Source organism: Megalobrama amblycephala, linkage group LG2 (assembly GCF_018812025.1).
Source record: "Megalobrama amblycephala isolate DHTTF-2021 linkage group LG2, ASM1881202v1, whole genome shotgun sequence".
Lineage (NCBI taxonomy): Eukaryota > Metazoa > Chordata > Actinopteri > Cypriniformes > Xenocyprididae > Megalobrama > Megalobrama amblycephala.
In genome coordinates, this window is record NC_063045.1 from 3,457,195 (window position 1) to 3,745,552 (window position 288,358).

General features: G+C 38.3%; 1 protein-coding gene and 1 long non-coding RNA gene across 50 annotated transcripts; one reads left to right on the plus strand and one right to left on the minus strand.

Moving 5' to 3' along the window:
* Nucleotides 1-2,433: 2,433 nt before the first annotated feature.
* Nucleotides 2,434-226,821, minus strand: ptprsa (protein tyrosine phosphatase receptor type Sa). 49 transcript variants are annotated; one of them, XM_048182139.1, is made up of 39 exons: nt 226,579-226,821; nt 173,915-173,994; nt 131,844-132,012; nt 113,221-113,366; nt 112,034-112,175; nt 90,923-91,111; nt 86,999-87,007; nt 82,172-82,189; nt 74,710-74,820; nt 72,722-72,733; nt 65,332-65,601; nt 64,643-65,224; nt 64,067-64,203; nt 63,827-63,971; nt 57,890-58,216; nt 53,688-53,881; nt 51,990-52,016; nt 48,803-48,920; nt 43,546-44,139; nt 42,533-42,627; nt 42,162-42,415; nt 41,666-41,753; nt 41,011-41,238; nt 40,753-40,913; nt 39,226-39,240; nt 38,013-38,128; nt 34,722-34,769; nt 30,738-30,835; nt 28,509-28,632; nt 26,140-26,342; nt 23,677-23,796; nt 21,710-21,864; nt 21,261-21,546; nt 19,387-19,565; nt 19,157-19,283; nt 18,949-19,074; nt 16,348-16,502; nt 6,345-6,480; nt 2,434-6,229 (listed from the first exon to the last, which is right to left on the minus strand). In XM_048182139.1, exons 3-39 carry the CDS (start codon nt 131,926-131,928, stop codon nt 6,161-6,163), a joined length of 5,889 nt encoding a protein of 1,962 aa, XP_048038096.1. In that variant the 5' UTR covers nt 131,929-132,012; nt 173,915-173,994; nt 226,579-226,821; the 3' UTR covers nt 2,434-6,160. The 49 variants fall into 49 exon arrangements, with proteins under 49 accessions (XP_048038096.1, XP_048038097.1, XP_048038100.1 ...); XM_048182140.1 differs by lacking the exons at nt 173,915-173,994; nt 226,579-226,821 and adding an exon at nt 172,787-172,804; XM_048182143.1 differs by lacking the exons at nt 173,915-173,994; nt 226,579-226,821 and adding an exon at nt 165,416-165,828 and having other exon boundaries at nt 38,013-38,125; nt 39,226-39,237.
* An 18,099-nt stretch (nt 226,822-244,920) lies between these two features.
* On the plus strand, nt 244,921-256,465 carry LOC125263204. The gene is made up of 3 exons (XR_007183710.1): nt 244,921-245,490; nt 247,098-247,152; nt 256,141-256,465. It is a non-coding gene; the product is annotated as an uncharacterized LOC125263204 (long non-coding RNA).
* Nucleotides 256,466-288,358: the final 31,893 nt, after the last annotated feature.

The following is a 288,358-nucleotide window of genomic DNA, read 5'->3' on the forward strand; positions in this document are numbered from 1 at the left end:
TTTCAGTAACATTTATTCATTCTAATTCAGTTTTTATTGAATTTTACTCAAATTCTCTGTTTAGTCTGTTTTTTGGGAAGGTCACAACTTTGGTGTTCAACATATTGTTTACAGAAATGCGAACAATTAAAGATATTGAAATGTCAACTTCATTTGTTTGGTTTTATGTTGTTTAAGGTAGCTTTAAGAAAAGAAATGTAAATATTTGTAAACGGATATTTGATTATTAAATTAGGTAATCTTTTAAAAGAGGTTATCTTTAAAATTTCACATGCGTTTGATTCAGATTCAGTCAGATGGTCAGTTTACACCCATCTACTGACTCGGCTCAACTTACCCCTAACCTGGGGCAAATTGAGCCACAGGAACACTTCTTTATAAAAAGCCATATTTTTAGAGCACTTTGTCATAGAACTATTCTGATCATTTAAAATGATAGGAAACATCCTGAAATTACTTTAAATGCTTTCATTGTACTTCTGACTCATTTTCCTTTATCATGAGGACCACATAATACTTTTTCACATACCGTTAACACTTCTATCTAATAACGATGTAGAGAGGAGTATTAAACATCATAAACTACTGAAGATGGAGAATAGGAGCACTTTGTGCTCAGACCCTGGCTAACCCATTCTCAATGCTGTCAAAATAAAAAGTCCTGTGCAACAACCAGAGCGGCAGGATGTAGGCTAAGGGCCAGATTTACTAACAGCTTGCGCCAGCGCAAACCCTCTTTTGGCGTTAAACTACTGTCAGGATTTGCTATAGACACACAGTGCCAAATTAGTGCTAAAAAAAGCTGAGTTGATTTTGCTGCTGACCTTATTGCATATACATTTGTAGGAGTTTCCCTTTCAGACGCAAAACTTATGGGAGAGTATATAACGCAATTTACTAATGTTTGCACTAGTCAATTTACTGGTATTTGCGCCATTATTTAACACCCAAAAAAAACATGTCTTAACCCATTTTGTGACAAGACGTTATCCAAACATATATTTTGACATGTTGGCATATATATATATATATATATATATATATATATATATATATATATATATATATATATAAGTGTGTGTGTGTGTACGTGTTTGTCAGATTACATGTAACAAGTTGCGCCTGTGTCGACCCGCACCAGATGAGCATCAGCTCTGCTTATTTGCATCCCAATGCTAATTTGCGCTGCTCTTGGTAGATTGTGTCGGTCATTATGTAAATGATTTGAATGCGTCTGTGTTCTTTAATTTGCAGTAGCAGTAGGTCACATGCAAAACTTGCCACTCCCATCGGCACATTTGTGGAATTGCTTTCTCGTTTAGTAAATATGGCGCTAAGTGACAGTTTATGTCACTTCTGAGTTCCTACTGGCGGTGCGAATGCAGGGGAAAATGTAGTTCTCAGGGGACCGCCCTGGTGGCTAGTTCCTATAATGACCCAGTGGGAAAGCCCCTATAGAAAAACAGTGGAACAAAAAATGCAAGGTCTAGAGACACAAAAAGTTAACTTGATTGCCGCGTTTTTAGAGCACTGTGTCATGCGCAAGACGCTGCAAAAGACATGAGAGCAATCGCCAAACATGTCCGTCTAGCACATATATATATATATATATATATGTGTGTGTGTGTAAAAGTAGTGCAGTGGAAAAGATAAACACATTTTGTGGGACTTTTAATTGTTATTAACAATATTAACAAATCAGATTCTACATGCATTACTAAAGTCTTTTTGAATTCATATGAAATATAATCCATGTTTTGCTCTCTCGACTGAAGCATCACAGACTGAAGGGAAAGAAAATAGCATCAGGTGAAAGGTTCAAGCCTTCTGGCAAGCCCAGTGGCATTTGTTGAGGATTTGCACTGTGATATTAACATAAACCGACACAAATCTATGATGAAGCAAAAGATCATTCATTCTGGACTTTGCAAATAAAGATGTTCTAGAACATCATGAGAATTTAGTTGTTCAGATTACCAACTCAACTGACTAATTATGCATATAATTGGATGTAAAAACAATTAAACAAGTGTTTTATCTGTGTTTGCTAGTGGTTTATACACAAATGTGGAAACTCGTAGCCAATCCACATGTCAATTACATCCCCGGGTCGTCATGGTGAAATTGCGAGCGGCGGGTGGCAAAATGCATCGAGATGGGATGTTAGATCATGTAGCATGTTGAGCTTATGGTTGTGTTTACAATTCAGGTATCAGGCCAGATTGCGAAATAATTGATTGTTCAGTTGAGATTCCATGTGCGATGACAGCTGATTGGTCCTCGTATATGCAATTTCATTTCGCCATCTGCCTTGTCAAACTGAGCTTATGAAATTTTAATGATCCTGTGGAAATATAATGCAAACATGTTGCTAGATGTGAGTGACTTAATATTAACTGAATATTTTCAGATGAAATATGAGGCACACCATCATTTTCAGACAACAGTTCTTTAATACAAAGTCAACATATCTACATACACAGTGGTTTCAAACCAGTTATTGTGTCCATCAGAAGTAACAGTTTGAAAGCGATAGCACTTGGCCTTCGTACAAAGAAAAACTATTTTCACGTTCGAGTTTGGCTTTTTTTTTTTCTTCTTTTTTGTTGGCCATGTTATTAATACGTTCACTTTTGAATATTGGTTCTTCATTATTTGTACGCTAATCGATTCATAAGTTTGGCTCCTGTTGTCAAAGGTCCAACGTCCTTGCATCAGGACAAACAGAACTTCCGAGCACCTCTGCCGACGTAGATTTAGGAGATCAGTCCGACAAGTCCAATCGCACGAGTGTCCTTTGCGTTTTCCCTCCCAAGGAAAAGTCTGTTAGAAACGCACAAAACTCCCAACAGTTTAAAAGGCAGCGCTGAAATTTCCAGATTCCAAGTTCTCTCGTACTTCGTCCCTTTATGGAAAATCCTCAGAGTAAAAAAACAAACAAATGAACGAAACATGGCATGCATCTGTAAACTTCTAGAGCTTTGCAATGAACTAATGATTTAAATAAAAGATGGAGCACAGAGGCAGTGGTGAGAGAAGGGCTTGTCTTTATACTAGCGATAATGACGTGAAGCTAATCACCAAACACGCAACCAATTCAAGGCAATTCGCTCTCGCTGTTCATATGGCATTTTATAGGCACTGGGCACACTAGCCCTTCATCATCCGAATCTAACAAAAGAATCACTCCGAATGAGAAAAACACAAAATGATTACTGCATTTAGGCTTGGGATGGGTAAAACGTGATTCATTTTGGGGGAATCTCATGAAACATTTCAATGAAAAATTATATTTTGCTTGGAGAAAGCCAAGTCTTTTTTTGAGACCAGTAAGACCCACTAAGTCTTATTGGAAAAGGAGAACCATTGTGATTTCTCTCACCACTGGACTGCAGTGTGTGGAGGCTAAGATAAGAATAAAATGTGAAGAGTTAGGAAAAATAAATGAACAAATGGATCAGGAAAAAAAGAGGAATGAAGGGAAGAGAGATAAACAGGGCTGTTAGCGTGAGACAAAGCTTCTTTCAAAACTGTGGAAGGTTTCCATTAGCATAAACTTTTTTTTTTGTTGTTGTTTATCTCAGTATTGTTCAAAGACATAAATCTTGTGGGTCAAATTATACAAATACATATAATATATATTTGTTTATTTACAGGCATTATATTCAGGATCATAGTTGATATCTAACAAACGATCAAACATTCGGTGGTTTGAAAAGTAAAAAAAAAAAGCTTTCACAAAGATGGGTTGTAACAAAATTAGAGTTTTTTTTGTTTGTTTTTTTAGTAAAATTTGGAAAGTATAGATTGTATATTTTTTTTTTTGTTCAATTCAATATTTAGTAAACCAGTTCTACATCTTTTATAAAAGTAATACTTCAGTTAATACTCGTACTATTGATGAATAACAGTAGGATTGAAATCGTAATCCATCCTTCATTATTGGGCAACAGGAAGTCAAAGTTCTTCCCCGCAATGAATTATGGGAAATCTCTGCATTTCTGAAAATGCATTTCCCAAACTCTTTAAAGGAATCAAACAAAAAACAAAGCAATAAAAAGTCATTCATGATTTCATACACGCAATAATTTCACAATTTCATGGTGGTATAAAAACGAGTGCCCACTTCAAAAAAGAAAAAAAGGCTATTCATATGAAGATTTGGATACATCTTTATATTCTGCATTTAAATATATTGTGAGTGTGTATGTATACATTCATGTCCCATTCGTTTATGTATACATGCACACAAACACATCTCACGTAGCATTTCTACAGTGAAAAAATAGAATGTCTTTTAACATAATATGAGCAAAATGAGCATTATTTTTCTTGCTAATTAAAAAAAATGAGTAAAGTATCTTTGTTAAAAAAAAAAAAAAACACTAAACCAAGAAATAAATCAAAAGTTTGTTAAGTAAGAAGATAATAGTCAAAATAATACAACAGTAATATATTTTTTTCCCTATGATGTTACAAGAATAAGGCTTTTTGGAAATAAGATTACACACGGCTCCTTTCATTCTCTCACCAATCAGAACACTCCAGGTTCAAGCATTCTCCAGATCAGCCAATCAGCTCTGACCGTGGAGAGGAGACCCCTCCCCCTCACACACATATGCATGAGTGTGTAGAACAGTCCCACCTACAACAACAGATTCACAAGATAGTTGTACCGCAATTTTTATGATGCAAATGCATGCCCGTTTCTTGCTCTTTGTTAGCCGAAATCCATTGAAGAAACACGTTCCCAAAAAGAACCAGCAAATAAATGCAAGAAATCCCAAAGAAACCAGGAATGGCTCGTTTTGATGATGATGATGATGATGATAAAATAAATTTGGACATGCGGTTTCATCCTGGGTGACCGTTGGGCCATAAGGAAATGGATCGAGAGGTGGGACCAACACTCGTCATCACACTCTCGCACACTTCCATCCGTTAGACTCTTCAAATGTACACGTACAGCATAATGGAGCGAAAGCAGCATGTTTGGTATCAAGAGCAAAAACAAAACCAAATAACACAGTTGTAAGATAAAAAGTCATTTGAAACGATGGCAAAGAATGTTGGTCACTGGGGACGTCAAAGTACCGAAAGCAAGACGTAGCCGCGCACCCCCTGTCCGGCTCGCCAAATACATGGTGTACGTTAATGGAGAGACTAGTCACGGTAGTAGTCGGCAAAGAAACTCCAGACTTCGGTGGTGGCTCCTCTGGTCCTAATCTCCATCTGACCCAATAGTTCAAGCTCCCACTGGCTCTTAAGATGATGGAGATGGAGCTACATTGGTAAAAACATTTGCTAGCATGTCCTTGAAAGCACTCAAGCAACCGATGCGTTTACGGGATGCGATTAGGATTCAACCATTTCTTTGAATGCCTCAAGACGTGTTTGGCGACTCTTCTCAGCTCCAGTGGTTTCGAGAGGAGGGTTACTTTCTCAAGTGGATGAACGGTTTGCTTCGAAATTGCTTCTAAAGTGGCTCCCAATTTTGTCCGAATGGTAACATGTCACAAGGAGAGACTTGAACCCAAGACGTGAGCAGCAAAAGAAGTCTTTTCCAACTTGTTTGTACCATTCCTCCAACTTCTCTATTTAGTACACTCTTGAAGACGTCAATGATGTCTGCTGCTAGACTGACAGATGTCCGTTTCATTGGAAACACTGCCATTTTAGTAAACAAGGAAGGATTTCAGATGCCAACCAACCAACCAATTAGGTGCTCATCACTTATCGGTGTAGTTTATTTGTTGTATCGCACCAACTTTTCCTTCATTTTCTGTCTTTTTGTAGTATGTTCACAGAGTTAGTTTGGAAAGAAACGATGTTTGTCCTCCACATCAGAACACTTGAGGTAATGTTAGTGGTCCGACACCTACATCATTCCCACCCTCCAGCCTGAGCCAATATGTTTGGTTCCTCCATCATGAGTTTGGGATGTAGAAGTGTTTGGGATCCATTTGCGCTTCTCCAGTGTTGCTGTCCAATTGGGGTTACTCACGACATGTTTTGATTGGTTCCAAAAGACGATTCTTCAAAAAAACCGTATGAATTTTGTATAGTTGTCATCGTTTCATGTTTTCAAGCAAGTTTTTATGGCTCAGGAGGCTGTTGGGGGGAGGGGGATTGTGGGACAGGGGGGAACAAAAATGGCTTTTTACGTTGCATAGTGATCAAAACTTCCAAGGTACTCCAGAGCCGCCTGATAGCAAAACTGGTACTCGTCCTGTAGAGTGAAACACAAAGACATCAGCATAAACGTTCGCTATTACTTCAAATCGCCAACCGATTAGCTAATAAACAAGACAATCTGCAGTAAAACAGAAGCTCTAGACTCTCACCTCTGTTTGCACCATTGCTGGCCGTTGCGTTCTCAGCATTTTGACCGTTTGGAAGATGTCCACAACACCCTCGTAGCGCATCCGCTCCAGCACGATGCTTAGCGTGATAAAGACACCAGTCCGTCCCACACCGGCACTGCGTTGAGGAAAACACGTATAGTTTGTTAACATAACTGCTAATATCTTTCTTTGTGAAAAAGTATGTTGTCACCTGAGGAATCTTTCCTGCAAAAATCATTTTAACAGTCAGTGGAAACATCTAAATGTACTTAAACAAGATGCATTTACTTACAAACATAATTGTGTAATATATTTAGATTGGTCCTTATCCTACTAGCAAATTGATTTCTCTTATTTTAAGTGCAAATATACTGTATGTTTGGAATGGAATACAAGCATACTGGTATATTGCATTAATTTGCACATACAACTTAAAAAAAAAAAAAAAATTAATATGTGAAATAGTATGCAGTATTGTCACATGACCTCACTAAATTGCATCCAGTTGACATCTAAGAAATAAGCATTTTTTTTTGCACTTTTAATCCATTTGTAAACATAATTAAATAAATAAAATGAATAATAAAATTAAATGCACAAATAATACAAATACACAATAAATAATAAAAGATACAAAAATAAATGATATAAAAATTTAATTATACATATAATATTAATATAAAATATTATATATATTATGTTTATATATTTATATATTAAAATATATTTAAATACTTAAATATTTACAAAATACTTTTAAAAGTCATCAAAATATATTTTTTTCACTTTTCAATCCATATTAAAATATATATATAAATAAAAATATAACAAAATAAACAAAATTAAATGTGAAAAAAAAAGAAAAAATCTATATATAAAATAGAAGTAAATGAAATACATCAGATTTTGAAATAAATGAAAATAGTTGTTTTGGTCTGACCAAATAAATTGGAGATTAAAAAAAAAAATCATGACATTGAGTCCATTCATTTGCACTGCATTGTGGGATACAGACTCACACACTCTGCACATTATAAATACTGCGTACTACATTATTTCACAAATTCACCCAATAGCCATCTACATAAATAGCAGAACCATAGAATAAATTACAGACGTTTCATTTGAACAAACACACACGCAAACGCACACATGCTAAGCCGGTCTCGCTATGACAGCGCTTGAAATAGGAGGAGTCTTAAGTCTGATTTTTCAAGGCTGCCTTCATAAGCTGCTTTGGCATCGAGCGATTTCACCAAGCCAACAATAATTGATATGACAACGGGCTTATTTTTCCCTTTGCCTCCACTTGGCAAGATTGAAAGTGACAAAATGGCTTGGAAAAGAGGGGAGGGAGGCTGAAAGCGAAGAATGGACAGTTGCAGGTCGACTACGGCACACGACCAATCACAGCGCAACGTTAGGATGACGTAAGAGTTCTAATGAAAAGCCAGTTTGGACTCTCACGACAGTGACTGTCAGGAAAACAAAACGCATTTGACGGTTCTGTCCGTCCATGTTGCCAAGATCCTACAAAAAGGGGGCAGAAGAATGGAAAAGAAAGAAAGAAGTGGCTCTCTTGGCATCGCATGGCTCTCAGACTTCACCGAAGCGCTGGTTAAATAGATAGACTTTCAAATCTGACAGGCGTGAAGGCGCACTGAATGAGAGGATTTACACTTCCATTCAGTGTACGTAATCATGCAATTAATGACAAAACCATGTGGCTCTATTAGATATGAAATCTGGGGGAGAGATGGATGGAGAGGAGAGAAATATGAGAGAAAGGGAGAATAAGGAGAGAAGATTAAAGAAATAGTTCATACGAAGCTGAAAACTGTCACCCTCGTGTTATCTTTGCCTGGGAAACACAAAAGGTGAAAATTTGAAGAAGAAAAAAAACATTTAATAATCAGTTTTCCAGTGGAAACATCCTTCAATCCACTTGACAAACAAAATTGTGTAAGTTATTAATTTTTGAATTAAGTGTTCATGTATTTTTCTTAAACCATAAGCAATTTTAAGTACAAGTGAAACCACACTGTAAAAAATAATTTTTTAAAGTTGTAAATAAAATATCTGAGTATGTTTTAAGAAAATACATTTCAGTCTTTCAACTTCAATATTTCATGTTTAATTCAAGTTACTTGCAGAAATTTACTAGCAAGAAAGAAAAACTTCATCAAACCAATCAAAATACATTCTTGAAGTCCTAATATTTTATGGAATCTTTCTTCTCAAGTAAATATAACTCATTTTAAGGATGTTTAGATATTTTTACTGGAAAAACCACACATTTTTGTTTTGTAAAGTAATGCTGTCAAAATCCAAAAAGAACCCAAAACCCCATGAAAACATCCCTTTGATGGAGATGCGGCACCACATGAAACACAAGCTGAAGAGAGAGAGAGAGACACAGTGAGAAAGATGGATGGAAGATAAAAGGACAGTAAAGACAAGAAGTGGCCAGACTCCAGCAGCTCTATAAACACAGACGTGTGTAAATGACGTGAGCGGGAGCTGAAGCAGGTGAGAGCGATTACTGTGTCTGGAACGAGTGAGTGAAACAGCAGTGCTGATGAACGGCAGGATCCACTGATGAGTGAGAGTGAGAGTTAAACCGGCAAACAGAGAGCGTCTGTATAATGTCAGAGTCTGAACACACACACACACGGACCAAAAAAAATAGAAAACAGCACAGATCAGCAGCAGGAGTCACAATTTATTTCTCAAAAGAGTGAGGAGCTGACTGACAAGACGATAGCGGACGATTTTTGGATTTTTGCAGTATTTTGGATTTAAACCCAGTGCTAATAGGGAACCTGCAAAGGATTAGTTGTGTTTTTCTAGTTGTTGTGTTTCTCATTAAGAATAATAATGAACCAACCACTGAAGCAATTGCCGCCCCTGAATTGGCGCTAATTTGAAAGCAAAAGTAAAATGCGCACAGGTATTCATAATGGTGTGTGTCTACTAGGCATGTGACGGTATCAAATTTTCATGTTGCGATTAATTGCTGAAGCTTTTATCACGATATTATCACGATATTAAAATAAGTTGCAAAAAAAATGTTGTCATAGTTTAACAGGTTAAAGAACTCTGAATGTTTAAATACAATAATACACTACAAAAAAATATATAAAGTGAAATTTTCAAACAGATTAAAATGCAAAAGAATTAGGCTATGAAGAACAGGTAACACTTTACAATAAGGTCTCTATTTAATGCATTAACTAAGATTGAGCAATAGCTACATATGTTACAGAAAGTTTTATTTTTTGTTAATGTTAGTTTAGAAACACAACTGATCATTGTTAGTTTTATCTCAGGTCCATTAAATAAGTTCTTTTGATTTTAGTAATGCTATTAAACAGTAACTAACAAATTAACATTAACTAAGAATAATTAATGCTTTATAAGTATTTTTCATTGTCAGTTTGGTAATAATGAATTAACATGTTAACTAATGAAGCCGTATGACTTTAAGTTTTACTGAACAATAACAAATAATCAGAACATTTCTAATCATTAGGGCATGTTGTAGTCCAGATTAAAATATAAACATGTTTAGGTTTGAAAATAAATATCCTTTTAAGTCTTTTTTAATTATTCAGTTTTTGGTGCTGTGATGAACAACACTGAGATTACCAAAAAAAAAATGTCTGTTTGAAGCATTTTAAAAACTTCACCAGCGTGGTTACTTTGTTTGCACGGTTTCCGTGGTAACCGCTGCACGCTGCTGTTCCATCAGCGCCCTCTGCTGTCAGAGAGTGAACGTGCGCTTTCATTCAGCGCGTCTGTGCTTCTCGTGTACGATGGGCTTGTTTACATCTGAGCGCGTGTCCTTTTGACGCAGAATACAGCGGTGTTGTACATTTTATACGAGTGATGGGTAAAGTATTCTTAATTGCATTATAAAAAATTAATATTTGGTAATAAATTATTATTTACGGTATTCTGAAGTGCCCACGATTACAATATCGTGCATATTCATTATCGCGATTTATCGCATTACCGAATATCGGCAAAAGTCTAGTGTCTACTGGTCCGGAGTGTTTTCAGTTTAGGGGTGTCGCAATGTACCGGTATAGGCGATAATCGTGATATTTGAAGCGTGAAATATCGATATCGTGTTAATTTAGGGTGTGACAATATACTGGTATTGGCGATAATCGTGACATTCGAAGCGTGAAATATTGATATCGTGTTAATTTAGGGTGTGACAATTAGTGATCGACCGATGTATCTGTTTACCGATATTTTTCCCGATATTTAAGCATTTTTCCATAATCGGGTATCGGTTTTGTAATATCAGATTCGCCGATTTACGGCGCCATCTTGTGGCCGTTTTGAGATTTCCGCCATTGCAGCACGGGCGTCTGAGGAGATCAGTCAACAACAACTCAGTGCACAGGTAAAGTATATGTTCTACTTGGTTTGCTTTAATTAATCAACTTTATTTAACATAACAGACATGCACAAATGAGATCTGAGACATAAATTCCTGATATAGTTAATTTATGCAGCTTGTTTCTAAACAATTGAGACGAACTCATTGAGTCACGTAGTGTAATTCGTCATGTCCTGCCCCAATAAAGACGTAACTTTACATGAATTAAATAAAACAGACATGAATGAGTGCATGTTGAAAATAAAAGCGCTGAATTTAATTCTCTATCTGTTGTATTTGCTCACCATTAGTCTAGAAGAAAAAGTTTGTTCATATTGCTTAGCAACTAACGGATGATCAGGAGGCTTAAGCACGGCCACTGAATGAAACTTTTGACAAGATTATCTTGTTTAAACACCCTAGATTATATTATCATTTACTACATAACAATTATTTCGCTAATACACATATAAATATAGCCTACCGCTTTGTGGAAATTAATTATTTATTATCTCCATGCGCGATCGCGGTTGATTAAGTTATAGTCAAACAGCACTTTGTCAGTTGGCATTTCATGATTTAACGTTAGATTAAATTTAGATCATAAAATGCCAACTGCCAAGTGCTGTTTAACTTTATATAGTCTCGGAAAAAAAAAAGTTCGTTCATATTGCTCAGCACCTGAATGGGTTGATGATCAGGAAGCCTCAAGCACGGCCATTGCATGAAATTTTTGACAAGATTATCTCGTTTAAACACCCTAGATTATATAATCACAAAGACACTTAGTAACAGTGCACTTTAATTTTTTGGACTCAGACCCCTCTATTTATTTGTGTATAAATATAAAGGTTTTTTTTGTATGCAAGGAGGGAGTGATTGTTATAAATAAAATGGTTTGTTCAGCTCATTTGTGTTGTAATAATTGTCAAAAACAGAAGTATAACAGTAAATAAATATCGGTTCTGCATATCGGTTATCAGGTACATAAACATGCAAATAATCGGTATCGGTATCGGTTATAAAAAAATCAATATCGGTCGATCACTAGTGACAATATACCGGTATAGGCGATAATCGTGATATTTGAAGCGTGAAATATCGATATTGTGAAAGCGTGAAATATCGATAGCATGTTAATTTAGGGTGTGACAATATACCGGTATTGGCGATAATCGTGACATTCGAAGCGTGAAATATCGATATTGTGTTAATTTAGGGTGTGACAATGTACCGGTATTGGCGATAATCGTGACATTCGAAGCGTGAAATATCGATATCGTGTTAATTTAGGGTGTGACAATGTACCGGTATTGCCGATAATCGTGATATTTGAAGCGTGAAATATCGATATTGTGAAAGCGTGAAATATAGATATCGTGTTAATTTAGGGTGTGACAATATACCGGTATTGGCGATAATCGTGACATTCGAAGCGTGAAATATCGATAGCATGTTAATTTAGGGTGTGACAATATACCGGTATTGGCGATAATCGTGACATTTGAAGCGTGAAATATCGATATCGTGAAAGCGTGAAATATAGATATCGTGTTAATTTAGGGTGTGACAATATACCGGTATTGGCGATAATCGTGATATTTGAAGCGTGATATATTGATATTGTGAAAGCGTGAAATATTGATATCGTGTTAATTTAGGGTGTGACAATATACCGGTATTGGCGATAATCGTGATATTTGAAGCGTGAAATATCGATATCGTGAAAGCGTGAAATATAGATATCGTGTTAATTTAGGGTGTGACAATATACCGGTATTGGCGATAATCGTGATATTTGAAGCGTGATATATTGATATTGTGAAAGCGTGAAATATTGATATTGTGTTAATTTAGGGTGTGACAATGTACCGGTATTGGCGATAATCGTGATATTTGAAGCGTGATATATTGATATTGTGAAAGCGTGAAATATCGATATCGTGTTAATTTAGGGTGTGACAATGTACCGGTATTGGCGATAATCGTGATATTTGAAGCGTGATATATCGATATTGTGAAAGCGTGAAATATCGATATCGTGTTAATTTAGGGTGTGACAATATACCGGTATTGACGATAATAGTGATATTTGAAGCGTGATATATCGATATCGTGAAAGCGTGAAATATTGATATCGTGTTAATTTAGGGTGTGACAATATACCGGTATTGGCGATAATCGTGATATTTGAAGCGTGATATATCGATATTGTGAAAGCGTGAAATATCGATATCGTGTTAATTTAGGGTGTGACAATATACCGGTATTGGCGATAATCGTGATATTTGAAGCGTGATATATCGATATTGTGAAAGCGTGAAATATCGATATCGTGTTAATTTAGGGTGTGACAATATACCGGTATTGACGATAATCGTGATATTTGAAGCGTGATATATCGATATTGTGAAAGCGTGAAATATCGATATCGTGAAAGCGTGAAATATCGATATCGTGTTAATTTAGGGTGTGACAATATACGGGTATTGGTGATAATCGTGATATTTGAAGCGTGAAATATCGATATCGTGTTAATTTAGGGTGTGACAATGTACCGGTATTGGCGATAATCGTGATATTTGAAGTGTGAAATATCGATAGCATGTTAATTTAGGGTGTGACAATGTACCGGTATTGGCGATAATCGTGATATTTGAAGTGTGAAATATCGATAGCATGTTAATTTAGGGTGTGACAATATACGGGTATTGGCGATAATCGTGACATTTGAAGCGTGAAATATCGATATCGTGTTAATTTAGGGTGTGACAATGTACCGGTATTGGCGATAATCGTGATATTTGAAGTGTGAAATATCGATAGCATGTTAATTTAGGGTGTGACAATGTACCGGTATTGGCGATAATCGTGATATTTGAAGTGTGAAATATCGATAGCATGTTAATTTAGGGTGTGACAATATACGGGTATTGGCGATAATCGTGACATTTGAAGCGTGAAATATCGATGTCGTGTTAATTTAGGGTGTGACAATGTACCGGTATTGGCGATAATCGTGATATTTGAAGTATGAAATATCGATAGCATGTTAATTTTGGGTGTGACAATATACGGGTATTGGCGATAATCGTGACATTTGAAGCGTGAAATATCGATATTGTGTTAATTTAGGGTGTGACAATGTACCGGTATTGGCGATAATCGGGATATTTGAAGCGTGAAATATCGATATCGTGTTAATTTAGGGTGTGACAATACACCGGTATTGGTGATAATCGTGACATTTGAAGCGTGAAATATCGATATTATGTTAATTTAGGGTGTGACGATATACCGGTATTGACAATAACCACAATATTTAAAATGAATAGGACTCTTATGATATCATGACATGTAAATACTCCAGCGCCAGTACCTGGTTGAGCTCTCAGGTGGCAGTTTTGCACCTTAACGCTGACACCTGTCAAACAAGAAGAAGACGCAGTGCGCGCAGCTATAGAAGAAGAAGAACTATATCGTCCGAGCGAGAGAGTGAGAGGCTCTGTCCACACCCGAGAAAAGTAAGCTCGACAGAATGGGAGTTTTTCGGCTCCTTAGACAGCCCAATCCACAAGATTTGCCTAGCAACAGTTGGTGCGAAGGGTGGCAACACCACCAACCTTTTTACCCACCTCCGTGTCCATCACCCTGCAGATTAACGTTACGCCATTTTACAGAGAGTAAGTTGCAATTATTTTAGTAGTCATGGAATGGGAAATGTTATATTAACCTGTTACTTCCACAGGAATGAATTGAAAACGCTCGCTCTGCTCTGCACTGTTATGAATGCCCGTGCAGCCTTGCACATTTTACTTTCGCTTTCAAATTAGTGCCAATACAGGGTGCATTTCTCTTTGAATTAGCATTTTAAATGTCGATTAACTGGTAGGAAAATTTCTTCACTGTCACAACCCTAATATATAGATAGATAGAAATAAATAATCAACCTTGTACTTTCTCATAAATGAAGTCAAATTTGAAGTTTTCTCTCTCTATACTGCAGTCTTCACTGAACACAAGTGCTGTATAATGCAGTTTAACATGCAGCAGAGCATCAGTCGTATCTACAGGAGCAGGAATCAGACTCGTACGGAGGCTCACGGGGACACACCGTGATTTATGTGCGGCTGGACGATGTCTTCTTTAGAAGAGTAACGATTTGCTTGTTAAACGCTGGCCATGGCGAAGGACACTTTAGTTGCTAGTCATTTCTGTAATGAGGAACAGCGGCTCATAGCGCCGTAATGGAGTCACATGCATCATTTCTGATGACGGCCAGGGATTTTTCTTTTTTAATCTTTATGTGCTATTATTGTACCTATGATAAAAGCAGCCGTCCCACGTGAGCATGTGTGCTAGTTTGTGTTTATTTTGAAGAGAAGTTCAGACAAAACAAGCTTCTAGTGAATGATGTCGGCTGTTCTGACCAACCTGCATTCAGGATTAGAAATATATGGTTTAAAATGTGGAAAAAAAAGAGAAAATTGAGAAAATGAGAATGCACTTTTTTTTTTAGTATTTTGTCATATTAACGGTACTTTTAGAGCTTACTGTATTAAGAGCAGCGTGAATATTCTGCTCAAATGTCTTGTTTGTAACATCACATTTCTCATATCTGTGTGTTTTTTTTTTTTACATAATACAATTAACATCGAGCACAGAATGAGACAGATACACAAGTCCACGTTTATTTATATAGCATATTTCCACACACTGATAGTGTCAGATTCACTTTAAATAAATTTGTTTAGGTTTGGCGTTTATAATAAATGTTTATAATGAATTCCACTATAACTTATGTATGTTTTATGCTTGTATTTTTCATTCCTATTCTGTTCTGAATACCATTAAATTTGTTGTTCAGTGAGGGAAAGTAAAATACATATTTATAGTGATTAAAAGTTTTGTAAAACATTTATTTATGAATAATTTTATTAGACAGATGCAACTTATTTTTTCAGAAAATACATTTTTTTATTTTATTTTAATTTCAGTTAAAGTTTTAGTAATTTTGTTTTGTGGTTTTGTCCTTTTTTATACTTTTTAAAAAATATCTGTGTAGTTTTTTAAATTGTTTTTTATTTCAGATTTACTTTTAGTTATTTTAGTATATGAAATTAATCTAAATAGAAATGATAACTGTTGCTTTGGCAAGATTTATATATTTGTATTTTATTTCAGTTTATATTATTTTGAGTAAAGTATTTTTTATGGTTATATATATATATATATATATATATATATATATATATATATATACCATATATATAATGATAAATATATAGTTCTAAAAATTGTTCTAAATATAAAAGAACAGCAGAGTTCACAGCACAACTATAACGATAACGACAGAGAAACAAGATTGTTGGAATCCCATTCAGAATGATTTTTTCCAGCTGATGAACAGTAAAAACATTGACAGCCAATCAGAATCCATCTGCTCGAGCATTCAAAGCGACAGACGACAAAACATGCTTATAATAAACAGAACGATATAGGGCTTTGGTGTTGATGCTAATATAGACGTAATATCTTATCATTCTTGGTGTGAAAGGGTCTTCAAAGCCTTGATTTTATAGGATGTTAAACCATGTTTGCATGTGTTCTCACCTGCAGTGGACAGAAATGGGCCCGTCCTGGCCAAACTGCTCCTTAGTTTTATGCACCTGGCCAATAAAGTCAATGAATCCCTCTCCTGATTTGGGTACGCCCTGCTCCGGCCAATCAGTGAACTGGAACTGCCGTACGGTCCTGGACTGGCCGTCCTGTGAGCGAGAGAGCAAACAAACAGTTACATTAACGTCAAGTCGAGTCCCATCCGTTTCTTTTACTCCGACAATCCCAAATCAGTCAATCGCTGGCTTCATCCAGACGGACGCTGACAGGCACAACAGATACGGGAGAAACTACGGCAAACATCTACTCTCCGATCTGAGCCAACTCCACACCCTTCTGCCTTTTGTCGTCCTTTCTTTGGCTGGAATAACTCTGGGTTAAGGGAAATCGATGGTGCGTCTGCCGTGACGAGTGTCGTCTCGTGGAGACGCTGCTAAATGGAGTGATCCGGGCGGGTGATCGATGGTGCGACTCGAGGTTTGGAGAAACCCTGCAGCTCCGGCACTGACGAATGAGAGGAGAGCAAAGACACCCGGCGACGGATGAGGCCTGTTTCGCAGAGCGAGAGAAAGCAAGCAATCGAAGGGAAGCTCAGGCAGAACGAGGCACAATTAAATCGTGCAGAAGGGGCTGGAAATATTCACTCATCCCTGCAGAGAGAGTCTATAAGCGAGGCTGACGGATCAAACCGGCCGAGTCCAAACTTAATCACAGCCTAACTTCAGGCTTTTTGGATCACACATGCATTACGGAGCAGACAAAAGCTTGTCCGTTTCCTCTACATTTCTATTTCCTAGGCTGGGCGCTTTTTTTTTTTTTTGATTTTCATGAATCAGTTCAAACTACAGGTTTCAATTAATACAGTCAATTCTTCCTTGCGTTCATTAAAACATCCGCCAGTTATCAAATGAATAAAGCAATAAAACATGCATCGATTATTATTAACTCGATACAAAATAATGGTTCTTCTATGCTTTCTTCCAGAACAAATACATAAACATTAACAAATATACGGAATAATGTCCACATTATCTCCTCATGTTCCCCTTCTGATCAACTGAAACAAGCAGTTTGTTTTTGCTGCAAAACATGAAGGGTGAAAGAAAACGAGGCAGAAAAGAGCCCGAACCGAATTGAGCGTGCACAACCCACAGGCCGAGCCATGTGTGTCCAATCGTGTGATTAAATACGTGACTTGTTCGCTGCCAAAGTGAGCGCCGCATCCTCCCATCATGCCTCAGTCCAGGCCCCGCCTCCACCAGTCCGCTCTGATTAAAGTTCTCATTGATTTGACGGGCCTCGCTCTGCAGTCTGATTACTGGAGAGTCTGTCTGGATGATTCAATCACAATTAAAGTGCTTGGCTGGAGTGAGCGACGCTCGGGATGCTCATTTCGTCTCGGGCCTGTCCGCTCGCGTTTGCACGTACGGCGACAGTCAGAGCGTTTGGCTTTAACGGTTTGCTGGAAAGGCACTCGACTGATGAGGGCTCGAGCGCTTCTGCTAACGGTCGCTCAGCTGATAGGATATTCAACCATTTCTAGAGGAAGACCTACTGCTGAGACTCATGGGAAGCACAATTATAAGATGGCTAACCACATTTTGGCTATCTACAGAAGAAAATTTCCTTAAAAAAACATCTGTATAATCGGCATTAATGCGTTTCCAAAAGCAAGGGAAAATTAGGAGGGTCACTTACAAAAATACCATGGTATCATCATGTTTTTACCACATGATTTATATTATAATATGATACCATATTTTAGTATTATATAAAAAATCAATATTAATTCTTATATAATACAAATATCAGTAAAATTATAATAAAAATTGAAATATATAAAATTGCACAATTATATATACAAAAGCCTTTTTATATTTAATAAAAGTGTAATTAATATTATTACAAAATGTATATTAAAACATGCACCAGTTCCAAAATCAATAAATGTAACAGTTATTTTTAACTATACATAAAATACCACAGATTTACCATGTTTTTACCACATGATTTAATCATGTTTTTTTTACACATATATCCCAAACAATTTGCAATACCTACCAAATAAATTCCATAGTATATATGAATATGATAATCATTCAGTAGCATGGTATGAATATGAAATTACCATGATATTACCATGTTTTGCCCAAATGATTCCAAGGAAACACTATGATATTCTTTGATGTGCATTGGATGGTACCATGGTATGTGAATATAGTCATATTTAGTACCACCATATCAATGTACCATGTTATTTAGATGATTTCATACATGGTACTATGGTAATACTGTGTTTTTTGGACATGCACCATGTTAATACGATGATATTATTGGAATTACGTGTAAATGTTTCCTTTACAAAAATACTGAGTATTACCATCTGATCCCATCACTCTCATCACTATGGTATTCTGACATATACCATGGTACTGAAATTCATATACTGTGGCTTTTATCTGGTAAATGTCCAAAATACCATGCTAGCACCATTTGTAGTATGGATACCATAACATTCACTAAAAAAAAAAAAAAAAATTACTTTTCCAAAAAAATTCAGCACAAGACATTTTTGTGGTATTTTTCAAGACTCACCCGGGCATCCGTCACTTTAAACTCTCTGAGGATGTACTGTGGCATGTTGTACTCTGCCATGGGATCCACCACAAAGTACTGATATCTAGCCGAACGCTCCGCCGGCCAGTACTGGTGACACTTTTCCTGCAAAAACAAATCAAAGCGCAATTAAATTACATCATCCGGAAGCCGAAAGCTGTTGGTCTTGAAGAAGAGCAGCACTCACTCGTCCCATCTCTCTCAGTTTGGTCAGCATCACCACAATGGTGGAGTTGTTCTCCCACAACATCCTCCAGAAGTCCTCGGTGGTCTCCGCTAATGGGCCCTGTGTGGCTATATACGCCTTCTGTTGTCTACAGGAACGGGAAAGTCAATTAAATGCAACAGAAATGTGCTCAAATTGGCAAAACGAATGACTTCAGGTTGCTTCGTGGCTGAAGGTCGCTGTCGGCGTACCTGTATCCATCGATAAAGCTGGCGTTGATATAGTCGGACCCTTCCAGCCCTCTGATTGGCTGAAGGCACACTCGAGTGGTCTCGTACGGCATGATGTTGACCAGGCGGTTTTTAAATTTGTTGCATGGCAGATTGGCACTTATGAATCTGGACGTGTGGGCTTTGGAGTTTGCTAAACGCTGTGGGAAGAGAAAGACACACATGATAGCTAAATTGAGCTAACTTCCAACGAGGTTACGGATATTTAGGCTTGAAGGACACAACTAGCTGCATGGGAGTCTCAGACAGTCGTTTAACTTTTTATTTTTGGTGTAATGGCTCTATTTTTTCCTCTCCACCTGTTCTCTGTTCTTCACAGACTGTTTATAAACAGGCGAGACTGGATGACCCAGTTTACGTGGGGTTGCAGGAACCTGCCAGCGCTCATTGCTGTTATAATTATCAAAAACCCCATTTATCTTCCATTGGGTGGTACGTAACCCTGCTCCGAAAAACTGGAAAGTCACACAAAACTTTGCCGACAATCGCCGAAATGGGTCACTGTCACTTTTAGGATGGCGCTTTGTATTGATACTGTGACAGAACACTACCGTTTTGTATGCACACATGCACCTCGTACTCTCATGTCATGATCCAAATTAGAGCTTGTAACCATCAATTAACATCAACCAAGCCACAGTACCCGCGATTCTTCTCCGTTTCTAGGTCAGATGTCTGGAAGGATTGTCTCCTTTTAACTGGACGAGCCTGGCACATCTAGAAACTGTGCCTCGCTCTCTCTCCTATGTTCTGCCAGGTAATGCCTTTGCCCCGTTATAAATCCATTCAGTTCCTGCTCCAGGCCTAGTCTTTCTCTTTTTCTTTCAGTAGCGGCCACTGGCTGTTTGTCTTTCCTTTGAGTCTTTGAGTAGCTTTCAAAGAGGGACCTGGAAGGGCATGAGGCATTCCGGTGGGAAGCGGCAGCCATGAACCGAGCTTTTGAAATAATAAGCACACACACACACTTTAGCTGGCTGGTTTAGTGGGCCGGGTTGATTTTATGGCTAGTAAGGCATACCACTACCCAATTATCTCGCTACACTGATGCTACTTCATGTTTTTGTTCATTTATGTGAGGAACTGATTCTAACCAATTTGAGAACCAATTCAGACCTTTTCCTAGGTAGTTTGGAAACCCTTTTAAAAGAACCGACTCATTCATTAACAAACTGGACATTGTTAGTTGTGATTTACCTTTCAGAAAACAGAGGGCTTTGTTACTGAAACGTTACGTGATTTTCGAAAATAGCAATGGTACAACCTTGTTACTGAGACCCGTTGCTCAACTAATTGCTTCGCTACCTCACTAATGCTAGTGCCCAACAGTGCTCCCTGAGCTGGTGAGAATTACTTTGTTCCAGGCTAAAGAAATAGACTCAGAATGAGGGACAAAGCCTGGAAAGAGAAAAAAAAAAAAAAAAAAAAACTGGGAAGAAGTAAAAGCTTTTCAAGGTCTCAGAGGCCAGAAACCTGCAGGACTGTTCAAGTCGCCAAATGGAATCCACAATCCCTGTCTGCTCATTAGTGAACGCATCGCTTCTCCTCAACATCCGTCTTAGTCGGGTGTTAATTACCCTTCCCAGAATCCCTCTCTGGCTGCTATCAACTCGGCGACATCTTTTTGTCACAACTAGAGCTAGATTTTCACATCTGCATCAATGGTAACAAAACATGCTCCCGAGAGAGGCGGATTGTTATTAACTTTCCTTTGTGGCACATTCGATTATCTTGCACCCTCCAGATCAACACCTTCCAGAGCATCTCGTCTGATGAGATGTAATTAGAGGTGAGAGCTACAGAAGAGAGTGTTCCTAATTGCAATGCCTTCTGGTTACCTTAAACTCCAGTTCCATGCCACTGACGTGCTCTCCGGTCTCCACCTGTGCCAGCTTCTGGATGTAGGAGAAGAGGCTTCGTGCCGCCACCTCCGTGTTCCCACAGGCGACGGCCTCCAGAAGGGCGTCGTGGATGAAGCTGTACTGGTCTTCCGTCTGCACCATGTAGTTCCTCTGGGAGCGCATGAGGGTCACATGACCATAGATGTCTACAGTCTTCTCATGCTTGATGCGTTCTAGCATAGCGTCGATCACGATGAAGCAGCCCGTGCGGCCCACACCAGCACTGAAAACAAAAGTCAGGGATGAGGGAAAGTTGCAGGCAAGTTTGGTTTTCTTTGCTAAGGACCACAGGGGAAATCAACTGCAACTGTTTGAACAACTAGACTTGTTCTAGACCAAAAGTTTGCGGCTTCAGGAGCCTTGAGAAGTAGGAACAGGGTTCAGACCTGCAGTGGGCAATGATGGGACCGGCATCCGGTGGATTGCAGGTTTTCACCCTCCTGAGGAAGGCCAGGAATGGAGTGGGATACTCGGGAACGCCGTGGTCCGGCCAGGCGGTGAACTGGAACTGTCGAACCTCTCGCTTTTCACTAGAACCATTCTGAAACAAGAGCAATTGCCTTTATGTTAAGTTGCATGAATTCACAGGAACGAATCCTATTGCGATACCTAGTTCTAGCAATGCATGATTTAATTGCGTTAGCATAGTCAAGCACCTTTCAGCTATGACAAGCCATGCTTACGTCAACATGAGACAATGATACACATGTGTTCTGGCATCACCAAAATGTCTTCAACATTGTATTTCAATGCAAACAAGCGAGCCAGGAACATATCTGCCGCAGAGGAGATTTCAGTAAGAAGAGGGACAGACATCAGTGTCCTGCTAGTTCTAACTGCAAGCATTTATTTCTCATCCTGGACGTCTTTAAAGGGAGGTTTTGCATTTCAATGTCGCTGCTGTTCCAACAGAGGCTCCCTTTGAATAAATGAATAAATAAACTATGTAATTAAGAGCAAACTGGCCCAGTTTTGCCGGATACTTTTTTTCTCTGGCTGTCTTCTGCAGGCTGTGTTTCTCTGCAGTGGATGGGCTTGTGCAGGATTGTTTTTAAGAATTCATGACTCTGGGTTGACTGTGTGTGCGACTGCAGGATATGCGCACACATAAATACACCTCGGTGTTCTAGCGAGTGTGTGTGTGTGTGTGTAAGGGTTGTAAGCAAACTCTGACTATTCAGCCTTGCAATGCAATACAACTAACTGTGGTGCAAAAAAACACACGTCGTCTGTATTCGAAGATGTCCCTTTAGTAAAGACACTGTGATACGACTAAATAAGCCATTATGTCTAATCTAAACTGTCCAAGAAGACAATTTAATTGCTTATTCATAGCTTAGGAGATCTCTTGAGATCTCTTCTGAAACTAGTGGAATACTGGGGTTTTCATTTCTGGGACAAATCTGAGAAGATCCAATTACTGTCCGTGCTGTCTAGGAGAATCAATTGAGATATAGAAGAGATCTCATTTCTCTTTCCTGTGGGTTTAAAACGAAAGCTTAATCCCGTAACCATGAGCACACTCTTCATGCTCTGTACGACAGTCTTTCTTTAATCAATGCTTCGGCTCGTGTCTTATGGGCGCCCTTCAACTACAGTAAAAGCTCAATCCATTTTAATTCACGTTACCGTCTGACCGTGCAACTCACTGACCTCTCTCTATTTCTCTTCCTCACTCCCAACCACTTCATGTTTACTTGACCGCTGCGCTGTCTGGGATGCCAATTTTGCATGGAGCCATTTTGCTCTGGCCACTTAGCTAAGTGCCTCTCTTTGGCAGGCGTAACATTAAAAGATGATGGATGTGGAACGAGGAGATTATAAAAACATGTGCGTGTGTTGGTGTATGCAGTTGAGATGAGAACCCGGGGAGGGTTTCGGGAAAAAATGTCTCGTTCACCTCAACCGTTTGCAATCAACCCGGTTGCGTACATCTGTCGGGGCCGAAAGCAAAACTGTGTGATGCGTCTGCTTTAAGGTCCAGAGGGAAATAAAAGGTCCATGCACAAGCTAAAACTCTTTAAAACAGCCAAAGTAAGAGTTCCTAGAGGAGGGAGCGCACTTCTCTCAGAAATGCCTTGTGTAGACCAGGGGTGTCCAATCCTGCTCCTGGAGGGCCAAGGTCCTGTAGGGTTTAGCTCAAAGACACCTACCTGGAAGTTTCTAAGAATCCTGAAGAACTTGATTAGCTTTAATTAGCGTTGGAGCTAAACTCTGTAGGACACTGGCCCTCAAGGAGTAGGATTAGGCACCCCTGCCGTAGACAGCGCTTGGATCGAATCTAAGGCTGTTTTCTTTGATATGAGAGCATGCTAGGTGGCACTATTACATGGGTAGACACAAAAGGTCTTACCTTGTGTAGAGAGAAGGTGCGCACGCAGAAGGTGGCGAGTTCGATGGTGTCCAAGAGCGTCACTTGAATCATACCGTAGGTCTCCGTCCCTCTACTCGGCCAGTATTGGTCGCACTTTATCTGCGGAGGGTGAGGGAATGTTAGCATACCTGATGTCTTTCAAGTTGGTTTAACTGCCTTTATTGGAGGTCACTGACTCAGATTTACCCAGACATTTCTATGCAAATACCTCCCAAATTTCAGTGTGCTGAGGAATTACGTTGCTATTGAACTTAACCTCACTGAGATCCTGCTCCTTTTTTATTTTTTTGGTCAAATAATCATACGGGAGCCAACTAAAGCCTTTTGCAATGACACCAAATTACTTTTGATTCTTGAAATGAGAAGACCCATAATAGTCACCGTACAGATTCACGGGGGTTCACACCTGCAATCACAAACCCTTCTTGTCTGCCCATGTCAGATCAGTTACCCTGGAATAATGTTTTCCTTCCCGCCTCTGACACCTGGCACATTGACAGACCCCTGGCCTAAAGATTCACTCAATATGGAGCATGGCAAGCAGTCGGGCCGCCCCCGTGCCCTGATACGATGTGACAGCCCGCTGCTTCAAAAATGTGCAGGTTTAATGCGTTCTTTGCGCTTATGCTGCAGATTGAACGGCTCACTCTGATCGCATCTGACAGAGCTCTAATACGCCATGTGGCGCCCGCTAAGATGGTGAGAGAGAGCAAGGGGGTGTCCTGAGATACTGACTGAGTTTGCTGAGCCTGACAGTCTAGGGTGTGACAGAATCGTCTTCAATGAACTTCTGGACGTCACGGCTGAGGAAGTCTTCAAGATGAGGGCTCCTTAACTTCCTCTCTCTCTCTCTCTCTCTCTCTCTCTCTCTCTCTCTCTCTCCATTTTTTGTGGTAAATGAGCTGAACTGCCTGCTGATAGAGCCGAGAGATGATTCCCAGGTTGTTATCGGAGAGCCCCTTTTTTTATTTCCCTTCATTTTTCTTTATCCTTTTTTGCTCATTCATTCAACCGGCAATGGCATTTCAACTGGAATAATGTCAATTTGTTCAGTATGAAGCTCAGTCTTTTTAACAAGGGTTTAAGGCCTATTATATTTTTAGGGACTATTAGCTCTCTTCCACAACCTAGTGAGTTGCCTAGCTAGATGGTATTTTAAGGCATCACCAGCACGCTCCGTATGCAAAGGTTGTTTCAAAATGTGAGATTTGGCAAAACTGTAATGCTGTGTGTTAGTGTTGTCAAGAAACTGGAATTTCCAACTTCGATATGATACCCTGAAAATTATCGTTATTCGATACCATGGGGAAAACTGCCATACATAATTTATTATCTGAATATTTTGATAATTTGAGTAATTTTGTTGTAATAGCTTTTACACACAGTTTGAATCGTTTATTTGAATCGTTGAACTATATTTACAAAAAAAGACAAACAGTCAGTAATAAAATATGAACAAATAAATTGCAAACAATAGCACAAATAAATACAACAGAATAAAGAGACATAAATACTACAGACATTAAATTAGCAAATGTAAAATAATATTGCATTGCATTTCATTGTAAAAATTAAATATAGATGCTTACAATTAAAGTTACAAAAGTTATTCAGTCAGAAGCAGCGAGTGACAGACAGCAGCAGGAATATTAGGCTGCTGTCACTTTAAGAATTTATGCACAGATCCAATATACTTTTACACAACATGCGTTTTCTCTCAGCTATTTACAAGACGGGAATTTTGACATAATTTTGAATGTATTTGACTGTTTAAGCTCAATAAGCCACAAAAAATAACTCATTTTGGTACTTGCACACTGTTTGAGGAAGTTTTATGAAAGCACCACTTATATAGATTAGCAGTGCGCACGCTTTTGGTGTGAACATGAAACTTGCGGGAATGACTAAAATTATGTGCAATACAAGCACCATTCAACCGAAGCGAATGAGACGAGTGAGTGAGTGAGAGGAGGAGGGTGTGTGTGAATTCGCCGTCGGCAGAAAAGGAGTATTGGAACCATTTCAGATAATTCAGTATCAATACATATCAAAATCAACATATATCCTTAGTGGAGAATTTAGTAAACTATTTACTGTAAAGTATAAATAAACATTTACCTAATTAAAAATTGACTATTTAACCCAATACTTATTAAAAGCACACATTTTTATGAGTAGACTATGTAATGTTGAACTCTGTTGCATGCTTTTGCTTGAGTAGCATTTTATTTTGCGCTGTCTATGTATACTGTTCCAAATCAGTCCATTATAAGGCTCCATTTTGGTGAGTTTGCTGCCTAGTAAGGAGCAATACAGCTAGCTACAGAGCTAATAAGAGCTACATTTTTTTGACTTTTGATGTCAGGATAATGATATTTACTACTATTCTGAAACAATCCTGTATTAAACCACAAATACGGTCTGTTTTTTGACTAGCCTCACCCGTGACTTCTCCTCCAGTCTGGTCATCATGACCACGGTGGCGGCTCGTTGCTCCCACACCATCCTCCAGAAGTCTCCAAAGGTCTCTGGCAGTGGCCCCTGCGTGGCTATGTATGCATTCTGCTTCCTGTAGCCGTCGATGTAGTTAGCGTTGATGTAGTCGCTGCCTGTGATACCTTGAAACGAAGCATGAAGGTTGGTAACTGTGAAAGTTAGAGTCAGAATGACAGAGACGTTCACTTTAAAAGGGACATATCATAAAAAGCAGGATTTTGAAATCAACTATTTTTATAACACAAACTTTATGAGAAAAATATCAGAACATAACAGATTTATATACTGACATGTATGTAGTAAAGCGGTCCTGATTTCACATGAAAAAATGAGTGTTAAATTTATAATAGCGCAGGCAGCTGGAAATGTTGTCTTGTAAAACTACCTTTTAGCCATTTTGGCACAAGAAAACTTGACTAACATTACATGTTGACTTCAAAAGTGTGGTTTAATACCCCTGTTTCTAGGCAGTTCCAAAATGGCTGACAATGTTGCTGTGTGAGTCTCTTAACTGGTGAAAAACTTGCTACTCCGCTAACGTGATATACAGTCACAGTCTGGTTAGAGGCTATTGCAGAGCTTGTGACAGATATCCATCATAGAAAATAATCCCCAAGAAAGAAAAGCCATTGAGCCCCTTCGCTGATTTTTTTCACTTCCTTCCAGCTTTTTCGGCCCTGTCTAGCTCTCTGAGGGCCGGCCAACAGCATCTGATTTAGGGCCAGATACTATACGATGGAATTAGGCTGGACTAGGACTAAATCAGCGAGCAGAACCCACGCCGGACCCTGTCTCGCTCTCTTTCTGCCATCGCTCTGGGCGGCCAGCAGTAAATCTCCCATAAAGCAGCCAAACATTCTCCCTTCTAAGCTCAGGATCCGTGAGGCAGCGGGAATAGAAGTAAAGCCCTTGTGTGCCACTGATAGAGGTAACAACCTTAGGTCCTGAGACCACATAAACGTGGCCTTGGCCCTCGAAATTTGGGTCTCAGGGTCTAGTACTGGGTGTACCTTAAAGGTCTAGTCTTGGTCTGGGTACTAACATGCAATTCTCATAATCATCATAATAATATAGGTGATTTAACAAGCAAATGTAAATATATTTTTGTGATTTGATGTGTGTAGCACAAACGGTGCAGGATAAATTATGCAACAAATTCAATACTTAATGTTAGGGGTTTGTTCAAATCCCTCAGTAGATGCAAATGCCATTAATTTACACTCGGGGTCCGCACTCGCTTCAGACCTCTGGCAAAATAACCTATGAGAGGCATATTTAATTGTACAGTTTATCCAACACAAAAGCTTCAATCACAAACACAGGCCCGCGGTGCTAAATTGTTGTTTTCGTGCTTTAACAACGAACAATGAAACACTTGGCCGTGCTCATTTTCTAGCCCCCGCTACGTCGGTGAAAAAGACAAAATTAGCAATCAGGGGAAAAAAAGAATGCCATTAAAAGCCTCTTCCCCGTCTCACAAAGCGATCGCGGGAGTGTTTCGCTTTAGTCATAGCTAAGTGAACAGAGCACGGCTGCCTGCACGAATTGTTCCACCGCTGTGTCTAATGGCGAAATCACTGCACTGTAAAATGGAAATTTCGAACTTGATTAATTTATGCATTTATGGGCGCTGTCTTTGTGATGATTCTGTTACGCTGCGTTATTGCTCATCTAAATTGGGTCGTGGAGAAGTGTGGCGAAAATCAAGGTGATACGACGACGAGGGAGGGAACCTGGGGGAAAAATAACTGTAAACAGCAAAAGAGAGCGTTGAGCGTTGACAGTCGCCTCTGGATGGAAAAAATATGGGCGTTTTACCAACATAACAGCAGAATCTCTCCTGATTTTCCACTGACATTTTATGTTTCATCCAAAAAGCCTGACAGCTTCCATACCTCAACTGAAGGCACTCTGGGATATGGCTGTGCACTATACCATTTGCCTGCTAGTTTAATTTTGACTGCTTGTGAATTATCTGACTCTAGTTTCTTGAGTGTGCGTGACCAGACAATAAAATTGTGTGGGAAGGGGAGAAAGTAAATTGATTTATACGGATAAACACTATAAAAACGCATAATAAAGACATAAAATACTCCCAAATGCACATGCTAGATCAGGTTCTTCTGAAAGATTTTAGGATCTTGCAGCAAAATAAATTTCTCTAAACAGCTTCTTTTTTTTTTTTTTTAAGCCAGACGGATCTGTGGGGGCGACAACAAAGTTCAGTCATTCTGGAACCTTTACGTGCAACGTATTTAGACGGATTTCTTTGAAAAAATTCAGTGTGTGTGTGTGTATGTGCAGTTCTGCCCGACCTTCGATGGGCGCCAGGATTACGCGGGAGTGGTCGTAGGCGATGACGTTGGCGTATCGGTTCTTGGGTTTGTTGACCTCCAGGTTGGAATGCTCCCAGGTGAACTGCTGACCCGGATCGATGGACTGTGGAGAGAAAGTACGGAATGAAACCACCCTCAGGGCTTTTCCCAATCCCTCAGCATCACTGGCATGAATACTAATGTGAGAAGAGAGTGAGTTTGCATCCGCTAGAACATCAGAAGAAGGTGGAGAAACAGAGGAGAGTTCAACATTCAGAAAGCGGGGTTGAGTGAGGCCACGGAGGACTAAAACTAACGGAAACTGGCGGGTGGGAAAGAAATGAGAATCCTTCACAAAGCAGCTCAGATAAACATTCACAACAAGATAAAAGTCCTGCTCCTGCCGCAATCAGAGCACACATTAAAGTGTAATTAAAAGCTGTCTGCTATCGTTTTAAAATATTCACGAGCATTCGGCCAGGTAGCTTTGTCGGGACGGTTATGTGGACAGTGAATAATAGCAAAGGAAACGCTGATAAAAGAGTCTGTTTCTTCCTGTGAGGGGGTGAATTATCTGGCGCCAGCAAGATAAATGCCACCACATTCCCAATATGAGAATTTCTGAATAAATATTCTATTCCCCTGTCGGGGTAATTTAGTATTCCATTATGATTCCGAGCCTGTTCTCGGGCAATGGCTCCGTCCCAGCTCTTCTAGCTTGAGGGATTTTTTCATTTAGGCGACCGTCTTTGCATGCTGAAACTGGGACTAAATAACCCACAATGAGGGGTTTGATGTAACTGTTTACCCTGCGATGATTACAGGCACAAATAACAGAGCACGGATCCTCCACAGGTTGTCCGTGCTCTCAAACATGTCTCTCTTATCATCTACCCTGAAAACCGCCTGTGGGTTTTAACGCACAGTCTGGATTGGTTTGGTTCTGCTCCAAGCCAAATGCCAGACTGTGCTGTAACATAACGGATCACAAATGAACGGAAGCTTGATGCCATAATCCAGAGTTTGGTAATCCACGGCATGCTTTTGCATAACACTCAGCCCACATCCTCATATCTGACCAAACCCTTTGCACCACACCTTTTTTTTTTTTTGCTCCACATCAGCAATCCATCTCTAACATTTTTTACCTTCTCTAGCCTAGTTTTCTACAACACTCTTTGATTTAAGAGCTACTATTAGCATACTAGTGTACACTGAAGATCAAAAACTCCATTCCTTTCATTTTCTCTTCTAGAGCAGCAGTTTCCAAACTTTAACTTCAGCTGCCCTCAATTATGTTCTTGAAATGTGAGTTGAAAGGGATTTTCAACCTCTCAACAAATGAATACATAAATGCAGTTCCATTGTAAACCTCTAGGTGTTCCCTTTGAGAAAACCTGTTCCAGAAGAAATGACTGTCTAATGCTGCCTTCGCATGCTCTCGGAATTGTTGTAAATACGAGTTTCCTAGGTAAAAATTGCACATGAACGCCCTCCCATTTCAAAACTTGAACGCGATGAGCTCGTAATCACAACTTTAGAAGTGGGAATTATCACATTTCGGATAGCACGTGAAGGCAGCATTATTCACGAAGCCAGAGCAGATCAAATTTCCTGAAAGATCCTCAAAGATCCTAATTTCTGGTTGAAGGTGACTTTGCTGTATTACGCCATTGTTTACTCAGGTAGCAAGGTCAGAAACTAAATATTCAACTATCTACTACTCAGGCTGCTTAAGAATGACTTTCCTTCATTTGGTTAGCATATGCAGCTAATGCTAATCTATATGCTAAGCCAATGTCCCAAAAATGATAGCGGGTTGGCTCAACTCAAGCGTGCCCGTGTTCCTGCTGAGATATCAGGCCTGGCTCACGCTGGGAGCCATTTAAGACGGCATTAAGCCCCGGGGGTGGTGATGGCAGCGCTGCTGTAGCACGCTGTGATTTAAGATGGACGACGACATTTGCTCTATGCAAATTAAGGCTGATTCAGCAATAGTGAGGGCTAATCAACATCCGCTACATGTACGAGCCCAGCACTCCAAACAGAGACATCCGTGCCACCGCAAAACCCCATGGCACGTGAGTAAGTGCCACGTGAACAGTAAAAAAAAATAAAAATAAAATCGGCATTGGTTTGTCAGGAAAATTGACAGCTGCACCGTTCTGAACAGCCAACAATCTTTTTATTAACACAAAATAGTATTTTTTTTTGCAAAATATGCCATACCTCGTACTCCTGGGAGAGCTTCAGGTTGTCGTTGGCCTTCAGTAGTTCCGTGTGCTCAGCTAGCTCTGAGATGGGTATGGGAGGGTGGTTCATCATACCTGTGCACCAATCAGGAGAATAAGACACAGAAAGACAAGGTCACTAAGACCACCACAGCCAAGAAAGGCAGTTAGAAGCAAAATCCCAAAAGTTGGTGGCGAAAGTGGGATAAGGGGTGGAGGGAAGACACCCAAGCAGGTAAGACAATGAGGTGGGACTGGAGTGAGGAACAGTGGGTGATGTTAGGGACACAGTGTGACCAGGCCAGAGCTCTACATCATCAATCCGTCCAATCAGGATCATCCTAATACAGAAAGAAAAACACTGCCTTTATACTGACAATATGAAGGAAAAGTACCTAAGGATGATTGCTAAGGTGCTACAAAAACCCCAGACCAATTACAACGCTGATAGGGGGTCAAATGGTTCCTAATAGCTTTGCAATATTGCCAAAGCAATGAAATGTCTCGTTTCTCACTCCACTGTAGCTAAAACTGATGAGCATGAGGACACTCCATACACTTAGGCAAACCATACGTTTGTACTCAGCGGGCTAAGACAAATGAAATAATGCGCTTGGTTGCCTGCACGAAACCAAACAAATCTCCTCTCCAACCGAGTCTCAGGAACAATAAATTGAAACAACCCCTAAGATCTGCCCTTGAGAAATATGTTCATGTCTGCAGAGCCGAAACATAATAGATTTAATCAAATGCAAAATCTGAAAACTTCTATTTCACAGAGGCAAGACACAAGGACAAAACCACAAGATTGAAGCTAGTCACCGTATGTATATTGTTTACAGCGATGGTGACGGGAATGGTATCTGTGTTCCCTATGTAGGGCTAACCCTTTGTTATTCTAAACCAGGGTTGTCCAATCCTGCTCCTGGAGGACCACCTACCCATAGGGTTTTTAGCTTGATCCCTTTTGAGCCAATAAAGTTCTTAAGGGTCACCATCCAGGCCGGAAAGTGGCCCTCCAGGAGCAGGATTGGACACCCCTGCCCTAACCATAACTCTAACCCTGTCAAGTAGGCAGTTCTGGCAGTCTGATACAAGCTTTGGTCTTGTATTTCACCAAAAGGACTCATTTTCATGCCATTTATGGTCTTGCGAGAAAGAAATTCCAAAAACGAAATTCGGACTTACTGTTCTTACTTTGTTGTCTTGCTGCTGTGGGGGGAAAATCTGGAATGCTTCCACACTAAACACAAAAAATACGAGCAAGCGAATGGTAGAAAATACAATATTGCCTTTCCCTGGAGGAAACATCTTGCCTAATATTTCTAACAGCTTTCCTTTTGGCAGAAGCTTGCAATAATTTCCTTATGTAATCCTTCGTTTGAGTGATGATGGGAAATAAAGTTCTTGAGGTGCAGGGCTGATGATGGGGGTAATCAGGGTAAGGTAAGGGCTTTATTTGAGAGTTCTGGCCTGGGTTAAGATGACCCGATGGTACCGGTGCAAAGTGAAGTGCCGTGTTCTCTGCTTCAGTTCAGTCAAAGCTAAGCAAGCGTGTCACAGAAGCAGCCGCCCATGCTAACTCTGCAACAGCTTCCAAGACCTTTCCTCAAACAAGCACTAGTTAGCACATGTTTGCTCAGACATAACAAAATAAAAAACCCTAGGGCTTGTTGTGGAGTTAATCTAGTTAATAATTAGTAATGGAACAAAGCAGAAAACAGACATATCATCAACAAGCTGTTGCTGAGATGGACGCTAACTTATTTACAGAGGTCACTGGACTTTCATTCATCGTCTGCTTCAGAGGTCAAAAGTTGGCTAAATGTTGACATCTTCCTTCAGGAGAGTACTGTGATTTAATTAAGCATGGATAATCTGCATAATCACATTAGCCATGCTCAATTTGACCTCCAGTTGACACTTTTTTCTTCTCGAAATGTTGTATGCTGCAAATGACTTCGCTTGTGTTTGATTGAGATTGAACTTGCTAATTGGACGTTATGACACACAAAAAAACCCGATGCAAATGACCCATAATGCCACTCGACAAGATGCCTCGTAAAAAGATCTGGCTGTTATTTTTCAGTATTTCCCTCAGAACAAAGCTAACCAAACTATGTTAATAACAGCTGTCCACTTAAAAATCACTTTTCCACTGCCAGTATGTGAGAATTTGCTGAATTTCCGGACACTAACACTTTTGTTAGTCTACAAATGTTATTTTCATCAGCCTGGCCAAGCTCTTAGAGATTGCCTGGATTCTGCTTTAACCTCTTAAGGTGAACCAAGGTAATGTATGCCAAAGCACTCTCGAAAAAGATGCGAAGGGCAACTTTGGCAAACAACCTGAGATCAGACCTGCATGCTAAATGACAACAGCCTCCGTAATGCAATGTGAAAGGCCATCTAGACCCAATCGAAGCCCAACAAACTCTTTCCAATGTCAACCTATTCCTCAACTTTGCTCCGTGTCAACAACAATTACTCGTCTTTCATCTTTCCATTTCATAAACAAGCCGTTATTTGTTTGTTCTCAGGAATTTTCTCTCTGCAAAAACAATTACATTTAATCCGATTGGGGTGCAAAAAATTCTTTAACCTCTGCAGATGACACAAAGTTTTCATTGTTATCAAAATGTTGTATGCATTTGCTGTACTAGGGCTGTCAATCAATTAAAACTGCACATCAACATTTACTAAGAAAACCCCCCAAATGAAGATAATTAAACTCATTACTTTTAGTGAATACAGTAGTCATTACAAACAAGGCATTATGTACATGACTTTCATCTAGGCCAAAGATACTAAAAAGTCTTTTTAAGCAAGGCATATAACTCTTTCAAGGGCAAATTCCTGTTGCTGTTCATTTTCTATCTGCTCTCTCTGCCAGGATTTTTGCGTCTTCACCGTGGAGTCTTTTTATCCCATGCAATCAAGCTCAAGATCACTGAGCGAAAGAGAAGCAAACTGTCTAATTACATATTTTCAGTCTCTTATTTGCGCTTGACAGGTGATGCAAATAACAAATCCTTTTGATATCCTCTGCCGCTGTTCGCGAAACGATTTTATGCGATTGTTCATTTACATATAAAAGGAAAAACACTTGGTATATTTCCCTATAAAAACGACAAAAAAAAGGGAGCAGCGTTTCTCTTTCCTCTGCCTCGCTGGGGGGCGGGAGGGATGTATCAAATGTCGGACTATTGTTTGCGGAGGGTTTAATTAATTCGACTTGTTATCTCTGCCTGCAGAATGACCCCATTGGTGAAGAGCGGAATGGGGGGCCGAACGGACAGCTGCGCTGGAGGGGTGGGAAAAGAATGCTGAAATGTGTGGAGACCTGTGTAAAAACTGTACAGCTGTACATCATCAGCTGTGACTGCAGTGCTTTTACTGTGGATTAATAGAGTGCAGCCAACAGCCTGGAAGAACAAAGCAATCGACAAGCAGAAATACTGAACAAATTAAAAAGGAAAAATCAAAAGCCGTGTTACGAATGAAAGTTAAAAGCAGTCATAATTAAGATGAAACAGTTAACTGCATTTGCATTTTAACTTACTACAGATGCATAATGCAAAACAAAGGTCTAGGATATATACAAGACAAATATATATGTTATGAACTTTTTGTGCTTCACGTTGGCTAACATTGTGTCTTTTAAGCAACAAAAATCAAATAAAAAAGGGTATTATAATGCTCTTATTTACTTTATTTTATCCTAAATCATGCACCTCATATAGGAAAAGCAATTGCTAATGAGATACAGTCTTAGGTTTCATTTGAGGTACGACTCCTTTTAACTTTCCCAGGGTTACAGGAGTGAACATTAGCGCAGATCCGGCAGTTTGTGAAGGGAGGGGAAAAAAAAGTCATATGCAAATGTAGTCGGAGAACACAACCCATTATTTCGGATGTGGGGCAGACGCATTAAAAAAAGATAAGAAAACACCAAAGCTCAGCGCGAGATGTGAGCACTAACTTTCATAGTCAAAACCGGCTTCACTGACAGGACTGCTTAGACCCGAATCTGTGAAAAACAGCAAACACCAAAAATAAAATAAAAGCATCCCTTTTAAATGCACTGATAATTAGTTGAGAACAAAATCTTGAAATAAATGGGAAAATGCAAGGAAATTAATGAGCAGAACATAGAACTTCTCCTTTATACATTTGCTCCCTCTAATTAATTTTTTTAAACTATATTGTGCATTTTTAAACAGGCAGGAGAACGGACCACCCCTGCTTTGAATGAAGGCGGTAATCCTCGTGAGGGTCCTCGGTGTTGGATCCGACGCCAAGCAGTCTGTCAGACAGTGAAAGTAGGACACTCACTCATATATCAGCCATCCTTCATCCAACTTCAGAGCCACTGATGTTTGTTAGACATACAGAATGACGCTATGAACCGCTGGAGATTCTGTTTATACAGCCATGCAATTTGAAAAGTCTGACATTAAGATACAAACATTTCACTGTAGCATCTACCTGACTCCATGGCGGTTTTTCAAAGAGTAAATTCTCAAAATATCAGATGGCAGTGCCGATCGAGCGGTAAAACGACATACGGTCACTGTTTAGTGCTCGACGTCTGTCCAGCTGTCTGGAGAGTGAGCGGAAGAGGAATGTCTTTAACTTCTGTTGTCGAGGTCTGAACCATCTGTGATGACTTTAGGCACACGACACCTATGCAGACGGGCCAGATTAACACGTTAGCAAGTGGATCACATTTGAATTAGCATTATAAGTATGGTTTAGAGAACAAAAGTGAAATGCACTTTTTATGCTGCATGTTAGCTAACATGACTCTTGTCAATAAAAAACAGAAATATAGGAAAAATAATATTATTTAAAATAAGATTATCTTTTATTTGTGACCATGTTTGCATCAATCAAAATAAAAAAGGCAAACCTGTAAAAATGTATAAATTCATATTGGTTATCATTCGTAACATAAGAATATTTATCGGTTCTCTCCATCTGCCAAAATATCTATATCGGTGCATTGGTAATAGCAGAAAGTATTTAATACTTTATTGAGTGGGTGAATTATCATTGTAATTCAAGATTAATATTATAATTAGCATTATAAATATGAATGCATAAAACATATGCAAGAAAAAAAAAAGGTTTTTAAGTTTATTTAATTCAATTATTTATGTACTGTATGTATGTTTTATTGGTGGTCATGTTTGCATTAGCCAAAATAAACATTTAAAAAGGCAAAACTGTATAGATTTATAAATTTGACAGTCATATCGGTTGTCATTCGTAACATAAGAATATTTATCAGTTCTCTCCATCTGCCAAAATATCTATATCGGTGCATTGGTAATAGCAGAAAGTATTTAATACTTTATTGAGTGGGTGAATTATCATTGTAATTCAAGATTAATATTATAATTAGCATTATAAATATGAATGCATAAAACATATGCAAGAAAAAAAATAGGATTATTATATTTTTAAGTTTATTTAATTCAATTATTTATGTACTGTATGTATGTTTTATTGGTGGTCATGTTTGCATTAGCCAAAATAAACATTTAAAAAGGCAAAACTGTATAGATTTATAAATTTGACAGTCATATCGGTTATCACTCGTAACATAAGAATATTTATCGGTTATTTATTTCTGTGCATTGGTATTAGCAGAAATTATTTAATACTTTATTGAGTGGATGAATTATCATTATAATTCAGGATAAATATTATGATTAACATTATAAATAGAATGCATAGTATACTGGTGATCATAAAAAAAAAAACTTAAACGGTTATTGTTTTAAAATGTCTACATCAGTGCATCGCCTTGATTTTAAAATCAATGATGAAAAAAACAGTGATGTGTGTCAAGATTTTTTTGAGAGAATTACAAATCTTCTATTTACAGACAATTTATCACAGGCTTGAAAAAAAAGTGAGCGGTGTATGTTTGCTTATCGTGTTGCATTAAACAGTTTGCTAATAAAAATGTTTGTGTTCTAAAGCACTTAATTCGCATGCAGACAGACTAAAGAGCAGGCAGAAGAACTGAGCGCAATCTGACCCTAAATGTATTACGAAACAAACAGAATGTCAGTGTCTTGTCTCATTAGGATAAGCGCAGTGGTTGAGCCCCGCGTTGGGCGCCATATGTGCCAGTCATCCAAGTGAACTGAAGTGTGCTCCTTTGAACAATGGCCCCTATTAGCTAATGGAAATGTCGCAAATGTTTCCCCGTCCCAGTTAATTGGGCTAAAATGTCCGCTTAAATAAAAATTCACCAAGCAAAGAGATAATGACATCCAGCGCTTAAAAAGAACAACGTCGCGTCACAAATTGAACGCTCCTCAATTAATAAAGTCCAACGAGGACGACTTCAATGAGGAGAACCTCTGATAGTGTTGAAGCAGACGGAAAAGGCGAGAAATAAGATGAAAGCATGCCAGGCTCATTTCAGATGTGTTATTAGGTGGCTACCGGACAAGATGCCCCACAATGGACAGGTGATTATGGGAAATGAGGTGGCGATAGTGGCTTTCTTGCTTTCTCCACCTCCATTTCTCATCCGGCTCTCGTTTTATCCCCGCTGTAGGAGGAGAGCTCTCGGCAGAGGCCGCGTTATGACCTCCTCGGGCGGCCGCGGCGAGATTACCGCCTTTGAAACAAGAGCTGTTTGATGGGGAGACGCCGAGAGCGGACAGGAGAGAGACGCCTTCGACAAATTTACTTCAAGGAGCCACGGAGAAATGTCAGACTAGGTTTAGCATCCAAAGCCAGCGAAAATGAGAATGCTCTTTGAACTGGAGGATTTGGAGGAGACAAAAGATCGTCTGCTTTTGAATGAGTTGCGGCGAGACAAGGATGGCGACGGCAAATACATCTCTGAAATGACCTGGAGGTTGGATTTCGTTCAGAGTTGGAGGAATGTTGTAAGCAACCCCTGAACCAAATATAAAATAAAAATGACTGACAGGCTGTACACAATTATTAACTAATAATCCGCATCAGTAGAGATGCAAATTAGAAATAGCAGCAGGTGCACCTGAAATTGACAGTTAAATTAAAGTTAATTGACAATATATGTCACTCCTGCGCACTTCAAAGTGAATGCGTGTTTGAAAGGAGAATATTAAAATATTGTCAAAAAGGCTGTATTTTCTTCATGCAAAATATAATTCTTTAGATTTGAAGGGTGAAATATGACCTAAAAAAAAATATGACAGGTTTCATGAGATGAAGCAGTAGTTCTTGTTTAAAGTAATCAGATTGTCCGTTCATGTGCATATACCTGGGGTTTGGAAGTTGATTCGTCTCATCTCTACGGGATCTGTGGGGTGGTGAGGGGTGATTTCGGCGTTGTTCAGCATGCACTTTGTCCGTGGCTCCGACTCTTTCCGTTTGCTGCTTTAAAAAAGGAAAGAAATACATGGAGACTAAATGAAAACTGGCAATTGAGTCATAAAACAAGTAAACCAAATCACAAAATGAACACCCAGTGTTTTCTGACTGATTCGGTTCATAATTCAGATCAACGACTTTTGAATGATTCTTCAATCAGTTTGACTAATTCAATAAACATCTATGTCTATCTATCTACACTGATCAGGCATTACATTATGACCACCTTCCTAATATTGTGTTGGTCCCCCTTTTGCTGTCAAATCAGCCCTGACCCGTCGAGGAATGGACTCCTCTAGACCCCTGAAGGTGTGCTGTGGTATCTGACACCAAGATGTTAGCAGCAGTGGCGGTGGACAGGGGTCAGCATGGGCACCCTGACTGGTCTGCAGCTATGCAGCTCCATACGAAACAAACTGTGATGCACTGTGTATTCTGACACCTTTCTATCAGAACCAGCATTAACTTCTTGAGCAATTTGAGCTACAGTAGCTCGTCTGTTGGATCGGACCACACGGGCCAGCCATCAAAGAGACTCGGCCGCCCATGACCCTGTCTCCGGTTCACCACGGTTCCTTCCTTGGAGCACTTTTGATAGATACTGACCACTGCAGACCGGGAACTCCCCACAAGAGCTGCAGTTTTGGAGATGCTCTGATCCAGTCATCTAGCCATCACAATTTGGCCCTTGTCAAACTTGCTCAAATCCTTACGCTTGCCCATTTTTCCTGCTGCTAACATCAACTTTGAGGACAAAATGTTCACTTGCTGCCTAATATATCCACCCACTAACAGGAGCCGTGATGAAGAGATGATCAGTGTTATTCACTTCACCTGTCAGTGCTCATAATGATATGCCTGATTAGTGTATATATGTATATACTGCAGAAAACACTGTGTTTATAGTTTATATAGAGGAAACTAGATGCTAACACAAACAAAGCTATGTCCACATACAACACAGCCGAGAGGCACATTGGTTGAACCCGCTATTTCATTGCACTGCTTTTTTCTGTCATCTAATTAAAACTTGCTTTTATGCTGAGGCAGGTTGTTTTCTTTTGCCCCCTTGAAAACAGCAATAAAATACTGCTAAGCCTTACCTGTCAGGCTTGCTGCTTCCGAAGAAAGCATTGAAGTGAAATAAATATATAAAAGGGAGAAAACACAACAAGAGAACAAGGGAGAGGAGAGAGGGGAAAAAAATCAATAGAGTGCATTTAAATTCACAGGGCAGGCTAGCGGTGCCAGATTAGGCTCATCTGCATTTGGACAGACCTGTAAAAGATGTGTGTTTGCGCCCACCGGGGGGCTATACGATCTCCAGACACCAGAGGTCAAACTCAAGGTCCTGCTGAGGGAGGAAATACTAGCCAGGAGTCGTCTGCTTTTAACCTCATTCGTGAGGTGCTAATGAGGAATAGCTTCCCTTTTGAGCACGTTTGCATGCTAAAAGTCAAAGCGGTCTGCTTTGGCCATCCTCTGAAGCTATTAGCTATTAGCCATCACCTCATTAAATTTTGATAAGATCGAATTGATTGCTCTCCTCAGCTCTGCTTTGAACTTCTCCAAACTATGCTAACGGCTGAGGGCAACATTTCTAATAAAGGATTAAATCGTTCTTTTAGCATTTCTTCACCTCATAATGAATTTACAGTGTGTTTGTATGAAGATAGTTCCACCTACTTTTTTTATAAAGAACTGAAATGAAAATCTGTGACTGAAACCAAAATTTATAATAAATTATATTATAATTAGAGATGCACCGATGTATTGGCCAATAATCGGTATTGGCCGATAAAAGCAATTATTTTCACTATCGGCCATCTGTCGATTGTTTAAAAACAGCAGATGATCAGGGCCGATTATATCCTGTCAAGCAAATGGGAGCAGGAAAACAGTAGAAAAAAGTCTTATGTTCAGACTGCAACTCATACTGTGTCTGAAGAAAATCTCTCATGTTGTATTTAGGGCAAGTTAATGCAACAATAAAGCATTAACAGTAAAAAATAGCGACGTTAAAGCAGGCTTTATATGATGCTATGAATCACCCATAGTTCAAGCCACGGTTGCCAGGTCCGCGGTTTTCCCCAAATTTGTTGCGAGTATCCCATCCAATAATCGCAAAGAGCTTTGTGCGTTGTTTCTTCTGATAAGAAACAAAGTCTAAGCTTTCAAATTTTGTCCATTTTATCACGAAATTCAAACAAACAAACAGCGTTTTGACCCTCTTAAATGTGGCGTGACAGATCACTATAACGGCTCAGTTCAAGCGGAAGTCTAAAGTACAAGTATTTTCTTCTTGCATACAAACAATTATTATACCTTAAAAAAAGGTAGTTGAATATAATAGCTCTGTTGTTAATTTTAATCTCTAATATTAATGTAACAATTGAGAGGTTTCCCTGTATAGTTTGCAGCATTATTTGGGTGAGATTTTTTTCCTTAAGAAAATCAAACTATTGGTATCAGCAGATCTCATTCTTAATAAGAAATTTAGTATTGGTGCATCTCTACTTGTAATAATATATAAATTATATTTATAAATGTATTAGGTTAAATATCCCATATTTGCTGGTACTGTAAATGGTAAGGAAAAACAAAAATTTTAATGTCAAAAGTCCACTCACTTCTTATAGAGGAGAATCGCAATAACAATACAGATTATGAAGACCACAGCGAGAACGGGTCCCACCACCCAGATGAGTCCGTCCCCTCCTGTCTCGACAGGCTGAGGGTCCACGTCAGGAGCTGTGACTGGGTCTGTGTAGGGGCTGGACGCAAACGATCTCTGCACAAGTGAAAATGGTTAACAGTTGGTTGTCATAACATATCAAAACACCAATTTGTGATGGATTAAAAAGGCTTTTTCTTTATATTTTGCTCACCCCTCCAGTGGTGTTAAGCTCGGCTAGGATGAAGAACACATATTCCTGCCCAGGGTCCAGAGCCCTGTTTTCAAAGCCGCTGTGCACTCTCTGGTCACCCAGGGTGAAGGACGGCGGCATGGATGAGGGCTTGAAGCTGGCAGCGATGTAGGGCCGCTTCCCGTCCACCTGCTTGAGCTGACGGGTGGTTCTAGCGTGACGCTGACCGAGTCTTCTGTCGCCCAACAGCTGTGGGAGAAAAGACTGCTTGAGAAAAACTGAAACCAGCATTTAAAACACAACATATCTACCATATCAAAAACCAAATCAACATTTGTACTCTCAAGCAGTACTAATAAGCAGTGCTTGTGCACTGACGATAAACAAAATGGCATATCTACTTTAAAAAAACAAACAAAAAACAATTAATTTGGAAATCACATTGAATAAAATAATATATAAACAGAATCCAGGCACCCTTGGGCCATCCACAGCTCAAGGTCAAGTGGCCAAGCGTGGCAGTTTGCCAGCGGGTAGGGATGAGAGCTGTGTAATTGTCCCCTCTCCCTGACAAACCCCTGGGGAACATGCTCATGTGAGAACACTTTCCATGGCTCTGGCTCCACTGTGTCTGCGACACAAGGACAAAGACTTGAAGAAAAAAGGGTATGTTCACCTCTTCTAAGTCCAGCTCATCTGGGTTCTTGATGTGTCTGATCGGTCCTCTCCCCTTCTTCAGAGGAACCACCACAACATAGATTACCCTGCAAGAGGTCAAGATGGTGCATAAAACAAAGAATTCCCCCCACATAAAAAAACGATAGTATTATAAAAATATTATCTACTTTTCCATATCTTTCAGAGCATAAAAATGGGAATATCTAGCTAAACGATTTCAAACGAAACCTGAAAAATACTTTACGCAAACATGTGAATGCAAACGCTTCAAACGCATTTCTTTAATCAAGTATATACTGCATTCTCAGTGTGGCCACAAGGGGCACTATAGCGAACAATAGCTCAAACTGTCTCCTACTGTAGTTTTCTCTATCAGCTCAATTACTGTCATGGCTCCATCATCAACACTGTGAAAGGACTCCACGCTAATCTTTGCATTCGTATACTTGCGTAGAGTGCGTTTCTAGCCTAGGACAGTGTATGGTTTTCCTCACTTGATCAAGTCTTTATTTTCCATCGGTGGGAAGACAATGGTCAGCGTACTGTCCGGCTCTCTTTTCAGGTCCAGCTCAGGCTTTCGGACCAGAATAGGTGGTGCCGTTCGGGCAATAAGCTTGTGTTTGGGTCCACCGTCGCTGCTGTCCTGGCAGGTGATTCTGAACTCATAGGTGACGTTGGGTCGTAAGTTGGTGATGAGAGTTTTGGTCATCCTAGCATCAATGTCAACCTTCTGCCGGTTGTACTCGATCTGTGGAAGAATGTGCGTGGATAAATTGTTCACAAAACACGTAAATTGAATCAGATTCCAGCAGGTACTCATTTGAACCGGATGGACAAAACTGATCACGCAACAGGAATTGCTTACCATGCAGCGGAACGGGAAACGGCTATCTGAAAACTTCCAGGTCATCAGTACCGTGGTCTTGGTGACCAGCTTCACAGTGAAGTTCTTAGGAACATCTGTCCAGAGGTAAATGGAGGGAACAAATTGAGAAAAACACTTTAGAAATGGAAAAAGTACCGGAAAACTGAAGGGAAAGAAGGCTGATAGAATGTTCGGCATTTGCGACCATTTTTCTTTTTTCCCCCTAAGGGAAAGGGGCTTTGGTCCCTCGGAGTGAGCGGAGTGTGGCGTTAGCTGTGAAGGGGAGGGAGGGAGGCGCTCAATTGGGACAAACAGCACACTAGACTGGACTGGTGAACACAGAACCACAGGATCGCACAGTACTCTGCCTGCCCTGGCCCGGCAGTGCCGCCCCAACAAGAACATTTGGCAAGCAGTTCCCATAATCCCCCCTGAATGCTTCCCGAATAGCTGAACCCACATTATGTTTGAGTAACCCTCTGCTGCATACTCTCAAATTTGGATAGGCACTGCCGTGGCAGAAAGCCCGACAGGAACGAGGACAAACCCCAAACACAACTGTCATGCCCACACTTGTTAGCAGTGCATCATGGGACGCCATGCTTCAAACCATCCCAGTGTGGGAGCGGGGGGAGGGGAAAGGTGAGTACAGAAAAAGAGGAAAACGAAAAATAAATAAGAAAAACCCAAACAAAGTAAACAAATGTGCCTAGTTCCACTTCAGATTTGTGATCTCCTTGACGAGGTTCTCGCCTACCCTTGATACTAGGGAAATTTTGTGGTTAGATGAGTGAATGTGCTGGGCGTGTCTGACCAACCGGCACTTACCTCGCAAAAATTGACGCTCCTCCCCTTTCAAAACTGACTGACTTTAGCTTACTGACTTATTTTACCTTGTTGTGGGGGAGGGTGTTAGTGAGGTATGTGGCTCCCAGAGAACTTTATATAATCGGGTGTAGGTGCTTGCATTGTAGAGGTTTGTCCCTTGAGGCGGGGAAATGAGCAACCCCTACCTGCTTGATAGGCCACTGTTCGATACTGGATCGGTGGGCTGTAGGGCCCTGGACCTACACTGGTGTGCGCTCGGATTTTCACATCATACACTGCGTTGGGTCTCAGGCTGTTGAGGGTGTAGCTGTTCTCGCTTGCCGGCAGACGCAGTTCCTTGGGTCCGCCAGCCGTTCCCGCCTCCTGGTAGGCCAGTGTGTATTCCGTTATAGCACCGTTGCGCTCCGCTAGCACCGGAGGCAGCCAGGAGAACTGGAGTGAGCAGCAGGTGATGTTGGACCCTTCGGTTATTTGAGGATACCCTCGAGGAACCTCTTCCGGGACTCTCAGTTCCCGTGTAGCCTCTTCGCCAAATCCCGATCTGGACTTGGCGGACACTTTGAACACGTACGTGGCCCCACGGTGGATATTGCTAATGGAATATTCGAGCTCCTGAGGGCTGAACTCCAGTGTGGCCAGGGGGCTTACATCTTTTCGGCCAAACTGCAGCCGATAGCCCTGCACCTCGAGACCCGGAGCAATGAAATCTGGGGGTTGCCAGCGTACTAATGCAGTAGTCTCTGAGTTTTGGTTGACGGAGAGAAAAGGGGGCCCCGGCACTGCAGAGAGAGAGAAAGAGAGAAAGAAAGAGAGGGACGTTAGATTAAGTTCAAATGAACCGTATCACACTTAAGTTTGCTATATCAAAACCAAATGTCTTTTCATCCTGTTACTCCCTACTAAATAAAAGGCACCTGAAACAAATTTAAAAGGATTACAAACCCATTTCCTTTAAAGTACAGTTACATAAGCATGTATTTATTGTGCAAAGTGCCATAAAGGCGTTAACAACACATACGGTATATATACTCTATAAGTAACTGCAAATGTTTCTAAATCATAGTCGTACGTCCGAACAGCTTGTTTTGAGAATATTTTAAGTTAACAGAAGTGACTAGATGGTTGTTGAACAGATCACTGGCTAAAAGATGGTGGGTTAACTGCCATATGATAGAGAAGGAGAGCGCACAGGAGGATGAATTACTCCAGGAAAAAAAAGAGAGCTGATGAAGGTGACGGGGAAACATGGCAATCTGCCGCAGCGAGAGGACAACGAGGGTCAGAGTCGGCGTGATTGTAGCCCGCTTCCCCTCGCCAACAGCACTCCAGTCCACTCCACTGGACGACACACAATCCTCTCCACAGGACCACAGGCACGTTTCCCATTAGGCCTTGCATTAACGGCCACTGTTGACCCACAGCCACTGATTAAGATAGGATTGCGTTTCACGCTCACACCCTCCCCTTCCTACTTCCCTCTCGCTCTCTGTCCTTCTCATTTCCAGCAGAGGAGAAGCACCAGAGCTGCCGCGAAAAAGAACAAAATAAAATAACCTTCAGCTAACATGCAATTAACCTGCCGACAGGACTTACAGTGAGTTATATTAGGCGTATAAAGCACGACTGCCAGCTGACATGACTTAGCCCTGAGAAAACTGCAGCGCTGCATTCTGGGTCGAACTGATATCAAAATATACAAAAGACAAGGGCAAAACTGACCAAATATGTCTGAATATAACCGTCCGACTTAATGTCCTCAGCACAGGATGACAAAAGGTCAAAATAATTAAAAGTTTTTGATTAATTATTTCTTGTGTACTGTAGAAAAATTAAAAGGAACACACCACAAGAGACCATATTTTACAGCGATTTTACCATGGTGAAGGTATGTAGGCACATTAGCATGATGCAAAGCATTTCATGGCTTATAAAGCTAATCACATCACATGTTAATTATTGCAATAAACAATATCACCTTTATTACGTTTCTTAAAACGTTAATTAATCAAATCAGATTTTTAGAAAATTAATAACTAATGATAATCACAATAAATAAAATTGGCTTACAGTTGCCATGCAACGTAGCACCTAATATAGATTTCAAACACAGCTGATTCAATCTAATTTTAGAGCTGGAACACAATAATGCCTGTTTGTAATCCCATAATCCAAAAAATGCAGTCTACAGAAAGTTCAACTCCATGCCACAGTATCCTGGCATCAGACACTATTAGACAAGAAGCTCCAGAGACCAACGAGGAGCTTCACTCTCCACAATCAGGACTGGAGCAAGTGGCCCTAAGTGGACCAATTAATTGAAGAGAATAACCACAGTGCCGGGAGGATTGTGAGTCATCCAGACTCTCTGGTCCCTGAGCCGTGGCGGCCGTCCAAGCGGGCACTCGTGAAGAACACCTCCAGCCTCTGCATTAGCATGCAATCTGCTCATCTCCCACAAGGATGAAGGGAGACAGGAGGAAATTAAAAACAGGAAGGCTTGTACTAGATCGGAATCTGGCCTAGGGACGTCTAAACTTAAAGACGTTGCAGTTTGTGTTTAATGCACATGGAATTGCGAATGATAAGGCGTATTAGCGGCGAAGGGTTTGACAGCGCACACATCAATCAGTCTGTCGGCTCCGAAACGAGAACAGAATCAATCATTTCCATGTCGTTCCTCTTGGACAACAGACAACATCAATTAGATCGATACAAGGACATCTGCTTTGAGATCAAGGCATGGTTAACCGATAACGCAGCTCTTTGAATGCAACATTAATAATGTTCATCAATATGGCTGACACATACTTCAACGTGATACAACAATGACAAATTTTTATTATTTCTTTTTTTGCATTTGTACCAGTGTTATTTTAGTATCATTAATATACTATTATACACTGACATTATGACCACCTTCCTAATATTGTGTTGGTCCCCCTTTTGCTGTCAAAACAGCCCTGACCCGTCGAGGCATGGACTCCTCTAGACCCCTGAAGGTGTGCTGTGGTATCTGCACCAAGATGTTAGCAGCAGATCCTTTAAGTCCTGTAAGTTGCGAGGTGGAGCCTCCATGGATCGATGGACCCCACAAGAGCTGCAGTTTTGGAGATGCTCTGACCCAGTCAGTTTTAGTCATTTTTACTTCAGTTTTAGTTATTTTAATACTTTACATTGAACTAAACAAAATTGAGAAATGTTGCCTACAAGCAACTAGCTGAAATAAAATAAGTTGTAATGACGTTTTTATGGTTTTAGTTAACAATAATAGCTGATCTGAACCACTGAAAATACTAATATGCGCTCTAGTGCACATTATTCCGCCACTTGAAACTTGAATGATGGCTCGGCGTGACTGTAGAGCCTGACTGACGGGCTTCGCGGTGCAGAGTCGCTGTTCTGAAGTGTATCTCCGACATGCAGAATGGCAGCTCGGGGACGGACGGCGCTCTCAGATGACAGGCGGCCTTGCGGAAGGTTTCGGGTTTGAAAGAGGCGGGTCGGCCCTTATCAATACAATAAGGCAGGGGCTTAAATTGTCTGACAGCATTATGTAGCAGAAATGAGGCATGAAAGTGCCCCGGAGTGGCTCCTCTGAGCCCCATTGGTCAAGCTTCCCCTCTGTTCTGGCACATGAAAGAGCGCAATGCCACTTCTTTAAGTAGGGCTGAGTCTGCCCTTGTTTATTTATTTATTTCTTTTGTCTGCTGTAAGCGTTTCGCCACACTTTCGGAGGCGGGAAGCACAGGGACATCCTTCCTTTGAGCCGGCGACTGCGCCACATCACTGCGTGAGGGAGAGGGTGAGAGATAGGTGATGAGAATGACATGCATATGTGGCGGGACTGTCACACTTGACACCTGCAATCGGCACACCTGTCTCGTCAGCGGCTGGAGTTTGAGCGCTAACTGCAGCCGAAAAATGAGCCAGGCTACGACACTACTATTTGATTACCATTATAATATACTGCTTAAAAGGTACTTATCACGAGAATATCATGGCATTACCATGATTGCAGAGTCCAAAATTCACTAGCATGGTATTCACTTTTCTATAGCGTACTGGTAATACCATGGTGCATTTAAGAAAGGAAAACCTCCAAGATTCTAACACTAGGGATGTATACAACATTTTTTAAAATCAACATGTTGGTTGGTTGTCAGGTGGAAGCCCTGTACGATCAGGCAGGATTAGCGCAAACTCTTCATAGCGCTATTTAAAGGGATAGTTAACCCAAAAATGAAAATTTGATGTTTATCTGCTTACCCCCAGCGCATCCAAGATGTAGGTGACTTTGTTTCTTCAGTAGAACACAAATGATGATTTTTAACTCCAACCGTTGCCGTCTGTCAGCCGTATAATGCGAGTCAATGGGAACACAATCTATAAGAGTAAAAAAAACATGCACAGACAAATCCAAATTAAACCCTGTGGCTCGTGACGACACATTGATGTCCTAAGACACGAAACGATCAGTTTGTGTGAGAAACCGAACAGTATTTATATCATTTTTTACCTCTAATACACCACTATGTCCAAATGCGTTCAGCACTCGGTTAGTGAGGTCACAAACCAATCGTTTCGTGTCTTACGACATCAATGTGTCGTCACGAGCCGCAGGGTTTAATTTGGACTTGTCTATGCGTGTTTTTTTTTACTCTTATAGATGGAGTTCCCATTGACATGCATTAAACGACTGACAGACGGCAACGGTTGGAGTTAAAAATCATCATTTGTGTTCTATTGAAGAAACAAAGTCACCTACATCTTGGATGCACCCTGGGGGTAAGCAGATAAACATCACATTTTCATTTTTGGGTGAACCATCCCTTTAACAGTCCATCTTAAAACAAAACGCTCATGGCGTTAGACACAAAAAAGAAAAAACAGCGAGAAGCAACACAACAGCCAAAACACGTTGGTCTGCATGAGTTCAGAGATAAAGTACTTATAAGGATATCAAGGCACAAGCACTGCATGGCAATGGCAATTAACTTCCCTGTATCATCCTAAAAATGCAACGCTCATGACACAAGCAAAAACTGCATCTGCATGTGTACATAAACCAACAATTAGAAAACACTTTAAGTCCAACAGAAATTAGCTGTAAGAATTTAACGATGCTGCTTTAGCATGCTGTTAATGCAGGCTAATCTACTTCTGACCCATCATTATCTTAGACTTTAGCACTCTACATCAGTTCAAGTTTTCTAAAAACTAAACTTTCTCTTGCAGTAGCACGCCACTTGTGGCTAACCACTAATACACAATCTCAGCTACATTCCCTTATAGTTTTTATGTACTCCAGACACACTATATAGGCCATGTTTGTTTTTTCTTATTCGATTGAAGTCCCTTAAGGTTCATTTTGCTCCTGTAGCCAATAACACCTGGCCCGCGGTGCAATGGAGCTCGGCTAATGATAACGTTATTATTACCGACCTGCTCCCTTCGTCACCACCAGCTTGGGCTTGCTGCGGGCGCCGTCTCCTTTGGTGGTGTAGGCTGCCACGGTGATGGAGTATGTGGTGTCAGGTTGCAGGCCCCCGATGACCATCTCCTGTGTTTAATGGACATGAAGAGGGAAGTTAGCACTATGTTAGGGAACGGATTTTTTTAAAGACTTTACAACATGTCACCTGCACAGGCACGGCGTCAGTTTCCCCTCTTCTCAATGTCACAACCTGCAATCTGTACTGTGCGGGTTTTTTTTTTTTTAAAAGCGTATTAACCTACTTCTCACTTGCCACATTAATACAGAAAGTGAGATCACATTTCATTTGGGAAACTTTATTACGTGTACAGTCAAACCAAAAAGTATTCAGACAGCTTGAATATTTCATTAATTAATACAGTTTATTCACTAGTTTAAAAAAATGGTAATAAAATATGACAAGATCTCAGAGTTAAACTGTGTCAAAAAAAATAAATCTTAATTATGTCAGATAACACTTAAGCAAAACATGGTCAGGTCAAAGTGTCTGAATAATATTTGGTTCAAATTTTATAGTCCACTGTATGAAGAATTTTTGGGTATAATATGTCACAGTTTACTTTATTTTGCTATCCTCACTTACATAAATGAACTATATTGTCCTGCACACACTAGTAAAAATATATCAAAAACTTTTGGTTTGACTGTATGTATTTTAATAGTAACAAATAATTTTATTTATACACACACACACACTCGCGCACAGTTTTTTGTGTGTATGTGTTTGTATTAAATATTTTATTAAATATTTTGCATAAAACTTTTAATATAAATATTATATTTTATTAAATATTTTTAGTATTTTTTTTTCTTAAAGGTACAATATGTAATAATTTTGGCTGCTAGAGGTCGCTAGAGGTCTATTCAAAACAAAGGCGTAGCTTGATGACGGCAAGTTTTAGAGTGGAATCTTGGGACATGTGATTTCCACCTCAACGGACGGTGCACAAGAATTGGGATAGGACTCGGGAAGAAATCATGTTCATGGATGCGATTATTAACGTTACTGTAGTGTGAAGCAGAGCAGGAGCGAGTGTTGTGGAGCTGAACGAGGAGCTGGAGCGATTGATCAACACACGCCTCACGAGCAGCGGGACTTTTATTATGACACAGTCGCCGGTGCCGCTTTTCCGGTCATGAGTATGAGGTAACGCAGCTCTGTTTATCATATTAGATACATTTGAGAGTGTTGAAAATGATGTTATAACGTTACTCTGTGCGTTCGCTCGGCGGCTGCTGTGAGACACTGTTACACACTGCAGTGAGATAGATCGATTTTACAATATCATATTAAATGCTGGATGATTGTGTTGATAAATGACATGCAATTAATTTTAAAACATATTGTATGATGGAGAAAATTATGTATTACAGTTAATACAAATAATTATGTCTATTAAAACGTGTAATATATTAAAGCATCTTTGGTGTTTCCATGGTTTCTACAAAATAAACCAGAAACCGAGGGTAACGCGGGTATGACGCAATTGACAGGCGACTCCTCACACGTCCCGGAGCCTTGGTTAAAATTGCAATTTTCTCACGATTTACAAATAGTTGGAAACATTTGGGATATTGTAAGTACTCAAGTGAACAAAATATATAACACTGGCCTAGTGTTTTTTGGATATTTTACTGCAAAAATATTACATATTGGTTCATTTAGCTCCTGTACCATTATTAATGTATTTATTGCACATTTTAATTATGAGATATAATGAGAATAAACAATTGTCCCTAAATAGAACACACACCAATAAATTATTTTTATTTATTGTTTATTATTTATTAATTATATATAGATAAATTATATATATATATATATATATATATATATATATATATATATATATATACTGATTTAATATTAAATGTAATATTATATATAAATTTAATTTATTTACAAATACAAATAATAGTAACAGTTTATATAATTCATACACGCACACATGTGTATATATATATATATATATATATATATATATATATATATATATATATATAATAATTTACATACACCCATATAATTTATTTATATGTAATTTAAAAAAAAATTGTTTTACATTTACAGTAGTGTATGTTTTCTATATTTATGTGTTAAATATTTCAAAACATTTTAAATATTATAAATATGAACAAATATTATATTTTATTGAATATTGTAAAGTATTTTTTATGTTCTTTAAGGTTCACTTTTCTCTTCTGTATCATAATTAATGTAATTTTACACAATTGAATGATATATCTATAAAATGGTGTAATTATTGTATATCATCTGCTATCTGTCACACACACACACACACACACACACACACACACACACACACACACACACATATCTCTCTATATACAATTATATTATCATATTATTAATATTTCAATATTTTGATAAATAATATATAAATATATATTATAAAGATATATACTGCAGTGTGGATGATTATTGTTGGTATTTAGCATCTCATCCAGTATGACCAGGTTACTGATTCTGATTCCCGCTCATCTATAACACATGTCTGTGCATTAATTCAACAGAGTCTGAGCAAACAGAGCGTCAGAGTAATGAATTTCTCGAGGTTGGCTGGTAAGCTGTGCACACACACACACACACACACACACACACGCCCTTCTGACGGGCCCCTATTTTCTAATATTTCACGTGAAAGCGAGTGAGCTTTGATCAGCGCGCATGACGGAGAGGAAATTAATGCCAAGCGCTTGTGGAGAATAAAGCACCTGCGAGTCCCGCAGCTCAGAGAGAACTGAGCTTCACATCCAACCTCTTCATGCAGTCTTTGGGTTACACAAATGATCCATTTATAAAAATAAATAAAACACCATTTCTTTGTGAAGACACATCATCACAGCACAAAACACACTCGTCCATGCCAGGCATAAAAGAGCACTGATGTTACATCATTTCCCTGTGCACCATTAATATGTTTCACACACAATGGACGTGAGGTTGCATTAGTTGTTTTCTCTCTGTGACAAAAATCAGCTCATTATAAAAATCTCACAGTGCAAGAAAACTCTTTAACTGAAAGTGTCAATCATTTTCTTATCATGATTAGTTGTGGGTTTAGGGTCTGATGTAACTTCACAGCTTCTCACATCACAGACAGCCATACTCACGTATTCAGCTGTGTCGTCCATTTCCCACTAACATCCCCCACCCGGGAGGAGAAAGAGGGAGGGCGGTTTAAAAGAGAGGGAAAAGACAGACAGAAAGAAAGAAAGAGAGGAAAGTGTAAGACGAAACAAGGTAAAAGTGCCAAGGAAATGGACGAACGGCAGAGTGTTTTAAAGTAGGTCAGTGTGGATTAGGGTGAAAAAAATCATGAAGATTGAAGACGAGGCAGGAAATTGAGTGGCCGCCGCTATCTGAACATGTCATTCCTGCAGTTTTTTTTTTTCTTGCCATTTTATTTGGTAAGAGTATAAAAATGTCTGTTTTCGAGTTTGATATCCGATCATAACTTCTAAGAAATATGCAAAGAGATGTCATATGCAATGTAAAATTATTTTGATGCATAAAAAAATATTGGGATAATTCACCTCAAAATTTTTACAGCAAAAAACTATTTTTAGTTACATTTTTCACATGAATATTTAAAACGAATGAATAAGACACAACTATTTATTAACTTATTTACACTGAAAAACTTGCAATAGTTATATATTAACACAGAGAATTTTTAAGTTATTGAAAAAAAAATTCAGTTATATTTTTCACATGAATATTTAAAACAAATTAATTATACATGACTTTATGGACTTAATTTCACTGAAAAACTAAATTTGTGACTAAAACAAACAAAAAAAAAAAAAACGGAAAAAATAAAACTTTTACCTCACAATACTAATATTTATACACTGAGAATATTTTTTTAAGTTATTGAACAGATATTTAAATTAATGGTTTGTTCAAAAAGTATTAGAAAGTTGTATATATTTAAAAATGATTTAAGATGAGATGACAAAATATTTGCTAAATTATTTTTATTTACTAATATATAAAATATACTATAATACTAATGACACTTTCTATTCGTAAAAAATCCAATTAAGTGGTCCACTGCAGATAAAAAGAAACAAACAAGTAAAAGATCACAATCTGTCACCGTTTGTACAGAATAAACATAGAATCATTGTATCATGACCCATATATCAGTAGAATATCCACTTAACTGACGACTGTAAACGAGTCCGTCATAAACATAAGAGGCGTAAATTCAAAAGCTTTAGTCACGGTTTGTTCAAAGCTGTAATATTTGCAGCTGTGAGGAGAATAAGGCGCCTCGTATCTGTAATTTCACTGCTGTTTTCATGACAGAAGCTTGTATTATAATTTTAGGTTGCAGCCAGAGGCGCTTGGTTGCTTTTTCTTCCATCTTTCTTTTTTTTTTTCTTTTTTTTTTTTTTTTGCCTCTTGTGCTTTTAAATCAAGTCTGAATTGTGACCGCAATGCTCAAGTGCCTCGTGTTTTTGTGGAGCTCTCGGGGCATTTAATACGGCAGACATAATCAGCTTTTGTTGACTTTATCTATGACACTAGAGCCTTAGAGGTTAAACTTATTAGAGGTTTGACTAAACCGTGCAATTCTAATGGCTGATAAGATGTTTTGGACTGCTTTTGGAAAGCATTCTAGAGGCTATAAAAGAACTTCACAGATGAAATTATTTATAAAAGGATTTTCATACGTTTGTTGCAGTGGCCATGTGTGCATTTAACTGGCAAGCTTTTGCCGCAACAGGACCATAAAAATAGCTAATTGGCTACCAGTTAACTAGCCATTTGTTCCCGAAACATTAATAATCGCGCTAACATACCTGTGCGTCGGCTAGCATGACGTCCTTGATGAGGGGCAGGCCGCGGGATTCACCGTTCTCGACGCGGACGTAGTGCACCTGGTACCCGCGGATCTGCCCGTGCTGTTTCCCTGGCAACAGGGAGCGCCACATCACCTTGATGGCGGTGGAGTTGAGCACCTCGACCTCCACACGTCGAGGGGGGGCCCCGGGCACTGCGGTGGGAAAAGATGACACGCCATGAGGGATTGAATGGATCACATTCACGATTGTTAAAACTAGATTTTTACATACAGTACGGTACAAAACTCACCGATGTAATGCTAGTGTCGCTATGCTATACCAAATTTTTGTTCTTATCACTAACTCTTAGTTTGAGCAATAGTAGTAGTGATATTTGCCTTAGTATTTTCATCATAATAGTGACAACCCAAAACCCAATCACCACTCACTCATCTAGACATTTTTCACTTTTTACTAATTTTAGGAGCCAGTTTTGAAAATATTTCTTCCCTGATGAGATTCTGAACCACTTGGATTTGAAGGAAACACGTTTTTCTACCAATCCACCAATTTTCTTCATGATAGGGAAACAAAAAGTCAATCAAAATTGTTTTACAATCAAAACACATTTATTAGTATCTTAAGTCTTTAACGAACACATTTAAGACACAATCACCACTCACTAGCTTAGACATTTTTCCCTTTTTTACCAACTTTAGGAGCCAGTTTTGAAAATATTTCTTCCCTGATGAGACTCTGAACCACTTGGATTTGAAAGAAACATGTTTTTCTACAAATCCACCAATTTTCTTCATGATTGGGAAACAAAAAAAAAACAAAAAAATCAATCAAAATTTGTTTTTGCAATCAAAACACATTAATGAACAATTATGACACAATTACCACTCAATGGTTTAGACATTTTTCACTTTTTACCAACTTTAGGGGCCCATTTTGTCAACTGCCTAGGGCCGCGGTCTTTGAGGCGAGGCCTCCATAACCGTAACATTCCCTAATCGATAGTCCACCAATCAAGATGGGCAGCAAAATACTAGGCTCTTTGTGCATTGGATATAGATGAATTGTCACTCACCCGTAATGAAACCAATTATTTTCACCGTATCAAAGTGAGTATCACCTTCAGGACATACAGTATGAAAAAACTGGGATCAATGACTTTAAGTCATTGAATTATGATGGAGCCGAAATAAACACCTTCGAAGGCTGCTAAGCAAAAGGCTAAACAGGCATGCAAAGAAGTGCAGCTCATAATGAAGGTGTTTGAGTTTTCATTATATATTTTGGAGTGATTGTAATGTATTCTGTCAATCAGCGTCAATTCGGGATAGATCATTTGCTGGATTATTATGAGTGTAAAAGAGCGTCCGTCATCATGTCCAGATTTTAGACACTTTGAATTCACACATACAGTGAATGATATCACGTCTGGAGCCGACTAGCAAAATAGTAAAGTAAAAGGAAAGAAGTCTGTATTCAAAGTCAAAGAGCAAACACACTATAGCATTTGAATGTTTCAAAAACTTCCTCTCTGTATCTTCTAAATTCTGCTGATGCGCACATGATTGCTCTAATTTCAGTCTTCGTAAATACTGTTGTTATATTTATTGAAAAATAAGCATATTTTTATAAAGAGATTAAGTAGGCTTATATCTTCTTAGTAGTTTGTCTCTTTCACTAGCAGTTGATTTGTGTAAATTGTGCATATTTGAGGTATTGAACTGTGATATATAATATGACAAAATAGTCTACAGTGCTTCAATAGGAGGGGGAAATCCTGTCCAAAGGAAAAAAACAAACAAACAAACAACAAACAAAAAACAAAAACGATTAAGGCACTGATGTTAATTTTCTGAAGTTTTGTCTGCGAAGTGTTCATCTGTAATTATTTTTTGGCTATGTAATGTTTTTTATTTTACTGCATAGAGTAGGCAAAACTGTTGGTGGGTGTGTTACTGTAAATTATTTTTCGAAGAAATTATTTATTTATTAATTATTTATATAAAACAAATGATGGCCATGATAGCATCCTCATCAAACAAATAAGAGATTATCTTAGTTAAAGTTTGATTAATATGGAAAAATAATATAAAAAAAATATATAAAAGTGTGCATAAAGCAGATGTTTAATAAAAAGGTTAGGAATCATATTTGTTTTAAATGCTTTTTATTAGGAGGGGTGTGGCTCAGGGGGCCTCCAACATAAATTTTGCCTAGGGCCTTCCAATGTCTAGAACTGGCCCTGTAGGGACATAAAAGAGACAAAAAAGTCAATCAAAATGTGTGTTTTACCATCAAAACACTTTTATTTGTATCTTTAGTCTTTAATTACCACAATTAAGACCCAATTACCACTCATTCGTCTACACATTTTTCACTTTCTACCTACTTTAGAGGCTAGTTTTGAAAATATTTCAATCCTGATGGGACTTCGAACCACTTGGACTTGAAGGGAACATGTTTTTCTACCAATCTACCAATTTGAACAAAGCTAGAAATCATGGTTCCTGAGATGTTATACCCTAAACATGGCTTCCCAGATGTTTTTTGACTATAAAAAAATATGAAAATGTTTGAATCTGCATGAAATATTTTAAAGTCTCAAATAGCACAAATCTGAGCAAGGGCAATAACATACATCTTTAATTATGTCTGAGTCGAAACAGGCAGACACATTTGCCAAAAGCTGATCTTATAATGGTACCAATCCCTAATTGAGCACCTTAAGACTGTACAACGCACCCACCTCATAACGACTGAAAAGAAACTAAGCCCTAGTGTCTCAGCTAGTATGTACATTCAATTATGTGAAACCAGGTTACTGATTAAGCGCCCATCTTCAGGGACATTTAATCAAATGTAATATCACACCCCCGTATACCCGAGCAACCATTTCATCCCCTTCCATTTCACTATCATTCTTATCTGAGCTCTGATCAATTCGCTGTCTGCAGACCTGCGAGCTAAATGAAAATCCTTTTATATGAGGCCTTGATGTTTAATACCTCCGCTCGTTCAGTACTGCTGTAAGGAGGAGACCGATTTCCTGGACGGTCAATAAAAGACGCCATAAGGGGATGTACTGTATTTTGGGGCCTGGCTGTACCGTATAAGACACTTTAACAGTACAAGTCTCTGAGGATGTGACTGTCGTAATGTATCGCTACTCAAATAACTCTATGTTGTTGGGTTGGTCAAATAAGATTTCCCATCGGAGGTCTTCCCTACCTCTTGACCCGCCTACAGCGGTTGACCAGCCCGTCAAAACCATCCATCGTAGGGTGGCCCACAGCTCCAGTGAAAGGCTGTGCTCCGTATTGATTACTAGCTTGTATCCTGAACTAGCGCTGTCAGTCACAGAGAAAGACTGCCGTCACCAGGGAACGTCCGACACAATTTCTTACTCTGGCTGGATTTATTTCATTGCTCATAAGCTGTCCGAGTGCTTTTACAAAGAGATGTGACAGATGAAAATGATGCTAAGTCAATGTTTCCTCCTTCACATAATGCTAGTCAATAGATCTGCTCCCAAAAAGAGTGAGCTGTCTACACAGACATATAATCAACATTTCCCACACCTAATCCACCATCTTGGATTTATTTTCTCAATAAGCTTGGCCAAAGACCATATAAGGTCACTGGGAAAAGACAGTGGCTATAGAAAAGTAAGTGTTACAATAACATACAGAGCTGAAGGAGGGGATACATTTTTCATGTTGTAAGATTGTATTGTTTTGCATTGAAGCGTAATCTTGACATGGTATCATGCCTTAAAATGCTGTCTAGGTTGGACATTGAAACAGTGTTTAAATAATTTTAAGAGGCCATTTTACTTTCATAGCATTGAACTATCTAAAAAAACTGCAAAAACTTGTATATTTTCCAGGTAAAATATCTTAAAACAAGATAAATGTACCTGAGAAGCAACACTGCATAAGTTATCAATACTTGTTTTCAGAAAATGTGCCTTTAATATGAACGTATTTTTGTCATCATGTATAAACAAAATATGCGAGAGCTATAAGAAAATACACATTTCTATTCAAGACACAATCAATGAAAACAAGTCTTAGTATCTTAAAGTGTTGCTTCTCAAGTAAATTTCTGCTGATTAAAACTTTGAATTATTAAATGTATTTATTTATTTTCATTTTTAAATCAATACATTTTGTAGCGAATAATGTTAGTCAAGGTTTCAGTACCGTCCTCGTCCGTGCGGCAGAGCAGCGGCTCGCTCTGGGGGCCCGGACCCACGCTGGTGGAGGCCGCCACGGTGACTCGGTACATGGTCCATTTCTCCAGCCGCTGCAGCTCGATCCGCTCGGAGCTGGACTGCACCGCCGGCTCCTCCACCGGCTCCTCCGCGGGATCCGTGCTGACCTCGGCCCCGCCGCCCACCACCGCGTAGCGCACTATGTACCCGGCCAGCACCCCGTTCTGGCTCTCGGCCGGCGGAGGGCGCCAACTTACCAGCAGGGTGGTGGAGCTGGAGCTGGAGCACTTAATGTCTTGAGGGGGGGCGGAGGGCTCTGCTCAGGTTTGGGAAGGGGGGAGAGGAGGGGTGGAAAACAAAAAACGAAAAGATGGGAAAGAGAAAAAGAAAATGATAAAAGGGAAAAACCAACTGAAAAAAACAAGCAGAGACATACTGAAACAGAAGAAAAAACGAGGAAAACAAAGGGCAAATGCAAACAGAAGAGCTTGGTTTTGAAGGGGTCGGGGTGTTTTGCATGCATGCATAAATATGAAGCATGAAGGTTTAACATTGGCTTGATTTTTGTGTTAAAGATCTAGAAGTAACACCACGGATGTCGGGCATAAGATACAGATAAAAAAGGGGGTAATTTCAAAGGGGTCAGAAAAATAATCTTGTTTTCCATTTGAATTATTTTTTTTCTGACCCCCTTGACATATTATTTTTTTTCCAGACAACAAGACTTAATATCTTTTGCTTCTCAAGTTAATGCATCTTTGTTTAAGGAAGTTTCAATATTTGTACTGGAAAAGAAGACAAAAATACTAGTGTATAACCGCCTGTATGCAAGCCAAAGATTTAGCCCATCTTTCACAGTAAATACCCTGGGCTCTCAGGATATATTTCCACCATGAGGGAAAAATAGATCATGTTATTTGCATTTGAATGAAGGCCGTTCATTGCGGTATTTCGAGGCGTTTTTGTTGAGCACTTCCCCTGCGCATATCAGAAATTACAACATCTCTGCTGTTCTAAATCAATATAAAAGTCTCGTTTGAAATGCAGAGTCCACGCTTACTAAATGCTTGCGCATATGGATACCGTTTAAAGGCCCGTAACATTTATCTCCGTTGTAAATTGAACATTAAAAGTTACTCTGTCACACTGATCCCTGAAGCTATAAGTAACACAAATGAATGAGGGGGAAACGGACAGACGGGGATAAAACATATTTGTGACTGAAATTCAAATGGATGAGCACCATCGTTGGAAAGCAAAACAAAATCATTCAAAACAGATTACAGGAAAATGAGCAAAACTCTCGGCAAAATAATGGCTGGAAAGAAAATGTTAGGACCTGAAATGTCAACTCAGAAGAATCATGGAAAGCCACCAAGCTTCAAACAGAAAGGAAAACCATTTAAAACGGCAGAAACCAAAACAAAACAACAAACACAAAGCATTTTCCTGTACATTATACGTACCTGACATCTTCAAACACTAATTTTTAAAGACTTTCTTACCACAAGCACCCGATTCGAGGGAGACTATATTTCCCTAGAGTCGGTTGGGTTTGGCCCTCTCCCTCTACTGCTGAGCTCACTGAATACAGCTCAATTCAGACTATTTACGTTCAATTGTTTAGTCCATTTGATGAGTCATGTGGCCTATAAAGTCGGAATGTTTTTGGGGCTGGAGGGAGAGAGCGTTCCCTGTGCTTTCATCAGGCTGCACTATTCACTGTTTACACTAGCCTGAGGGTCCACAAGATTGAGATCAGGGTGCTAGCACCTCACTAACATCCAACTATCCATACCCGTGTAATATAATCCCCCTCAACCGAAGCATTTATTTTCTGAATAAAACCATTCCCTGGTGTGCTTTTGTTTGAGAAACGGTTAACCGATTTGTCCCATCACCAGCCAGCTTTTATCATAGGTGTCACCTGTCCCAGAGTTCAGTGAGCGATGTTATTCAGAGCCCTGTTTATTCACCAAATGGGCTTAATGGATTAAAGTTTTACTGGATTTTCATCTTCCGTTTGAAGATATATTTTGAAGATGTACTTCCTCTCTTGAGGAGTATTTGCATTCAGTTCTCATAAATCGACCTGGTTTGAGTGTGGAAAGAAAGTTTGGTATCAGAGAGTTGCAGAACTACCTAAAGATTGAGACTCATGACTCTGAAACTGTATTACACATCAAACACAAAAAGAGCCATGGATTTCAGTGTTACAAAAATGAAATCACTCTTCAAATCCAAGGGTTGTGCCTTAGAACCAAAATAAAAGGTGTTAACTGTAATAATGACTTAACAATCCAGATCCATGCCAAGTGGTGGTGCTGCTACAAAAAAAAAAAAAAAAGAGCCAACTGAGAGATTTGGAATTAATTTATGAGCCAGACACTGCCAACTGACTGAGTGTAATAACTGATTGAAACGACTGGACTTGGCTGAAATGGGACCTCCAAGATGTTCTTGCACCATACCCAACGTGAAGATTGGTGCGGTAACCCTTGCCCCCAGTTTGTGGACCCTCTATGACCATGTTTGAAACCTGAGCATCACTCAATAGCCATTGACTCTTAAGTGCATTTCCCAGAATGCCACTGCCACCCACTTGGTCAAGGCAGGAGTGTCTATCTCCACTAACCCTCAAGAGTTTGGACACATCCCCCAGGGTATTTCAACAAGTGTTGGGGGATATGGAGGGTAAGGTGAGTACTCTCTGCCGGACCAACGCAGGGGCTTTGGTTCTTTGGTTCGTAACTGTGGGCTGACCCACGAACATTGACCTGACTGAGCGTCAACTGAACAGCACTGTACCAAAAAGGAAACAAACACAATACACTTTCCTTTCACGCCTTCATGAGGAAGACCAGTCTGCCAATTGGTGTAGTGCAAAATAGATCTACGAAGAGGAAATTCTGGTGTCGAACGCTTGTGTAATCTGGCCAATTGGTGTATAAATGTCTTGGGAACTCTCGGTGAAGACGATGACACTCTTTCTATATTGCAAAAGGGATCTAAACCAATTCTGCTGGTGTATAAGACAGTTCTGCACCTCAAGGTCACTATGTATCTACTTATATGGACTGTCAAGTTGGTTATGTGGCCAACTTCTGAAAGGTGTGATGGCAGACTGGGCTTCCTCCGAACGCAGTCACTTACCTCACGGGAATCCACACTGTAATGTTTATGTGTTAAGTTGAGGGGCATTTGTGCTAAATTGCTTCTAACTGTCCTAGCTTGTCGCCTCCCTGACCTTGATATGGGTAAATCTACACTACTTTAGTTTCTGCTCAAGGGAAGACATCAGCAGATGTAGTGAACCACGTCTCCCATCTGTGCGAGACCTGCGGGACAAAGTCCCGTAACTCAAGCAAGAAGCCTATGGTCGTCCCACAGGGATACTTACTCTCACCTTTAGTTTAATGGATTTGCTTTGGCAATGCTAAGTGCTGTTGCTGCATGTCGAGCTTGTCACGGAAAATGAAACCCCGACAGAAGGAGCAAAAAAACCAAATGCTGAGAGCTGTTTCTTCAAGTGTAAACCAAACTGAAATTAAATAAAGTGAACTTAAACCTGTGTACTGAACAGAAATGAATTTAAACCAGGTGACGTCAAGCTGGAGCAGGTGAGCTTTAGTTTCATTTCTGGAGACAAAGTGAAACATACGAAGAGCTAGAAAACAAAAGGGAGGTAAAAAAGTGCACTGCATTGTTCCAGAATACAATATATGAAGACACAAACAGCAGAACGGACATAAAGAGATGGAACAGAAGGGGACACACACAGCGTACAACGTGCATTAACAGAGCGCCCCCCAGGGGTAGGGGGAGGTAATACATGCATTCAGTGCCCGCTCTCTCGCGCTCAGGTGTTACGTTGTGTGTCAATGCAGCAGGTTCACTGCATCCCAGCACCCACTCAACCAACCCCATCCCACCCATTCTGCATAGGTAGAAACAGAAGATGAGTTAAAATGGTCCACGTCTGCTGCCATGGCTTTTCTGGCATCTTCCGCCCACTGTAAGTCTAAAGATTTAAACCTACAACTGGAATCTTTAAACCAAAGGAGCATTTAAAGTCAACATGAAAACAAAATGCATTACAATTCTGTGCACAATTCTAAAGAACTAAAATATCTTGGAAAACTCTTATTTTTCAATTCCAATTCCTTCCAATCGTCCAATCAATTCCTGATCAATTTCTGCACTCAGAAACATATCAGTTATTACAGTATATGAGTTCTGAATGCCATCACATGTGGACTTTTATTAGTTTATTTTTTTTTACCTTTATACTAAAATATATGCGTGAAAAAATATAACATAATTTTTTTCTTTGTTTAGCTGGCTTGGAAGGCTTCTGCCAGCTAAACCTTCCACCCCATCATTGTTTTTCTGTGCTCAATTGAAACTAAAGTTAACAAAAAGTAATCATTTAGAGAAACACAAGTGAGCGTAGTATAGAAATTTGAGACCACAATTAAACTATAGGATTTTTTGGTTTAACTTTTCACACAAACTGTTATGCTTTCAAATGAAAACCTCTGCATTAAATTGGAAAAGTCTGCAAAATAGATGCACTTTCACTCATGCTCTCAGACTTTTGGACCACTATGTATGTACCGTAATACTGTATGCAAGTAACTGCAATATTTTAGCAGAGGGCACATGCCAGCTGCAAGGTTCCCGGCAAGCACCGATGATTTCATGCACCGAATCATGATGCGACTCAGCAAGGGTGTATTTTTAGGCCGGAGGCTTGAATAATTCAGACGGTCTCCCAGCGTAAATGCTGACTACCTGCAGGCGCCAGCGGCCACTGACTGTGTTGCTTTCAGTAATACACAGTGAGGGACTAGATGTGGTGGAAAGCCATGGCAGACCCCAGAGTCAATAATATTTTGTGTGCTTCAGTCGCATGGGAGGAAAAAAGTGCATTTGCTGTTGACACATGAAAAAGAAATACGAACACAGAAGAAAGGAGGGAGCGCGCAGGGGAGCCAAACGGCACGCTTGCCGCAGATCAATCAGCCCACATTGATTTGTTTGTTTCACATGTAGGAAATCTCTGAAGTACATAACTGTGACATAGAGAGACCCAGATGAAAGAATCATCAAACAAAGAAGAAAAAGAAGTGTGCGACACCATCCTGCCAAGGGGCGAGGAATCCATTAAACTAAACAACACGGGTCATTTAAAAGTTTAGGTTTAACCTTTAGATGCTTTACACAAAATAAATTATGTTTAAAACATCAAAGTCAGAGGGTCTCATTCATGCAACGCAAGCAGAACAAATTGCGCGAATCATCCATACAACCATTCTCTCATTAACTGATGCGTTGAACTGAATGCAACGATTTACATAAGGTTTTTACGAACAATTTACACAAATTTGTTCTGCTCTTACTTATCTTCTCTTAAAAACAATTTGTCAACATGCACAGAAATTTTTTTTTTTTTAAATCATCAAGTTTTGGCAAGTCATTTGGAAATATTCTCAAGAAAACAACATCACCTTTGCCGCCTGCATGTAACAAGTCTCCTTTGGCTCAAAGGTGATGCTGTATTGCTCAAATTCAGATGCATAAACAAACACAACACAAAGGAATGAGAGCCGATGCCAGAAACCCGAACCTGTCAAAAATCAGGGACCAGACTAACATCCAGTCTTTAGCACATATCTGCTGCAGATACAAGCACACCATTATCATTTACTCTTGACATTTCTGGAGTCGATAAACAATATCCCTGGATTGGGAAACGGGTGTGAAGGTTACAGAGGCCCTTTCAAACAGTGTGCTGTTGTATCCCGACCCCATCGAAAGCTCAAAATAGTCATTATGTCTTGGCATTTCTCAAACAAAATACAATATTAGACCCCCCCCCCCAACCCTTCATTCGCATCCTTAGGAAAGGAAATGGACTACATACTGGCTTGGGATGTCCTTTGGGATATTTCATTGGTGAAGGCTCCAATACCCTTGATGGAGACGGCAGCCAGAGAGAAGTAGTACTCTGTATTAGCACGTAGGCCCTCCACCACATAGGAAGCGGTTGGACCGAATGATTTCTTTACCTGTTTGGTGGGAAATAATAACAGTTACATCACAATTGGATGTGCAACAGCAGTCCTGACAATATATTTGAGAAGGTTTGCTGTTGAGAAGGCACCTGAGGTCCTTGAGTGCCCTCTTTGTAATGCAGTTCATAACTGATGATTCCCTCTTTCTCGAAGGCTGGTTCCCATGTTAGCTCAACGCTTGTGTCTGACACCTCACCGACCTGGAAGTTTGTCGGCTGTCCAGGGACTACAAATGGAGCCAGTGTTGACAGTTTAATAGACATGAAATGAAACAAACAGAAATGTACAAGTGTATATTTAGTGAAAGTGTTAGAGAAAGCATTTACCCTCGTGGCAACTACCAGGTGAAAATGTACTTCCATTTTTGTCTCACCCAATACAAACATACCCAATTCACTAAACTTACCATGCTACAGTTTTGACTCCCCAACAATAAAAATTTCCAAATGCTAAACATCTTCAGCAAACTCAAGACAAAATGACAACAGAGTGCTATACTCATCTTGCTTCATTTTTAGCCCACCATTGTTCAATTGTTAAACTTACTTTGCTACACCCTCAGCTCACCCAGTACAAACAATGGACATTTCCAATAGCAAACCTACCTTGCCACATCTTTTGCTCACCCAATACTGAAAATGGACACTAAAAATTGACAAACAAACCTCCTTGAAGCACTTTGACGTGAATGGGATCTGAGAAGGGTCCGTCTCCTACGGATGTGAAGGCCAGCACTCTGATGGTGTAGGTCTCGGAGGGCACCAGACTCTGAATGGTGGTGATCACGCTGTCCTGTACGTTGTGGATCTGCCACATGCTCATGGGCTGAGATGGGTCCATGGTGTAGTACACCCGATAACCCTTGATCTGTCCATTGGGCTCCTCGGGTTCATCCCAGCGTACCATCATGGTGTTCTGGGAAATTATACGGGCTTGGATGTTTCGCGGTGGGCTGGCGGGAGCTTGCTCCCCAGTCCTAGCCTCGACTGGTTCGCTGGGCGGGCCCTGGCCAATGGTGTTGTAGGCTGACACGCGGATCTCGTAATCGGTGTTCGGAGAAAGTCCTCCAATGCTGTAGCGAGTGGTGGTGATGGAGTCCACGGTCTCGAACTTGCTCTCGGGAGACTTGGCACGATACTGGATGATGTAATGGGAGACGGGCTCAGGGTTGCCACTGTCCCAGGTGATGGTGATACTGGTGGCGGTAGTTTCAGTTACGACGGGAGTACCCGGAGGTTTCGGCAAAGCTGTAGTGGGGGATAATGTAGTCAATACTGGAACTAGAAAGCAATTCAAATATGGCTTAGTTTTAATTTCGTTTGACCAGAGAACCCTCGATTCAATTGATTCTTACACTTGACAATGATCTGGGCCACAGCCTCGATGATGCCCAGGCTGCTCATGGCCACGCAGGTGTAGTTGGCCGACTCGCGGACGCCATTTAACTCCAGAACGTTCCTGCCCACTGGCATTTCATCCTCAGGCGTCAGGTCCTCAGAGTTAAGCATCCACTTGACGTAGGGCATAGGCGAGCCCACGGCTACGCAAGTGATGTTGACGCTACCGCCCGGCATGATCTCGTGGCTGGTGGGCATGATGGAGAAACGTGGGGGCACGCGACGAACTGCAAAGGGCGGAGGAATGGTGACAAGAAAAAGAGAAAGAGAAAGGTAACAAGACACGTCGATGAAAACAAGCCTTTCTTTAGAACGCACATGTTGTCGTCTAAAGAGAGGACAACAAATTATAAAATAAAACAAGACTAAACAAACTTCACTTGGGTTTATACAAATTAAAATAATGATAAAGTAACTAAATTAACAGAACTGCTTCACCAACAATATAGATTGACATTAAAGCAACAAATTCATAGCAACAAGGTTCCATTGACCAATATTTGACCCATCACAGCACGATTAAATGCACAAAAATCTATTATGAGTTTCTCATCTTTAAAAATAGACATCTATGTGACCTGCAACTAGAGTAAAGGAAAAGAAAAACATGCATTACTGTTAAAAAGTGGAAAAGCTCTACAGTGTGAACAGAAAATGCTCTTTGTAGTAGGGTATTGAGAGTGTGAAGTATGAAACTTCACTGGCGATTTTTCAAATCTACCTGTGCCAAAGTAACCCTACATATGTACATACATGTTGGTACGTACATACACTGGTAATGGTAAGCCCCTCCAAGAGGGACTAAAGATGAGAAACCTTAATCAGATTTTTGTGGTTGAGAGTAGATCAACTGGACAAAGCCTTTTTAAGATCTGACACGCTTCCATTGATAGATGCAGCTGTCATTTTCACAGACATCATGCAGAAATAGGTAGAGGTCAACCAAAGAGTAAATGGGAACAATAAAACCAGAGAGAAGTATTTGAGATAAAATGCATAGAGGAATATAACTGAAGGGTCGCTAGCATGCCCAGACAAAAGACAACTGGAGAGGAAAAAAAGAGAAATATAAGAGAGTAGAACGCGCAAAAGAGGAAGAAAGGGAAGGGTTGGGAAAAGGAACGAGGGGGGAACCCACTTCAATGCAGAGAAAGGCTTTTTATCGTCTCCAGCCATTATGACGTAATGTGACAGGATTGTATTGTCACATTGCAGTCCTGGCTAGACATAACACAAAGTTTTATGGCGGAAATTCTGGATTCAGTCAATAAGTAGCTGTCAATTCAACTCAACTAACTACCACACACATCAATAAAACAAAGAAAAAGAAAGAAAACGTTGACCAAATAAGGGCACATGACTGGTACAGATGCTAGTCTACAAGGATGACAGCGATGCACCTCAACTACTGAGATGCCAAACCTACACACGAGAGAAAAGATGAAGGATCTGTAGGGGGGATGGTTTGGATATGAGTTATGGCATAGATGAAGTTGGCCAGGTTGTGGAACAGGCTTTTTTTTTCAAAGCCTGTCTGGCATGTTCATTCTTGGTAACCTTGCTTTTTGATATAACTCATTGAAAGTCAAGGTCTGCTGGAAACTTAAATGACTCTAAAATACACAGACTCTGTTCCAGTACCTGAGTTCTAAACAACTCTATGTGCTACACAAATACTGTAGAGAAAGATCTGACTGTTGTCAATTGAGTTTGACATGCTGCTAAGCTAATTACGAGACATTCTAACAAGCATTTAAATACAGCACCCTTTAATTTAAATACATCTTGAATTAAATTATTCCATAAGCAACTGATTCTTGGATTGACCTTTTACCACCCAAAACTAGATAAAGCTGCTTATGAAATGTTGGGTACATGTTCTTGATGTCTAAGTAGTTATCTTGCAAGGTTTTGGAACAGAGCATTAGACTTAGAGTGACAGTAGCATAATGTTGTCCATGTTAAAAAATGTGCTAAACTTCAGAGTTTGGTTTCTCCAAGAATCGTCAAGGCATCTGCCTTATTGATGTCGGTGGACGCGAATGACAATGAAACAGGTAGTAGGATGTGCTAGGTGTGTCCTAAGATGGCGGGTGGTGAGGGGGTCATGCCTCATTTACATTTGGCAAGAGGAGAAAGGAAAGACAGAGGGACAGCAATGGGTACTAGGGCTAGCTCAGAAAAAATAACTAATACAAAAAAAGAAAATTCACAACCCCACACAGAAACAAGGACAGAAACAACAGGTAGAGACAGGGCACAAGGCAGAACAAGACCTAGGCTGCAAGACAGCAGACGGGGGGCGGACAGACTGGAAGGACAAAATGGTGGACGTACATGTGGGGCTAGAGACAGAAGGGAAATAACACGGGGAGTGAGAGGTGGGGATTGGGGCAAAGAGGAGACTGTAACCCTGGGCCAGCTGGAGCAAAAGTATGTGGGTTTGACTTCTCACACAATGGGGCTTGAAATGCACGATTAAACGTTCACCATAGCCTTGGAAACCAGCAGTCGAAGAGCATTAAGTCTTGAATTTGTAATTAAACACCATCGAAAGCACAGTTTAAATCTAGTTTATATGTTGGCACCAAAATTTTGAATTTTTTAAAACTTTAGAAATTAACATATAATTTAAAAATTTAAATGTGAACGTACTTTTTAATAATAGTAGTCATGGCTACAGGTTCAACTGTTACATTCTAAATTCTATATCTATACCATACAGTGATCATTAAACATGGATATGTTCACAGTTTCAGAGAGCCAGTGTGACGGATGACCTCGGTTGGTGTCCGAGCCATTTCATAATCACTATATAAAGCCAGTTCAAGTTAAATTTTTGTCATTAGTTTATAATGTATCTATTTAACAATGTATTTTAATACATTTATAATCAAATTTCCCCATTTTATATATTATATATATATAGGTTAAAAAGTAATTTATTTAAAGGAAAGTTCCAGGATCAAGTTAAGCTGTATCCACGACATTTGGAGGCATAATGACGGTTATCATAAAAATTTATAATACATTTTTTAATACTTTTTTTATACATTATACCACAAATATAAGAGAGCATCATTTGCATTTAACCCAGATCATTCCTTTCATTAAGGAAAAATACTTTTTGATTTGTTGAGAAAACAAAAACAACAACAACAACAGCAACAGAAAATTAAACACTGACATACTGAAATGACCCCTCCCCCCATATAAATGCATATTGAACAAATGTTCAACAAAGGTGAAAGGGCAGCCCACGTATCACGAGGTGCATGCATGACTGCAGGAATGACATCAACAGAACGGCAAACTATCCACCAGGCCTACTGCTATAGTCAACACGTTTATGGCATGCAACCTTCCCCAAGTGCAATATTTCTAGGGAATCATGGAAATCGGTGAATTCGTCACAGTGCACACATATAATCACAGTGCAGGAGTGTCTTTAAAGGCTCTGTAGAGAACAATGAGCAAACACAGTGAACAGTGACAAGACGAGTGTGATTCTTCTACTGCGGATTAATGATGGACAGGCCCAGGCGTAATCTGCTGATGCTTATGCATTTGCCACGCCAGAATGATGGTGAAATGTGATAAAAGGAACTTAAAAAGGCAATATATTAAATAAAAAAACATGCTTTATGGATTCTGCTGGCACATATTGTGTGTGATGCAACATTTGGCCGTTCTTAAAACCAAGTCTGTAAGAGGCTAAAAAGTGAAGTTCACTTCCTAGGGCCACATTCGATTGACCGTAAGCTAATCGAGCGAATGAGGGCTGCAACCTTTCACCTTGTGAATTAATCCTAATCCAAAACTTGTACTGTACAATACGTACTTGAATTTTCCCAATTATAAGAAGTCTGACTCAATCCGGTCATTTTTTAAACAGAACGACCTTTTGAAAAGATGCAGAGGAGCTTGGCAACTTCAAAGTCACCGGCAACAAAGCATCCCACACTTTAGGCTGGAATAAACTGTGGCAAAGTGGGGAAATCATAAGCGGGTCTAATGTTTTCAGATGCATGTCGACATTTACGACTGGCGCTATCTCCGCATCAGCCTTTGCTTTGAAATGCCATTGCACAAAGCTTTATCTAAGTCCTGACACATGGTCCTATAGCTCAAATCCTGGCGTTTGATGTGCGATGGTGCTCTCCACTGCGATATTCGGAGGAATATAGAAACAGTCCAATTGGACGGACACGGTCCTCATTCACTAAGACCAGGAGCCCAGCAGGCCGAGAGCGATCTCTTTGAGGTCCAGAGTCCAAATCCCATTTCAAGCCCAATGTGGAGAGAAAGACAACTCTAACAACGGACAGAGGAAGACAAAATAAAAAGGCCAAAGAGTGCCTCACTCCTTGTAATTCCTGACTAGGACATTTCGAAGGTGGCCATTTTGGTGAGACAGCCTGTCCAGCCCCAAAATGAAGGTAGGAAGGGAAGCCAAAATAATGTGCAGCCTTTAATGTCACCTTGAAGCTGAGATTACACCCTGTTTGATGTCCAAAACCCACAATAATCCATTTCGCTTGAAGGTAGCGAGGCCATTTGCATGCAGACGGCAGGGGATCCCCCATATTAACACACACACCTCCGCCGCTGCAATGCAAAGCAGCCTCTGTAGGGGTTCAGACCAGTTCTAGTAATGGAAATTTGAGCATTTGTAAAACTCTACAACCCCTGATCAGCTGGTTACGGCATAGCGTTCAGTAAAAGTCAGGGACTAAACACTTGTTTGTTCAAAGTAGCCTTTGTTTCGACAAGTAGATAGGGTGTGATCTAGCTTGCATTTCTATTTTTACACCGAAAAAACATGCAAGGACATGCAAACACAACCCAAAGTGCTAGCAGTGGGCTTCACATGCATCTACATGCGCATACACCGAACATAATCATAACATTTAGCATGGCGTACGGTACAGCTCAAGTCTTCCAGCATCTGGAGTGGATCTGTGCGGTCTCGGTTTCCTCGTCTTGGGGACTAATTACTATTAATATGCTCTTGGAAACATTCTGGGATCTTGAATCCTTAACATTTTGGCATTATGTGGAGCTGAATGGCGGAACGGTTGAGGGCTTCATTGTCAGGCGGCAACAATGAAAGATTAGCGGCTACATTGAAATAAGAACAATCATAATTTCTGTTATTAATTCGGCGCGGAATAGAAGGGAACTAGATAAGTCGAGGCTCAGAGGGGGATTTCGCCCTACGAAGCAATTGACTCTCACGCCTGATGTAGATGGCTAACACTGGCTAAGACTGTTGAGTCAAAAAATATTGAATGAAAGTCGAAAAGAGCGGCTATAACTTTGAATATAAAACTGCATTTAAGAGACAGTTAAACAAAATTTGGTCAATTGTTTCAAAAGAAGTGATTATTTAGGCATTTCTGCTCTGTTTTTGATCACGGCTAGTGGCTAGCAGCTGCTAACGACAACATTTCTCATTTAGCATCATTACTGTTGCTGAGCGCTGATACGCTCATACTGTTAGACTTTCTATAGGCTCGGCAGCAGTAACAAGCTATCAGGGTAAGAGTGGCACAGATTTCACAGTGGGAACAGCCGGATATGAAAAATAAAGCTCCGTCAATAAATGCCAGACCCTGAGAGACAGAGTAGCGGCAAAGCGCACTTCATTATTTATAACCCCAAATCATGTGGTGTCGCCCCCCTCCCAACAACACTGTGTCTGTAAAAGCTGAATAATTCAGAGAGCCATTTAGTCTCAGACATCACGAGATAGTCGACAACACCTTAGCATTAGCCAAGTGAAGCAGAGGGTCTTGTTCTGTGTCATTATCCCTGACAAACGGCCATCTGAAACGTCACTACACTGGGGGGAGGGATGAGATATCAGTCGAGAGTTAGCCATCCGCACGATTGCACAAACTTGCCTGGCTAAATGCGAGCTTTCCGCCTGATTTCTGGTTCTACGGCTCCAAAAAAACCCAATTAACGAATCGCAACCGCCACAGAATGATGAAAAGGGAAGTTTAGCGCATCCACTGACATGATATTTAATGCTAAATGTTGGTGGTAATCCAATGACTGCAAAGTATTTGTCTTGTTTTCTAGTAAACATTTAAGATAAAATTGATCAATATTAAGAGAAAAGATATTACTTGAGATGTAAAATTATATATATGTTAATATGTTAATATGTTCAGCTATAACTAACTGAATTAGTTTTGTTTTTTTGTCTTACTCTATTGGAAAATCTTGTTTCTCCTAAAAATATTATGCAAGCAAAAGGCTGATGGGACTTCGATATGGATATGGAACAGGCGTGCAATTATTGTGCTCAGCTGCATTAGTGAAGGATTAACATAGAGAGACTCACAAACAAAGCACCCGCTTTTTGTTCTGGTCCGATTTGGTTTTAATACAGCACATTGCGGCAATGTAAGAAGCAATTCAGACGTACGCTGGCAACGAAGGCTCGAGCGAATGATAAATCCTGATTTGATTGAGCCTGCGGACTGCGAAAGGGCAAGAGGCAGTCAGTCATCACGAGGATATATCGCTAGCTAGTTGCTGCTGTGAAATAAAGTCTGTTTTCTGGGGGGCTGCGTGAAGTGCGGAGATCATTATATCTGCCAATGATCCATGTGGCACACAAAACTAATTAGCAGAGTGAGTCTGCAACCAAAACGAAGCTTTTGTGTGCAGGGACGGCTTTGTGATTCAGAAGATGGCAGGAAAACTGTCTGCAGGAACACGAGACAACAATGCACAGAAACACAAACCACATCTAACAAACCATAAACTACGACAAAAAAGGAGTTGAAAACAGAGCGAAACTAAGGGTGCACATTACACAAACACCACAACACAAGGAAGCGACTGAATGAGTCGCCAACAAAGGCTCAATCCAGGAGAATTGGACGAAACAAAGAGAATAATAAAACACATAGGAATGCAACAAAGCACGACAGCCGAAGGAATTGCGTCTTGAGGCATGCAAGCGCAGTTACATTCTCCCATCATGCATGGTACTCTTTACTTTCAAATGCGAGATTTCCATGACAGCATGTGCACATGAGCATATTCTGTGGGCAAAAGCAATACTGAAGGATGCAAACGAGAAAAGGCCCCACAATGCAAACTTAAAAACGTAAAAAGGAAAACGAACCCGAATTAGCGGGTTGGTTACTAGTAGTTTTATGCAATTAAATCAAATCTCCCAGAATTTAAACCTTATTTAGCAGCTTAATTTTAAACTTCGAATTGCCACTGAGCCTTCTAATAGATCAGTCAAGTTTAAGGTTTTAATACATGTTGACTTTTCGATTTAATGTGGGTTAAAAAAAGTGAAAAAAGAAAAAACACACCAACCTTCTCGAAGCTCTGAGGGATGTAAAGGGGTTGATGCAGAACACAATGACATGAGGAGAAGAGAAAAATAGGGGAAACACAGAGAGAGTAAAAAAGGCCACCTCAAGGCTTTTAGCTGCTACATTTCTCTGACTGATGTCGCCTGATTATTTATTGCGTGACGCGACAATGTCTGCCGCGTTTACCTGCTTTGACCCACACAGTTTGATTCACCCCAGTGGTTGCTCGGAAAAGCGTTCGGCCACTGGAGTCAATTCAAGCATGTTATAACAATGCACAATTACAAGGTCTTTAGCCACCTGAAGAGCTGCCGCTGCGGCTTTAATTACAGAAACAAAACAAAGAGACAAAAACAGAAATCAATGAAACAACCCAAAGTACAGACCAAATCAAAGCCACCGTACAAATGAAAACCACATAATTAGCATTAAAGTTAGCAGCTACAATCAAGACAACCGACTCTAAAAGCGTTACGCTATTATCAGACATGAATATGCATGCGAATGCAGTCTCGTTGTGGTTTTAGTCGTATAAATGGGCGGGTTGTTTCCTCCACTGTAGCTGCTAATTTCAAGTGCCGTTAATTCTAGAACAGAAAACATTTGATTGTACTCAATAATTAAGCTTTGAAAAAAAAAGACAAAAGGAGACGGGATACGGTCTTAATGCAGTATGCGCATAATCAGTGAGAAATTAGCATACCTATGTTGAATTAATTACTGCTGTGGTAATTTGAGTGGATTTCAGAAATCTCCAGTCACCCAATTACTGAAATGTCACTAGAAATCAGATCAAATGTTGCTGAACATCTAACACTGTTTAAGGTCTTATAAAATTGTCCGAATAAAATTCCTTCCAGGTCTTCAGAAGAGAGTAAAACAGCAATAATCCACAGGCAGGCCATACTTTTACATTGACTTTACCATGGATAAGAGGTGTTATAAGGTATAATGTTCTTACCATGGTAAAAATCGCTGTAAAAGTAAGGCCTCTTGTGGCTTATTGCTGTCATAAAATGGTGGCAACTTATACCAAGTCAATAATTTATCATTAATGCTCATCCAAACCTTTATTCTTTCTTCTATGGAACATAAAAGATGATACTTTGAAGCTTTTTTGTCTATTCAACAAAATTAAATGTCCAATGTAGAAAAACCATCATGCGTATTCTGCAGAAGAAAGAATTTCAAACAGGTCTGAAATGACATGACAGAATTTTCATTAAAACTATCCCTGTCGTTTTGAGATGGAGCGTCTGCATCTTCTCTAGTGGGAGAACAATAATAACTATAATAATGAAAAGAAAACTCTCTGACCCATTTCATAATGTAACGGCCAGTGAATAATTTATCCGGAACAAAGTTATTTGGTACACAGCGGGTAAAAACCCATCCCGTACGCTGTCGGTTTTAATATGCATTAAATAAATAATACATGCACAAAATGCATCTGCCTCGATTTATTAAAATCATCAACCTGGAGATTCAACTCTTCTTAAGGTTAGTCATCTGCCTTGAAACAGTCTCAGACGTTCCATTATAATAATACCGTTAATTATTTTGATTTAGCAATTACTTGTACATTTTGAACAAATGTATACACATCTATGTATGTGATTAGCAACATGCATATTTGGAGATCAACACACTTTCGTTGCAACAATTTACCTTTTTTACCTTTTCGTAGGGAATCAGTTTAGCATTTTGATTGGTTTACTGCATGGGCCAATCAAAATCAAGACTTACCATCATCCTCTTCAGACTGAAAACTTTATCAACATACCTGTACGACCCAAGTTTCCGCCCATCAAAGAGAAGACTGAATACTACCCATTAAGTTTTCGAAATTGTGCATATTTTGTTACTGCAATGTGTTTTAGCTTAAAGATTAGATAAGATTTATATACAACTGGTCATGTGACCAGTCGTGCATAAGATGATCTAATTGGTTGTTTTTTCGATGGGCTCCAGGGCCAGGTTGCTCCCTACCTCGCACATACAGGTTGGCAGGGGAAGAGTATCGGACGCCTTCGATGTTAGACGCCACGCACTCGTACTTCCCCTGGTCGGTTTCCTCAGTGTTTTCTATCTGCAGGGCACCTGGGAGAGCAAAAAAATCACCCCAAAGAAAGGGATGAAAGACAGAGAAAGGGAAAAGATGGCAAACTATTAGAGGTTTGAAAGTAACAAGACTGTCAGAAACGATTTTATTTTGTATGTTTGGTGCAGCATCGTATCCTTATAAATTGCTCAAAGGCCTTTGCTGTTTGAAAGCCAACTTCGCCTTTTAACGCTAACACACTGTTGAATCTGAGCAGTTCCACACTCAAGGCAAGAAAGATTAGACTGATCTAAATATGTCCGAATGCATCCCGTCAAACGCAACAGAAAAGAACTAGCAGCAATGTTATGGTGTTTGCAGGAGTGCTGGATCGCATCAATCAGTGTACCGGGAACTATCACGGTGTGGAGTCGAAGGAGATAAACCGCTGCTCGGTCCCAACGGGAGGGAAGTCGGTGAGGGTCAAGACTGAGCTGTGAGCCGAACATCCATTAGTTCATGTCGAGATGTGCTGCACAGGGCTGAAGCTTAACACAACACTTAAATCCCACGGCATGAATTATTTCAGCTGGTCTCCCAGGAGCTGTGGTAAGACTCATGTCAGTGCATTCTGTGGGACTGAGAATGGCCATTGGCTATACATGATAAACACTTGATATTCCTCAAAATTATGCCCCAGGGTTGGGTTGTAAGCCGAGGTCATTGCCATGTATGCCAAAACACAGTTCGAGATATTGCAGAACACAAACTGGTGTAAATGAAGAGGGCCTGATGAGGGCCTATATTAGCCTCCACTTTCTCATCTGAAGAAACTTCACCATGAGTTTCCCTGGAATAACCCAAGGACATAATAAAAGTCTTACTCAAATGGTAAGGACTATGGTTAGGGGTTATGGAGTTTCAAATAGGGGTTGGGTTTGCCGAGTAGCTTCTGGAATTTAGACACTCCTGCTGTACTTTAAAAGTTTGTCAACGGAGGAGTATGCTTTTTTAGCCATTGAAATGCTGTAGTTAGCAGCAGGGGCTCATTTTCTGAAGCCAAATCACTAAACCAAATCCCCCATCTCAAACTTCATAAGAAGTATGTTGACTGCCTGGGAAATTTTTATTTTATTTTATGCATGCAACATTATAATGTGATCAGTTGATTTGAGGGCTCTTATCACATTGGGGGTTGGATTTACTGACTAGCTTCTGGAAGTTAACCACTCCTGTTATACTTTTAAAGTTTGTCAAAGGAGAAGTATGCCTATTTAGCCATCAAAATGCTGTAGTTACCAGAAGGGGCTCATTTTCTGAAGCCAAATCACCAATCCCCCAGTTCAAACTCCAAAAGTAGTATTTTGACTGCCTGGGAATTTTTTTTTATCTTAAGCAAGCAACATTATAACATACTAAATGTATCAATTGATTTGAGGGCTCTTATAACATAGGGGGTTGGATTTGCTGAGAAGCTTCAGGAAGTTAACGACTCCTGGAGAATTATGCTTTTTTTAACCACCAAAATACTGTAGTTACCAGATTTTCTGAAGCTAAATCACCAAACCCAACCCCCTAGTTCAAACTGCCTAGGAAAAAACATCTTTTTGCAAGCAACATTATCATTATATTATACTATATGTGATCAATTGTTTTGAGAACACTTTCAACACACTTTCCTGTGGTTTCCCGTCTGCTTCTGAAGAGATTCAGGCATTAAACAGAGCTCTCATGAAGCAAAGGTGGCAGAATTCAGGTCTGAATGTGCCACCTGAGCAAAAGCGATTGAGATTACTGAGAAAGCTAACAGATAGCTTTCTTTGGGAACCAACAACCTTTCCATTACCACCAGTGCTTTACCCACTAGGCCGACCCACCCCGACTCTTCTTTATCTGTCTTTGAGTATTCCACCATTGCATTTCAACAGGTACCATCAACACCGTCCTCACTCCTGGGGAGACATTCATTCTGGTCGAACGAAGACGTCAACCTTCAGATACTGCCACATGCGGTGATGGGACATCAACAGCAGGGACTCACGCTGAGGTTTAAGCGCACAGTCTGCATCCTGTGGAACATTCTGTGTGCCAATGAGATTCTGGCTTCTGGGTCGATGACTCACACCTGCTCGCGGCGGATCAACAGCATGATGGGATCAGGGAGTTTAGAGGCGTGGCAGGGAGAGACAAAAATGGAAGGTGGTTTCTAAAGTGTGTGCGCTCAAACACGGATCGTTTGATGTGCACATTGGCGCAGCGGGCGGCCGGGCGACAGCAGGTGGGCTTGGAGAGCGTTCTAAAGTCTCCTCAGGTGTGCAGCTGAAGGGGAACCGCTCGCGCGCAACCTGTGCTATGTGACGCCGTCGGAAAATCTGGTGGAAATCTCCAAGCCTTCGTCCTTCTCCCGTCAATTCTGGAGCCTCCGACTGCAGAAAACAGGCACGAATTTTAATGTTACTGGAGCAGGGTGTGATAAATAAACCATTGCGCAGTGGTGTGCCAAGCTCTCAGGGAGCTCTGAATTCTCCCCATCTTTCTTCATCATCGCTGGGGTTGTAACTCCTGTGATGCCCTTTTCTATGAACAGTTAGCTGATGATTGAGTAATGTCATTGAGGAAATCTTAGCAAGAACATAGCATATCGAAAAATTCATTAAATACAAATTAATTCCCAGCGGCTCCAAAGCAAGCAAATTTTCTCAGGGATCCTTCCTGCCTGAACAGGACTATTTTGGGTACTCCTGCTTGCTATTCAGCCGGCTGACGATTCCCCACTGACTTCATTACATATTTGCAGCTGTGTTTTTTTTCCCCTTGCCTGTTTCCGCTTGAGTTCGGATAAGCTCACTGAGAATATATGATCTGGGGAGGGAATGACAGTGTTCCTACTTTAGCAGTCTTTCTCAAGTCTATCAATCTCTTTGTCCTTACTGCTCGTTGTTATGGACAGGCAAAGTTAGCATAAATCTAATTAAGGTTTCTGCATTCTCATATACTGTCCTCATTTTTCTCCAAACAGTCCTTAGCTAACTAAGCAAGAGGGATATTGAACAACAACAACATTCCCTGACTATGTTTAACATGTCGGAAACCGAACAAAATGTCTTTGATCTCCCTCACTCTTCCCTTAAATCTCCCTTTCACTCAGCCCAAGAATGTTTTCAGTTATTATCTTTTATGTATAATTACATTTTGAATTTCATTATCCATCCTGCCCGTGGCGTCTTTGAGGCTGCCGGCGTAACCTTCCGTTAGCGGCACAGCTAACAACAAAACAAGCTGTTATCTTTTTTTAACCAATAGTGTCGAGCTCAAAGAGTCGTAACGCCGCACAATACCATTTTTGTTAAAAGGCAAGTGGAAGTCATTTTCTGAATATCCATGCCACGAAGCAACCATCTAGCTGACATGAACCCTCTAGCTATGAACTATTATCTGAAGCTGAACAATACCAAATATATTAACGGATTCTAATGCTTCTGCAAACTGTGAGAGTACTATGAATTACCCAAAAAGAAAAAGACAGAACTTTCACTGCAGAAGACCAGGGTGAAAATCAGCAGAAGTTCGTAGGAGAAAGCATAATCAATCAAATTAGCACTTAATAAACAAGCACACAGGGATGTGTAGATGTTTCTGAGGAAATCTCTCAGGCACAGATAATGTGTGGGTCTGCTGATGACCATGACTTCTGCTGATCATGCTATGCCGGCAAATCCAACTAGTCACACACTGTGGAAAGCTCTTTTTGGGAATTCTCCACTGCTTCGGTGTCGATACGAACTGTGTCCTTTAAACTGGCCATTAAGTGTTTTTGTCACGATCAGCCGGAGTTGGTGTGAGCCCGTGACTGATGGACACGCGGTAGCTGTTGACCTGCAACCGGTTGGGGCTTTAGCGTTGGCCTTGGGAGACACAGTCTTGTCATCTCCCGTCATCCATCCGATCCCGGATCATGGGGGAAAACAGGCTGGGCTGTCTGTTAAGTGGAGGCCGTGTCAGGAGGCAGCTCTGCTGGGGCGTGGAGCGTGGCAGCCAGGTGTGGAGTCGAGGGGAACGGTGAACCGTGACCAGCGCTACCATGCAGCTGTCTATTAGAGCCTTTGTGCACGTGACGGCTCTCGGCACGCTTGATTAAGCTCAGCAACAGCTCTCAACCGAAGGAACCGGAGCATCTTCAACACACACACACGATTTCCAGCACCTACAGTCCCATTTGTGTAATTCAATTAGTGGGCGATGCTGGGGTATGATTGATTTGTTTGTGGGATCGACCGCATTCTTGTTTTTTTTTTTCCTGCATGAGCAGAACTGATTAGGAGAGAGATGTGAAGAGTTGGGCTATGTTCAGAAAAGCATACTAGCTGGATATTATATGCATACTTCTTTGGTATGCTTAGAATAATGGGATGACCTGCTAGGTTTGCTTAAATGTGCAGTATACATCACATTTATGCATTTGGCTGATGCTTTTATCCAAAGTGACTCACATTGCACTCTTGCTATACATTTGATCAGTTCATGTGTTCCCTGCTAGTGAAATGCTCTACAATTTGAGCAACAGGAATGCTACAATTTGTGCATCCCAAAATGCAATGCAATTTAGTTGACCTTCCATTTTCAGTGTGACTAATGTAAGTTAGTAATAATTATAATTTAGCACTTATCTCTTTACTATTTTTTTTTGATAGGACCACCAAAAATTAAGACAATCTTATAATAAATTTAATTAAAAATGTCCAAATACTGTGTTTATTTCAGAGATGATAAAAACACTGCAAAAAAAAAAATAATAATAATAAAAAAAAATACTATTCTTAATGGGTATTTTGTCTGATTTTTCAGTTAAAATACCTCAAAAACAAGATAAACTTAATTCAGAAGCAATAGTTTAATACACTTTAATATATATACTTAATTTATGAAAACTTTTCTTAATACCAGTGTTGCTTCAAATACATTTATTTTGTTTTATGAATTTTTTTTTCCACTGAAAATCAAGTGCCAATGTAAACATACTACTGTATTTCACTTTATTGTCTAGAGTTTTAACAAAAGTTTGCAGCATACAATATATAATGTGTAAGTAGTAAGTTAGTATTCCAATCTGAACAGCCAATATATTTTTATGAATACCTCTTGTCAATCAAACTTCTAATCACATGCAAAAAATGGGAGGAAAAAAATGTGCAAAAATGAGACTTGTGCTTTAAAAAGATGGCTCGCAATGACTGTGCCTGTACGCATGCGGACACACACTAAGGTCATTAAACGTGGAGCGTCATCATGGGGCCGATACGTAATGCAATTGTTGTCAACTTCCATCTGTTGGCTTGTAGCGCTCTCATAAAGACGGCAATGACTCGTGCACACATCCAGCTCGGACTGTCATTTAGCAGTGCACAGGTCAGCTACACCCACTAACTAACACAGACCGAACTGGCATGACATAAGATAATGCTTATGCAAACACAAATGTAACCAAGCCGCTAACAAATGCAGTAATTTAGCTTTGCTTAGGTGAGTAAAACGGACGCAGAGCTGTGCTGCTCCGGCACATTTAGCCCAGACTGGGCCTGAATTTGTAGAAGCTGCCCTGGGCAAAAGCTCTGTCCTGGATCACTAATCTCATTATGTAAATGCTGCTTTATAAGTCACGTTCAGTTTAGCGAGCAGCAAAATGATTAATGAGCAGTGTTTTTGCATTATAAATATGCATGTTGATGTGTGTAATCGAAGAAAGAGCTTTAATGCTGTATACTTCACTAGCTGTGGCCAATATAATGTAATAATAAAAGTACCTAGCCTATCTATAAATAAATATGCTCTACATATATGTTATTTGTATATTATATAAATGTAGCATATAATATTAAATTATACAACAGTATTTTCTGGTTCTCAAATCTGATTGGCTAAGAGCAGGCTAAGATAACAGCACTCCTACATTTCCACCATTGGCTTGAAGCGACTGTCATGCAAATCCACTGTAGCTTTTACAAATACTACACTTGTTGTACCACGAACTGTAGTTTTAAAAACTAGAGGCAAGAATGTAGTTTAGACCTGAAATATGTGACTCATATTTAATCATAGTGCCTATTTTACAATTTGTTTAGACGTTTTCGGAGATGGGAGCTCCAGGCCGTCAGCATCCATTCAATGCTCGAGTACCCGCCGAGAACAGCTTCATCTCGGCCAGTGCTTCGTTTGATCTCACCACTTATAGTGGTTAAACATGAGATATAATTCATTTTGAGTACATAAAACAGGCAATCTTTGGTCTTATTAATCTACTACTTGTTCCTGAGCAAATCACATTAGACTATGTTAAATTTAATATAAGATTTACTAAGACATACATAAATCCCGCAGCAGATCTAGGCAGGTGGAGCTGGGGAGGTGGAGGGGCTCAGAGGTACTCTGACTAGCTTACAGCAAACACTGAACCAGACTATTTAAATGCTGAGCAAGCAATCTCATTGGATGCAGGATCAGCATCAGCTTGAGTTACGTGGTAATGATGTAATGGAACTGTCAGTCTGCGCCCTCTAGAGTTTCATGATGGAACTAGATATAAATATATATGCAGTTTCACTAGCGATCCAATTATGATATTGCAACACATATCAAATCATGGCGCATATCGCAATGGAAGTTGATGAAACCCAGCACTAAACTAAATCAACAAACTTAGACAAATTTAAAAAAATGTAGACAAGCATGATCAATTTAGGCACCTGGAAACATACAAAATTGAACATTTGAACAAGAAAAATGCACAAAATTCATTATGATTACCATTTGAATCGTAGCTTCGTTCACTCAGGAAACTAATGTAAAATCAAAACAAAGATGCTCACCTACCTGTTCGCTGTGAAAAAGAAGGCACTTCATTAACATTAGAAACTGCACACAGTTTTCATATATAATGAAAGGAATATTGATCTAGATCTGGAGCGACCCCTCTGAAAATCAGCCCTGATATCATCTCCAAACTCTGAGGAAACGAGACATTTTATCTGGAAAAGTGTAGGTAAATCTGTGTAACATTAGCATTGGTGATTCGGCTTGCGGCTGGAGATGAGATCAGGACTGAAAGGAAAGCTGCGACACCGTTTACCCAGCGTCCTCATTAGCGTGATAAGTGTGGCCTAAAAGCACCTGCCAAACAGCGCAAATGTCACAGACGTAGGTAAACACCAACCCCCGACACCTGTCTGACTCCCAACACTGACATTAAACACACATGAGACAGGACACAGACACAAACACACACACAAAGACACACAATGAAAGCCGGAGAAAGAAAAGGACAGCCGCTCTCCGTTTCGGACAGCAAGAGGTCGTCTGGAGTCATTAGTTAGTGGTTAAGTTAAGGTTAGTTGTGTTTTTATATCAGTGTCTTACCTCGGATGGGAGTACCCTCTGGAAAAAGACACAAACGAAACAGACATCAGTTTAGTTCACGGTTAATGTACGTTCAGGTTATGACTGGTTAGTTTAGTTTGAGATCAGCATCACAGCTTTAGTAAAGGTTAAAGACCTGCCAGTGCTGGACGTGGAGCTTTACATTCGTCTTTCTTTCCCTTCTCTACTTAATAGATGTATACGAACAATCGTATATATGTCTGTAAAGGTTAATGGCGCTTTTTGACCAGTTCATTTTCTTTTCCAAAGATTTGTAAAAAAAAAAATTCTCAACAATTATAAAAATTTGAGCTTTATTATATATATAGAAACCACACATTAAAAGTGAAATATCTGAGCATAATTAGAAAAAAAAAAAAAATAAATAATAATAACTATATTTGCGTCATAAATATATTAAAAAGAAATTAATTATAAAAACAAATGAAATATGTTTATTTGTATTTATTTTATTTTTTATGTAATTTATTATTTCATTTACTTCAATTAATATTACTATGGCTTTTCCTCCATAAATTATTGATTAAATAATTTAAATAAATAAATCAATAATATAAATAAAATATGAGATTAATTTAAATATAATAAAAATATTTTTATTTCATTAATCTTACTACTGTTCATTATTATTTTATTATTATTATTATTATTATTGAGTTTCATAAATAAAAAAATCAATGTCTAATTAAAATAATAATTAGTTAATTTAATTCATTATTAAATATTTTTTGTTTTTTGTTTTATTTTGCTAGGGACCACTGAAAAAGTAAAAGAATACAATAATAATAATAATAACAACTATATTTTTGTTAAAAATTACATACTAAAAATCAATAAATAATATAAATTATATTAAAAATGTATATACAATAATTTAAATGTAATTAAAATAAAATATTAATTTAAATACATCATTAAATATAATGTTTTATTTTTATTAATTTTATTTTTTAAATTTCATTTTGCTAGGGTGCACCGCAAAAACAAATCAAAACACAGACAAATAAAAATATGTAACAAAAATGTAACAAAAATGTAACAAGACATGTAAAATGAGGCCTTAAGATCGAGCAGAAGCTGTAAGTAGTATCCAGTAATGCTTAGCATTAGCTTACCAACATCTACATGACGTCATATCTAATATTCACAAGCAAAGCTGCCTTTGCCCCTTGTCTTCCTATCTTTAACACCTCGCAATCGCCTGTTTTAGGTTTATTTCTCCACTATCATCAGCTCGTTGAAATCCTGTCCCTTTCTGACCCCAGCGCTTTAGAAACACAGCGAGCTCTTTTGTCCAGCAGCAGTATGAAGGTCATCTGTGTGCCGTGAAGGATATTTTGCCTGCTTCTCGATCAGCCTGATATTAACTTGCTCCGGCAGAGCAAAAACACACCATTTTACTCAATATTCCTGTTTAAAAATACCAACATCAGGCCTGGAAATGACGCTGTGCCTTGACAAAGAAAATATAATAAAATGAGTGTAAATAAAAGAGGTTTCATTTAGTATTTATATTTACGAGCCTCCTAACAGCAATATACAATATAAAATGTACAACTCTGCGAGTAGCGTGCTAAATAATTAAACCTACAGCCGAACGCATGTGCGCTTTGAGGCTCTTTTTGAAAAGCAGGCAAAATATTTATAATTTAAAACTTGTTTATGTATATTTAAGGAGTTGAGGAGGAATCAGAAGGGCACGGGGATCAGGGATTGTCAGTGTTTAGTTAGTATCAGGGACGTTGAGGCAGCAGAATTAGCTTGTTTTTGATCCCGCTAGAGTCAAAGTTACGGTTAAGGTTTGGAAAGAACTGGTTAGGTGAGGTTAGGTTAAAGGTTAGAGGTTTTCAAACACACAAATGCCACAAAAATCACACAAACTGATTGACTGGTCAAAACGCTAAAACGTGCTGTCGTTTGCTAAAAGAAGCTACCAGACCTACTCTGGCAAGAAAAATAAGTGGGATTTTTTAGGGGGGCGGCAGACAATCTGGCCGTGGTCTCAATCCATCTGCACAGCTGAAACTGAGTTTGGCTCGCCGCCATGCGTTTAGGCAGAGTGACCTTAAAAATATCTCCACCAAGGCGCAGATGTCACCTCTATCTACCGACAAACTCACCGCCAACATCGTATTTAATGGCCGGTGACTCACAGTTAGAGAGGCTGCTCATTGGGTGGAGCTTGACATCCAGCTCCGCCTCTCTGTATGTAATGGGTGGAGCTTGAAGGTCCAGCCACAGCCTAACCCTAAACCTAATTAGGTTAAGCTCCACCCATTAGGTCCACAGAGGTGGAGCTGGACTAGGTCAAGCGTACGAAAAGAGCTTGACATTTCTTCTGTTTAAAGACCTAGAACTGTTACACTGACCTAAAGAACCAACAATGCAACATCATTGTCTTTAATCTCCAAAGAACCATATAGCAACGCTATAGAGGTTCATTTGGGTCCATCACGTCACAGTGAGAGTCCTGCTCTTAACCACTGTAGCAGAGCTTCAGAGCCATCAATTAGACAAGCACCTCGGGGCCTGTTCCAATCAGACGGCCAGCCAGCGTGCACAGGAAGTGCGAACCGCAGCAGGAAGCTGTCCATTTATCTCTCCCTCGTTCCTCCCAAGGTATCGCCTATGGTGATTTCAGGAGTTGCAGCTGTACCTACACCAGGACGAGATCCATATATCACACAACGGCCACAACTGTGACAGCTGCTGCCAACTAAAGAAAGGACACGGGTTATTCAAAAGCACGCCAGATCTTGTTTTCCTCTCAAGAAAAATGGCTCCGGCCCCGGTTTGGAAACTAAAGAGATCAGTTTCACTTCGGAATAGAGATAAAAACAGGAAAGCAGGAGTCTTGGCTGGCGTCGACGGTTACAGGCCTTTTTCTCATCAGCATAAATCCCTCCAGGTTGGAGGATTGGGCAGCAGGACTGCTCTAAAGTAAACATCCCTACATAAGATGCCTTCACTCGCTCTCAGGGCTCTGCTGAAAGAGCTTCAAAAACACAGCCGCACATGTGATGAACAATCAAGTCAACATGAAATCAAAATCAACCACTTTTACTTGCTTACTCCACATCTCCCTGCAAAACCCCCCACTTAAACTAGGATAAGCTGGTCTCCCAGAATGAAAAGTACCCAAACCCCCTCTTAAACCCAGCTGACAGACCAGTTGGACCAAGCTGGGAGACCAGCTAAGATTTGCAACAGCTTAGGCAGGGCCTAAAACTAACTTTTTGCCACACCTGCCAATGGCCAGTGACTTGAGAAAATTTACCGGCCATAAATTCATTTTACCAGCCATGAAAGATAGATTAATCCTTATTAAAGTTACAAAAGTTATTCAGTCAAGAACAATGAGTGATTATTCTTTATCTTTTGATTACCATTAAAAACACAGACAGCAGCAATATAAGGCTCCTGTCACTTTAAGAGTGAACGCACGGATCCAATATACTGTTACACGTGCATTTTATTTCTCAACTGTTTACGTTCAGTTAAGAAAAACTGACTTTGTTTACAAGGATTCTTGCCAAGACGAGCATTTTGACATAATTTTGTTTGAAAATGTCTGTTCAAGCACAAGAAGACGTGAAAGAGAGCTTGATTCAGTATTCTTGCGCTGTCTGAGACACAGATTGAGGGCGTGCGCTTTGGGTGTTTGCGCACAGGAAGCTTCCCACACGGTAATGAATAACAAATTAAGTTCCATTTCGAGTCTTCTTGAGTTTGAATATTTAATTTGGCAATGCTTAAACTTTCGTGACAATGCAGCACTTCCCTGCCCCGAGCGTCGTTCATTTTCACGTTCTCACAATTGTTAGAATCTACAACAATGTTACCGGCATTTTTACTCACATTTGACGCTTGGCGAGTGGTAACTTTAGGCCCTGATCTTAGGCTATATTAAGAAGGGTTTTCTTTTCTTCAGCTGAGGTCATTAAGTTTGTAAGGCTATGGGATAATGTTAATTAATAGCCAAATATATTCTTTTCTTTTTCTGGTCTCATATGTATATGCAAAAATCAAGCCACCTTTTTCACAATCCAATCAATTCCCAATCAATTTTCCTAATTTATATCAAAGAAACACCTCGACTTGCAGAAGTAAAATGCGTTTTGAATGCCATTTCATGTTGACTTTACCATTCAAGCACATGGACTATGAAGGACATGCAAATGTAGTCCATCCCTTGTGTACGGGACCTCAGGTGATGTTTGCTTTAGAGGTCCTGGTTGGGCCGGAAGGCTCCAAGGCCCCAGCAGTTTTCAGACATCTAGACTGGTTCTGCTCAGATGATAAATATGTTATTGTGATGGAGTCGAGCGAGCCCTCGGTGGCACACGGACTGAGGGTGTGTCCAGCGGTCAACAACAGAACCGCAACTGCTTGGCCGGAGCTTCTGAAATTCTAATCTGTTATTCTTCTGTTTTATAACCATGTGAATATTTGTGGCCGGCGAGAGTTGAAGCAAAAGCCAGAGGAGGAATTCTCTCGAGAGCTCGAGAGCTGGATGTGAATGAAGAACACTAGACGGTTGCACTAGTAAATCCATACACGCAATCTCACACACACACACACACACAAAGACTTTCTGCAGTGTGTCATCCCCAAAAGCTGGGTCGAGTCTTGAGAGAAACAGGGAAATGCTTCATGTTAGTGGGCGAGGAGAAGAAAAAGAAATAAGGAGGGTACAGACAGACGTTAAAGGGAAAGCAGAGGGTAGGACATGCATTTTAAAACGAAGTTAAAATGCCATCTGCTTCAGGGACACTAGGAAGCTTGCGCACTCACTGAGACACTTACCAAAGGCTTCTGGAAATGATAATAAACAGAAAAAAAAGGAGAAAGGAAGAATAAAACAGCACATTTTAGGGTCGGACTCACAGCAGCTTCACACATCCTGAAATCAATAGAGTTTAGTGGGGAAGATCCCTTTGTAGGATGACACGTCAGATGGTTAGATGCACGTTAAACAGATTTTAGACACGTTTAATGACCACATTTAATTTATGGGGGAATCTCACAAAACCTGTCATTTTCAGGTTTACAAAAACTAATATGTTAGGGTTAGAGTTAAGGTTAGGGTTATGTTTTATATATGTGTGTGAAAACACAGTCAGACTAATTGCTCTTGTTAAAATAATTACTGCCTTAAGAAATTCTTTAAACATCTTTAAAGATTTAGAAAAACTTGGCATATTTAATTACCAATTAGACGTACCAAATAAATACCACTAAATGTATTTAGATAACTCACTAACACACAAATTGAATTAGGACCATGATTATAGCTAATTTGTACATGCTGTATGCTGTGCATACTGAATTCAGTTTGTCTAATTAGTAGTACTCCAACGGTATTCATACAACTCATGCTGCTGTCATTTATTTTATCAAACACTTGTCGAATTGAGAATTTTGATGGCAATTGGAATAAATTATCGCTTAAACACATTTTTATTCACAAGAGGTATTCTGTAGTGCCTACCTGATTTCAAGGGCTCAAATTTGCTAAAAAGAGGATGAGAACTATCTGCAAGAATACTTCTCACCTTCTTACTTGCCCTTTCAACATAAAGTTGTCCTAAGGGCTTCTGTGGTCTGCCAACAATTTTGCTAGCCATTGACACAATTCTGGTAAGCTTATTCTTAGATCTACAGTTTAAATGTACATACCAGGCAGGGATATGATAAGACAGTACACTCTCCACAACAGATTTGTAAACAAGTTCTAAAATATGCTGACTAACTCCAAGGCCACCGAGTTTTCTAGTTGTGAACATCTTTTAAAGATATACTCAGAGTTTTCGACAAAGCTCACCTGTGAGTCCAGGATTGAGCCGAGATATGTAAAATTCTCCACAATTTCTACTTGTTGACCCACAAGTGAAACTGGCTGGATTGTCATGTCTCTTTTTGTACACATGATTAATTATTTTGTCTTCACAACATGAATTACTAATTGGTTAAAATGACACCAAGTTTCAAGGGCCTTAGTGTGAGAGAAATAGGCAACATCATGCAGAGAGTCAATTTTATCTAATAGGCCAACTAAGGCCATATCATCTGCATATTTTAATAATCTAAAATGTTTCTCCTGCATCGAACACTCATTAGTAAATAAAGAAAAAAGCACAGGGGAAAGAACACTGCCTTGTGGGCAACCTGTGCTTAAAGTGAGCACCTCTGACACAGACCCTCTGTGGACGGCCGGAAAGAAAGTTTCTAATTCATAAAACTTAATCAAGATCAACAAGCCTTTTTAAGAGAATGTGTGTCTTCATTGAATTAAAAGCTGATGTGAAATCCACAAATAAAATCCTGACATGTGCTTTGGGATTCGTAAGATGTTTTGTAACTGTGTTTAGCAGGGTCTGTGTTTAGCAAAACTTAAGTGGATCTAACCTCGAGGCCATAGTTGAAGTTAGATGGTTAGCTAAGACTTGCTCCATAGTTTTACATAGTATGGAAGGCAGAAAATCATTTAATATACTCGCACCAGGTCTTATTATTGAATATTTCCATAATTTCGGCACTGTACAAGTGTCTAAAAGAAACTGAAACAGCCTTGTAAAAACTCCTTTTAATTGAGGAGCACAGTCTTTAAGAAGCCATCTGGGCCAGTGGTTTTGTTTGGCTTCAATTTACTAAGACTTGCAATAACACCAGCCTCATTAATAACTATTGATGTTTCTACAGGGAGATTATTGCATATCACATCACATTCTGTCCTACCGTCCACAGTTTCAAATCTGCCATAAAAGTTATTCAAATCATTAATAATTTTTTTGTTTTTACTTACAAAACTATCATCCTTTTTATTAGACCTACCCATTAATATCCCTCCCATGCCTGTCTTATATTGCCAGTAAAAAATTGACCTTCTATCTTATTTTCAAGATCAAATTTTGCTTTAAGAATTTCCCCCCTCAACTGTCTTCATTTCTCACACAGTAAATCTATATTACCAGAACAAAAGGCAAACCTCCTTTCATTAAGACAGCTTTTTAGCTGTTTCGATACCCAGGGCTTGTTATTTGGGAAAATGTTCACAGTTTTAGTTTCAGACACAATATCTTCACAAAAATTAATATATGACGTAATAGTGTCTGTGAGTTCATCAGCATCCTGACATGACTGAAAGAAAATGTCCCAATTAGTTACCTCAAAGCAGTCCCTTAGTTACATCTTTACATCTATCAGACCACACCTGTATTTGCTAAACAACAGGCTTTGCCCTCTTCACTACAGTCTTATATTTGGGCAATAGATGAATTACATTATGGTCAAATTTTCCAATGGGGGGGAGGGGGGGGGGGTCTGCATACCACTTTATAAGCATTTAATATATTTCCATAACAGCGATCAGTAGTCTGGTTTAGACGAGTGGGACAGTCCACATACTGCTGAAGAGTAGGCAGATATTCCGATAAGTCACATGCATTAAAATCCCCAAGGATAAAAACAGGTTGATCCGCAGAGTGAGCGAGAGCATCATTATAGCTCTTCGCTATTCTCTCCCCTGCTGCCACAACATTAGGATCGGGAACATAAGTAAATATGACCGTGATCTGGCCGAACTCCCGCCGGAGGTAAAATGGTCTAAATTTGATAGGGTAATAACGGGTAAGGGGAACCTGTTCCGGAGTTTCCAGAGTCGATGTTTCACGCCACCTCTTGAACCCCGTATGTTAATTATTGAGGGCTAGTCAATGTTATGCATGTGGATGTTGAAATAGAGACAGAGACATCACAAACAAGAGAGCAGAGAGTAAGGCACAACAACATGTATGACCCACTCACACAGTGACGTAAAGACAAACAAAACATAGGGAGGACAGGCCGCACAGCCATGCTAACTTTTTAGCAGGATAACTGCTTTGGCTGTATGCTAACATAAACATTCTCAGATTTGTCTGTTAGCAGGGAAGAGAAATTAGCTTGAAAATGAGCTACAAGTCCTAACCTTGAGGCTAGTGACTTCACTAATGGAAGCTAAAAGGGTTGACTATTATAGTCCTCAACCGGAGAAGTCAAAGGCCTTTGTGTTCCTGTGCCACAGCCAACAGTGTTACGGAGGCCTGTGATACCCCACAATGAGTCGGGGCTGTCCATTAACACGGCACAAAACAAAGCACTTAAGTCTAGCATAAGTGAGAGCAGATGTCGCCACTAACCACCAAACCATTTTGTTTGAATCTGAAAGTTTATTTTGAAAATGCCATGACTGATACTGAAAAGGGGAACTCTGGGTAAGAGAGTTCAGGTCAAGGGTTGGTAGCCAAATATCTACTGCCCATACCAATTTGCGTCAACAGCTCTGAATCAAATGCAACCCAATAGATTTTTCTTTTCTCTGTTGCTGACAAATCACTGACCCACAACGGTGGCCTTGGGGCGACTGGAGCGCTAGACTTAATGAGATATATAATTAGACTCTGTTTTACTGGGTCTTTCAATAAAGTTTCATTAGCCTAAACCAGACATTAATCATAGGCTTGCCACAAAATCTGGACTAAGCTCCTCTGACACTGTTCATTAAAAGTCATTATCTTTCCATTTCAGCTTCCCTAGCAACTTTAGTATGTTGCGCTAGCACTCTGGGTGGTTGTTTTGGTAGAGCGTAGGGTGCCTACAATCAGAAAAAAGACTGATGCAGAATCCTAAAACAAAAGCATTGGGATGAACAGATGAATATTAGCAGAGCAGTACCATCGTTTGTCTTACCTGATCTGAGCTGTTTTATTCGGCCGTTACTTGTGCTGGGGTCGATGGGAAGGAAGTCTTTGAACCAGGTGATTTCCGGGTCGGGGTTACCACTGGCGGCGCAAAGCATGGTAGCCGTGCGAGTACGTTCCACCACCTTCAGCTGTGGGCCCATGTCAATGTTGGGGAACCCCGCAGGAAGAAGGTCCTCTGTAGGGGAGAACATGGAGAAGTTAGATGTCAGTTACCAACTCAAAATTTCTGGAAGAATCAACTCAACCTGGAATGGGGTCTGTAGGGTAAAACATAGAGATGTCAATAACCTACTTGGAAGACCCAACTTGGCTTGCAAACAGCAAGTAACCAAGTCAGGTTTGGCTAGGACCTGTTCTTCTACAGCAGGGGTGTCCAATCCTGCTACCAGAGGGCCACTGTCCTGTAGAGTTTAGCTCCAGCCCCAATTAAACACACCTTAAAGGATTAGTTCACTTTAGTTTCCAAGATTCACCCTCAAGCCATCCTAGGTATATATATATATTTTTTCTTTCTGATGAACACAATCAGAGTTGAATCGCAGTTGAATATGGAACCTCCTTCTGTAGGCGATCTGGTGGAAACTAGTTATTTTACTTTATAACGTGTTAAATATTATTTATTTATTTTACACAAATGCATTGCTTCACTTCAGAAGGCCTTTATTAACCCCCCCAACTCTACAGGACAGAGTTTGGACACCCCTGTTCTACAGGGACCCTCAAGGGAACTTGCTGAGGGGCAATCAAACATTAGCATAGAAAAGAGCACACAGAGCTGTTGCTTGTAAAATCATACATACCGTTTGGGCCCTACAGATCTGAGTCTACACCACTAGCAACAGAGCTGTTTAATCGGGGCAATCACTGGTGACATTTCAACCCAGGTTCCTCCCTCCATAGTTGTTTACGGCAGAAGTCAATTTGAAGAGACAGGTGACATACAAACACACAATAGAGTTTGACAATTCACTCCTCTTGCTCTTCAACAGAATCCAGCATGGCTGATGACTGCTGTTGTTGGCGAACACAAGCCTTCACGCTCTTTATGGCATCTGCTGTAAAGACAATGACTGATAAGGGGAAGGGAAAACCTTTCACTTTGACCTGGCGTGACTCACATCCTGGCAGAGAACTGTGGACACTGTAGACTGTGCCAGTGGGCACAGGTTAGGCTCTAGGTGTGAAGGTTGCATCCTTTGAACCCTTTGAGAATCACAAAGGTGTGCCAAGGCTCATGACATTACAAGGAACCTAAGTACTGTACCTAGTACCGGAAACTGAGGTTTTTACACCAAAGAAAGGGGATTTGAGCCAATGTTTTGTGCAGTGACCTTTTATTTCCATGTTCTATTATTCAGTGTTGGCTGGGGAAGCATTATGGCTGCCTATTGATTGTTAACCAGTGGAGACAGGATGTTTAAAAGTTCCTGATTGGGGGGAAAGAGGTACTACACAGGTAATTGTCCTTTCAAAAGCAGCTATTCTGTAGTACTTTGGAGAGTGACATTCTGTGCTTACTGTACATGTGATCCATGGCTGGATTATCCATGCTGTGACACCAGAATAGGATTTCTCATCAAACCACACAAATTAAGCCTTAAACACAAGATGAGTAATTTGATTTGAGCTTAATTAAAGCCGGCAAGTGCTGGGGAGTCTTGAGTGGTGGTGGGCGAGTGAGAACAGCAAACAGAGTCACTGACAGAAATGTCAAAGCAATGCAAATTCTATTATAGAGTCAGTGAAAGAGGTCGAGACATGAGCAGCAATAATACCAGTGTCACTGCGCTGCCTATACGGCGGTAATGACTGCGGGCATACGAATGCAAAGAGTGTCTATATTGTCACCGGGATGCACCAACTGACCTGGAATCATCCGCTAAGAGAGGCTCACCGCAAGCACTCCAATGTAGAGACGTCCTCTTCGGGAAACAGTAATGGAGAACAGCTAGGAATAGAATTTGCCTTGCAGATGTACTCTTCCAACACTCAAATTGGTTCAGGGTCAGTTGCTCCGGTAAAATACGAAGGAAATCAGGCAGTAGGCATGCATATCCGCGCCAAGAGCCCTTAGTCCTGTCTGCCTGGCTTGTATTCATGCTAAAAAAGCCCTGGAGTTATACTCCAGCATTCCCCACCAATCCGATCTCACAATTAGGTAGCTATTGTCTCTACAACAGCTTTTTGATATCGTCACAACCAGTTGATTTACAATTAAGTTCTGGGCATGTGCACTAGCCTTGTGTCATCCCATAACCCTAAACAACAGTTTTAATTGGAAGGCTTTCAAATACTTGTCCATTAGACAAAACACAGCTTTCCCCACTCTCCGTCACCATTCATTTCTAGATGCTAGCCGAGATTGTGCACTTTGCAGAGGGCTAATTCTACATCATAATTCCTTAAAATACACACCGGAATTCAATTATAGGCCTACATTCATTCTAGGTTTGTATCAGGGCGGCTCTGAAGGCCGCCCCTGGCCTGACTAAGAGGCTGTTAAGCCGCTATGTTAATGATGCTGTTATGATGATCAGCGTAGCGGGCTGAGTGCACCGGCCACTTTAGCCAACAGCTGCGTATTTACCGATTCAGCAGGGCACTGAAGTCGTCCTGAAACCCTGCCCCTCACTCCCAAACCTCCAATCCGTTAGCTTTGACATGGGCTTTTACGCTTGCTGTTATTATCTGTAATTGCATTTAATTGTAGCTTGTGATTTAATGGCATTATGTAATTGACAGGTGCAAAGCCTCTTAACCTGAGTGGTCAGTTTATTGCAAGTGGATTTGCAGACGTGCATCCATGGTAATAAGCAAATGAGTTTTGATTGATTCATGATGATCTCTGAAGCTCATTATCCATGCAGCTGTAATATTTCACATCACATATTAAAAGTAAAATGGCTATTGCAGCTTGTACATCAATTATTCAATCTATACACAAATGCCACCTTCTGCTGATTTATCCTTTTGACTCCTTCTCCGCCAGAGTTTTTTGGAAAAAGTTCCCAGCCACCACCACATTTTATTCTAGCTTCATGCATTTTTTTTTTTTAATCAACAGATGAATGTCAGTAAGTTTCATGAAAAAAAAAGCTACATTTTGAACAAAGTGCATAAGCCATACTTTTATTGCTTGTTTCTTCTTTTTTGCCTGTGTTTTGATCCGAATATTCTGTACTCTTTTGTCAATGGCGGGGAAGCGCCGTCCGTTACGGAAAATTCCGACAATGGCGGGGAAAGAGTTAAAATACAACCATAGTGACGAATAAAAGACCATTTACTATGCATAAGATGAAATATAACAGCAAATGCTATAAATAATACTAAATATCATGTATGATACCCAGTTTTTGCCGCTGGATGTTTATAAGCAAATGAGTTCTGGTTGATTTACGATGATCTCTGAAGCTCATTATCTGTGCAGGTGTAATATTTCACATCACAGATTAAAAGTAAAATGGCTATTGCAGCTTGTGCATCAAAATAAATAGGTAATATATACACAACTGCTGCCTTCCGCCGGCACCGTGGCATTCTTGTTAACAGCTTTATCAACCAGAGACACATTTTATAATTACACAAAGCATTCTTTGATAAGCGTGCATTTTTAAAAACTGCTCTCCTGCAAACACTTTCCTGCTGATAAAAGTCTCAGGGGTGGCATCACATTCCGCAGACGTATCCTCCTCTGCATTGGCTATTTTATTATTTTCACTTACCAAAATGATTTAATTTCATCAGTTCCTTAATCAGGTTAACTGATTAGCTCTCGCCACAGCCAGAGATGGCTTTGGAAGCACATTAATATTACAGAGAACTCTGGGAGGAGAGGGCGGAAGAGCAAAAGAGAGAAAACTGGGATATAAACCATACGATGGGAGGTGGAAGATGTGTTTTTCGAATGCAGAACTAAGGCGACATTTAACTAATCTGTAGCCCCAGCTGTTCGGATTTGCAAGGTGGTCAATTTAATTTCCTGTGCTCAAAAAACAGCCCAATTAGCATAACAGGAAGTGCATGAAGGATAGGACGAGAGTCTGTGTGCTTACTTGTTTAAGTCGCTGTGGGTTCGGCTGCCCTGTCACATCAAACACTGCACAGTATTTATGCGCTGCTGCACAGGACACAGGGACACGAGTGCAGGGAAACCAATAATGGACTGGGAGCGGAGAGAGCGAGGGCTGCGGGGCCGAGGCGGAACCACATAATGCTCCATTAAGGAGCGTGAATCCCATTTCAGTCTCTCCAGATACACTATCACAGCCCGACCTCTGCACACAACATCATGCCTATTGGTATTTGCCAAATAGTATGCCTATAGGATCAAGGACACCATCTCTGACGATCCAAATTTCAAGAGGTTTCTTAAATCGCCCAATAATGTTAATACTTCCTAAATAATTTCCACTCTTCCGGGTTCTTTGGACTCTCAGAAACAGAGCCATCTTACATTAGCATTTCAAACTAAGCCTAACCCATGGGGTCAACTGCTGGAAATTTGGACTTTGGATTTCCATATAATAATAATAATAATAAAAGAAAACCTAAATATACGCCTAAAATATTATAAAATAGTAATTATAAGCCCAAATGTCATGCATAAAAGCAAATATAAGCTTAAATATCAGATAAAATACAAAATATAAGCCCAAATATAATGTATAAGGAAAAAATCATTAATAGTAAATGTTAAAAACTATATATATGTATGATACTAATTATAAGCCTAAATATCATATAAAATACTAATTATAAGCTTCTATTTCATGTAAAATAGTAATAGTAACTATATAAAAGACCAAATATAATGTACAAGAATAAAATATAATGAATAATACTAAATTATAATGATTAAAAACTATAGGTATCACTTTATAATTGACATTTACTAATATTAAAACATTATTCGATTATTTAATGCTAATCAGAACACTAGTAAACTGCTAGGCCGTGGTTTTTCAGTTTTAAGGACTACAAACTATCACTCACTGCAGTGTGCAAACGATCAGAAACAATGTGTGTTTAGTTGTGGATTACAGAGGCGCTGCAGACGTGTACAGATGCCCCGTTACCCGCAGGCGTCCCCCGTCGGGCTTTGATAAAGCTACAATCGCGCAGGCTCGGTCGGGTGCTGCACAATTAGGTGGCGGCGTGCGGCGACGGTTGCGTTCGAAACGTCTGGCTGATGACCGAGCCCAGCTGTATCTGCCACGCTGACTTATCAGTACCAGAGGAGGTGGAGCGGGAAACGCCTGCTCGGAGTCTGGGGGTCGCGAGGGAGGCGTCGGATTGAACCGGAAGGCAGCGAGGAGAGATAGCTGTCATTGCCACTCACACCGCAAGACTCCTGCGCTGTGACAGAGACGGATGCGCTCGGCGACAGTGACAACCTGCCCGCTAAGTGGCTCCCCGTCGGAGACCTCACAGCTGTATTTACAGAGCCAAATCCTCGGGACGAGAGATTCGAGAACAGTAGCAGTCTGGTACAGATGGCGCTCGATCGAGACCACAACGCCAATGAAGGCATGACCTTTTAGAACACCAACTATAAGGCAAATTATCACATTTGATGCTAAAAATAAGGTGGAATATCATGCATAATACTAAATATAAACTCAAATATAATGTATTTTACTAAAATAAGGCCAAATATTATGTATAATCGTAAATATAAGTCTATATATCATACAAAAAAATACTAAACATAAGCCTAAATACTAAATATAAGCTCAAATTTCATATAAAATACTAAATATAAGCTTAAATATAATACAAAACACTAAATATGAGCCCCGAAATCATGTATAATACAAAATATATGCCTAAATTTAATAGAAAATACTAAATATAAGTCTAAATATCATAGAAAATGCTAATTATATGCTTATATTTCACGCTAAATACTAAATATAAGCCTAAATATCAAATAAATATATATAAAATAATAAATATAAGCCTAAATATCAAATAAATATATATATAAAATAATAAATATAAGCCTAAATATCATAAAATATTTAATATATGCCTAAATATCATATAAAATACTAAATATAAGCCTAATAAATATGAAATATTAAATAAAAGCCAAAATATCATAGAAAATACTAATTATAAGCTAAAATTTCATGCATAATACTAAATAAGACTAAATGTCACATAAAATACTAAATATAAACCCACATTTATTGTTTATTTCTAAAAAACATAGCTTAAATAATAGATAAAATCTTAAATAAGCACAATTATAAAATATACAAAGTCATTTAACCTTTTATAACACCAAATATAAAATAAAATTATCATGTATAATACTAAAAATAAGGTGGAATATCATGCATAATACTAAATATAAACTCAAATATAATGTATTTTACTAAAATAAGGCCAAATATTATGTATAATCATAAATATAAGTCTATATATCATACAAAAAATACTAAACATAAGCCTAAATACTAAATATAAGCTCAAATTTCATATAAAATACTAAATATAAGCTTAAATATAATACAAAACACTAAATATGAGCCCCAAAATAATGTATAATACTAAATATATGCCTAAATGTAATAGAAAATACTAAATATAAGTCTAAATATCATAGAAAATACTAATTATAAGCTAAAATATCATGCATAATACTAAATAAGACTAAATATCACATAAAATACTAAATATAAACCTACATTTATTGTTTATTTCTAAAAAATTAGATTAAATAATAGATAAAATCTTAAATAAGCACAATTATAAAATATACAAAGCCATTTAACCTTTTATAACACCAAATATAAAGTAAAATTATCATGTATAATACTAAAACTAAGGTGGAATAGTATGCATAATACTAAATATAAGCCCAAAAATCATATAAATGACTAATTACAAGCTCAAATTTCATGCATAATACTAAATATAAGTTAAAATATTAGAAAAAAATCTAAGCCCAAATATCATTTTACCTTTTACCAAATATAAGGCACAATACTCATGAATATCATGTATAATACTAAAAATAAGCCAAAATATATAAAATGCTAATTATTATCCCAAATTTCATGCATAATACTAAATATAATCATAAATATTGGTTAAAATCATAAACATAAGCCCAAATATCAAGTACCAAGTCATTTTACCTTTTCCCAAATATTAGGCAAATTATCATGTATAATGCTAAAAATAGGTAAGGAGTGTAATCGCTCCGGTCCAATATCCTGACTGAAAGACGAGGGGAAACTGCCTTCCTGCGTTTCTTTATTTGCTTGGTTCCGGACGGGCCGAACTACAGGAGACCAGCAGACCCTTACAAACGCTCAACGCCAATGAGGCCGTTTCCATTCCTGGACTCATTTCCTGCTCTCGCTCGCTCCAGTCGGCCTCGTTAGTAATGCGAGGTGCGTGCGTAACAGGACGTCTCGGCAATCCTTCAATACATTCATGTGGTTTTCTTCCAAATAAAGCCCTGATAAATGAAGGTAACACACTGACAATGCTGTATTATGTGGACGAGAGGGAAATACTGTTAAATAGAGACTGTTACCAAGGCCATTTGGGCAAATATACTTTAAATAAATAGTAAATTAATTAATTTACTTATTAATTTAAAAGTACATTTATAGATCATGGTGACAGTCTCTATATTTTAATATATAATAAATAAAATTACATTCTAAATAATTTTTTGTACATCAAGCATATTTGCAAAAAATATGCACTTAAACTGATTAAATATTTTCAAATTCTAAATGTACATTAAGGATGTTTACAAAAAATGTGCTTGTTTTGAAAATAAAACAACAAAATTAAGTAAAATTAAATTAATTTAGAATTTTACTAATTCTACTAAAGTACATGTACAGCTAAAAACCTACTGGATGAATTTGCTCTTTATTAAAGAAAGAAAGAAAGAAAGAAAGAAAGAAAGAAGCTGTGCATGAGCATTTCATTCTGTGCGCTTTTAGCTGAGCATCTAATTACAGCAGAGCTGCGTCCACAGACTAAATGGCCCAACAGGGCGCTTTCTTGGGGAGGATAAATGGAAAAATGCCTTAATGGAGCCATTTTTATTATTGCACTTAATTGCAAACGCAGCTTGGGAGGGCGCCGGCGTTCGTGGAAGTGAAACTCGAGCGCAAAGCACCGAGTCTATGAACTGGAAAAGAGCATGTCACACATTCGAGGGGAATAACAAGCATTTGAAGAAGTGACTCATCTGTCTGTCTGGATCCTTGCAGTTCCTTCGCGTCCTAGAGCGACGAGTAAACCTGGTGCCACGGCTTTGCCCACGCAAACGGTTACCGGCTACGATTCGGCCTAAAGTTTGAAATGAAGACGTGTACGCTTGAGGAAACAGATGCTCATTTTGCATGGTCTAGTGCCAAAGCCGTCTAAGACAGTGAACGGCAGAGGTCTGAGGAGACACAACATCACGAGATGCTCTTTAAATATTTACAGCTGCTGCGGAGGAGGACAGTTCGGCCCGGGCGACCGAGATCTGTAACAGAGTCAAACATCATCCGGAGAACGTTCACATGATGGTCTACAGGATCACCAACACGTGTCCAGTCTTAAAGAGACTTTCTGATGGATGGCTAAAATCACAAGAGGGAGGAAAACAAAGCGTTTCTCTGAATTATGTGTTTATTTCTCACAACTCTGAATTTTTTTCTTGCATTTGTGAGAAATAAACTTGGAATTGCATGACAAACTCATAATGGTTAGAAAAAAATCATAATTGCAAGATATAAACTCAAAAACCTGAGAAATAAAGTCAGAATAGAGAGAAATAAAGTCAGAATTGCGAAATATAAACTCAGAAATGCAAGAAAAACTCTGAATTGTGAGGAAAAAAACAGAATTGCGAGAAATAAAATAGAAATTGTGAAAAATAAAGTCAGAATGATGAGAAATAAAGTCAGAATTATGAGAGAAACTCAGAATTGTGAGAAATAAAGTTTTAATAGCAAGAAATAAACTCAGAATGGAGAGGAAAAACTCTTAATTGTGAGAAATAAACTCGGAAATGTGAGAGATAAAGTTTGAATTGCAAGAAATAAACTCAGAAATGCAAGAGAAACTTGGAATTGCAAGAAAAAAGTTGGAATTGCAAGAAATAAACTAAGAAATATGAGAAATATACTTGGAATTACGAGAAAAACTTGGAATTGCAAGAAAAAAAACTAAGAATTGTGGGAAATAAACTTGGAACTGCAAGAGAAACTCGGAATTGTGAGAAAAAAGTTGGAATGGCCAGGAAAAACTCGTAATTGTGAGAAATAAACTCGGAAGTGTGAGAGATAAAGTTTGAATTAACTTGGAACTGCAAGAAATAAACTCGGAAGTGCAAGAGAAACTCGGAATTGTGAGAAAAAAGTTGGAATTGCAAGAAATAACTTTGGAATTGTGAGAAACAAACTCAGAATTAAAAGGAAAAACTCGGAATTGCGAGAAATAAAACTAGGAGTTGTGAAACAAAGTCAGAATGATGAGAAATAAACTCGGAATTGTGAGAAATAAAGTTGGAATAGCGAGAAATAAACTCAGAATTTTAAGAAAAACTCAGAATTATGAGAAATAAAGTTTTAAAGCCACACATTTGCATTGATTGTATTACAGTATTTTAAGACTAATGCTACCAAAAATAAATACAATACATTTTATTTAAAAAACCTAATTCATATTTAATTATCAAATAGTGAGAGCCTTTTTGATGATCTTTGCAAAGGCAAGTTTGAGAATTATTCTTTGCTAAAAAATAATAATTGACTTAAAAAAAAAAATATGCATGGTTTTCTACATGTACGTCTTTTTTATAAATAGTACATTCAGCTAAATTCATCCTGAATGAAACTGCTATTTATTTAAAATAATAATAATAATAAAATATATGAGAAATAAATCCTGCTGCACGACAACAAAGAAACGACGACTTCAGTGTCCAACAGAGGAGAAGAACATGATCTGGGAAAGCAGAACTTGAGAGCAACAAATGTACGAGAATTTGACTATTTACGGCTCTGTAAAAGCTAAAACCTGAAGGTCCGTCTCATCATGTCCCGCGGGACAAAGTGGCCCTCCTTGAGAAGGGATCAGCAGTGAGAGCAGGAGCACCAAACCCCTCCAGAGACGAGCGTCCCGTCCGCTCCCCGTGCCCAATCAGGCTTGATTACGGCTCTACGGGTTCACAGGATCAAAGCATCCGAGTGCCATAAACTCGTCTCCGCCAATCTCCTCAGAGCGCCTCACTCCGAGGCCGAGCGTGCGCTGTGTGCGAATTCACATCTCCGTCTCCGTTCCGAAAGCCCAGGATGAAGAGCGGGAGCGGGAGATCTGAACGGTCAAACTCAAAATCACAGACAGAAACCCACAGCTGGATTCAGTCATGAATGTGGTGAATTCATTCGCTTGACCTCAGAGTTAAAATACTTCTGAAAAGTTTTTATAGTCAGCTAATGCTAATCCAGCGTCTTAAATTCATTTTCCCCCTAAAATTTAAAGGCACAAAGTGTGATTAATGATGAACTAGTGAGGTTTTAACATCAATATCAATAAAGGTTATTTTAAAAATCATGCTACTTTTTACTCTTATATAATCAACAATAACGTCTTACATAAATAATAAATAAATAATACATAAGTAATACAAGTAATACATAAATAATAAATAATTTGCTCTTTAATTAAAAAAAAATATATTTAAACTCTAAACCATTTTCTACATGTTTTTCTTAATTATTTTAATGAAAAAGCATTTATTTAAAAAAAAAAAAAAACACCCTTAAACTGTCTGAAATTTAAAACCACAAAATTACATCAAATAAATTCTAAAAAATTTAATAAATTCTAAATGTAATAAATTCTAAAAAGTGAATTAAAGTCATTTTAAGGCAAATGCGGATTCAAATAAATACAATCAATTTTGTGACAAAACTAATTTCTATTTAATGATTAAATAGTGAGATTTAAATACCAAAATCAATATCTATAAATGTTATGACAGGCAATATTCAACAATGTCTTAAAATATTTAATTTTTTTTCAACAGTAATTTGAATTCAAATCAGTATGAAATAAAATGCAGTCTATAGATATCTTTACACTTTAATTAAAAAAGACCATCCAATTACATTTTTATCAATGCTTAATTAATAAATAAATAATAAAAATGCTCTTTAATTTAATTCTGCATGTTAATTAAGCATTTTTTTTTTTAAAGAAAAAGCTTAAAAATTAAAAAAATAGCCTTAAAAATTTAGCCTTAATTTATTTTAATCTTTAAAAGTGAATTAAAGACATTCTTCGGCTAATGGCAATTAAAATTATAACAACCAATTTATTCATATTGATCAAATAGCAAGGTTTAATCACTAAAATCAATATCTGTAAATGTTAATTTAAAAAAATGTTTGTAACGTTCTGAAAGTTGAAGTGTGAGATCGTTATCATCACGTAAACAAACGTAATTGCGCAACGTCAGATTGACGGGACCGCTGAGGGCTCAAACAACACAAGCTTATGAACCCCATTTCAACAGCTGTCAATCATCTCTTGGTAACAAACAGGAAGTGTATGTCAGCGAGACGCTTACGACATCACAGGCTATATAATCAGACGTCAGATACTAAACGACTGTCTCCTGCTTTCAAACGCGCCGGACGATAATGGACTGCGCAGGCGACAGAGTCCGTGCATTTTGGCAGATCTTAACGCGGCTAAACGAATGCATTATGCATCGGGGAGCAGCTGAGAGCGCGCGGACGGGAATTGCTTTTGTTTATGAGAGGCGGACGCCCATAATGCACTGGGCAAATACAGCTGTATTCCACTCTAATCGAATCCCTGTCATCCGCTCCTTCTCCTTCTCTCTGATCTTCATTACTTCTATCACGCGCTGCTCCTTTTCCTCTCATTAGTGTAGCGTGTTTCACTTCCACGACTGAGAGATAAAGACAGAGACACTACTGAAGTCCACCCGCTTTAGTCACTGCAACACAATATTGCTATTCATTTCCACATGCTTTATCTTCTGGACATTTATTTATTTATTTTTTTGGGGTGGATGTACAAATGTCCCTTAAATTTAGTCAATATTTCTTCACATATTCATAAATTTACCCTGACTAAAATGGCATATCTTTTTAGACAACAAAAATAACATTTAAATAGTAAATAACACGTCAAATTGTCAAAAAGTAATTTTTTCAATGTCACGTTAATTTACTTTACCCTGACTATAATGCCATATCTTTTTAGATGACAACTGAAATATATATTAAAAAATATTGTAATTTAGATAAATTACAGATAAAAAAAAAATATTACAATTATACTTAATTATACTTAATTAGGCTATGTTAATATTTCACAACATCATATTCATTCATTTTAGTCCACTTTGTAATTATATGTTATAACTAACAATTTAAAAAAAAAAAAAAAAAAAAAAAAAAAATATATATATATATATATATATATATAGTTAATGAGGTTCGATTGATTAATATTAGTTTGGAAATTATCAATGATCAAAACACTTTAAAATGAACCTAGATTAATAGCTGATGTAAATTTGTACATATACTAATACAATAACATTTCAAGTCACATAAATTAGTATTATTTAATGAATTAACAATGAACAATAGTATAATTAATATGAAAGTAGATTAATAAATGGCATAAAAATACTGTTACTTCATGATACCTAACACATTAAATAATGTTAATAAATTGAACATTATTGTAAAGCGTTACCAAAGAAATAGAATAATGAATACACTATCAATACATTACTTTAATAATGATAAATAAATAATATAGCTGCAAGCAGCAATTACGGGGCCAAGCACAAAAGCGGCACAACAAGCCAGCCAACATGGCCGTGAGCATCAGACCAACTGCAAAAGTGAGCAATTAAAGACCCATTAGGATCATTTTAGGCAAAAGAGCTGAAAAATCACATATACAGTCAATAATCAATATTTACTGGTTTATCACTTTCCACCAATAGGTGGCGCTGTGACCAAATTCATGCGGTATGGTCAGAGTGAGTTGACAATGACAACCGACAAAGTTTGGTGTCAATATGTCAAAGCATTGCAGAGATACAGCTTCAAGAGTGGGTTTTGCATCATGCCTCCAATTCGTTGCTCCGGTATATGAAAACGATTTGACGCATCGACTTGAAATCCATAACTTTTTGTTGGCATGGTCTGAAGATGATACGGTTCTATTTTGGCAAAAATCGGAGCAACGGTCTAGGAGGAGTTAAAAAAAGTAGGTTTTTAAAGAAAAATAATATGGCGGACAGGAAGTTCAGCCGACTATGGCAAATTTGATATTTGTGTTCTCGGCATGACCCAAGGAATCAACTGAGACCAGTTTCATTACAATTGGTTAATATAGTCAAAAGTTATTAGCATGTTTGTAAATTTTGTTATAACTTTTGACCACAAGGTGGCGCTGGTCCGAAACCTCTCAGGCTCCTTCAGGGCATTGTCATGATGACTCATACCGAGCTTCGTATCGATATGCTAATGCGTTCATAAAATACAGCGTTTTAGCACAAAATTCAAAATGGCCAATATGGGAAAATTGGATATCATTCGACTCAACATGATGCCCAGAATCTAACGAGACCAAATTTTTGGTCAAACCCATCAGAAGTTATAAACAAAAATAGCCATTTTTCATATCTCCACTCCAGTAGGTGGCGCTGTGCCGAAACACTGCATGATGCCTCAGGTCATGCTTGTGATGACAGGTACCAAGTTTGGTCTGAATACGATAAAGCAGTGCAGAGATACAACTTCAAGAGTGTGTTTTGCATCATGCCTCAAATTCATTGCTCCGGTATACGAGAAAGCTTTGACGCAACGATTTGAAATCCATAACTTTTGTCAGAATCTTCTGATGATGATACGGTTCGATTTTGGTGAAAATCGGAGCAACGGTCTAGAAGGAGTTCGAAAAAGTAGGTTTTTAAAGAAAAACAATATGGCGGACAGGAAGTTCAGCCGACTATGGCAAATTTGATATCTCGGCACGACCCAAGGAATCTACTGAGACCAGTTTCATTACAATGAGTTAAAATAGTAAAAAGTTATTAGCATTTTTGTAAATTTTGTTATAACTTTTGACCACAAGGTGGCGCTGGTCCGAAACTTCTCAAGCTCCTTCAGGGCATTGTGCTGATGATCCATACCAAGTTTCGTAAAGATACGCTAATGCGTTCCTAAAATACAGCATTTTAGCAAAAAATTCAAAATGGCCGACGGCCAAAATGTCCGATATGGGAAAATTGGTTATCATTCGACTCGGCATGATGCCCCGAATCCATCGAGACCAAATTTATGATTTTTGGCCACCAGTAGGTGGCGCTGCGCCGAAACACTGCATGATGCCTCAGGTCATGCTTGTGATGATGTACAAAGTTTGGTCTGAATACGATAAAGCGTTGCGGAGATACAGCCTTATGTCTATTTTTGCAAGCACTACGTACAATTCGTTCACGTGTTTTACGAAAACGGTTTGAGGAATCAACTTGAATTCCATAACTTTTTGTCGGAATGGTCTGAAGATGATCTGGTTCAATTTTCATGAAAATCAGAGTAACGGCCTAGGAGGAGTTCGAAAAAGTACGTTTTTTAGAAAATTCAAAATGGCGGAAAATTTTTCATCATACAGTGCAATCGATTCGGCTTGACCCAAGGAATCAGAGGAAAAGTTTCTATTTTGTTTCTAGCCCTTACGGTTCAAAAGTAATTAGCATAAACATAAGTGCAAATTTGGACAGCTGGTGGCGCTAGAAGGATTGAGTTAGAGACTCCAAATTTGCTATGGACAAAGGTGAGACTGTCCTCTAACTGTGTGCCAAATTTCACAACTTTCCCGCAAGTGGTTCTATGGCCTGCCATAGACTTCAAGAGCGGAAGAAGAAGAAGAAGAAGAAGAAGAAGAAGAAGAAGAAGAAGAAGAAGAAGAAGAAGAAGAAGAAGAAGAAGAAATCTAACGATTACAATAGGTGCCTAAGCACCTTCGGTGCTTGGCCCCTAAATATTATAAAAATTAATATAAGTTCAATTTTTAAACAAAAAATGGTTAGAAACTGCACTGAAAATTACTTTCAATTTTCGCTAGCTAGTAAATTTCACAAATATTTACAAAAAAACATTACATTTTTTACATTTATTTTTAAGAAAGACAGAAATAAATGAAAATTATTTTTTTTGTATTATGAACTCCAATAATCTTTGTTTTATTGACAATTTTGAAAAAAAGAACGAAAAAAAATATCACAGTGCGTTTAGGATATTACGGAGCCCCGCGCATGACATGCAAGAAAAAAAATTAAGTCGTGCGCACAATTTACTAACGACACAAAACTCCAATACACGTTTTACCCAAATACTGGTTAAAATAGTGCACTTGTGACCATACCGCATGTGGTTGAGTCAATACTTAGTAAAAATGGAAAATAGATCTGCTTGAAAACACAGATAACCACTGAAACCACACTGAGCGATCTGAACGAACAGCTAGCCATCAGCCGCGTGTCTGTAACTCTACTCCATGTGCCCTGCTAACACAGGCCAGCGCTAATTACAGCCTCTTATTGACCCAACGGGGATCAGACATAGACAGAGAGATTATTCGCAGAGAAGAATCAATAGAAGAGCAGAAAGAGACTGGCTGGATTTGCTGGACCTTAAAGATGTGGCTCCCTAAAAATGGTGCTGCTTTTTTTTTTTAAGCACGTTAAACAATGTAATGGTAATGTAGCTTTAGCATTGTTCTTACGCCGTGCATCTAAGTCGTAGCCACATGCTGTGGAAGTAGCGGTCCGTGTCTAAGGCCTCCGGCGCACTGATGTTTTATAATGCACTTTTTGCTACTGGACGCAGGCGTTTCCACCGGAGAACAGCGGGAATGGTAATCAGCAATGCCTTTTTACTTCAAATCACTCATGGCGGGGCTGTAAGAACACACTGAGTCTAATACCCACAATCCTCCAGGGGCCGGGCATCCAATGCTGTGGTTTATCAGGTATGTGGAGAGACGTTTAACCCTGATCCACAAAATGGAGCTGGAGAAACCCAGCAATGCATTTCATAACCGGCCCACAGATATGTTTATGGGTCTTAAAAAATATGATTCAATATCAGAATAAATAGAGTATATATAAAAGAAGTGTAACGATGAGATATGAGCATCTCTGATCAGAGAAAAACACTTCAATCCAGACACAGAGAGACAAACGTGACATTGAGATTCCTCAAACTGTGCTTGAGTGCGACAAACGAGACAGGGACGAATTTGGAAATGGCTGCGCGAAAGCTGAGATTAAAAAATGGCTAATAAAAGGGGTTCTGCGGCGAGTGTCGGGTTTAGAACAGTCCAATTAAAACCGCGCAAGGAGCGACAGAACAAACGCGGCTCGTCCTGCAGGGTAGCAGCCAATTAAAAGCGTCTGATCAAACGGGCATGGGCTGCAGTGAGATCATCCTCTCTGGCGCTCTGCAGTGCTAACGAGTTCCTGCGCCCAGAGTTTGAAGGAGGAAGGGTCACAGCACGAACTCTGGAAGCGAAGGATGAGATTGGAGATGAGAAGAGGTGAAGAAAGCAAGACAAACTGCCAAAAAATAAGAACACAGTCTACTTACAACCTTCTAATAAGGTGCTGATTTAAGACATTCTTCATAGGCAGCAAGTCAAATAGTGCTCCTCACATTAGTATAAGTTTTCCATTAGCATATTGCTAAGCTAACAGCACTACACTTAAATAATCGTGGAAACATAGGGATGAACTGAAATTATCAAAAAGCTATTTTGATTTTTTTTTTTTTTACATGCAGACAAATTTGTAGTGCGACTGCTATCCAAAAATCACAAAAAGCGTTGTTACTTTTAACATGAAGCAAAGTCTCAAATTTAAAATCCTGCCGATTTTATTACAAAATTCCAACAATAAATATCCTTGTGGTGCCGTTTAATATGGCGTGACGGATCTGTGACAGCACGGATCAAGCAGCCTGTGAACCGATCATCTCTTTCTCTTTACTACTAGTTACAGCATGAAATAAACATGGATGAACATCAGAAGGTATATTGAAAGATTACAAATTAGCACTCAATCAGTGTTTCAACCCGAGGAAAGACGACAATTAAACAGCTTATAGGCTATACAATGTCAATTAACATCACATTTACCTCAAGAAAGCTATTCAATGCCCATAAATGCATTAGTTAGATAGAAAAAATAACTCTAGAGAAGAGCGTCTTGTTAAATATATGCACTGCATTCATTATATTTTAACTTAACTGTTAGTGATGTCTTCATAATTTAATGTATGTTTGAATAAATCTGTCATGAAAACAAGTTATTATAGGTAATTGTTGTTTAAAAGTTTATATTTTACCAACAAACTGGAGTGGAAACTGATAAAAAACTGATATAAAAACTTTATGTGCAATTTAAATGTTTTTACCTATTTGAGTGTTGATTATTACATAAGATTGAATAATTAATTGATTATTGGCCAAGAGCATCCAGATTTTTCAGTTTGGTGCATCCCTAAAATATACATAGCACACACAATTATTAGGTAGAATAGTTACTGGCCTTGTTCGCCATCTTGGATGGACTTTTTTTCCCCACTGAGCCTGGCGCAATGCATTCTGAGATTGCCTTATACACAAAATATACCCTGCGCTGCTGCTAACACTAGCCTAACTTCTGCAAAAGCCTTCACATCACAGCAAGATGCTGTCTAAAAAAGTATTGGGTTTTGGACAAGAGCTGATGTTTTGGAAAGGTGGTCTGACACCTTTGGATTTGGGTTGCACGATGCCAAACGCGTAGCTGTGCGGTCCAGCGTTACCATTTTGATCTTTTGTTGGCCAGCACCCTGAAGCCAGCATTCTCACAGCGTGACCAGGGGCAAGTTAAGGCCAGACACACCTGAATGTGTAAAGAAGTGTGCGAGCGTCTGACACCTTGAGGGTGTGAGCAGATGGCAAAACCTGGGCTGCTGTTGGTGTTGGACTGTATGAAGTGCTAGCTATGGGTCGGTGGTGAACAAGACTGCCAAGAAGGGCTCAAAGCCAGGGTCAGAATGAAGAGAAAAACAGCGAGGCTACAAGAGAAGAAAGCAGAGGAGGGGAAGAAAGGGTTCAACACCCGTAGTGACACAGAGGAGAAGCAGCGAAGGTTGCAGGTGTCTTTGCCTTGGTTTTCTCCGAGACTCCTCCAAGGACTCTCAGAGGACTCTGCGACGCGGTGGAAAAGCAGATGGCACATCTTAAGCATTCTGCTCACCGCTCTTGTGGGCAGCCAGAAGGCAGCTAAAAACAAACCTAAGCCCCTGGAAAGAGCACCGGCAGATTTACAGCAAAGCCTTTCTGTGTTGTCTCTGCCGCAGGCGGACGGACACACCCTGAAGACGGCAAGGTGACTGAGTACTTAATGAAGTCACCAGCTTCAGAAGTTGGTCAGGGACAAAATGAAAGAAGTGCCCGCTCGAGACCACAAATTGTGAGCATGATGGTGGACAGTTTAATTGATTCTGATGATGTCCACGCAGGCGCTCAGGAGCCGAGGCACTCTCCTTTGGGAGCGCATGGACACATGTGTCGGCCTTTGTACGAGTGCATGTGGGGCTTGCTCTTGTGATAAGGCTCGATGTAAATGCGGGCCCACAGCAGATGGGGATGAGAGAGCGAAGGGGGGAGCAGCCGTTTTTTTCCCCCTAGTGCTACCGCCTGTGTTCCTTCCTGAGCCACATGGGTCTTGCCAAAGCCAGGATTTTCATGTAAAACTGGGCTGCCTACAAAAACCCTCGGCTTGGGTTTGGGCCCAAGAAGAAGCCTGCAGGCTGCCTGCTCCAGCGCTCGGCAATGACAAGGCCTCAGCACACGGGGAACAAACGCATAACTCAATGGTGAAGACGACAGAGGTTCTGCAACCGACCAGGACGGATTTAGAGTTTCTGCAACTGTAATATTGGGACACATTCAAGTTAACCAGACAATGCTGGTCAAGGTTTGTGCAGTGTTTCTCAACTCCAGTCCTCAGGACTCACCTCTCAGAATGTTCCCTATTCATCATACTAAGAAGCTGATGAGTTGAATCAGATGTTTTAATTAGTGAGATATCTAAAACATTCTTGTAGGTGGGTCCCCAGGGGGATACGTATTACAAACTTAAGGCAGGTGAATCCAATCCTGTTTCCGGAGGGTCGCCTCCAGGCCTAATTAAACACACCTGAACCAACTTAGGGCCCTATAATTTCTGCGATCACGGAATCGCGGAATCCATTCATAAAAACGGAATTTACTATATAACGCGGAATGTCACGGAATTTGTCAAATTTTTGATGAATGAATTAAAAGCAGGTCAGTACACTTAAATTAAATCACGATATAGACTAGTGTCTGTGAATATTAAACCGCAAAAAGACTATTTAAACATGAATCCTGCATGCCTGTGTGACTCTGAAATGAATGACGCGAAAGCACAGTTTCATTTACCTCACACCGCCTCACACACAATCGCGCAGGCGCACGCACGCACGCTGAAGCACATGCGACGCTCGCGGTGTTTTCGGCCTCTGTCGCCTCAGTATATGAACGCACAAATTCATCTCCAGAGCTGCTCTGAAAGTCACTTCATCAGCATTTGAGAAAACTACCGTCATAAACACAGAGAAACTCAAAGCTCTAGGCAAACCGTCAAAATAAAAGTTCAATTTAACTTGACAAACATATTACTGTTCTACAGTAGAATTTAGATAAATTAATTTAACGATAAATTATTAAAATATATTTTTAAACAATAATCTCAGTGTTTCTTCCATGTTTTAATTTCAACAGTAAAGCTCTGTTGTGCAGCACATTGTTTGACAAAAAAGTTTAATTTCATGATTAAAAGATAAATTAAATGGTATGCGTTCATTTGATTGCCAGAAGAATTTAAATACACAACAGAACTTCTGAAAAAAAAAAAAATCATAAAAATATATTTTTTAATTAATAAATATTGTTGTTTTTAAGAATTCAATTAATTAGGACATGCTTTTTGATTATTAAAATGGAATTAAACCATTAAAATGGAATCCAAAAAATGGAATTTGGTAATTTGAGTGGAAAGAATAAAATGTTTATCACAGGGCCCTAAATTTTTTTTTTTTTTTTTTTTACTTTTATTAAATTGTTGGTAAATTGGACAAGATTCATTATTTCAATTAATTAGACATGCTTTTTGATTACTAAAATTTAATTTAACCATTAAAATGGAGTCAAAAAATAAATAAAACGGAAAAAAACGGAATCCAGAAAAATTAAAACGGAAAAAACGGAATTTGGGAAAAAATAAAAATAGTTGGCCCTACCAACTAATCAAGTTCCTCAGTATCACTACACTCTCAGAAAAAAAGGGGGGAAAAAAGTTGTCACTGGTGTGGTGCCCATTCAAAAGGTATTAATATGTACAATTTAGGTACTAATATGTACCCTTTGTGAGTAAATAAGGTACAATGTTGTCTCTTTTAAAAGTGTACTGCCCTGGTGATAGCTTTTGTACCTTTTTTTCCTGAAAGTGTAGACAAAGTCCCTTTCAAGGAAAGTCTGTTCAGTCAGCAGCCATATTTGCAGTGCTTCCAGGCAGCTATTTCAGGCATCCAAGACCAAGTCCTATCTATTTGAACGGGGGAATCCTGAAATCTCAAAAACTGCTTGCCGAACAAAATCTGACATGAGCTGTACCATAAATGTTGTTTCTTATGCTCAAATAGCATTAAAAAAGGTCTCCTAAGCACAAGTCTCAGGTTTCTGGAGGGAACCGGAGCTTCTAACGGCAGCTGCAGTGACGCAATGACTTGTGATTGGCTCTTTCTCTCTTTCAGGCAGGACGTATTCCGCCATATTGCGTGTTGCAGTTTCTCCCATTCCTAAGTAAGAGGAGCGAACTGTCTTTCTATATCTATAGTCTTTGGTGTAGAACCTTCCAGGCAGAGATACTCTGCAAGACGTTGGCCCTCCAGAAGCAGGATTGGACACATCTGACTGTCAACCCATATGACTGTACTCTTACCTCTAATGATCGACAGCGTAGCTTGCACACTGACTTCGCCTTCGCTGTTCTCCGCCACACACTCGTAGACGTTCTCGTCTCGAGGCGCCCGGAGAGGCTGGATCCTCAGGACGGCCCCCGCACCTTCGTCAAACTCTATTGTCTGTGTGAGAGGGATAAAGAGCGGGTTTGGAATATTTCATTGAAAAGCTTCATGGTAAATGTCATTAACAGTTGCCTGGTGATTAAAGAGACAAAAAAGGCAATAAATTCAATCCCAGAACTGGAGCGTTACCGATCCCAAGTGCCCGAAAGCAAGGCACTTAATTCCTGGTTGCTCTAGAGGGATTGGTCTTGGTAAATGACACATAATTGAAAAGTTTTAGATGCTGGTGTTCTCGCTTCCTTGGTCGACCAGCATCCCCAACTTTTAACTGAACCCTAAGTCTTTTCAGGTTATGCTTAGATTCAGTTAATTCTGATAAAAATTGTTGTGCTTCTATTTTAAGGCTCCAAAATATCCTGTAACATCTATATGATGCTGTGAGCTCAAATTATGCAAGAGAGTTAATTAGGCTCCTGCGGTGCTTTCGCATTTGATGTCATTGTAGCGAAACAGTCACACGAATCAATAGGGAATGACAAAGAGGAACGAGGCTTTGTAAGCCAGTGGCAAAACTCTCTTCATTTTCTTTTTTTGGTGAGTTTTCAAGGCTACGATAATGAGAAGCAGCCCAGTGATGGCACACTGTCCTAAGTGTGTGTAGATCAATATCAAAGCAAAGCCTTCAGGGAAAGCGAATTAATTCAAACCCCTCACGAAATGACTTTTAAACGAAACAAAGATGATAATTTGAGCTCGAGCATACTCTTGGGTTTGCGCCAACGAATGGATCGGAACTGCCAACGCATTTTTGTGTTCATCTTTTTTTTTTTTTGAGGGAAGTTTTTCATCTTTGTTGAATAGTGAGAGAATGGTTAAATGCAGAGCTAGCTTTAATTAAGATACACTAAACATCGATCAAGACACTACAGCTGCCAGCTGTGTTATGACAAAAGAATTCAACAAGCAAGGAAAATAAGACACAGACTAGCTCTGCTCAATACCCACAGAAGCTATGCTGTGTGCTTCATAAACACTGATTTGATGACATTTTGTGAGAAATACTACAGGAATACGTTTGCCCTTAAAGTGCTACCAGTCTTACCTCTATGCGTTGAGAGTTCACCCTCTTCCCTTTCTTGTTCCAGGTTACTCGTGGCTTGGGGTCACCTGTGGCTTGGCAAACGAAGGATACGACACCCCCGGAGACGCCGATCATGTTTTGAGGTCTTTTTGTAAACTGGGGTGCAGCTAAACAAGGAAACAGGCAAAATACTATTAGCATTTAGCTTCGAGCCTCATCACTATAACAATGTGTAGAAGGGAATACTTGCTTACTATTTTCAATTCTGCCTTCTATATCTAGTCAAAAACAGTATGCGAAACAGTACGCTAAAATTTACGCCAAATGTTTTAACATATTCAACATTGTTTTCAAGTAACCTCACCATGTTGAATTAGCATGTAACGGCTTTGTGCAAAAAAAAAAAAATCAGGGCAGTCTGGCCAAATGAGTCAAGAAAGAGAAAAATGCCAAGTTTTTTTTATTTAAATTAAACAAATGTACTATATTTTATTTCGATAATGTATTTTATTTAATATTTTGTATTTTAAGGGGATTTTATGGTACTAAATTATATTTACGCTGTAGTCATAATCTATTTATTGACTTTTTGAGCATAGAATTTTTGAATGCTTAAGAGCACAGACTTAATTTTGGTCTCTTTTCAAAGACGATACTTGGCAAATTATTGCTGAAGTGTAAAAAGTTTTAAAAAGTTAACTTTGCATAACTTTACGTTTACTGTTATGAAAAATGCACAAAAATATGTTAATTTTTATATGAAATATAAATATATAATATTTTCAAAAACACAATTTACCCTAAAATTGCAATAAAATCAAAGCCATAAATCTAAAAAAGTTGTGTTCCAAATTTGAGCTTGATATCTCAAAAAATGAGCTTTCAGTAAGATTTTGTTTGGACGCAATAGCAAAAGATGAAATTTGTCTCCAATTCATTTCCAATGTGCTCATTTTTGACCGTGACTATTTTTTTCATAATCTTTTTGAATCATGTACATGATTTTTTTTATGTCATTGTTCAGTGAAAAATGACAGAAGAGCACCAGAGGGTTCATTCATGTTCACACTGGAAATGGTGAGTCAAGATAAACGCATTGCATTGTGGGGGAAAAAAAACCTACATTGTTTGGCAAATAAAGCATGTCATACATTCAGTATATACAGAAAACGTACATACTGTGCATAGTATATACTGCAGAAATAGTAAGAGTTGCATGCTGCTAGTATGCTTTAAGTGAAGCTAACCCAATTCGTCACAAGGCCACTGTAACAGCAAATCAATTAAATTAAATTACAGAGTAATTGAACACACACCCACATACATGCAATTTAACAGTACTCAAAGTGCATTCGACCATAAAATAGCGAGCGAGAGGACTAGGACTGAAGTGGGCTAGTGACCTGTTCTGCTATGATAGAAATGTCGGCGAGAAACCGGCGCAAATGGAAAGTGCCTGTGTTTCAGCACGCCGGTAATTACACCACAGACAATGCGCACGTCGACGCCATTGTGAATAATTTATTAGCCATGTATAATAAAGTACCTGCAATTCTGCCACGATTTGAAAGCCCCTTGTCAGGTGAAGCATCCAAAACCCCACACACGTTTTGCATAAGACATGCCAGCTGTAAGCTAATGACATCCAGAGATGATTGGGACTGACAGTCGGTAACAACGGATCATTCTGCCTTCCTGTCGTGACTTAGCTATTCCAGCTTGGTCTGTCATTGCGCCTACCATTACTGCTTGTTCTTTGTGGATTACGCTAGTTTTGGAAAATAAAAATGTGTGTTTTTTCATCAGAACCCAGCACAGTTTGTTCTCAGCTCATCAAATTATCATGGCGTCTACCTCGACTCTTCTCGGTGGGCCTCCGCCGGCGCTCGCTTTTTTCTCTCCGAGGGGCAGTAGGTCAAGCTTGACACAACAAGATATGAGAAGAGGCTCTCTAGGGGAACATGCTAAAATCCAGAAAGCGTACAGATACGAGGAGATGATCAAACGGTCAGGCAAGCACGGCAAATTAATTATTAACCGCCCGTGGGCATGCAGGCGAGCCCCTGAATCTCCGGGTGCGGATAAACACACTTGAAGCGTTGAAGTTCCAGAGAGTGGAGAAGATGATGCCCGAGGTCTTTCTGTTTTATTCTGAAGTTACGAAAGCTCAGCTTTCAGAGTGCAAACGCACACAGGTCTACCAATTTAGTTGGTATGAGTCAATTTATTTGGTAGAGCAAAAAACACATGCTACAAGACGAGGGTCAGAAAAACCAGCCGTGAGTGATGGATTGACTAGCTCCCTACGGCTTAACCTCTGCGGTGCAGCCCGAGGTCACGCGTTCCCGCCGGCCACGTATCGACGCTTTACCCATGACGGTTGGCGGCCACATGCGACGGCCTGCGGCGCAGCGAGTTATGGATTTTCTGACAGCCGCGTCTGACGAGAGCTTGTGAGTGTAATGGAGAAGCTTTGACGAGCTGCGCTACTTCACCGGACAAAGAGGATCACTCGCACAATTAACCTTTCCACTAGCCGAGACTTACTTGTGTTTTCAGTTCACTTTGAAGGAGAAACGATACCAAATAAGCACGTTTTTCATCATCCTGCCGGCACAAACAGAGCACAGATGTGCCGAACAAATGCTGATATACATACATATACGTACATTATTTATTTTCATGTCTTTCTCACAGGCTTCGTCTCCTTTCAGACTCTTTCTCTGGCGTTAGGAACTGCAGGACTCTCGAAACGCTTCCAATAACACGATTCTGCCGCCTCCATTTGGTGAGTCTCCTATAATGGGAGGCTCGGGGTGATAGACGCGGTTAGATGACTAACACCATAATCAACGGAGTAAAAAAAAGCTTATAAAAAACAGCTCCATTATGCTGAGAATTAGAAAAATGCTGGCGCAAAAAAATGGCAGCCCATCAGGGGCGTTTTAGGAAAGGGGAGAGAGCATCACTTGCCGCCCATCTTGTTTAAAATAGCCACCTTTCAACCGCTGATTGAGGCTTATCTGAAAGGGTAAAAAGGCACATTTCGGTATCATATGTACTTTACCTCTGAAAAAGGCAATTACGGGGATCCCAGTGCCAGATAATGTCCTAAGTGGGTGTAATTTGAGAAATCAATGTGAGCGGCATGTTTCGGCCTAAACATCTGTAATGTTTCGACTCTACATACAAGTCAAGCACCTGCTCTTATAATAAAACAAGACCGGGTTTGACGCCAACATTATGGAAAGTGCGTTTGCTGTAATCCTAGATGCGAAGAAGGTCCTCACGCTCATCTTTAGACTCACAGCAACCCCAAAAAAGGTTGAGCTTCACCTGCTTGAACATGGAGATTTGTGAAATCTGCACCTTTAGCATCTGACCGGTAGCGATAATGTCTTTAATTGTGATGTTATTTGCTTTAGGGTCATTGACGAAAGTGTAAAAAAGAGATATAACTTTTATTAAGTGTTAACAATGAGATATTGTGGTTTTTATAGTCAATTAACACTGCTTTTTTCACTTGATGGACAAAATTTGTCACCAAAAATGTCATTCGGTTTAACCAAAATTTCGGTTTTACCAAATGACACTTTTGGTTATACCAAATGACGATATTTTCAGACAGGCTGATATCTAGCTAGCAAAAGGACAATCAAACATTTTATATTTAGTACAAGTTTTTAAATATTTCAACATTTTCCATGTTTTATAGCGGTTGCACCGAATGACCTGATGTTTCGGGACATGCGTATGAGCAAGTAATTTATCAAATAGTTAAAAGAGAGTTAATTACTTTGCTTCACGACCATGTGGTCCTTTGCAGGTGTCTGAATGATGTCACATCCTGTCACATGATCCTAACCGCATGACTTGATCCAAAATGTTCCCTTTATATCGGTTACTCCAAATGACATCAATGAAATTAATTTTTCCGCACATTCTTTCTCATAACAAAGCAACGACTTCTACACATAATTTTAAGACCATTTTGCACTATGTTGATATATGATGTTATAAAATCATGGCAGAATAAAATATATACATTTATTACATTTTAAGATATTTTAATCACTAATGAAATGGCTGTATTGGCCTTTGGACGGTTAAAACGAATGACCACTTCAAAATCTTTAAAATACCTTTATATGAAGCAAAATATAATTAAAACCTTTTGGATTCAATAGAGATCTAGCTGTACTACCTTACATACTTTGGACGTCATATCTTTGTTCTTTATTATTATTAAGGTCTTTGGACAAAAAAATGACCCGTCACGTCATTGACCCTTTAATAAAGCTAATAACTTCACAACTTTGCATGCAAAGGCATGGAATACATCGCATCGAACTGTTCAGGTCCTTTTCTGTCCTTTCTTGAGCTTGACATCTCTGGTCACTCTATTCTTGTAAAAGAGCAGCGTGAACGTTCGTCAAAACATCTCCTTTTGCGCTCTACGGAGGAAAAATAGTCATACGGGTTTGGAACGACATGATGCTATGATTTTTCCGGTCAACAAGCTACCTGTAAAAACCGTGGTGTTGTCCACTAACATACAGTACAGTCCAAAAGTTTGGAACCACTAAGATTTTTAATGTTTTTAAAAGAAGTTTCGTCTGCTCACCAAGACTACATTTATTTAATTAAAAATACAGTAAAAAACAGTAATATTGTGAAATATTATTACAATTTAAAATAACTGTGTACTATTTAAATATATTTGACAAAGTAATTTATTCCTGTGATCAAAGCTGAATTTTCAGCATCGTTACTCCAGTCTTCAGTGTCACATGATCCTTCAGAAATCATTCTAATATGCTGATTTGCTGCTCAATAAACATTTATGATTATTTTCAATGTTGAAAACAGTTGTGTACTTTTTTTTCAGGATTCCTTGATGAATAGAAAGTTCAAAAGAACAGCATTTATCTGAAATACAAAGCTTCTGTAGCATTATACACTACCGTTCAAAAGTTTGGGGTCAGTAAGAATTTTTATTTTTATTTTTTTGAAAAGAAATTAAAGAAATGAATACTTTTATTCAGCAAGGATGCATTAAATCAATCAAAAGTGGCAGTAAAGACATTTATAATGTTACAAAAGATTAGATTTCAGATAAACACTGTTCTTTTGAACTTTCTATTCATCAAATAATCCTGAAAAAAAATATTGTACACAAATATTTTGTACAATTGTACACATTAAATGTTTATTGAGCAGCAGATCAGCATATTAGAATGATTTCTGAAGGATCATGTGACACTGAAGACTGGAGTAACGATGCTGAAAATTCAGCTTTGATCACAGGAATAAATTACTTTGTGAAATATATTCAAATAGAAAACAGTTATTTTAAATTGTAATAATATTTCACAATATTACTGTTTTTTACTGTATTTTTAATTAAATAAATGTAGCCTTGGTGAGCAGACGAAACTTCTTTTAAAAACATAAAAAATCTTAGTGGTTCCAAACTTTTGGACTGTACTGTACGTTTGGTACAATCATAGACACAAACAAGGTCGTCTTTAGATTCACAGCAACCCCGAAATGACAAAAGAGATCTTAAGTGAAAGTCTTTGTGATGAACGAGTAAAACTAGAAGAGAAAGTCCTGGCGAGTGTCTGGAGAGGAAAAGGACTGCCGCAGGTTTAGCTTCGCCTGCTTGAACACAGAGATTTGTGGCCGTGTGCTCGACTGACTTCAGACCGACCGCGCTTCAATTGGACTCTCTCTTTCTCTCTCCGGCCACATGAAACCAACATGCCTATCGGTCAACAGATCTGACTTCAGACATCGCCATGGAAACACGCGACTCGGGCGTCTCTCACCAGTGGCGCTGGCTAATCGACTGCTGCGAAGGCTTCATCAGAAGATGCAGAAGACCAACAGTCCCAACCAGGAGAGCACGATTGAACATCAGACACCTTGAACATTTCATTCATTAATACAGTTTATTCACTATAGTTTAAAAAAATGGCAATAAAATATGACAAGATCTCAGAGTTAAACTGTGTCAGAAAAAATTAATGTTAATTATGTCATATAACACTTAAGCAAAACATGGTCAGGTCAAAGTGTGTGAATCATTTTTGGTTTCAAACTGTAATCAATTTTACTGGTAGTCACTGTATGAAGAATTTTTGGGTATAATATGTCACAGTTTACTTTATTTTGCTATCCTCACTTACAGAAATGAACTATAGTGTCCTGAACCCACTAGTAAACTCAGAAACGCAGTTGTGGAGCATCTGTGAGCAACTAAATCGACTCAAAAATGATTTTGAAACAGCTGGCAGTAAAGGTCAAATGTGGTTTTTGTACAGATGTTTTCATGAGGTCATCATTAACCATAAGCGGGTCATTTGGGTCTTAAGACAGCCCAGCATGACAGCGCCACTTGGGACTAACACACCGGTTCCTATTAGATAATGTCTTAAACATTAAAATAAAATAAAATAATGATTAATAATTCTAATAATAAAATCAAAATTGAGATTGTGTGAATTGAATTTTCAGTTTTAAAATAAAAAAAAAAAAATAAATAAATAAAATAAAATAAAATAAAATAAAATAAAATAAAATAAAATAAAATAAAATAAAATAAAATAAAATAAAATAATGGCATTTATGATTCATGCACCGGTTTCTTTAAAATAATGAGTTCAGTCATAAAAAGTATTATTAAAAAATTCTAATAATAAAAATTGAAAACAATTGAGATCTCTGAATTGAGATCTGTACCAGTTTCTCTAATGCGATGACTTTTCATTTTTAAAATAAAATAAAATATAAAATAAAATAATGATAAATAATTTTAATAATAAAAATCACATGTGCGATTGTAAAATAAAATAAAATAATGATAAATAATTTAAATAATAAAATCAAAACTGAGATTGTGTGAATTCAATTTTCAGTTTTAAAAAAATAAAATAAAATAAAATAAAATAAAATAATAGCATTTATGATTCATGCACCGGTTTCTTTAAAATAATGAGTTTAGTTATAAAAAGTATTATTAAAAAATTCTAATAATAAAAACAATTGAAAACAATTGAGATCTCTGAATTGAGTTGGGACTTTTGCTTCTCAATATTATTAGCTCAGAGCATCTCTTATTTTTAATCTGCATGTCAAAAATTGGCTCGTGCCTATTTTGTTTTCTCAAAAAATAAAGTAGAAAATAGGACTTAAACGAACAAGGGCTCATAAAGATACTCTATGCAAGTGCACAATCCATCAACAACAGGAAGTCTTGTCCTCTTCCCACAATTCTCCTGTCATATTACTACAATTACCGCTGATTATGATAGTTCAAGCCGACCCCAAAGAGCCATTTTTTTTCTGGAGAAGTCTGGATAAGAAAATCTTTAGCAGGTGCGGGGTGAGTAAGTCAAAGTCTACCGAGAGCTTTAGGAAATTAAGTTTAACAATAAGGCCAATTTTGCAACAGCCGGGCCACTGAGACGAGGAGGAAATTGCAACAATCTAATGTGATTTGCAGCGTCCTCGGGCGATTGGTACTTGTTGACAGGCCTCGCAAAAACGGACACCTGCAATCGCTCGAGGGTTAAAGTCCTCGGAGCGGACGGCACGGGCCGTGGGAATCTCAAATCATGAATATTCACAAGGAGATCATGATAAAATACACAGATATGAAGGGAAGGAGGCAAGCAGGATATACTGCTGAATAAAGAGCCTCACTAGCCAAGGAAAGACAACACAAACAGCATCATTATGTCAGTCAGGCTTGAATTCAATGGTTGACCGCTTTTAATTGTAGCCGTGACATCAATTATGCAAATGAGAACAATAAACAAACTAAAACGACTGGGTTCTGATCAAAAACACAAACAGAATCATCAAATATTCACTTCAGTACATGTAATACTGTCAAAGGCCTCTTGATTAACTGTTTATTCTCTCTCGTAAAGCGGAAAGAAATTCAAGTAGTCACCAAATTTGCTTGCAAACTGATCTTGGAGCCACAAAGAGAGTCTTTTGAATCTATGGACTCTGATGGGACTCTGGGAAAGGGCTCAGCTGGTGATGCAGGATCACGAATGTGACATGCAATAATCATTTTTGACATTCAGCAAATCCGAGCCTGCTAATCTGCTTCATGATTAATCTGTGCTGCTCAGGAAAGTGTGTGTGCGTCTATATATACAGCAGGTGGAGGTGACACGAGCCACAAGGCGCCATCTGCTGGTCAAATCGTCTAGAGGAGGATTTTAAAGAGATGAAAATGTAATTTACACACCATCATGCAACTGAAACCTACTGTTTTGTGGAAGATATTTTGATGGGTGTTCAAGCTGCTCTTTTCCATACAATGAAAGCATATAAGCAAAGCAAAAAAAAAAAAACATAATACTAGTCCAAACGACTATATTCCAAGTCTCCTGACGTCATATGATAGATTTGCATGAGAAACAGACAGAAAATCAAGTCCTTTCCAATGAATGTCTGAAATTCTCAATTGCGGAAATCTGCACTGTCTTTAATTAAGATTTATTTGTGTTTGAACTGTAAGCATATTGTGAATTTAAGTTCTTTCCATTGTAAAACTGAAATTTAATGTGTTTGTATATTCAAACTTGACACACAATAAATGCTTAGAGTGCCAACGTTTTTAAGTATGACAATATTCGCCTGAGCTAATAACTTGTCAACATATTTAGTTTAGTTGTACTTTATTGTCCAGCCTTGGCTGAAAATTGATCTTCGGCCTCGCTATACATACTGAAGGCCAACTGCATATGGCACAAAGGTTTGTTTATATATTGCTCTAGTTGCCTTCGATGTCGACAAAATGGAAATAGTTCAAAGGTATCATTATCTGGTCATCATTATAGGACACTGAAGGCAACTATTTCACATGCAAAGAGTTGCATACTGTCCAGTGCTTTCTGCTGATTCCCGAGCTTGACCTTTCTTAGTCACAATTCTTGGAAAAGAGCAGCACGAACATTTGTAGAAACGTTTCCTTTGGCGATCTACGAAAGCAAAGGTCACGGGTTTGGAATGACGTGAGAGTGAGTAAACGATGACAGGACCTAAAACTTTCACATTCAAACTTTACACGCAAGAAATGGCAGAAATCCGTACCATTAGCATCCAACTTGGAGCGCCAAGGTTATTAATTAAAGCAAACGACATGATAAAGTATAATAACTTTGCAAATTTCAATGTATTTTGCCTGCAAAGACTTCATATGGGAAAATGTTCGGTAACACTTTATTTTAAGCTCTTTTAACTAGTTGTTTATTAGCACGCATCTTACTAGAATAGTGACCTTATTTCTACATTCCTAATCCTACCCAATACCTAAACTTAACAACTACATTACTAACTATTAATAAGCAGTAAATTAGGAGTTTATTAAGGGAAAAGTCGTAGTAAATAGTTTATATGTGTTCCCTCTACTGAAGTGTTACTAATGTTCCTGTGCTTTTTTTTGTAGTTTCTTGAGCTTAACATGCCTTAGTCACAATTATTGGAAAAGAGCAACATGAACATCCATCAAAACATCTCCTCTTGTGCTGTATGAAAGAAATAGTCATGGGTTTCGATAACAAGATCCATATATTCCAAATCTTCTAAAGTTGCACGATATATTTGAGCGCAAAATCTCATTTGTACTTTCGCATATTTAAACTTGACAACACAAGAAACCGTGGAAATCTGCACCAACTTAGCATCCAACTCGTAGTACCAATATTTTTAATTACGACATTAATGCATTTGGAATACAATAAGTTTTCCTGTGCTTTTTCTTGACATGCCCTAGTCACACTTCTTGGAAAAGAGCAACATGAACATTTGTCGAGATCTCCTTTGGCGATCTACAAAAGAAAAGGTTGGGTTTGAAACGACATGAGGGTGGCTTGCTTAGTCGGGGACACTTGACATTTGACTTGACATTTGATATTCAACAGTGCTTTGATCTGCCTGCATTGACACTATTCTTTAATTTTTGCTGCACAGCAGCTCTTATGTACCAGTTATCAATGTGAAGCTGCTTTGACACAATCTGCATTGTAAAAAAGCGCTATATAAATAAAGGTGACTTGACTTGACTTGAATAAACGATGGCAGGATGTCTTTTTCGACAAACTAACCCTCCTATTCTGAAATATGATTTGTACTTTTGCATACTCAAACAGCAGAAATTAGCATCCAACTTGGAGCGCCAAAGTTATATACATCATTATTTGCTTTAATAAAGTAAACTTCAACATATTTTGACTTGGAATACAGTTTTACTGTGCATTTCTTGTAGTTTCTTGAGCTTGACATGCCCTAGTCACTATTGTTGGAAAAGAGCAGCACGAACACTCGTCAAAACGTCTCCTTTGGTGCTCTACGAAAGAACGTAATAAGGGTGAGTAAACGATGACGGGATTTATTTTTCGGCTACCTATCCTTTTAACAAGCAACCCGAAAGAACCTTGGTGTGCTCCACAGATGCCGCATTGAGCGGTAAAAATCAGAGATTTACTTTAGCAATCGAGCTGTGTTGGGGAGGTTAAACCGCAGCACTGTACAAGGCAGGTAATGAGGGACATTCAGGCGTTTTAGCTGATAACTTTAAAGAGACAAGGCGAGGGGGGGGGGGTTACTTTCCCTTAGGGGACTGAAATCTCTCACTTGGAAACTTCAAAGGGAAAATAAATTATTGAAATCGCTCTCGTCACTTTCTGCCCGAGTCAATCAAAGCGGAGGGGAGCTGGCAAGGGCGCAGGCTGCATGCGGACACTTAAGGAGATTGCTAAACGCTACAGCGTTCCGTGGCATGCCGCTTCCCGAAATATCCCGACGTAGCGAGCATCATTCTGAGGAATGACAACAAATAAGCCTTTGGCGGGATTCCTAATATAGCTACGGCCACAGGAAATCATTGTAGATTTCCCGCCATGCAAGAACATAAACACTCGAACTGAAAGAACAACACAAGCCTCCGTTATTGAGCAACGGTATTCTGAGGGAGCAGAAACACAAACGTGATTTTTATGGACCACAGCATTGTGCAGATTGTGGTGTACGGTTTCGACACGGGGTATTTTGGTCTGGTCAGCGCGGCGCTGGACAGGGTGTCTGGACGCTGGAGGTTTTTCAGGGGGGGAGAGGTTCAGATTGGGTGTTGTGTGGTTAGACGGAGGCACACCCAAGCTGAATGGACTGTTTTTAGAGCTCGTGTGGAGGATTGTGGGAATGTGGACCCCCATCTGACGCCTCATCCCAGATTGAAGGATAGAGACTAAAGTGCGGGTTGATATAATGCTTATACATACACTAGCAATCAAAAGTCTGGACACACTGTACTGAAACTGTTTCTCATGAGCATATGTATACTGCCTGGCCAAAAATAAGGTCACTGTTTGGATTTAAATAAGCAAATGCATGAGAGTGTATGACTGGATCATTATTGCAGTGATTATTATGTTTCTAGCATGTTATATGTTTGGCAGCAGTTCTTCTAACCCTAACTGATGGAGTGTGTAGCTTTCATTTCTTAAACAACCATGTAGGAAGACACATCATGGCCGTATTCCAGGATGACAATGTCAAGATTCATCAGGCTCAAATTATGAAAGAATGATTGGGAGGGACTCATTTTCACACATGACTCATGCATTGTCAACAGGTCTGCACGATTAATCCAAATTAAACCGCACGTGATTTGGCAAAGGCTGCGATTTATTCATGCGCAGCTTGTCAGTGAAGTACGGCTCTGTGATCAGTAGTAAATGGTCCATCTGAAAGCCAGAGGGCGCTCTTGCGCACATAACCATGATAACCACATCATTCCAGGAAATCCCAACGGGCATCATACTATTGCTGGAGCTGAATAAACAAGAAGATTGAAATGCTTTGATTGATTAATAAACACACGACTATGACAATATATGGTTTATCTGGGTATTTTCATGATAATAAAGTATATTTATAATGCAATGATAATCGACATGTATATAATAATATGTTGTGTGCCTTATTCTGTGTAAGAAGCCACATCACCTCACAGAAGGACGTTTTCAAACACTCAACTGACGTTATGAAGTGAGTTTGGAATAAAAACATGTTGTCTTTTGTTGGACAAGAGCTTCATAAATGCTTCTCATGTTTGGAAAGATGTTGTTTTTTCAAATGCACATAATAAGCGACTCGAAATCGCAGTGCTTTCAGATGGAGCAGCATTTACTACTGATCACAGAGCTGAATTTTAATAATCGCACAAAGCCATATCAGTATAACCATGATTTCATTGCGATTAATCATGCAGCCGTAATTGTCAATACAAGATCTTGAGCAAAAATTGATGCACCTCCTGATGGACATAAATGTTGTGATGTTATTTCCATCAAGAGGTGCATCAATTTTTGCTCAAGATCTTGTATTGACAATGCAAGAGGTGAGCACTCTGTAAAGTCTCCTCCAGCACATCCCAAAGACTTTCAATGAATTTAAGATCTGGATTTTCATGTGTGAAGATGATTCTTCATGCTTGCTCCCAACCATTCTTTCACAATTTGAGCCTGATGAATCTTGACATTGTCATCCTGGAATATGGTAGGGCCCTATGATTTCTGCGATCACGGAATCGCGGAATCCATTCATAAAAACGGAATTTACTCTATAATGCAGAATGTCACGGAATTTGTCAAATTTTTGATGAATGAATAAAAAGCAGGTCAGTGCACTTAAATTAAATCACGATATAGACTAGTGTCTGTGAATATTAAAATATGAATTATTTGAATATGAATCCTGCATGTTTGTGTGTCTCTGAAATGAATGCAATGGCGCAGAAGCGCAGTTTCATTTACCTCAAACACACACACGCAGTGTTTTCATCCTCTGTCGACTCATGAACGCGGAAAATTCATCTTCAAAAGTCACTTCATTTCATCAGCATTTTATCTTTTTATTTGAGAAAATCCATTGTCATACCATAAACACACAGTAACTCAAAGCTCTTGACAACCTGTCAAAATAAAAAAAGTTTGAACTTGACAGAAACATATTACTTCTGTACAGTAAAATTTAGATACGTTTCAATGTAATAATAATACTAACACTAATAGACTTATAATCATAATAATAATAAACTATTAAAACTATATTTTTAAGGAACAATCTCAGTTTTTCTTTCATGTTTTAATTATAACAGTAAAGCTCTGTTGTGCAGCACTATGTTTGACAAAAAAAGTTTAATTTCATGATTAAAAGAAATTCAATTAATGTTATCCGTTCATTTGATTGCCAGAAAAATTAAAATACGCAACAGAATTTCTGAAAAAAAAACAAAATATATAAAAAAAAATTTTTTTAATGAATACATTTGTTGTTTTTAGGAATTCTATTAATTAGACATTCTTTTTGATTATTAAAAATTAATTTAACCATTAAAATTGAGTCCAAAAAACTTTGAAACACTGACTTTGAAAAAATAAAACGGAATTCATAGGGCCCTAATATGGCCATGATGTGTCTTCCTACATGGTTGTTTAAGAAATGAAAAGCTACACACTCCATCAATTAGGGTTAGAAGAACATCTGTTGCCAGACATATAACACGCTAGAAACATAATAATCACTGCAGTAATGATCCAGTCATACACTCTTAATCATTTACCTATTTAAATCCAAACAGCAACTTTTGTTTTGTAGCCGTGCAGTGTATATATTGTGAGGATGGACACTGCGTGTGTGTGTGTGCACTCATAAGCTAATCATGTAAATGTAAAGCTGCTGGACTTTCTGCACACACACACACACACACACACACACACAACAAGCCCCCAGCTTTATTACCACAGGCCAGATTTATTCACAGCCCTTTTTTCTTTTTGATTAAAAACGTCTCCTCCACATGTTGATTTATGAGCACCAGGCGAGCGTGAGGGAGGCGGTAAGGATGACATCATGCAGTTGGCAACCTCTCGCAGAGGTGACATCTACTCGCTTTGTGTGTGAGTGTGTCTAAATAAAAGCCTGTGTGTGGCGCAGCTGTACGACCACAAGTCCACCTGCATGACGTGTGTGGGCCGCACCTTTAAAACAGGTGCTTGTAAGAACAAAAATGATTTATAAAGTCAATGCAAAACAGATCGCAACCCAATTTTTGCAATGCGTTTCAGAGTGAAATTAGATATTAACAAGAAAAAAAAGTAAAGAAATTGATTAATCAGTGTTGGAAACTTCACAAATTAGTTTCAAAGCTTCTCCAACACTGAAAACGACACAAGAACAACAACAAAATGTTGTGCTGTACGACAAACTGTCAAGACAGTAATTAGCGATCAGAGCCTGTGAGAGTACAGCAGATGACATCCCAGCCAATCAGACGGCGGCGTGCGGAGGGTTTCGGGGGCCGGGGGGTTTGAGGGGGGATGGAGTGATTAGAGCTCTGGGACGATGTGTGCTGCCTAGTAAACATCTGAATCACAGCGGTCTGCGCACAGACACGAGACACACGCGAGGAGCAATTCTGAAGGGGTGTCACGATTAAAAAACAGAGACTGACAGTGAGAGATTATATAGCCTACGGTCATAAAAAGAAAGGCAGGTTATTAAAACAAACGTCTCAACTGTTTCTCCCAGACTACACCGAGCAGAAACGGACAACAAACGGAGGCTAAAGAAGAGATCTCAACAACCGTGAACTGATTTGTACAAAATTTCAATATTAAAACGTAAATTAGAGATGCAAACGTCTGTAAATAAACAGGCTGTGTAAAAATAAACATAAAACCCAAAACACACGCTACAAAGTGCCTAAAAGCACTCGCTTCTAGCTCGGTCTTATGTGACGTTGCTTTCTGAAATGCATAATTATGAAGTCTTGCACTGGTTTTGCGAGTTTAATCTTAACCTCGAGATTAGCTGTTAACATGAGGTGAGAAATTATACAAGTACATGAATGTATAATATTAAAGGGTTAGTTCACCCAAAAATGAAAATGATGTCATTAATGACATGTCATTCCACACCCGTAAGAGCTCGGTTCATCTTCTGAGCACAGTTTAAGATATTTTAGATTTAGTCCGAGAGCTTTCTGTCCCTCCATTGAAAGTGTATGTACGGTAGACTGTCCATGTCCAGAAAGGTAATAAAAACATCATCAAAGTAGTCCATGTGACATCAGTGGGTTAGTTAGAAGTTTTTGAAGCATCGAAAATACATTTTGGTCCAAAAATAACAAAAACTACGACTTTATTCAGCATTGTCTTCTCTTCCGGAATCCTTTCCATTGAATTGATTCCACTGAATTGATTCCACTGAATTGATTCCACTGAATTGATTCCATTGAATTGATTCCATTGAACTAAATCCACTGAACTGATTCCATTGAATCCTTTCATCTGTCGGCGTTGGTAATGCACTTTTATGTCGCCGTGGTTGTTTTTGGCGATTAGGACATCCGCAACATTTTGAAGCATTGAAAATACATTTTGGTCCAAAAATAACAAAAACTACGACTTTATTCAGCATTGTATTCTCTTCCGGGTCTGTTGTCAATTCGGGTTCACGACTCCGCTTCTTCTTCTTTCCTGTTTTACGGTGGTTGGCATCCAGCTTGTAGGTGCATTACCGCCCCCTTCTGCTCCGGAGTGTGGTTCACGACTCCGCAGTGACGCTGCTGATGTGTTATCTGGTGCACCAGAGCTTCATTTACAGTCTGAGGGAGACACACACTGTATTCAAGCTATTCTACATTGTTTGTATTTTGGTATTGCTATATTTTTTTAAATGGTGCATAAGTGTGCATGTCGCGGATGTCCTAATCGCCAAAAACAACGACGTAAAAGTGCATTACCAACGCCGACAGATGAAAGGATTCAATGGAATCAATTCAATGGAATCAATTTAATAGAAAGGATTCCGGAAGAGAATACAATGCTGAATAAAGTCGTAGTTTTTGTTATTTTTGGACCAAAATGTATTTTCGATGCTTCAACAAATTCTAACTAACCCACTGATGTCACATGGACTACTTTGACGATGTTTTTAATACCTTTCTGGACATGGACAGTATACCGTACATACATTTTCAATGGAGGGACAGAAAGCTCTCGGACTAAATCTAAAATATCTTAAACTGTGTTCTGAAGATGAACGGAGGTCTTACGGGTTTGGAACGACATGAGGGTGAGTCATTAATGACATAATTTTCATTTTTGGGTGAACTAACCCTTTAAGTAAAGTTTGAGTTTAGTTGTAAATATAATATGTGAAAAATGCTTTACACAAGTATATGAATGCCAAATCAACTAGCAGGTTATTAGATGAACCATCTCGAATGTCTCGAATGTTTTACTTGTCCCAGTTTTGTTTATTGTTCTTTTAAACCAATCCATTTTGTTACGTCTAGCCATTTTTTTAACGCATATGAAGTACCCGCCTCCTTATAAACATGAACCTGAATCCAGAATAATCTTACCGGTCGATTAATCAACTAGACGTACAACTAGTGATAGTTTCGCTCACCCTCATTGCATACAGACGTGTTGCCTTCTTTTCTGGGCCGCCCTACAAAACCAACAAATAGGAGAACAGAACAATGTCGGGCACACAAAGATGTGGCGTATCTGACAGCGGCCCATTCTCACATTATCTCTCAGGCGGCGCTTGAATTACACCTATTTTAGGCTTGAAAGCAGCAGGGGGAGGCTTTACCTCCGCTTTCATCCCGCGCTCGCACTCGCCCCTCTTTACTTCACTTGACTCTTTGTTTTGTTTCCCTAATGCGTCTCTAAACCCATCTTAGGGGAGAAATGGTGCAGAACAAATCCTGACTTCGAGCCTTGGAAATTAAAAGACAGCACAGGCCCCGATCCGTCTGATGAAGAGATATAAACAGGAAAAGAGAGACGAAATAATCCGATAAACAGTGATCTCGCGCTTTACGTCTCTACGTGTACGGGGAGATCCTTAAACCCACCAGCGTTTCATTTTTTTTTTGTTGATTATGAAACAGCCTTGAAACTGTGAATACATGAAACTATACACTTTTAAAAAACTAGTCAGTGGGTCGCCTGAACAACTAGTCGATTAATTAGTTTTAAGGAAGTCCTATATAATTCGCTCGGTTTTGGGTTCAACAGACCTAAAAAAAAACAGCTTTTCTGACAAAAATCCAAATTTCTTGATCGACTAGAAGGTTATTGGACAGCTAGTTTACCAGTTGACCATTGTTACCCATCCATAATGTTAAAGGTGCAATATGTAAGAATTTTGCAGTAAAATATCCAAAACCTCTAGGCCAGTGTTATATATTTTGTTCACTTGAGTACTTACAATATCCCAAATGTTTCCAACTATTTGTAAATCGTGAAAAAATTGCAATTGTGAGGAGTCGCCTGTCAATTGCATCATACCCGCGTTACCCTCGGTTTCCGCTTTTATTTTGTAGAAACCATGGAAACACCAAAGACGCTTTAATATTTACATGTTTTAATAGACAAGGGAGCAACTGTTTTGATATATTTATAGACAGAAAACTAATATGTTGTTATATAACAGTAATACAGCATTTTCTCCATCATACAATAAGTTTTAAAATTAATTGCATGCCATTTAGCAACACAAGCCATCCAGGAAAAGCGGCAGCGGCGCCGGCGACTGTGTCATAATAAAAGTCACGCTGCTCGTGAGGCGTGTGTTGATCAATCGCTCCAGCTCCTCGTTCAGCTCCACAACACTCGCTCCTGCTCTGCTTCACACTACAGTAACGTTAATAATCACATCCATGAACATGATTTCTTCCTGAGTCCAATCCCTATTCTTTTGCACCGTCCGTTGAGGTGGAGATCACATGTCCCAAGATTCTGCGCTCAAACTTGGCGTCATCATTGAATAAGCCTTTAGCGACAGAAATCCCCAAGACTAGAAGCACACTTAATGCAACTATATGAATGCAAAAAAATAGCCAAAGTCAACTAGTTGCCCAATGTGACCCATCTCTTGAGTTTAGCTTTAACCTTGAAAATTGTCACAAACATAAGGCAAGAAACATACTTCCTATGCAAGTAAACATATGAAAAAAGCCACATTTCTTTATCGACTTACAGGTAATGGGAAGACTAGTTAAAAGAAGGCTACCTTGAAATTCGTTGTATACATAAGGCCAGAAACATACTTTACGCAAGTAAATAAATGCAAAAAATAGCCAAATTTCTCAATTGACTAGCAGGTTATTAGCCAACTAGTTGACCATCGTGAACCCTCCATAATGTTCAGTAAAGCTTGAATTTAGTCATAAACATAATGCAAGAAAAATGCTTTACAAAAGTATTTGAATGCAAAAAATCTCCTAATTAATCAGCAGATTATTGGATGTTATGAACCATCCCTCATGTTAAGGCTTGAGTTTACGGCCTGCAATGGTACTACGTCGTGGTCAACCCAAAAAGGGCCGCCCTCAACCACTAGATCTGCCAATAGTGGGCCTGCAAAGGTACTGCGCTGATGTCGACCCTTAACCAATTACTCATGAAGTCTTGACATTTGCATGACACTAACACTTAATTCTTGGTGGGGGGAAAAAAAGAGCAAAATGATAATACTTATAGACTTTTAAGACACTCGCGATTTCAACTTGACTTTTAAGAGTTTCATCTTAGTTTGCTTACATAAGGCCAAGGAGCCGGTGAGCAGCGGAGACAGCAGCAGGGCGCTCAGGGAGAGCAGGATGGGCAGGTGGCCGGCTGGCATCATGTTGCAGATGACCTTTGACCTGGCTGGAGAGCCGCGGCCCCACAGGCTGGAGACGAGGGGTCGGCACACTGGACGTTTGGCACTCTGGAGGAGACAAAACAGAAGAATCCTGATGAGTAATGGCGTTCACTGACAGGCGCAATAAACACCAGTATGTTAACATAGTTTCACCAGCCAACCATCAAGTGCATTCACACGCTTTACCAGAACGTCGACTTTGAGCCTGTTCACAGACTCCCAATTGCAGTTTTACACAACTCATAATTAGTCAGGCCTTATCGCTGGATCTCGTCATTATTTACTTATCCGCCCATCTTGTAATTACCAAGACACTCATCAATATTTCAGACGGCGTCTCTTTGTTTTAGCCAAATTGCGATTAATCCCCCCGTCACCACTCTTTGCCTCGGGAGTCGACTTGCGGGTTGCTGTGTTTCTCACACAGGCGGGGCGGAAACCCGGCGAACGTGCTTGTACACCATTTAATTAAAGATGGCAAGAACATCAGATGGCAAGATGGCAAGAGACGCGCGAACACGTGTAGTTGCTTTCGGAAGCGCTCGCTCACATCGAGAATGAAAGAGATGTTGACATGAATCACTGAGACTCTAAAGAGTGAGTGTGTCTTCTGCAGACGAACCTCCAGGCCTCTGTGACTCAATAAGGGTGTTCAAACAAGTCCAAGCTGGCACCTTTTTTAATTTGTACCCTCGGGATCTGGTGGAGGACCAACAGTGGAAGTCGAGGAACTACTAAACGAACTGACAAATGGCCAATATTATATAAATATATCAGAAATAAAGCACCACAACCACTAAATGCTATATGCAAATTCATTTTAAATAATAAAATAATAAATAATAATTTGAAAAATCTTTTAAAAATGATTTTAAAAGATTAAATGAAGTGAATTTTAAATGATGGCAAACATAATTTAACTGTGAAAAATGAGCATGTATACTAAAATATCCAATATTGGACAGTATGGATAAATAATAAAATGTAATAATAATTATAATAATAATAATAATATGATCAAAGACATGGTACTGACACATTGTGCATTAATAAAAATAAATAATATTTTTATAACATTGCATAAAATATTATATAGCTACAAAATAAACATAAATGTCTAAATAAATTAGACATAAAACACAAAAAACACTAAATGCTCCATGCATCATAACATTATAATGTACAATATGCAAAAACAATTATCGTTAGAATTTAAAATAATGAGTTAGGAAAGGGTCATTTAAAATGTAAAAAATTAACAAGCATAATTAAATAAACAATTTTGATCAGTATGGACAGATAAACAAAACAAATAATGACATAATAAAAATAATAAATCATCCAAAAACCAATATGATACAGACACAATGTGCATTCCTAATAAAAATAAATATTAACAAATTTTCTTATAATATGGTATAAAATACTATTATAATAAAACGGTTTTGAAATATTATTATAATAGTTTTGTAAACAATATATTTAAAGTAAGAAATATTTATAATAACTGTAAATGTAATAGGATTTCCAAAAAATAAAGAGACGTCCCAAACATTACTTCATTACAGAAAAAAACTTTGTAACGCTTCATCAACACCAAAAACCAAACTGTCAAATGTCCCCAAAAAGCCAAGATCTTGACATAACGCACTGCAACAGGACTCTCTTGTTCTTCTCCCCAGAGGGCACGTGAGACACTTCAAACTTTAATAATAAGTCCTTTGTGTCTTCAACACAATAACACAGTCATCACATGCACACGCCGTGTCAGTCTGCACCGCTAGTTGTGCAGCGTGTTACGTTTCCAGAAAGCCTGGAAGTCATAATGCGCGAGTGAGGACCTAGTGACAGCTGGCTTGTCAGCTTGGGGTTTCCTGTCAACCTGCATGGCGACATTTGAAATTCCGCCCCACATAAACAATTGAAAGAGTCAGTCGAGGGATTCGACTCTGGAGCGCCACAACCAGAGGGCCAAAGCGGGCACGGCATACCCAGACAAAGAGGTGGAATATGTCCACGCTGATTTACGACGCTCCCCTACGCTGGCCGCCCAAGTTCGAATCCTAAAGTAGCTCCCATTCACCATGTCTGGAATGTGAAGTTTCACTGCAACAAGACATTAAGGGTGTTTTCACACCTGTAGATCGATTGCATTGTTCCGAAACAGGGACTAAATTTGTTACAATGTTGCATTTTCTTCTTGGTTCGGTTTGCTTTCACAGGGCGATATTTCTAAGCAAACTAAAATGTGTTTATGCAAGTCACATGCATGTACATCTGTCCCCTTATTGGTCAGAGTTTTCTCAGTGTCATCCATTAAAATGATTGACAAGTTCGTGTGTCGAGACATGCAAACACTACACAAATGTAGCCGTCATTATCGCTGTTCAATTATATTCATATTAATTCAAGCGCGCTCTCTCTGTTTCACTCAGTGCTGTCTAGAAGTGTTGAGATGCACTGAAACACTATATGAATGTTATAATGCAGCAAGAGCGGGAATCAAGGCTTCGTCATGCAGACTTGCACGGATAAGCGCGATTACACAACATTTTAAGATGATGAGGTGTTCTTTGGTTTTTAGCTGCAGTAATTAATGTGCTCACTCACAGAATCGAACACTGCTGCATTTTATATAACCCATTTCCCAATATAAAATATGATATCGTTTGGTCCGTTGGGTCCGGATTTATTTCACACCACAAGCAAACTGCTCCAGAGTTTGTTTGCAATCAGGCTGAGACCACCTCGTTCAGGCAGTCTCGGAGTGATTTGAGTTTTGGTGCGGGTCCAAGTGCGATTACCGTGTTCACATATGCCTTAACGAACCGAGCCAAGGGAGAAAACGCACCAGGTTCCAAAACAAACACTCAGGTATGAAAGCACCCTAAAAAGAAATAGTGGACCCCACCATATTCAGCCCATGATAAAGCAACCTTGTTTGCAATTCCTAATAAATGCGACCCTAGTTTTGGTTGCAACTGTTATTAACAACAGAATATATGCACTCCTCGAACTGAATGCTCTCAATTCATTGGCTAGCCCTCAAAGGCTGGGAAAAGAGGCGCATTTCAACTGCACCATCATGTAATATGCACAAGGACCTGTGTGTATGAATAATTGAGCTGTACGGAGAGGCGAATGTTATGGACTTGTTGGGGAATGACACTACATGCACAGCAACACTATAAACTTTTGCAACACTCCATTGGGTTTTGGCATACATTCGCTAACAAAACGGGAATGTGTTGCACGCATCAGATCCGAGTCACACTCGGTATGAACTTCTTTGGTGCAAAACTCTACACCTCCATATTTTAAACATGCAAACAACCCAGGATTTTATAAACATGCCATTATGAGCCAAGAAGATGCAGTGCCTGAAGATAACAGAGTCAGTCGAGCGCCTCTCGAGACATGCATTTATGCCCCCCCAGGTCCTATATCTTCACTTCTATCTCCGCTACCTCCGGCCAATGCCAATATGCTGTATGATTGTGTGTTTTCTGTTTAATGGAGAGCACAAGCAGTCAGATGTAATCAGGGCTGCGCTCATGACTGGCTGGCTTCCTAATCCTGCACGTTTCCATGCATTATTAATGCTAGCATGTTGGATTCAACACTGAAACGGGGAGATACGAGAAAAGAGAGAGAGAAAGATTGAAAGATCTGGCATTTGAAGCTATCAAACTGCCCTGCAGTTGCAGAAATAATAGGCATGTTAAAATGCAGTAAGCCGCAATCTACATTCTAGCACACCAATATCAAATCTTCTAAATGAACGTCGAAAGAGTCGTAAACACTTGGACCGTCCAAATACAACCCGTAGCTGTGGAGGGTTCACGCCGCATTAAATGCGTTCGCATTAACGTGAATGATGATTATGAAATCCGCAGTGCTGTTTATCCTCCCGGGAAATGCAGACAGAGAGACAGCGTTTATGTGCATGTACATGAAGTAGTACGTCCTGAATTTTGCAGATTGATGCAAGAATGCAAAAATCTAGTAGCAGGGAACGTCGACGGAGAAACCATCGTGCAGACGCTTGGAAAAGAAACAGATGCAGCTGTGTAACGACTGGAAGGACGATAGTGCATGTATGTGTGATTTTTAAAGCTGGATAATCAAAAGGAGAAAGCCAGATTGGAGTCCCCAGTGAGTCTGTGTGAGGGAAATGGAGGGAAGAAACCATGGCGAACGTCCAATTAAAACTCCCAATTAAGCGCCCCAGAGAGCGTTCCTCAATATAGAGATCAAACCACTGATAGCGGCGCAATCGGGCGTGCTTGCAAAGACATCGAGCTACAATTTGTCTGTAATGTTCCTGTAACCTCTTTAGTCACCTTTGACTCAAAAGGAACAAGATAGCATCAACGACACTATCCGCAAATTTTGAAACCAACTAATGCTGTTAGCATGCCTACAAAGGAAGATATATTTTACAAAGTTAACGTCCACATTAGCATAGAAGTGCATGCATTTGAAGCTACCAAATGCTAATTAGACTTCTACATTGACTAAAGAACCCTGCTGCACTACAGCTTCTCTGCAATTCTAAGTCATCTTTGACTCAAAAGGAACAACAGGGCATCCTCAAGCATTCAAAGCCAATGAATGTTAGTATGCCCACAAAGAAAGATTTATTTAAAAAAGGTTAGCATGATGGGCAATTAACACTCTACGCATGCATTCAAAGCGAACAAATGCTAATTACACTTCTACATTTGCTAAAGAACCCAAGTGAAATGATGTAAGCTATGATCATTTCGCACAATCCAGCCACCAAAAGAAAGTGGAAGGGAACACAGGTTCTGATTTTTCACTAATAAAATGGGCTGGCTGATTATACACACTAAAAACGTGATGGTTTCAAACCAGATTCAAGACAAAAGACCTCAGAGGGGTCTCATAAAACAATGCCGTGGCCATTTCTATTTACGAGCGAATGTAATATCCCTTAAAGAGTCCCTTGTAATGGCGCCGTTCCCTCCGTATGCTACAGGCACTGTGTTAAACAGAGGCCCTTCTGAATGGCTCTTGATTCTATCCAATTATCAAGGACACACACTCCTCCTGCGGTCACACACACTTATGTGTCTGTCCGCAGCAGTAAAGTGAGAGTTTGAGCGCACACACATCTGGCTTTCATGTCAGCGCCAGATTTGACTGTGTAGTCCAGGTGGCTTGGGTTTGTGTGTGTCTCTCTTTGGTGTCCAAGCTGCCATTTTGAATAGCACACAAAGAAAGGCCAACGTCCGTCCATGTGGCAAAACAAAAAACACAATCAAATTCAGCCAGAGTTGCTTTCACAATTCCACCACCATTTTCTCTTCAGTTCCGATCGAATAGTTGACATTTAAAGTAAGTATATCATTTCTTATTTCTTTTGATTTATGGGTTAAATTTGACTTGTGAAAAGAATAAATAGGACATGTTCTTGACAGATTTTGTGAGATTCCTCCTAAAGCCTCGCCATACACAGTGCCAATGTTGAGTAATCGTGTGCATTTGCATGTATTTGTGGGAGAATTATGTAAATATGTTTTGCCAGTTCTATCCTCTCTCTAATGCTCCAGACAGATGCATAACAATCACAGCATTATCAGGTGATTGCCTCTCATTTCAAGGCACACACCTGCTATTGCCATCATGGCTGCAATCCACAGAGACTCAGAGAAGACAGCAATGTCTTCTGTGACCAAAGCCTCCTGCCTTTGTGTTTGTTTACAGTGGCAGCGAGATGATCTACGGCTTTTCCCTGCGCTGCAGATGTGCCGTGGAGCCGAGATGAAATGTTTGATGAAAAATAACACACGCAGGAGTCGCACTGTCTCTGCTTAAGATGCAGAACAGTGGCGGGGTAAAAAAAAAAAGGAGGTAAGAGAACCAGGCAGGGGCTTTTGCCAAGAAAACGTCTTTCTCCTATATCCTCTCCAAACAGCCGTTACATAATTCTCGAGTCTTGAGTACAAGCAGAACGGAGGGAGTGTATGTGCATGCATCAGAACAAAGTGAGTGGTGCTTCATGCTGATATGTCATTCTGAGAAAACCAGGTGGCACGTTTGACCTTTTGCGCTTTCAGGGAGATAAATCCAAGAGTCCTTTCACTTCTGTGAGAGGAACAGACATGCTGCAATGCAGACAAACAAGGCATCGCGTGAAGTCAAAGCTTTGTGGAACTTAGTTCATATTTCTTAGCTTTAACGCTAATGCTAACTCCTAAACAGGGATAAAGTAAACCTTTAGAAGACATTCACATTTAAAATTGAGAGTCATGTGCATAGTTTTGTCCAATAAAATACTCTCTATAATGACAATGTTTCTTTACTCCACTACTACTTGCAACCGACTAGATATAGCAAGTAGCAAATAATGTTTCTTGGTTGTAATGAACTAAAATGGCAAATCTTCAATTTGTCCTGCCCAAACTGAGGAAATATGTCAACATAGCACTTTCAGAGTCCTTAATGTTTGCAAAAACGTTGGTTAGCCTATCAGCATCACCCTCAAATTTCCTGATCGGTGAACTGATTTGTAAAGACAAGCCATGTTAAACAGTAGAATATTTTTAATTTTCAGTGTAGGACATATTGTCTAAAAGACATGTCATTGAGTCTTTGACATGCTCAACTGTACCTTTCAGAAAAGGCAATTTAATTACAAACCCGGCCTGGCTGTGATCTGCATTAGTCCTTGAAAGAATGACGTTACGTTTTGGACCCTCGCCAAGCCATCTACATGCAATTCTTGCCCTTTAAGACTCAAGTAAGAGCTTTTCAAGGGCCAACCTAGAGGCGGAAATATCGGCACGTATTCATATTCTGGACCCCAGTAAGGAAAAAAAATTACATTAAGCACAGGTGCTCACTGGAAATTGGAATACTTTTCTTAGACGGGTAAATAGCAGCTACGCATAGATGCTACGGGATTGCAGTATGGAATCATTCAAATCAGTGTAAATAAATTGTTATTTGGGAACCTGGCAACCTATGATTTGGCAGCTGCTCTGGAGGATGGGATGGTTCCTTTCAAAGGTGGACAATTAGGCTGCCACTCACCGTTATTGAAGGCAAAGCCCGAGGAGGGGTGGATGGGCTGCATTAGCATTCCAGCACTGTGCATCTATTTAGGCTAGGTGTAACCACACTGCCGCAGGCAGGATGTTTTATGCTGCGGACAACATCCTGCTCTCATGGTAGGAACCATTAAATCTCAACATGAATTCAAGCTCCTGTCTTGCATTGATGGTGGGATTCAGTGCTTCCTGGTATTTGGGCACTAAACTGAACAACACAGGTAGTTTTGTTGTGTGTAAATGCAAGGCTAGCACCAGAATAGCAAACCTGCTCTGTGTTGAGAGGTTGTTGGGTTTGCATTTGCACAAATGGCACCTGAACTACAGAAGTGGAGCTGTTCAGATTAAGAGCTCTTTCCTGAAGGACGCCAGCGCCCCCTTAGTGCCATTAACTGAAATAACTTCATTGTGCTAATTAACAACCCAGGGGTCAATTCATCACCTTGTTTATACATGCTCCACTCGACGGGGCCTGCTCCGAATTGGCGAGGAGTGGCACGCTAATGGTGGCCGTGGCAACAAATGGGGAATTCAGCTATTTTCACCCCTTTACTCACCATAATAAAACCATTTTGCTCAAGCATGTTGACTCCTCACCACTGTAATTACATGACAGCACTGTGGTGAGTGGGTGCAGGAGTGTATAATCACATTATGACCGCGACTGGAGCCTCGGGAGAAAATGCACCGAGGCAGACGCGAATGTGTGCAAGTGAGGTAAGTGTCCCTGGGTTCATGACTGGGCTGAGTAGATGCGGTTCCCTCCCCTCAGCCTGCTGAACCGAGAGAACGCGAGCAAGAGAGAGATGTGTTGAAGACAGAAAACAGATGGCCAGGTTTGGGTTTGTGTCTCCTGTCTGTCACCTTCCTCCAGCTCAGCTTGTCAATAACAACTGGCCACTTTTTACAGCCATTATAAAAGCTGTGAGGAGGAAGGGCAAACAGAGTCCCGGGAGCTCTACCACAGGCCCGCTTTCCCATGTTGCTAATCTCGCTGACTGGGCTTCTGAGCTGCACAAGGGAGGGATTGTAGAACAGGATCAGGGGTCAGAGGTCAGGTGACCCCACATACTCACTGGGGCAGCACTAGGAATGGGGTAGAGGGGTAGTTATCCTCAACTTGGGCAGCCTGAGATTCTGATGTGTCCCTGAGCGAGCCATTGAGGAAACAGAGACTACGCTGTCTGCATATGAAAGTACCACTCATAAACAGGCAGAGAAACACTAGGTGATTGTTGGAGTTCAACCTTACAAAATGACCATGAAGGACATGCAATGTTCTTTTAGCGCCGACACTGAGTTGAATCAGAAACGTCTCAACCAATGCCCAACAAATCCTTCCCTTGCCACCAAAAAAGTTACCTCTTCAGACCACTGAAGATCTGCAGGAGGGATCAAAGGTGAGAGGTCAAGCAGCTGGTAAAAGCCATTTTTAAACCAGGCAGCATTCCTGCACTCGCCGTTAGGAACCATACTTGCTGGGATGGCTGGGATTAGTATTGAAAGGCTATCAAAACAAATGTATTCAACCACTACGCTTGCACACAATAACTAACATCGGCATTAAAAGATGCCAGCATTGCGTGCCATGAACAACCCCGTTAGGCACCTCTTTCATGTCAGGCAACTGGCCTTTTTTAACACCATATCAGGCGTTAAGTCAGCGCTGCATGGTGTGAGGTGTACTCGGCATAAGCGCAAGAGGCGCCTGCGTTTCTTTATCTCTAAAGAGATCTGACAGGCCCTCTGAGCTGCGAGACAGTACCTCTCACTAGAGTTCGACTCAGTCGTGGTGCATCAGCTGCCCTGCGGCCTCCAGCTCGTCCAGAGGGTCCGAGCGGTCAAAGAAATGACAAACGTTCACAGAATGAACAGGTAAGAGGATGACAGAGCTTCACCGGGAGCCTCGCTCTGTCCTCTCACAGAACCCCTCCATCAACAATGCTCAATTGACCTGCATTCATGGAACAACGGACCTAAATGAGGGAGGGAAAACGAGATGAGTAAATCTTTACTTGCTCTGGGAAGGACAGAGAATGAGAGAGAACACAATCAGGTCAATCCAATGAATCGATAACAGTGATAGGTTGACTGGGAGGAGGGAATTGACAGAGGGACATTTTCCCGCAAGCAAGTCGAGCTGATTACACAACAATCAATTTTTCATTACTGTAACAATTGGCAGTGCTGACCGAAAACGTGAAATTGTGGGAAAGCTAATCCAATACTATAGGTTCGATGACTTGTTAGAGATCCTACTATTAGCCAAGGTACACTAAAGCTCTCATGGGATCTACAATCAGATGCGGACAAATAGACTAATTCTTATCTTAGATACAGCTACTTTATTTTCAAACCTAATATCGATACTTTGGGTAAGTGTTTCTTTGTGTGTACAAGGAAGCAGAGAGCTTTTCTGTTCACTACTGTCTAGGAAGCCCTCCTTCTCCTTCACACCGCCCATGTCTCGTTAGTACCTGCTGAGCGAGAACGGGAATGTGTGGGCCGACTTAATCAAAATCACTCGCAAGGAATTTGAATACTTTAAATTAAGAAGCTGTGACGCTCTTTTCTCCCGGTCTCTCCGGTCCAGCCACCTGGTGCGGCGCGTCTGCTGATTACAGAGAAACGGGTAGGAGGAGGTGCCGAAGAAGAGCTGAACACATCAAGTGTTGAGCCTCCAACTGTGCTAGGAAGGAATGAAATGAAAAAGGAAAACACAACCTCACGTTGCCTTTATTTTTCGTCTTTATTTTGGCAACCGCCACATGCTAGCTCTCAAAGCAATGACTTCCTCCGAAGGGGAAGGTTATGTTCGAGGGGCACACTATTTTGTTATTGCCATTCCCATCATCTATTCCTCTGAGGGAAACTGAACCTTCGTGCACCTGATATCTGAGCTCTAGACCCTCAAGTGCACTCTGGAACAACAGCTAAGGGTGGTTATGTGGCATCATTTAGGGAGATGCTTGAATGTAGGCAGATTGTTAAGCCAGGATGAAGCTGTCAGCAGATAAGTGTGTTTGCTTGCTAAATATGTGATGCTAGTCCTTCATTCCATCTGTTTGGTAATGAAGAGGGGGGAGAAAGTACTTCGAAAAATGAAGAGGGTGGGAGAGAGCAAAAGAAACAGGTTTTGGAAAACCTAGTAAAAAAAACCTGAAGGCTGTCATTCCAGTACAGCCCAAGCTGTTCGGCTGTCGTCAGGCGTGCCCAGCAAGATGCAGCCTGCTCCATATGGCTTGCTCGGATCTGCCATCTCAAGGGAAGAACTGCCTGCCTGCCTGCGTTTTTGGAAGAACGAGAGAATGTGTGATTGTGTTTCACTATGAAATGCTCATGTTTATGCAGAATATCAAGCCGGGTATCGTTACTGCTGTCCAGTTCTGTCTAAAATAGCAGCAGACGTCTTTTCCAAAATGCATTTTCTTGGCAAACCTCTGCTTTGTTGAGTTTCCAGAGAGCTTTAGAAATGATATCGAGTCCAAGAAAACTTTCCACCACATACCTTGCTAAGGGAGATGCTTTCTCCCAAGCCTAGCAACCTTGAGCATATTCCCATGGTGAAAATGTGTGTTACAGACAGGCTCCGCAAACCAAATCGAACAAAGGTCTTGTGTTTTATAACAACACAACACAGCACAAATGGCTGTTTAAAAATAATAAATTAGAATTTAATTTAGTTAGGTTTATGCTTATAAAAGGCCACATTTGTAGACAAATAATAAATAATTTAACAAACATGTTTGTGTATGTCTTAAATACACACTCACAAAAACATGAACATTCTTAATGCAAGATTAGTATTGATGTATTAATATTAAATAAAATGTAAATTTGCTTCTCAGGTCATCTTGCTTTTTATATTTAACATGCACATACTCATAAAACATAATATAGTATAACTACAGCTTTGTGCATGGAAAACATTCTTTCTCCCTGCCTGATAAAGCACGGGCAATTGTGTGGCTGTGTGTGTTGAGCAAGTGTGAATGGTAACAAGGCCCGAGGGGCCAAACAGACAGGCAGTAGGGATTATAGAGTGGGATTGAATAAGCTCATGTATGGAACACACATGAGAGAAACTGCGCAGGGAGCCCTGTTTACTAGAGCAAGCTATTCCCCGGAAGCACACGGGCGGGGGGCTGCTTACACACAAGCAGGGAGTACATGCTGGATCTGGATGAAAACAGATTTGGCTGGAGTCACGTAAAGATGATAGACTAGAACAAATACACTTGGAAAAAAAAGGTGCTGCCCAATGGACCATATTAAGGGTAGTTTTCTGAATGTGGAAGACTATTTAGAGGGATGAATGTGAAATGCTGCTATAAAAACGCTCAAGAACATTCACATATTGTACAGCCAATAAACTCAACATTGCTTTAATTTTACCCAATAAACTGTAACAATACACTGTTAGATCTCCAAAATTAACTTTTATTTGAGGCACAATTTGATTTTGTTTGGGTCACAAAGCAACTAGAACACAGAATTACTGGGGAAATAGGGAGGAAAAAGTTATACTATAGTATGCATACTGTAGAAGCTGTATCAGCCACCATTTTCGACATCTCTTTCTTGACCTATTTGATCAAATTTCAGACACAAGATATGGATTTAAAATGCTTTTTTTTGTTGTTTTTACAAGATATTTTCTAGATCCCACTTGCTGAAAAAAAAACATGCAGTGTAACAACAAGTGTCAACAATACAGCATACGGCAATCGCTGCAGAATACCTTCTGTTTCACATGCTATTTTTAAAAACTAGTGTGCAGTATACAGTTTTTACTGCACAGTTTTTAATAATGAGTAAGCTAGTATTCCATTTCGAAAAATAGAATGTAGTATGCAGTACACAGTGTATCCAGAACACTTTTTAGTAACATGTAAGCTAGTATTCCATTTCAAACATGCTATTTTTTAAAAATTGCATGCAGTATGCAGTACACAGTATATACAGCATCATTTTTAGTAAGATGTAAGCTATTATTCCATTTCAAACATGCTATTTTTTAAAAATAGTATGCAGTACACAGTGTATACAGTACAATTTTTAGTAACGTAAAATAGTATTCCATTTCAAACATGCTATTTTTAAAAAAATAGTATGCAGTACACAGTATATACAGCGCGTATTTTTAGTAACATAAGCTAGTATTCCATTTCAAACGTTTTTTAAAAAAAGAAATAGGACGTAGTATGCAGTACAGTGTATACAGCACACTTTTTTAGTAACATGTAAGCTAGTATTCCATTTTGAAATGCTATTTTTAAAAAATAGTATGTAGTATGCAGTACACAGTATATACAGCATGAATTTTTAGTAACATAAGCTAGTATTCCATTTCCAACCTTTTTTTAAAAAAGAAATAGGACGTAGTATGCAGTACAGTGTATACAGCACACTTTTTTAGTAACATGTAAGCTAGTATTCCATTTTGAAATGCTATTTTAAAAAAATAGTATGTAGTATGCAGTACACAGTATATACAGCATGAATTTTTAGTAACATAAGCTAGTATTCCATTTCCAACCTTTTTTTAAAAAAAGAAATAGGACGTAGTATGCAGTACAGTGTATATTGCACACTTTTTAGTAACATGTAAGCTAGTATTCCATTTTGAAATGCTATTTTAAAAAAATAGTATGTAGTATGCAGTACACAGTATATACAGCACAATTTTAGTAAGCTAGTATGCCATTCCGAACATTTCCAGTGTGTCTGTGCTGCAGCGTAGTTCAGCGAGTGTGTGCTAAGAGCTAGATTTAGTATGTGTGCAAGAGAAAAGGATGGGGTCAGTTAGAGTGGAGTGCAGCCGGTCGCCATCGCTCCCCGTGGAAATGTGAACCAGCTGTGGCATTCTGGGGGCCGATCTGCTGGGGCCGATAACACTGGCCCTTTTGTCCATCTGCCCTGACTTTCTGACATTCTCCCACTCGCTCTCCCTCTCATTCCTCATCCCTTGCTTTCGCTCCAGATTTCTCAGTCAACCACCACTCGGCTAGAGAAAACAATCTTCAATCAGTAAGTGGGGGCTCTCTGACTCACACACGATTGAAAGGCAGTCACAGAGACACAATACGTTATAAGCACACATAAGCAAATGGAAATGGTTGTTGAAGAAAACAGACAAAAAGGTGGCAGTTTCACAGAACTTCTTGTGGACTTTTTCCTCTTAAAAAACAAAACAACAACAACAAAACAGCAAGGAAACATCCAAGAATTGCATATTTTGCAAACCTTCTGCAGGGAAGTCAGTCTAAAAACTACATATTACAACACATAAATAAGATTTTTAAACAGTTTCACTTACTACAAGTCATCTGAAAACTGAGCTAAACTGCTATAAGTGTGCTAAACTATGCTAGAAAACTGCTCAACTGTAGTAGAAAACCCCTAAAAGTCATTGTATAATTCACATAATAGCTTCTGCGATGAACAGGACCAAGACGGTGCTAAGAAAGCCTCTCGGAGATCCTCACCGAAATGACAATGCATGAGGCTTTTGTTTACCCTCCACAGATAATTATCGTTGCAGAAGACAAAAACCAAATCCTACATTCCGTGTCAAAGCGGAATAGCCGCACTCAGCTGTCCACTCGGCCGACATAAACTACCTCTCCTCCCTGCGCTAGGCAGCCCCCTTCCCAGCATTCCACAGCTAAAATAAATAACCAGACTCTGAATGGTATTTTAATGAGAGTGTGGGAGTGGAACTGTTAAGCGTAGCTCTCCGCATGCCAACGTCTGAGCCTGGCCTCCCTTTACAGCGGTTACAATTAGTTAGCTAATCAGCTACCACTGTGAGAGAAATATCTTTTCATAAACACAATATGATGGGGACAATCAGGCTCGTTGGAGCATGCAGCAGCAATGACAACAATACGTGCGTGGTGCGCTTAGCGGCGGCTACGTACCCTTGGAAGGAGCGTGTACAGCAACCTTTAAAGAGCAGGTTAATGTATGGAGAGAGGTTTTACGGCCAGGGACGAATTCATTACAGTGGCAATCTCAGCTGATTTGCCATTTCAACCTTCTGCCTATAAACCTAAGTATGGCATATCGAAACCCCCCGGTTTTAACCTTAATCTAACCCTCGTCTAAGAGGAGACAGGTGAATATCAATTATGTACTGAGAAGTATCAATGTCAAACAGACGGTCCGAACTGCAGGGGTCCATTTAGGCTAGCACGTGTTGCTGAGATGGGGAGTCTTGGTTTGGAAGCTTCACGCTAGCTTAACACAGTTATTTCATCGACTCCCTGGGCCTAAAAGATAATCTAAGGCTCCTTGCTTGGGATTTTACTGTGGGTTCAAGAAGGTGGCAATGCGGTGGCGGAGATTAGTCTGCATGAGATGCTTTGGGAGCCGTGTGGCGGAATTTGCTAGGATGTTCCCTGACAGCATGCTTGTTTTAACTAAATGGCCACCGTGTTGAAAGCAATTAAGGCCGCTGTTGAGAGCAGCGTAACAGTCGCTGTACCATGAATGGCAAGTCTCCCGGAAGTTCCATTAAATCCTGAGGTGGGAGTCTGCAGGTTACACACATACAGAAAGAAAGGGGGAAGGCTGAATCGCTCTCTGGAGAGGCGGGAGCCGCCAATAAATCTTTGCCTTTGGGAAGCGTCACTGATCCTTCTTCAGTTACCCGAGCGTGATACGCCACTCACGTTTGCATCCATTTGCAAGTCAAGTAGCTCACTTCACATTCAGCACAGACAGGAGTGGCGGATAGAATCTCCCTAGGACTCGAGACAACATTGATTGATAAAAACGAAATTAATACATACAAAACATGGTGGTTTATGAACAGTTATAAAGAAAGGAGACTTACAAGTAGAACCTGCAACCCTGCAAATTAAAGAACGCCTCACTGACGTTCAGGATATGACCCCTGACAGAACTGTCTAGCCTGATGTGACCCCAGGGCACTATGGGAATTCAAAACAGCTTAGCAAACAGGTAGACGCTCCAGCTAGACTGTGCATGCCTGCCATAAGGAGACCATATTCTGGGAATTCCCTGGTCGAAGGAATTGGCCATTTTAGCAGTGGCTAAAATGAAAACAATAGGCATGTATTGGCAGATTAAGGGAGAGAAAAAAAAAGAAAGAAATGATGGCTTCTTGAAAAACCCAAATTCCTCCTATTCCTTCAGCTCCCGTTTCATCTCCACCCGAGGCAAAGGCTAAAAATAGAGGTACTGGGAAAACTCACTTTTAGCCCTGCAACTGTGGAGAACTTGGTCTGACACTGAGCTGATGGGGTGGAAGTAGAAAGAAAAAACACGGGGACGTGTGGAGTGGAGGGGCTTTCAGCTATTCTGGGTAATATTTTCTACAGTTTACAGCATATTCATTTAAGGGAACATTTATGGTACAAAATGGAGCTCAGACACAAATGGGAGGGTGCTGAAACTCCACCCACAGATTTGCAGTCTGGTTTCAGTCAAGTGTTCGGTCAAAGGTCGGGTGAGTTGGCGCTCTCCATGGCAACAACAGAAAAAAGTCCATGCCGAAGGGTTGCTTATAACCGACCCTCGTCGCCCACTTTGCAATTGCTCTTTTTATCTGTCCATCATGGGAGTAATCCAGCCATTCCCTGTGACCCGCACAACTCTGGAAAGAGAGGGGGCCGCATGACTTCCTGTCTGCCGTTGGACTCTGAAGTTGAAGGGGCACATAAGGAGCATGAATGGGGACTTCAAAGCCTCAAAGAAGAGGTGAATGTATTTATAGAAGTTGGCAGTAGTGCTGGAGGGGCGTCTAGAATAAAAAGCAGGGTTGCCCTGAAAGAACTCTAGAGCCTGCTGTGAGATAAAAATAACTCGGAGGCAACCGGGCCCCAAACTGATTAATGACTCCACGGCACAATTGAACATCTTGTAAACAATGGATCCTGGGCTGTGGCTCAACAAACATGATCTGAGAATTGCTCTATTGGGGTACAAGAAGCCAAAAAGGGTTATGTTTTAGGACAGATACATGTAAGACTAAGTAATGTCTGGAAAACAAGTTTGCTGAGACACCCTGGCAACTCCAAAACAATTTCCAACAAAAGATTGCGTACTAACTTTCCAAGGTACCAATTTGAGACATCATTTCAACTTAACTAATGCGTTTCTGAACTAAACTGAATGTTTAGGAAAGAAAATGTAGGGGAGACATGTTTTTTTATCCATCTGGAATTGGTTAGATTGTGAAAAATGGTGTTAACATACCATAATAGAGTCAGATGGTTATAGGGAAGGGGTTGAAAAGTTAATTGTTGACGTCAGCCGTAAAGGAAGGTTTCAGAGCAAGTTATCACTGTTGGCTATATCACAATGACAAACAGATTAAAGACCACAAACGTGCCTCTTTTTGGACTAGCATACTTTGGTACTTGTGTGGGTAACTGGATGCTTCTGTAAGCATTAAAGCCCCTCACGTCAAGCTGAGCTACAGCGAATCTTTGTCTGTCTATAGAGAAACCATATCTGAAGGGGAGACCATGACAGAAATCTACACAGGAGCTGGACAAAACCCTTAACACACACACGTATACTCACAAACTCCATTTCAGACACTTGTCTAGATGAAATATGCATGAGGCACTATAGCTATTTCCATGAAACACTTGACTTCCGTGTACCTTGACTTGTCTGTTGAGAAGACAAAGGATTTCTTAACTTTTGCTACTAGTGAAAGGACAGTACAGGAACGAAACATGAAGAATGCCAAAACTGAATCTGCATTTCCCAAAATGTGCCTGGAATACATGGACTAACCACGGCTCTAATGACAAAGGTTTGTGCCCCTTTATGATAGTCGGATTTAGCACTTTTCAATTTTGCATTTGCTTTGTGCTCCTCTGATAATCAGCTGAATTTTGTACTACGGTTCTTAATTTGCAGTAATCCAGACAACATGTCTCTACGTTCTGATGACTTTAAAAGCAAAGTGATTCTGATCACATTCACTGAAAAGAGATTAATATTCAGCTGCCGGGCTTATCCGTACTGTTGCTCATTGCTAACTGAATTTAAGAGGGCAAATGTCAGCCGTCTTTGATATTTATCATCTAGAAAGCCGAATGAAGCTCCTAACTGCAGTTCTGATTGCAGGAATGAGAAGACGTGAAAAATAAAAGGATGTCAATCCTTTAAAATTAGCCAGACATGTTCTAAAATAAAATAGCATTATATAAAAAATGGCATTAAAAGAAACTAAGAACCATAACTAGTCACAGTTTTTTGTTATGCGGTGAGTTCATTTACAAATACACATATTGAGTTATTACTGCAACTTTTATGTTAATATGCTTCATGTTTTCATTAAGAAACATTGCATTTAACTGCATGGTACACAAATATTTGAGTATAAAATGCCTTAATACTAGTCTCACAAAAGAGAATATACTTAGGCCTGGAAATCTGGAAAACAAATGAAAATACAAGCATGAAACCATGCATGCACCACAAGCATGTGTGTTAATGCCAGCAGCACCCATCGAAACAAAAGACACTCATATCTTTAAAAAGCGCCACCCCTTCTAGGATAAAGCAATCCATTGATGATAGCTACTTTCATGCCTTTTAAATGAGCATCATTTCTGTCACCGTAATCGAATTTCACTTGTGTTACTATTTTCCAGCTTGAACGGCATCCAAGAAGCAGGAGGAAACCTCACAACGGGTTGTGAAAGAGCCGACCACACCAAGCTGGAATCCAAAGGCAAAATAAAGAAAAACAAGCCGGAGAGAGAGGAAGAAAATCAATAGCCCTCCTTGAGCAGCTCCACTAGACACACAATTATTACCGTTATGCTGGATGTTTTTAGTGAACACATATACTAGGGGTATTTCACTTCAGAACAAATAAATAAAACATGACTAATGCTTGATTTGTAGAAGTCACTGTAATTTCAAGTGAAAAACAATAGGGCCAAGGACATAACCCAGTGGGACACCTGGACTAATCATAAATTATTTTAATTGTAGTCTTGGGATGTTACACTAAAATTCACACTTTTCCCAACCATAATAATAGGTAGTTGAGCTCTAATACGCTTATGCCACACTATTACTGGCTAGTTTGAGTTTTTCCAGCTGCTCACAACGATCCCCAAATTTTCACTTCACCCACAGAGTCGTTTAGGAAGTCACCATGCTGCTTCTCGGAGTTGTTGGAACTTTCTGGCGTGAAGATTCCGATGTCCCGCACGGAGCTTCTCACAACATGGCAACGGACATCAAACGCGATTCTCAGATGGCTGCATGGGAAGAAATAGTAAAGGAGCCACATGAAAGACGCCAAACAACATGAAACATACTTGGGATGCTTCCTTATTTGGAATCTGAAAGAGCGCCACAAACCTTTGTGGTGTCCTCATGGCTAACAGAGATGTTGTTCACTAGACACTTAGACGTTAACAATATTAGCTCGGGAAAATTACAAGCATGCCACCATCTGAGTTATCAAAGCTCCTGTGTTTGAGTCACAAGACACCTTGAGCTTGTTGTTTTGCTAAAGCTAACTTTTAGCTAAGCAAATGCGAACCAAGCTGAAGTGAAATGAAAATTTACTGGCACCAAATGCGGAGACACACAATTTAATTGCTAATACGTGTGTCTAGGCTCGAGCGGAGTGCTGTGGTTAATTTAACTGGCATGTACATCTCAACGATTGTCAAATTCAGTCATCTGACACAATTAAGACCCAGATGACACCATCCGTATGCCATTAAAACACGATATCAGGCTCTTTTGACCTAAGCCACCACCTAGAAACGTCTCAGAACACATAGCAGCACCTTATAGAGCACATTAGCAACCGTATAGCATCGTCCTGGCTGTAAAATCCTAGTAAAATGTGTCCTTTCAATATTTTCTGTGGCCACTTTTAGTCTTAATGCACTGCAATTTCCATTTTCACTCATTATCTTTTTCTGCATTTCCTTTTCTTCTTTTCGGCGGATATGAGTGCATCACATACGCTCACACGCTCGCCTCCTCGTTCCACACCGACCGGAACTCCCCGCCAGCACACACGCTGTTGCCTGCGCCGACACACGCATGAACAACAACACGCACACACACACACACACGCGAAGCCTAACAGATCATTTCATCATCTTATAATCTACACAAAGCATATCGAATGAGACCACCAGGTCATTTGGGCTCTCTTTCATGTCGTCGTAATGCACCTCTCATGAATCAGCCCTAAAATATCATGACGCATGTACAAATTGGGGTCTCATTATGTTTTAAAGCAATAAAGGCACGAATCCATGTTCTATGGAGCAGGAACTATTAGATACAATTGTGACATCATGGTAGTAAAATCATTTGGAGCCTTTAAATCATTGACAAACTGAGAACAGCATTTTCTGAAAGATTACGGACTTCCTCCTGTTGAAAAAGCAAATAAAATGCCTTTTTAAAAGGGTAAAACTCTATTTTGTACCCTTTTCGTGGTGCTGTGTTTGTGTATTGATTCATCCAGGCATTGACTTTACTTAGGAAAAACCGCATGCCCTGGTCTCAATTTAGGCGGCCTTTAATTAGGAGGTGACAGAATATCGGAGCACATCGCTGGCACTCTGATAATTGAGTGGGCATCCGTGTGACTCGGCGTAGGGTGGATTCGGCCACTCCGCGCAGCTTCATCCCGAGCCGGTCGGATAAATGTGGCGCTGGACATCGCCGGAGGACACAAATAGATAAATGGGACGTATACAGCCATTGTTCACTGGTCACACTGTAATAAGCCGGACGCCCATGGGAGAGTGGAATCTATTCCTCTGCCACTACACATATATCACCAACTAGCACACACTCCTTCCAAACACGACTATGAGCTGCAGCGTTTAAGCGCACGATAGGCACGCGGCCAAAGCTAAAGCTATTCCAAATGTAATTACGCTACCTTCTAAGACACCTCATTTGGGACAGATCTGAAGGCAGTATCACATGCACATTTGGCAGTAAATCTCAGAATTCACTGCAACGTGCCTGGAGAAAATAAAATGTTGTTCGTGAATATACTGAAAACCAAAAAGTACCAAAAAAACATTTACCAAATGTGTAATGCTACGTGAAATATTATTCTCAAGCTGTTTGCGGACGTCATGTTCAGTGCATACAGTCAGATGACGAATACAGTTTTTTAAGTGCGCACATACACACTCAAACCTATAAACTAAACATGTAAATGAACAGCAAGAATACATTAAAGGTATTCGGTTTTCAGTAGGAAAGGTGTCATTTAAGCGGCCCCTAAAGTAAACTATTTTTACAATAGAAGTGATTCAATCAAAAACCAACTTTAGCTCGATAAGAATTTTCCTATTGTCACTGTGAAGCTGCTTTGAAACAATATGTATAAATGAAGATGACAGTCTAACACAGGCGATCCACACTCCAATCCAGAAGGGGGCGCACACGGTAATGCAACGCTGTGTGCTACTAGTAAAAAATGCAAAAGAAGAGACAACCAATCGATATGTTTACATGTTAATATCTCAACCAGTGTTTCAACTGCAAAAAGACATCAACAAAACAGCTTGAGAATAATATCTCATATAGCATTATATTTACCTCAGGCAAGTCATTTAGTGTCCACAGCACGTTAGTTCTCTAGAGAAATTAACTCTAGAGGGAGCATTTCGTATATGCACTGTAATAGATTCAATATATTAACTGGACACAACAGATTCACAGCGCTCCGAATCTTCCTGAAGCAGTGTTTTGAAATCGGCCATCACTAAATAAGTCGTTATTTTGTGTTTTTGGCGCACCAAAAATATTCTCGTCGCTTTATAATATTAATATTGAACCACTGTACTCACATGAACTGATTTAAATATGTTTTTAGTACATTAATGGATCTTGAGAGAGGAAATGTCATTGCTGGCTATGCAGGCCTCACTGAGCCATCGGATTTCATCAAAAATATCTTAATTTGTAGGGGTGTAACGATACGCTCAGGTCCCGATACGGTACGTATCTCGATACGGAGTTCACGATACGATACGTATCACGATATTTTGAACAAAATGAAACTGAAATTCAAACAAGATTTATTAAAAAAACATGAACAAATTTCAATAATTTTCCTTGTTGTACATACAAGATCACATTTCAATAAAATAAATAAATATAAAAATTTAATAAAAACCTTCTGTATTCAAATTAACAGTTGAATAGGGCTGTCTGTCACTGAAAAAAAATGTTAAATTTAACATGAACTTAGACGTTTACATATCGCGTCTAAAAACGCGTGGAAGGCGCGGCCGCACCGCTTCTCCTTCTTCCCAAAGCGCTCGCGCTCCCGTGGCGTCGGTCGTTGCTATGCAACCATGAACTGAGCTCTCCAAGAGGAACAGGATGTTTCTGCAAAGGATAAATGATTTCTAGCCCTTGCATTAGTTCTACTACGAGATATATTGATGGAGATAAGATATAAAAACCACCATGTACAGCTATGATCAGCTGTTCGGCTGAGCTTTTGATGTTTTGTTACGGAAAGGCCATAGCTGATCGGTTGATTCTTGTCACACGACCTGCGGTGCGCTTGCGGCATTCTGAGAAGTTGAGAATTGCATGCGCGTCGCGACCGCGTTGATCCCATTATGAGCACGCCTGCCACGCGGCTACATTTGAAAATAATAACGGACTTGCACGCGGAAAAGACGCAATATGTGAACGGCCCCACAGAACTTCTTAAAGCAAAGCATCGCAAGCGTCTTTTGCTTTTCTGTGAGCACAGCTGTTGTTGTGGCACTGCGGTGAAAGAAAGCCACGACTTTTCTCACGCGACCATGCAAGAGACTGACATGAGAAACGTTTAAACCTGCTTGCAAGATTCAATGTGTGCGCGAAACACTTACTGAACTAGAGAGCTGATTGAGACAGGATAACTCTGGGAGTTGGAAGGGGTGTGTCGCGATTCTGCCTTCTCACATCGCGATACAGGTTCGTGGACCTGCGTATCGCGATTTCGGTTTTATATCGCATATCGTTACAGCCCTATTAATTTGTGCTCCGAAGATGAACGAAGGTCTTACGGGTGTGGAACGACATGAGGGTGAGTAATTAATGACATTATTTTCATTTTTGGGTGAACTAACCCTTTAAGAATTTAATTTCACTGAAAGTAAATAGCTAAAAAATACAATCAAAAATGGCAGATGTAGAAAAAGAAATGTTGATGATAAATATGCTAAATACTGAAAGCTACAACAAAAATCAGCTCGTTATTTTATATTTTTAATATTTTTAAAATAATTATTATTAAAAAGTCATTAAGTAATTATTATTTTTAAAATTTCAATATAAATTATAAATATAAAATTTATAAATAATATATAATAATAAAATTATTAAAATGTATAATATCTAATACAATATGTAAATTATTTAGGAATAATAATAGGAAACTATTTATTTTTAAACATTTTTAAGTTTAATTCTTGTTGCTTATTTCGAATATTTTATATATATATGGAATATATATATATATATATATATATATATATATATATATATATATGGAATATATATATATATATATATATATATATATATATATATATATATATATATATATATATATATATATATATATATAGTTAAGGACCTCCTTTCACTGACCCTTTGTTGGAAAAACAAAAAAAGAAAGAAATCTAAAAAGACAAATTAAATACAAAATCGTCTCAGTAGGCAGTGAAGCCTTTCACTAGGTTTTGCAGAAACACCGGCCTTCAGAAGCTACACGAGCGTCTGGTTCTGACCTCTAAAACGCAGCACGTACCAGCGAGATTAAGCCCACGGTGAATCTATGAAGCAAGAGATTATTAATACACGGCTTGCACATACACACCACCCTCCTCCACACACTGCAACTGAAGCCGTACGAGCGGCCGAGTCTCTCCTCACCCCGCGAACTGCGGGAGTGCAGACACAAAGAGAGGAGTCTCTGATGTTGGGCTGCCGCATGCATCCCGTCGAACGCTGCCAACACTTCCACTCCAGAGAGTGTGTGTGCGTGTGTGTGTGCATGCGATGCATGTTTGGCACGGGCAGGGAAATCGATACGCTCTATTTCGGATGCCTGCGTACGCTCCTTGGACACGAATGCTTGCTGATTTTATAGGATTCATTGCTGGTTTTGCTTGTCTTGTGTTTAAAACTCCTGTCAGGAGACATTGCAGTCATCATTACCGGGGAAAACGCACTCAAATAAACACTAGGCTCAGGAATCGGGAACCGGCTCTGGAATAAAATAATGGAAATGACTGACTTGTTATATAAGTTATATATATTAATTAATAATTAGAATTAATTATATATAATTGTTTATTCTTATATTTAATAAATAAATAAGTATAATAATTACCTTGGATTTAGTACCATGTGTATATGATAAAAAAAGAAGTCAGATAATTAAAAACAATTCCAATTATTTTTTTATTTAATTATTTAAAAAAAATAATAATAATAAATTTAAAAAAAAAAATATATATATATATATATATATATATATATATATATATATATATATATATATTCCAAAAAAAGTGATTGCCTGTTTACAATAACCATGAAACTCTGCACGATGAGACAATCACAACCAATCAGAAGCTATTTGATGTTTAATGAGTAGCAGGATTTTGGACCAATTAGATTCCTCAGTGGGCGGAGCTACACAGCAGAAAGCCACAGGAATGGAATCCAAGTGAAGATGCATGAACTGAAATATGAAGCCTCCTGTCTACATCGATTGAGAACCTTTTACAAATGCTGCACAAACAACAGTCTGTGATTTGTTTTATTCATATAAGTAATATTCTTATCAGATGGCTCAGTTCTTTTGCACTTTATAAGGTAAAATGTAATCCACAATACATCTGCCTATATGAGCAACACAAATCCCTTCTCAAAACATCCAGTAATTGAATCACGGGGCTCGTCACACACGCACACAAAAACATGTTTGCTTGACCTTCGGATCTCCGGATGAATAAATTTAGTTTGATTTCCCAGATCTTTCTCCCACTTTCATGGTTTTTAAGATTCAGATATCTGCGGCGATAAACAAAGGGAAAGACGGCCATCCATCACTTTCAAAGCCTGTCGTGCTAAACTCAAACAAGGCTGCCCTCTGCTACGAATTACTAACACATCTCTCTCTGACGACTATTTAGAGAACAAGAGCACAGTGGTTTACAATGTACAGGCCCTCTTAGCTTATTAGCTGAGCTTGAAGGCTGCGGACGCTGTTCGAGAGTTTGTGCAGCGTGCGTATTTCATGCACACGTACTCAAAGGTAAAAAGGCAGATGAAAAACCACGCAAAAATAGCATTAGCGACTTTTGTAAAGTGACATTTTAGCAAGTTAAAGGTAAACTTTCAAGCTAAACATGCACTGTAATAAATATTTATTCAAGGTTATATATAAAATAAAATAAAACTAAAATTACTGGAGTATGTTTTACGAGAAAATACCATTTCAGTCTTTCTACTTGAAAAATCCTTTGTTACAGCGAATGCAAAGTTTCGTGAGGGAACACAAAGTTTCTCGGGGAACGCAAAGTTTCGTGAGGGAACGCAAAGTTTCTTGGGGGATCGCAAAGTTTCTCGAGGGAACACAAAATTTCTCGGGGGAACGCAAAGTTTCGTCAGGGAACGCAAAGTTTCGTCAGGGAACGCAAAGTTTCTCAAGGGACCGTAAAATTTCTTGGGGGAACGCAAAGTTTCGTCAGGGAACGCAAAGTTTCTTGGGGGATCGCAAAGTTTCTCGAGGGAACACAAAATTTCTCGGGGGAACGCAAAGTTTCGTCAGGGAACGCAAAGTTTCTCAAGGGACCGTAAAATTTCTTGGGGGAACGCAAAGTTTCGTCAGGGAACGCAAAGTTTCTTGGGGGATCGCAAAGTTTCTCGAGGGAACGCAAAATTTCTCGGGGGAACGCAAAATTTCTTGAGGGACCGCAAAGTTTCGTTAGGGAACGCAAAATTTCTCGGGGGAACGCAAAGTTTCGTTAGGGAACGCAAAGTTTCTCGAGGGAACGCAAAGTTTCTCGGGGGAACGCAAAGTTTCGTCAGGGAACGCAAAGTTTCTCGAGGGAACGCAAAATTTCTCGGGGGAACGCAAAGTTTCGTCAGGGAACGCAAAATTTCTCGGGGGAACGCAAAGTTTCGTTAAGGAACGCAAAGTTTCTTGGGGGATCGCAAAGTTTTTCGAGGAAACGCAAAATTTCTCGGGGGAACGCAAAGTTTCGTCAGGGAACGCAAAATTTCTCGGGGGAACGCAAAGTTTCGTCAGGGAATGCAAAGTTTCTCGAGGGAACGCAAAGTTTCTCGGGGGAACGCAAAGTTTCGTCAGGGAACGCAAAGTTTCTCGAGGGAACGCAAAATTTCTCGGGGGAACGCAAAGTTTCGTCAGGGAACGCAAAATTTCTCGGGGGAACGCAAAGTTTCGTCAGGGAACGCAAAATTTCTTGGGGGAACGCAAAGTTTCTCGAGAGACTGCAAAATTTCTCGGGGGAACGCAAAGTTTCTCAGGGAACGCAAAATTTCTCAGGGGAACGCAAAGTTTCGTCAGGGAACGCGAAGTTTCTCGAGGGAACGCAAAGTTTCTCGGGGAACGCAAAGTTTCAGGGAACGCAAAATTTCTCAGGGAACGCAAAATTTCTCGGGGGAACGCAAAGTTTCTCAGGGACTGCAAAATTTCTCGGGGGAACGCAAAGTTTCTCAGGGACTGCAAAATTTCTCAGGGGAACGCAAAGTTTCTCAGGGAACGCGAAGTTTCTCGAGGGAACGCAAAGTTTCTCGGGGAACGCAAAGTTTCAGGGACTGCAAAATTTCTCGGGGGAACGCAAAGTTTCTCAGGGAACGCAAAATTTCTCAGGGAACGCAAAATTTCTCGGGGGAACGCAAAGTTTCTCAGGGACTGCAAAATTTCTCGGGGGAACGCAAAGTTTCTCAGGGAACGCAAAGTTTCTCGGGGGAACTACTTCAAAATTTTGTACTTTATCTAAATGCTAAAAGTTTATTGTCTCCAAAAATGAAAACGTTTTTCCTTTGTGTTTTTCATACAGATGACATTGTCAAAACAATCCCTGTTCACACGAATCCGCAAAAATGACTAAAACCTCTGGTGATGTCACTTTGTAAAGAAACACTAAGCGGCTATAGACTGAACACGTATCGGTGCATCTTTAGTAAAAACTGAAAACTTTTTATCTGATTTGGCCATTCATTTACTTGACAATGGAGTTTTGGGAGCCTGAAAATGCAAACTTTTGAAAACTGGTTTCAAAGTGCAAGCTTTTGAAAATGATACGTTATCATCTCTGTGTAAACTACAAAAGTACAAATTTGTGAACATGTATTACTATATTTCTCTGGCGATACTGATACCGTTAGTTTGAGTTTTTTTAAGGAAAAAAATCTCTTCCAAATAATGCTTTAAACTATACTCTCTCATTACAGTACACTACGATATTAGAGGTTACAATTAACAACAGAGGTATTATATTCAGCTGCTGTTTATTTTCAGATATAATATACACTCAAATAAAACTGAAATGTTTGTATAAAGCTTAGTATTACATAAGGTAGTTTTCATAAAGCACTCGTCTTTATGGCAAATTTACACAAACATATAATTAACAGTAAATAAGCTAGTGTTATATATATATATATATATATATATATATATATATATATATATATATATATATATATTCATGTTTGTCGAGATATAACTTGTATTGAAGAGGAAGAAACTGAGGCGTTACAATGATCTGACACGTCAAATTTTAGAGCGTCAAAACGCCATTTATTATTTGAATTTCATGATAAAATGGACAGAATTTGAAAACAAAGCACAAAGCTCTTTATGATTATTGGATGGGAGGCGCTACAAATAATGTATGATGTAGCAAAAAAACAACAGACCTGGCAACCCTGGCTTGAACTACTGGTGATTCATAGGGTCAAAAAGAGCCTGCTTTAACGTCACTATTTTTTAACTGTTAATGCGTTAACTAAATTCAACACAAGAGTGATTTTCTTCACACACAGTATGCATATGAATTGCAGTCTGAACATCTTTTCCCGCACCCTTTTGATTGACAGGATATAATCGGCCCTGATCATCGGCAATTTTTAAACAATCAGCCGATAGCGATAATAATAGCTTTTATCGGACAATACCGACTGTTGGCCGATACGTCGGTGCATCTCTAGATTTTACTTAAAACCGGTGTCGTGTAAACAACTTTCCTAATATCCCCAAAGCTACAGACATGTCCAAGTGGAGGAGCAGTTCTTAAACTGCATGCATGTTTTATCCAATGCACATTCTCTTGTTCGTTTAGTTTTCTGTAATCTGCCCGCGCAGGCTACACCCTTCCGTTTGTCGACATTATCGCCTCTGAATAGGCAGGGGGAAGATAACGTGCAATTCATCTCCTCATTCATTCATGCTGTCTGTGATTCAACCCCTTCCTTCTGCTCCATCCTCGTCCCCAACGGGCAGATAAAACTTCCATGTAAGAGCTGCAGTCAATGCCGAAACAAGGTCAGAATACGGAGGATGTAATGGAGCTAATAAAAGGAGATCGCAAGGTGATATTAGTCTCGGTAATCTCGGCGGTGGAGGGATTTAATTCCCTGCAAATCCCCACTTACATGACAAAGCGCCGAGTATGGCTCCATGCCTCATTTATGAGCAAAATGGGAGAATACGAAAAATTCGAAAACGCAAAGGAAGCCTCTAGGAAAACAAACAAATAAGATGACCACCTCCATCCTGGCACAAACTAATCTGGTGTCGCAATATTGGCAGGTTGTCGTTTTTTTCCCCCAGAGGCAGTATTGCTTTTAAAATGGATTATCTGTGCATGCAGTACAATATACACAAGTTGATTTGTTTATCTCATTGTATCTAACTTTCCAATTGTGTTCTCCATGGCAGGGGTAAAAAGCAGAAAAGTAGCAAAAAAAAACAAACATGTTGTCGGCCAGAGGTGATGCATCATATCCGAATACACACGAATACAATGAACATCTTCAGGTGGCGTCTCAATGCTGCAATTAAATCAGAGTTAATGATGTTATCAGCCCGAGGACAGTCGGTGTCCTGGAGGTCTTGTATTTACACGTCAAAATGTCATATCGCATGAGGGCAGGGTTGGGGGATGTTCTGCTCGTAGCAAATCATCTTTCCCTCTCGCTTGAAGAGACAGAGAGAGTGAACTCCCTCGCACTCGCTCTTTTACGCCCCGCTGACGCAGAATCCATAGCATCCCTGACTCAGTCGTGTAGAACGCATCCTTGTTCACTCCAAGAACACAGTACAGCTATAATTACAAAGTGCCATAATCGAAATGCCATGCAGGACTGAACATACTGTTTTTCTACCTTTAACTCTTTGTGCTCGAAAAACAAAACATAAAATCATATTTAGTTGGACCAAGTAATAATCATAGACACCACACTTCAAGAAGAGAGACAAATACTTCAATTAAACACATTTTAAGCAATAAAAAAAATACAAATAACAAAATTTTGTTTTAATATATTCAGGTGCATAAGAGTAATAGGAGTTTAGATTAAAAATGTGCTTAATTGTCATTCAAATAGTGTCACAAAACCTTTTGTTTATGAAAAAAATATTTTTTTTTCCATTCCATTTTTGGGGTTAAATGCAGCTTGGATGCATTTTTTTTGAGTCACACATTGGAAGTGTTTGAATTCAGTAATACTCCTTACTCGTAATGCACACATGCAAATGGAAAAAATGTACTTGAGTAAGATCACACACTAATTCAGCAATGACTAGAACAAAAAGAGATGTGATTTTTATTGAAAAACAGATCCGGGTTTCAGCAACGTAATGAGTTTCCAACAGAGCTTAATCACATGTTGACATTTGTGCTAGTTAGAGGCTATAGCGCTCCCTGTTTCTCTGCTGTCAAACCATTTTGTCATTCCTAATTAAGGGAGCATGGCTTGCATTGACAGGCAGGTATTTACTCGTGTTTAACCCCATCTACACTTGACTGACTGTTTCATAACTACAAGGCCCCTCTGTCCACACACATACAAATGTGGCTCCGGCTCCCAGAGGCCCATGTTTTCATGCTTGCATTACAAACAATTACACACATCCATCAGCCCTCAAACATCCCACCCCCACCAGCGTATCTTGTCCTTCCCTCCTCCTCCTCCTCCTCTTCCAGCCCCGTTCCCCACCGTCAGCTGGGAATCTACCCCCGATCCTAACAGATGTCCCCTGATTTGGGTGAAATGACAACAAAAGGCTGGGCTCTGAAAAAGCCATGGCTTTCCCATCTTGCCCCGAGCTTTCTGCTCCCATACAAAGGCCAGCGGATTAGCAGCTTTTAGCACATGAAAAAGCCCCTCATCCTGAAAACTGTCCCCTTAACTGGGCCCTGAGGTTTCTATAGGGTCACTATAAACCCCTTCAACTCTACTTGGTCCCAAACAAAACCTGCCGAACCAACACCCTGTCTTCGCCCCAGCAAGTTCAATCACCCCAGGCCTCACCAAGCAATAACCGTTTTAAACTAGCACACACCCCTAAACTAGAAGCATTTCATTTGCCCAATGGGATATTCAAGAGGACTCTACCTTGGATTTGTGGTCTTTATTGTTTTGGTTCCCCTTAATGACTTTGCTCCTCATTTGGAGTCGCCCTACAGAAAGGTCACAAGCACTCCAAGTCTATCAAATAAGGATCCAACCCTTCAATCTGGTTCACTGGGGTCTGTAAACTATCGAGCCAAAGTGGAGAATAAGCAGACCAATCACAGATGGCATCTTGACCTCCAGCCACGGAGAACAGGGTGGAGACCGTCTCCACAACCCTCGTTGGGGTCATAACTCAGATCGAAGCCAAGGTGGGGCGTGTTTATGGCAGATCTGCATTGTCTAAACGCCCTGGGGGTGGGCGGGATGCCCGTCAACCTGGAGTGCCAGCTGGTCATCATACTTAAAGAGCAGAAAGCAGAAAAATCGTCATGGTGGGGGTAAACAACAAGTGCCCTCAATGAATGAGCTAAACATATCGAGGCTGTTGGGAGGGGTAGGGTATAACGCGGATATAATGCCCTCCTACCGTAATGAACGCATTATCACAGCGGCATCGGAGCAAGCGGAGCATATCATTGGTTTGAAATCCAGTCTTGCGGTGAGGGGTTTAAGCTTAGGCCTTGCAAGGGTGTGTGGGGAGAAGGTAGTAGCTTTTGGCTTTATCAGCACCGCTGCAGTACTGAGTACCCAGAGACTGGACAATCAGTCCTGCAGCGTCACGTAGGCAACTGGCCAACCGTGAGATGAAATTAAACTTTGGGCGAGATGGATCAATCCCGTCAGCAGGGGCAGGTTGCTTGGCGTCTTATCTTGGATTCGGTGCTAACCTGTTGGACTGAATGGGCAACATAGGCCAGAGAGTTAATATAATTTACCAGTAGAGGCTATTCCTCATCTTCAACAAGGCCTGTCATGGGCAATGTTGCAATTTTCTCTGGAACACGTCTCAACAAGTGCTGGATAATTCCGGCAGACTGACCGCTTGTCCCTCAGGTCGTGGCGGAAGACTGCAAAACCGCGGCAGAAAAACCCGACCGTGCGTGTGGACGCAAGCAACGGACGCATTAAGACCAGAAGAGCTCATTTCAAAGACAAGGCACTCGTTCTTTTATAACCACCAGACAAATTGCACCCACCGTGAGCTGAAGAGCACCGATTTAGCACTCGGGACAAATTAAGAGGAATAAACACAATTAGCTGGCAGAGCTTAGGCGCTGGTGAACATCTCTCTTCCACTCCCTTTTCTGCTGATAATGTGAGGAGCTGTAGCGCAGCTGCCATTACCGCCACCACTGAATCTGCCATTCAAAACCCAAGCTGATAATTGCACTGCTCTCGCTGTTACACAAACTCGCCTAATTTTATCTACGACTACGATCACATTGGCACACACGGGTTACAATAACCACTGTGAGAGGGAGCTTTTTGTATAATTGTTGTTTTGATATTTCTACCATTCCATTAGCATTTCCTGCACTATGGCGCCATTGAATACAAGGCTGTGCACAACACTATTCTATCAAATGTGCCTTTACGTACTTTAGGAAGTGATATAAGACACCTTACGAGGTCTGTAATGCTAAAAGAAAACTAAATTCAATAAACTGAAATAGGAGATGGCGGTCATTAAAGCACGACACACATTTTATATTTAGCATGATTAGCTACTCTAGCTCATGTAAACAGCAGGCCAAATCTGTAATGCACGCAAATGCAAGAGCACTGCCCTTCTCTTCTCTCTAAAGTCGGGAGAATATTTATTTTGGCATAGTGTGTCCAGAATCTCTCTGAGGCACTGTCCTTTGATCCCTATTTAAAACGGGGGGAAAAGGTTACAGCGATAAGTGTAGGAAAACACACACAAAAAAACGACACCAGAAGGAATAACTTCACAGAAATGAATTTCAAAACCTTGGGGAAGACACCTTACAAAAGACATTTCACCAGAACTCATATCCTCAGCTCAATTCAATTAACTTTTCGTCCAGAGGTGACACAGGGTGCACACGGGAAATCAAAGTTAGTTCGCCAAACCAAGTTTTTACATCCTCTGAAAAATTTCTTCATTCCGACACAACCCGACTTCATTGATTTCTTGTGTGTTATTGTTTAGCCACAAAAGACAAATGAGCCAAACTACAGGTCTATAGACCACAGTCACGGTTAACGGCTTCTGTTTGGCTGCATTCCTACGCATTTGTCTTAACATCTCTCAAGATCTGACAGTGATCAGCTGTGATAAATTGTCCAATTATAGTGACATTTAGAATCTACAACATACTTTGTGAGTTTGCAAGTTGCAACGAAGAACAAAGCCAGCTTTCGACTCTGAAAACAAACACGTTTTTGCCATTAAGGCTCAAAAATAAGCTGGCACGCATTTCATGAAAGGATCAATGATGGCCGTCCTTTTCGAGGAGTTTCTAGAGTAGATGTTTGCCATCAAAGTTATTGGATGAGACGTCAACAAAGTCTAAATCTAAATTTCTTTTAGATCAAAGCAAACTGTTAGGCCAAACTTTTCTCAAAAGCAAAACCAGAGCACTTCAGTCCAGACTCATTCTGATGCGGGGCCCCTGAAGTCACATTACAGTGATTAATGAGGTCCGCATTATCTGTGACTAAATGAATCAAGACAATACCTGCACTATGCTTTCATCCAGTCTCGCCAAAACCTTTGCTGTATGAAAGTAGGTACCGTTTCAAAAGAAAATAAACATTAAACTGCTGTAGTCTGTAGGCCATGGCACAACTTGGCTGAAAAAGATCATAACTTACAGAAAAGTATTAAGCTGCCAGGAAAATACAGCCAAAAATCCTCAACATAATAGTTTTGCAAGAACAACTCTTGATGAATAGAGTGAACATTATCTGCAATAATTACTTTCTCATGCTTCCTATTCAAAACCAAAATGCACAATCTCCAAAAAAAATGTGTAATATATTATTTTCTACTCCACATTTCCACATTAGCAGCTGATGTCAATGTGGCTATTACTTTAAACCTCCAGAAAGTTACTTTCCAATATTCCTCACTGTCAGAGATTGACTTTACAGTCTTTATGTTCAAAATCTATCATTAGTAGTCATTTTACAAAATTAAGAAATATAAAATGCATTCCTCTAACCTAACCAAAAGCCCAAAATACAAGTCTAAACTGACAAAAGTGAACAGCTACGATGTAGATTTCATTGCATGCATTTCATATTTTTATACTTCATAGAGTCTCAGAGAGTCCAAACAGAAATAATGCAACGTTTCAAAAGTCCCCCATGGTAAATAACTTAGGTAAAGTTGGTTTTATATTCGCACATTCGGACATCCGTATTCAATAGCCTCGTTAATCACACTACATTGGACATTCAGTGGACATTCACAAGTAAATATGCCATTAAAACAATACTTGTCTATTTTTATCGACTGTGAAAAATGTTGTAAGTTGACAATCGTTGGTTGTCAATATCATGTCGCTGCTTAAAATTCGCAAACATTAATTTATTGCACATTTATTGGAAAGTCGGAATTTATCAGAAGTCCGAATGTGCGAATATAAAACCAACTTTACCGAAGTCTTAACAAGCAAGCCATGTCAAAACCGTTAGACTCAATTACTACAAATTATGTTCCCAAAACAAGACATTTCATTATACACAAAGGGATAGGCAACGAAACCAAGTATTTTATCAATAAAATCTCGAAATAATTATATTTAATGATTAGAAACTGTCTAAAAAATGCGAAAAGTATACATAAATGACTATAGAAAATCATGTTTACTCACAGTAGTTCCACACAGGTCCAAATAAGTTTAGTTCGGATCGATGCAGATGCGACCACGACCATATAAATCCTCTTAAAAGCGTCCTATGTTGCATCCATGTAAAACAGAGATGTTTGTCCAAATAACTCCTTGGATACGCGAAGTTTTCAACGGGAGAAAACAGTTATCCTTCGTAAGTCGACGGCATCCGTGCGTAAACTCTCCAAGAGCGCACGAAACTCTTCACGCGCTTTAAAAAGAGCTTTAAATGTCGGTCGATTGTCGGTCCACCGCGTCCCAGAGCTGGATCAGATTCTTTTCTTTCAGGTCCCGGACTTCGGCTGGGGGTAGGGGCAGTTTGGTGGGGGTTTCTTTTGCCCCCCTTTTCTCCCGCTCACCCTCCCCAAAACAGCGGAGCAGGCGGGGGAGGCCTCTGCGCGCTCACGTCACCGCTCTGCAGTGCATGAGCGCGCACAGATGAGCTATCTGTCATTTGAAACTCTCACTAAAACCATCCCACCTCCAAAATAAGAAGTCGGGAGGGAATAAACTGACTCTAAACGGATTCATTTTCATTTGTTTTACATGTGCCCCATATGAAAAGAATGTTCTTGCATAGTAACCACTGATTTATTTGGAGAAAATAACTACAGCTAAACCATCAGAATTAAATCTGTTGAAAGAAATCAGACCTACTCTTTACCCAAATAATCTCTTAATCTATTTCTATACTATAGTCTGTAAGGAAGAGATTAAAACTGATGAATAATTTAACTTCTTTCCATTGAGAAATATTTTATGATTGAAGGAAAACTGGGAACCCTAAATGATTTACATCTGAAAAAAACAAATAAAGATGAATTTCAAATACAGCTCTGTGTTTTGGCCCAAGAAGCTACTGAAAAAACACACCACTGGATGTTTATCAGGGACATTCACAATACATAGTGTGTTGACACACCGCAAGTTAAAGGCCTGCGCCTCTTACAGCCCCAAACAATGAACAAAGGCCTAGCACAATAACTCATCCTTTACAGAGAAGCCCTGGAGTATTGTTTACTCGCATTTTTCTCGTTATTTAAGGGCCGCAGTGATCTGTGCCATCATAAAGGGCCGAGACCCAATCAGCGGGAACGCCACGTAAAGCGCGATGTGATTTTATGTTGATTTCCCTCATGTTTCTTACTCACCCTTGCCTAGTTTAATCAGGCTTATAAATCGAGCGCTACAGCGCGACCCGTTCTCTAGGTGGTGGAAAGCTTAGCATGGTAAATTTCAGCGGGCTGAAAAGGCATCTGAAGACGCTGTGGGAAATGATAAAGATCACTTACCTCTCGACACAGCCAATCCATAAGACTATAATGAGCATTGTATACTGGAAATGTTTGCCTCTTTGCTATTTCAGTGTGTGGGTTAGGAACGTCTGTGTAGTGTACAACTAGATAAAGCAGCCAATTAGTATTTTTATATTGTTATTGTGCGGCTTATTTTTCTTTCAGATCCAAAATGTAGTTAGATGCATAATTAGGGTAATATAGGTCAAAATTTTGAACCTGCTGAATATAGCTTGAGTATAACTACAATATGATATTTTTCAAAAGATAAACACGTTTCAGCAACCAAGCAAAGCAATACATAAAGCTTAATCGAATTTAGCATGTGAAGCTAATAAACAAACAACATTAACTCACAAAGCACTGTTTAGTGTCACAATCGTTTTAATAGCTTCCATAAGTACAGTAGCTTCAGGGCACATACGATCGCAGTGTATTTAATGACTGTTTTTCCGGAATGCTGAACTTTGAAGCTGCTTTCAAAAAGCAGAGGTGCTTTCAAAACTTTGGGAGTGTTTGACAGTGGAGAAAAACGATGGAGGCCAAGTTTAGGGGGGAAAACGCATCAATTGTAGGGGGCCTCGTACAGAGCCTTGGGGGACCTCCTTTCAACGTGCAACAAATGCAGTCTCTCCGTCGACAGAAAATGCATCAGCCTTTATCTTTAGATCCACTGTGCGAAGAACATGCTTCTGAGAACACAACCCCTCGTGTGTGAGTGTGTATATATGTGTGTAATTGTCTACTGAAAGTGAACTGATCCGTAGCCAGGAAGGAAAGCAGACTGACAGCTATTAGAGTGCACTGTCTTATCTGCTGCCTGATAGAAATCTACACAGACCCACTGCAGAGATTATGAATTCATTACAGACATTCCGCACACACACACACACACACACTCAAAGGGGTCTATATATTCACAGTGAAAGGAGAGGTCATTGTGATCGGTATCATAAATATTAAAGTGACCGTCTTGTCGCTTTTGAACGAAGAAGAATATGACTGTTTTTCAAAAGATGCAAAGGTGAGGTCATTCTTCCCTCACAGGGAGAGCAGGTTCAAATGCTAAAATGACTAGAGATGTACTGTGCTTTCTGCAGTTAACGGTCACTGGAACAGGGGGGTGTGTCCGAAATGTGAAATTTGACACTCGTTGATGCCACAGGCTGCCTGCGGTCCGTTGCTCAGTAGGATAACAGCAGAAAGATTCTTAAAGGACTCGAAGGCAAAAGCATTTTTCAGAGCTTCAAGCAAAAAGCAAACAACATTCATATTATGAGGAGCAGAACCAGTGAGGCAGTGCAGTTCAGACGCTGCCAAAGAGACCGAACGAAAAAGAAAGTCAGGTGGAGGAAGAGAATGGATTTAGAAATAGTTTACCCAAAAATATACTCAACCTTCAAATCTCTTCAAAGCCAGACGAGATCTTCCGAGGAACACAAAAGGAGATTTATAGTAGACTGTTTTTCCTCTTTTTCATACATTGACTGCATTAAACTGTGTTCACCTTCTGAACGGAAATATAAAGTTACATGTGCTATGTTCACACAAGAGCTTAGGGACAGACCAAAATCATTTATTATTGAAAGTGTGAAATATAATATCTGATTATTAAAATCTCTCAGCTCTCAAATCTCATTTGCATATTCAAATTAGTGTAATCAGTCATCATTGGTGTCAAATGCTGGCGTAATATCTGAATGAACACAAACATGATCATCAAATAATGTGACATCAGACAAATTGTAATACAGTTCACAAGTCATACGGACTATTTTACTGGAATTTGACTGCTCTTGATCACGGTACGCTGTTGTTGGAAATAAGCAGCGTGAACATTCTGCTAAATATCTTATTTTGTGTTTTACAGAAGAAAGAAAGACATTTAGGTTTGGAACAACATGAAATCATGACAGTATTTCCATTGAATAAATCATGTGAGGAGAGAAGTCAGGCTACAGATAGACAGTAACGGAAAGAAAGGGAGCGAGCGAGTGTGTGTGTTCGGTGAGCTGTAAAGGATGGCAGGTTGCCTCTGCTCTGTGCCGTGGATGTGTTGGCCTTATTTGGAGTCAGCGACTCTCTGGTTGTTTACCCAGCAGGTCAGAGGGCCGCTACACCGCAGCACTGCAGTGCAAACACACCGCCTGCCACTGAGAGGAACTCATCAGCACATATCTGCTCCAGCACACACACACACTCCATATCTCAAGATTTGTCTCATACAAACACTCAGGCTGTAAAGGACTTCTCCCTTAGATACACTTCAGGTTAGATGATATAGCTTATAATATCTGTGCTTTACCTACAGCAAAGCAGTAGGGCTGCACGATTTATCGCAATTTTATCGCACGCGATTTGGCAAAGGCTGCGATTGTTTTATGCGCAGCTTGTCAGAGCTGTACGGCTCTGTGATCAGTAGTAAATGCTTCTCTATCTGAAAGCCAGAGGGCGCTCTCGCGCAGAAACTACAAATATGCCCTGCTGCCGAAGTAGGACATACGTCATTCCAGGAAAACTCATACTATCGCTGTAGCTGAATGAACAGAAGATTGAAATGTTTTGATTGATTATACATGACTAATAAACACACGACTGCCTTATTCTGTTTAAGCCTTAAATGCATACCTCGGGTCTTCACTACCCTCCTCCTCGTTCATTTTTTAAAGTTAGACATCAACCTTCTTGGTATTCCTCAATCAATTCATTATAAATAATATAACAAGAAAAAAAATCCTAAAATTATAAAAGAATGCCTATTTTTGTATTCATTTTTTGTAAAAAATTGTATAGGGTCGCAAACGACTCGAGGTGTGTATGAGTATCCGTATATTTTTTCTGGACAACAATAATTGAATCTTAGATGACGGAATAAGTGCAATTCACCTTTATTCCACAAGGTGCCAATGTCTGATACACAATGCTGAAGTGACGACTCTTTCAGACGGAAAACGAAATAATAAGAAAAACATGAAATGGCTCAGCGATTTACTGCAGAACAAGTACTGAACGCAATCAAATATGACTGTAACTGTTACTGGATGGATCTGGTGAAGCTGTTAGCGATCGAAATATTGATTTTGAAGATGTTGAAAATTATATAGTTTTGAGAATACATTTGAGATCACAAATTCGTGACCTCAAACATAAAACTAGCCCATTATTTGCTGGATTTACTGGGAAATGAGCTCTGATGAGGACAGTGATGATGGCATAAAACATCTGCTCAAACGGAGTGCTTTCAAGCTCCAAAAGGTAACAAAATATGATTTATTTTATTCTTCTGTAATTGTTACTCTAATATCAGAGGAGTTTTATATTATCGTGACAGGTAGAGATCCTTCCGTGTTAGATATAGATCCGGGTCGATAAAGACCCGAATATGTAAGAATGATTGGCGAAACAGTCATGCATTTAAGGGTTAATTCTGTTTAATTCCGATTAATTGTGCAGCCCTACAAAGCAGACATTGTAGCAAAATACATTCAAAATGTTTAATACTAGCATCAAAAAACAAAGGAAAATAAAAAATAAGTTAAAAAATAATCAAAGGCTTTAAGGCCCATTCACACCAATGACAGATAACTATCACGATAAAGATATCGTTCTGTTTAATATAAGCGTGCACTGCAGTTTTGTCATCTGCGAGATCTAAAAGCGGGATGGATTCTGATTGGCTGTCATTGTTTTTATAATTTATCAGCTGGAAAAAAAAATTTCTGAAAGAGATGCCAATGATTTTGTTTCTCTGTGGTGTTATTCTTGCAGCTGTGGTGTGGATTCTGCTATATTATAACTATTTTCAGAACAATATCTTTATTGTTATATTTATCATCCTTGGTGTGAATGGGCCTTGGCCTTTTCACAGTATTAAATAAACAAATGTTTATAATAAGTGATAAAAACTATAAAAATAGTAATAATAATAAAATAATAATAAAAATACACACATACACACATATTATATATATATATATATATATATATATATATATATATATATATATATATATATATATATATATATATATATATATATAACAACAATAAACAGGAAAATGTTTTTAAATATATTCTGTATATAGTCTCAGAAAAGTAAAAGTAAAAAAACAAACACATAGAATTCACTAAAACAAATATTTATAATAATGATGATAATAATAATAATCATTATTTTTATATACAAATGCATTAATATTATATAATATTGTATATACTATATATATTATATATAAATATATATGGTATTGTTATTATTATTATTATTATTATTATTAATAATACAAGAAGCAAAATGTACATAGTTATAAATAACTAAAAAAACAAGCAATGTTTTATACAGTATATTATTCACTAAAAAATATTCATAGTAATTAATAATGATATTTATAATAATTAAATAAAATTAATAATGAAAATTCATGTCTGAAAATGAAAATTCATGTCTGAATACATGCTTCTTAAAGAATTAGTTCACTTTCAAATGAAAATTAGCCAAAGTTTTACTCACCCTCAAGCCATCCTAGGTGTATTTGACTTTCTTCTTTCTGATGAACACAATCTGAGATATATTAATAAATATCCTGACGCATCCTGAGCTTTATAATGGCAGTGAGCGATACCAACGAGTATGAGCTGAAGAAAGTGTCTCCATCCTCATCCATCCATCATAAATATGTGCTCCACACAGCTCCGGGGGGTTAATAAAGTCCTTCTGAAGCGACGCGATGTGTGTGTGTAAAAAAATATACATATTTAACAAGTTATGAAGTCAAATATCAAGCTTCTGCCTTTTTTTATGGAAAAAGTGTAACATTGAAATACGAAAGGCGGTCTGGCAGAAGCTGGATATTTTACTTTATAACTTGTTATATATGGATTGTTTTTAAATTCTGGATTGTGTTCATCTGAAAGAAGAAAGTCATGTACACCTAGGATGTCTTGAGGGTGAGTAAAGCTTGAGGTAATTTTTATTTTAAAGTGAACTAATCCTTTAAATTGCAAAATCCCCCAGTGTTGGTTGATTATATATTTCGACCAACATTAATCTAGAAGATATTCATGTCCATCTCTCCTCTGTTCAGCTGATGTCGGTGTGTTTGTGACACAGAGTCCGCCCTTTGAACACAATGGAGGGCCAAAACAAACAGGCCCCGTGTGGCAGAGACTCCCACGCCTGCAGGATTTGCCCACAATGCACTGTGCCCTCGAGCGACTCTAACTCAGTCTGGCACAGCAGATCTCCAGCATTCAGACCCGGATCAGGCCTGCGACACACTTCAATAGAGCTCACGGCACATCCACACCCATTCCAGCCCGCCAACCTCACTTCACTGCAAAAACGCTTACGAAATAAAGTCACGGAGAACCGGAGAACCACAGAAGGACAGCATAATGCTTAGATTGAATAAAACGATTAATAAACCAAATAAAAGCCCACCTCTGGATGCTTCATCTACATTAAATGCTTAAAATACCACCATTAATAACCAGAGCATTGATAACTGGAGGACGGAGTCGACGTGACAGAGAGAAGCCATATAATGGGTGTAGTAAAGATTAATGGCTTTGTTTAATTGCAGAGAGCAACAGAAACAAGACCCAAGCGGATGCGGTTCTCATGTTCAATGAGCAGGCATACGGATAAACGCTGTTTACCGGCGGCGAGGGGAAGATGGTGGAGGGTAATAAAGCAGAAATGAGCTCTTTGTGGAGCATGTGCATTACCCGACTCTCAGCTCTACAGCGGCGCGGCATGCAATATTCAGCCGATCGCATTGCTCTGGTTCGCAAATAGCCTGCAGCGACGAGCCCAGATGTGCCGACCTTCTCTGCTCTCCACTTGTTGAGAAGAAACAGGCACCGACCGCAAATAATCTGGGCAAACGCGCCCCGTTCGGCCTCTGATAGCGCCGCAGACTCGAGAGCCTCGTATCTGTGACAGCAAACAAACAGCACACACTCGAATACCTCTGTGTGAAACGCATCGCTGACGGCCGGAAACAAATGAGAAATCACACACAGAAACCAGGCACTGCAAAGAGTTTGATGTTCATACCACCAACGGTTTGTGTCAGATGCTCCCAAAAACTACCTAAACGGACGAAAGGAAGGAGGAAAAAGAAGAAATGTGGCCTCAAAGCATTCAGAAATATACATTAAATCATCAGACAAGAAAAAGCAGTTTATCTTGATGAACGCACATGCCGGATGACAGCCTAGATGATATATATATATATATATATCAAATAAATATAAAATAAAGATATATATATAATAAATGAAGTCCATTAATGATAAATACATACATATTTAAATGTAATATATAATACAATATGTAATGTAAAACAAATACTTTCAATTACATATATAAATACACAAATCTAAATAACATTGCAACTAAAATGTAATATATGTATATATTATTAAAAAAAATATTTTAAAATTAATATTTAAAATTAAAATATATTAAATTATAAATTACTGTATAAATGATATATATATATATATATTGTTATTAAATACATGTTAATATTTATATAATTATATATAAATAATAAATAATAATAATAAAAAATAATTGTTAGTAATTTAATAAATACATAAATATAATATATAATTTAAAAGTAATAGTTGCTATATATAAAATAAAAAAGCACTGTCAATTAATCACCATTAATCGCATTCAAAATAAAAGTTGTGTTTGCATAATATACGTGTTTGTACTGAGTATATTTATTATGTATATATGAATACACACACACACATGTATATATTTAAGAAATATTTACATGCATAAATTATATATAAATATAAATATTTTATATATAAATATATTTTTGTTAAATACATACATGTATGTGTGTGCATTTATATATACGTAATAAATATACTCAGTACAAACACGTATATTATGCAAACACAACTTTTATTTTGAATGCGATTAATGGCGATTAATTGTTTGACAGCGCTAATACATAAATACAATTTCAATTACATATATAAATACACAATATAATAAATATATAACATATACATGTCAAATTGTAATAAAAAAAAGTAAAATATGTTATTAAAATATATATATAAGCATTGGTTGAACCAAAATTAACCATAAATCAACTTTAAAAATAGCTTATTTTCTTTACAATAACTGAAAGTTAATAGGGTCAGATGGTGTTTTTACCTCTCGGATGTTTTAATATTCCTTCTGCTTCATTCTTCGGCTGGTTTTAGTGGTGTTTTCTTCTGCAGCCTCAGTTGCACCTTGATAAAGAGGAGAAAGAAAGAGAAAAGCTAATGAAAAGGACTGACAAATGAACCTGCTTTCTCCTGAGCTCAGAGTGAAGAACGGCAGCTTTCTGAAGATGCTACAGCGACCATTTGGAGGGAAAGGCCCTGATCGCTAGTCCATTGTTACGTAGCCTTGGGTGGCTCCTTCTTTCACCATTTCCAGATTTTCCAGTTGTGATCATGTGGGTAATGTGCAGCTAGAAGTTCACATAGTAACATAGGGCATGTTTTTGACCTGAACGTCACACCAAAACGGTGCTGTCGCCACTGTATCGCTAACACAACGGTAACAGGATTTTGAGCTCAGTAAACTCTTTTGATATCAATTACAGACACAAAACCACACAAATCAAGCTTCATCATCATTGAAATGCTCAAGAGAAGGCCTGAAAATCACAACTTATGTCACTTTCGCTAGTCTATTGCTAACACAACCCAATAAAAGACACAAAATTGAGCTGGAATGCAAAAACACAAAATCAAGCATACTCGCTTCATGTACAGGTATGAAACAACCACACAATATCATCATTTCTGTTAAAATAATTCAAATAATCACAAAAGTACTGGGATAAAAGTTTATAGTTCGGATATAAACACTGATGTCTACGGAAGAGATCAAAATAAAACAAAACTTGGTGCTTCAAATAACGATTGTATCAATTACATCGTTACACCAGTAGGTGCTGACAAGTGACTGTTAAAAAATGTTTTTGTCATTAAATCATTCATTCAAAAACACTAATTCAACCAGTAATGAAACAAAAATCTTTATGAGTCATTGAATCATTCATTCAAAAACACTAATTCAACCAGTAATGAAACAAGAAGTCTTTATGAGTCATTGAATCATTCATTCAAAAACACTAATTCAACCAGTAATGAAACAAAAAATCTATATGACTCATTGAATCATTCATTCAAAAACCCTAATTCAACCAGTAATGAAACAAAAATCTTTATGAGTCATTGAATCATTCATTCAAAAACACTAATTCAACCAGTAATGAAACAAAAATCTATATGAGTCATTGAATCATTCATTCAAAAACACTAATTCAACCAGTAATGAAACAAAAATCTTTATGAGTCATTGAATCATTCATTCAAAAACCCTAATTCAACCAGTAATGAAACGAAAAATCTTTATGAGTCATTGAATCATTCATTCAAAAACACTAATTCAACCAGTAATGAAACAAAAAATCTATATGAGTCATTAAATCATTCATTCAAAAACACTAATTCAACCAGTAATGAAACACAAATCTTTATGAGTCATTAAATCATTCATTCAAAAACCCTAATTCAACCAGTAATGAAACAAAAAATCTTTATGAGTCATTAAATCATTCATTCAAAAACACTAATTCAACCAGTAATGAAACAAAAATCTTTATGAGTCATTGAATCATTCATTCAAAAACACTAATTCAACCAGTAATGAAACAAAAAATCTATATGAGTCATTAAATCATTCATTCAAAAACACTAATTCAACCAGTAATGAAACAAAAAATCTTTATGAGTCATTGAATCATTCATTCAAAAACCCTAATTCAACCAGTAATGAAACAAAAAATCTTTATGAGTCATTAAATCATTCATTCAAAAACCCTAATTCAACCAGTAATGAAACAAAAAATCTTTATGAGTCATTAAATCATTCATTCAAAAACACTAATTCAACCAGTAATGAAACAAAAATCTTTATGAGTCATTAAATCATTCATTCAAAAACACTAATTCAACCAGTAATGAAACAAAAATCTTTATGAGTCATTGAATCATTCATTCAAAAACCCTAATTCAACCAGTAATGAAACAAAAAATCTTTATGAGTCATTGAATCATTCATTCAAAAACACTAATTCAACCAGTAATGAAACAAAAAATCTATATGAGTCATTGAATCATTCATTCAAAAACCCTAATTCAACCAGTAATGAAACAAAAAATCTTTATGAGTCATTAAATCATTCATTCAAAAACACTAATTCAACCAGTAATGAAACAAAAATCTATATGAGTCATTAAATCATTCATTCAAAAACACTAATTCAACCAGTAATGAAACAAAAATCTTTATGAGTCATTGAATCATTCATTCAAAAACCCTAATTCAACCAGTAATGAAACAAAAAATCTTTATGAGTCATTGAATCATTCATTCAAAAACACTAATTCAACCAGTAATGAAACAAAAAATCTATATGAGTCATTGTATCATTCATTCAAAAACACTAATTCAACCAGTAATGAAACAAAAAATCTTTATGAGTCATTGAATCATTCATTCAAAAACACTAATTCAACCAGTAATGAAACAAAAATCTATATGAGCCATTGAATCATTCATTCAAAAACACTAATTCAACCAGTAATGAAACAAAAATCTTTATGAGTCATTGAATCATTCATTCAAAAACCCTAATTCAACCAGTAATGAAACAAAAAATCTATATGAGTCATTGAATCATTCATTCAAAAACACTAATTCAACCAGTAATGAAACAAAAATCTATATGATTCATTGAATCATTCATTCAAAAACACTAATTCAACCAGTAATGAAACAAAAAATCTATATGAGTCATTGAATCATTCATTCAAAAACCCTAATTCAACCAGTAATGAAACAAAAAATCTTTATGAGTCATTGAATCATTCATTCAAAAACACTAATTCAACCAGTAATGAAACAAAAAATCTATATGAGTCATTGAATCATTCATTCAAAAACACTAATTCAACCAGTAATGAAACAAAAAATCTTTATGAGTCATTGAATCATTCATTCAAAAACACTAATTCAACCAGTAATGAAACAAGAAGTCTTTATGAGTGAGTCATTGAATCATTCATTCAAGAGATTTGTACAAAAACACTGATTCATCCAGTAATGAAACAAGTGAAGTCATTGAATCATTCATTCAAACCGTTTTTTTTTTTAATAATAATTCATTCACATTAAACATTTTAAATAGACGGCAGCAATAGGCATTTTGTCAGAACCTCTAGTAAATTATTTGTTATTTTGTTTAGTTGCCTGTTCAGAATCTCTGTTTGTATCGTAATTCTCAATTCATCCAGAATCACGCAGCTCTACTTTCACTGTTGCGATGCAATGCATACTTGTGTCGTATTATGAATGCAGACACATTTTATAAGACAAAAACAAAATAAAGTTTCCTCGCTTTGTAAATGTTTAACGAAATGCCATTTTCATTAATTTATCACGAACACAACAGATTTTGAGTTCATGTTGCGATGGAATGCTTACTTGTGTTGTATTATCAATTGCAACAACACACCAAATCAAGTCTCCTCGCTTTTTAAACGTTCAACAGAATGCAACTTTCGCTAGTTTATTGCAAAAAAATGCAATGTATACTTGTAAAATGTGCCTGTATTCATAATACGACACAACAACACAAAAACACACAAAATCAAGTGTCCTTACGTTATAAATGTTTAACAAAACGCCACTTTCTCTAGTTTATCGCAAAGACAACATTTTCAGTGCCTATTGCGATGCAATGCATACTTGTGTCGTATTATGAATACAGGCACATTTTACTACACAAAAAACACAAAATCGAGCGTCCTCGCCTTTTAAACGTTCAACAAAATGCCATTTTCGCTAGTTTATTGCGAACAAAATGGGACTTCTTATGTCGTTTTGCAAATGCAGGCACATTTTACAAAAACAAACAAACAAAAAAAAAAAAACAAGTGTCTTCACTTTGTAAATATTTAAGGAAAAGCCACTTTTGCTACTTTATCGCAAAGACAACATTTTGAGCTTCTGTTGCCATGCAATGCATTATGACTTGCAGATACATTTTACTATGCAAAAACAAAAAAACAAGCATCCTCGCATTGTACATGTGTAACGAAATGCCACTTTTGCTACTCTATCACAACATTTTGAGTTCCTGTTGCAATCCATACTTCTGGTATCGTATTATGAATGCAGACACATTTTACAACACAAAAACACAACATCAAGCATCCTCGAATTGCAAATTTTCACTTTCGCTAGTTTATCGCTAAGACAACATTTTGAGTTCCTGTTTTGTGATGCAATGCATTGTGTCATATTATGACTTGCATACACATTTTACTACACAAAAACACACAAAATTGACTGTCCTCACCTTTTAAATGTTCAACAAAATGCCACTTTCGCTAGTTTATTACGAACAAAACAGTAACGGGACTTTGAGCTCCTGTTACGATGCAATGCATACTTCTTGTGTCGTTTTGCAAATGCAGGCACATTTTACAAAAACAAACAAACAAACAAACAAAAAAACAAGCGTCTTCACTTTGTAAATATTTAACGAAAAGCCACTTTTGCTACTCTATCGCAAAGACAACATTTTGAGCTTCTGTTGCCATGCAATGCATTATGACTCGCAGATACATTTTACTATGCAAAAACAAAAAAACAAGCATCCTCGCATTGTACATGTGTAACGAAATGCCACTTTTGCTACTCTATCGCAAAGACAACATTTTGAGTTCCTGTTGCAATGCATACTTGTATCGTATTATGAATGCAGACACATTTTACTACACAAAAACACACAAAATCGACTGTCCTCGCCTTTTAAACGTTCAACAAAACGCCACTTTCGCTAGTTTATTGCGAACAAAACAGTAACGGGACTTTGAGGTCCTGTTGCAATGCACTGCATACTTGTGTCATCTTATGAATTCAGGCACATTTTACAACACAAAAACACAACATCAAGCATCCTCGAATTGCAAATGTTCACTTTCGCTAGTTTATCGCCAAGACAACATTTTGAGTTCCTGTTTTGTGATGCAATGCATTGTCGTTTTATGACTTGCAGATACATTTTACAACGCAAAAACACACCAAATCAAGTCTCCTCATTTTTTAAATGTCCAGCGAAACACCACTTTGGCTAGTTTATTGCTTCCTCGCCGTTTAAAAGCTTTTACGCTCTTGTTGTGCCGTCGGAAGCGAGTTTTATTCCTCCCTTTATCTCTCTGCTCATCCCTCTCCCTGCCCGTAGACAAGCCTCAGCCTCCTCTGGGGACACGGTTTCCACGACAACCAGCCAGCCAGCAGGCGGACATGATTCCTCGTCCTGACGGGACGCTTTAATTCGAGACTACCCAATCATAACAGCTGAGTGCCGAGAGAAGTCCCACAAGGCCCCGGGGCAGGGAGGGAAGGGCGCGTGACGCCCTCTCTGCTTTCGCTGCCAAAGCGAGCGGGAATTTGTTTAATGTACGACATTTATTCAGCGCCCACACGCTGGCGCACTACCGCTCCCTCACTGCAGACACTCCCTCTGTCAGATGCTTCATTAATCAGGCTGAATATAGCATAGATGTGAGCTAACGCTAGCGCTAGCCCGCCAGGGGACGTGACAGTACATTAGCCTCAATGTTAAGAGAGGGTCTGTGATGAATCGGACCGCTCGCTCGCGATTCGAACGGGTCGTGCACTTGAGCGCACACTAACAAGAGTCTGAATGTAGCTGGTTTTCTCAGGACGCTCTGGCACGGGCGCCGGTCAGCGCAGCGACAGATGGCGGAGCATCATGGTGCAGGGTAAATTGGGAGATGGTGGAAGCGTGATGAAAAACAGTGTGCAAAAGGCTTCATCGGAACACGCAGAAGAGAGAGAAGCAGCTTCACACACTGATTCTTCATTAAATTAGAATGAAACAAATCAATCAAATTCAGCAGCACTTCACCTGAAGACTCTGTATGATGCATTATAAAAGTATTCCTAAAACACACTGAATCATGTTTAATTTTTGATAAATGATTGTAAGATAATATAAGTTAATAATAATAATAATAATGCATTATAAAGTTATTCGTAATACACACATAAACATGTTTTATTTTTATTTTTTTTTTAAATAACTGTTTATTGCTGTTTTAATAATCAGTTTTAAAGAACATTTCTATGTATTAGGCATAGTCATCTGTGATTGTGAGATTCCAGCATTCCCATTCCCGTCAGTGAACACGGATCTGCAGTAGGAGCACGGCTGACATTGAGTGTTGTGTCGGCGCATCGAGCTCAAGCCCCAGAGGTCACGGCACAATGAAGAGCAAATTGATTCAGTTAGCGGATAAATAGATCGCGCACCAAAGTCAGGGAAAACTTATGGCTAGTGTTTTTTCATCTGCGCTCCTGGGAACGCTTCCTTGATGTCGTCCGGATACTGGAGCTCCTGCTAATATTCACACACAAGATCTCGTTCATATCTCTATTGTTTTCTCAGCACCGACATGAAGACGTCTGCTGAAGTCTGACTCCACACGGATCTCAGAAGAGATCTCAATCTCATTATGAACATTTCTCATCAGACGATCGGAACTACTTCTACATCATACGACTACTGACTCTTTATAGGAGAAACATCTGAGACAAAGATGATGTTAAAATCAGACAACTGAGAACTCTGAGAACAAGGTCGACTTAACCACTCAAGAATAAATATTTTTGTTAAATATTAAATATATCAATATAATATAATAATATTAAATGTATTAATAATATATTAAATATTATAAATATCATAATTATTATTCATACATAACATATTAATATAATGCATATGTACTTATTATTATTAATGTTGTCAATTAACCACTAAATAAATAAATATTAGTTAATTTAATTTTGATACTACTAAATATTTAAATATTAATATAGTATATTAATATTAAATAATTTAATATTAATATATTGTAATAAATATTACAATTCCACTTAATATATATATAACACATTAATATAATTCATATGTAATTATTAGCATTATTATTATTAAACTACCTAAATAACATCAATAAAATTAAATAAACATTTGTTCTCAATTTTGTTAAAGTACATACTAAATATTTAAATATATTAATATAATATATTAATATTAAATAATGTATTATTAATATATTAATATTAAATATTAAAATGATTGCATTTAATATATAACAAATTAATATAATTCATATATGTAATTATTATTATTATTATTATTAGGCTAATTTAGCCACTAACTAACTAAAATAAAATAATAAATATCTATCATCAAGTAATTATGTTTAAGTACACACTAAATATTTAAATATATTTATTAATCTAATATATTAATATTCAACAATGTATTATTAATATAAAATATTACAATTATTACAATGAATATATAACACATTAATATAATACGTATATGCAATTTTTATTATTATTATTATTATTATTATTATTATTATTATTAGGTCAATTTAACCACTAACTAAAATATATATTAATAAATATAATAAATAAAAAAATGAATAAATATTTGTTATCAATTAATTTTGTACACACTAAATATTTAAATATATTTATTATTAGTAGTAGTAATTGTAGTAATATAGTATAATAATATTAAATAATTTGTATTGACATATTAATATTAAATATTAAAATGATTGCATTTAATATATAACAAATCAATATAATTCATATATGTAATTATTATTATTATTATTAGGCTAATTTAGCCACTAACTAACTAAAATAAAAGAATAAATATATATCATCAAGTAATTATGTTTAAGTACACACTAAATATTTAAATATATTAATTAATCTAATATATTAATATTCAACAATGTATTATTAATATAAAATATTACAATTATTACAATGAATATATAACACATTAATATAATACGTATATACAATTTTATTATTATTATTATTATTAGGTCAATTTAACCACTAAGAAACTAACTAAAATATATATTAATAAATATAATAAATAAAAAAATGAATAAATATTTGTTATCAATTAATTTTGTACAAATTAAATATTTAAATATATTTATTAGTAGTAGTAGTAGTTGTAGTAATATATTATAATAATATTAAATAATTTGTATTGACATATTAATGTTAAATATTAAAATGATTACAATTAATATAAAACACCAACATGATATGTAACTATTAATGTTATTATTATTATAATAAAAAGTAACATTTGCATTACTTTAAAATGATTAAAAGCAATATAGAGTGAAATATGACCGGGACATGTTCTTGTGAACTCTAGCGTTTACGAACAGTGACATTTGACGGATTCACTCCCTCCTGTCTTGTTTTCTCCGGGAATAAATCTCTCCATCCCAAGCTATTCCGACTCAGGTTTTATTAGTGGGCCTGTTTTGGACAGATAAATGCCACTACTCTCCCTTTAAAAATAGCCAGCTTTTCCGCAACTGCAAAAAAATAATAATTACTGCGCAGCCTGTCAAATGAAAAGAAGCGCTGTTCTTGTTGCAGTTGCTGTTGATCCGGGCCAATCTGGACGGGACAGAGGCTTCGCTGCATCGGACAGCTGTGCGCTCAATAACGCCAGGCCAAATGAGCAGATCTTAAGAGCGCCGTAATGATCATCATGGAGCTCTAAAACACTGCAAATAAATTAATTGTTTTGAGTTGTTTAATCAAAGTAATCTCATTGCCCTTCGCTGACATTGTGACACTGGGAACGGCGCTCTGTCGCAGATGTGCCCCAGCCGGAGGAACGGACACGTCGGATTAATTACGATAAATCAGTCAGCCCACACCTGTTTACAGCCGGCCGGCCGGCCAAAAGCCTCATCGCTCATGTTCTGCAACCCTGGAAAGCTTTTCAGCGGCGCTCGTGCTGTTTTCTGAGCACATGGACGACGTCTCCTTTCTCTGGGCGTTTGCTTAAAGAGGCCATATTATGCTCTTTTACAAAGCCTTGATGTTGTTTTCAGGTTTTCATTGGGTTTCATGCGTGTATTTAGAATGCTAGCAATGAAATAAACCTTAGCAAGACAAATAAAAGTTGAGAGACATGACACACAAAATCCACTGCTGCTAAACAAGATATTGAGGGGAAATGCATTTGAAGAGAGTTTATAAGTCTGCACACACTTCACATTATTAACATGTCAGCATGAAATTAATCAAAGCTTTCTTATGAATATATAATCTGTGTTTATCCCGCACTAGCAGAGGGGGTGCTATAGAAAAATCATTTAGTTTATTAATACTAGATCATTCTCGCCTCAGGATTTGTGCCACGGAATTCCAGCCTGCCTTTGACCTCGGGAACGCCGGACCAGAGCCGGATCATCCACGCTAATCCGCACTCATTAGAAATGAGCCGTATGATACCGCCGCACCCCTATCCCGTCTGCGGATAAATAGCGGCTTTGATGGCGAATTAATAAAAATACTACGACCCTGTAAATAACCCCCACCACTCACGCACGCAGGAGCCAAAAAAGTGCTTATAATGATGATTGCAATGACAACATCTGCATTATCTCGGGAAGAGGGAGCGGCGGTTGTGATTTCGAGGGGATCCGGAGGCTTTTAACCAAATGAAAAGGCCTGAAGTAGTTTACTGCGGCGTGCGAGGCATTGACATTCTGAAGCGGCTCTCGCACTCTCTTTCCCGCTCACAGGGCACGACACTATATCAGATCATTTTCGAGGAGATTGTCAAGGCAAATAACACGGCGAAAGAGGAGCGGGGTGCGTTGTTAAAGCCGTCTATCTTTCTCTGAAAGAAATGTACTCAGTCAGGAGGTACGCAGATTGATTCTCAAGACCGGTGGATCTAAACTAGCAGGTTATGAACCAATCAGAACTGACTATTTTAGGGAAAATGGAGGGAAAACGATGCTGAATGCTAATAAGGATATGCGGCAAGTGTTGGGGATAGTTGCTTTTAAATTAATGCATTACAATATTGCATTACTCCCTAAAAAAAGTAACTAATTGCATTACTTGGTTACTTTTTTTTGGAAAGCAATGCATTATGTTAGTTTTGCGTTACTTTTTCTCATCTGGTCTGGACTGTTTGTTTGTTCGTTTGTTTTTATAACAACAAAAATGTTCGATGTTTGGCAAGTGTAAAGGTCCTTTCACAGCCTCAGGCTGAAGGAAATGAAAATTCACGCCTGAACAGTAGAGGGCGCAGCTCAAACAAACAAGGCTTTCAGCAGTGCTGCTATTCTGCATCAAAGAAGAATAGGGCATAAAGAGTAAATATATATATATTATGTTGATATTTTGTTGTAAATTTAAAAGTAATGCGTTACTTTACTAGTTACTTATTTGAAAAAGTAACTGATATTTTGTTGTAAATTTAGAAGTAACTTTAGTTACTTGTTACTTGAGAAAAGTAATTTGATTACGTAACTTGCATTACTTGTAATGCGTAACCCCCAACACTGTATGCGGCTAACTTTATAATCGTGAAATAAAATAAACGGCCTTCAAAAGAGCAGAAAAATGCTTTCCGTATCTTTTGCTGCTGACGTCAAAGGTCGTGCGTCTAATAAAACTCTATTCATACTTCTGCTTTTGTTTATACATTAGCTATACTTACAAAAGTGTCGCTCTCAATCCAGAGAATCTGATTGGACAAAAATATTGTCTGCAATATTTCCCAGAGGAGAAAGACTGTAGTACATCTAAGTTTTAGGCATATCTTTAAGGCAGCACAATAAACACCACCATAAATGTCAACGTTAACACGTTAATGCATCCGATTAATGCAAAATAATGACTGAAGCACGTGAAATTGCGTCATTAACGTAATTTACGCCACACAGTTATATGATCTGAGTTTATCAAACTGAGCATCTACAATGGCGCAAGCACCTGTAACCCTGCTAGGTGAAAATTTCTACTCTAATCCGATTTCGCATCTATTTTTGCAATCAGATAATTTTAAGTTGCTAAACTCAGGGAAAGTTTTCAGTTATCCAGTAAGTGAATTAATTTAAATAATCAGTCAAAAACAGAGCTAATGTAAAGAAAACCAGGCATATTTTATCAGAAATAGCATAGGGAATAGAAACTCACGTTGCGTTTTCAGTGAATTATTAATTCCAGTGTGTGTTTTGCTTTAAAACACGAACTCTGTCGTAATCTGTGATTGTTTCTGAAGCACGCGAGCCCTGTGTGAAATACAGACTGAACGTCAAAACATCCCACTGTTGGCCAGACGATACGCAAACTATGTTTCTCGGCTAGATAAAACAAACCAGCGTCTCGCTAGTAAAGTTTTGATGAATGTGGATTTTTATCAAGGTAAAGACGATTGCGGTGACGTACAGTAAGCACACGTAGTTTCAGTACATTCACGTTGTTTCCACACACGTTCAGGATAATGTTCTTATCTGTGATGTGTATGTTGCTGTGTTTAGTAATTCTGAATGGATTGGTTTGCTGTAGTAGGCATACAGTATGCAGTCAGGTCAAGGCGGTTGGTTTAGGGTTTTTTGGTATCTCCATGTGGTTCTGTTCAGTATCACATCTTGACTTGTCTAAACTAAACTAAAGTGTTTTCTGTAATGTTTTTTTTTGTTTGTTTGTTTTCATGGGTGATTTGGTGTGCTTAAAGGTGCCCTAGAATTAAAAATTGAATTTATCTTGGCATAGTTGAATAACAAGAGTTCAGTACATGGAAATGACATACAGTGAGTCTCAAACTCCATTGTTTCCTCCTTCTTATGTAAATCTCATTTGTTTAAAAGACCTCCGAAGAACAGGCGAATCTCAACATAACACAGACTGTTACGTAACAGTCGGGATCATTAATATGTACGCCCCCAATATTTGCATATGCCAGCCCATGATCGAGGGATTAGACAAGGGCAGCCAGTATTAACATCTGGATCTGTGCACAGCTGAATCATCAGACTAGGTAAGTGTAACGGAGGCCAGCTAGTAGTTGCTGTGCGAGTAAACCTCACTCCTCTGATCTCAAGAGATGCTCTAGCGACTGACGCTAGGGGTTGCAGCCTTTAGCCTCTTTGTTAGAGCGTCCGACTCCCATGCCGGAGACCCAGGTTTGAGACCCGCGTAGGGCGGGGTGAGAAGGACCTGGACTAGAGGGGTTACATAAGCAAGCAAGAACAATAGCGAAAAATAGCAGATGGAGCGATAATAACTGACATGATCCATGATATCATGATATTTTTAGTGATATTTGTAAATTGTCTTTCTAAATGTTTCGTTAGCATGTTGCTAATGTACTGTTAAATGTGGTTAAAGTTACCATCGTTTCTTACTGTATTCACGGAGACAAGACTGTCGTTATTTTCAATTTTTAAACACTTGCAGTCTGTATAATTCATAAACACAACTTCATTCTTTATAAATCTCTCCAACAGTGTGTAATGTTAGCTTTAGCCACGGAGCACTATCAAACTCATTCAGAATCAAATGTAAACATCCAACTAAATACCATACTTACGCGATTAGACATGCTGCATGACGAACACTTTGTAAAGATCCATTTTGAGGGTTATATTACCTGTGTGAACTTTGTTTATGCTATTAAAGGCAAGCGTGAGCTCCGGGGGCGGGGAGCACGAGAGAATGAATACGCAGCCTGAATCGGCGCATATTTAATGATGCCCCAAAATAGGCAGTTAAAAAAATTACTTTTCAGGGGACACCTTAGACTTATATTACATCTTTTGAAAAGACGTTCTACGCCACCTTTAAATTTATGAATTATATGGACTCTTTATATCATTTGGTTATTAAAGTGTCCTTCTTTGGAAATACACCTAAATTTACCTATAAAAAAGCTTGCAGAAAATACAGTTTTAATTATAGCAAATGATGACAAAATGGACATGTTAAACAAGATAAATGGTGTATGCTTGATTTCACAATAAGAGCGTGAATAATCGCACAAAAAGTTTCTTTAACAATTAAGTCTAGAACTACTGGACACTTTTTATGTCTGATCTTAAGACCATTTTGGATGTTTTCTGGTTCAGCTGGGCCATTTGATGTCCAGTCTGGATGGTAAAGTGAAACTAGTAGAGAAGCACTGATCTAGATCTCGATCAACTCAATATCCTGCTGTCACTCAGGACGTCCCATTTTCCTCCCAGTTCACCTGGCACCTACCGAAATAACCCATCGCTCCTTAAATAAATTACTGCTATGCTATCCTCCTCCTTAGATGTGATCTTTGTTCCTGTGGAAATTAAAAATTTAAGCCCATTTAGCAAGGTGCCCGGAGTAACTGGAAGCAGCGCGGTCTCGATGTAATCAGCAGCTCGACTCTGTGTGAGTAATGGCAATAGTTACTTCAGCCTCAGACGGAGGAGAAGCCAGATATGAATCTACCTCAGCTCTAATTGATTTATACACCATTTTATTGCCAGATTCCTCTCAGCTCCCATTATGAAAATATACAGCCCAGACAGCAAACAAATAGAGCCATTACTTACGCGACTCACTGCTTCAGAAAGAGCTCCCCGACCGAACAAAGCAGCGCGGCCGAATCCAAAAGTAGGACAACTTGAAGAGGACTGGGTTTTGCGTCGGTTCAAAGTATGAAGGCTGAGTGTTTTCTCTCTGATCGCGTGTGACGGCCTGCTGAGGCCCAACTACAAAGCCACTGAGAATGAGTCTCCTACTACAAGGCAGTCAGTCGAAAAGAGAAATGGAGCAAGATATCTGTCAGAAACCTGGCCAGCACATACTTCACACGCTAATCTACAGGACAAAGAAGTCAACTACATTTTGAATGAAGAAAAAGAGACTTTTTTTTACACTTGACAATTAAATCATTTTATCTCCACACTCTGATGACTGTAATGCAACTAGATTTTATTTTATTTTTCATTATTGCCAACACATAATTCTCATTACGATTTTTTACATTATTATATATATATTTTTCTTTTTCATTATTACCAATGGATGATTCTCATTATTGAGAATTTATTATATTTTATTATTATTATTATTATTATATTACTACTTCATTGTTGTTCCATTTTTGATTTCATTATTGTTAACACAATTCTGTAAAGATTTTTACAATTTTTATTATTATTTTATTTTATTATTAATATTATTAATGAACACAACGCACGTGCTAATTGTGACGTATTAGCGCTAGAGGCTCGTCCTAGTCTATTTCTTCTATTATTCGCTAGTCTCGCGTAGCCAGACTTTTAGACTGACGGCAGAAGGTCTGGACTCTATCGCAGCTTTCATTGGTCAAGGACCGCGCAAGAGGACGTTTGACTGACATGTAACGCAACCAATCACAGTTCGTTTTGTTCCGCGTCATGTTTAGTGGCGTGAAAAGTCGATGTCCCTACAATAACAGACCGGCGTGCATCTAATAAATTATTCATTCAAGAATGTTGTGCATGTTTACTGCAACAGTGTAGCCACGAACTTTACATACTTTTGAAAATCCAGCGTTTAGTTGATCCTGGTTAGCGCACAGTTATAAACACGACGGCGTTCTTCTTCCATGAGGGGGTTTGGCTTCACAGCATTTGTTTCCAGGCGGATCGTTAAAGAACGCAACACACACATCTCCCGGACATCCTGTAGAATTCAACCAACCAGACGACTTTGAAAATCCTGAAGTGTTTCCAGTTTAGTGCACCATATGCATCAGACGTTCAGCCAACGTAGGCGTGACGTCTGAGGCTGAGACTGCTTATTCGCTAATGCTAACATACACCATCTCTCGGTCCTGACCTCCATAGCCACTGATAAATAAAAGCGAGCACGTTCGATGGATTGGAGATTCAGTCAAGAGCGATGTTAGCTCCTAGCGTTCGGCATGATAGCATCTCTGTGGGGATTCATTAAAAGAGCGCTTGAAAGAGGAAAGCGTTAGGAAGAGCGCGATGATCTGATAACAACGCAGAGGTCCTCCAGTGTTCAGGGTCACCGGGGAGCTGCTTTTCTCTAGCTGGATTAAACTAATCAAAACATGAATCGCACTTAAAGCGGCAGCGGCGGCTCCGGTGGCCTCTCGTCCGTGAGATAATTAGACAGGAGGTGAACGGGTGTGTGTGTTTCCCACAGCCTCACCTACACCATCGATTCTCCATCCTTCACGCTTCCACATGGCCTTTCTGTGTGTCTTCACAATTCCCAGTAGCAACACACTAGAATTTACTGAGGAGAAACGAACCCTTGCTACTCATCTAGGCCAAATGCTAAACACAACAAATGCTAATACAACAATACTTTTTTTCCATATTAGAATACAGAGAATGGGATTGTTTTTACATTACATTAATGAGAATATTTGGATGAAATGTGCCTAATGTTTTAAAAAGAAAAACATTTTAAAATTGTAAAATGATTGTATTATTATTTAATATTATATTTAATATAATAAATATAATCAATATAATTATAGTATTTTAAATTTTCTTAAAGAAAAATATTTTAAAAAATATGTATTATTATTTTAATGATAATACTATAATGATATTATTTACTAATTTATTTACATTTACTTTATTATTATTAATATGAACAACAATTTATATAATAATTAATTAAATTAAAATAAAAATTTGAAAATGTTATAGTTAATACAATTATATTATTTTCTTAAAAAGAAATATGATTACAAACATCTAAATATTATTAAATATTAATATATTTACATTTTCCTTTTTAAAGAAAAATATGATTGAAAAATGTTATTATTAATGTAATTAATATAATATTATATTTTTAAAATAAAAAATATTATCAAAAAGCATTCAAATGTTTATTATTATTATTATTATTATATTTATAATGAAAATTATAAATGGGGAAAATATTAAATTTGTATAATTATATAATATTGTATATTATATTAAATTGCATAATGAAAAATATGAATACAAACATGAAAATGTTTATTATTAAAGAAATAATAAAAAATTAAGAAAATTTTAACTCAAAGAAAATAATGAAATAATGAAACAATATTATTATTAATTTAATAAATATAGTATTATATTTTATGGATATGAGTGAATATAAATTAAATGTATTGTTATTATTATTATTAATATTATGTTTTATTTTATAAACATAATTGAAATAAAAATATACATGAAATTATTTGGAAAACGAACCATTATTAATTATTATTTATCACGTTTTTGGGAGGGGATCTATCCTTTCTGAGAAGCAACATGCAAGAATTTGCTAAGGAGAAACAAAAGCTTTCTACTCATCTAGGCCAAATGCTAAAGCCTATGTGTGAGGCCAAGTATGCCGGCACGGATGAACCGACCATCCTGGGAATATGGGTTAGGAGTGAGGGAATGCGTCTTAAGAGCTTAGTGCAGGAAAAACACAACTGTAGGTTACAGGCAGACAGTCCATTAAACGAGTCATCAGCGCACATTAGGACTGGCGTCAGCAATCCGGCTCTCCGGGAACAGATGGAGGGGCAGCAGATGAAGGACTTGCAATAAAATTAGCATTTAATAATATTAATGTTTAAAATGAATCAATAATTAAATATTAATATTAAATAGTAAGCCTTGAGTACCTAAACTGATTGATTCATTCATTAAAAAATTGAATCAGTTCATAAGAGTCATTCGGTTGCGAATCAAAATAGACACGAGGACGATAAGATGTAAAACATTTTTAATATAATTTAACACCATCTATCTATGTTATTACAAATGAAGTATGACGAAGATTGATTATAGTTTTATCACTAATCTTATCAATATGGCTAAAACCAATTAGCTTTCAGGATTACTTAACTGGCACGCTCAACTTGAAAAGTCAAGGCTCAAAGAGATTCCCTAGTCTCCTGCTAGTAATTATGACACTGTGGTGGCGTTCATCTCGTAAATACGATCATTCTGACATGACTTGAAGGCAGCATCAACGCTAATGCTAATCTGAAAGGATGATTAATTCTACTGCGGGCAAACATTACACACTTTTAAAATTTCAAGAACCATTTGCATCTACCAAATTTATCTAAGTACAGTAAACGTGACTGAACAGCTTAATCTGGACCAAACGAATACGTACCTAAAATATAATGAAAATCTCTACACTTCTTCAAAATTGTAAATATATCAAAGATTATTAGAGTATGTGTTTTCAAGAAAAAACTATTAAAACATTACTTTTAAGTACTAAAACATTGAAGTACTAAAATTATTAACATTTTGTGAGCGAACTCAATGTTTCTTGGGCAAAACACAAACAAGTGCAAAGTTTGAATGCAAAGTTTCTCAGGGAAATAAACATTTTACGAGTGAATGCAAAGTTTCTCAGGGGAACGCAAACATTTTTTCAAGCAAACACAAAGTTTCTTGTGGAAATGCAAACATTTTTCGAGCAAACGCAAAGTTTCTCGGGGAAACGCAATCATTTTTCTAGCAAACGCAAAGCTTTTCAGGGGAACGCAAACATTTTTCGAGCAAACGCAAAGTTTCTTTGTGGAATGCAAACATTTTGTAAGTGAACGCAAAGTTTCTCAGGGGAACTCAAAATATTTTTCAAGCGAACACAAAGTTTCTCAGGTAAGCAAACATTTTGTGAGCAAACGCAAAGCTTTTCAGGGGAACGCAAACATTTTGTGAGTGAACGCAAAGTTTCTTGGGGGAACGCAAACATTTCGCGAGCAAACGCAAAGTTTCTCAGGGGAACGCAAACATTTTGTGAGCAAACGCAAAGTTTCTCAGGGGAACGCAAACATTTCGCGAGCAAACGCAAAGTATCTCAGGGTAACGCTATAATTTTTCGAGCAAACGCAAAGTTTATCGGGGAAACGCAAACATTTTTCATGCAAACGCAAAGTTTCTTGGTGGAATGCAAACATTTTGTGAGTGAACGCAAAGTTTCTCGGGAACTCAAAATATTTTGTGAGCAAACGCAAAGTTTCTCAGGGGAACGCAATTATTTTTCGAGCAAACGCAAAGTTTCTCAGGGGAACTCAAAATATTTTGCAAGTGAATGCAAAGTTTCTCGGGGAAACGCAAACATTTTTCGAGCAAACGCAAAGTTTCTCGGGGAAACGCAAACATTTTTCATCCAAACGCAAAGTTTCTGGGGGGAACACGAACATTTTGCGAGTGAACGCAAAGTTTCTCAGGGGAACGCAATTATTTTTCGAGCAAATGCAAAGTTTCTCGGGGAAACGCAAACATTTTTCATCCAAACGCAAAGTTTCTGGGGGGAACACAAACATTTTGCGAGTGAACGCAAAGTTTCTTGGAGAACGCAAACATTTTTCATGCAAACGCAAAGTTTCTGGGGGGAACACAAATATTTTGGGAGCGAACGCAAAGTTTCTCAGGGGAACGCAATTATTTTTCGAGCAAACGCAAAGTTTCTCGGGGAAACGCAAACATTTTTCATCCAAACGCAAAGTTTCTGGGGGGAACACAAACATTTTGCGAGTGAACGCAAAGTTTCTTGGAGAACGCAAACATTTTTCATGCAAACGCAAAGTTTCTGGGGGGAACACAAATATTTTGCGAGTGAACGCAAAGTTTCTCAGGGGAACGCAATTATTTTTCGAGCAAACGCAAAGTTTCTCAGGGGAACTCAAAATATTTTGCAAGTGAACGCAAAGTTTCTCAGGGGAACGCAAACATTTTTCAAGCAAACGCAAAGTTTCTCGGGGAAACGCAAACATTTTTCATGCAAACGCAAAGTTTCTGGAGGGAACACAAACATTTTGCGAGTGAACGCAAAGTTTCTCAGGGGAGCTCAAAATATTTTGCGAGTGAACGCAAAGTTTCTCAGGGGAACGCAATTATTTTTCGAGCAAACGCAAAGTTGCTCAGGGGAACTCAAAATATTTTGCAAGTGAACGTAAAGTTTCTCGGGGAAACGCAAACATTTTTCATGCAAACGCAAAGTTTCTTGGAGGAACGCAAACATTTTGTGAGTGAATGCAAACATTTTTCAAGCAAACGCAAAGTATCTTGGGGAAATGCAAATGATGTGAGTAAACGCAAAGTTTTTCAGGGAAACGCAAAAGTTTTCTGAATGAACGTAAAGTTTCTCAGTGGAAAACGACAACATTAATATAATTTTTCCTCCCATCTCATATTTTTTTCCATAAACATGTCCCTTTAGGGGCTCTGTATTCTTCAGTGTAGACAGCAGTTACACAGAAAAACAAAAAGAAGTTTAATTGTACACGAGGCTAACCAGTAGACTGCTTTACAACAATAATTACTAGCTTTGTGACATGGACTTATTGATAAGTCACTCTCTGGGGAGTGTGCGCTACGTGAGTGAGCTAGCATTAGCCAAAGAGTTGGTAAACCGCTTGATCTCGAGAAACCCTGCTGCATGTTATCGACCCTGAATCTCATTACGTTCTTGATGGACAAAGTCAAATGCGAACACAGTGCTTCGCCTCCTTCCTTCCTTCCGTCCGCTACCTTCCCAGAATCCCATTTAAAGATTTGTATCCATCACTGTTTACTCTCAACATGCACTTATACAGCGCAAAGGAAAGTGGAAGGAAAAACCACTTAAAAAGGGAGAGCGAGGTAACAGCGAACATCACCATAACCAGGATGCAATTCATCCAAATTCAATTTCTGTCTGATTTAAAGCAAGTACAGCGAATGTGTAAAACGAGGCTTTTATGGGAATTGATCCTCACTTTCCATGCTGCGTCCAGACCGGCTCTGGCTTATTTGTATTCCAGTGTAGCGACCAGCATCCCTGCTAAAAGCCTCACTCGCCGCCTGTCGTGAGCTGGAATACATGTAGCCGAGTTGAAACACAGACTATAGGATACTGGACAACATGTCACTGTCACTCAATGCCACATCTGCACCACACAATAGTTTTATGCTAAGAAACAATGTGTGTTCTGGCATTTCTGTTGCTGTATTATGGGTAAGTACATAATTGTAAATATTTTTTACATAAAAAGTTTACTTTTTTACATAAGAAAAATTCCAAAACCACAAGCTCACAAGCTGAATCATCAAAGGACAACTAACAAAAAATAATCCAACAGTGAATGAAAGTGGTTCTGAATATGAACCAATTCTTGATCTATTGTATAAAAGACTCCATTTACATGAACCAACACACTGAACTTCATCTACAATGTTAGTTTCACTATAGCTTGATTCATCACAACACAATCAGCCCTTTCTTAAAAAAAACAGCCCTGATGCATCAACATTATTCATCAGAAATTCACGCTACACGTCATCAACTAGCTAAAAATCAAATCTGGGTTGCTATGGATGCTAGTAGCTTTTGTATGTGGCATTCACATCTCTCCGCTAGCAAATTTTTTGCATCTTCCCCAAGGGAAGAACCACAATCACCAGAGTACAGTCACGGATGACTTGGCGCCCAACGCGGGGCCAGAGATTTGCACAGAGGTGTCCTGCTCCTACAGACGACCCCAGGCATGGATAAGAGGATTAAACTCCTATTATCTGCCCCAGGAGGGCATTAGCCTAGCATTAGCCTAGCCCCTCTACAGTGTTTAAGAGGGCAGGACCTTGCCCTCAGCGACAACACGATAACTGACGGATGCAACCACTGCTGGCAGGCGAGTCAGTACGGGGTCGAAAGCAACACGCGCTTCACCCCATCTCTCCTTGGAAAGTTGACACCCACCCGCCACTAGCATGCTAACTCATTCACCTAACTTCAAGGACCAAAGCAGATGTGGAGGAGATGGGTGCCGTCAGCCTGTGAAAGGGATTTTTCAGCACTTATTGATTTCACAGCAAGTTCAATTCACACGACTGGACCTGAAAGTCATTTTCTGTTAATGCACAGATCGGTGATGGCGATATCAGTTATATATACAAAAAATTATTAATTAAAAGTATTTTAATAAATTGCTGTTCTTTATTTTATACCACAAAAGAAACAATTAAATAAATGAATAAATTTTAATATTTTATTATGTTAATATATCATAAATCTATATAAACATTATTATATAAAACTTATAACATTTTTATCTAAAAAGGTTTTTAATATTTAAAAATATTACATGATTAAATATTGCACAACTTTTTTATAATATGTATATATATATATATATATATATATATATATATATATATATATATATATATATATAAAAAAAAAAATAAAAAAAATATAAATGATATAAAAAATAAAATTAATTAAAAATATTATTAATAAATTGCAGTTCTTTATTTTAGACCACAAAATAAACAAACAATTAAATAAATAAATAAATGTTAATATTTTATTATGTTGATATATCATAAATCTATATAAATATTATTATATAAAACATATAACATTTTTATTTTAATAGGTTTTTAATATTTAAAAATATTAAATGATTAAATATTACACAACTTTTTATAATAATATGTATATATATATATATATATATATATATATATATATATATATATATAACAAAAAAAAATAAATATAAATGATATAAAAAATACAATTTTAATAAAAAAAATTGCAGTTCTTTATTTTAGACCACAAAATAAATAAATAAACAAATCTTGTTTTAAGTTAAAATATAAAAAAATGGTCAAACACAATACATTTTGTTTGCAAGAAACACTGCTTAAGATATTAAAACATTATTAAAACAGATTATTTACTTGTTTTTAACTTGTTTATACTGAATTTTCCCTTGTGTTTTCATTTAGCCTTCAGTTACCAAGCCAACTACTATAACATACCACTAAACCGGTAACGAAAAGCAGATTTGATTAGCTAAAACAAGATATCACAGGTGTTAAGGATCTGACAACGGCATCTACTAAAAAAAAAAAAAAGTAAGCCTCAACACTACCAGCTCCGAAATGAAACGCACTATTACAAACTCTGATTTGAAGCAAAAAGCACAAAGACACAAAACTGTCTTTTATGAAGCCATGAACTATGACGTGATCTACCCAGAAATTATGGTACAATATAAGTACAATATTTCTCTCGCTTTTCATTTCCTGACAAGGACAGGAAGCTTTTTAGCACAAACGCAACATAACGAAGAGCAAAGGAGTCACATTAGTGTGAACCCGTCTGTGAAGAACAAGGGCCTCGTATCACGCTAGCTTCGGTAGGATGATCACTGAGTGTAACTAAAACCGCTCTGAGGGCCTCAAATGGAGATATGCTATATAATCACTGTCATTCAGCAGAAAGCATGGTGTGGGACATCAGGAGACCTTGAAGAGGCCATACAGCTGATGCTCTGGACTCGCTGGACATTCCCTTCTGCACTGCAAAAAATGACCTTCTTCTTCAGTGAGAATATACTGCATGCTAGGAGTGTCACAGATACAGGAACTACGTAAGAAGCCCATTTGCTGCCAACGTTGGCTGCAGTGCTTCATGGGAAATCTTGGCATGTGAAATGAATCCCTCCAGATTTCCTACCAAAACATAACCAGCGAGAAAAGGACTTAAACCATGACTAAACCACAATGTGAAATTCAATATGTGAGGGAACAGGGTGCATATGAGAAACAACTACAAAATTCAACGAATAAAGTGATTCAGGCTGACAGTAATTATTGGAAACGATGCATACTTTCAGATAAAGATCATCTTGTGTATGTTCAGAAGTAAATTTCCCTTCCTCTTCCAATATTTTCTTCCCAAACTGTGCGTTTTTTGAGATGTTTGACATCCCAAACCGTTTGCATCTCACACTCACATACACACACATTCGCATTCACACACACACACACACACACACACACTCCCATACACACACACAAACAGCGTAGAGCAGTCAATATTTTCCGGAGCATCTCGTCCCCGGGGACACAGCAGGCAATCTGCTGAGACTAAGGGCCCGTGCAATGAAAGAGCCTGTGATTGCATTCGACCGCGTCTTAAAAAGATGTCATACATCAAACGGCACAACAGATAAAACGCCATCCTGGGCGAGTTAATCAGCCGAGTGCTTGCGCGGACACACAAACATTTGTCTCAATATTACACAGAAGGTCCCTGGCAGCCTCGTTCATTAACATGCACAACTGTAAATAACTTTAGATAACACGATTACAGCGGCCCAAAAAAAAACAAAGAAAAAGAACAAGAGCCGAATGCTACAGACATAAATAAAGTGCCCTTGAATGTTATGTGAACTCGCAAAGTTCACAGCTAGACAAAGACAAATATATATATATACATATATACAGTACAGTCCAAAAGTTTGGAACCACTAAGATTTTTAATGTTTTTAAAAGAAGTTTCGTCTGCTCACCAAGGCTACATTTATTTAATTAAAAATACAGTAAAAAACAGTAATATTATGAATTATTATTACAATTTAAAATAACTGTTTTTTATTTGAATATATTTCACAAAGTAATTTATTCCTGTGATGCAAAGCTGAATTTTCAGCATCGTTACTCCAGTCTTCAGTGTCACATGATCCTTCAGAAATCATTCTAATATGCTGATCTGCTGCTCAAGAAACATTTAATGTGTACAATTGTACAAAATATTTGTGTACAATATTTTTTTTCAGGATTATTTGATGAATAGAAAGTTCAAAAGAACAGTGTTTATCTGAAATCTAATCTTTTGTAACATTATAAATGTCTTTACTGCCACTTTTGATTGATTTAATGCATCCTTGCTGAATAAAAGTATTCATTTCTTTAATTTCTTTTCAAAAAAATAAAAATAAAAATTCTTACTGACCCCAAACTTTTGAACGGTAGTGTATAATGCTACAGAAGCTTTGTATTTCAGATAAATGCTGTTCTTTTGAACTTTCTATTCATCAAGGAATCTTAAAAAAAAAGTACACAACTGTTTTCAACATTGAAAATAATCATAAATGTTTCTTGAGCAGCAAATCAGCATATTAGAATGATTTCTGAAGGATCATGTGACACTGAAGACTGGAGTAACGATGCTGAAAATTCAGCTTTGCATCACAGGAATAAATTACTTTGTCAAATATATTCAAATAGTACACAGTTATTTTAAATTGTAATAATATTTCACAATATTACTGTTTTTTACTGTATTTTTAATTAAATAAATGTAGCCTTGGTGAGTACTGTATATAAACACACACACATTTAAAATAATTTATTATTATTATATTATTTGTAATTTTTAACAATAAAAAAAACATAATTTTTATATTATCTAATTGTTTTGGTAAAAACAAACAAACAAAAATCTAAAATTTAATAAACAAGATACATTTATTCAGAAGCAAAAGTGTTTTAACTGTATTTCAACACTGCTAAAAGCGTTTTTCTCAAAATTATTCACAAAATCTATATTAAAAATAATAAATTACTTAATAAACAGCTCTATTTTAAAAATGCATAGGCAATATTCAACGTATACTGCATTTCATTCTGAACAAAGAAAATTCTTACCTCTGTAATATGACAACTTCCTGTTATGTGATAAAACACAGTGGAACGATCATTTTGGAAGCTGATATTATCACACATTATTCAACAATAAAAACCTCTTAATTTTGACATTTCATGCACCATAAAACACTCTTGAGTAAGAACTACCTTTAGCATTTAGCATCAGGACCTTTTCCTCATTTTCACTGATTGATTAACAGTCACTTTCTGAAACGAGCAAATGAAAACGCGCTAAAACAACCAATCTTAGTCAGACAGCCACCGCTAACGTTTCATTCGGTTCAAAGCCACAGAAAACCAATATAAAAAAAATCAATGAAAATACAACTTATTTGAACCCCCACTACGAATACCACAAGGCCCTGTGACACGACAAACAGTGAACTTAATAAGGTCAGAAAATACACTTTATATAGCACAGAATGATTGAATGGCTAGTGGTTTAGCTCAGCGATGCTAATCAACATTATACCCTTGAGCTGGACACAAGGCACAGTTTTCCCGAATTCACTTTGACTTACTTTCTTCTGTCGAACACAAAAAGAGATGTTAAACAGAACATATAGTACAGTTTAAAAGTTTAAAATTTTTGAAAGAAGTCTCACCAAGGCTGCATTTATTTGATCAAAAATACAGCAAAAAAACAAAACAAACAAACAAACCTGTGAAATATTATTACAATTTAAAATAGAATACAATAGAAAACAATATAAAATACAATTTAAAATTTTCTGTTAATATATAGTAAAATGTAATTTATTCCTGTGATCAAAGCTGAATTTTCAGCATCATTACTCCAGTTGCTCAAGAAACATTTATGATTATTAACAATGTTGAAAACATATTTTTGAGGAAACCATGATGCATTTTATTTTTCAGGATTCTTTGATGAATAGAAAGTTCAAAATAACAGCATTCATTTGAAATGGAATCTTTTACTATCACTTTTGATCAGTTTAATGAATAAAAGTAACAAACTTACATCTATTCCTCACGCAAAGCCATCACATGACTTCAGTGGACTACTTCCATTAAGTTTTTTTGGAGCTTTTTTGCAGTTTTGGAGCTCAATTTTGGAGTTCCTTTTAACGAAAAGAGCAGCTTGAACATTCTTCGAAACATCTCATTTTGTGCTCTACAGAAGAAATAAAGTCAAACGGGTTTTGAAACAATGTGTGATGTAACTGTGTAAATAAAAACTGGTGCAATTGTCAGAAATGTTATTTTCAGGGTGCCTGTTGCTAAAATAAGTGTATTTTGGATAAAAAACCATATGCTAAATGTCTACTACCTACTAAAATTGGAGCAGACAGCAAAAATGCAATTCATTTACCTCAGTTTGGGCGTTTGAACGTCTTTTGTCAACATAATACTGTGGTCCATCTCTGTCGACATCTTTAAAAATGGCTTTCGACAGCGCAGCCTCTGACACTCCAACAAACCCTTGACAAAAACCATCCATCTTGTGTTTTTCTCCAAGGAAACACATCAGCCCTGGGCTACGCAATCGGAGTGAATTCCAGAGGCTCTGGTGACATGGAGGAATGTTTATCAGCTCACAAGAGCATGATGGGAGGCAGTGGTGAATTACATTCTGGTCAATATGGAGACACAATAGCCGCGCTCAAGGCTCATGACCTCTCGTCCGCCCCGCGCTCGTTTAATGAGACCGTGGCCTTTTGTGCGAGGCGAAATACACCATCCCTCTTCATTTGTCCTTCGCTTCCATTTTAAGCATCTAACCATCTTCATGTGGTTTTTCTGAGCACCTTTTTGCTTATTTTTATCAGGTATTCCTTAGAAGGGTTCTGCCTATGTAGACAGCAACTCAGCCCACTAGGTTTTGGAACAGAGTTCTTTTAAAGAAACAGGGGCAGAGAGTAAAGTAGAGGCCAAGATGCCCAAAGGCTCATCTTAAGAAATGTTCTCCTGTATGAACAGGGCTGTCTCTGAATTATTAATTAGCAGACAACAAGGAGTCAGAGTCAGTGGGAATTATCTGAAGAAAGGTCAATTCAGGGTCTTCTCTCACCAGAAGCAAAACACCCGTTCTCTCTCTTTCTCCTCCTTGCTGCCAGAACAAACTACAGCCTTTGGGATGATGGTCACCAGGGTGAAGAATATCCCTCCTTCATGAATAGCAAATTTTAAATGTTTAGAGACAGACAGTCCCAAAAGCCACTGGATTTTCAGTGGAATACGTAATCACTTCTCTTACAGAGCAAATCGCAACCATTCAAACTACTCAACCTTTTCTTGGAACAGCTGAATTCGGTGGATTACAAAGATGTGGAACTAATGCAGTGCTGGGGAAGTGAAACAAGCTTGCCATGTTGGAGCTATTCATAACGTAGGGTGCAATTAAGCTACTCTTTTTAAAAAAAAACCAACAACAAAAAAGCATAGCTATCTATTTTCTATTAGAATGAATGATATTTAAGTGGGAAACCACCTGATAAGGAGAAATAGCTCAGCTAACATAAAGTAGCTAAGTATTTGCTATTAGAAAGAATGCTATTTAAAAGAGAAACAACCTAAAAAAGGAAGTAGTTAGCTAAATGCAGCTAACTACTGTATATACTATTAGAAATGACACTACTTAAGAGAAAAACAACCTGAAAAGGGTAGTTAAAGGTGCAGTATGTAATGATTCTGTCCGCTAGAGGTCGCTAGAGGCCTATTCAAAACAAAGGTGTAGCTTGATGACGCCAAGTTTGAGAACGGAATCTTGGTCTCCACCTCAACGGACGGTGCAAAATAATAGGGATTGGACTTGGGAAGAAATCATGTTCATGGATGAGATTATTAACGTTAGTATGAAGCAGAGCAGGAGCGAGTGTTGTGGAGTTGAACGAGGAGCTGGAGCGATTGATCAACACACGCCTCACGAGCAGCGGGACTTTTATTATGACACAGTCGCCGGCGCCGCTTACGCTTTTCCGGTCATGAGTATGAGGTAACGCAGCTCTGTTTATCATATTAGATACATTTGAGAGAGTTGAAAATGATGTTATAACGTTACTCTGTGCGTTCGCTCGGCGGCTGCTGTGAGACACTGTTACACACTGCAGTAAGATAGATCGATTTTACAATATCATATTAAATGCTGGATGGCTTGTGTTGATAAATGGCATGCAATTAATTTTAAAACGTATTGTATGATGGAGAAAATGCTGTATTACTGTTACTAAAAATAAAGCTGCATCTGATTATGCTATGTTAGCTACTTCACAAAATAGTGTTTTTCTCTGAGGCATGGTAAAGCATGGTACTCGCAAAAAATCAAGAAAATTAGATTTAAACCATAAGACTAAACGTGTTGAGCTATATAACAATAATTCGTTTTCTGTCTATAAATATATCAAGACAGTTGTTCTCTTGTCTATTAAAACATGTACATTTCTCACACGTCCCGGAGCCTTGGGTAAAATTGCAATTTTCTCAAGATTTACAAATAGTTGGAAATGTTTGAGATATTGTAAGTACTCAAGTGAACGAAATATATAACACTGGACTAGTGGTTTTTGGATATTTTACTGCAAAATTCTTACATATTGCACCTTTAAACAGCTAACTTTATGCTGAAAAGAGAAGAGGTTAGCTAAACTACGAGCTAACATTAAGCAGCTAACTATATGCTATTAGAAAGAAAGCTATTTAAGAGAGAAACAACCTGAAAAGGGTTCAAATCTATGAGCTAACATTAAGAAACGAACTATATGCTATTGGAAAAAAGCTATTTACGAGAGAAACAATCAGTGCGTCTGAAATCGCGTACTGTCTGAATAGGTACTACATTTGAATTTGAACTTATTTTGTGACCAATAAAAAGTATGTTCTATATAGTATGAATGTGTGTAGTATGAATGTCATGTCACGTGACCTGCCAGCATCAGTTACGTCGCTTCACCTCCATTAATAAATCCTCTCCCTTGGCCTCATAAGATAGTAAAGTGTCCATCAAATGCACACTTCAGAATCTCACCGGAAGTAGTAGGTCACTTTTCACCTACTGTTTTTCGAATATACAATGAATTCGGACATACTACTCTGGAAGTATTCGATTTCAGATGCAGCAAATCTGAAAATGTATAATAATAATTACGGTTGTCGATTTAACGCGTTAATTAGATTAATTAGTTACAGGTGAAAAATAACGCGTTAAAATTATTAACGCAATTAACGCTCCTGCCCCGCCCCTGACCTACGTAGGTCATCTTACATTTCATACAGTTGATTGATGACGAATAGGAAGCAGGGCAGAATGATCCTAAAATTCAAGATATCTGGTCAAAAATGCCCCTGTATGAGTTGTCGTCTTATATTTATGTCATATGATATAGTTAAGCAATATCACATCATTAACAAGTGCAATATCACACAAGTACTGTTTTTGTCTGGAAAAGCACGAGTGCAAATGTGATATTGATTTTATACAACAGTTCAATAAATCAGAAGTTAATATTGTGTTATATTTTAGACATATTGTCTGCTTTTGCTCAATTTTGCCAATGAAAATATTAAAGCCAGAGCAGAACGGTTGTTCGTCTCCGAGCAACACACAGCGGTGTTTTGTTTCTGAATGAATCCGCGTTTTGAGCGAATCAATTGGGTGAATCAATGATTCAATGGCCCATTGATAATGACAGCCATTTACTTCATTCCTGAATGAATCAGCCTTTTGAATGAATCGAATGAATGAATGACTCAATTACTCACTCATTAAAACATTTACCGTCACCTACTGGCAGTTTTAGATTCTTTTTTTAGAGGATCATTTCATTAAAAAAAAAAAAAAAAAAAAACACCACAGTTCCATATTAATAATAATAATTAAAAAAACAAACAAACAAACAAAAAAAAAACATTAAATTGATAGTTTACCCAAAAATGAAAATTCCATCATCATTTACTCATCCTCATGTTGATTCAAATAAAATATTTTTTTCTAAAGCTACTTTTTCTAATGTCTCTTTGAGCTTTTGGGGGTAATTTCTCAGCCAAATTTGATGTGCGATTAAATTGTGATTAATTAGATTAATTAATCGCCACATCGTGTAATTAATTAGATTAAAAATTTTAATCGCTTGAAAGCCCTAATAATAATAAATAATACTTATTTAAGAGGAAACAAACTAAAAAAAAGGTGAAATAGAACCACAATCTAAAAAAATAAAACGAAAAAAAAACCCCACACATTTTAGAGAGAAACGATCTGAAAGTATTCAACTGAGCAAACTAACAAAAGGCATCTAACTATATTCTATTAAAATGCTAATTAAGGGGGAAACAACCTGAAAAAGTGATAGTTCGCTAAACCACAAACTAACAAAAATCAGCTAACACTATGCTATTAAGTAAGAGGAAACAACCTGAAAAAGTGATTTAGTTAACTAAACCACAAGCTAACAAAAAACAGCTAACTATATGCTATTAGAAAAATGTTAATTAAGGAGGAAAATGAGAAAAGGGGGAAAACAATGCTCACAACTGCTATCTGTTAGCTAACACGAGGCAGGCTAATGAATAGTTTTGTGGAAGATAGCTAGACTACAAGCTAACAAAAAGTGAGCAAAAAAGAATCATAAAATATTTATGTTACAAAACCCACAAAATAATCAATACTAAACTAAAATAAATACTAGTTTTCCTACAAAAGTGACTCTGTAACAGAAGTAGCAGAGACTTTTTAACACTTAGCTGCATCATTGTTCGCCAACACTGTAAACAAAGACTGAAAACATATTTATGGATTTTCAACATGAAGGGGGCAACCATATCCCACAGGCTAAGTGCCAGGCACCTTGTCATAGCAACTCCTTTATCTTTATCAAATCATCTTTCTCGCTCTCATGATGAAGTGCTTAGATCAGGTGAGGCTGTGCAGAATGTTCCGGCCCCTCACATCCAACATAACACTACACATCCATCAAAAACGCAACAGAAAGGGGGGAAATAATGCTCCCGACCCCTTTCCATTAGCTGAGGCTGTAGTTTGTCAAGCTTGAAGCTACTCATCATCAAGCTAGCCAAAAGTTGTCAGCTACAAGCTACTAACAAAAATTCTGCTAGCTACATTGAAAATAATCTTAAAAATATTTGTGTTTTAAATATGAAATCAAATAAACAGATATATAAAATCAAATTTGGGCAAAACAATTTGGCCGTTTTGTTGCTTGTTAGTGGCAAAACTGCATGGTTTTGAAAACACTACTGATGCTGCTGAAAAATAATCATGTTACTAATTTTAGTTAGCCAGTCCTATATAATACCAGTGAAGGGGGCTTAGACCACCAAGTACCAAGGGGGTCAAGGCTGGGTTGGTTAGCATGGTCTAGTTAGCCCCTACTGGTAGTAACTAACTGCTAATACTCGATCTGATTCCATTTCCTGCAAGCAACATGTAAATAATACTTCATCATATTATAGTAGATGTGTTACCAGTGACAGACCTTAAAAGTCAACTTTTGAATAGTCAAATTGTTTACTACTGGGGTGTTGTGCATCAGTCGAGCAACCACTGAGTGAATGGGAAAGCAAACAGAGAGCTTTCTCCAGGTATTATAGCCCTCCCTGTGAAGATCACACTCATATATACCCTGAAGACGTCCAGAAGATGTACTGCTCCACACTACACAGAAAGAGAAGAATGAGCTTTTTCTCATGGGCACAGACTGTCAATAGTTGAGTCTCTCTCTCTCTCTCTCTCTCTCTCTCTCTCAAGAGTGCCAGGCGGGCTGCTATCCATCAAACCCTCAATTCCTACAACACAGCGAAAGAGAGAAAATTCAACATGATGTATGACCCTCTCTTTGATCACTACTTAAACACCAAACCTCACCCCGCCGAAGCAGTTTTGTTTTGTAGTTTATCAGTGCAGCAAATGTGCCCGCGTTGTACGCCAAAAAATCTGGATCAAGACTCCAATAGACTCAGATGCTTCAGTGGTTTTGTCAGTCAAATCCATACAGTTCACAACTGGAGGTCAACAACAGCAAACACAACGTCAATTGACAGAGCTAACAGACCTAGACGGAGTTACCAATAGCTCTTATTTCAAACACAATGCATCAAGTTGACACTTCAGACTCCCTGTACGTTTCAAGAGGCTTGTTATTTTTTCACGATGACTGATTGTGTTGTTTGAGCTTGTTAATTAGACGATGACCCACGGTGTAATTACTTCACGGCGTTTTTACTTGGGGAATAGATGCGACTGAACTATCCCTGAGCTTGTGCTCCAGCTGTGTTGCTGTGAAATCCGCTGATGAGGAACTTCAACATATGGACGTGTCCCAAAGTGTACTGTGTGATCTTTCATTAACGCCCACACTTGTTTGTAGCCATAATCAGGGCAATTCGATACTTTTCAGAACACCGGTGCTTAATTCATTGAGTTGTTGCAAAGGAACAAGCACTATCCCTGTTCAGATCAAAGTGAGGATCTGTTTTTCTTCAGGAAGCAGGAATCGTTTTCTTTCACCTTCACACTAATGCACATCTATGGCCACAAATCAATGGGGCTTGAATTATGAATCCCCTCGAGGCGTTATTGCGTTCGGACACAGCGAAGAGGAAAGTGCAATCGGCCTTTAAGACCGCAGGAAGCACACTGACCACAGCGTAGTCCGATAAGAGGAAGGTGAGGAAGATTTACTGTGCCGTACTATTGCATGCATCTCTTGGAGAAGGTTTGGGGGTTTCTTTGAGGACTTACTAGGGGTTTGGTGGATGTCTAGAGACTCTACCGTTGAGTCCAATCCATCACTCTGACTTATGGATGGCGCTATTGTGTGCACCTGAAACCTGTCACAATGGTAACAATGTCACCGCCTGCATATTTCACAGCAGTATTGAAACACCAGTGACCTTGGACTAAAAATGAGGGAGAGAGTTGTAACCTGAAACATGTGTGTGCTCTGGAGCCAGTCATGTGACTTTTAAAATGTTCCCTACTGAAACCATAAGGCTGAGACATCTATATTGCCTATTTTCTGTCATCCTTTACCTTTTACAAGAAAGGGTTTACACGCCTGCTGAAATAACATGTCTTAAGCCAGCCTAAGCTGGTTTAGATGGTCTCCCAGCATTGTTAGCTCCCATCCTGATCACCCCAAAACCCTTCTAAAACTTGCAAATCAGACCTTGTTGAAAGACTAGCAAACCAGTGTAGGCTGGTCTAGATGGTCTCCTTGCTATGTTAGCTGGTCGGCCAGCAGGTCTCCTAACCTGATCACCCCAAAATCTTTCTAAAAATGAAAGCTCTGCCAGGAAGACTCAATGTTACGTCATCAATTAGTTTAGAGCTAACCAATCATTATCTTGCACTTGGAGTATATAAGATTGCTGACACATGTTTGAGTCCGCAGATGCTGACGCAAACCTTCACCTCCATCCTCCCCACTACCACCAGGATGGTCCCTGTCCATACCTCCCAGGGGGGTCGGCTATGCCCCTGCCTTCATCTTCAGGCAGGAAATGCAGAGTCTGCAACCCTTTAGGATCTGAGCTACGGACGGGGCCTACGCCAAAAAACTTTCTTACAACATTTTGCTTGCTGATTGTTAATAAATATGGTCGTTATCTTACCTCCCCGAGTCTTTCTGGTAGAACTAGCAGATTAGTCCAGGCTGAAAGAACAGCAAACCAATTTAGGCTGGTCTAGGTGGTCTCCCAGCCTTGTTAGCTGGTTTGTCAGCTGGTCTCCCAACCTGATCGCCCCAAAACCTTCTATTGCAAATCAGACCTTGCTGAAAGATCAGCAATCCAGTTTAGGCTGGTTTAGATGGTCTCCCAGCCTTGTTAGCTGGTTTGTCAGCTGGTCTCCCAACCTGATAGCCCCAAAACCCTTCTAAAACTAGCATATCAGACCAGGCTGAAAGACCAGCAAACCACTTTAGGCTGGTCTAGATGGTCTCCCAGCCTTGCTAGCTGGTCGGCCAGCAGGTCTCCATAACTGAACGCCTCAAAATCCCTCTAAAACTAGCAAATCAGTCCAGGCTAAAAGAACAGCAAACCACTTTAGGCTGGTCTGGATGGTCTCCCAGCTTTGTTAGCTGGTTTGTCAGCTGGTCTCCCAACCTGATTGCCCCAAAACCCTTCTATTGCAAATCAGACCTTGCTGAAAGATCAGCAATCCAGTTTAGGCTGGTCTAGGTGGTCTCCCAGCCTTGTTAGCTGGTTTGTCAGCTGGTCTCCCAACCTGATCGCCCCAAAACCTTCTATTGCAAATCAGACCTTGCTGAAAGATCAGCAATCCAGTTTAGGCTGGTTTAGATGGTCTCCCAGCCTTGTTAGCTGGTTTGTCAGCTGGTCTCCCAACCTGATAGCCCCAAAACCCCTCTAAAACTAGCAAATCAGTCCAGGCTAAAAGAACAGCAAACCACTTTAGGCTGGTCTGGATGGTCTCCCAGCTTTGTTAGCTGGTTTTGTCAGCTGGTCTCCAAACCTGATGGCCCCCTAGCATATCAGGCCAGGCTGAAAGACGAGCAAACCAGTTTTTATACAGCAGTTAAATAATCATCATTTTTTTTTATTTTCACATTCTTAAATCATTTTACCACTTTTATATCCAAACAGCCACATGGATATTTTGCTACTATAGTAAAATGACTATTGCCAAATCTCTTCCTCTTGCTATATTTCTATTGTCGAATATTACCATACCGCATTAACATGCATTAGAGATGGACAAAAACAGGCTTTGACAGCAGGGGAAGATGTTTGTCTTCTATCTTATTCCTATCCATTTAACAATATCTGTAGAATATGATTATGTCACAGATATAATTGAATATATTCGGCTCACTTGCAGGCAAATGGAGCAATCTGCCATTCTTTCTGATCAGTGTGGCTAAAACATTCCAGCCCAGAATCGATACGAGCGTCATACAGCAGCAATCAGAAAAGCACTTTGTCCTGTACTTGTGCTTGTGCCCCATGAATGGAATTATTGATCTACACCAAAGTGCATCGACACAGTGACCAACCGAACCCTCTACTAACTGCAGCATATGCATACAGCACACGAACGGTCAACCGAAGGACAGACGCAAGCAAAATTGTTTCTACTATACAGCAAAGAAATTAAATGGAAAGCAAATTGAAACTTACATCTCCTGCTTAGATGGTTCCCCTGAGTAAAAGACCACCAGTAATCTCATCTAGAGTTTCAAAAGAGATGTCAGCTTTACCACAACACAAAAGTCTGCAGTCAAAAGGAGAAACATCCGACACTGTGATTGTGTAACATCATGTAACATTTTCGCTTTTTCAGTGTGACAGACAAATTACTTGTTGCTTCGTAGCTGGTTAGACCAGTACGGAGCCCTGGACATGACATGTAGGAAAAAAATATTAGGCTAAATCGTGCACACAATTTACTAATTCGTTCCCTCTATTTACTCCATTACATGCCGCACAATTTACCATTTCGTTCCCTCGATTTACTAAAACGTGCGCATGATTTATAAATCGAGGGAACAAAATAGTAAATAGTAAATTGTGCGCATGTAACGGAGGCCAGCTAGTAGACGCTGTGCAAGTAAACCTCACTCCTCTGATCTCAAGAGATGATCTAGCGACTGATGCTAGAGGTTGCTGCCTTTAGCCTCCTTGTTAGAGCGTCCAACTACCCACGCCGGAGACCCAGGTTTGAAGTCCCCGGGGCGAGTAAGACCTCGCTGAGGGGTGAAACGCACGTTTTAGTAAATCAAGGGAACGAATTAGTAAATCATGCGCACGATTTAATTTTTTTTCTTGCATGTCATATGCAGAGCTCCGTATACCAGAGCTACAAAAGAGCTATATAATGTTCCTCCAGGTGGTTGGAGTGACCTTGAGGGAATCTTCTAGAAGCCGCAGATCAGGTTGAAGACACTAAAAGCAGCTAAAGCCCGCTGGAGTGGGTTTGATCTACAGCCGGCCGTTTGATCGGGGGGAGGCACTTCCAAGCGTGAGAGCTCAGAATGGATTGCCTCCCGGCTTTTATAAACAACCATAAATTAGGACAAATTTGTCAAACGAGAAGAGACACAGTGAGTATGGAGTCAAGGCTTGGAGCAGCACAAATAAAAGCGTATCACAACATCTCATCCATTACGCTGTCAGACGTGCGCTGCGGGCATCGTCTCATGACAATATGCAGATATATGGCTCACGATAACAGGCCTGCTGATTTACTGTGACCACGGAGATGTTTACGACCACCTGCTTTACACAAACAAACTGGAGGGGAACAATGCAAACTTTTGCATAATAAAACATATCCATCATGACACATTTGAGGAATATGTACAACTTGACAGAAACGCAAAATACACCATGATTGGCGACACGCCATTGAGCTGTTTAGTAGCTCATTATAATAATGATGAAAACAAAACTGGTGTTTGTTCCTTTCTGAAGAAACTTGCACATACAAATGACGACATTGCAATGCTAGGGTGGTTACTAATGTGTTCCGAATGTTTTCAGCATGTTGTTATGTGTTGTCTTAAGTGTTTGGTTGCTAAGTGGTTTCTAAGGTGTTCTAGGAGTTGCTATGCACCTGCATTTCTAAAGTGTTCTAAGAGTTGCTATGCAGTTTCTAGGGTGTTTCTAAGGCATTCTAAGAGTTGCTATGTGGTTGCTTAAGTGTTCTAAGAGTTGCTATGTGGTTGATAGTGTGTTGCTAGGTGGCTTGTAAGGTGATCTAATATTCTCTATGCGCTTGCTAAAGTGTTCTGAGAGTGGCTATGCAGTTGCTAGGGTGTTGCTAAGGTGTTATAAAAGTCAATATGCACTTGCTAAAGGGTTCTAAAAGTGGCTATGTGGTTGCTAAGGTGTTGCTCTGTGGTTGCTTACGTGTTCTGAGTTGCTGTGCACTTAGTAAAGTGTTCTAAGAGAGGCTATGCGGTTGCTAGGGTGTTGCTAAGGTGTTCTAAGAGTTGCTATGTGGTCACATAAGTGTTCTAAGAGTTGCTGTGTGGTTGCTAAGGTGTTGCTAGGTGGTTTCTAAGGTGTTCTAAGAGTCGACATGCACTTGCTAAAGAGTTCTAAAAGCAGCTATATGGTTGCTAGGGTGTTGTTAGGTGGTTTCTAAGGTGTTATAATAGTCAATATGCACTTGCTAAAGGGTTCTAAAAGTAGCTATGTGGTTGCTATGGTGTTGCTAGGTGTTTTCTAAGGTGTTATAAGAGTCGCTACGCGCTTGCTAAAAGTTTTCTAAGATTGGCTATGTGGTTGCTAGGGTGTTGGTAAGGTGTTCTAAGAGTTGCTATGCAGTTACTAAGTGGCTGCTAAGGTGTTTTAAAAATTGATATGCAATTTTTTTGTTGGTTGCTAAAGGGTTGTAAGAGTTATGTAGTTGCTAGGGTGTTGCTAAGTGGTGCTAAGGTGTTTTAAGAGGTGCTATGCAGTTTCTAGGGTGTTGCTAGGTGTTCTGAGCTGTGCTATGCAGTTGCTAGGTGGTTGCTAATGTGTTCTCAGAGCTGCTATGCTGAATTGCTATGCGGTTGCTAAAGCGTTCTAAGAGTTGTTATGCAGTTACTAGCGTATTGCTAGGTGGGGCTAAGGTGTTGTAAGAGGTGTTATGCAGTTTCTAGGGTGTTGCTAGGTGTTCTGGGCATTGCTATGCAGTTGCAGAGTGGGTACTAGGCAGTTGCTAAGGTGCTTCTACGCTAATATTCTATGCGGTTGCTAGGTGGTGCTAAGGTGTTCTAAGAGTTGCGATGCAGTTAGTAGGGTGTCAAAAGATTCCTTAACACCAAAGTTCTATATTTAGGGTTGGAGGTTTCTTCAATTGCGTCTTGTAAGATACATGAACATACCTGCACTGTAGCCACAAAACTGCTTTGCATATTTCTCTGCATACTTGCATAATACAGTGAGGCCTCATGAATATTCAGCAGGGTTTCTGATGTTGGTAATTGCTCTCCAGAACTGCGGATAAAAACAATGATAGTGGGGAGCGTGAATGAGATCTGGCTTATAGAGGAACACGCAGCAGGAGACCACCGGCGCCGAGAACAGAGAAACTGGGACGGTTCATAATCAGAGACTGTCAAACAAACAGTTCAGACTGAAATTACTGCATCCATACACCTGCATTTATCTATTGCATAATTAAGATTTCGTGTCGACGAGGCTTTTGAAGCTGAGGAATCGCTCGAGCGCTTTCCGATTCACTGCACCATCCAATTTCCCCGGGTTTTGATTGGGACTCGTTAAAACGGAAGGTTCCAGAACATTTCAGATCTTCAGCGAGAGAGATGACAAGCCAGTGAGCCCTGAAAGAGAATAAAACTCCAGAGAGAACTGCAAATAGATGTGAGGGGAAGAAGAGAGGAAGTCATGAGAAGAAACGATACACCACAGAAAACAGGAGGTGCAAATTTCACATCTGCCCTCTGAAGCTGCGGCACAAAACAGACCGAATTCACGCGGTAATTAAAAGTCTGCGGCCGTGGCGTCTATCACACAACCAGCAGGAGAATCATCCTAAAATGCCTCAGAAAATGAAGGCAAAGTCATAAAACAATATCAGACCTCAATTAGAAGAGAAATATCGACAAAATATTCAGTATGTTGTACTTTTGGGTAACTTTGTGTAGATCGTTCAGGCAAAGACGTCAAAAAACTTTGTAATATATGGGTTGAGTACAATACGACACTGACAGTGTAGTTTTTTACTGAATTAAAATAAGGCACCAACTCTCACTACATACTAATACAAGCTTAAAAACTAAAACAAATATAGTAAAACAATCAAATAAATACAAATATATATGAATAAATAAATAAAAAGTAATAAATAAATATAAATAAAAATATAAATATGTAAATGAAATAAATGAATGGATAAATAAAAACTAATAAAATAATGATAAATAATAAATAAATACAAACAAAAATATAAATATGTAAATAAAAAGAAATGAACAAATAAAATTATATGTAAATAAAACAAATAAATAAAAAACTAAAAACTAATAAATAAATACAAATATAAATATGTAAATAAAATAAACAAACAAATGAATAAAAATAACAATAAATACTAAATAAATACAAACAAGAACTAATAAATACATGTAAAAATATTAATATGTATATAAATAAAATAAATTAATGAATAAAAATAAACAAAAACTAATAAATAATTACAAATATAAATATGTAAATAAAATAAATAAACAAAAAATGAACAAAAAACAATAAATACTAAATAAATACAAACAAATAAAAACTAAAATACAAGTAAAAATGTTAATTTGTATATAAATCAAATAAATGAATAAAAATAAATTAAATAAAAGCTAATAAATAATTACAAGTAAAAATATAAATAATGTAAATAAAAAATAAATTAATAAAAAATAAAATAATAAATAAATACAAGTTAAATAAAAAATAATGTAAATAAATCAAATAAATTATTAAAAAATATAAATAAATAAATACAAGTAAAAATATAAATATGTAAATAAATCTAATGAATAAATCAATACATAAAACAAATAAATAATAAAAAAAATCAAATCTAAATAATTAAATAAATAAATAAGCAAACAATCTCCAAGTTCTTCACTAGGAACTCAAGTTCATCGAAATACCAGCTAAGTCATCTATAAGATGGTGGTTTGTTTGGTAGACCATGAGCTGTTCAAACGCTCCAGACGTCCTCTGGTTAACAGAATCACTGTGTCGCATCAGCACATGAATTAAACAGTAGCTCTCTCTGGAGTGAAGCTTGTGAGTAATGAACCACCCCGTCTCTGTCACTTCCTCTCTTCCTGCCGGAGCAGTGCCACCCAATGCATTACCTTAAAAAGGATCTTATCGTCTGAACATCCCGAGTCCCGAGACAACTCAGCACAAAGCTAATGATCCACTAAACAAAACACAAAGAGACGAAACGCTCCTCATGCAAAATGCTTTTTAGGCCATTGTAATCCATAAAATCTCATTCAATAATGGGATCACATCACAGAAAACCGGATTTTGCATTTGCGATGATATCACAGCTCATTAACATATATCCGCATTTGTATTTCATATATTTTCAATGCCTATAGAGTGCAACAGTGCCGCCCACTTTTTCAGCAACATTGGTTCCAGAAGTATTTTTTCCATTCATAGGGATTTTTTAAAAAGTTTTGGTTAAAGTGTTATAAGCCATGAACCAAACTAACCAGCTATGAGGCGAATCACAACATTACAAACTTTGATTTGAAGCAAAATAGCTTTTGAAAATGGGACAAAATGACAAAGTGTTGGGGTAACGCATTACAAGTAACTTGAGTTATGTAATCAGATTACTTTTTTGAATATAACAAGCAATGCAAAAAATTACTTTATCAAATGAAAATTTATTGTTTTTACAAAAAAACAAACATGCAAGCCCAGCCCAGGTCAGAAAAAGTAACGCAAAAGTAACGTAATGCATTACTTTCCGTAAAAAGTAACTAAGTAATGCAACTAACGAGTAACACAACATTGCATAATTTTTAAAAGTAACTTATCCCAACACTGGGTACAAGACTGTACTTAATGGCTTTAGAGAGGGAAATATATTTTATAAACAATATATTTTATTGCAAAATTTGCATTTATATTCAAATATTAAGTATTTTGAGAGAGTAGGGTGACCGACTCGATTGCGTCATTCGCAGTGGGTGGAGCTAACAAGATATTTTGTCACATTTAGCTAGTTTCGACTCTCTGATTGGTGGAATTTTCTATACAGCATCATGGGTAATGTAGTTTTTCACCAGGAATTCTGCTGTTAAACATGATTATTTTAAGAGTAAATGTAAATAACGCAAGGCTGACGGTTTCAACATATGAAAATACCTTCGATTAACAACCTTGTCGCACATAGTAAGGCTGTCTTTAAACGGTTTATAAGATATCGTTAAAAATCAATTTCCCTATGGAGAAAATGAATGGAGTTTTTAGTCCCAGAACCCGACTGCTGCACTTTTCAGCAACTTGACCCGCTCTGGTGAAAGTTAGCCAATCATATTTAAAGGTACAGCAGTGTCTTTCTAAAAGTTTTGTCCAAGTGAAACTGGAAAAGACTTGATTTTATCCATCAGAAAATGTGTTTTAAGGATGTTTTCTGATAGATAAAATCCCATTTTGTCAACACGAGGCCTGAGAAAGAGTGAGTGTTGACTCTCTCCTGCCGGACCAACACACGTCCTCATCTCGACCAGCCGACGCTGGCCGGCTCCCAAATCTCTGTCCGCTGCGCACCTGGGAAACACAACACAACCTGATACCGAGCGAGCGGCCAAATTCCTCACATTCCTCCCTAAATACTCCTCGAATATGGGGAAAAACACACAGTATCTGTTTAAGTGTTCCCATGTGTAAGTAAAATTAGCACTATTAAACTGTGCTGATAAACTGACTCAATTAAAGAACGTTGCGCTGCTTAAAATGTAAATGAGCTGGCAATTTACCTTGACACTTCACAAAAAAGCACTTATTATTTTCAGCGTTTTTGCTTTGGTTGAATGGAGTCAGCCCTGCCGCTGTGTCCAATGCTGATTTTGTATCCAAAACTGGAGGAAAGTCAGTCAGTGAAATCACGTAACGATCAATCCTGAGAGCGTAGCGAGAGGACGCATCACCTACAGGGCTTTATCTCTGACCGATAGCCACGCGGCTACACTTGTGTGCTCACTAACGCTAGCCCATTAGGACCTACAGGGGAAAAAAACGCGGTTACCGTTAATAGAGCAGGAACCCAACGGAGCACAGAAACACACGACAGTTAGAAGAAACAGAAAGATGATGAAAATGTGGAAACCAAAAGAGACCCTTTAGGACACAAGAAATGAGCGCTAAAGTCATTTTGGGTGCTGTTAGTGATCAAGGGTGAATCTGGCAAAAACACATGTCCAGGTCATCACAAAATCAAAAGAAAAACAGTTTCATTACCCTAATATAATAATAATAATAATAATAATTATATATATATATAAATGCACAGATAAAAAATATAAATAAATTTTGTATTTTTTTCCATATTATTACTCAGAAATGAGAATAATAAATAACAAGAATACTTAAAATATAAAGATAAAACATTATTCTGCATTTCATTGACCAGTTGGGGGTGAAATTGACATTTAAATAAAAATAGAGTTTTTAAAATTGTATGTATATATGTATGTATTTGTTATGTATGTATTTTTTTTAAACTAAAAATATCAAAATTAATAAATAAAAAATAAAATAAAAAATTATAATACATTATTCTGCATTTCAATAACTGGGGGGGGGGGGAAGGCTGACATTAGAAAAAACTATTAAATACAATTAAATAATTAAAATAGAAAATTAAGCCAATTTTATTTATTCATTTATTTTAAATATATACATATACACACAAAAAAAAATCAAATATTAAACAATATTAAATATTATTTGTTTTCACATGCATCATAATAAATAACACATGCATCATTTATAAATGAACAATTAAACAAATAAATATACACACAAAAAAACAAAAAATCATATATTAAACAAATAATGTTAATAAAAATAATATTAGTATATTTTCATATTATGCAGAATAATAAATAAGAAGAATAATACAAATATAAAGATAAAACATTCTGCATTTCATTGACAATTTCAGAGAGAAATTGACATTGAAAAAACTACAATAGTAAAAAAAATAAAAATAGAAAATAATAGAAAACAATAGAAAAAAGCAATTTTTATATGTATTTACTATATATATATATATATATATATATATATATATATATATATATATATATATATATATATATATTTTTTTTTTGAGAAGTATAATCTGGACATGTTTTTATGTGTTTCATCCCCATCCCGTTTTAATTTGGTAAGTTTGAGCTTGTAAGAGCTCACGCTGAGCAGTGTGTGTTCAATATGTAATGATAAAACTGCTAAATGTCTCTGTGAATACAGATGTGTCCAGATCTTAGACTAAGCAGATAAGGCCATAATATGTGCATATCCGAAGACTAGACAGGGGATTGTGAGGTGCGGAATGGCTGGGATATGATACGAGGTGAAAGGGATTATGGGAAGATGACAGTGAAGCGGGCGGCCCGTGTTATGAATCTCCCTGATCAATAACGGCTGATGTCCGTCACGACAGCTTCATCCCACCTGTCACCTCTTCTACACCTTCACTGCACTCACTTTGTCTCTCGACACAAAACACAACCTGAAACTCTCAGGAAATGTTTTATTGAGCCGAGTGGAGCGACAGGAGCTGCTTGACCTTCAGGACTGATGAGGAGGTCAAAGGTCAAATATGAGTCATTTCATTTTTTATTCATATAACATTATTATAACGTCTGAAAATGGTTTTAAAAATAATTAAAGAAATTTGTTATTTAAATACTACTAAATTTACATACATGTTACCACATAATATTTTAAATTACCACATTAAAAATATTGTAATATTATTATTTATATATTAATATTTTAAAATTATATAAATATATAATGTATAATATAAAAAAATATAAATATTTGATATATTCAGAAGTAAATATATTAATAAATACATACAAAATATATATATTTTTTTAGTTTTAATAATTTAATATTAATGTATTTATTTGTAGTTAATATAAATATATTTGTGTGTGTGTGTGTGTGTGTGTGTGTGTGTATTTATATATGTTTAAAACTAGCACGGTTACTTTTATGCCAGATAATACTTTATTTATTAGTTCCCAAAAACAAAAGCTTGGGATTTGTGCCTCTAATGCTTTAAAAGAGTGAGATGCCTAAGCCTCCATCATTCTCCCATCACATAACCCCGGTCACGGATCCCATATGGCAATCTCATGCATCCTGATCGGATTATCCCAGAACAGACCAATAAAGATGTAAAGAGTAGATGAAACTGTTGGAGTTTCATTCGCACCGGCAGACGAGCCACTGCCTGCCTTCATTCAATTATACATGAGCGCAGATGAATCATTCATGGATATTATGTCAGCAGACGAAAACTGCAGACGACAAGCACGCAGCGGACGGAAGAGAACAAACGAACGTTGTCTTCCTCTGTTTGTCCAGATGCATTAACCTCAGGAGACCTCGTCGGGAGAATGATCTCAGCGGGGTGGGAAGACGGATGAAATGTTGAGGTGACCTTCGAGCTTTACGAGCCGCGCGCCGTGACCTCCCCCTCCGGCGGCGTCTTCTAAGTGCTCTGTGTGAACACGGGGCGGTGGAAGGCACCGTATCATCCATCCATCCGTCTCCTACTGACCCAGTCTCCAAATGACCTTTACCATGAGTCACACACACATTAAATGGAGGCGCCGCGATGTCATCGCCCTGTTTTAACACAATACGCTCTCTGAAGGTTGTCAAACAAATGCTTAATGTTTGTCAGTTACACTACAGACAAAAAAAATGCTTGCCTTTTATTAAAATGCAGCATTTTCCACCTCTAAAACAAATTTCCTTTACTGATGACATCATCAAGTACTCATATTTTATAAACTCCGCCCCTCAAACCACCTGCCATATACTTTCATTAATCCGCCTCTAAAACGAATTTCCTTTACTGATGACATCATCAAGTACTCATATTTTATAAACTCCGCCCCTCAAACCACCTGCCATATACTTTCATTAATCCGCCTCTAAAACGGATTTCCTTTACTGATGACATCATCAAGTACTCATATTTTATAAACTCCGCCCCTCAAACCACCTGCCATATACTTTCATTAATCCGCCTCTAAAACGGATTTCCTTTACTGATGACATCATCAAGTGCTCATATTTTATAAACTCCGCCCCTCAAACCACCTGCCATATACTTTCATTAATCCGCCTCTAAAACGGATTTCCTTTACTGATGACATCATCAAGTGCTCATATTTTATAAACTCCGCCCCTCTAACCACCTGCCATATACTTTCATTAATCCGCCTCTAAAACGGATTTCCTTTACTGATGACATCATCAAGTGCTCATATTTTATAAACTCCGCCCCTCAAACCACCTGCCATATACTTTCATTAATCCGCCTCTAAAACGGATTTCCTTTACTGATGACATCATCAAGTGCTCATATTTTATAAACTCCGCCCCTCTAACCACCTGCCATATACTTTCATTAATCCGCCTCTAAAACGGATTTCCTTTACTGATGACATCATCAAGTGCTCATATTTTATAAACTCCGCCCCTCAAACCACCTGCCATATACTTTCATTAATCCGCCTCTAAAACGAATTTCCTTTACTGATGACATCATCAAGTGCTCATATTTTATAAACTCCGCCCCTCAAACCACCTGCTATATACTTTCATTAATCCGCCTCTAAAACGAATTTCCTTTACTGATGACATCATCAAGTACTCATATTTTATAAACTCCGCCCTCAAACCACCTGCTATATACTTTCATTAATCCGCCTCTAAAACGAATTTCCTTTACTGATGACATCATCAAGTACTCATATTTTATAAACTCCGCCCCTCTAACCACCTGCTATATACTTTCATTAATCCGCCTCTAAAACGAATTTCCTTTACTGATGACATCATCAAGTACTCATATTTTATAAACTCCGCCCCTCTAACCACCTGCTATATACTTTCATTAATCCGCCTCTAAAACGAATTTCCTTTACTGATGACATCATCAAGTGCTCATATTTTATAAACTCCGCCCCTCTAACCACCTGCTATATACTTTCATTAATCCGCCTCTAAAACGAATTTCCTTTACTGATGACATCATCAAGTGCTCATATTTTATAAACTCCGCCCCTCAAACCACCTGCTATATACTTTCATTAATCCGCCTCTAAGACTAATTTCCTTTACTGATGACATCATCAATACTCATATTTTATAAACTCCGCCCCTCAAACCACCTGCCATATACTTTCATTAATCCGCCTCTAAAACGAATTTCCTTTACTGATGACATCATCAAGTACTCATATTTTATAAACTCCGCCCCTCAAACCACCTGCTATATACTTTCATTAATCCGCCTCTAAGACTAATTTCCTTTACTGATGACATCATCAATACTCATATTTTATAAACTCCGCCCCTCTAACCACCTGCTATATACTTTCATTAATCCGCCTCTAAAACGAATTTCCTTTACTGATGACATCATCAATACTCATATTTTATAAACTCCGCCCCTCAAACCACCTGCCATCTGCTTTACACTTTTCTCCATCCAATCAACTGCAGATAGTCAAAATCAAGCCCAGCCCCATAGTTTTTTATTTTTTTTTCACTGAACACCCAGTTTCACAGAAATGCATCACTTCATGTGAAAATTTGTGAAATTTATTAGCAATTTCTGAGTAAAAAGGGTTTCAAAGTAAATCCTATGCCACAATTCCACCCCCCATTCTTGGCATTCTTGGTCTTGTTTCAAACAATTCACTGCTACAAAAAAAAAAAAAAAATTTACCTTTCATTAAAATGTAACTTTTTTCACCTCTAAAACGACTTTCCTTCTGTGATGACATCATCAAGTCCTTGTTGTTGTTTTTTTTTTTACAACATATATGCAAATTGTGACGTGATTTCAAGACAAACCCCGCCCCCTTGATAACTGATGATGTGCTTTGCCAAGATAATTATTCCCTGCTTGTCTTGCTGACCCTTACACTATGGATGAACTTGGATCCGCCCGTAGCATTTATATTCCCAGAGGTGCGAAACACTCTTTCTCCATCTTGTCTGACACCGCGGCCCATCATTCTTTTATACGCACCCGTAGCTCCTGCAGGCCCCCTGTGCGAGCGCAGGTACACATCAAACCCATTAAACTGTCAGGCTCCAACACATAAAGGCTGAAGCCTTCCTGGAAACACCAGCAAAGGCTAAATTCTGCTACGAACAAGCGGGAGGTCCAAGTATAAGAGCCCAGACTCTTTACTGTCTGCTCATACTAGTGTAAAAGCACATTCTGCACATGCACTGCAAGCAAATGATACACTCACACACAGCAGCCAATGAGAGACGGAGGAATGCACTCTGAACTTCTGCTGGTGCACTTCAGTAAGTGTGCGTTCAGACACTTGTAGACTAAATCCTAACAGATTTGGAACACTGAAAATAAAATAAAATAAAATAAAATAAAATAAAATAAAATAAATAAATTTAAATTGAAGTATATAAATATACATATGTGCATAAATATAAACATAGGCTAATAATCATAGAATAAAATAAAATAAAAATAAAATAAAATGATTTAGATCCTCTAATTGTATAAAAAATAAAATAAAATGTAGATCTCATTTTTAAAGTACATAAATTTAATATAATCAAATAAAAATAAAACAACAATAAGATTAAAATAAAACTGATCTCTTAAAGTACATAAATATAATATAATCATGAAATAAAATAAAACAAAAATAACATAAATCTAAAATTTCTATATTTCTCTGAAATAAAACACTTAATTTCTAAAGTACATATAATGTAATCACAAAATAAAATGATCCTCTGATTAAATATAAAATATAAATCGCTTGTTTTTAAAATACATAAATATAATCATAAAACAAAAATAAAATAAAATAATTTATACCTTCTAATTGTATAAAATAAAATAAAATTTGGATCTATTGTTTCTAAAATACATAAATATAATCAAAATAAAATAAAATAAAACGATTGAGATCCTCACATTATATATATATATATATAAAAAATAGATAAAATAATATTTAGGTCTCTTGTTTTCAAAGTACATAAATATAATATAATCATAAAACAAAATAAAAATTTTTTAATTATTTACATCCTCTAATTGTATAAAATAGAAAATAAAATTTAGATCTCGTTTCTAAAATATAATAAAAAAAATAAAATAAAACTAGATGTGTTTCTAAAGTACATAAATCATAGGTTTTTAGCCTTTAAAATAATATTGGAAAATAATTTATTGTGAATCAATTGTTGAATTCAGCAGAAAAACAACACATGAACTGATAAGTTTGCATATTGCCAGTGATGCAAAGTTTCTGCCTTTTAACTATAGTTAAAATTTGTATTAAAATTATTTTCATGATTTGTTACCACAACATTTTTCTTTTTGTGAAATAAACTTCAATAATTCATGTAGTCCAGATAACATAATATTTTGAGTTTCTGCTGATTAAATCAATCGCCTTCATTGCATTAACTCAAATATTTAATTTCAACGAACTCAACATTTTAGGGCAACCAGGAAACTTACTTTTTTAAAGTTAAACCAACAAATCTTTTTTACAGTGTACAGCTAACTAGTTTACATCTGACCACATGTACTGAATCCTCTTCCATAGTGCAGGAAAACTGAACTGAGATCAGTTGCTTTCTCAAGCATCAGTTCTGAAGAGTATCTGAGAACATGCCGCCGTATGATAAAGCAGAGCCCCAGCGTACCGACAGCACGACTCCGAGGACACGCGTGTGAATGTGTGTGTTGTTTCACGGCCCATAATCCTCTCCTCCTGGTCATTAAGTGGCTATTTTACAGCAGGTAGTGCCATGGATTCACGGAGGCAAGCGTCGCTCTTTAAGAGCTCGTGAAAAGCGCTCATCCTTATCAGCTCCAACACAAGCACAGGCCATCCGTCTTCACACAACAAGGGCTGCTGGGATACGAGAGCCGATCACAATATTCCTCAAATCATTGACATGTTCAGACGAAGGTCTGACTCTGTGATCGAGAACGGCACAGTAATTCAGTGTCGAGACGCAATCTGAATGGAGGTCTGACACACTGAACAAAAACAGCCTCTCTGAAAGAGCTTCAAGGCTGAAGAGACTCAGATCATGGCGTGCTATATCACTGCTCACACCATTACACTGGGGAGAGCATGTCAGTCAAACCGAATCACCAAATTATGACATTAACATGCCTTTATGATTGATTAAAAAAAAAATTACATTTAAATTGATATATAATAATTACAGCATATATAATTCTTGGAAATTAATTTAATATTTAATAATCTGCCTTAACAGAATAAATAAAAAAATACATTTCTAATAATATTTCTAATATTTCTAAATAATATTCTAATTTATCTATCTAAAAAATAAATGTGTCAAATATATACAACATTTATTTTATATTTAATAATATACATAAAATGTAAAATAACTATGAATTAATATTATTGCATGAAAATAAATATCATTTTTGAAAACAAAAAATTATAATCGGCGAGTTTTCTTACTTTAAAACCCATTTAAGCCCACCGGCAACTATAGTTTCCATAGTGTATAGTTGTCATTTTTCTTTTGCAAGTATTTTTCTAGATGTGATCCATGTTTTATGTCACAATGACATTCAAGAAAACGACCAAATAAAGGATTTCAAGAACAAAAAAAAAAAAGTATTCACTTCCTTCCTGTCACATGAGGCTGTCAACTTCCTACCTCTACTTCCAGGAAGCATGGCGAAGGCAAACTCTCACAAAGAAATGTAATTTTCATGTTACTAATAAATATTTTTTGTTGACATATATATATATATCTATACAATCATGAAGGTCACTAGAATCATCCAAACAAAACAAATCTTGCAAGATTTTTATAGTTTTTTTGTACACACTTAAAAGCCCAAGCGGGCAAATGACTTGTAAGTACATATATCATGGGGAATACTGTGTTAATAAGTTAATAAATCAAGGTTATTGGTGTTTAGTGCTTTCTTCTTTCATAATATACCACCTAAAACATAACTTAACCCTTTAACTGACAGTTCATTTGATAGTGATGGACGCACTTCCTTTGCATGTGAGAATGCGCTGTCTTGCATGTTGAGCGCTTCAAGAAAGTTCATGCAAACCACTAAAACTCGACCCAAGAGAAAAGGGAAGCGTATGACACGAACTTCCCATTATGAATTCCTTTGAAGGAAATTGTCTGTATGCACTTTTTGTCATATGTTTTTTTGTTAAAATGTACCAGTCATAAGGTTCAATTTTTGATGTCTGATCAATCATTGATTATGGTTTGTTAGGATAGGACAATATTTGGCCGAGATACAACTATTTGAAAATCTCAAATCTGAGGGTGCAAAAAAAATCAAAATATTGAGAAAAATACTTTTAAAATTGTGCAAATGAAGTCCTTAATGCATATCCACTCACAAAGATATATTTTTGATATATTTACGGTAGGAAATTTACAAAATATCTTCATGGATCATGATCTTTACTCAATATCCTAATGATTTTTGGCATTAAAGAAAAATCGATACAATCTATTGTTGGCTGTTGCTACAAATATACCCGTGCAACTCATAACTGGTTTTGTGCTCCAGGGTCACATATATTTTTATTTATTTATTTACATTTAACTTTTTGATTCACAGTGCTCTGTTTGGGCAACTTAATGTGCTGCACTATGTTCCTCCACTTTAAAACAAATGGATTTGTTGTTTTTTGTGTTTTGATATTCAAGAGATTATAAGATAGATGCAGCTTCGCATTGAATGTTCTTAGATGTTTATACATAATAAATGTGTTTATGAATAAAGATTGATCTGTTGAAAGCTGTTATTTTGAGTTAGATGCCAAATGTTATTTGACATTGAAGGGGTGCATACAAAATATTTTCCCACGGGCAACTATAGCTGCTGCACATTCAACACGATTTTTAAGAAAAAAAAAAAACAAAAACCTGTGGAAAATAAATGCAGAACATGTTCACAGGACACTATTAACACGACTATACGCATGAAACCATGCAGAAAAATTTGGGCACAAATGGGTTTTAAAGAAAACGTAAGATTGTTTTATGTAAAATAATAAAATAAAAATATATAAAATATGGGTTGAGTGCAATACAAGATTGACAGCTTCATTTTCACAACACAAACTTCAATCAATCAATCAATAAATAAATAAATAAATACATTTTTCATTGCGTTTACAGATGATTTCTAAAATAATAATTTTGGGAAAAAATCAATCATCGTTATAGTCCATTTTCTTGCATCAATTAAAATGTTTGATTGTTCAGGCAGATATATCACTTTGCATAGCTATATGTTTCCATCATCTATGTTTCTGAATTTAACTTGTGCGCACAATTGGAATATTACATGAAACATTTGCAAATAAAGCAGTGTTCCCATCCAAAATCATCACTTCCTGGGAAACTGCTGCAAAATATCTGAAATAATCCGGGAAGAAACTGTGGCTCTTTTATCCTCCATCATAAATGACTTCAGTACAAACCAACATTTGAGATGCTGTGATGCGATTGGTCCGCTGGTTAGTCCAGTTATCCAATCACAGCCTCCGCTGAGGCAAAGTCACATGAGTTTATTGTTGCGCATCGAGGGATTGATTCAATGAATGTGTTTCCAGTGTTGTTTATGCGATATCCCAAAATTCACGTAAAAAAATTAATAGTTGCTCTCTGAGTTTACAAATATTTCTGTAAAACAAAATCATTTCGGTAAAAAATGAATCATTTTCTTACGTCAACAAAAACATTCGATAATTCAAAAAAATTTTACAACTAGTTTACAACTAAATAAATTATGATTAAAAATAAAGAAATAAATAATGCATGTACTATTACAAATATATAGTAAAACATATACTAAAACATTTACTAATACAATTTTTTTTTGTAAAATAATTTTAGAAAAATAATAGGCTAATCAGTTGTGTTACGTCATCGGTTTTTTCCTCCAATAACAAGCGACTGTATCAGTGGCTGCTGCAGATCAATCCGCGCGCGCTGGAGCGATAGAGGGCCTCTGGGAGCGCCGCGTAAATAACACAATGTCCACTCAAGCAGCAACGACAAGCATTTTCATACATGAGGAATGACAGGTACTTATCCCACTTTGCTGCCGGGAGAAGTAGACGCAAATCAAAAGACAAATCCGACTACTATATTCATCGCCGGACCGTCATGCTGCGCGCGGGAGACTACAATACAAGTGCACTTGATTCAGGCTTTGGCACTGACCCGCAGCCTATAAATGGACTGAAATGTCCTGCAGGGAAGCCAAACGAGCTCCTCGGGCGGAATCAATCCGCGTTCGGAAATAAAGAGCAGGGAAATCCTTCAAGATTTGTGCGGGAGTTTTACCTGTGGAAATGAACTAAATCTCCCTTGAGAGACACTTAGAGACACATTCATACAAGTGGAGATACTGAACAAACATTCGAAATCAATCAAGTGCGATGCGATTCACTTCAGATGATGATGTAAGTCCATAAAGGGGTGTGGCTTTGAATTACTCTACTGTCAAGCCTCATTTTATGCAAATACAGCACACGCACACACGCACGCGCACACACACACACAGTTCCCATCGGATCCACTGTAAACCACACCACTCCGAAACGACATGTCCATTACTGTGCAAAAATACAAATCCATCCGTCATGAAATATTAAAGACGGAGCAGAATGACCCGCGGAGGAGACGAGAACACCCTTCCTTCAACTCTGATTCATAAACATATATCACTGCCATCGACATATTCAAGACTGGAGGGACTAAATGCCAATGTTTAGTCAATGAAAACTCATATTCTGAATATTGATTCCCATCAGCCTGAACTGATCTATCTCTCTAGACACAATAAAACACAACGCGGAACAAGCCACATTTTACAATTAAACATCAGTGCATATATTTGCATATTATAACTATAATAGGCAAAATACACTAATTAGAAGATTAAAAAAACAAACAAAAAAAAAACATTTATTTTCTCTAGTTTTGGACCATGCAATTGATTTTAAAACTCACGGATATTCATAAATCATTCATAAAATGTAAATCACTGGCGCTTAAAGACGCAGGTCTCTTACTCTGGAGATGAAATCATCTGCTAAAACACTATCTGCATGTGATAATAATAATTCCCTATGCTGAAATGAGGGAGTTTTCAGCAGGTGGGCATTGCCGAACTGAATCTCCTGAAAGATCGGATGCATAAACACACAGCACTTGTTTCATTAGAAAATATGCTGAACTCAACACGTCCCCGTACTTGAAATCAGATATACGCGGCTGGCACGCGCACGGTGGCATCAATTCTCAGTTTACACAAGCGAGGCTTTGGGATCTGGAGGGGAGGATGACTGTCCCACGGACTTGAGCTGCCAAATACAACCCCCGAAAACAGAGAGACGCGCTGTCAAGTCTTAAAATGAATCAAAACTGACTTTATTCTTAATGCGCAAAACGCGTCTGGAGCGCAAACTGCGCACTGGGCACCACCTTCTCCACGCGCTTCAAAATATCCCCACACTTCAGTTGAAGTGGATAAGAACGGGCGTTTGATTTCCAATCATTTCTGACATTCAAATTAAGTGGGTGCTGTCACATTTCAACTGCTCTTACCTTGTTTTAACGAGCGCGTTCCTGTGTTCTCCCTGATTCTGCACGCGCAAAACCCCCTTACATCTTCATGAGCATCGCGCGAAGGAATAAAGAATGATAATAATCCAAGGAGAGGGCAGATCCAAGGAGATAGAGAGAGCTCCGGGTGTGGACGGCGGCGAATAACGGTTTAAATCCCCCGGATAGCGCTGCGTCTCGCTCGGCGCGTCTGATTTCAAGCTCCGCTCCGGAGAAACCACAGCTGTGCGCGCTGAGGAGAGCTGGAGGGTGACGTCATGGACACGCCCACCCCCCTTTCTCTCTCTCACTCTCTCTCCTGCGCTCTCTCAGTCTCGGACTCCGCCCATCCCTTGCAAGATGCTCGTTCTGACTCCGCCCCTTTCAGTAACGCGCTGACTCCGGCCACGCCTCTTTAGGCTCCTCTGAAGGGATTAATCGCGTGAAGAAATGTCCAATTTTTGTTAATTTTTATGAATTTGATTTTTTTCTCAATTAGGATTCTTATTATATATAATATATTATATTTCATGTTAATAATTATTTATTTAAAATAAATTAATGAATTTAAATTATTTTAATAATTTGCAAAAATAATGCTGTCAAATTTATTAATCGTATCTAACAAAACGTTTGTGTGTGTATATATATATATATATATATATATATATATATATATATATATATATATATATATATATACATATTTTGTTAGATGCGATTAATAGATTTGACAGCTATAAAATAATTTCATTATACGTTTTCAAAGAGCAGTAATGAGAATGAGATTTTTTGATTAATGTAATAAGGACCTTACTTTAAAAACAGAACTGGAATGTAAAAATGCTACAGTAAAACTATTAACTGCTTCAAATATTTATTGTAAAAAATGATAATAATAGATTTAACAGCACATTTCATGTAATTTTTGTATAAAATATTGTAAACAAAAATAACAGCTAATAAGCCATGATGTATACATTATTATTTAAATAATATGAATTTAATAATAATACATTTTAAATATTATAATAATAAAAACAAAATAATTTTAATAATAAGTTTCACATTACAGTAATGAGAATTATATTTTTAAAAATTAAAATAAAAGTAAAAATGCTACGGTAAAACTATTTAAGTAAAAATGTTTAAAAATGGTTGTGATATTTAACAGCTCATTACATGTAATATATAAAATACTGTAAAAAAATAAAAAAGAAGTAAAAACTGTAAAATTTTGAATTTTCTTTTGATTTTAGGGAGAAACCTAGGTGTTTTATGCCATGCTGTAATTACCCTAATTATGAGATTCCAACACGTAAAAAGCATTCATGCACTCATAGAACTCGTAATTACAGCTTGTGAAGTGGGAATTTTCGGAAAGCTCCTACTTGTACCACCTGACCGCTGCAGATTCATTTAGGTGGTGTCGTCATTTAGAAACGCATAATTCCCAGACGTCCCAAACGTCACGTGTTGTCATCTCTAAATTACAGTAATTACAACACGCAGCATGTTACCCACCAAAATTCAAAAGCAACAAAATTGAAGTCAAAGTGCATTATGGGTGTTGAAGTTTTTGGCAAAAGAGACCACCACAGCCTTTTTTCACAGTTTTCTCTAGTCATGTGGGAATGGGTTAATAACCAACCAAGTTTTATTAAAAGCCAGTGGTGTATTCCCCCTTTAAGACCACTAAAAAAAACTACAGATTCAGGGGTTTATAAAGAGTAGATTCAGTCTGGAGCTGGTAGAGGGACAGAAAGAAGACGAGTCCCCAAAGTTTTCACGGTGACCTCTCGACTTCCAACAACTTCATAAAGGCATATTCTTAGCCTCCTCTGTCTGATACATACCTATGCCACGCGTGTGGGTTGCCACACTTGGCGTGAGAGCCAAACTTAGCCTGAGCGGAGGCCAGTCGGCACCAGAACGCCTTGGCAACCAGAACATCTTCTGCAGTTCGAATCCTCCACAGCAGTCGCAAAAAAACCTTCTCCTGCCATTTTGCCAACTGTTACACAACACGCTCTTCCGTTTCAGGCCGATTTCATGATTCATTTACACTTTTGAAAGGGATACCCTGAAGGCTTCTCCTTCTTCTTCTTACAACTAAATCTCTCGTCCTTCTTTTTACTGATCCGTCACAAAGCAGCTTCGGTTTGCAGGGTCGTCACTCTGATTTAATGATAAGTGTTCGGGGAGCTCGAGGTGACTGAAGTAAAAGCCAAAAAGAGTCAAAAACACCGTCGATCAAACAGTTGCTGTCAGTTCATTAGCTAACATGAGCGATCGCTAACCCAACAGTAGCTTTACGGGCTAATGGACAGACTGAGCTTTCTGTAGCTTCTCTGCATTACTGCGCTTATGGCATTCTGGGATATCTACGGCAACTGTCTAACGGATGGCACAAGTAGGCGAGGGTGCTAAACTCTGACAGAAAACGGAGGCACTTCCTTCTGTCGGCGGATGGCTTGCAATCTTATGCATAACGGCAAAAAAAAAAAAAAAAACTAACACCATCCCCACAGCCACAGTAATACTATAAATACCTTGTGCAATGCGGCACCATGAATAATCAGCTCGATGTACTCTGAAGCAGCACAGATGAAAGTTAAAATACACTTTTTAAGCTTGCTTGCTACATATTATATGTTATTAGCAGTGTTAGCGCTAATGCTAGCTAACAATTAGAAACTGAAACAATCCCCATACCGAAACTGACAACCCTAAAACGTTAAATATTACATTTTGAGCATAACTTGTCGCACAAAGCATGTCATATTTTAAGAGCTAAATGTGAGTTTTACATTGTATGTTATTAGCTTGTTTGCTAATGCTAACTCATAATTAGAAACTGAAACTAACCCCTATACTGAAACTGATAACCCTAAAACCCTGAAGTATTACAGTTTGAGCATAACTTGTTGCACAAAACAAGTCGTACTTTCTGTGCTAAATTTGAGTTTCACATACTCATTGCATTTTATTAGCTTGTTCGCTAACACTAGCTCACAATTAGAAACTGAAACAAACCCCTATACCGAAACTGACAACCCTAAAACGTTAAATATTAAATTTTGAGCATAACTTGTCGCACAAAGCATGTCATATTTTAAGAGCTAAATGTGAGTTTTACATTGTATGTTATTAGCTTGTTCGCTAACACTAGCTCACAATTAGAAACTGAAACAAACCCCATACCGAAACTCATAACCCTAAAACATTAAGTATTACATTTTGAGCATAACTTGTTTCACAAAACATGTCATACTTTAAGTGCTGAATGTGAGTTAAGTACACATATTGTTATTAGCTTGTTTGCTAATGCTAACTCACAATTAGAATCTAAAACAAACCCCTATACCGAAACTCGTTACCCTAAAACCATAAATATTACATTTTGAGCATAACTTGTTTCACAAAACAAGTCGTACTTTCTGTGCTAAATTTGAGTTTCACATACTCATTGCATTTTATTAGCTTGTTCGCTAACACTAGCTCACAATTAAAAATTGAAATAAACCCCATACCGAAACTCGTTACCCTTAAACATTAAGCATTACAGTTTGAGCATAACTTGTCGAACAAAACATCATACTTCAAGTGCTAAGTGAGTTTTGAGTATGTTATTAGCATGTTTGCTAATGTTAACATGCAATTACAAACTGTAACAAACCCGCAAGTGGAGCGTAACTTGTCACACCAAACATGTCATACTTGAACTCAAATTACGACATGTTTGGTGCAACAAGTTACGCTCCAATGTACATTTAAAGTGTTCAGAAGTAGTTTTAAGTACTCACTGTATGTTATTAGCTTGTTCGCTAACACTAGCTTACAATTGGAAACAGAAACAAATCCCTTTACTGAAACTGACAACCATAAAACCCTAAAGTATTACATGAGCATAACTTGTGGCACAAAGCATGTCATACTTTAAGTGCTGAATGTGAGTTAAGTACACATTGTATGTTATTAGCTTGTTTGCTAATTGCCTAAATTATTACATTATTTGCTAACTGCATTCTTTAAATTGTAATGTTGACATGCATTCTCTGTAAAGCTGTTTTGAAATGATATGTATCGTGAAAAGCGCTATACAAATAAATGTGAATTGAATTGAATTAATGCTAGCTCATAATTAGAAACTGAAACTAACCCCTATACTGAAACTGATAACCCTAAAACCCTAAAGTATTACAATTTGAGCATAACTTGTTGCACAAAACAAGTCGTACTTTCTGTGCTAAATTTGAGTTTCACATACTCATTGCATTTTATTAGCTTGTTCGCTAACACTAGCTCACAATTAGAAACTGAAACAAACCCCATACCGAAACTCATAACCCTAAAACATTATTACATTTTGATCATAACTTGTCGCACAAAACATGTCATACTTCAAGTACTAAATGTGAGTTTTAAGTATGTTACTAGCATGTTTGCTAATGTTAACATGGAATTACAAACTGTAACAAACCCACAAGTAGTTTTAAGTACTCATTGTATTTTATTAGCTTGTTTGCTAATGCTAGCTCACAATTAAAAATTGAAACAAACCCCTTTACCGAAACTCGTAACCCTGAAACCATTACATTTGGAGCATAACTTAATGCACATAACATGCCGTACTTTAAGTGCTGAATGTGTTTTAAGCACTCACTGTATGTTATTAGCTTGTTCGCTAACACTAGTTTACAATTGGAAACTGAAACAAACCCCTTTACTGAAACTCGTAACCCTAAAACCCTAAAGTATTACATTTTGAGCATAAAGCATCATACTTCAAGCACAAAACATCATACTTCAAGTACTAAATGTGAGTTTTAAGTATGTTACTAGCATGTTTGCTAATGTTAACATGGAATTACAAACTGTAACAAACCCACAAGTAGTTTTAAATACTCATTGTATTTTATTAGCTTGTTTGCTAATGCTAGCTCACAATTAAAAATTGAAACAAACCCCTTTACCGAAACTCGTAACCCTAAAACCATTACATTTGGAGCATAACTTAATGCACATAACATGTCGTACTTTAAGTGCTGAATGTGAGTTTTAAGTACCCTATGTTATTAGCATGTTGGCTAATGCTAACTTGAAGTTAGAAATAACTCATAGTATTACATAGTAGGTGCAACAAGTTATGCCTCAAATGTAATACTTTAAGTGACCAAAAACAGTTTAAGTGCCCATTGTATGCTATTAGCATATTTGCTAATGCTAACTTTAAGTGCTATTGTTAAATGTGAGTTTTAAGTATGTTATAAACATCTTTGCTAATGCTAACATGTGGTTAGAAACTGTAATTTAAATTATGACGCATTTGGTGCAACAAGTTACTTAAATACTTAAAAGGAGTTTTAACTACACACTAGGTAGCATGTTTGCTAACTTGTTGACATGTTGCACCAAAGTCAATCAGCAGTAAGGGACCTATACACTCGTTAGAGGGGAGGTGCCTGTGTTGCATAATGTGTTTGTGAATTTGGGGGCGGAGCTATCTAAATAGGGCTATGATCTGAGCAGCGGCGTGTTTGTTTTAGTGACTTCAAATATCAACAGCGTTTCTCAGAAATTGCTTACTGCACCTTTAAGTGAGTGAACTTACACAATTCTTCACTGGCAGACGATAAAACAATTTGGCAACGTTTTGGAAACCAACTAGGATATTCAAGCATCACAGGCGTAAGTTTTGCACTTGCAAGGAGCACAAACCTCGTGTTTCTCATCTGCATTCTTCATAGTTTTTCCCATGCAATAATTTTTGCAGATTTTAAAACTCTGCTGACTTGATCTAATTGGGCCGAATGTAAAAAATAGATGCTCCGAAACACACACAAAAAAAAATCAACCTGTCACCTCCGCAATGAGAGCCTCTCCCGGGACCGGCTGTTATGTGATGTCTTGACAAGTCTTTCAACACTAGTTTCCACTTCATGTTTTCATATATCTCTTCATAAGAGATGTTTGCGCTGGATGTACGCCCACCCCAAGGGTAGTGTGCTGAATATAGCAGCCAATGATGAACTTCTTAATGAGTGTCGGTTGCTATGAAACAACAGTTGGTTAATTGTTAATTCACGCCTGGCACTTAGACGGCAATGTGGGCTGACTCTTGTCGACGTATGTGATTCAGACGATGGTAAGTATAGCTTGTGTCACATCACATGTATTCACGTATGTGCTCTGAGTGCAATCACTACACTAATTTTTGCCATTAATTAGTAGTGTTCAATAACTCAGTCATGTAGAAAGATCAGGAAGCCACCAAAATTGCGTCGGTTACACATATCCAGTCAAGCTGCAGCTTGGTTTCTGTCCGTGTCTCTGTGCTGAACTAGTACCAGACCTGATTTACTACTCCGCTGCCATGTTGGCGCCAATTGAAAGTGGCAGAGGAGGCCGCTGCTGAATCCTAATGACGGAGCTGATTGCAGCGCCGCTGTGGGGGAGATCTGGACGAGAAACGCCTGGCCGTTACTGGAGACCACCGGCGTCTTCATCCACAGCGCTGGCGTCACGGTGTCACACTGATGTCATCACCGCTCAGAGAGAGACATCAATAGAGCATTAGTTCAGCTCTTTGGGGGAATGTTTAATTCATTTTATAATAGTTAAGCATTTCATTGAAAGGACATAAACAATCCAATTCTGATAAACAAACATGATGGAGGTATGAACAAATGTGTTCGTTAAAAAAAAACAAAAAAGCAATTCTTAACCACAGTAAAATTAAGAAAGAGAAAGGTTCAAAAAGTCACATTAAATTACAATAAAAAAAAAAAACAATAAAATTTTAAGTTAAAACCAAATACAAGATGTTTAAATTAATATTCTTAATAAATGCTTACTATTAAAATTAATAAAAAAAAATGAAAAAAAAAATGTTTTAAATGATATCAAATTTTAAATTAATAAATAAATACAGGATTTGTAACTCTTTGAACAAATCTGCAATAATGGCTTACAATAAATAAATAAATAAAAACAAATATTGGATGTGTAACTTTAAAATAAAGTCTGCAATAATAGCTTAAATAAGTAAATAAATATTAAATGTGTTAAATATTAAAACCTGCAATAATTGCTTGAAATATATAAATATTATGGGATGGAACTCTTTGAAACAAATTGTATGGAGTCAAATTAATGCCTTAAAGTTTTGCACAAAAATAAAGTTTTGCAAAACACAAAAAAGAATTGAGCAATAAAAAAATGTTTTGCAAACAAAAATAAAGAATTGCAAAGGAAAAATAAAGTATTGAGCGGAAAAAAATAAGTTTTGCAAACAAAAATAATAAATTGCAAAATAAAATAAAGTAGTGCAAAAATAAAAATATAATCAATTACAAAAATCAATGACAGCTGTAATCCTATTTTATCTTTGCCACATATTTTTCATGCTCAAACCTACTAAATCATTTGCAACGCTCATTTTATTCTGCGTTTCAGTCAAGCGTGCGCTCACGATACCGGTTTTCTTTTGCGCTGCACTTTTCTGTGCGGATCTCTTTATGGCACTGGTTTGACGTGGGGGTGGAGTCAAGAAACGGGGGCACGCCCCCGCGAAATGCATTGGAGGGGAACGTAATCGGCGACAGGTGAAATAATTCTTTGACATGGTTAAAAATAATGAATGGTTTGTTTTTGTTGGTTTGTTTAGCATATGTTGTCGCCGATTACGACCCCCTCTAATGCATTTCTTATAGTAATATGACCCGTTTCGCTCTGTCTCACTGCCTGTATCCACTTTTGTGTCCTTAAACATTCGTTTTTGGGGGTCGACAGCTTATAAAAACTTATTTCTGGGTTTTTTAGCTTGTTAGCTGTACACCTTGACACACAGCACCTTTTAGGCATTGTTCTGTTTTTTGTAATGAGTCAGAAAAGACAAGAAGGCAGCCTGGAGACAGTTGGATTGTTCAATAAATGCGCTCTGTCTCTATGCTTGATCTGTTCTGTTGCGATCTGCGTCTCCTGCCGATGACGTGTTTCGCGGGGGCGTGCCCCCGTTTCTTGACTCCACCCCCACGTCAAACCAGTGCCATAAAGAGATCCGCACAGAAAAGTGCAGCGCAAAAGAAAACCGGTATCGTGAGCGCACGCTTGACTGAAACGCAGAATAAAATGAGCGTTGCAAATGATTTAGTAGGTTTGAGCATGAAAAATATGTGGCAAAGATAAAATAGGATTACAGCTGTCATTGATTTTTGTAATTGATTATATTTTTATTTTTGCACTACGTTATTTTATTTTGCAATTTATTATTTTTGTTTGCAAAACTTACTTTTTTCTGCTCAATACTTTATTTTTCCTTTGCAATTCTTTATTTTTGTTTGCAAAACATTTTTTTATTGCTCAATTCTTTTTTTTGTTTTGCAAAACTTTATTTTTGTGCAAAACTTTAAGGCATTAATTTGACTCCATAAAATTGGCCATAAATAAATAAATAAGGGTACGTTTACACGACAACAATGTAATGTAAACGGAAACGTTTTTCCTTTGCCTTTTTCACCTACAGACGATAACGTTGTTAAAACAACCCCCTTCACACGGATCCGCAAAAATGACTAAAAACGCTGTATTCTGCAGCCAGGCCAGTAGATGACGATGTCAGTTTGTAAAGAAACACTACACGCCTATAGACTGAACACGTAATACGCATGAGCATGATGTCATCGTTTTCACAAATTCACGTTTTTGTGGTTTACACGAAGAAGGTAACAGTATCGTTTTCAAAAACTTGCACTTTGAAACTGATTTTCAAAAGTTTGCATTTTCAGGCCCCCAAAATGCAATTGTTGTGTAATTGAATAAAAGTTTTCCATTTTTAGTTAAAAAATGGTGTAATGCAAATGGCCTCTAATAAATAATTAAATATTGGATGGATACCTGAACAAATCTGCAATAATGGTTTAAATAAATAAATGAATAACTTATTGAATAAATTCAATCAAATATGATATCAGATGTGTAATTTTTTGAACAAATCTGCTATTAAGGCTTCAATATTTTTTTATTTTATTTTAAAGAGTTAGTCCACTTTTAAATACACTTTTCCTGATAATTTACTCACCCCCATGTCATCCAAGATGTTCATGTCTTTCTTTCGTCAGTCGAAAAGAAATGAAGGTTTTTGAGGAAAATATTCCAGGATTATTCTCCTTGCTTACAGTGGATTTCAATGGCTACCAACAGGTTGAAGGTCAAAATTACAGTTTCAGTGCAGCTTCAAGGGCTTTAAACGATACCAGATGAGTAATAAGGGTCTTATCTAGCGAATCGATCGGTCATTTTCGAAAAAAAATACAACCGTTTATGCTTTATAAACAAAATATCGCCTTGAACGTACTTTCCGCTTCCGCATTCTTCAAAACGCTTACGCTGAATGTCCTACGCCTTCCCTATTCAAGTTACGGAAAAAAACGTAACTGGCGCCGCGTTCGTTCCGTAACCGTGCGTTCACACCGCCGCCGGCGAGAGCGTCGACATTCGCCTTGGTCGCACTGCCAACAACGCTGTACTGTTCGTTCAAACCGCCGCCGACGGGAGGGTCAAAGTAAATGACAAGTCGCGTCAACCAATCGGAAGCCTCTCAAGCGAGTACCTCTACATTCCAATTGGTTGCTGCCGAACCGCGTCATAGCTCATTACCATAAAGTTAACCTGATCTGAACTCTCCTCGACGCTCTCACGCTGCATTCACACGGGGCGCCGGCGTTAACGCTTCTCATTTACTTTGAATGGGTGACGTCATGCGTTGCCGAACTGAATTGTGGGTTCCGTCGCGTCGCTTCACTTGCGTTGCAAGCGGCAGAAGTTGAAGATTTCTCAACTTTTCAAGCGCCAACGCAGGCGTCATCCAATCAGATGGCCCTATGCAAATTCCCTAGAGCAGTCGCTAGCCAACTGCGTTCGTGCAACACCGGAAAGTAATGTGATTGGCTGTAATCACTATAACGGTCGCGTCAACACAAGCTTCAGACACGCCCTCCATCAAGCGTTGACGCTGACGCTCCGTGTGAATGCAGCGTCACCGTCCAAGACGTGCCGCGCCGCTCTCGCCGGAGCTCACCGCCGGCTCTCATTGAAACTGAATGACTAGCGTCACTTTGACGCTCTCGCCGCCGGCGGTGTGATATTAGTGACGTTTACGAAGGCTGAGTGTGCGCGTTTGAATGATTCCTCAGTTGAACGGGGAAGGCGTAGGACATTCAGCGTAAGTGTTATGAAGAATGCGGAAGCGGAAAGTACGTTCAAGGCGATATTTTGTTTATAAAGCAGAAACGGTTGTATTTTTTTCGAAAATGACCGATCGATTCGCTAGATAAGACCCTTATTCCTCGTCTGGTATCGTTTAAAGCCCTTGAAGCTGCACTGAAACTGTAATTTTGACCTTCAATCTGTTGGTAGCCATTGAAGTCCACTGTAAGGAGAATAATCCTGGAATATTTTCCTCAAAAACCTTCATTTCTTTTCGACTGATGAAAGAAAGACATGGGGTGAGTACATTTATCAGGAAAAGTGTATTTAAAAGTAGACTAATCCTTTAACTGTATTTTATATATTATATAAAATATATATATAAAAAACTTTCCTGAATACTTCAGGGTGCTTTATGCCACAAACAGCCAAATTCCTCCATAACATCCATACAAACTAGATTTATCCATTTAAATGGTTTACATTTAGCAAAATCATTGAAAAGCCAAAATCTTCACAAGGCCAATGAAATCTACTTATACGCTGAAAATCCAGACGAAGATATAAAAAGGCAACATAATGAAGATTCAAGCGTTGAGCCGAACGCAGTTGAACTAAGTACACACTCATCAGTGAACACTAACACTTCATTTGCGCCGAACAGGAAATCAATGAGCGACTAGGAAGGATGTCCTCCATTTCCATGAGTGGAATAGGTCACGCCAATTAATAGTCTGCAAAGTATCGCTGGAGATCAGGTGAAGCACATTCATGTTTCGCAAATGCATTAACAGCTGACAATATCTGATGCATCACGGCAAATAGCCAACGTCATGACGATGATGGTCAATATTGATCTGCCATTGAGCATCAACGCAAGGTGACTTTAGATAAATGACAATGTGCTGTAAGTGTTTCCTAAAATATCTTGACATCCACAATCATTCAGCTGCATTGCAGTGCATAAAAACTGTCAAAACGCAAGATTATGTTCCTGAACATCCAGATCAAGACTACTGAAGCACATGGAGTATGTGACAGGCGTTGTTGGAGATGTCAGGTCCTGGGATAAAGCCGTTTTTATTGGGCAATGAGTAAAGGTCTTATCAGTGGCGCTGTGAGCTGAGAGAGGATGTGAGCTGCGATTGATCCTCCAGTGAATGGCACTGTGCCCAGATATACATCACAATGTCAGGAAACTCGGTGTACGGCGACCAGTATAAGAGCTACAGTATGTGACGGACAGTTTTACTCACCTGCTTCCAGCGGCTGGCTGCCAGGGTGTTGAATAAAAAAAAATTAAGACTGGTTGTCAGTCAGTTGCAATGCAGTTGCTATGGTTTACATACATTATACATACAAATAAATACAGAAATTAACATTTGTATTCACATGTTTTATATGATCTGATCACTTAAAGCAACAGCTCATCTCTCCTCAACAACACACGATCTGAGGAATCATTCAAACGCGCACACTCAGCCTTCGTAAACGTCACTAATAATATAAACACGGTGAATCAATCCTACAATAGCATTCATTCTCAATATCGCTCCGGCAGCATTTAGCACATTTTAATGCACCGAACAGACTTCAGATCTGTAGAGAGTTTTCTCTGTAATTATGGAGGGATAGCTGGACGTACGCGGTATTTGGGGAATCAAAGAGTCCATTTTATAGCTCACTAGCTTTGGATGAATTCATAAGCGTTCGGCGAGACTCCCGCACTGTCCACTCCCTTCAGACTTCAACAGAATCTTATATAAATTCATGAGCTCCTTTATTCTCTGTGTCTCTCAGACTAGAAGGGGGTTGGGACGCTGTTATTTTGTCCCCGTTGTATGGTAAACGCACATAGGCCTATATTTCACATGGAATAAAAGATGCCTTTTCATATAGTCCATTAGAAGGGCGACCGCTGAGCAAAGCCTGTTATGATCCAGTGAACCGCATTGAGATGAAGAAAATATTAGCCTCAAACCATTGTGAAATAATATAGGAAAAAAATGCTAATTCTTTACTTTGTTTGTTGTTATTAGCGCTATTTGCTAAGGCAAGCATCACTATTAGTATTTCTTCTTCAGTTGTGCCTGAAGAAGCATTTAAGAAGGCTCGAAAGAAACCCACACTAAATCCAGCATTTTTAGAAAATTGAGACTGCTCTTGGTTATTGAAGCCCTGAGACTGGCAAGAGCAGCTTCAAAATCAGTGCTCATCTTGCTGGATCTGTCTGCTGCTTTTGACACGGTTAACCACCAGATCCTCCTGTCAACCTTCATGAGGAAGGGCATCTCATGAACCGCACTCCAATGGTTCAAGTCTTACCTCTCAGGTAGGTCCTTCAGGGTATCTTAGAAGGGTTAGATGTCCAAGTCGTGACATCTAGCTACTGGAGTGCCTCAGGGCTCAGTGCTTGGACCACTTCTCTTTTCCAACTACATGTCATCACTAGGATCTGTCATTCAGAAACATGATTTTTCCTATCACTGTTATGCTGATGACCCACCACTCTACCTCTCACTCCAGCCAGATGATCCCATGGTAACTGCTCGTATCACAGCCTGCCTGACAGACATTTCTTGCTTGATGAAGGACCACCAACTTCAACTCACCCTTGCGAAGACTGAACTGCTTGTGGTATTAGCCAACCCAACACTTCATCTAGGTTCGTCAACCATGACTCCTTCCAGGACAGCCAGGAACCTTGAAGTTGTGACTGATGATCAGTTAAACTTCACAGACCACACTACTTCAACGGTCCGGTCCTGCAGATTTGCCTTATAGATCATTTCTGTCAGCGCACAAATTCTCGTCCAAGCTCTTGTTCTATCCAGACTGGACTATTGTAATGCTCTCTTGGCAGCCCTTCCAACATGTACTGTCAAGCCTCAGAACACCTCAACAAACACATAGTATGTTAACACCTTAGCAACCACATAGCAATGGGTTAAAACCACCCAGAACACCTTAGCAACCACATAGCAATGGGATAAAACCACCAAGAACACCTTAGCAACCACATAGTAACAGGTTAAAAGTACCTGGAACACCTTAGCAACCACATAATGTGCTAAAAGCAACGAAAACAGCTTAGAAATGGATTAAAACCACCGAGAACACCTTAGCAACCACATAGCAACAGGTTAAAAGTACCCAGAACACCTTAGCAACCACATAATGTGCTAAATCTACCTACAGCACCTTAGCAAAACCACCTAGAACACCTTAGCAACTGCATAGTAACAGGTTAAAATCCACCTAGAACACCTTAGCAACTACATAGCAATGGGCTAAAACCACCCAGAACATCTTAGTAACCACATAAGGTGGTAAAAAAAAACCAATGAAAACCCCTTAGCAATGGGTTAAAACCACCTAGAACACTTTAGCAACAACATAGCAACAGGTTAAAACTACCCAGATAACCACATAGCAGCATGTTTCTTTTCTTTATTATGATGACTTTTTACGACAAAAGGTTTTAATTCAGAAATACATGAATAGGTCTGGACATAACACGAGTGGGATAAAACCACCCAAAAAACCTTAGTAACCACATAGCAATGGGCTAAAACCACATAGAACACCTTAGCAACCAAATAGCAACAGGTTAAAAGTACCCAGAACACCTTAGCAACCACATAATGTGCTAAAAACAACAAAAACACCTTAGCAATGGGTTAAAACCACTTAGAACACCTTAGTAACCACATAGCAACAAGCTAAACGTACCCGGAACATCTTAACAACAACATAATGTGCTAAAACTACCTACAACACATTAGCAACCACATAGCAGCGTGTTTCTTTTCCTAATTATTACAATTGTTTACGACAAAAGGTTTTAATTCAGAAATGTAAAAACAATAATACATGAATAGGTCTGGACAAAACATGAGTGTCACATCACTGACCCTTAATCGTTTGAAAAGAAAGTCAATCAGAGTTCAGCTAAAACAGATTTTACTAATAATTTCTCTCCTGACCCACCCAGAAACCACATTGAAACATGATAAAAAGGACACAAAACACCTTAGCAATCAATCAGCAACACCAACGCCATAGTTTTGCATGGGGAAGCACGCTAAAAATAGTTTCAATCTGTGATTTTTAAGCTAATGGTTCACAGCATTCTCCAGAAATGACAGCAAAAGCAACAAGGAGTTGTTTCACAAGCGCTGACGGCTTTTCTCAGAGGACTGTCAGTGCACTGCATACAAGTACACGTCCAAAACAAACAACATTAAGGCCTTGGTGAAGAAAAAATGCTATACAGAGAAGATGTTTCTAGAAAAAATTCTCTGTCTGCCTTTCATGCTCGAGTGACTTTGAATAAAAGCTTGTCTGCTGCTTTATAGAGCTACACAATGTTTAATTAAGGTTGCAACAAGAGTCCCGACGCTGTCGAATTCTTATAGAAATCATTGTTTTGTTACTGTGCCAAAGGGATTTTACTGCAGACGAGGCACCAAACAGACTTATGAGACTCCAGCAAACTTAAAGAAGCCCCTCAGTAGCGCCTCACAAATCTCACGGTGCTGACGGTCTGTAAGCTGTTCACCCGCTCGACATCAGCAGTGATTACATGTCAAGAGCTTCTTAAAAATGCACAATATTACAGCAGGTTAGCATTCGCCATGAAGCTGCTTTATCCTGCATGCTGCGCATCACTGAGCCTGAGGAGAAAAGATGATATACAGCTAACACAACAAATATGGGACTATCTATTTGTCCAACTGCTAGGGAAACCTGTTTGTCATTATTTTAGTAAACATATACTAAATAAATACTAATATAACCACCATTATGACCATCTTCCTAATATTGTGCTAGTCCCACTTTTGCTGTCAAAACAGCCCTGACCCATCGAGGCATGGACTCCTCTAGACCCCTGAAGGTGTGGTATCTGACACCAAGATGTTAGCAGCAGATCCTTCAAGTCCTGTAGGTTGCGAGGTGGAGCCTCCATGGATCGGACTTGTTTGTTCAGCACATCCCACAGATGCTCGATTGGATTGAGATATGGGGAATTTGGAGGCCAAGTCAACACCTCAAACTCATTGTTGTGCTCCTCAAACCATTCCTGAACCATTTTTGCTTTGTGTCAGGAGCATTATCCTGCTGAAAGAGGCCACAGCCACCAGGAAATACCGTTTCCATGAAAGGGTGTACGTGGTCTGCAACAATGCTTAGGTAGGTGGTACGTGTCAAAGTAACATCCACATGGATGGCAGGACCCAAGGTTCCCCAGCAGAACATTGCCTAAAGCATCACACTGGTCACGTGTCCACTGTTGGCCCTTTCAGTGGTGGACAAGGGTCAGCATGGGCACCCTGACTGGTCTGCAGCTATGCAGCTCCATACACAACAAACTGATGCTCTGTGTATTCTGACACCTTTCTATCAGAACCAGCATTAACTTCTTGAGCAATTTGAGCTGCAGTAACTCGTCTGTTGGATCGAACCACCACCTCAATGAGCCTCGGCCGCCCATGACCCTGTCGCCGGTTCACCACTGTTCCTTCCTTGGAGCACTTTTGATAGATACTGACCACTGCAGACCGGGAACACCCCACAAGAGCTGCAGTTTTGGAGATGCTCTGATCCAGTCATCTAGCCATCACAATTTGGTCTTTGTCAAACTCAAATCCTTAAGCTTGCCCATTTTTCCTGCTTCTAACACATCAACTTTGAGGACAAAATGTTCACTTGCTGCCTATAATATGTCATATATATATATATATATATATATATATATATATATATATATATATATATATATATATATATATATATATATATATATATCACACACTGCCCTCCAAAAGTTTGGAAACACCCTATAAAAGTGGGGTTTTGGACAATATTGGCATGAATCCTTTTTAATTTGTGATAATTTTGCACTGATAAGGGACAACACAAACTACGAAAACATATTTTATTACATAAACAGTTTAGACACTTTGAAAAAACTTACATTTTCGATTGATCAAAATATCCACCATTAGCAGCTATCTGACCTAAACTTGGTTCTGATTGGTTCGTTGTATTTTAAACTTAATTGGCAATCAATTGTTGAAGCTATTAAAGGCAGGGTAGGCAAAAAAATTTATAAAAAACTTTTTTTCAAAATTTGTTTAAACTTTATTTATATATCAATACATAATTAAAATGTAAGTACTCTGAAAAAGAAAGTATAAAAATCGAGTGTCTGTAGACCTCTCACGACTGTTTTAAAGACAGCTCATTATTTCCATTCACTCCACCCCCTCCCTTCTGGGCTCCTTCCAAAGCCACGCCCCCAAAACGCATGAACGTGTGACTCCGACCACTGAGCTGGAAGACGCATTATTTACCTGAGACGAGCGGAGAGGAAGGAGCACGGCATGTAGTGACATCATGTCAGAATCACATGTAATAAAAATAACTTTATAATTATGAAGATAAACAAACAAGATGTATTTTAGTACTCACTATCAAGCTAGCATATTGATATTGGTAAAGTTTAAAATATATATTTTTTGATTCGCTAACGAGCTATCTATAAGGCAAAGCTAAAAACTGGTTGCATGATACACGTTTTTCCATTACCATCATTTACACTGTGATGAAGATGAATTTCGTGTAAGATTCATAACATATACGTTGTTCTACAGATCAACAGAGTAACATACACTCAAATATCAACTCACAACTGCATTGCAGACACAAAATAATAACACACACATACAACAAAGTGTGTACGACACACACAGATACAAGATAAAGACATCAGTAAACATAGGTAGAGAATATAAAAACAAAACAAAGGCGAAAAAAAAACGTGCAGGTAAACTTACAGGTGAACATGGTAAAAGAGTTAGACAGAGGGTAAAATTATGCACAATTCAACACTATAGCTATCATTATTTATCGTCTCTACTACGGCTCGCTAAGTAATGTTATGTTAGCTATATTACGCAGCTACGTGTGCTAATGACACATGCTTCATGAAAAAATAAACAAAAAAATATGTATGATCAAAATACAAAAAGAAAGATTTACCTGTCCAGCAGAAATAAAGCCATCAAGGAGTCACTTTTCAGCCCCTTGAGTTCCCTCAGTTCTCGCCATCGCTGGAGAGCCACGCCGATATTAACTCGCGTTTTATTTCTTTGTTTATCCAAAGACTTTTTGTTCATTGCCTTTTCTTGTACTGTTACTGTCTTCCTTTTTTTGCCTGGTTTGCCTTCACTAACTGCATAGGCCGATACTGTGAATTTAGCTTGCTGTTTCTCTGCCATTGTTTTGGTATTCCTAGGATCCATGCCTCTTGGATTCCCCAAATCAAACGTGCGCGCGCAAGTGGGCAGGTCATGTGTGGCAAAAGGGTGGTTGCCATGGTTGCGAGAGAGTGACAGCCGCCTAAGCCAATCCTATGTTTCGTCCCGGATGGAAATAATGAGCTGTGTTTAATACAGATTAAACGGTCTAGAGTCACTCGATTTTTATACTCTTTTTATCAGAGTTCTTACATTTTAATTATGCATGTATATATATAGAAAGTTTAAACAAATTTGGAACAAAATTTCTTACCTACCCTGCCTTTAAGGTGTGCTGACCCAAAAATCTTTTACAAACCTGGGCCAAGTTTTAAACCAGTAACCAGCATCACAGCTGGCAAAGGGGCATGTCTGACTTTGACATGTATATATTGCCATTATTATGTAATCAAAATGAAAATTATTATTGCTGGTCTTAAATGATAATGTCAAGTTACTGTAATCTATTTGCACCAAAAAATGATAAGGATTTATGCTGATATCGACCAAAAACACACTTTGCCAGGGGTGTTTCCAAACTTTTGCAAACTTATTTAATATTATAAAAATATTAAATATTGAGGCCACTCAAACACAAATGATTTTAACATACTCAATATGGTTTAAATTCAGAACATATAAAAATAAAATAGAACATTTTAAATAGAAAAAAACAAAAAACAAAACTCTGCCTCTGGGGAAAAAATCACTGACCCCTAATCGTTTCACAAAATCAATCTGTTCAAACGTCGACCACCAAATATCTACTAATAATGTTTCTCTTGTCACGTACTTCCTCGTTACACCACACTTCCTTAATCATTCCCAGCTGTAATAATGCATCATTAGTTATTAAAAACAGACCTGAACTTAACGAGACGAGCGTCGAGTGCAAATATAAATCTGTGGCCTCTCGGGGAAACTCCCATCACCCGTGTCGCTCGGCGGGCGGCAGCCAATGTGACTCTTCCACAAACACCTGTCAGCCAGCGGGAACGCCGAAGCCAGCCTGCATTTCGGTCATTATTTCATTTCTCATGCTGTGCTTACATTTCGGTCTCGCCTCAGGTCATTTGGGCTTTCTTGTGTTCGGGAAAAGGTGCGACATGATGAATGAATGAAAGAGCATTAGCTGTTATTAAAACGTTACAGCTGTGGGTGCGAGAGCGGTGCTAACGCTATTCTTTAACTTCAGCTGGATGTGAGTTATGAGGAGAAACTGAGGTGTTTTTGAAGCACGGTCAATCTGTCAGGACTGAATGCCTGTGGGTACAGAGACCTGTCAGCGAAATGACAAAATAACTTTGGCAAAGTTAGCAACAACAACATTACGTTCACTCACTGCCTTGTCATTAGCATTTGTGAACGATAGGCTAGATGCAAACAGCGACTCATCTAATTTAAAGTGCATATTGCAGGTTTAACATTTTTTTCGAGATGAATATATAACCTTGTACAAAAATACCATATAAAAAGGTACTGCAGGGTTTAAAAATGTTTTGCGAGACATAAGGGCATTAATTTAGTAGATAAAGTGACGGTCTCTGTAAAAACCGCTTTTTTTTCAGCGTCGCGTCATTTTACGTCACTACAGGGAGACGTTCGCAGAGCTCTGTGTTGATTCAGTGCAGAATATACTGGTATTTAGCAACAGCGGCCGTGAATCAGTGTGTTTTCGGTAGTTTTTGTATTCTATTTATCATCGTAATGATAAATTATTGTGTTTGTGGAGGTTGCACAAACTTAAGCCTGTCAGGACATCGAGTACAGAGGTTTACTAACAAGAAAAACTACGCTGCTATCTTCTGTGCCGGGGTTTGTTTTGTGCAGGTGAAGAGACGGGACTTCACTTCTGCATATGCGTCGAAAAACGCGTTCATTTTAGACTGGAGGATTATCATCCTGGCGATATGATGGAGTTCAACATTGTAATACTTCTGTAAATGATTATATTAAATGAATAAACTTACACACGCTATGCTTCTTCACCGTTTTTACTTGAATCAATTTCAACACTGATGAATACAAATTATGTACACATGCATACAGTCTCACACTCACACAAAACAGTTTTGAATGATGTGCTGGTAATGTAAATACTCCAATTTCATGCATGCCATGTAGCCTATGTAAACATATACATTCAAGTTCACACAACTACATAATCACGGCGTCATACATCCTCACACAATCAGTGAATGGGCACGGAATAAACTCATAACACAGAATTAATGAATAAAGGATAACATGAAATACAGTAAGTTAACACTATGTTTGGCCGCCGGCGGGAGACATGATCACGGATCCGTCAGAGATGCAGCTCGATGAAGACTTACGGTGCACATTTTAAGTTTTGTTTTTGATTATTACATTTGCTAACTACCAAATCAGTCGTGATGAGAAACGGCTATATCACGTAACGTTAGTGTGGACGGATATTAACGCGTGTGACATACGCTTGATCAAAGTTTATTCGTTTCTGTTATTAGTAATCAGTTAGGCCTACTCCTACATGACCAATAGCTTTGCTATTGCCTGATTCATGATAATAATCTGTACAATATTGTGATCTGAGCACATGCCGTTAACGTTATATCTATAAGCTAAGACCGGTCTCTGTCCTGTTCTCCACTGCTTCTCCTCACACAACAGCTCAATTTGTCTCTTTTGACCGTTATTCTGTCTAATTCTGGCCTGTCCCTGCTCTCTTGACAACATAGCAGGCTAATTGTATGGCTGTGATTAGTTATACGAGTATAAATAATTTCCTCAGCATCCGAACTGTCATTGCGATCCATTGTTTTCCTATAGTTTATATTGATCGCGTTCCCTTCAGTGACGTCACGTCCGATTTGGCATTTTTCAGATGCGGAAGTAAAATTCTCTCACAAAAAACGACTCCAGAAGCCTATGTAGCGTATTTATGCGTGTTTTTTCAAGAAAATCTATTTCATACATTATTTTTCTACACATTGAATCACTAAAGCTCTAACCTGCAATATGCCCTTTAAGTTAATTTCTTTTCGACTGAATAAAGAAAGACATGGACATCTTGGATGACATGCGGGTGAGTAAATTATCAGCAAAAGTTTATTTAAAAGTGAACTAATCTTTTAACACACACACACGCAAGCAAGTATAATTTAATAAGAAGGTCGAATTATGATATTTTTGAGACACTTACCACAAGTCAGTTCACTTGGCGGCCATTTAGAAAATTTCCACTGGATGCTATTTTCTACTAAGATTATGTTTCAGTTACATATTTCAAATCAGCAATAACATCTGACAACAAAACAAAGGAATTTATACTTGTTGGTTTTCCACCTGAAATTGTGCTAAAACACTATTTTAATGCTAATGGCTAATTTGATTGCTAATCAACTTGATCAAAAACTGGCTCTTTTAATGGAACGGATCTTGAATCCAAGACTTTCTGTTCTTTAAAGTTAGCTTAAAGGTGCCCTAGAACCCTATTTCACAAGATGTAATATAAGTCTAAGGTGTCCCCAGAATGTTTCTGCTCAAAATACCCCATAGATTTTTTATTATACAATTTTTTAACTGCCTATTTTTGTGAGTAATTAAAAATGCGCTGATTCTGTGCATGTCCCTTTTAAATGCTCGCGCTCACCGCCCCCAAGCTCGCAACTCTATAATACATTGCATAAACAAGGTTCACACAGCAAAATGGATCTTTACAAAGTGTTCGTCATGCAGCATATCAGATCATGTAAGTATAGTATTTATTTGTTTACATTTGATTCTGAATGATTTTGATAGTAGCCTATGTTGCGGCTATCATGGCTAAAGCTAACATTACACACTGTTGGAGAGATTTATAAAGAATTAAGTTGTGTTTATGAATTATACAGACTGCAAGTGTTTAAAAATGAAAACGACATGGCTCTGGTCTCTGTGAATACAGTAATAAACGATGGTAACTTTAACCACATTTCACAGTACATTAGCAACATGCTAACAAAACATTTAGAAAGACAATTTACAAATATTTACAAATGAGCCGATGGCATGCAATGCTACGGTACAAAAACCTGCAGAAAGAGGTTCTGCTAACACCATGCGCTATTAAATTAAATTAAATTATAGAGCAACAGAGATTTGTAGATGAGTTTTATGAAGTAGAAATGTGAGCACATAGGGCTAGCATGAATACATTAAACTAGCAGTGTCTCGCCTTGCCATTGATCGCTAAAACATCATTAACCTTAGTTTTTCATGGCTGACCTCTAGAGATCATCAGTAATTTCCTGAGGTGCACCATCTTTATGAAAAATATTGATAAATGCGTGAACTTTTTCTATCGAAGCAAGCCTGCTAGGCTATGTTTGACTGTATCTGGAAACCTTGACAGCTGATGTTATTATGTTTGTGGCAGACATTGAAACAGACGCTTAATGCGTTTTATTATTCCACGCACACATTGAAAGCATGTCTCCGGGGCAATCTTTAGTCATGGCCTGGCACAGTCAAATGATAATGTAAAACATCGGATGCTAATTCGCTTTAGATGAATTCTTGTTTTGCATGAATGTGAATGATAAATTGTTTTTAAGGGCATTTAAATCAGTCGCCCATCATTAGCATTTGCGGTGAGCAGCAGAACGATAACCATCAGGATTATGTGTAAAAATGTTCACACCTAGGTCAAAAAGACATTTTTATATATAATATAACAATAATATAATTGAATTGTTTACATATTGATATATAATAAAATATGTCTTTCCACAATTTTATTTAATAAAATCATAATATAATATAATATAAAAATATTTTAAGAGTAGAGCGCCAGTAAACTTGCAGCAGAATTGGCAGGTTCTGCATGACACAATCTCTCTCCGTTCACTCACAGCCTCTGTTTGAACCTTGACATGACTTCCTGTCACCCATCTTTGTTTTCCAGCATGACACTTTGAAGAGCCGGTCGTGGCGGAGCGCGTTCGTTCCCGCCTAAATAAAGAGAAAGGAAAGGTCACGCTTGCGTGAAAGAGTAAAGCCTGTTTCATGTGTATGTTTGCCGCTGCCTGTCTCAGTCTCTCCTCCGTTTCTTTGTTTTATACTCGTCTAACCTTCAAGGCGTAATAATCTCGTCTAATCCATTCCCCTGACTGTAAATGCTGCTTATTATGTTCGGGCTGAATTCAGTCTCCGGGGTCTCAGGTTAAATGTTTGCACAAAAACGCTAGCGTCGGGTCAAGATAGCGATTCATACATATTTCTTTTGCTGTCTCTGGCGTGTCACAGCACAAATATGCATTTATACCCAATTAATTATGCAGTCGAAACGCTCGTATTACGAGACGCGCACATTACCGGCGGGAGTTTTCTTGAAGCTCTGAACTTTGAGGGCGTCAATGGAAGAAAGACTAAGTAAATTGGCTTTGTCATGATTGCGTTTTCATTATCAGTGTTGACTACTGTTCATGAAGAATATACTAGGTAGAAATTGACATAAAAAGTCAAAATTATGAGTCAATTATATGGAAAGTAAATTTTTATCTCATAAATATAACTTAGTATGCTATGCTAATTGTATGCTAATGATGGGCACATGCTTCCTCATTGAGAATAATCCAGAATTAATGGAAGGTTTAAACTATGTGCATTGTACATTAGCCTATTCAATGAGAACATTTTCTGTACACATAAATATGCAGTTAGAGAATTAAATCCGGTTTTCACTTTTCTGAGCTGAATGTAAGCCCAGTTCCAAAATCATTTCTTTTGTGAATCATAATGACATAAAATGTTGAAATTATGACATATTACTACTGTCATATTTTTTTTTTTTTAGATGAAAAGCGACATTTTGACATACGTCAAAATGATGACTTTAAAAGTCATAATTATGACATACTGAGTCATATTTATGAGATGAAAAGATGAAATTATGACAAGTCATTTTTCAGATGAAATTGACATACTGTCATAATTATGACTAAAAATTGAAATTATGACATACTAAGTCATATTTATGATGAGGACAAAATTGACTTAAAGGTCATTTAGGAGATAAAGTCAATTTTGACATACTAAGTCATAATTATGACATTAAAAATTCAGTCGAAATTATGACTTAAAAAGTCATAATTATGACAAAGTCAATTATGACAGGCAAAAAGTAGAAATTGGCACACACTAAGTCATGAGATGAAAAGACAAAATTGACATTCATATTTATGAGATAAAAAGTCGTAATTATGACATACTAAATCATATTTGAAATGAAAAGAAAAAAATTAAGTCATATTTATGAGATTAAAAGTAATAATTATGACATACCAAGTCATAATTATGATATTTAAAAAGTCAAAATTTTGACATACTATGTCATATTTATGAGACGAAAAGATTAAATTGATTTGTCATTTATGAGACAGAAAGTCAATTATAACATACCAAGTCATAATTATGACATTAAAAAATGGAAAGTTAAATTATGACGGTCAATTGTATATGGAACGTCAATTTCGACTTATGTCGAGTATGTCATAATTTTGACTTTATCTCATAAATATGACTTGGTATGTCAATTACATATATGTTATTCCAATTTTGACTTTAATCTCAATTAAGTGTCATAATTTAGACTTTTTAACGAATAATTATGCCTTTATATGTGAATTTAGAGTGTTTGTCATAATTTCGACTTGTCATAATTAAAAGTGTGATTTTTTTTTTTTTTTTTATCTTATGTGGCAGAAATGAGCTTTCATAGAATATGATTTTGCTGGAGAATAATAAATAAATAAAGCTGAACCTGCTGAGAAGTGTGAGTCATGGGTTTCCTGTCAGGACTATCAGAACAGCTTTTTCCACCTCATCATCCCACTCCATCCGTCTGTCTGTCTGCGGAGCGTCTTCGCTGAGGAACTGCGAGTCGATCCAGAGCTTCTTCAACGCAAACACTGCCCTGTCACAGCACAACACGCTTATTCACCTCTCCCTCTAAAAATAATATGTTTGTTTTCTTCGGTGCAGCCACGGCCGGACCTTCACAGGAAATGACATGTACAGTACAGGCCATAAAATTGACACCAGACGTGAACTTTACAGTGAACAGGTAGTTAATAAGTGTGCAACCAGATATTTGTCCTGAATTTTTGTGCCAAGCACTGCCATTATTGGCCAATTTCTTGAAAACAACAGACTGAAATTTAAGCAGTTTTTTGGTGGAAAACCTTCAGAAAAATCCCAATTGTGTTCACTTATATTCATATACATGTAACAAAACATGGATACAGCAATAATATGTACAACAATAACTGCAAACATGAGTGCTAATGAGGTAAAACGCCGTACAAGTCAGAGTTCTCCGAAAATTCCCAGTTTACAAGCTGCATTTACGAGTTCTATGAGGATGTGAACGCTTTTTACAAGTTGGAATTTCGTAATTCTGGTAATTACGACATGACGTGAGCGCACCTTAAATACATAATTCAGGGGGACACATGACTAAGAACTAATATCCACATGACAAGACAATGAACCAATGAGAACATGACAACATAAACAAGTGGGAAACAGATCACATGACTGAATCACATGAGAGGAAGAGGGAGTCACATGACAGACCATGACTACAACAATATACAAAATAAAAGACAAAATTTAAAACAGACATGACGATACGCAGCATGAAACACACTATACTTTTGCGTTCAGTTTTATTTACTGTAAAATAACACCGAAATCAATAGGGAAAGATATGTTGAGTCAAACTAAAATGTTTATTTAATCACAAAAGTTTCTCAAATTAATGCAGTCTTTCAAGGGACGCAAAACCATTAAAATACAATGTTTCATCCCATCTAAATGTTTTCCCATAACCATGTCCCTTTAGGGGCTCCGTAGAAATGATATTCGCAACTCAATTTATGTTTGTAATGGGATGAATCTTCTGAATATTCAATGAAGGAAAGAAGTAGGGCTCATGTTTTTAAGGAAATCAAATGTATTAAACATGACAGAACTTACAATTTAGACTGTTCCAAAATCTACAGACTACCTTGCTAATGAATAATAAACTTTTTGTTTATTTATTTATGATAAACGTTTTTTTATTTTTATTTTGATGTTTATTATAACATGTAGGCTTTTTATTTATTATTTATAAGAATGAAAATTTTGATTAAATATTGTATAACATTTCATTTTAGCAACTTTTGCAGTCATAAAATTATAAAGCATATCAGCATTTTGTCAGTGATCATCCACCCAGCTCTAGATATTAGCATCCGCCATTGAAAATCTCATTTCCACTGCACACTAATATGGGGTGGGAAAATCCCGGCATAATAAAGTGATTTTCTGATCCGCTCATTTGTTAGCGTCGAGTTCTTGGGGTTGTTAGAGCCTGTCCTACATGTGTGCATCTCAGCATGACACCAGGTTGATCTCAGGACATTAATCACGATTCTGAATCCTCTTTAGTCCGAGACTGGGCTTAATTTTCACCCGGGAGCTCAACAAAAGGCCTCTCTCAGAAGAGTCAGGGAGAAGAACGCGCAGCTCGTTTCACGTCTCTTTTTCTTTCTCATTAATTTTAGGCTTCGTAATAACTTTCGAGGCGTATGTCGCTGTCTGGAACAATTAGGTACAGGTGCAATCTCATACCAGGTACCACTCATAATATGCCATTAATGAGAGCCGAAGCAGGCCGAGAGTGAGTCCAAAGACTATAGATGTAGAAAGACGGTTCACTCCTATTAGTTATAAATGGGAGAGTCTGCAATGCTCAATATGGCAGATAATAAAACGGTTAGTTCCTCTCCTTGATTCTGATTGGTCAATAGCTGTGTTTTATTCACGATAAAACATGGCTATGACCGCTTCACCCAACGGTTCTGTGTTTCACTACACAAGCTCTAACAACCCCAAGAACTCGACGCTAACAAATGAGCGGATCAGAAAATCACTTTATTATGCCGGGATTTTCCCACTTCATATTAGTGTGCAGTGGAAATGAGATTTTCAATGGCGGATGCTAATATCTAGAGCTGGGTGGATGATCACTGACAAAATGCTGATATGCTTTATAATTTTATGACTGCAAAAGTTGCTAAAATGAAATGTTATACAATATTTAATCAAAATTTTCATTCTTAACCCTTAGCAACCACTCTTAGCAACGTAAACTGTATGTTCTCAGTTGATATTGTTCATTGAAGCTTACTGTATTATGTAGAAGAGTGTTGTGAGAAAGATATCGATTGAACGAGTTTATTACCTGCATTCAGATTTAGCATTTTCTTTCAGTTCAGTCCTGTTTTCATAATAAAAATCTGTTTAAATGTCCGATGTATTATCTTGTCCTTTTAACATTTAAGAGGCTTTCCCGTGACTGACAGCACTAGTCAAAGCATTTATCAGTTGCGTCTTGTTCCATGTTCACAACAATTCAGTCTTTTCAATGTAAAAGTCTTCGCTACTGACTGACACACTCATAAAAGACAGTCTTTGCCGCCATCTAATGGCGTAATAATGTAACTTCTGTTGCTGTTCACGGTCAGGGACTATTTTTGTCCGGCGGAAGGAAGGCTTTAGTGAAAGTTTACTTCATGACTTCAGTTGCATTGATACATATTTTTGGGTTTAATATTTGTAATGTGTGGTAACCGTTTTATAAAAGCAATAAGGTGCTCGAGGCTAGTGCTGTATCATGAATAAGTCACACTATTTGAGCATAAGAAACAACATTTATGGTACAGCTCATGTCAGATTGTGTTGCTGGTTTGAAATATGTTATTTAATTGTGAGTTCAAAGCAGTTTGAAATTTCAGGATTCCCCCATTCAAATAGATAGGACTTGGTCTTGGATGCCCGAAAGAGCTGACTGGAAGCACTGCAAATATGGCTACTGAGTAAACACATTTTCTGACTTTCGACTTTCAGCGACTCTTGAAGTGCGTAAACATCTCTGAGCTCCTGCCTGCTAAAAAAGAACTACTGAACAGAGCAAAGTGCCGTCAAATAGCTGTTTCAGAACAAACAGACCAGAGGTGCATTTCTCAAAAGCATTGTTAGCCAACTAACGACGCAATTTCCGTCGTTATTAACATAGTTCAAAGATTTGGCGTTTCCCGAACATAGTTTAAACGAACATTTGCAAACTGCATCACAAACTTGTGTGGTTGGAACGACTTCTCTCGAGCTGTGGTTAGAAGTATAGTTTCCTGTTTTTATGACATGTGGACTTAATAAATCTTGAGCAAAATAAACAAGCTGACATTAAATACAATGTATATCTTATATTTTGAACATATGCAAATGTCATTTAGCTACATATTTTAGTTTGTCAAGAGATTTGAAGCACCATTTTTGAAGAGTGCGCATGTGTGTACATGCTCTGGTACGAGCCTATGATTGAATTTGGAAATAAAGCAAAATAACTGAGAAAATGAGAATTAGTCCTCAGATGCCATGTCCGTAATTTAAAACAAAGTCTAGCATTAATTCGATCTCAAACGGATTCACTTAAAGAAGTTATTACACACAAAGTAATATATTTCAAATGTTTATTTCTTTTAATTTTGATGATTATAACTGACAACTAAGGAAAATCCCAAATTCAGTATCTCAGAAAATTAGAATATTACTTAAGACCAAAACAAAGAAAGGATTTTTAGAAATCTTGGCCAACTGAAAAGTATGAACATGAAAAGTATGAGCATGTACAGCACTCAATACTTAGTTGGGGCTCCTTTTGCCTGAATTACTGCAGCAATGCGGCGTGGCATGGAGTCGATCAGTCTGTGGCACTGCTCAGGTGTTATGAGAGCCCAGGTTGCTCTGATAGTGGCCTTCAGCTCTTCTGCATTGTTGGTCTGGCATATCGCATCTTCCTCTTCACAATACCCCATAGATTTTCTATGGGGTTAAGGTCAGGCGAGTTTGCTGGCCAGTTAAGAACAGGGATACCATGGTCCTTAAACCAGGTACTGGTAGCTTTGGCACTGTGTGCAGGTGCCAAGTCCTGTTGGAAAATGAAATCTGCATCTCCATAAAGTTGGTCAGCAGCAGGAAGCATGAAGTGCTCTAAAACTTCCTGGTATATGGCTGCGTTGACCTTGGACCTCAGAAAACACAGTGGACCAACACCAGCAGATGACATGGCACCCCAAACCATCACTGACTGTGGAAACTTTACACTGGACCTCAAGCAACGTGGATTGTGTTCCTCTCCTCTCTTCCTCCAGACTCTGGGACCCTGATTTCCAAAGGAAATGCAAAATTTACTTTCATCAGAGAACATAACTTTGGACCACTCAGCAGCAGTCCAGTCCTTTTTGTCTTTAGACGCTTCTGACGGTGTCTGTTGTTCAAGAGTGGCTTGACATAAGGAATGCGACAGCTGAAACCCATGTCTTGCATACGTCTGTGCGTAGTGGTTCTTGAAGCACTGACTCCAGCTGCAGTCCACTCTTTGTGAATCTCCCCCACATTTTTGAATGGGTTTTGTTTCACAATCCTCTCCAGGGTGCGGTTATCCCTATTGCTTGTACACTTTTTTCTACCACATCTTTTCCTTCCCTTCACCTCTCTATTAATGTGCTTGGACACAGAGCTCTATGAACAGCCAGCCTCTTTTGCAATGACCTTTTGTGTCTTGCCCTCCTTGTGCAAGGTGTCAATGGTCGTCTTTTGGACAACTGTCAAGTCAGCAGTCTTCCCCATGATTGTGTAGCCTACAGAACTAGACTGAGAGACCATTTAAAGGCCTTTGCAGGTGTTTTGAGTTAATTAGCTGATTAGAGTGTGGCACCAGGTGTCTTCAATATTGAACCTTTTCACAATATTCTAATTTTCTGAGATACTGAATTTGGGATTTTCCTTAGTTGTCAGTTATAATCATCAAAATTAAAAGAAATAAACATTTGAAATATATATCAGTCTGTGTGTAATGAATGAATATAATATACAAGTTTCACTTTTTGAATGGAATTAGTGAAATAAATCAACTTTTTGATGATATTCTAATTATATGACCAGCACCTGTATGTGTGAGATGTTAATTGTGTGTTCGTCTCAGTCTCAGTCTCAGTAGCTGTCCAGACACCAGACTGTTTTTCTCCATCTTCTACATCAAGCCTGGTTTCTACCCTGTCTACCATCTGCCAGGAACTGTTAAGGATCTTCTACCACCTGTGGAGTTTCCAGGTCCGGGACTGAGCGAATGTTACTGCAAGCCCTCCGCCAGAACTGTGTTTTCTCACTTTAATTTCTTCATTGTTCCAGCTGCGAGCACCCAAGAGCTCGGTGCTCGGCAGACTGCCTGTGTTAAACCTTTTGAACTATAAATAAATTCTGTCTGAACTGCCTCTTCGCTTCTGGGTCATCTGCTGCACACAACAATATTACAGGTTAAATGTCATTAAATATAAGCAGACGATATTGTTCTGCTAGAGTTTTGTCATCTGCCACTTTACATGCTTTCACGCTTTAAAATCAGGATGTATGATTATAGTTGTGTGGATTCTGCTTCTTTTAAAAAAAAAAAAAATGAATAAATCAACACAACCATCAATAGGCCAAAAATGCTTTTGATAATGTTATATAAATCCAACAAAAAAAAAACAAACAGACAAAAATAAAAACAGGAATATTCATTCGAGATGGCTTGCATTTTTAGTTAACCACTTGGATCACTTGTATATTTGAACTTCTAATATGTCGCCCCATTTATATTTATGACGTAACTGCAATAATGCAATTTGTGTTGCTTTATGGGACGAGTAGTTCATTCCCTCAAAAAAGTCCTTTTCTCTAATCTTAAAGTACTTTCTTCTTCGAATCAAATGTTGCAGTGGTTCATGGCTCGCAACTCTTCATCCAAGACTATTTGAAATCCCAATGGAGAAAATGAATGGGAAAAGCACTCCAAACTGCTATGTTTTTGGGTGAAATTGCCCTGCAAGTCAGCAGCGGCCTCTGTTTTGGTGCAGAAAAGCTCCAGGAGCCGCTGAAGCGACGGAGGACCTTGGTTGACATTCAGAGCCGAGGCTGTGATTGAGAGCTCCAGTAATTGCCTCTGAAAGCAGTCGAATGTTTTCATCGCCAGTTAAAGCGCAGCGGCCGAAGTCGTTACTTACTGAACCATGTAAAGATCCCGCCACCCCAGAAGCCGGCTGCATTAAGTTAATAATCACTTTCCCCTTTCATCAGGCTCTTTTTCGCTTTATTTAGGGAACGCCACACCATGCGGGACAAAGAGCGCCAGAGCCTGGAGAGGAACAAATAACACATTGTCAACAGATCGCATGAATGAAGTGTTCATGCTCCATTGGACTCAATTATAATTTACTTCACCAATTCTACAACTTTAAAAGAGGCCAAAAATGATGCTTATTCATCCAGAGTCATGAAGGAAAGGCTTCAAAGGCCCTGAGTTACTTATATTGGTTCTCAAGCGCTGTTTATCTCTCATACATAAAATTACAGCTAGTTGAGAACTTTACATAAGGTAGTTTGAAGCGATATTGATTGACCTTCCCCTTGAGTGTGAGTTGACTTTTACTTTTAGAGTTGCAGATCAATCAAAACAGACCAAAAATCTTCCAGTGAACAAATGATATACAGTACTATATGCCTCTTTTTTTAAGCACCACCTTAATTTTCCCAAGTATTCCAGCATATGGAAAGCTGCTCCATCTCTCTGTAATCCCCACATGAGCTTTTGGAAAGCTGTTGAAATGCTGCTGATGAGCGTTTCGTGAGACTTTCTCCCAAACCTGTGAATCAAAAACAAAAAAAACAAAAACAACCCATTCGCATCCGTATCATCACGCACAGACTCGTCAGGCGACTGCAAGAGCCTAATAATGCGTTTTTCGTCCAAGATCATATTAGCATAATGTTGCAGCAAGTGAAAGTTACACGGTTGCTATGGTGAAGCCATCAAAGAGACATCTACCCTTAATATAGTATGAGCATATTACATTTACATATTCTGTTAGAGCGAGGAGATGTTTCACTAGAACACTAAAGTCTTGCCCGCAAAAGAAACTGCCTTTCAAATTGGAAAGAGATGCTTTTACAGCAATATAAAAGCAGAAAGACTGAACTAAACACCTCACAGCATCAATATATATTTCTACATGTTGGATTTAGAAAAGTAAAGAGGAGAGAATCTTCTAGCAGGGGCTAACGAGGTCATGCTAACAAACAAACCCTTTGAATTTGTCAGTATAGCAGAACAAAGGTCAAAGGTCAAGCCCAAAAAATTACTGAAAGGTCAAGGATCGTAATGCACTTGCACACTTCCATACCTGAGCAGCTTGAAAAGTTGGACTGAGATTCAGAACACGTTTTTGCGGTTACAAAAACAAGACGCAGGTCTAGAGATGCATATTTTAAAACTTGAGCGGCGCATAGAACGTCGGATCATGCGCGAGATGCTGCAAAAGACGCGAGTCGTGAGCACCACGGTTTAAGACGTACGCTAATAAGGCATTTTCAGACTGCACAACATACATCAGGTTTAAAAGTGCTTAAAGAAATAACCGACAACATCACATATTATTTATGCAAAGTTATGGTGCCCACAAATATCATCAATAAACCCGGCTTCCAAAAAAGAAAAATGATACAGACAAGCATAAGGAAATATCGTTTCAAAATTGTGATTAAAATCGAAATTGTGATAATATTTTTTGTCCATATCGCACAGCCCTAAAACTAAACTGCGCCACATTTAAATGTATGCAAATACATTTTTGGATGTATTATTCCTTAAAAATACTAATTTAATTAAAGTTAATACAAATATTACTGAAAACTTTCGAAAAGTTCGGTACGGTATGAGCGTTTCATTTCAATAAAAGTAGTATTTTTAAGAATAATGTTTGTGTACATGGCACCAACATCAAACAAATGTTGCAATTTAATTTAATAAAACAAAGTACACAAGTGAGGTTTCTCAGCTATGATGTCAAATGACTTGGAATACAGTGCATGCAAATAATTTACGTAAACATTTATTCTGCTTACGTTGCATGAACTTCACTGCTGTTCGATTTTTTTTTTTGTACTATTTTTATCGTAACACTTTACAATAAGGTCTAATTTGTTAACATTTGCTAATGCATTAACTATTGCAAACTAACAATTAGTGATATATTTAGCATTTATTATTTAACCTTTGTTAATGTTAATGAAGGAAAAAAATATGAGATGTCAATGCTGTTATAAATTGTCAATGCTGTTGCGTTCTCTCGCAAATGTTTCATGTTCCGCTGAGAAACTTTGCATTTGCTTGAAAAATGTTTTGTGTTCCCCAGAGAAAATTTGTGTTCGCTCGCAAAATATGTCTCATTCTCCCGAGAAACTTTTGTTTCGTGATCCCCCGATAAACTTTGCATTCGCTATCAAATTTTTGTGTTCCCCCAAGAAACTTTGTGTTCGCTCGTAAAATATTTTACATTCCCCCGAGAAACTTTGTGTTCTCTTGCAAAATATTTTTCGTCCCCCAAGAAACTTTGCGTTCACTCGCGAAATATTTTGCATTACCCTGAGAAACATTGCGTTTGCTTGAAAAATATTTTGCATTCCCTTGCAAAATGTTTTGTGTTCCCCAGAGAAATTTGTGTTTGCTTGCAAAGTATTTCTTATTCCCAGAGAAACTTTTGTTTTGTGGTCCCCTGAAAATCTTTGCATTCGCTATCAAATTTTTGTGTTCCCCAAAGAAACTTTGTGTTCGCTCGTAAAATATTTTACATTCCTGAGAAACTTTGCGTTCTCTGGTAAAATGTTTCGAGTTCCCCCGAGAAAATGTTTTGCTTTCTACTGAGAAACTATATATTTCTAATTTTTTTTTTTTCCCACCACAATGTCCCTTTAGGGTCTCCATACATGTTCACGTTGGTTAAAAATGTAATATTTACTGATACATTTAACATTAACCAAGATTAATAAATGCTGTACAAATATTGTTTATTGTTGGTTCATGCTAACTAATGGTAACAAATGTTATTGTAAAGTGTTACCATTTTTATAAATATGTTTGGTGAATAAGCAAACTAAGACCAACAATTTCAGTCAAAACATGCTAGTGACGCTACAAATAAAACTACTGCACATTTTATTCTAATGAATATCATATTTTAGCACTTATTGTGCACTTAGCTGTCAGTTTTTTTGTACCATAATGATCCTTAATTCCTATTCAACGTTAATGGGGGAAAAAAACAGCCAAGAAGCGAATCTCTCATCCTGTTAGTGTAGTTGTTACGCTAATGCCCTCCAATCAAATGAATAAATAATTTCCAAAACAATTACAGCTCTCTCAGACAATTTAGACACGCCTGTTTTTTTATGACGGTGGCAATTATAGGAGCGCTCATGTGTGCGAGCATGATTTTCTTGAGAGGGCACCTAACCGCACCAATAGAGGGTAAATAAAGGGCTAGTCAAACATTTAAAGAAGGCACACAATACCTTGGGATTACGAAAAGTGGAGAGGGTGGCAATCACTTACAGACTGATGAAAGAGAGCAATTGAGCCGTTCCTTCACCTGCTCACCGCTCTGAATCTGAAACACAATGGTGTCCACGTATAGACTGAACGATCCTCAACACAAAGGTGTATTAAATCACTTGAGAAGGGGATTTATTTAACAATTCTTTCATTTCGACATGTGGTGCAGTGATTAGCATATTCCTCTACTGAAAGAAAACACGCTAAGTTTAGTCCTGTTTAGCTGATCTCCCTACTTAAATGTGCCCTAAACCTCTGTAAAACCATCAAAAGACATCAGCCTGACTAGCTTGTCAATAACCAGCAAACCACTTTAAAGGATTAGTTCACTTTCAAATAAAATTTTCCTGATAATTTACTCACCCCCATGTCATCCAAATGTTCATCATGTCCTTCTTTCTTCAGTCGAAAAGAAATTAAGGTTTTTGATGAAAACATTCCAGGATTATTCTCCTTATAGTGGGAGAACAATTCTGGAATGTTTTCTGGAATGATTGTTTTCCTATTCTACTTATGGAAAAAAACGGAACTGGTGCTGCGTTTATTCCGTAAGTTGAATAAGGAAGGCGTAGGACATTCAGCGTAAGCTTTTTGAAGAATACGAAAGTACGGTTTTGGCGGAAGCACTTGGAAGGCGATCATCGGTTTATATAAAGCATATACATTTACATTTTTTTTTAAAAATGACTGATTGTTTCGCTAGATAAGACTCTTATTCATCATCTGGTATCATTTAAAGCCATTTGAAGCTGCACTGAAACTGTAATTTTGACCTTCAACCGTTTGGGCTCCATTGAAGTCCACTATAAGGAGAATAATCCTGGAATGTTTTCATCAAAAACCTTCATTTCTTTTCGACTGAAGAAAGAAGGACATGAACATCTTGGATGACATGGGGGTGAGTAAATTATCAGGAAAAGTTTATTTGAAAGTGAACTAATCCTTTAAGGCTAATTTAAGATAGTTAAGCTAGGTTTGCATCCAATATCTTTCAATAATTTCCAACCATTTTCCACTATGGAATAGCATATGTTGAAAAAACAAAACAACAAGAACAAAAAATTATATTAGCCTGATTAATTAGTATGGTTTAATAGTTTTAGATAAGTTTGAGACTAGTTGTAACCAGCTTAGGTTGTTTTCAACATGACTTTAGGATGTATTCTGCTTCATTTAAATACTACATTATATACGCTACATTGTTTGGCATGCTACGATTAGTAGTAGTAGTAACAAATCTTTCCCTTAAACTACCACAAATGTGTGAGTTTGGTGTGGGAAACAGCTAAGAAACCTTTCAGAAAAGCTTTTTGCAAATTCCATTTTTGTCAATGCTAGTGATGCAAGTCACATTGGAAAGCTTCGGAAAGACTTTAGGATTATGCTTCATTTAAATATTTCATTTTATGCCACATGGATTAGCCTCTGTTTAGCTGCATTTAGCATGTTACAATTATTATTAGCAGCACATATTTCCCAGAAACTCCAACAAATGTCATTCTGTGAGAGTTTGCGGTGGGAAATGGCTAAGAAGTGGCACAAAAGTCACATAATACACCTTAAAGGCTTGGACTTTGGAAAGCTTAGGTTTGTATGACTTTAGCATGCATTACACTTCATTTAAATACTTTGTTTAGCATATGCTGCGTTTAGCATGTTACGATTAGTAGTAGTAGCAAATCTTTCCCAGAAATTCCTACAAATGATATTCTGAGTTTTGAATAAGAAATGGCTAAAAAACTTTTTTTTTCTTCTTTTTTAGTCGGATACTACACCTTCGAGACTTGAACTTTGGGAATCTGTTGTCTACCATAAGCATTCAACAGATAGACCCTGAAAGTCTCCGAAGTGACAATATAACAACAGGGGTTCCTCCACATCTGATGCCCTCAGTAAAGCTGAATTTGGCAGGAGTTGTTCTTTGTAAGGAGATGTGCTGCTTCGACCCCATGCGTCCCAGCTGGAGTCCCTGGTGGCGGCTTAAAAAAGTGCAGCTGACATTGAATGGAGTTCAGCGGGCCTCCATCTGCACCCGCGTCTCCCACCGGACCCTTTTGCCCAGCAAACCTTCCTGACTGCGCTCCACATTCAGCCATACAGCCGTTTGACTCCGGCTCCCCCCTTCTGCTCCCGTGAGAATCCCTCTCGGCATTGACAAATGCGCACACATTGCGCTCTGGCTGACGGTTTCATTTGTATTTATGCGACTCCCTGGGTAACCCTTAAAATAACCATTGAATTTACAGTGTAGGACAACACAGACTCCCTAGAACATGCGGAAATGAAGATGAGAGCTATTCCTTTTAAGGCGACCCGAGTGAGCGGCCCCTTCGATTTCCACATCTATGCAAAATGGCGTGAGGATGCTGGACATGCTCTCCATAAATCAATCTTTTGTCTTTCGAGTGTAGGTGCGTTTCTGACTGACAGGTTCAATTTGCTTGACCTTGGCTTTCCTTTACATGCACCAAATATATAAACGAGGGGCAGAAGCCGAGACACATCAATCCATCATCAGGGACGGCTCATTTATTCAACACCACTGACTGTAAACGGCATCCTTATGAAAATCTGCCATAGTCCTCAGCTAGTAAACACACTTTATAGTCAATGTTACGATGGTAAAACCATGGTAAACTGAATCATATCTACCAATGTTACGATGGTACAACCATGGTAAACTAATCTTATCTACCAATGTTATGATGGTAAAACCATGGTAAACTGAATCTTATCTACCAATGTTACGATGGTAAAACCATGGTAAACTGAATCTTATCTACCAATGTTACGATGGTAAAACCATGGTAAACTAATCTTATCTACCAATGTTACAATGGTAAAAACATGGTAAACTGAATCTTATCTACCAATGTTACGATGGTAAAACCATGGTAAACTAATCTTATCTACCAATGTTACTATGGTAAAACCATGGTAAACTTATCTACCAATGTTACGATGGTACAACCATGGTAAACTAATCTTATCTACCAATGTTACAATGGTAAAACCATGGTAAACTAATCTTATCTACCAATGTTACGATGGTACAACCATGGAAAACTGAATCTTTTCTACCAAACTAGCATAATTCCTGCAATCAGTGTTACCATGGTACATAATCATGTAATCATGGCACATAAAATCTTTTCAGCCAAATTAATGCTACTATGGTAAAACCATGGTAAACTGAATCTTATCTACCAATGTTACAATGGTACAACAATGGTAAACTAAACTTATCTACCAATGTTACAATGGTAAAACCATGGTAAACTGAATCATATCTACCAATGTTACGATGGTACAACCATGGTAAACTGAATCTTATCTACCAATGTTACAATGGTAAAACCATGGTAAACTGAATCTTATCTACCAATGTTACGATGGTAAAACCATGGTAAACTGAATCATATCTACCAATGTTACGATGGTACAACCATGGAAAACTGAATCTTTTCTACCAAACTAGCATAATTTCTGCAATCAGTGTTACCATGGTACACAATCATGTAATCATGGCACATAAAATCTTTTCAGCCAAATTAATGCTACTATGGTAAAACCATGGTAAACTGAATCTTATCTACCAATGTTACAATGGTACAACAATGGTAAACTAAACTTATCTACCAATGTTACGATGGTAAAACCATGGTAAACTGAATCATATCTACCAATGTTACGATGGTACAACCATGGTAAACTGAATCTTATCTACCAATGTTACAATGGTAAAACCATGGTAAACTGAATCTTATCTACCAATGTTACGATGGTAAAACCATGGTAAAATAATCTTATATACCAATATTACTATGGTAAAACCATGGTATATACAGTATTTTCTGCCAAACTACTGCCATTAATGTTACTATGGTAAATCCATGGTAAAGTAATCTTTTCTGCCAAACTCTTATGGTAAAGCTATGGTACATCAAATATTTTCTGCCAAACAAGCACAGATACTGCCATTAATGTTACTATGGTAAAACACAGTAAATTTAATATTTTCTGCCAAACTAGCACAGATACTACAATCAATGTTACTACACTAAAACCATCGAATCGTGAATCAAATCTATTCGGTCAAATTAGTTACCATTAATGTTTCTATGGTAAACTTGTGGTAAATTGATTTCATTTTCATGCCAAGCCACTATTACAACAGTAATACCATGGTAAGTGTATTTTAATTGCTGAATTAGCAGAGTTACTACACTAAAATGTAGAGAGACCTAATGTTCACAATTAAAGCACTGAATGACATTTTCTCTACGCCGTTTCTGTACTTTCTCAAACACAGCGCTGTGACAAACGTAAGTATTATTTTCATTGGTCCTCTGGTCTATAAATGTGCTATGGAGGAAGGTGTTCATGACTTCAACACTGTTTGAAATGAATCACAGCGGCACAGCAGATGTTGGAGCTGAAATGTATAGCAGAGGTTAGCTCTCCCCTGTGACTTCTCTCGTATATTTTTTGCACTCGTCAGGGACTGTACTGGAAAGAGGGACCACTAGCATGCTAGCAGCTGCGCTGGACTGACAGATGTGAACTCTTTTCTCACCCATGGGCCGCAGCTGTTTCTGCATCTTACAGTGTAGCACTGCTGTCCGTGTTTGTGTCGCTGTCGCTAATGAGCCCAGTCATGCACAAAAACACACACATCCTTATCCTGCTAAGAGCAACAATGCTTGTGTAGGTGTGAACGCGCTAACAGATAATTGTGTCACTTCTGAATTAGAGAAAAATCACACTTTTTGTTTTGTTCAACGCTCATCAAACGATCACATAGGCTTTAGCATGTCACTAAAAAGAAAACATTTGGAATGGGCTTTTCTTACAATCTTCATCTTTGTCTCAAATGTAGATGCTCTTGCTAATTCAAAGCGTGAGTGGTACATGCCCAGTGCTAGTGTGTTTTGGCTGGTTGTTAGTATTAGCTAAGATGTTGAGTAGTTTTTAATGCATTTCTGTGTGGTTGCTAGTTTGTTTAGGGTGAATACTAAGGTGTTTTGGAGTGGTTAGGCACTGCTAAGTGTTAGCTAGCTATGTGTTGAGTTGTTTTTTGTTTTTTTTGTGCATTTCTGTGTGATTGCTATAGAGGGTATGCATCGACGTGACTTTCCCGCCAGAACGCGCTCCCTCAGCTGGACTGAGTGGCAAAAGAACCTGCTGCATGACTGGATTTAATAGAGGAAACTGCGAAAACGTGAGTAAAAAACGATTACACTAAAGTTTGGGCTCGAAAGTGTTCCTTATGACCTAATCCATGGATATTGACATGCAGCCAGAAATCGTGTTTCCTGACATTTATATGTGCCTGATTTCGTCACTGGGGAAATACATAAGGCAAATCTACCTGTAAATATCTTATATAACTACAATATAGGTAGGTCTAAATCGGAGCGATCACTTATATCAATGTTATATATTTCATCATATCTTCCAGCCCTAAAACTTGTATAGTTTTTGTCAGTGTTTTTTATTTGAAAGTACCCATTTATCCAGGATATAACAGGATAAATATTTAATTGATGAGTTGTCAACACAATATATAACAATAAAATATATAGGGTATGATTTTACCCCAAAATCCAACATTATGACACAAAATGATAACTGCAAAACATGTTTCTCTGCCTGGAGTCCAGCTGTTTCTGTGAATTACAGTGATCCATTTGCTTCTTTTTTCTGCAGCTTTCAGCACTCTTTCAATATGTACCTCAGATTTTGTGTCAAAGCTATTTGTACAGTCAATCACAAAGCTCTTTCCCATTTTGGAGGTGTTTTGTGTGTATTTCACAGCATTCACACTTTAAACCAATGCTGCCGCTCAGTCTTTGTGCCACTCAGTGGGCGTGACCGCAGTCCTAACGGTCGACGGTGATGTCACATGCATACCCTCTATAGGGTATTCTGGATGGTTGCTACGACAATCCGAAGTGTTAGCTAAGGTGTTATGCATAGTTTTAGCGCATTTCCGTGCAATTTTATAGGTTGTTTTAGATGGTTGCTACAGCATTGCTACGTGTTAGCTAAGGTGTTGTTTTTAACATTTCTCTGCAGTTTATAGGGTGTTAAAATGAATGCTAAGACAGTGTTTTGCATGTGCAGTTGCTAGGATATTATGGATGCTTGCAACAACAAGTGTTAGCTAAGGTGTTTGCATAGTTTTTTAATGCACTTGTATGGAACTGCTAAGGTGTTTAGAGTGGTTGCTAGGGCATTGCTAATTGTTACTTAATGTTCTGAGTAGTTTTTAACGCAGTTGCTGAGGTGGTCGATTATTAGCACAAGTCAAAAAATAGTCTCTAGATGTGGCTTGGGTGCATATTTGTGTATTTACCTCCATTTCATCCTTCTCCTGGACATGTAAAAACCAGCTAAACCTCACTGAACTGTTTAACATTTGTCAAACTCACATGCATGTCGTATCCAGGCTGTGCCAGCAGCTAATGCTCGTGTCCATCGCCGTTTATCAGGGATGACCTGGATATGATCTGATGTGGCGGTGAGGTGCATTAAGCCCTCTTGCAGCGAGGGAGGGGGTGGCGTTGTCCGAGCTGCCCTTGACTGGAGGACGCAGCCGGCTACATGCTGGGCTACGTCGGGCCGCGGATCGCTGGAGTGATGGTTCCATTAAGCCCTTCTGAGACGGGCCAAGAGACAGAGGATGCTGGGAGGGCAGTCAATCACGGCCTGGCCCCTGTTCACTCTCACTGGCCTCCAGTCAGACGGAATGACTTGTGATACAGACGATAATCAATTTGTGGCCCACCGGCCGCTGATCTAAGAACAGGTGAGGTCCGCGTCTGTGCCAAAGCTCTGATGAAGGTAACGTACAACAGCAGATTAAGCGATTCATCTTCACTTCGTCCGCTTGGTCCTTGGGTGTCCGTTGTGGACAAACCTGAGAGGGCAGAGCATATAAAGCCAACAGATGGCTGATACCGTTGGGAAGGTCCAACCGAAATGTCACTTTATCTTATTGGATGCTATTGATTATTACATTCAGTTGGAATCAGGTCCCAGTCTCGCTCTTGATACGTAATTATGGTCACAAAGATTTGTTGATTTTTTTAAGTCAAAATCACTATATGGTTGTACTACCTTAAGGATGTCTGTGTATCTAAACTAAATTGGTACATTATTAAAACCACAGTGAGTAGAGATTTTTTGAAGCTTATTGGAGTGTATGATTTGAGTTTTCTACCTCAAAATTTCATGTTTAATTCAATGTCTTAATTAGTTGTGAAATTTACTAGAAAGTTCTTAGTTAAAATTCTTCCTGCACCATTTTTTTCCCCAGTGTAGTTTTTTTTTTTAATATCAATATTGCTCATACAAATTATAAACTCATTTGTGCAACACCAACTTTTTGGAAATAATTTTTACAGGAAGGATCTGAGGTATCAGGTGGTCTTTGAGATTGGGACCACCATAGCAACCACATAACAACATGCTAAAAAAACACATAGAATGCCTTGGAAACCACTTAAAAAAACATAACATTGCTCTTTTTCCTGGGAGATTGGGATTATTCCACTTTTACGAGTAAACAACGGCCGAGCAAACACCCAAAAGGCCCTAGCAACCATATAACATGCTAAACATCACTCTAAACACCTTAGCAACCATTTTGGGAAGTTTTGCATGGGCAAACACCACTTCAAAATTGCAAAAACCTAGTTGCCACTTACATTGTTTCAAATATTCTGATCTAAATTTTGTTAAACTGATTTGAGTAAAAGCTATTATTACAAAATGCATAAAAGAAAGTGTTAAAAAAATAGGTTGGTTAAGTAACATTGAGTAACAATTAAGTAATTAAGTAACAAAGGATGATAACTATAACAATAACTAGTGTTGACAATCTTTCTGACTCTATGAGAATAGTAGTTGTGTCCGCAACATGAATATAATGATAATGACGCACAGAAAGGATATTGTTGGAATCACTTTCAGAATGATTTTTTTCCAGCTGATGAACGATAAAAACATTGAGTCAATCAGAATCCGTCCTGATTTAAAGAGCTAGAGCATTTAAAGTCGGCATGAAACAAAAGTTGCGCTAGCCTTTTTTCTTCCCTATTGTGCTGTATATCTTCTGGAACAAGAACAAATGGCTTGATTTTGTCTGTGGGGAATTGATTGGATGGTTGTGATTCATGTGATTTCAAGTCTTGCAAGAGGGAGAGGAAGTTATTCTGATTCAAGATTACATGATTACAACATTAGCGTCCGTAATATAGTTGTCTATATAGTTATTCTTGGTGTGAATGGGCCTTTATAGATAAAGCAAGACAAAATCATCACTGTTTTGTACCTGTAAATGCAGATGACAAAGATATCATTGGGATGTATTCATGTTAGTGCATTAATGAGTTCACCTTCCATCCTACCAGAGAGAAGCACCACACAGAAGTAATAATCCACCCAAACCCATTGTGCGCGACACAACTTTGGCTCCTCGCAGCTAAAGAAGACTCTTTACTGTTAGCCTTTCATTTCTGTTCAGGCTTTGTGAAAGCCACCAGAAGCCTCAAAAGCTGCAGGCCCCGGGTCCCTGTCGAGCCCTTTCATGCAGAGATAAACAGGCAGGCATCGGATTTAATTCAAACATATAGACGTGTCTGTCGCCGGCTAACTCCAAGGAATTGAACACTTTTCGCTGCTGTTTGACGGGGCTTGTTTGCCTGGGGACCAGAAATCCCAGTTCAATCCGGAGACTCTTTTGGCTCCGGCATAAAGCCACTTTCACAAACAGCCCTCGTCGACGCCTTTTGCTGAAGTTCTGGCACGGTTCGTGTCTGTCGTGACCCAACAATAACGGGATTTGTGGAAGGCGAGCCAGAGTTTCAAGGACAGCGGGCGACGCCGTCTGATGTGGGGTCCTTAGAAGCAAAGACGACCCATGAATGCACAATCCATCATTTCAAACATAAGCTCAATGCATTGACAGTAAAAGCACAACCTATGCGAACGCAGTGATAGAATGGGGTCAGGTTAGTCGCGGTCACCTAAAGTTGACTGAGGAATACGTTAAACAAGTGGTAGCAGAGCTAAGAATTGATGGAAAATAGTCTTAGCTGTGGTTCTCGCTTTCCTCCGTCACCCCGGGGAGTCAGAGAAACATCTGTGCAGATGTGTCAATATCAGCAACATCTGGCTCTTGTCAGCAGATTTTGGCCTACGGGGGGTCGGAAGAACTGAGATTGTCAAGAAAGCATTGATTTGTGGTGGGGCTTTACTTAAAATGTAAGCACTGGTTGAATAACAATGAAGAGCATTGTTTATTTGCTAATAATTAGCATTGCTTATAGCAAGCTGCTAACTTTAAGTATTAAACAAAGAAAGAGCTAGTTAGTTAGCAGCTAGCAACCACACATATCACCCTAAACGACTTTAAAAACATTTCTTTAAAAAACAAAGTTTACTATAGTAAGCATAATTTAACAGTTTACGACTATGAGCATTGCTAATTTGCTAATAATTAGCATTGCTAAAAGCGAGCTGCTATTTTTAAGGATTAAACATTGAAGGAGCTAGTTAGCTAACACCTAACAACCGCCCATAGCTATCATATCCATCACGTTCATGACATCACATATAACAAATATAGCATAATGTAATCAAAATGTTTAAAAAAACATGCATCGCATTTTTAAACAAAAAAAAAGTTTACCATGATAAGCACAATTTTCAACGGTTTCACTACTATGAAAATGAACTCATGAAAAACAATACATCACTGAATAAATCATTATGGGATAGAATAGATAACAGTGCAGAGCATTGCTAATTTGCTAATAATTAGCATTACAAATAGCAAGCTGCTAACTTTAAGTATTGGACACTGAAAGAGCTAGTTAGCTAACAGCTAGAAACCACATAACAACATGCTAAAAATGACTTTGAACACGGTACATCCTAACATTGTAGCAACTACCGCTAATATTTGCTTTAAGCGATGCGATAAAAGAAAAACCTTGTAAAAATTGCTTCCAAAATCATGGATCAGGTGGTAAATTAACAAAAAACATGCATCACATTCATGGCATCACATATAACAAATTTGGCGCAATATAATAAAAAAACTTTTAAAAAAAACAACAATTTTCAACAGTCTGTTAGTATGAAAATGAATTAATGAAAAATAATAACTCACTAATAAATTATGGGATGGAACAGTACTGGCTGGATTACAGTGCATAGCATTGCTAATTTGCTAATAATTAGCATTGCTAATAGCAAGCTGTTAACTTTAAGTATTAAATAGATAATTAGCTAGTTATTTAACTAGCAAACACCCATTACTAGCAACTACAAACTACATAGAAACATGATAATAAACACTTACACTGCATCCAAAATCACATACTGAGTAGGTACTACATTTTAATTTGAATTTACCGTTAAAAAAGTATGCTCTATATAGTATGAATGAAATTCAGATGTATATCCGCGAGGTTGTTACTTTCACATGACCTACCAACGTCAGTTGCGTCGCTTCACCTCCATCCATAAATCTTCTCCCGTGGCCTCATGGTATAGTAAAGTGTCCATCGAATGCACACTTCAGAATCTTGCCGGAAGTAGTAGGCCATCTGGGGACTTTTGCCTACTGTTTTTCGAATACTATGTATTCAGACATACTGCTGTTTTTCACAGACTATATTGTAGGCAAGTATTCGATTTCAGATGCAGCATTAGAACATCTTAGATCTTGTTGGTGACCTACTACAGCCTAGCACTGTAGCAACTACCGCAAATTTTTGCATCAGAAAATGTAAAACAAAATCTAAAGTGCAGCTAGAAATGTAATTGACAACAGAAAATATAAATAAAATAAAAACTAATTCAAAATGATTTTCTTCTATGTGAATTACAGGGGAAACAAGGACATTTTTCTTTTCTCAAGCCTCATTCTGTGCACCAACTTCCTGTCAACCTTCAACGCCTCCTGCATTTAGCCGGCTGTCAGCCATATGTGGAACTCCTTGGGTTCTGACGGGGTGGAGAATCTATCAGTGCTGTTTACCTTGTTTAAGGAATCTGAGGCGTTCGGCAGGAAGCCCGTCTGTTTGAATATCCGTCAGCACCTATAGAGCGGGCTGCTGCCCGTCCTCAGGGAGCCTTCAGGTGAAACCAAGTGAATGCTTTGTGTCAGGAGGATATTAATATTTCCTTTGTGTCTAATGTCCATTATGGGAATTGTGAGTCAAGCGGCAGGTCGTCGTCTCCCGCTGCCATTCGATACGACAAACGCCGCACCACACCGGTCAAACACATCTATTATCCTGTTTTTTCATTTCCCCCCATGTTCAATCATGACTGACACACAGACCCTTTTGTAGACGTCAGATCCGACTGCCTGTTGGGACACACGCTGACAAAGACAAAGAGGTAAACATATTAGCATATAGCACGACGAGTGTTGATATTACTCTAGCACCACAATTGTTTTGGCTGTCATCTTACTCAAACAGTCAAATTATCTTCAGGAGACGTTAATGGGGAGCTTAATATTCAACAACCTGTTGTTGTGACTAATGTGCTAAAAAGTACCTAAACAGAAAGCTAACGGTCTTCTTCTGTAGTCGGTTTTCTCTTTCAGATCAGCAGAGCAACAGTTTAAAGAAAATCTAGTTAAATTGTTGTTGTGGCTAATATGCAAAAAAGTATGTGAACACAAACCGTTTTAGTTGTGCTAACTGTTTTGTTCTATAGTCAGTTTTCTCTTTCAGATTAACGGAGCGACAGTTTGAAGAGAATCTTGCTAAAATGTTAGCTAACCTATTGTAGTGGCTAATATTATAACACAAACCGTTCTAGATGCAATAACAGTCTTCTTCTATAGTTAGCTTCCTCTTTCAGATTAGCGGAGCGACAGTTTGAAGAAAATCTCGCTAAACATGTTAGCTAAACTAATGTAGTGGCTAATCTGAACACAAACCGTTCTAGATGTGATAACAGTCTTCTTCTATAGTTAGCTTTCTCTTTCAGATTAGCGGAGCGACAGTTTGAAGAAAATCTCGCTAAACATGTTAGCTAAACTAATGTAGTGGCTAATCTGAACACAAACCGTTCTAGATGCGATAACAGTCTTCTTCTATAGTTAGCTTTCTCTTTCAGATTAGCGGAATGACAGTTTGAAGAAAATCTCGCTAAAATGTTAGCTAAACTATTGTAGTGGCTAATATTATAACACAAACCGTTCTAGATGCGATAACAGTCTTCTTCTATAGTTAGCTTTCTCTTTCAGATTAGCGGAATGACAGTTTGAAGAAAATCTCGCTAAAATGTTAGCTAAACTATTGTAGTGGCTAATATTATAACACAAACCGTTCTAGATGCAATAACAGTCTTCTTCTATAGTTAGCTTTCTCTTTCAGATTAGCGGAGCGACAGTTTGAAGAAAATCTCGCTAAACATGTTAGCTAAACTAATGTAGTGGCTAATCTGAACACAAACCGTTCTAGATGTGATAACAGTCTTCTTCTATAGTTAGCTTTCTCTTTCAGATTAGCGGAGCGACAGTTTGAAGAAAATCTCGCTAAACATGTTAGCTGAACTAATGTAGTGGCTAATCTGAACACAAACCGTTCTAGATGCGATAACAGTCTTCTTCTATAGTTAGCTTTCTCTTTCATATTAGCGGAATGACAGTTTGAAGAAAATCTCGCTAAAATGTTAGCTAAACTATTGTAGTGGCTAATATTATAACACAAACCGTTCTAGATGCGATAACAGTCTTCTTCTATAGTTAGCTTTCTCTTTCAGATTAGCGGAATGACAGTTTGAAGAAAATCTCGCTAAAATGTTAGCTAAACTATTGTAGTGGCTAATCTGAACACAAACCGTTCTAGATGCTATAACAGTCTTCTTCTATAGTTAGCTTTCTCTTTCAGATTAGCGGAGCGACAGTTTGAAGAAAATCTCGCTAAGCATGTTAGCTAAACTAATGTAGTGGCTAATCTGAACACAAACCATTCTAGATGCGCTAACAGTCTTCTTCTATAGTTAGTTTTCTCTTTCAGATTAGCGGAGCGACAGTTTGAAGAAAATCTCGCTAAGCATGTTAGCTAAACTAATGTAGTGGCTAATCTGAACACAAACCGTTCTAGATGCGATAACAGTCTTCTTCTATAGTTAGCTTTCTCTTTCAGATTAGCGGAGCGACAGTTTGAAGAAAATCTCGCTAAACATGTTAGCTAAACTAATGTAGTGGCTAATCTGAACACAAACCATTCTAGATGCGCTAACAGTCTTCTTCTATAGTTAGCTTTCTCTTTCAGATTAGCGGAGCGACAGTTTGAAGAAAATCTCGCTAAACATGTTAGCTAAACTAATGTAGTGGCTAATATTATAACACAAACCGTTCTAGATGCGATAACAGTCTTCTTCTATAGTTAGTTTTCTCTTTCAGATTAGCGGAGCGACAGTTTGAAGAAAATCTCGCTAAACATGTTAGCTAAACTAATGTAGTGGCTAATCTGAACACAAACTGTTCTAGATGTGATAACAGTCTTCTTCTATAGCTAGCTTTCTCTTTCAGATTAGCGGAGCGACAGTTTGAAGAAAATCTCGCTAACATGTTAGCTAAACTAATGTAGTGGCTAATCTGAACACAAACCATTCTAGATGCAATAACAGTCTTCTTCTATAGTTAGCTTACTCTTTCAGATTAGCGGAGCGACAGTTTGAAGAAAATCTCGCTAAACATGTTAGCTAAACTAATGTAGTGGCTAATCTGAACACAAACTGTTCTAGATGCGATAACAGTCTTCTTCTATAGCTAGCTTTCTCTTTCAGATTAGTAGAGTGACAGTTTGAAGAAAATCTCGCTAAAATGTTAGCTAAACTATTGTAGTGGCTAATATTATAACAAACAGTTCTAGATGCGATAACAGTCTTCTATAGTTAGCTTTCTCTTTCAGATTAGCGGAATGACAGTTTGAAGAAAATCTCGCTAAACAATTTTGCTAAATTTAGCGAAACTGTTGTTGTGGCTAATAAGTATGCGAACACAAACGGTTCTAGTTATGCTAACGGTCTTCTATAGTCAGTTTTCTCTTTCAGGTTAGCGGAGCAACAAAGAGAACCTTGTTAAACAAGTTAGTTAAACTGCTGACATGTTTATAGCTAGCTAGCATAATAATAATGACCATAAATGACAGAACTGCTCACTTTCAAAGCGCTGGTTAATTATTTGTTTACTTGCATAAAATGTGTTTTTTAGCCTTAACGCTAATAGCAGATGCAGTTTAATGGCCTCCTAACAACACAATTTTCAATTTCACAACATTATTTGAAGTTTAAAACAGCTGTTTATTTTATTCGGTGCTTTTTTATTGCTTAAAATGTTATTTCACAACCATGTGTCCCTGAGCATAAAGTGCAAAAGTAATTTTCTGGAATTTGTGCTGAATTAGCTCAGGTTGAAGAGGAGTGATATCAGTTTATCTTCCCCGCTACACTCACAAAAGCTTATTTTAGTTTTCAGAAAAGCTAAATTACACCACATCAGTGCATTTAACATACACAATATGCCATTCGCATTTTATTTCTGTGAGGATGTCTTTCCATACAGTCAAGAAAAGCAACTTGATTTTATCCATCAGGAATCAATTGGACACTAAAAGTATGTTCTATACCAAAATGGAGGCCAAGTTTGAGTTTTGCAGTGAATTAGCCTACTTGCCTCCTGAAAAAAACACATAGGCGAGAGTGGGGTAAGATGAGCCAGTGGGTAAGTTGACCCACCCCCTGTATCTTGGCAACCGTACCATTTTAATGTCATGTGACCATATATTTTAACACCACTTGCCATTTCTGCCAGACTGTGAAAAGGAGAAGCACATGGGAGGAGTGGAGGTCACTTATTTACTTTAAAAACTGTTTTTGGCTTGTCAAAGTAAAATTTTAACATAACAGATGCAATAGCTGTTTCATCAAAGCAAATTTGTCCAGGTCTAAAAATATTTATGATGCATATTGGTGATTTAACAACGTATAAAACCATGCAAGTCATTTAGCTAAATATTATTCTGAATTGGTAAGCTAGCTAGCTTTTCCTAAAACGGCAGATATGAGGCAAAGTGAGCCAAATGCTGTGGGGTAAATTGAGCCAGCGTTTTAACTTACCCCACTATAAGGCACTGAATTTAAGTTAAATCTGAAATATAAACTGGTGTCATTTCAATGTAATATTACGCAACTGGTTTAGTTTATTTTTGAGTTTATTTGATAGGAACAGTGTACAAGCACACTAAATCCTTCTCTGATACGAACCAGAGGATGTTTAATCATTTATATCTTTCCACCTGTAGACTCTAATGGCCTAACATGGTCGACATTGCAGAAAAACTACCATGTCAAGAACCTTTTGACTGAAATGTTTATTAGTTTCAGTAACATTTATTCATTCTTATTTAGTTTTCATCTAATTTTACTCAACAAACTCCCTGTTTAGTCTGTTTAAGGGAAAGTTACAACATATTGTTTCAGAAATGCAAACAGTTAAACATACTGAAATTTCAACTTCATTTGGATGGTTTTATGTTGTTTAATTTAGCTTAAAAAAAAAAGAAATATTTGTATATTTTAACAAAGAATATTTGTAAAAGGAACTTTGATTATTCAATTAGTTTTTCAAATAGGTACATTATCTTTTAAATTCCACATGGGTTTGATTCAGATTCAGTTAGATGGTCAGTTTACACCCATCTACTGACTTGGCTCAACTTACCCCTAACATGGGGTAAATTGAGCCAGAGGATCACTTTTTTTTACGAAGCCATATTTTTAAAGCCCTTTGTCAGAAATGTATTCTGATCATTTAAAATGATAGGAAACATCCTGAAATTACTTTAAATACTTTCATTGTACTTCTGCCTCATTTTTCCTTATCTTGAGGAGCACATAAGTAAAAAATGGCTCATCTTACCCCACTCTCCCCTACACCAAATTGGCAAGTAGCCTAAAACAACACCTATTTGGCTACATTATTTCATCCCCAAATGACATCAGTTGAAAATAAAACGTCATTTCAGAGGTATAACGTTTGCAAGTTTGATATTAACATGCAGTAAGTCTTTAAATATTTACTATGATACTTCACATGCCCTCTGTCCTGGAAAAAAAGCCATTCAGCGGTTAAATTGAGAAAAAAAAATAGCCTTGCTGTCTTTGTGCGGTTGTTATTGTGGGAGAGCGCTGTCAGAAACTGTACACAGGTGATCTGACCTGACGGGAAGACCTCTGGTCCGCGGCACGGACACCTGCTGCGATAGTTCCCCGGTCGCCCGTCACACGAGTTGCGTTGCGGGCGCGCGGCCGTGCTCTTGACAGACTGTGCCAAAATGGCCCGTGGTCACGTCCGCGTGCACATGATTTCACGTCGCTGCTGCTGGTGTTGATGTAATTTCTGCAGCTCGCACGTTTATCCTTCATAATTGGTTTTCTGTGCCGCTGCGAATGAAGAAAAAACAGCCTGAGCGTGTATTCGTGTCTAATGCTCTATTAAGGAAAAACACACGCGCACGTTGGGACGCAACGGGAGACGTCAATAGAGAATTCAAACATATCTCTGCGGATAAACACTTAAAGCCTTCATTTACATTTGCTGCATGCTTTATGATACCATCAGGAAGCAATGAATGTAGAAGCGATTAGCCTGAGCTTAAAACGAGGCCCGCTCGCTTAATGTGTTTTATAGCGCGCGCATCTAAACAAATATTTGTTGTTCGATTAAGGCTGCAAGACGATAACAGACAAATTGACCGGATGTGAAGCCAGAGGAAAAATAATAACGATGCTAAGTCACTGCATAAAAGTTTTCTCAATTTGTGTCCACAATAAAATCATTGCACACGTATGGGTCATTCTACAGAATGAGTTGGAAATGTGGCCTTTTTCCACAAATTGTGAATGTATGCAAATAGTATAAGATACACATTTCTAGTAATTGTGCAGTTAATTCTCATGTTGTATTTTCAGAAAGTTTTGGAATATTTTCCTCTCCCCAAATTTGTCAATACCGAAACACAATAATGAATCATTTAATAAAAGAAGGGTTGCATTGACCTATTAAGATTTTGTTTACATCTACCTTGTAAGTATATTTTTGGCTATTTTTTTTTTTTTTTTTTAAATTCACAGGTAAATCAATAACAATTACAATTTTTACAATATTTCAAGCGTAATTGATGAGATTTGTTGTATTTTAAATCCAATCTTTCTATGTAAAAGGCATAAAGTTTATCATACTTTACATTCGAATATACATTGAACCAAACACTATAATAACATCTTAGTTGATAATTCAATATACTTTATTTTTGACAAAACATCACATGTTTCGGTCGTGACTGCACATTTCGGCAGTGACAGTAATGTGTTGTTAGTGACACAATTTAACTCACATACTAAAACATACTAAAACACTAATGATTTGTATAACTACATTAAAATTTAGTTTATTTTCCCCAAATAAACGATTGTGTTCCCTTTTGTCACTACCAAAACAATTATGTCACTACCGAAACATGTTGTGAAGTTTCGGTAGTGACAATTTTAGACACTTTTGAGCCGCTCAAAGATGCTAATCAGCACATGGTTATCTAGCACAGCTCTGAACAGTTGTACGCACATAAAAACTACATTTTATTGAATAACCCCCAAAAAACACTGATGTCGTGTCAATCATGACTGTTTCGGTAGTGACAATTTTCGATACTTTTGAGTCTAGCTCAAAGATGCCTCAAAGAGCCTAGATGCAAAGATGCACATAAAAACTACATTTTATGGAGTAACACCCAAAAAAATGTTCTTAATTGCAGAATAAAATGTGTTCGGTAGTGACGTTCCTTAAAGTTACACACAGATTTTCAGACTTTTGAACACATTTAACTCAAAATGATGATCTATCTACTGTGAAAGAGAGGCTATGAGAGGGAGGGACACAGGAATATTTCCTGATCAGAAATCTAGAAGTGTGTTAAAATCAGTCTCAGACAATGAACTAAAGCAGGAACACACCAAGCCTACGGTCGGCCGTCGGGCAGTTTTTGTTCGTCGGCCGACTAAGTTTTCTCAGTGTGTTCCGCACCGTCGGCTGAAGTTGGTCCTCGTCTGCTTTTTTTCGGCCGATTCGACATGTTGAATCGGCGTCGGAGCTCGTCGATCCGTTGGGCCATCTGATCATTCTGATTGGCTGTTCAGCTACTGCCACCTGCTGGTTCGGAAAGGCATTTCATATTACGCAGGCGCAGAACGGACGTGCTACTTGGCCGTCGGCTGTCGAGCGTTGGTTTGGTGTGTCAGGACAATTTTGGACTCAGATGCTGCCGACGTGAGCCAACCCCGCAGTCTGCTTTCGTCGACATTAGTTCGTCGGCATCGGCTTGCCTTAAAACATTCACTGTTTCGGTAGTGATATGACATGATTTAAAAATAAAATATACATTTTTTATTTATTTTTTGACTTCACTATCAAAAAAAAAAAGTCAAAAATATACTTTTACAAACAACAATTTAGGGGTTTGGCGTTCGAGACAGCCACCTTCCAATTGAAAATACCCAATAAATGATGATTTTATATATATTAAGCTTACTGATAATATGAACGAGAGGCACGTGTAAGTGCACAGAGAGGCTCTTCAGTGCAGCACACATCATTGTAATCCTGACGGATGACGTGTCGGGAACAGAGCGAACAGTAACTTTTAGAGACTGCTGACTTGAGCTGACGGTCCTGAGGAACTTTGGCTCCATTGCTGGAGTCGCAGACACTGATTTATGAGGAGCCCATGGGTGCGACACCCTAGGAACGGCAAACAGGGACTCGTCAAAGGCTGCTGCCCACAGCGAGCTGCTGGAAGGGCCTCGACACGCAGGACATGAGGAGCTATTTTTATATGTTCTCGCCTGAAGCTGTCAGGGAGAATGAGAGCCACTGTGCAGGGTGGAAATGACACGCACCTGCAAACTTGCTATATTTCCTTAAAGGAATATTTCGGATTTAATACAACTTCTGTGACGTAAAGCTCTCTAAAGTCCCTCCAGCGGGAGTTATTCTCTATATCAGTGTCAGTGTTTCTGAACTCACTGAAACGCCTCCATTGTAGTCTTGAGCTTTCTTCACAATATTCCTCATTTAAATAATTCATACGCAGAATAGTAGTGTGCTGAAACTGACGGTTATGGTAAGGGGCGGGACATTTCCCAAACACCAAACACTACACACTGCTCCAGCCGACCAATCAGAGCACACTGTGCTTTTCAGAAGGAGGGGCTTCATAGAGACAGGAACTAAACAGAGTGTTACTGACAGACTGGGAAGAGAGGAGCTGAACAATGGAGAATATGAGGAATAATAATTAACATTCAAGCAGGAAAACCTGCTCTAGTAGAGCTCAAAAACAGCATCAAGACCATGTAAAAGAGTATTATATTTTATATGTACACATTTCTAAAATATTCACAATTATTTATGTTCATTTAATTAATATTATTTAAATTTAGTGTTATTATTAGTTACCTGATTATTCAAAATATTATTTGCATGTATCATGCGAAAGAAACAGTGTTGAAAAGTCAAATAACTTTGTTCAGAATAGGCTGGTAAGCGATTATATTCCACCTGTTTGCTAAAATGCATAATAATTATAACTGTAAATTTAAAATAATAATAATACATTTAAAATAATAATAATAGTTATAATAAAGGCATAATAATAGTAAAGTATAAAAATACAAAATAATAATCATAAAATTATAATATAAAAATAACAATTATGAAAATAATTATAACTGTAATGAATAATAATAAATGTAAAAATTATTTAAAAAATAATTATATATTTAAAAAATATTAATTATTATTATGTAAACAAAATGTAAAAAAAATATTAAATGATTAAATAACTATAAAAGTAATAATAATATTGAATAATAATTATTATAAATGTAAAAATAATACTTATAGACAATAATAATAAAATCTATAAATTAATAAAAAATAATTGTATAAATAATATTTATAAAAAAATAATCATTAATGTAAACAATAATATATATATATAATTTATAAAAACCAAAACAAATGTGCACAGTAAAATACTGCATTCCATTGAAACAGTAATATACCTTAAACAATGCATTCTGGGTAATATTATTTGTCATTTTGAGAAAGTAGTCTATAGGCTACTTTCTTCCCAGAATGCATTGTTTTTACGGAATATTACTTCTGTATATTACAATGCATTCCTGGTAATATTATTTGTAATTTTCGAGAAATGCATTGTTTTAAGGTATATTACTGTTTCAATGGAATGCAGTATTTTACTGTGCACATTTGTTTAGTTTTTTTTACAGCTATTTTTAGAGTGTATGCTGCTTATTGTATAATTCCATTTTAAGTGCATTACAGTAAATATTTGAAACTGAGGAACGAATCGACATTATTTTCAGTGTCATCATGACGTCACAGATCAAAGCAGCTGAGCTGACCGTTTACACTTCTCCAACGATCCCAAGCGTGTTTGTACCGGGCTTTCTCTCGCTCGCTGTCCCGGGTTAAGCGCCGTGTTCCTCCCGGCTCCTCCAGATAAGGGCAGATGTAGCTGAGAGGAATGAGACGTCGCTCCTGAGTAAAAGTGTAGTGGACGGAGCAAAGAGCACCTGCGATTGTGGCGAATGAGAAATCAATGGCGTTGCTGTGTGTTAATTAGAGGCCGGCGGCGGGCAGAACCTGTGTGACGAGAGACGAGCCCTAAACAGCAAACTCATTACTGCCTGCGAAGCCTGATCGATAAACAGGGTTAACTGATCACTCAACTCTTTCAGGAGGTTTCTCTCTCTAGAAAACTAACATACTCGTTTTACATGTAGTAGGCCTGTGTAAAACTTCTGTATACACCAAGATGACCTACGACATTTGCCTGAATGCTCAATAATAGTGAGAAATTAATAAATCAGCTGGAATGATTATAACATTTTTATTTAACCCAACCATTTATATTTTATGTTTGCCTGTCAGTTTCAGTCATTCCTGGACTCAATTTCCCATAATCCTCCCTGCCAATCACCTGCACTCTCTCCACCAATCACTAATCACCACACCCAGCTGCAGCTCATTACCTGGACTATTTAAGCCCCTCTCTTCCTCACACACTTCGCGAGGTATTGTATTACTACAGTTTGCATTTCTGAGCATTGACCATTCTGTTTGTCTGCCTGTTATTGACCCAGTCTGTTCAAAAAATGTTAATTTTTTGTTTATTTTCTATCAATAAACCAACTAATAGATGAAACAATAATGTTTATTGATAACTATTAAAGGTGCCGTAGAACATCTTTTTAAAAGATGTAATATAGGTCTAAGGTGTCCCCTGAATATGTCTGTGAAGTTTCAGCTCAAAATACCCCATAGATTTTTTTTTATTAATTTTTTTAACTGCCTATTTTGGCGCATAATTAAATATGCGCCGATTTAGGCTGCGCCCCCTTTAAATTCTCGTGCTCCCCACCCATGGAGCTCACGCTTTCCTTTAGCAGCATAAACAAAGTTCACACAGCTAATATAACCCTCAAAATGGATCTTTACAAAGTGTTCATCATGCAACATGTCTAATTGCGTAAGTATGGTATTTATTTGGATGTTTACATTTGATTCTGAATGAGTTTGATAGTGCTCTGTGGCTAACGGCTAATGCTACACTGTTGGAGAGATTTATAAAGAATGAAGTTGTGTTTACGAATTATACAGACTGCAAGTGTTTAAAAATGAAAATAGCGATGTTTTAACAGTTTAACATTTAACAGTACATTAGCAACATGCTAACGAAATATTTAGAAAGACAATTTACAAATATCACTAAAAATATCATGATATCATGGATCATGTCAGTTATTATTGCTCCATCTGCCATTTTTCGCTATTGTTCTTGCTTGCTTACCTAGTCTGATGATTCAGCTGTGCACAGATCCAGACGTTAATACTGGCTGCCCTTGTCTAATGCCTTGAACATGAGCTGGCATATGCAAATATTGGGGGCGTACATATTAATGACCCCGACTGTTACGTAACAGTCGGTGTTATGTTGAGATTCGCCTGTTCTTCTGAGGTCTTTTAAACAAATGAGATTTATATAAGAAGGAGGAAACAATGGAGTTTGAGACTCACTGTATGTCATTTCCATGTACTGAACTCTTGTTATTCAACTATGCCAAGGTAAATTCAATTTTTAATTCTAGGGCACCTTTAAATATATAAACATGAGAAAAAATGGATAAAAATAATAAAAATAGAATTTATACATTTAATGAAAACATGTATAATATGTTAAGCAATTAGAAATGATAAAATTATTTTTATTAATACATTTTTTTATTTTGCTCTTCTAACGATGCGCTCCACAGAAGATGAAGACGAGGATTCAATAAAGACAAAACTCAGAATGACATGAAAACAATAGTCACAGTGTGGCAGAGCACAGACAACAACCGACCAAGAACAGGAAACAGACAGGAAGCTGACAAGACTTAACTAGTTATAAATCATAGTGACTAACAAGAACTAATACAGACAAGACAGAACCGAACTGATGTGACAGCTCTAGGAATATCTATTTAAAATAATAACTGATTAATTCATTTACTGATTTTCCAATTGAGTTGAATTTTTGATTTCTCAAAAGTTTGTGAGTGACACAAATGCACCACAATATATATATATCACCATCTTACACCACTTACTGAATGAAACTGGATTATTGCAGCATTCAAGTCAAATGCATTGCATTGGGAAACAGTATCAAGCCAGTACACTGTAGCTGCTTACATACTGCAGAAATAGTAAAACTAGCACGCTAATATGCTATTCTAAGCATAGCCTGTAAAGTAGTAGTAAACACTAAATTATCATTGCAAAATCTTGACTGACACGTCTGACCTGAAAAAAACCCATCTACAAACATCCCAATTAAACTCTGGCATTGCAGTGCTCATCTAAAATGCGATCGTTAAAACACGCAGGCACAGGATTTCATCAAATGCTACGATAAATGATGAAATTTTGTGAAGGAGGCTTGAACGCGAGTCACATGAGAACGGTGTTCAAGCTGTGCATTTTTCAGCGTGTCGAATGCGTGAAGAAACACGAAAGCAGAAATCTTACCAGTGATGTATCATTAATACGATGATTGAGTTTCCCTCCGAGTGGAGATTCGGTCTGTAACGTCGGTCGCAGAACAAAACATGCTAGGCCTCTCTGTGTTCATCACAATCCACTCTAAACTCATGACTTGAATAAATCATCACACAGTGTGCTAAAGTTCTTCCATGTTCTTATTCCTAAGGTGGAAATAGTGAGCTTTGATCTGTCTGACTGAACAGATAAATTATTGCTTAATGATTCTATTGAAAAATGTGCAAAAAAATAGTGTTTTCTAAGACTTTTATCAAAGAAAAAACTAACAATATAACTTTAAATTTTATCAGTGGTATTTCCCAGTCAATGAACAGGTGGATTTAGGCTATGGTAAACAGAACAAAAACACACTAAATTATAAAATGAATCATTTTGTAATCTGTTGATTTACATGAACCGTGCGAATGCACCGATTCACTTGAATACATCAGACTTTCCAATGCTACATACGAGAGGAACGATTAGTATGAATCGATTCACTAGAATGAACCGGTCTTTCTAACACTATATATGAGCGATGTCTCATTAGGATGAACCGATTCGAATCACTACATATGAGAGGACCGTTCATGACGAATTGATTCACTAGAATGAACTGGACTTTCAATGCTACATATGAGAGAAAGAACTGTTTAGAAGAACTGAATCACTAGAATGAATCAGACTTTTCAGAGCTAAATGTGGGACAGGGTTGCCAGGTTTTCACAACAAAACCCGCCCATTTTAGGGGGGTCCCCCAGTAAAAATGGCGTTCCAGTGGGTAAAATCCGCGTTTTCGACAGGGTTCCCCTGGTAAAATTTGCATTCCAGAGGCTAAATATGTTACTTGGGGTCGCGTCAACCCGCTGACATGAAAAACAACCCACGGCAACACTAATAAAGTAGCCCAATTCTGTGTGAAAACTGCAGACTTGGCAACACTGATGTGGGAGGACCGTTTATGATGAATTGATTCACGATCATGAACCGGACATTGAAGTGCTGCATATGAGAGAAAGATTAGAATGAACCAAATCACTAGAATAAATCTAACTCTCTAACCTCTAAATGATAGAGGACCATTTAGGATGAACCGATTCACTAGAATGAATCAGACTTTTCAGTGCTATATATGAGAGAAAGAACTGTTTAGAAGAACCAAATCACTAGAATGAATCAGACTCTCCAGTGCTACATATGAGTGGACCAATTAGTATGAATTGATTCACTAGCATGATCTGGTCTTTCTAACACTACATATGAGCGATGTCCCATTAGGATGAACAGATTCGAATCACTACATATGAGAGGACCGTTCATGACGAATTGATTCACTAGAATGAACTGGACTTTCAATGCTACATATGAGAGAAAGAACTGTTTAGAAGAACTGAATCACTAGAATGAATCAGACTTTTCAGAGCTAAATGTGGGACAGGGTTGCCAGGTTTTCACAACAAAACCTGCCCGTTTTAGGGTTCCCCCAGTAAAAATGGCGTTCCAGTGGGTAAAATCCGCGTTTTCGACAGGGTTCCCCTGGTAAAATTTGCATTCCAGAGGCTAAATATGTTACTTGGGGTCGCGTCAACCCGCTGACATGAAAAACAACCCACGGCAACACTAATAAAGTAGCCCAATTCTGTGTGAAAACCGCAGACTTGGCAACACTGATGTGGGAGGACCGTTTATGATGAATTGATTCACGATCATGAACCGGACACTGAAGTGCTACATATGAGAGAAAGAACTGTTTAGAAGAACCAAATCACTAGAATGAATCAGACTCTCCAATGCTACATATGAGTGGACCAATTAGTATGAATCGATTCACTAGAATGAACTGGACTTTCAAGAGCTACATATGAGAGAAGGAACTGTTTAAAACGAACCAATTCACTAATTAATCTACAGTAACAGCTTGACAACAAACTTTGCACGGGCAAAACGTCTCTCAGTACAAAACATTTTGAGTTTTTGTATCATGAGAAGTTTAATTTCACTCCTTTGATTCATGTATTAACATGCCAGCATTTTTATTAATGGTATTACTCATTAATCTTTCATAACAAAAATATCTCGCTATCACCACTTTCATCCTATTAACAATGGTGGTGGATTTAGTGAAATAAATCAAAGCGGTGCGAGCGGAAGTGCTCTAAATATTTCATAGCGTGTAATTGAATGCAGTCAGCGAGGATCATTAAAATGAAGGGCGTTTGGGTCTGAGGCACGTTCGTACACACGCTGACTCACTCAAATGAAGGATAAAACACACGGTAATCTGCATTCTGAACACGAAGACATCCCTGTCCGTGAGGCTTGAGAGATGTTGCGTCATGAGATACAAGAGGAATACATCAGATCCAGGCCAAAGTAGACCAACGAGGAACTCAGCCAATATGTAAATGAAATCAAACAGCATTTTCAAATCAATCAGTCACAGCTGGTCTTGATTTCTCAAATGTTACCGTGATTTTACCAGTTTAGAGAGTCTGCAATATAAGAAAAAAGACTTATTTTCCAGTGCACCAATTCATGATGTTTTGGAAGGAGAAACTCGCATCTGGTTTCATGTCCCAGAATGCTCTTGCGTTCACTTTAAGTGGTCCTCAGAGTTTAATGAATGCACACTATGCTTCAACTGTTCATTCATCTACCATGGTTTTAGAATACAGATAAATCCGTACCTGAAGTTTTGTCATGGCAGGTGTGTTTTTCAGGAATGATGCAAGAATGCCGGTCCTGACTGTAACAAACGCATAAACCCCAAACGTGACTGTTTTGATTTGAGGTGGCACGAGGAAATGCTCTCCAAGTGTGTCGAGAAATCATTCCAGATGGAGAAAAGAAAATATAGGAGTGAGTAAAAAAAGTGGGGGGAAAAATCATGGAAGTGAAAATGAGACTTCAGATCACATGGACCGAGGTGACGCTAACTCATGATGAGTTCACCAACACTAGTGATTGAACTACAGATGAATTAATAAACGACTAGAGAGAGTGGTAGATGTCGAATGACAGATTTAAAGTATGCTAACATAATGCAGAAATGACCATAAATAAAAGCTCAAACTTAACCCTTTGAGCAGTACGGTCCCACATATGGGATTTTTATTTCTGTGCCCATGGGCGTACGGTCCCACATATGGGATTTCGATCGTAGCGACGTCACATAACTGCCAGATTCAAACTGTGCTTTCGCGCTTTGGCTGAGAGAGGGACGCGCGCAGCTCTTGTCATATATCACAGCTATGCAGTGTTTACAGCCACATAATGTTTCTTTTAAGGTTTAAACATTTAAATACGCATAAACACCATTAAAACAATACATTTAGAGTTTATAAAATACACACTGATGTCAGACATCAGTGGAAGGAGCAATAACAATCCATTCAAATAAAATTTGCCGACATTTATTCATATCAGACACACATAATGGGCCCAAGTAACTACAAAGTTTACTCTATTATTCTTCCAGTTCACCAGCCACTTACTTGCATATGGAGAAACTCAGATAATATCAGATAGTAAATATCAGATAGTTGATGACATGGTAAGCAAGTTTGTGAATATTTTAAATAAAAAGGAAAAACAAAATAATAGCGATCCATCTGTCATACAGTGTTATTGTGGCTGCGTTCAGCGCTCGTGACACGCATGACACGTCGCCATGGAAACATTAAAATAACGGTCGCCTTAAAAAAAACTCACTCTGGGGGGACAGTTAGAATATTTTAAACTCACGCTCGAAAGTGTTAAAATGGGCAAAACTATATCTTATTTAGTCCAGCCAGATTTCTGGCTCATGTCCAGAGAAAAGCTTCAAGGACACAGCTGTCCTCCAGATCCCAAGTCCACCGGTCCTACATACGGCCCGTCGCTGGATATATCGCATCGCGGAGGGTTAAAACGGCAGCATTAGCATTAGAATCTCTCTCTCGCACTGACATCCGGCCGCCTGTCAAGATTTCCTCCTCCAGTGCAGATACAAACAACTGTTTACTCGACCGAAACAAAGCCCAGATGTCTTCAGTGCATTTGCGGTGACAGGCCTTTCATTTTGCCCTTGATAGTGTTTACGTTCCAAATCACATTGTGTACACAAGTATGTACACACAGAAGAGAGACAATATGGCTGGAAGAAACATGATGAGAATCAGATGGTGAGGCCTCATTTAAACAAACGATAGATAAAACGACACAGAAGATAGATAGATAGATAGATAGATAGATAGATAGATAGATAGATAAATAGATGTCAATGAGGAAACAAATATCACTCCTAAATTAATTAATTAATTTGCTCTGAAACTCAAGTACAGAACCATCAATAATAATAAGCAATAAGCAATAAGCATGACTTCAGTCTTATCTGTTTAAGCAAAGAAAATTTTTGAAAATTTTACCTCAGATATACATTTAGTGAGCAGTGAGACAGCCACTCAATATTTACAGTGAATATAGATTTGTGTGTCATAAAAGTGATACTTGATACCCAAATTTTGTAAGAGTTGATCAAGCGGGAATAAATAAAGACTAAAAAGGGTCCTAAAATCGAGCCCTGAGGGA

Excerpts from the sequence above, each read along its gene's own strand:
- ptprsa (XM_048182139.1), bottom strand. The coding sequence starts at position 131,928 with ATGATGCCAGCCGGCCACCTGCCCATCCTGCTCTCCCTGAGCGCCCTG. Across the intron at positions 53,882-57,889 it reads CTGCCGCACGGACGAGGACG|TGCCCGGGGCCCCCCCTCGA; the intron begins GTACTGAAACCT and ends TTCCCACCGCAG. Across the intron at positions 52,017-53,687 it reads TCATGCTAGCCGACGCACAG|TGGGAAATGGACGACACAGC; the intron begins GTATGTTAGCGC and ends GGGGGATGTTAG.